The sequence below is a fragment of the Schistocerca americana genome, chromosome 1, assembly GCF_021461395.2.
Source record: "Schistocerca americana isolate TAMUIC-IGC-003095 chromosome 1, iqSchAmer2.1, whole genome shotgun sequence".
In the NCBI taxonomy this organism is placed as follows: domain Eukaryota; kingdom Metazoa; phylum Arthropoda; class Insecta; order Orthoptera; family Acrididae; genus Schistocerca; species Schistocerca americana.
In genome coordinates, this window is record NC_060119.1 from 312,220,171 (window position 1) to 312,445,146 (window position 224,976).

A 224,976-nucleotide genomic window follows, 5' to 3' on the forward strand; every position below is an offset into this window, starting at 1 on the left:
AATTTATCGCCAAACACAATCCTACGCTATTCATCAGCAAACCATATTTCCCGAGCACGGTACCACTCCAGACACAGCCGTTTGTGTTACGGTCTTACCGGCAGGCTGCGCATGGGATGTTCTCGGATGGCTAACGCAACGTGAAGGGGTTACGCCACCATAAGCTTGACGGCTAGAATTCCTGTCCTGATGCAATCCAACATCGAGCCACTGTTACATCCAGTTGCCTACAAGTCTGGATGCTGCATCTGTCATCTAACTAGCCAAATTTAGAGCCACAGTGATACACCTTTCACTCTTTGTGAGGTACTGATAACACTATCTCACATGAATATTTGACGACTACGTGTCGATAACAATGATCATTCAACATCTGAAGCCGTTCACGCCGACAGCAATAAACACCAACTACAGTACTGCACTCTGGTGGCCCGTGTATCACAAAAAATTTGCAACTCTAATTATTTACATACACCAGATCACGGTGCACGTACGTGTACGAAGTCACGTTAACATCACGCCATGTGTTTTGAGTGCTTCACTTTTTTATCAGGCAATGTATATATTTAATAATACAAGGCTTCTTATTGATATGGTAAGATGAAAGACAATATCGACAAATTACAAATAAAAAATGGCTTGGTGAAAGTTAAAATCAGATGCAAAAACAGTGAATATGTGGTAGTTACAACGGAAATGGAGTAGCGAACATGTTCCAGTACGATTGTGACCTCTTCTTCACACACTGGTTGCGATCGTACGGATAAGCAAAGACTTCCTGCATGCTATATGCGCTCCTGATTTGTAGTTGGAGATGTTGGCTTCTGACATAATGTTTGACAGTAGTTATGGGTTGTCATACATTTGAGTAGGAAGTCACAGTACACCTGAAGATGGTCTGTTTATGCCTGAAACTGAGTGTGTAATAAACTGCTGAATGAAGCTGCGTGAAAGCATTATTTTCCAACAACTTTTAAAATCTGTAAATCATCGCCTCCTCAAAATATAATCTGCTGAGTTATGGTAAAAAGCTAAAGCAAGTACGAATTTATTTGCAGTGTTTACACCGTTTACGAAGGATCCAACTAGTCTGTGCATCGTCGTCCACCAGGTCGAAGCGAAATAGCAATCAAAGCAAAAAGGAAAGTCGTCAGGGGGAAAGCTTAAGGCCTTCTTTTTGCGGCATGCAAAGGCGAACTCTCTCTTTCTACTGTTATGAAATAACAATTTTTTGACCTAATAAAACACAGCCTTTCACTGGAAGTCTGAGAAATTTTACTGCAGTGTTGCTATACTGTATCTGTCTTTGCCTCATCCAGTGAAATGAAATTCCGAGGGTGGTTTGAAAAGTTCTCGGAATCACCATGAGAGGTCAGCGCTAGCGCAACGAGTTGTTCACGTGACATTAATTGGATTGTTGGCTGTAAACACGTGCTGCGTTGTTCGAGACACCTTGTCACGGATTGCGCGGCCGCTCCCGCCGGAGGTTCGAGTCCTCCCTTGGGCATGGGTGTGTGTGTTGTTGGTAGCATAAGTTAGTTTAAGTGGCGTGCAAGTGTAGGGACTGATGACCTCAGCAGTTTGGTCCATTATGAATTCGCACACACACATGTGCCACGTCATTGCTCTTGGAAGACAGCTGTGGCGGTGACGTGGCTCTGTTGTTGTTCCCGCGTAGAGATTTGCGAAGATCGAAAAAATCGAGATTAAGTACTTCGTAAAGAAAGGTATGAAAGCAAAGGACATTCATGCCAATTTACAGAATACACTGGGGGACTCTGCTCCTTCATATTCGACTGTGGACAAATGAATTTAAATTTGGTCGGGAGTACTTAGACGATGATCGGCGTAGTGGTCGGCCAAGATGTGTCACTACTCAAGAAATCTTTGCAAAAGTGCACAAAATTGTCATGGAGGATCGCCGATTGAAAGTCCGTGAAATTGCTCATGGTTGCTAGATCTCATCTAAAAGGGTATATCACATTTTAACTGAAGAATTACAAATGAATAAATTATCTGCAAGATGGGTGCCGCGACTCTTGACGCTGGATCAAAAACGCATGATACTGGACATATCGGAACAATGTTGGCCCGTTTTAGGAGAAACGAACAAGTTATATTGCCCCGGTTGTGACCACAGATGAAACTTGGGTGCACTACTATACCTAACATGCTGATTCTCCGCCGCCAAAGACAGAAAAAAGACAGTTTCTTCTGCGGGAAATATCATGGCATCAGCATTCTGGGATGCGAATGGGATTCTGTTTGTAGATTACCTCCCCACTGGGCAAACAATTACTGGAGAATACTATGCTAACCTCCTGGACAAATTGCAACGAAAGATACACGAAAAAAGGACAGGTTTAGCAAGGAAGAAAGTCATCGTCCATCAAGACAATGCGCGCCTGTACATGTGTGCCGTCGCCATGGCAAAATTACACGAACTAAGGTATGAATTGTTGCCACACCCGCCTTATTCACTTGATGTGCCTCCGCCAGACTTCCATCTCTTCCCAAAATTGAAAATTTTTCTTGGTGTACGAAGATTCAATGCACACGAAGAATTGATAGCTGGAGTTCATAACTATTTTGCAGGCCTGGAGTAAACTCATTTTCGAGATGGGATCAAGGCAATGGAACATCGTTGGACCAAGTGCATTAATCTACAAGGAAACTACATTGAAAAATTAAAAAAAATGTTTCAGTGATGTAGGTACTTTTTTCTCATCCGATCCGAGAACTTTTCAAACCACCCTCGTAATTCTCTCGATGCAGCGACAAAATCTATTAAAATTTGAATGTGTACGGCGTAAGTAGTGTGCATCGAAGTAATTCACGTTTTAATGTTTCGATAAAGTGTTGATACGTTGTAAGTAAAGCATATTTCTGCAGACGAGTTTCGTGTCGAATGTGTTTCACTCCCGTTAGTCTTTTCAATAATTGTCCATAGCAAACAAGATCACCACTTAATGGTCCGCCTGCTTAGCTGGGTAGTAACGTGCATGCCACCCATGCACTCGGCCCGGGTTCGATTCCCGGACGGGTAGGAGATTTTCGTGGACTGGGTGTTGTGTTAGCATCATTTCATCCTCATCATCGGCCGCAAGTCGACCAATGTGGTGCCGAATGAAATAAGACTGGCACATGGCGGCAGAACCCGAATGGAACATCCCGCTCAACAATGCCATCCGATTTTTTCATTTGATTTTACTGCTTAATGCAATTTATTCCACAAGTAGCATTCATATTAATAGATAACCGATAAGTACTGTTTACTTGATAATTAGTCCAACGTTGGTAGAAAGAATTCAAGACGTTATGCTGCATACTTGTTGAAAGACGAAAAGGGGTTCTTCTTTATGCATTTCTGACAATTATTAAAGTAACGCTTGCTTAATATCAAACAATTTTCAAGATTAACTGACCGAGAAAAATAATCAGTATAGGCATGATTTGCAAAATAAAATAAAATCATGTTTCATCACAGTCAGACATATAACCATAAATGCATTTTGGCAATGAGAAAACTGAGGAATTTTGGGATTATTCTCCCTATTCACCCGATTTGACACCCTCTGGTTTCCATGTATTTCCACATCAAAATAAATTTGTGATTGGAAAACGTAATTATGTCACCCTTGGACAGTTTTCAGACCTTCTGGAATCACACTGACGTAGAAGAAGACTGTATCGAAATGTAAATAAATTTTTTACTTAAAAATCATTTGTTCACGGTAAGAGCGAGTAATAATTCTTCCTTAATATCGTAGCTGACGCTACTTTGGCGACTGGACCTGAACCTTATAAGCGGCATTGACCGTGCCCCCATTAATTGAGGAGTCGTGTCCGCTGATGAAAGTAAATCTGGGGAGCATTGTTCTTCATTGCCACACCGTTAACGGTGCTGTTGTTGATGCAGGCCAGCAAAGCAGTGCTTTTTATAATCGTAAAAGGGGCTGACGTGGGATCACCACGCTGCGGCGTCCTGTTGGTTATCAACGCTAGATCCAGTGACGAAGCGTTACGTGACCAGCATAATACAGTATACTGCAAAACGAATACTGAAACTGAAAATATATTACAGATCTATTGTTAATAAAATTGTAACTACCACACAGTACATAAATCAGATATCCATTCAACATCGCAAAATGAATTTTTTTTTTTTTTCATTTATTGAATTTCAATTCCCCCCGAAGGGGGCGGGCTGGCAGCAGCTTAGTATGCCGCTCTTCAGCCGACAGATTTTGTGATCAAAATGAAATATATAGCTTCGGTTATATAAACCTGGTGTTTCGGAAGTAAAAGTGAGAACGTTAGTGTTATGACAGTTGGCTGGCGACTTGTAGGACTTATTAACAGGATAAAGTTGTGAAATAAAACGGATGACCAGAACGCAGGTTTACACTTCGTTCCACTGTGTTTAAGCAGCACCCAAAATAAACATGATTGAAACAGTCGTCAAAGATCGTCACAGAAACACCACAATCTGAACTATGTAATGTATTGTATGTCAGGTAGTGGAACTGTTTATTTAACAAGCTAGTTACATTATTGTAATTCTTCATGCTTTCCCGGCGATCTGTTGACATCTTAGACATTCGGGAATCCAGCCGGATATTCGCGTCGTTTTCGCACGATATTTCAACAGCGTGCCTCGCTGTCTTCTTCAGGTGCTACCTGAGACAGTCTCAGGTAGCACCTGAAGACGACAGCGGGGCACGCTGTTAAAATATCGTGCGGGAACGACGCGATTATCCGGCTGGATTCCCGAATATCCTATTTACATTATTGTTGCAGTAGGTACAAGATGTCAGTGTTAACGTGACATGACATGGAGAGCCAATTTCAGAGTAAAGATCGCGGCGTACACCATTATAAGTTAAGACCCATGGAAGTTCATCCTTGTGAGGTCGGTAAATACGTGATACATGGTCTGTCACCCATATATACAACCTATCTATTGTTAATAAAATTACTGCAATATTATTTAAGCATATGTTTCAGATAACTGGTAAATGTGTAAACACCATTCGTGTTTCTTACTACATTACTATATTTATAAATGATGACTTGTCCCATACATTTTATGTTTTCAGCTTTTAGAACATTTACTAATTTTGTTAACTCTCATACAAAATGGTTCAAATGGCTCTGAGCAATATGGGACTTAACATCTGAGGTCATCAGTCCCCTAGAACTTAGAACTACTTAAACCTAACTAACCTAAGGACATCACACACATCCATGCCCGAGGCAGGATTCGAACCTGCGATCGTAGCGGTCGCGCGGTTCCAGACTGAAGCGCCTAGAACCGCTCGGCCACAGCGGCCGGCTAACTCTCATACAGTGAGAGGCTTACCTTCTATCTTAAACACATGGTTAAGTAACGTTGCAGTATAGATTGAATGTATGGGTAACACTGTGAACTTAGTGTTCATTGGTTCCCTCTCTCTCTCTCTCTCTCTTTCTCTCTTTCCCTTTCTTCTCCAAGTACATAGTCGGCCTACTCACCTTACCTCCCCTCCCACACCACACACAACCCTCCACCCATTCTCCAACCTTTTTTTCTGATTTAATTTTGTCATTTCCAATCTGCGCCTTACCCTCGTCCACTATGACCCACGCTTGAATATTTCGTCTTTTATACGATTCTTTAAAGGTTTTATATAAAACGGGCTGTAACTTTTATCGATATTCATAACCATTTATTTTATGTCATGGACCATGTATCAAACATGCTCTTGTGTATGGTGCTTGTAATATTTAACGATGTTTACAAGTATTTATTTTTGTGACGGACCTTGTATCAAATATTTAACGATTTCACAAGGTTGAACTTTTATGTCACTTAAATTACAATGGTATATGTTGCGATCTTTACTGTGAAGTTGATTGTGGACGCCATGTATTGTAAATACTTTCATCTTGTACCTACTGCAAAGATAATGTTAAATAAACAGTTCCACTACCTGACATATCACAGATTATGCTGTTTAGACTGTGGTGTTTCTGTGACAATCGTTTCATTTATCGTGTGTTGGGTGCTGCTTAGACACAATGAAACGAAATGTATATCTAGAATCTGGCCATTCGTTTTATTTCACAGCTTTGTCACGTTAATAAATCATGCCAGTCGCCAGCCCATTCATATATCATAAAAATGTTCTCACTGTCACTTTCGAAATATCAGGTTTATATAACCAAAGATAAATATTTTAACGACTGCTGCTGACAGCCCGCCCCAATAAGGAATTGAAATATAATAAATTAAAAAAATTAACAATTATTCTCCAAAGAAATTTCAAGCGTCTCCCTCTCCCGGACAACGAACTAGACACTGACATCTATCCGCCCTACTACCAACTCTGAATCCATCCTACCCTACCAACACCCCCCTCCCAAGGACTCCCCCTCCTCCTCCACAACCCCCCCCTCCCTCCCCCCTGGAATCTGTAGACCGATACCAATTACCGCTCTCTCCATGTCTCCCACAGCCCCTCCTGCCTCGTCACCACCTCTTACTAGTCCTCAGTCCTCTTCATCACCACTCTCCCATCTCCTTCCATACCCACCCTTCTTTCCCTCTACAATCTACTGTCCCAGGTCAGGTCGTTTTCCAGTTTTAGTGAAAATGCATGGTGCTCCGTTTTTACTGGTCTGTTATCTAGCGTCTTTTTCAGCGTTTCTTCAAGTGCTTATTGTTCTTCAAGTGTTTACCAAGTATATTTAATTGTGCTGTCTGTCCATATTTTTATCACTGTTTTTAAACAATTCATGAAGCCTGCATTGTATTATTTATATTTCTATCATTTATGTCACCTTCTCAAATAATTTTAAATTCATAGTGTATATGTCTCCTTGTTGTTTTTGTTTTAGCGTTTAAGTTAGCCTTAAGTTCTAGTGGCTGAAGAACGGGTTATTTGTACCGCTGAAACAACAATGAAGAAGGAAAAAGAAGTTTAACGATGACGTGTTCCACAAAAGTAAGATGATATTCGACATGTAAGTAAAAAAACAAATCGTATAATCTATACATTAATTATATTTTAGCCTTATTTTTCTACAACTCATGCTTTTAATGTGTATTTTTTCACTCCAGTCGTAACACTTGAAAATGGCCTAAGTCTGAAATCTAGATCGTACAATAAAGTATTTCATACATTCAAATACGTGTATATCTTTCCGTAAGTTTTATATAACTTTGGTTCCAGATGAAGGGACCGAGCGAGGTGGCGCAGTGGTTAGCACACTGGACTCGCATTCGGGAGGACGACGGTTCAATCCCGTCTCCAGCCATCCTGATTTAGGTTTTCCGTGATTTCCCTAAATCGTTTCAGGTAAATGCCGGGATGGTTCCTTTGAAAGGGCACGGCCGATTTCCTTCCCAATCCTTCCCTAACCCGAGCTTGCGCTCCGTCTCTAATGACCTCGTTGTCGACGGGACGTTAAACACTAACCACCACCACCACCAGATGAAGGAAAAAATTGAGGCAGGACTGTTACAAGTAATACGAATATTAATACATCTTTCGGTACCACAATTTCGTACGGTAGCGTTTTCGCTTCCCGCGCCCGGGTTCCCGGGTTCGATTGCCGGCGGGGTTAGGGATTTTCTCTGCCTCGTGATGACTGGGTGTTGTGTGATGTCCTTAGGTTAGTTAGGTTTAAGTAGTTCTAAGTTCTAGGGGACTGATGGCCATAGATGTTAAGTCCCATAGTGCTCAGAGCCATTTGAACCATTTTTTTTTTTTTTTTTTTGGTACCACAATTTCGCCGCTGCGGTGCATTCAAAGATTCGTTGGCTATTCGCAGTGTACCGTATTGTAAAACGGCGTTACTGCATTCTTTCCGTTTGTTTCTGTACTGGTATCAACTACACACTCTACACATAGTTCATGAAATAACTAAACGACTGAAGCCCTTAGATTGAGCCAAAAATTTTTAGAGGAAAAACTGAACCACTCATCACATGACAGGTAATCGTCTTGAATCTGAAGGGTTCTTAAGAAACGTACAGCAATGAAGCACAGAATGCTGCAATACGAAGCATAAACCACGTATGCGAAATGTGCATACACTGTACAGTAATATGATTTCATAATACCGCTAAGTAATTGCATGAAGATGTTGTGGTAAACTTAGCAGTTACCGTCTTTTCTTTTATTTGCTGGGAATGGAATAACATTATGTGAGAAGCGGGGCTAAGCGTTCCACCAGACCAACATATTTAAGTTTCTTATGGCGAATATCTAGATACTTCCTTTTAAAAGGGCACAACTAGTCTCTACACAGATCTTTGTCCAGTTCTAGCTCAGGTAGGATCTGTAATGACGGTTAACGTGCACGTCGGTTCTGGACTGCCAGAAACTCCCAGATAATATTTCATACAACGTGACTCATGTTCTAAAGCTGGTATGCTCCTGGGACCTCCATTTTGTGCTTGGTTTACTGGAGGTATCCGGTGATTAGCGGACTGAGAAGAGCGAAAGTTCATAGCGCTAGGGGATAATTTTTGTGGAAATCGTTTGAGCGGACTAGGTAAGAAACGCTATAAAAACTTTTATCTAAAAATCTCTCTAGAAAAACAGGAAAGTAACGGTTAGAATATCGAGTAGACGAGCTGAACAAAGGAACTAAGAAAATGTCCACAGTGAAATGTAGTATGTAAGGAAATTTGAATCTCCACTCACATTTACTCTAAAACGCCAAAGAAACTGGTACAAGCATGCAAATACAGAGATATGTAAACTGGCAGAATATGGCGCTGCGGTCCACAACGCCTACATAACACAACGTGTGTTTGGCGCAGTTGTTATATCGGGTACTGCTGCTACAATGGCGTGTTATCGAGATTTAAGTGAGTTTGAACTTGGTGTTACAGTCGGCGCACGAGCGATGGGACGCAGCATCTCCGAGGCAGCGATGTAGTGGAGATTTCCCCCATGACCATTTCACGAGTGTACCGTGAATATCAAGAATCCGGTGAAACATGAAATCAGCCACATCGGTGTGGCCGGAAAAAGAAGAACGGGACCAACGACGACTGAAGAGATTCGTTCAAGGCGACACAGAAATGCAACCATTCCGCAAACTGCTGCAGATTTCAATGCTGGGCCAGCAAAAAGTGTCAGCGTGCAAACCATTTAACGAAAGGCCCACCCGTCTACCCTTAATGACTGCACGACTCAAAGCTTTACGCTCTCCTGGGCCCGTCAACATCGACATTGTACTGTTGATGACCGGAAAAATGTTTCTGGTAGGACGAATCTCGTTTCAAATTGTATTGAGCGGATGGACGTGTATGGGTATGGAGACAACCTCATGAATGCATGGACTCTGTATGTCATTAGGGGACTGTTCAAAGTGGTGGAGGCTCTATACTGGTGTCGGCCATGTGCAGTTGGAGTGATATGGGGCCCGTGATACGTCTAGATACGACTCTGACAGGTGACACGTACGTAAGCCTCCTGTATGATCACCTGCATCCATTCATGTTCATTGTACATTCCAGCAGGACAATGCGACAATCTGCAAGTCCAGGATTGCTACAGAGTGGCTCCAGGAACACTCTCCTGAGTTTAAACACTTCCGCTGGCGACCAGACTCCCCAGATATGAACATTATAGAGCATATCTGGGATGCCTTGCAACGTGCTGTTCAGGAGAGGTCTCGACCGCGTTACTCTTATGGATTTATGGACAGCCCTGCAGGACTCGTGTCAGTTCCCTCCAGCACTACTTCAGACATTAGTCGAGTCCATGCCACATCGTGTTGCCGCTCTTCTGCGTGCTCGCAATGGCCCTACACGATATTAGACATGTGTACCAGTTTCTTTGGCTCTCCAGTGAAATTATTTTTCTGTTACAAGGGCACACAAGGAAAGGAATGAATAGAAACTATAGAATGAGAAACAGAAAAGTCTGTTGCTCGGTAGTTTATAAATAATACAGAATGTCTCAATAAAATACTACACAATGTTATTTTCAAGGACAAGATGGTTCTTGCTAATCTCACATCTGTGTAGAAATGCGTACACGAATCAAAGGAAATACTGCAGTAAAATTTTCCTCGAATATCCTTTTTGAAGGTCCAATTAACGACTTCACAACGACGGTTTTTACTCTCTCAGTTGATGTCTATTATATTCTGTTTGGATTGCGCTCTGCGAAGCTTACAGAGTTGTCTGAGAGAACGAGGCTAATCAGAAGCCAGCAGAGGGCATTACAAAGGTGTTCAGTAAGACATAGAGTTGTAAGTACAAAAGGGAACGTGGTGCTCTTTCCGTCAGCGGCATGGACATTAGCTCTTTAAGGATACCAGTCGTCATCACCAGTCGTCATCTCGAAGAGTAGAAATTTTCGACACGCCGGTGCGAAGCAGTTAAAAGTATTATCCTAGATGTCATCCCTGCGTGTCTGAGCAACATGTAGTTCCTTGCGTCCTGCAACAGAGATCGGTCCGCGAACTCTGCGTAGTGCCGTTGTGATAATGAGTCGTAACGAGTTTCTGCTCCGTGAAGTTGAGTTGCCTTCAGTAAACTCCATGTATGAAAAAATAAAAAGGATTTCATCTACGACGATTTCAGTTCGTTTGTGATGCAGCCCTTTGCAAACGATCGCTTCTGAAATGCTAGGTAAGTTATACGCCTGTCTGCGGGCAACTGCATTAAGAGCATCTTGGTTTCAGACCGCTGTTGGGGATACAGGCCAGCAAATGGCAACCACAACGCTCGCACGCACTCACTTTGATTATTCCACGCCCGCATTTCTACGAGCAGTTCGCGGGAGAGCGTTGGCCGTAACTGGCCACTGTTACACGCAATTGAAGTTTAATGTTACGGAGCGAAGCATTTTACGTTAAACTGAGATTCCGCCGCGCCAACAGACTTCCAACGGTAAACATTACCTAACCGTCTGATGTCGGCATTTTCTGTAAGCTTGTTACAGGTAGCAACAGCAGAACACCACAGTTCTTGGACAAATGTTCTAGGTGGTATTGTCACCTGTTAACATTGTTTAACACGTTGAAACCCGCTTCCGTAGCCGAGGCAGCTAATGCACGCTTGTGGGCTGTCACACGGCTCGGAGGTAGCTGGTTCAAATCCTGGTACAGAAAGAAATTTCCATGTCCAGTATTTGATCCCCAAAGTGAAGTGAGGTGGTCGCGTACAGCTTCAAATACCACATAAACAGTCATAGCGACAATTTCCTGAAATAAATTACAAATCTCTCCTGCTGTGCTTCATAGAGTAAACTGATGTTGTCGATGGTGTTCCGTCTTTCGTATGGGGACGTTAAGTTCGACCATTCCCTTCGTGCTGTGAGAGAGGAGAGGCTATGTTATGGCATTTGGTTTCGCCCACTGTCTTCTTTTATCATCATACAACAAAAACACTGCACTGATATGTGTCTCGATGGCAGCACAAATATCCAAATAGCAATGATTGAACCAATTTATTTAGGAAAGACAAATAAAGTAAATAAAAATAAGTCACTACTTGAAATAGAACACCAACACTTTTGGTGGTTGAAGGCTGGTTAGATCGTCACTGAGGCTAACTTCATTAAACACACACTCTGTAAAAGTTCGAGTCCGATAGAACGCTCCGTGCTGAAGTACAAATTGAATAAACAACGATTAATTCCCATAGGAAAGCTGGATTACATCAGGGTCAGGCAGAGATTCTGAAATCAGATACTGGATTGTAAGGCGTACCCAGGAGCAGATACAGACAGAGATCACAAAATAGTAGTGATGAAGAGTAGGCTGAAGCTTGAGACATTAGTCAGGAAAACGAATACGCAAAGAAGTGGGATACGGAAGTACTAAGGAATGACGAGATGCGCTTTAACTTCTCTAAGGCTATAGATACAGCATTAAGGAATAGCTCAGTAGGCAGCACAGTTGAAGAGGAATGGACATCTCTTAAAAGGGCCATCACAGAAGTTGGGAAGGAAAACATAGATACAAAGAAAGTAACTGTGAAGAAACGATGCGTAAAAGAAGAAATACTTCAGTTGATTGACGAAAGGAGGTAGTACAAAAATGTCCTGGGAAACTCAAGAATACAGTAATAAAAGTGACTGAGCAATGAAATAAATAGCAACTGCAAGGAAGCTAAGACGAAATGACTGCTGGAAAAATGTGATTCCATCAGAATTTCTAAAATCATTGGGGGAAGTGGCAACTTCGCTTTGGTGTGTAGAATGTATGAGTCTGGCGACATACCATCTGACTTTCGGAAAAGCATCATCCACACAATTCCGAAGACGGAAAGAGCTGAAAAGTGAGAGAATTATCGCAAATCAGCTTAACAGCTCATGCACCCAAGTTTCTTACAAGAATAATGTACAGAAGAATGGAAAAGAAAATTAAGGATGCGCTAGATGACAATCAGTTTGGCTTTAGGAAAGGTAAAGGCACGAGAGAGGAAATTCTGACGTTGCGGTTAACAATGGAAGCGAGACTAAAGAAAAATCAAGACACGTTGATAAGAGTTGTCGACTTGGAAAAAGCGTTCGACAATGTAAAATGGTGCAAGATGTTCGCAATTCTGAAAAAAGTAGGGATAAGCTATGGGGAAAGACGGGTCATACACAACAAGTACAACAGCAATGAGGGAATAATAAGACTGGACGGCCAAGAACGAAGTGCTCGTATTAGAAAGGGTGTAAGACAACGATGTAGCCTCTGTCCCCTACTGTTCAATCTGTACATCGAGGAAACAATGATGAAAATAAAAGAAAAGTTCAGGAGTGGAATAAAAATTCAAGGTGACAGGATATCAATGATACCATTTGCTGTTGACATTGCTACCCTGAGTGAAAGCGAAGAAGAATTACGTGATCTGCTGAACGCAATGAATAGTCTAATGAGTACACAGTATGGACTGAGAGTAAATCTAAGAAAGACGAAGGTAATGAGAAGTAGTAGAAATGAGAACAGCGAGAAACTTGACAACGGGATTGACGGTCACGAAGTAGATGAAGTTAAGTAATTCTGCTACCTAGACAGTAAAATAACCAATGATGGACGGAACAAGGAGGACCTCAAGAACAGACTAGATATGACAAAAAAGGCATTTCTGGCCAAGAGAAGTCTACTAATATCAAATACTGGCCTTAATTTCAGGAAGAAATTTCTGAGAATGTACGTCTGGAGTACAGCATTGTATGATAGTGAAACGTGGACTGTGGAAAAACCGGAACAGAAGAGAATCGAAGTATTTGAGATGTGTTGCTAGAGACGAATGTTGAAAATTAGGTGGACTGATAAGGCAATGAATGAGGAATCTCTACGCAGAATCGGAGAGGAAAGGAATATGTGGAAAACACTGAGAAGGAGAAGGGACAGGATAACAGAATATCTGTTAAGACATGAGGAAATGACTTCCATGGTACTACAGGGAGCTGTAGAGGAAATTGTAGAGGAAGACAGAGATTGGAATACGTCCAGCAAATAATTGAGGACGTAGGTTGCAAGTGCTACTCTGAGATGAAGAGGTTAGCACAGGAGAGGAATTCGTGGCGGGCTACACCAAACGAGTCAAAAGACTGGTGACAAAAAAAACCGTGTTTATGTCCGACGTGAAGCCATTTGCAAGTCAAACAGGAACAAATTTTCAAGTCCACAAGTCTGCCACGACGACAGAGTCCCTGGCGTCTGTGGCGAGGAGACCACGAACATTCTTAAGTCCATAGCTGGCATCTCCTAGGGTTACGAAGTCAGATGTGAATGGCATTGACGTCGTGGAGGCGGCTCTCGAGTGAGACTCCTGATGGACGGAATGCTTACGGAATCGGTGCCTGGCCCAGGAATCTCACTCGGAGCCGACTGGTCTGGTCTGGCCCAAGCGCTGCTCTAAGTACCGCTCAGTGCCGGATACAGTCGCGTCCATTTCCTGTCATGCGTCCATGCGGTCCACGCTCTCTAGTGGAGCTCGGGTCGCCTCCCGATGAACCGTCAGAGCATGGACCTCTTTCTTACGGTAAATAGTCCCCTGTGTGCTAGGCATCTTCAAAGCACATAGGTTGCAGGCATCATAGGTGTTAAGCCTCGGTACAGCAGTCACTACGCTATAAATAAATAAATAAATAAATAAAAAACCCTCAGTACAGGCACCTACATTCAGCAGACACATTTATGCCACCACTCTAGCACTTTGTGAAGCAAAATTTTCGTTCTGCATGTCACTGCGAATCTTGCCACATGACCTTGTCATCTAACTGTAAGTGAAGACATGTAAGCAGGTGGAGAGACCAGTTATCACTGGAAACAGTTATACTTCAGTCTCTGTAGTTGTATTTAACAGCACGACATTCAACGTTGTCTTTCGTCTTTCTAACTAACGTACTGATGTTACACCAAATTACTTTCTACATCAGTAAATTATCGAAACTATCAAACTGCTTTACAGTGTCTTTTAAGTGAAACAACAGATTAAAATTCCATTTTTCTAATATAACAGCGTTTCCTGAACGGCCTTCCACTTCCGTCCCTCAAGAATGTAGCGGAAGAAACCAAGTTTATTAACTAATGAAAGACAATTTCGTCTTTAGAAAGTTTTCCTGGTCAATAATTCAAATCTGAAACTACAAAGCTTAAATTATTATTAATTCGCTACGTTGTCAGTAAAATAAGAAAAGAAAAGCAGTAGATGAAACTTCATCAACGGAATTTTCAAATGCGAACAGTTTTCTAAAAATTTCACTCTAAAACCTTTCTCTGGCACGATTCAATTATTTATTCTCCTCTCAATAATCTTCTTTTATCCTTGTAAAACAAAATATTGAAAAATGAGCAGAAAGACAAAGGTAAGGGAATAATCAAACGAACTGGGCATAAGTAATAAGATCCAACGAAATAATTTCCAAAAAATTAACAAAAATTCGATAAATCTACTTTGGGCGGAGCTGGGCCTTCATCATAAATTTTATAGGGTCGTACAAATGAAAAATAATCGTCTTTAAGCAACTTGGATGCTTCAGATGCTAACAATTTACTTGTGAAATAAGATTCTAGAAACTGGCACACAGCTTTATTGTTCTGTCATGTTGGTGTCAGCTTGCGTTCATTTCCTGATTGGAAGATTTGCTGTTGGCGAAAATAGAAGAAAAAGAACAGAAAATTCATACGCACGCTCTCTCACAGCCATCTACATGTGGTAATTCATGCAGATCGTGTCAGCATGCCAGGTAAACTGATCGATGTGTTAACTCTTTGTACTCGTACATTTTCATTTCTATATTCTTGTGACATATTCTACTGTAACTAACAAGAAAAAGATAGATTAGAAATGTAGTATTCTTCGAAGGGTAATTTGCACACGAAAATCTAAGTAGTTATAGTATTTTTTTAGAAATAAGCAATACGAATTTTTGCAATGTGATCAGTTAAATTATTCACAAGACGACCAAGCTGTAGGACTGAGCGTCCGTCATTGATGAACTACAGGCGGGAAAACGCAGTACAGTCTCTCTCCGCAAACACGAGAGAAATTTTTTGTGGTCTTATATTGTGCGCTTCCTGTTCGTTGGGAGTTGATTTTTTGCGGTCTTACATTGTGCGCTTTTCTAAAAATTTCACTCTAAAACCTTTCTCTGGCACGATTCAATTATTTATTCTCCTCTCAATAATCTTCTTTTTTCCTTGTAAAACAAAATATTGAAAAATGAGCAGAAAGACAAAGGTAAGGGAATAAGTAATAAGATCCAACGAAATAAATTCCAAAAAATTAACAAAAATTCGATAAATCTACTTTCGGTGGAGCTGGGCCTTCATCATAAATTTTATAGGGTCGTACAAATGAAAAATAATCGCCTTTAAGCAACCTGGATGCTTCAGATGCTAACAATTTACTTGTGAAATTAAGATTCTAGAAACTGGCACACAGCTTTATTGTTCTGTCATGTTGGTGTCAGCTTGCGCTCATTTCCTGATTGGAAGTTTTGCTGTTGGCGAAAATAGAAGAAAAAGAACAGAAAATTCATACGCATGCTCTCTCACAGCCATCTATATGTGGTAATTCATGCAGATCGTGTCAGCATGCCAGGTAAACAGATCGATGTGTTAACTCTTTGTAACCGTACATTTTCATTCCTATATTCTTGTGACATATTCTACTGTAACTAACAAGAAAAAGATAGATTAGAAATGTAGTATTCTTCGAAGGGTAATTTGCACACGAAAATCTAAGTAGTTATAGTATTTTTTTAGAAATAGCAATACGAATTTTTGCAATGTGATCAGTTAAATTATTCACAAGACGACCAAGCTGTAGGACTGAGCGTCCGTCATTGATGAACTACAGGCGGGAAAACGCAGTACAGTCTCTCTCCGCAAACACGAGAGAAATTTTTTGTGGTCTTATATTGTGCGCTTCCTATTCGTTGGGAGTTGATTTTTTGCGGTCTTACATTGTGCGCTTACTATTCGTTGGGAGCCATTTTTCACAAATGTATTTTTCGCGGTAGTTGCTACTAATGACGTTATCCTGGGAATGAAACTGTACCATCTCGCTGTATGTTAGTCAATATATTGGCGCTCGGAACGTGGAGAAGTTGATCCCATATAAGCGCCCGTGCGCAGCAGGCGACTTAAACAGGCATTAATAACGGAATATCGGATAACGATAGAGCCCCGGTATGCAACGGAAATTAATTAAACTAACTTCGAATTTGAATGAGTTTCTGGGAAATTGCTTGTTTTGCACTGCTAGGGTTCACTTCATCATACTCTCGAAATTATTAACGGCGAGGAAAATCATTCAGTTTAAAGTGGGAGCAACTGGATAGAATGAACAGTAATAACACAAACTCGCATGACTTTTTAGCAGTGGGCAGCAGATACTGTTTAACCATTTCCCTGCACTACATGGACCAGAAGGTGCATATTGAACGCTTATGTCTGATTCGCCATACAAATAATATGTGTTATTCAGTCTTTGTAATTTGAATCGTTTGTTGTTTGGTACATACCAGTTGACGAGATTACTGTTTAAGAAAATAACTGACATTTTTCTGCCGTTGTTTTAAAACACGAGAAGAGTTTCTTTCTAACGAATTCGATCATTATTATCAATGCAAAGGAAACAATTAAAAGACAATTTTGTAATATAAATTCTGTAGTTTTTGCTGCAAGGTTTATTGAAATCATTCAAATATTTCACATCATAAGCTATCACCATCTAGTTCACATATTTTACTAATGCGCTTGACTTCTGAGGTTTAGTGGGCACGTCACCCTGAAAAAAAAAATGCCCGGAAAATATCAGTTTCGTTTATATCAAACGAGATGGCGCATTAGTTAAGATATTCAACTAATCATGTAAAGAGACAGTTCTCAAACCTTTGCCTGACCACGATGATACTGGTTTTGTGCTGTTGCGCTGAATAGCTTCGGAAGCCTGTTTTCATCGCGTCTCGCAAAATTCACGCGGCGTCCATTTTAGGTTACAGTTCAGTGACTTTGAACTCAGATGAATCTACACTCATGCTCATAAATTAAGGATAATTGCAGAATGTGGTGCCACACGACGTGGCACTACACAAAACTGGTGCTAATGGCATAGCCACATAGGGAACACACACGACACAGATCTGTAAGTGGACGGTATTGGTCATAAATTGAGAAAACCGTCCCGAAACACATGTGCTACAAAACGCCACTATTTTCTGCGCATGTACCGCGACAGCAATATGGGATATGATCACCATGCACATGTACACAGGCCGCACAACGGGTTGGCATACTCTTGATCAGGTGGTCGAGCAGCTGTTGGGGTATAGTCTCCCATTCTTGCACCAGTGCCTGTCGGAGCTCCTGAAGTGTCCTAGGGGTTTGATGACGTGCAGCGATACGTCGAGCGAGAGCATCCCAGACGTGCTCGATGGGGTTTAGGTCTGGAGAGCAGGCAGGCCACTCCATTCGCTTGATATCTTCTGTTTCAAGGTACTCCTCCACGATGGCAGCTCGGTGGGGCCATGCGTTATCATCCATCAGGAGGAAGGTGGGACTCACTGCACCCGTGAAAAGGCGGGCATACTGGTGCAAAATGACGTCCCGACACACCTGACCTGTTACAGTTCCTCTGTCAAGGACATGCAAGGGTGTACGTGCATCAATCATAAGCCCACACCACACCATCAAACCACGACCTCCATACAGGCCCCTCTCAAGGACATTAAGGGGTTGGTATCTGGCTCCTCGTTCACGCCAGATGAAAACCCGGCGAGAATCACTGCTCAGATTATGCCTGGACTCGTCCGTGAACATAACCTGTGACCACTGTTCCAATGACCATGTACTGTGTTCTTGACACCAGGCTTTACGGGCTCTCCTGTGACCAGGGGTTAGTGGAATGCACCTTGCAGGTCTCCTGGCGAATAAACCGTATCTGTTCAGTCGTCTGTAGACTGTGTGTCTGCAGACAACTGTTCCAGTGGCTGCGGTAAGGTACCTGCAGTACTCCGTGGCCGTCTGCTGTCACTGACGGTGAGATATCTGTCTTCTTGTGGTGTTGTACACTGTGGACGTCCCGTACTGTAGCGCCTGGACACGTTTCCTGCCTGCTGGAATCGTTGTCATAATCTTGAGGTCACACTTTGTGGCACACGGAGGGCCCGTGCTACGACCTGCTGTGTTCGGCCAGCCTCCAGTCGCCCTAGTATTCTACCCCTCATAACGTCATTAATATGTCTTCTTTGAGTCATTTTCAACACACAGTCACCATTAGCACGTGTGAAAACGTCTGCACACTTACTCGCTGCACCGTACTCTAAAATGCACCAACACACCTCTGCGTATGTGGACTGTGCCAGAACCACCGTGCGAAGACCGCAGGTCAAATGCACCGCATGGTCATACCTCGAGGTGATTTAAACCCGCAAACCGCCCACCAGAGCGTTGTTTCACCATGTATCAGCATTATCCTCAATTTATGAGCATGTGTGTAGTAAGTGAGTTACTTGTTCCATAGATCATATTCACTGTGACGATAGAACAAACATACAAGGCACGCACACACATACAACACACACACACACACACGCAAATACGCGACTCAATAGAGCTGTAAGCTTGGCGGTAGCAGTGCGCATGGACCGGGCCAGCGCTGCCGCTATTGCAGTACTGGTTATTATTCGAGTTAATACATGCCGATAAAACGGATATCGGACTAGACTAATCTGATACCTCTCTATTGAACGGGCACTTCAAATTCCGCTTGAAAAATCATTTTGTTTACAACGGATAACAAAGCGACGCTTTCCGTCGACACTGTGCGTCGCATGAAAGACGTGACAAGGAGTATTTGTTTGGGCTGACTTCAGATACACAATGCAAGAACGAAACTGCAAATATCTGATTAAATACTAGAGAAAATGCGCGTGGCGATTCTTAGGAGAGACACCTCGTCTAGCAGTAGTCCACCTATTGGTGGACTTTCACGAGGCGTGTGTTGCACCCTTCGCCTTTATTATTGGACTGAGCTGTGCCGGGCACGCTTTCAGTGATGCGTCAGAATGTCGGTGGAGGAACAGCAGTCCATTCTTCCTCCAGAGCCAAAACCAAAGAAGGTGGTGATGTAGGACGCTGGAGTCTAGAGCGAAGCAGACTTTCTAATTCATCCCTAAGGTGTTCCATTGGGTTCAGGTTGGGACTGTAGGCAGGCCAATCCCGTACAGGAACGTTATTGTCCACAAATCATTGCTTCGCAGATGTTGTTTTATGGCATGTTGCACTGTCATTCTGTTACGAACTGTTTCTCTACTGTACGCAGCACACAAGGCTGTTCAAATGGTTCAAATGGCTCTGAGCACTGTGGGATTTAGCATCTGATGTCATCAGTCCCCTAGAACTTAGAACTACTTAAACCTAATTAACCTAAGGACATCACACACATCCATGCCCGAGGCAGGATTCGAACCTGCGACCGTACCGGTCGCGCAGGTCCAGACTGAAGCGCCTAGAACCGCTCGATCACACCGGCCGGCTCACAAGGCTGTACAATGCGAGCCGGCCAGAGTGGCCGAGCGGTTCTAGGCGCTACAGTCTGGAGCAGTGCGACCGCTACTGTCGCAGGTTCGAATCCTGCCTCGGGCATGGATGTGCGTGATGTCCTTAGGTTAGGTAGGTTTAAGTAGTTCTAAGTTCTAGGGGACTGATGACCTCGGCCGTTAAGTTCCATAGTGCTCAGAGCCATTTTGTAGAATGCGATCATATCCACCCGCATTTAGCGTTTTCTTAAGCGCAGTATGGGAATGAGCCACTAATGAAAAATATCGCTATACCGTAACACCACCTCTTCTGTACTTCATTGCTGTCACCACGAATGATGGCAAGTAACGTTGTCCAGGCATTCGTCAGTCACAAGCTTTTCTATCGCACCGCCACAGGGTATAGCGTGATTCGTCACTCCAAATCACTTGTTTCCAGTTGTCCACTGTCCAGTGTCTGTGCACAGAAATGTGTGACTCATGAGGAGCTGCTCAACTACTGTACACTATTGTAACTTCCTGGCAGATTAAAACTGTGTGCCCGACCGAGACTCGAACTCGGGACCTTTGCCTTTCGCGGGCAAGTGCTCTACCATCTGGGCTACCGAAGCACGACTCACGCCCGGTACTCACAGCTTCACTCCTGCCAGTAAAGGCAAAGGTCCCGAGTTCGAGTCTCGGTCGGGCACACAGTTTTAATCTGCCAGGAAGTTTCATATCAGCACACACTCCGCTGCAGAGTGAAAATCTCATTCTGGAAACATCCCCCAGGCTGTGGCTAAGCCATGTCTCCGCTATATCCTTTCTTTCAGGAGTGCTAGTTCTGCAAGGTTCGCAGGAGAGCTTCTGTAAAGTTTGGAAGGTAGGAGACGAGATACTGGCAGAAGTGAAGCTGTGAGTACAGGGCGTGAGTCGTGCTTCGGTAGCTCAGATGGTAGAGCACTTGCCCGCGAAAGGCAAAGGTCCTGAGTTCGAGTCTCGGTCGGGCACACAGTTTTAATCTGCCAGGAAGTTTCATATCAGCGTACACTCCGCTGCAGAGCGGAAATCTCATTCTACTGTACACTATTATTTTTAACTCCCTACGCAAAATTGCTGTGCTTGCTGGAGTGCTGGCAACGCTTTGGATCTCACGCTCAGTGCGCACAAAGTGTTGCAGCTATTTCCCGCAATGCTCGACGGTCCCCGTTCTTCAGTACGTGAGGTCTGCTTCATTTTACTTTAGCTATGGTTCTTCCTTCGCATTTCCATTTCACAAGCACATTAACGACAGCCGATCTAGGTAACGTTACAAGAGTTGAAATGTCTGTGATGGACATCCAACGACTAAACCACGTTCGAAGTCGCAGACCTCTCCCGACCGAACCATGCTACTGTTATTGGTTCTCTGCTGACAACAGAAAACTCCCTCGCTGCTATTACACCGGCGCGACCGCCTCTCATGACATCTAGTGATCAGTTTCGCATTACGTAGGGGTGGTCGGTTGCTTGTGATCGAATAATGTATGTTAAGATGAAAAAATTATTGATTGCCATTGGAAGTATTTTCTGTAGAAATGTGTACTTATTCCCACTAAAGAATTCCTCTTTGGTGTAGGAGTTGCTAAGGAGAACTGTACTTAATCTATACCTGTCAGGCATTTTATTTCCATGCGTACATTTCAATTATTTTTATAGCTGCGTATTTCACCCCTTCCCGTACCAAAGTTAGATTCATAAAAGAGTGACAATCCTTCTTCCTTTTAGAATTGCACTTGAGAAATCTCTGTTGTTCTTAGACTGAGACGGATTCATTATAATAAATTTTGTGTTTCTTTTCTATCTTTTTTTATTACCTTCCACTCCATCGGCGAGGGACATGGCAGGCTGCAATGGGGAGAGTACCTCTTCAGCAGTGTCCTGTGCGGCTGTAATCAGTGCTCCCAGTCGCTTAAAGAGATGCCTGCGAGGTGTACGTGTGTGAACCCCATACATAATTCTTGTTACTTAGTGTCGTGCAATAAATCCTTTTTGCTTAAATATTATCATATAAGACAACAGCGAATGATAACGCGCAAAATACGTTAACTTACAGATTTCTTTATTCCCAGTGTTAGCAATTACTGTTACGGCAAAAGAAGCCGAACAGAAACCTTTTAGCAGGGCTACTACATGGTTTATCCATTTAAATGTTCGTCAATATGCACAACTAAGATCTAAGAACTTAAGACAAAGCTATCATGTTTATTGTTTATTACAAGTCGATAACTTTCACAAACTCGTAATTTGCCGTTTTCCTAGTTGGTGCTTCTTTGTTCGGTTTCACAACAATGTTATATAATCTGCAAACTGATTGTAGCAGCGTAGCTCTGGGGGTAAAGAAAGGTTACAGATGAAAGTGTTGCTTCTGGATGATCCTCTTAGCTTACTTTCTGTTTACATAAACTTGCACCAAAATTTCGTTTGCTGTCTTCAGAGGAGGACACCTTAGGCCAGAATTGTGATAGGGTGCTCCTTAAAGCGCTTACCAAGCAAGATGACACCATTATCTAGACGATGAATTACATTTTTAGAAAAGTCTAAATCGTATTTTCATTTGACCTAATTTTCGAACAGTCGTTGTTACATTTGTTAACTTCTATGCCCAAACAAAGAGCTTTGCAGCGGAGTACTCGACTTCTCACAGAAGCATTTATTGTATAATGCAGTAATCTCGTATATATTGTAAGAATTAGAGATGAAAATGAAATCAAACAAAAACGAAAACTCAAAGTTGAACATTGCAAGCAAAGTAATATTGAGGTGAATATGCATAGTTTTATATCCCGCCTGGTAGGCGGCGCTTGGCTCTGCTCCTGTGAACTGCTTCTGCAGAATAGGCCGAGAGTGAAGGACGCGAGTAGGAGCAGGAAAAGGTGAAGTACTTCGGTACTGCGTGTAAATTTAAAGCACCTTTACTATAGGAAGAATACGAATACATAAATTGCAACTTAACTTTGGCTGAGATGAGCACGTAGGTCCGAAGCTGTACGTCGATCAAATCTAACATCGGCTAGGAGTTACAAAGGCAAAATCTGTAGTGGCTCGCCCACTATGAAATAGAAACAATGTTGCTTGGTCTTCTACTTTGAATCAAATGGGCAGAATCTGGAGCAGCGTTATGCCGTGGCATCGTAGCTATCGATATCACACATAGGACTACATTTTTTATACGAAATGAAATGATCGTGTGACATTGTTGGTTATGTGCTATTAGGGGTTGAGCGTTACTGGATGTGTGCCTTGGTTACTTTGATGTCAAACAGTCTGGAGTAGCAGAGGTATTGTTGTGATACATGATGAGTCAGGTAGCTGCCTCATGACTGTATGCAATGCGTCGTGTGTTAGGGAACTGTGATTCCTTGGCAATATGACAGTATCAGTCAGCGACATTCAAACTGCGTCAGAACTGGTAGCCATTGAAGATTCAGCTTCAACAGCATCCAACGTCAAATCTGCAGTTGTGCTGTCAGGAACTGGCTTCTGTATAATAGAGCATCCTTGGTGAATAGATGACTGCAGCGGAAAGAATTGGTGGCTGCCCAAGGTGATAATCGTACCAGATGCATCTGAGGATCTGCTCAATAACTGCCATCTGACGTAATGAATGCCAAAGGAACGAGACCCACAAAGCTCCCTTCCTTTTAACTGTTTAGGTTCCACTCTTCTGTATTGTTTCAAGTACCTGTGTCATGATTTTTTTCCATTTGTTACAAGTTTTCTGTAGTTCCAACGACAGTAAGGTTTTTTCGAAAAACAATCGCAATTCTTTCCCGTAGCCACGTTATTCGGTGATTCCTCATTTACCCACACGTCGCTAACTTATTCCCAGTCTGAATATGCTTAAGTTGGTAGACACTTTCCTGTACGTACCACTGAGGATCCTTCATTTTTTACAGCGACTGAGAATCTTCCTAAGTAGCGTAATCTGCTGGATGTCATTTCTCGCGTCTAGGAATACGTGAGCGAGACAGAGGGAGGAACGGGGGCTTTCTGTCTATGGCCCTATTGTTGACTTTTTCAGAGGATCGCTAAAGCTTACGCCTTTCTGGTGTCAGGTAGGCGACAGTTGCTTGCAGTTTTCGTCCTACAGTTGGTACTTCTTGCTGCTGGTTTGGCTTGAATTAGAGTTTATTACACAAATGACACGTATCTTGCGCCATCCTTCGCCGGAATTCTCATGCATAGGCTACGGTACCAAATCCCCAAGGGACGGAGACAACAAGATAAAAAATCATAATTACTTACACAGCCTGACAAAAGGTGAAACACTATCACAAGCGGTTTTAGAGTGGTGCCATGACTGGGAAGCGTGGGCTGCAGATAAATCGTGTTCAGTGATGAATCGAGATTCTGGACTACTCGGATGACCATCGTTGGCGAATATGGCGGCAACATGGAGAGAGGTTCTATTTTTTCAATGTTTTGGAGAGGTATGATGTTGGAAGACATCTGGTATGCCTAGGTCATGGCTGGTAGTGCTTGAGGGACCTCTGATGGCATAACGGTACGCCAGGGTCATCCTGCGTCCTCGTGTGTTACTCCTCACGCTACAGTATCGCGTCCAACAGGCAAATTCTCGGTCACACATAGCTAGTGTCTCTGCGAACTGTCTGCTTGATGAGGTACTCCTGTGGCCAGCATGATATTCAGTTATGTCCGCGATAAAACATGTGTTGGACCAGCTCGAACGTCAATTCTTTCCCAGTACCAATATCCCAGATATCACGGACCAGTCACAACGGCTTTAAAGACCCTTTCCAACCGAGTCAGTGTATGCATTCAGCAACGGGAGCGGGCTATGTCATACTGATTAGTAGACTCTTGCTGCCATTTGCTTTCTAAATTTGACCCGAATTTGTAAACTTCAACGTTAGTATAGAGCTCGGAGTGGATGACCGCATGTCGCAACCGACAAGAGTCATCGGAATCGGGTTGATGAACGCATCGGATAACGCAGACTCAGCTCTCAGATAAGTGTGACATATCACGAGAACCTGTACGGGCCATCACTGCAAAACTGCGGTACATTAAACTGTATGCACCGTAGGTACCTCGAATGCTCATACCTGGCGTGAGCCAGAGGATATCGAACACTTTTCAACAATTTCTTTTGCGTTTTGAGGGTAAATGTAAATGTCGTATGACTGGGGCCTCCCGTCGGGTAGACCGTTCGCCGGGTGCAAGTCTTTCGATTTCACACCACTTCGGCGACTCGCGCGTCGATGGAGATGAAATGATGATGATTAGAACAACACAAAACCCAGTCCCTGAGCGGAGAAAATCTCCGACCCAGCCGGGAATCGAATCCGGGCCCTTAGGATTGACATTCTGTCGCGCTGACCACTCAGCTACCGGGAGCGGAAGGATCGCCGACTCCAAAAATTTCAAGGCCATACCATCACCAGTTAAAGTAACGCTAAAGTAAAAATAAATTATATGAAATCTCTGCAAAGTACTGCGAGGCCCTCAGAAAAGTGAAAGAGCGAATTCGAAGAGTTCGTCCGCACCTGGAGAAACATAGCCGCGACTTGGCTTCATCCAATTTTCATCTCTTTCCAAAACGTAAAAAATACCGCAAAGGACTTCAAGTTGACCGTGATGAAGCGGCGGAAGCAGAGGTAAGGTTGTAGGTCCGTCAACAAAGTCAAAGATTCTACAGTGGCGCTAACAACAAACTTGTCCCTCGTTGGGAGAAGAGTCATTGTCGCCAGGGTCACTTTGTTGAGAAACAAATACATAGACATGAAGAATAAAGATGTAGAATGTTAATAAAATTTATTATTGTTAAAAAGCCTTAACAGATTTTCAGCATACCCTCATATATTACCCAATACAGTTCTTCCCCCATAGAGATCAACTTTGCAAAACGTACTCTCAGTGTAACCTGCTCCAAAGTACAATTGTCAACAAGGCAACACAATGACACATCACTATGAACAACACTTTAAACCAAGACAGACAGACAACCTGGACAATATACACCATTTATAGTCACACAATAACGAAAAGTAGGTCCTCAAATATCATGGATCACAGAAACGTAACTTGAAGCACTAAAAGCTTGTTGCTAAAATACAATTCCACACATAATTCACTGCTTCTCAATATCCAGCCTCCAGATGGCCTCACTATGTTTCATTAGAATACAATAAACTTATACAAGTCACTGTACATAAAACTACAGACCCAAGAGCGACCTCGCCAGTTCATCAATTCGATACCTTGGCAATGCACTAATGCCACCACAGACTCAAAAGCCAGCACAGCAAAATGGCACAAGCCACTCCAGCCCTCCACTCGTCACAAAGAAAATCTTTCCTTCGCAAACGTTTCCTGCACTGCCCCCCCCCCCCCCCCCCACCTGCAGTATCCACTGGACGTGCGGAGGAAAACACCATTTGCTGCTCCAGCAAAACGACGCCTCGCTTTAACACCAGTCCACCCATAGTGTTGACGGTCAGCCATTACGCCGCCTTGCTGACTCCTCACTATCCGTTCTGACTCTTGGCGGTATTGTTGAGCTTCTTCCAAGACGTCTGAGCCGCGGTAAAAATTTCTGTTTTGAAGAGCGCGCCGCAGCGCGTAGTGTGAAGCAGTCGCCCTCCGTTTCTGGCGGTGGCGCCGCTGTGGCAATCGCAGCTTTGGTGTCTCCCTCTGGTGGGCAAGGGGAAAGGTTGCCTGTTCACGTGCATTTAAGGGGCGCTATGAGCTCTCCAGTCGGTCAGTCTGGGTCAGTCTGTCGTTCCCAGCTTGCTAGTCTGTCTCTTGTCTGCATTTGTTAGGCAGTTAGTGTCTGTCTGTCGTTCGGAATGCTGGTATGAGTGTCGTTCGGATCAACCTTTAAAGCGGGCAAAATGAGAGTCTTTCCACTCCGCCAGTAAGAGAACTCAGCGAGTGGTCGCCCGGTCGGGACTTAGTTCCTGCATCTTAGTCTGCGCGTTAAGCCGCCAGTCTGCTCGAGTTTGCTCAGGCAATGGTCATTGGCGGTTGGATCGATCGGTTGGTCGGTCGCGCACTGAGACACAAGATGACTTGTCCGTCTTGAGCGTCGGCGCATGTGAGGTCGCCACGTGAGTCCAGTGGGCCGCGGCGTATAGCGAGGGGTAGTGACTTCGCGGTCGACACGAGAGCAACAGGAGTCAAACCACGACATCAGTCTGGCCGGTGCGAGCTGCGACGCCGTGAGACGGGAGATCGGCGCACCATCCTGCGTCCGTTGAAGCGGCTGGCAGCGGATGGTTCGAGAGAGCGATTTGGGGGTGCTGCGCCAGGTCTTCTCGAGAAATCGCAGTTCATTAGAAGGTAAGTGATTGGTGATATGTTGTTTGATATACTCTTGTTAAATTCTACTTGTTTTCTTTGCTTGTTTTGCTTTGGGGTCGTCCAACCATTCTTCTCCGTTTGCCCACCCGCGGGAAGGTGGTTGTTAGTAAATTGGGTGGTCCGTTTTTCCCTTGTGGAGTAGGCGCGGGTTAGAGCAACCTGCGGTTCGGGTTGTTCGGTAATCTCCCTATCAATCTACCGTACGTTAGTAGATGCCTCTGTCATGTTTGTTCGGATATGGTGTGTTGCTTGGCGTGCACTGGCCTAATACCTGAAATATGTTTTGATCTTTGGAAACTTTGATATTATTGCCTATGATCTTGAGAGGCGGTATCTGTGTACTGTAGAGCATCTTATCTATTGTTTGGCCAACCTTGTAGAATTTTATATAAGATTGCATTTCATGGGCTTTTATTTAAATGATCATTTTAGTATACAAAGTTGCCACCCTTTCACCGTAAGACTTTTCTTAGAAGTTAAAATCAAGTTGCACCTTCGGTGGCAAGGTTAATATTTTAATTGTTAGTGTTTTGTACCATTTCCATCCATCCTACGGAGGGCGCATAGTTTGTGTGCTTGTGTAAATTGTTAAAACTCTTAGTTTAAAGTAATCTGGTGAGTTGCAGATTTGCGCCAGTGTAGTCTTTCACAGGCTGTTGCGTGCGGTCGTAACTACGGCCGTGTCAAAAGGGAGCGGCAAGGTTCTCTGCCCGAAAGCTCATACAGTCAAAACTTGTTTCTTTCTGTAACTTTGATATTTAGAGGGTACTTTCTGATTATAATTTTAAATCTGTTTCTTTTAAAAAATGCTTTTAGGCACTATTAAAGTGAATAAAATTCCCATTTGTTAAAAGGAATTTGGTTATGATTTCATCAGTTACTCCCTGGCAACTACTTCCGTGCTTACATAGTGTGATTAAATGTGTTAATGTTCTTGATGAATTGCTAGTAAATAAAATAAATTCTTAAGAATATTCTTTGAAAATGAATCACGGTTCAACGTCTTCACTTTCGTCAGCACCCCTGCCAGTGGTCACCTGTAGCCGTCCAATCACCGGCACATCCTGGAGTGGCCCCACTGACACCAAACAAGCTCGGCAGTCGCGTTGATGCCGAGGCCCTGGCTACGAACTGCAGACCTGTGAGGCACTTACCACGGTGACTCAGCACTGACCTCAAGAAGATATGGTCTATTCCTTTCCCGTTGTGCAACTTGACATCGAGCTGCGTTCATTAGAGCAACTTCCTGGTCCAGCCGCGCTGATGCAAAACGAACAAGGTCAGCGTACTATGCAAGGCCTCAGGCGCCACACCGAGATTTTTCAGCCACTGCCTATAGCGGCCAAACATAGTTTCCCAGACCAAGTTGCCGCTCCAGGTCTGTACCTCAGACATCAGGCTGCCCTTCGCTGTTCCTCACTACCACAGCAAACCTTGGCATGGTGCTACACCCACCAGCTTGCTGATCCCCACACCCTCTGGCGTGACTGGGTCTCCTGACCCGTGCTGGTGCGATCTGATGACCAAAGTGGGAACTCAACTACACCATGAAACAAATGTTACACGGAAAATGAGTGTAAAACTTTGTATATCAGTTTCGTGTATTATGCAAAGATGATCGAGAGGTATAGAGGTATATTCGTCCTGATTTTTTTTTTATGCGAGTTTCAGTTGTGTTAAAAAGTTACTATCGCTATATTGGCGTTTTATAATAAACAAACAGTCGGTATGAACTTGAACACTCTCATGCGAATACCTGGCTGCTTACTATTCCAGCTTGGTCATTCCAGAACCAGTGCAAAAGACACAAGAGGCCAAAAAAGTAATGCAACTTTGGTTTGTCGACAGTTTTCCCTGGGAACAGATATTTTTAAATAGCACCCAAAAACAGCCGTGGCTCTCACTTTTTGTACTGCCTTCGAGAGGTCAACATGCGCTTTTCCTATAGGTACAGTCAACCTCCCAACCACCTTGACCTACAGTTGCGGCGCAGTGTGGTGAATGTCTTCCCGGGTGCTGAAGCCTTAGACTTCTGGTGAAAAATGTCAGTTTTCGACAAACAATCTTTTAAGCACTTTGTTGCTTGCTAGTTTCGAAAACTCTTTTGACAGGTATCAAGATGACAGCTCGAAAGTAGGATAACAGCCAAACCACTTGGTCATCGTTGCTGCCACTCAGCTAACAGCAAATGTCTGCTGGCATCGCAGAATCTCTCTCTGGCACTCGCCTTTATTTTCTTGTGTATTTCGATGATTATTGGGGGTGATTTTCTCCTGTTGACCGAGCAGTAATTTCTCGACCAATAACCTGTAAAACGTGGACAGTCCAGCACACTTTGCCATCCATTTCAGGAATATCACATTAACTGAAGGCTTTGTTCTATTATTTATTTCTTCCGCTCTCACTACAACTCCCATTCATATATTCACCTGTCTTCCGTTTCTATTAGTAGGTTGATCATAAGCACAGTGATTAACCATGAGGCCAAGATTAACTATGCCTGCAAGTATCAAAGGGAGTTGATTACTTGTGTCCCGATTAGGACAGGAAGCTGTAAGGCAGGTAGGTGCCCATTTTATTAAAAAGAGGTTCAAAAACGCCGCGTTTCATCCAGGTAGGGTATCAGGTTGTCTCGTGTGAAGTGAGTCATTCACAGCAGCGTAGAACAAGACCATGGCCCCAGAACAAAGTGCCGAGGGCCAATCAGCGCTTACACAGTGTAAACAATTTATACGAGCACTGTGTACATAGCTTCATTATATGTGTACTGTGTATACACTAAGTGAGCGTGGATCGGCCCTCGGCAGTTTTTTCCGGGGCAATGTTTACAGTCTATGAGCGTGGTCTAGTTCTATGCTACTGTGAATAATGAATCACATCACACGAGATAACTTGATGATATACTATCCGTGTGAAACGTGCCGGTTTTGAATCAGTAAACAATATTATGCAACCTAGGACTGTTTTTAATGTTTATTACAATACAAGGTTGCTGTACCACTACGCCACAATGGATTACAATAAAAACAGACGGCACCATGAGGGGATTCATTACATGCGTTGAACTCGCGGGGGAACTCTGGTTTTTGACCGAGTGACGCACTAAGAGTCGATTTAATGAGGAAGAGGATTCAAATTAATGAGGAATCAGATTTAGTTTTGTGTGGGTGACCTATATCTTTTACAGTGAACGCAAGGATAACTGGTTTGAAAAGGAGACGATTGGCTGTCTCTGCCGCTCTTGACGTATCCGAGCTTGTGTCCCATTTCGACAGAATGTTAAATCCTAATAATCTTTCCGTACATCCTAAACAAATTCCTTTTCTTCCTCTCACCTTCGGAGTAAGTGAGCCACAATGCACAGTGGTGTTAACTTTATGGTGCAATATTTATTGTTTACGTTAATTGATTATGGATAAAATTAGAATTTGTTCTTAGAGTAATGTCATCCTACATAAACTTAAGGAAGTTGTCCTACTATTAGACGGTTTTTAATTGTTTCCTGAACTTGTCATGCATGCGCAACATCATGTGTGCTCAGTTATCAATAGTATCTGTGCTGTGTATGTCTCTGTCCCGTTGCTGAGAAACTGGAGGACGCCTATCAGCAACAGGACGCATGAGCTGAGCATTGGCGGGGAGGGAGGGAGGGGGGGGGGTATCGGGGCGTGTGCAACAAGCAGAAGTAGGGGCACATACTGCCATCAGTGTGGAGAGTTGGAGGTTAGAGGTCCGGTTTTATCTCGGTTGTGTGAATGCTCTGTTGGAACGTGACGGCATAGCATCAGGAGTGTTATAGGAGCCATCTCGCCGGTTGGAGTTCAACTGTCAGCTACTGGACCATTGATAGATGCGCACCAGTTTTGGGAACCATTGCGTGCCTATATTGTGGATTTCAAGGAGAGCCCTTTTCTGTAACAGACAATAATGTTGTTGTTAATTGGCGCCTGACCTACTGCATCCTGCTTCCTTTCGGATCTAGGTGGGATTTGTGGTCGTTGTTCCATTATTTATTTTGAGCGAAGGTGCTCGTTTGTATTTTTCTACCAGGCTGTGTTCAGTCGATTTTCTGGGCATGTATACGCGATTTGTAGCGAATGTGGATTGTAGTTTGGATTTTGATCCCTGCGTCCCATGTTACTGGGTAGCACGGCTTGGTTGACTGTGGTTACTATTAGAATTTTTCTGTGAGCTACTTGTCTCGCATATTAACGATTCAGTGCTTGCCAGCATTGTTTTATTTATTGATTTTTGTATTTCCTTAGAACAGTGTATAATCCTGCTTACATGTGTGTGTGTTGCAAAACAGATTAGCCATTATTTAATATCTTATTTATTGAATTCGACAGCGATCCCAGAATCGGGTCTCACTGTATGCTATAGTTGGTCTGGTGGCTTTCATCAGATCATTTATCGTAAATTCCTTGTAAATCTATGGGAAAGGTATCCATTTTTGTAAGACAGCTGGCAAGCTGATTCTAGTAAATCTGTGTTACTTGTTATAAGCTATTTGCCGGACTAACCAACTGTGTCATAATTCTACTGCGATTTATTTGTTTGCCTTTTCTGCCTGCCAGGCTTAGCTAATTCTTTCTGTACATTTGATTGGCTGCTGCGTCGTTTGCTTGCCTGAAACCTCCCGAGATTAAGTGTTTGCCTTAGTTTGGCGTTCCGTATTTCAATTATATATGACATCGGCCGGGGAACATTCATATTTATAATTAGTTTCCCTTATGATTTATATGTTCTAGGTATTTGCCGTGAAGGTGTCACGAACTTCGCGGCTTGTACGTGGTGTTTCTGGTCGGTCATAGCGCCGTGAGGCTCACTGTCTTCATAAGCCTGAAAGCCTACCTGCCCGTGGATGCGTGTTTCGCCGTAAGCTTAAGTACCCTTAAAAATAATTACTAATGACCATCTTGTATTGTTAACAGATTTCGTGTAAATCCTAAAGCATCTTTGCCCATTGTAAATCCTTTTCGCATGGCCGCTAGCTGCTGGTTCCGTTACCGTATACCTCTTTCAAATAATATTAAAGTTTTTGAGTAGTGAAACTTTGTTCACTTATGGCTGGTGAGACTTGCCAAACGCTGGTTTTTACTGGGGAGAAATCTTGTTCTTTATTGAAATTTGTACATAAAATTTAATTACGTGAAAGGGCTTCGCCGTGGTGGGTATATGTCATTGGGCCTTAAGCCGTCTGTGAAGTTTCCTAAGTGTAGTTACTTGTCTTGATCAGTTGAAGTTCGTGATCTGTAACTGTCTGTTAACCAGCAACGTCTTCTGGCAGTCAATCTCTTCTGTTGTGGTTGCTTAGTACTTTAAATATTTTGATAAGGAAAGAAATGTGATTTTATTTTGGGTTTGTCAACGTGCTTCGATCTTTGTTATATTGTTTTTTTTTGTTATCACCTAGCACCAATGTGCGTTTAGGATTGTATTTAATGAAGTGGTGAGCCTTTGGTTTAACTGCCTTATTTACTATTCGTAAGTGCTACCGTTATTAAATTCTGTATTTATTATCAAGTGTACAATTGTTTTTTGATAATAAACAGTGTTTAAGTATAAGCAACTTTGTTAACCAGCACCTTACCAGCCCCCAACCAGCCCCCTACCATTTCAGAAGCATTCAGTAAGTCATACAATTGTTAGGCTCACGTAATCAAGTTCAGCCATATGACTAATGGCTGCTAACATCAAATTACAATGAAACAATGGTGAAAGTAAATAGAAATTCTGCCCTACAAACCGCGGTCGTCCTACATCCTCGATGACCCCGATATCGACAGAACCCTAAGAACTAAATATTCTTATCAGTTTCTTAGTAACTGCGTACTGCTATCCACGCTGATTGTATTCCTCGGGTCCGTATCGGATTCCCCGCAAAAAAGGCAAGTCCATTATGTTCATACCATCGTTCCGTTCAAAATTTCCACCGCACCAATTAACAGCTATTACATGATGTTCGCAGCGTGCGTGCTAGTACTTATGATAACCCATCAGCACTTCACAGAGTCACTAACCGCATTCCGGCGGTAGCTGCCTTTTGTTTTAAATATATGGCTATAGTGCTATGTTGCAGATGCACACATTCACGTTTCTGCTATAAGCTAGATAAATGTAAAAAAGCAGTCACGACTGTGGAAAACATAAAGCAATAGAAGCATAAATTGTGTCTAACAGCCGGCCGAAGTGGCCGTGCGGTTAAAGGCGCTGCAGTCTGGAACCGCAAGACCGCTACGGTCGCAGGTTCGAATCCTGCCTCGGGCATGGATGTTTGTGATGTCCTTAGGTTAGTTAGGTTTAACTAGTTCTAAGTTCTAGGGGACTAATGACCTCAGCAGTTGAGTCCCATAGTGCTCAGAGCCATTTGAACCATTTTTTTGTGTCTAACAGCAGTAGCGAGCCACTGAATTATCATGTGCAAACAAGCAGCGCTGCTATTATCTTGCTTTATCTACACTCCTGGAAATGGAAAAAAGAACACATTGACACCGGTGTGTCAGACCCACCATACTTGCTCCGGACACTGCGAGAGGGCTGTACAAGCAATGATCACACGCACGGCACAGCGGACACACCAGGAACCGCGGTGTTGGCCGTCGAATGGCGCTAGCTGCGCAGCATTTGTGCACCGCCGCCGACAGTGTCAGCCAGTTTGCCGTGGCATACGGAGCTCCATCGCAGTCTTTAACACTGGTAGCATGCCGCGACAGCGTGGACGTGAACCGTATGTGCAGTTGACGGACTTTGAGCGAGGGCGTATAGTGGGCATGCGGGAGGCCAGGTGGACGTACCGCCGAATTGCTCAACACGTGGGGCGCGAGGTCTACACAGTACATCGATGTTGTCGCCAGTGGTCGGCGGAAGGTGCACGTGCCCGTCGACCTGGGACCGGACCGCAGCGACGCACGGATGCACGCCAAGACCGTAGGATCCTACGCAGTGCCGTAGGGGACCGCACCGCCACTTCCCAGCAAATTAGGGACACTGTTGCTCCTGGGGTATCGGCGAGGACCATTCGCAACCGTCTCCATGAAGCTGGGCTACGGTCCCGCACACCGTTAGGCCGTCTTCCGCTCACGCCCCAACATCGTGCAGCCCGCCTCCAGTGGTGTCGCGACAGGCGTGAATGGAGGGACGAATGGAGACGTGTCGTCTTCAGCGATGAGAGTCGCTTCTGGCTTGGTGCCAATGATGGTCGTATGCGTGTTTGGCGCCGTGCAGGTGAGCGCCACAATCAGGACTGCATACGACCGAGGCACACAGGGCCAACACCCGGCATCATGGTGTGGGGAGCGATCTCCTACACTGGCCGTACACCACTGGTGATCGTCGAGGGGACACTGAATAGTGCACGGTACATCCAAACCGTCGTCGAACCCATCGTTCTACCATTCCTAGACCGGCAAGGGAACTTGCTGTTCCAACAGGACAATGCACGTCCGCATGTATCCCGTGCCACCCAACGTGCTCTAGAAGGTGTAAGTGAACTACCCTGGCCAGCAAGATCTCCGGATCTGTCCCCCATTGAGCATGTTTGGGACTGGATGAAGCGTCGTCTCACGCGGTCTGCACGTCCAGCACGAACGCTGGTCCAACTGAGGCGCCAGGTGGAAATGGCATGGCAAGCCGTTCCACAGGACTACATCCAGCATCTCTACGATCGTCTCCATGGGAGAATAGCAGCCTGCATTGCTGCGAAAGGTGGATATACACTGTACTAGTGCCGACATTGTGCATGCTCTGTTGCCTGTGTCTATGTGCCTGTGGTTCTGTCAGTGTGATCATGTGATGTATCTGACCCCAGGAATGTGTCAATAAAGTTTCCCCTTCCTGGGACAATGAATTCACGGTGTTCTTATTTCAATTTCCAGGAGTGTACATAAATAAACAAAACATACATGTTTGAGGGGAAGGTCTACAGGCATTATTGCATACAGCATACTAATAATTCCATTCCCAACACACTTTGCAGATGGCATTCATATATACCATTGAATGTATCTCCAAAATTATATCCGGAAAGCCAGCATGGTTTATTTAACGCACGAATTGTTATGGTTGGTCTTTGGCAATTTAGGTGAGTATCAGTCACTTTGTCCTTGTCTTGTTTATGAACTGTGGCAAGGGCTTCTAGCTGCAGGAACGGCATTAGTCACTTTCAGCTGAAGACGGCCGATGGCTACAACGATGGATAGTTGTTTGCTGTTATCGACTCAAAAGGAAAAACTGCGACCACTCTGCCTTACTGCAGCCACAGGAAAGGTGATGTAGATCTTTCATCGTAGGCCACAGGTTGATGGTACGTATGCGAGACTATCAGACTTATGTGTAAAGGCCAGCGGGTGGCGCAGGAGGAATCATTTGCTATGGAGACGGAAACTTGTACGATGGTCTGTAGACCAATGGAGTAATGTCCACTTGTCTAATTAATCCTATTTCAGTAGACATGTTTTTACTTGACGATAAGCCGGAATGCTGTTAAACATTTGTGAAAGGGATGTCTTCAAACTTAGCAGCGTCATCGTCTTGGATGGTGTATACGAATGAGTCAACACATTATGACCACTGCTCACAAGAGAGTGAATACGGCTTGGTGGCGTTGTGAGCACCAGACGCGGTCTGGAAAGTGGATCAGAGGTGAATGCGGAATCATTCTAGCGACGATACGGGCCGATTGTTATGGATCGGCGTCTGGGAATGAGCATGTGAGCATGATGAGTGTAGATGATCGGATGGTCGCATGTTACTGGTGTGAGCATCTATGTAAAGTAGTTAAAGGACTGTGAAAGCACGAGAAGGCGACAAGGAGTTCACGCCTCATCTCAGAACGTGGAGGCCGGATGCAGGATAGGAGTCAGTCTGTGGCAGAACTGACAACAGAGAACACTACCGGTGCAGGGGCCGTTCAGCGTGCATGGATGTCCGTAGCAGTTGAACCCATAATGTTCCTGTTTTGACACAGCTACATCGTCAATTACGACTGTAGTGAACACGGGCTCATAGAGATTCGATCGTCGATCAATGGAAACGGGACGCCTGATCCGATGAATCACGTTTCTTGTTACACTGGGTCCGGATTCACCTAATCCAGGTGAATGGTTGCTCCTGGTACGCACCGCACCATCCATGCAGTCAATTGGAGGCAGTATTATGCTACGGCTAACAGTGCCCTGTGCTTCCATGGAACCTGCGGCAGTAGTCGAAGGAAGCTGTGGGCTACCCAGACCTGCATCCCTCCATGCTGGATGTCTTTCCCGAAGGCGACAGCATTTTCCACTAGGTTAACTGTCCGTGTCAGAAGGCAAAAATCGTGCTACAGTGGTTTGAGGTATTTGATCTCTTGGCCTCCGAATTCGCCTGACCCTGAGGTGGAGCACATCTGGAGCCAGCTCCGCGCCCACAATCCACCGGCCCGTAATTTACGTGAATTGCGTTACCTGTGCGCAGGACATTTGACGCCACATACCTCCGAAAACCTAGTAAGGGCTTCTCGAACCCAAACCACGCAGAATCTCTACTCTAATGCATTTCAAAGGTTGACATACACACTATTAAACAAGTGGTCATATTGTAAACGTAGGCTTACGCGGCCGTTGTCACAGTCAATAAAATTCTTTTGGGTTTGAGGCCACATTGTCAACTATAAAATTCCGACGTTCCGCCTGAGGAAGGCGCCTTGCAACAGTCGCCGAAACGTCGAAATTTTATAGTTGACAATGCGACCTCAAACCCACAAGAATTTTATTGAAAGTGGTCATATTGCTTCGGCACACCAGTGTATCTTTAGCTGGGCTCCCAGTGGTAGTTTTCTTTCCATGGGGAACGGTGGCTATGCTGAGCTATAGAATCTTAGATGCTTACATTCTTCATTACAAATCTTAAACAGGTGATAATTTTTTATGATTTTTTGTCTAACTTGTTGACAACACACTGCCATATTTCATTTATCTGAAATTTGATTTATATGATAGATTTGTTCACAACCTGGGGTTGATTATTCCTGGATGGGGGCTGGGAGCACTGGGACGGAAATAAAATTTTCTGACTGGTAAAAGAACAAAACTGTCCGGTAAAGGTTCACCCACTGAATTTTTTTCAAAAAAATTTTAGTTGCACTCTAATATTTACTGCATATAATTTTCAAATACAAGCATTAACAAAAGCCACAGCATGTGAAACAAACATACGAACGACGTTATTTCCAGTTCGCGAGCAGTTGTCGTTGACCATAACCATGTTTGTATTTATGTGTGTGTGTGTGTGTGTGTGTGTGTGTGTGTGTGTGTGTGTTTGTAGCGGTGGTGGTGTGGGCGGTTAGTGGTTGCTCGATGCCGCAGCATTCAGCTACACCACATTTTACTGCAACGGTGCTTCGACCGAGTTTTTGTCTCCAGCGTTTCGCCGATCAGCTCTTCTCTCGCGGACCGAGCCAAAATAACAGATAATGTATTTATTACCACAGTGAACTTGCCCTGACGATTTCTTTGCTGAATAAATTCTCTGAACCTCGGTTTGCAAGGAATTATGGTAAAGATTTTGTCGGTACAAGACAGAGTTGCCACTGGTTTTTGAAATTAAAGCTTCAGAAGAGCAGGACTGAAGCCGAGTACGTTTCGATGGCCTCAGAACTGCCAATTATGCCCAACGCAAGCAATGTGCAATGATTTTTCACAGCTGAGGTAAGTCAGCACTTGTAATCAATAATAAATTATGTTAGCAACTGTTTTTCTGATTTTGTAAATCGACAAGTAAATTTCTTTCCAGTTAAGGAAGGAATATTTTAAGATAGTGATATTCCAGTCAAAACACAATTTCTTGGACACCTCGAACTCAACTCACTGAAGGTTTTGATAAATCAAAAGTGCCGACATTTTGGCGACACTGTGAATGTAGATTTTAGACTGTGGTATCAATGCAAGCAAAAGCAAGGAACAAAGTGGACTTCTATCACGACGTAGTATGTGCACTGCTCGAGACCAAAACGAATGTCAGAGTTATTTTCCAGAGACAGTTTTCACTCTGCATTGGAGAGTGCGCTGATCTGAAACTTTCTGACTTATTAAAAATGTGTGCCATACAGGTACTGAAACCTGGGACCATTCTTCCAGGAGTACTAATCCCGTAAGGTATGTAGCAGAGCGTCTGTGACGTTTGGAAGTTAGGAAATGAAATCTCGAGGAAGAAAAACTGTGACGGCGGGTCGTGAATCATGCTTGGATACATCAGGCGATAGAACACGTGTCCTCGAAAGGCGAAGGACCCAGATTCGATTCCCTATTCAGCGAACAGTTTTAATAGCCAGAAAATGCAGAACAAAACATTGTCAAAAATCAGCAGTAGCAACCGTCTCATTATCGCATTATCTCTTGAGTGTTTGAACAGTAACGATAAATTATTTGTCGTAAGTTATTTTAAAATAATAGTTCTTTATTTTCAGTACAAAAGCAAATTTAGTGCTAAACTTTGTTGGAGATGATGCACTGGATGACATCTAGTCTAGTTCTTGGGTGACGGTCCAGAAAGGTTGAGAACCACTCGTCTTCCCTTGCCTTCACCAGTAAAAAACGATTCGAGTGGCCGGCTCGATAACTCGATCCGAGCTGTTCTCGGCAGATGTATCGCTTCTTACAATACTGTCGTACATAGAACTTGCTCTTGTCTCACTTGCCGTCCTGAAAACAATCGTTCAAGGTAATCCGGTAGATGCAGTATTTCTTGACTTCTGTAGAGCATTTAACTCAATAGAACACCAAAATTTATTAAGAAACGTACGATCATATGAGACATCAAATGAAATCTGTGACTGTACTGTGGATTTCTAGACAGGGAGAAGACAGCTTATTTTCTTTGTTGGGGAGTCGTCAACAGATGTAGAATTGTCTTCACGTGTGCTTCAAGTTTTACACTAATGACATGTCAGACTGTATTAATAGTACCAGACCATGATGCAGTTATCCGTAACGAAGTACTATCTGAAAAAATAAAAATGGAGACAGTTGTTGAAAAGATTTCAGAGTGGTTCAAAGAGTGATAACTTGGTTCAAAAGTTCAGAAATGTACAATTATGTACTTCAGAAAACGGAAAAATGTGATAGCCTATCTCTACGGTGGCAATTCGTACGAATACGGAGCTATAACAATTTGCTGGGATATGAAATGATGAGATAGGCTCAGTGGTAGATAAAGCAGGTGTAGATTTCGGTTCGCTGGTGAGATGCCGCAAAGTTGCAGTCAGACTATAAAGGAAATCGTTTGGAAAAAACTAGTACGACTCATACCAGAATATTGCTTAGGAGATGGGCTGCATACCAAATAGCATAAATGAGGGACACTGGACATATGCACAGAAGGGCAGAACGAATAGTCACAGACTTGTTTGCATCATGGAAGGGCATCACGGAAAAGCTGAGAAATCTGAAGCGGAAACGTTTGGAGCTAAAGCCAACAGTCCCCTGAAAGCCTACTTTCGCTCCCGAAGGACCGCGAGGGCAAGATGAGTAACGGCGCGCACGGAAGTATTTCCGCAATCATTCTTCCCGCTCTGCATACGCGATTGGCATCTGAAGAAACCCCGATACATGAAAGAAAGGGATGTACACTTTGCCATTCACTTTACAGTGATTTGCAGAGTATAGATGTAGGGGAAGGTCAGTTAGTGTCGGCCACGAAAGCTTTTTCGAAATTATATTATTTTCTGAAGGCTCTATTGGAACATTCTTCACATTAAAAAAAAATCTGTGATACGCTACTCAGCAGAATTACAGAACTCCTATGCCATAAAAATACACGTTCATTGATTTTTTAATATTTTTCCTCATTTTGCAATTTGGTCATTTAAATTTTTGGAGGGTTCTCCGACGTTAAATTGTAATGTGCAAAAATGAAATTTTTGTTGCAAAAAAGTTTTAATTGAATCGTAAATGGTGAAAAACTTGCCCATCAGCTCACCCAGCTTGGCAAGAAGTTGACAAATGGCTCTGAGCACTATGGGACTTAACTTCTGCGGTCATCAGTCCCCTAGAACTTAAAACTACTTAAACCTAACTAACCTACGGACATCACACACATCCATGCCCGAGGCAGGATTCGAACCTGCGACCGTAGCGGTCGCGTGGTTCCAGACTGTAGCGCCTAGAACTGCTCGGCCACACCGGCCGGCAAGAAGTTGACAGTTGATGGCTGAAGAGACGACATCACAGTTACAGATAGTCTGCGTAAACTAGTTATGATGGCCACTGATGCATCGTAAATATGTGGATATTGATAACTCCTTGATCATTAACTAAGGCCTGAAGATGGTGCACTGAAGCGCCGAAATTGGTAGCATCACAAAGACGGCTGTATGTGTTTCATCTTCTTATAAATGTCAAAGAATCTGCCGACTTGCTAAGTCCTCTTGCTCGTTACAAATTGCGGATTCAGCTGTCTTTAGCCTTAAGACTACATTTCATCAAACAGTAGTAAAATCTTTACCCGCTATCATTTTGTCTTATTTAACCGATGTTTATTTGCAGTTACTCTCCATATTTCTATAGTAGAAATAAGATCCAATTTTTACTCAAAAGCATAAGCTGGTTAAGTAAATTTTTGACATGATCACACGAAACTGTTTCCAGTTCATCACTGAATGTTCTCGGAAAATAATTATTATTTACTGAAGCAGGATTCATGGCTTCCTCGCTGTTTTCTCGTAAAGTTGTTACCTAATATACGGGTATTCCATAAATCAAACAATGAAAAATTCTGGATGGTATAAAGACAATATTACGAAAAGGATAGATTGCTACTCGCCATATTGCGGAGATGTTGAGTAGCAGGCGGGCACAACAAAAAGACTACTAAACGCTTAAGCTTTCGGCCAGAAGGCCTTCTTCTGAAACACACACACACACACACACACACACACACACACACACACACACACATTCACACTAACGCAGCGACGGTGGTTATGTGTGTGTGAGCTGCGTTTGGGTGAATGTGTGTTTGTGTTTTGTCTGTTTCAGAAGAAGGCCTTCTGGCCGAAAGCTTAAGCGTTTAGTAGTCTTTTTGTTGTGCCCGCCTGCTACTCAACATCCCTACTTTATGGTTAATAGCAATCTACCCTTTTCATAGTATCAGGCTTCTATAAATGATTCACTCGTTTTCAAAAATACGTATTTTACAAAGTATAATATGTACAAATATGACTAATGCGGGAATAGAACCGAAAACTCATTAAGTTTAGAGCTGAGAAAATGTACATCAAGTTTGCGTTTTGCATACCACAACTGCTGTATGTGTGCTCTTCTGGCAACACGACACACGTCCAAGCGGTAGCTAAGTTCGTTTCATACCGTTTGTAGGAACTATTAGTGGCCAGCACAGCAGCATTGATGTGTTCTCTGAGCTGCTCCAGTTTTCTTGGCAGTGGAAGTACACAGTCTTTACTATAGATTAGTCGATCTGGGATCCAAGGGAATAGACCTACATCATCTTCACCACGCACTCTCACATTCTGACGATTACCCTTTCCACATAAATGAAAAGAGCAAATAAACATCTCGCATATTCCAAAATACAAAAACTCTTTTCTGGATCTGTCGTCATTATGTCAAGGTACTGCATTCGTAACGACAGCTGGTGGATGCAATGCAAACTCCGAGAGTTTACAGTTCTGTTTATTAGTCAATCATATTTTTGCATTGGTTTACGGTACTATTCCTGCACCAGTCATATTTGTACATGTGATACTTTGGAAAATATAGAGTTTTGAAACCGAAGAAATCATTTACAGTTCCCCTGTACTTCTTCAAACTGATTATTTTTCACTCGCTTCTCGCTGGCGACTGTAGCCGAGCGGTTCTAGCCGGCACGGTACCTCAGCGTGTTCGGTCAGAGAACTGTTTGGCCTCTGGAATAGAAAAACTGAGTCCAAGGATCAACAAACGAACTTGACCGTATGTCACGTGACGTCCGCAACGACCAAACACAACGATCACCAACGAACAAAATGAAAAATAAAAGCGGTTCTAGGCGCTTCAGTCCGGAACCGCGCTACTGCTACGGTCGCAGGATCGAATCCTGCTCGGGCGTGGATGTGTGTGATGTCCTTACGTCAGTTAGGTTTAAGTAGTTCTATGCCTCGGGGACTGATGACCTCAGATGTTAAGTCCCATAGTGCTTAGAGCCATTTGAACCGGCTGAACTCGCTTCTCATATTGTCAAGAAGCCTGACGTATCCTACTACTTCCTACATAAATTTTCCTTCATGAATTTTCCATCTTTTGTTGTTAAAAAAACACTGAAAAAATGTGTCTACGCCAAATGATTTGTCTGATACACTATATGATCAAAAGTACCCGAACACCCCCCCTCCCCCCAAAACATACGTTTTTCATATGAGGTGCCCTGTGCTGCCACCTACTGCCAGGTACTGCATATCAGCGACCTGAGTAGTCATTAGACATTGTGAGAGAGGACAATGGGGCGCTCCGCGGAACTCACGGACTTCAGGTGATTGGGTTCAACTTACGTCATACGTCTGCACGCGAGATTTCCACACTCCTAAACATCCCTAGGTGCACTGTTTCCAATGTGATAGTGAAGTGGAAACGTGAAGGTTCACGTACAGCACAAAAGCGTATAGGCCGACCTCGTCTGTTCACTGACAGAGACCGCTGACAGTTGAAGACGGTCGTAATGTGTGATAGGCAGACAGCTATCGAGACTATCACGCAAGAATTCCAGGCTGCATCAGGATCCACTGCAAATACTATGAAAGTCAGGCGGGAGGTGAGAACTTGGATTTCATGGTCGAGAGGCTGCTCAAAAGCCACGCATCACGCCGGTAAATGCCAAACGACGCCTCGCTTGGTGTAAGGAGCGTAAGCATTGGACGATTGAACAGTGGAAAAACGTTGTGTGTAGTGACGAATGTACACAATGTGGCGATCCGATGGCAGCGGTGGGCATGGAGAATGCCCGGGGAACGTCGCCTGCCAGCATGTGAAGTGCCAACAGGAAAATTCGGAGGTGATCTTGTTACGGTGTGGTCGTGTTTTTCATGGAGCGGGCTTGCACCCCTTGTTGTTTTGCGTGACACTATCACAGCACAGGCCTACATTGATGTTTTAAGCACCTTCTTGCTTCCCACTGTTGAAGAGCAATTAGGGGATGGCGACTACATCTTTCAACACGACCTAGCACCTGTTCATAATACATGGCCTGTGGCGGAGTGGTTTCACGGCAATAACTTCCCTATAATGGACTGGCCTGCATAGAGTCCTGACCTGAACCCTAAAGAAAACATTTGGGATGTTTTGCAACGCCGACTTAGTGCCAGGCCTCACCAACCGACATCGATACCTCTCCTTAGTGTACCACTCAGTGAAGAATGGGCTGCCATTCCCCAAGAAACCTTCCACCACCTGATTGAACGTATGCCTGCGAGAGTGGAAGCTGTCATCAAGGCTAAGGGTGGGCCGACACCATCTTGAATTTCAGCATTACCGAGGAGGGCGCCACGAACTTGTAAGTCATTTTCAGTCAGGTCTCCGGATATTTTTTATCACATAGTGTACAAGGGGTACGTACTATTGTGGTAATTTAATATTCCTTTTGTTACTACTTGGGCTAGGTATTGCCTTAACATACAATATAGAGAATATTAAAAATGTTTTATTACTTACTTGCAACAAAGATCAAACTCTGGAAAATTAATTTCATGGGTCGAGAAATTGACTTGGAACAGATAACTTTCTGCTCTCCGAAATGTACTGTCCTGTACTACCCGACCTTCCCCTAGATGTACTGCGTTCTGGGGAGTCACTGTTCGTAATGACTTATCTATGAGCTAAACGCCTAACCTGGTTCATGGATCATGGTGCAGAGTCCCAGTTATGTTGGTCTCGGTCAAAAATATGGAAACACTGCGAGAAATGCAGGCTTGTACATAAATGCAGTTGAAGTTAAAAAAAAAAAGTTCAAATGTGTGTGAAATCTTACGGGACTTAACTGCTAAGGTCGTCAGTCCCTAAGCTTACACACTACTTAACCTAAATTATCCTAAGGACAAAAACACACACCCATGCTCGAGGGGGAACTCGAACCTCCAATGGGTCCAGCCACAAGTCCATGACTGCAGAGACTGAGACCGCTCGGCCAATCCCGCGAGGCAGTTGAAGTTAAAATCTTCTAGGTTCTTAGGCCTTACCACATTTCTTCAAACCGTCGTCGTTTCACAATTCTGTGGACAATCTACAGATGACACCACATGATCCTGAAGAAGTTTCCAGCAGAGGGGTTGAAACATCATTTGTTTGAAGAAATGCCATGCGGGATTAGCCGAGCCGTCTGGGGCGCTGCAGTCATGGACTGTGCGGCTGGTCCCGGCGGAGGTTCGAGTCATCCCTCGGGCATGGATGTGTGTGTCTGTCATTAGGATAATTTAGGTTAAGTAGTGTGTAAGCTTAGGGACTGATGACCTTAGCAGTTAATTCCCACACACATTTGAACATTTTTTTGAAGAAATATGGCGCGGTCTAACAACCCAGAAGATTTTAACTTCAGTGACAACGGCCACGAAAGCCTGCAGACTAACATAAATGCAGAGGATAGCCACACCTGCAAGTGGTCCTGTTGTACTTGACCACCCACGCCACCTGTGCAATGTTCTCAATGCATTGTGAGTGTCAGTCGTGGTCACAAATGTGTTATGTGTAGTTGTGATTGCATTATATTGGAGCAAAGTGAACTGCTGGTGCTCGTATGGTGGATACTTCTGCAACCGAGGGAGTCGAAGCGTTTGGTTTTTCCAGAGTCAACGTAGCGAAGTGATATATCCCATAAGGGGAAAGCTGAATAACATCATCTGCTGAATAACGCAAGCCTGTTTTGAGTGATCGTGACAGACGGTCACGGAATGGGGGTATGAGAAAAATAAAGGGACAACAGCTGCAAAAGTCGCTGCATAACTGAATGACGCTCTTGCGAACCTTATCAGCACCAAAACGACACGAATAGCGTTTCATGAGCAGGAAACCGCCGGATAATCTGGGATTCCAAACTACTCACCAATGACTGAAATGTTCGTAACAGGAAAACTTGATGTCGAAACCATAAAATTTAGGACTGTGGAGCAATACAAGAGTCATTTGGTCGGATGACTTTTGTTTCACACTGTTTCCAACTTCCAACCGAATTTGCCACTAGCGTGGCAAGGTCTATGGATTCATGAGGTTGTCTCCATACCCGTACACGTCCTTCCGCTTGATACAATTTGAAACGAGACTCGTCCGACCAAGCAACATGTTTCCAGTCATGAACAGTCTAATGGTGTTGACGGGCCCAAGCAAGGCGTAAAGTTTTGTGTAGTGCATTCATCAAGGGTACACGAGAGGGCAATCGGCTCAGAAAGCCAATATCGATGATGTTTCGTTGAATGGTTCACACTCTGACACCTGTCGATGGCCCAGCATTGAAATCAGCAGCAATTTGCGGGAGGGTTGCACTTCTGTCACATTGAACGATTCTCGTCAGTCGTCGTTGGTCCCGTCCTAGCTGGATCTTTTTCCGGTAGCAGCGATGTCGGAGATTTGGTATTTTACTGGCTTCCTGATATTCATGGCATACTCGTGAAATGGTCGTACGGGAAAATCCCCACTTTATCGTTGCCTCGGATATGCTGTGTCCCATCGCTCGTGCGCTGACTATAACACCACGTTTAAACTCACTTAAATCTCGATAACCTGCCACTGTAGCAGCAGTAGCCAATCTAACAACTGCAACGACACTTGTCGTCTTATATAGGCGTTGCCGACCGCAGCGTCGTGTTCTGGCTGTTTCCATGTCTCTGTATTTGTATACGCATGCCTATACCAGTTTCTTTGGCACTTCTGTGTAGATCTCACTAGATGCCTTAAACTGAAAAAAAGTCGAAATGCGTCTGGGAGAATAAAATGCACTGCACCAAGAGAAGGCGTATTTTTTATTTACAAAACAAATATTTCTGTTCTTGCTGCTGAGAATGGCCACGCAAACAAACTCGTTACCCAGACCATATCCATCCAGAATTTGAGAATACTTAGTCACTTCCAACAAACTTTACACATAATTTAAAACTTTTATTAACTTTTATTCTTTGACCCCCCCCCCCCCCCCCCCCGCTCCTACCCCCCAAAATGATGAAAGGAAAAAGCTTATCCCTTGCCACTTTATCGCTGTCCAGCCAGAATCAGGCCTGAAGTAATTTATTATTTCCATACTACTAATTCCATTAGCAACACACTTTGCAGATAGGACTCACATATACAATTCAATGTGTCTCCAAAATTATATCATCCTACGACACATAGTTAGGTAGATACAACATTTTATACATGGGAATTAGATTCTTTAAAGAATCAGGATTGGAGGGTTTACTAGCACTAAACTAATAAATCCACTGCAAACCTAAAATATCTTCGAAAGTGGAACATTCGTTCTTTGCTTGTAAACATACCTTTTTGTTTTATTTATATACCATGTTACGTGTTCTGCATTTTAGCTGATTATTAAGCTTGACATCCTACTGAGGTACCCTTATTTCAATGATTCATGCAAGACTTATGAAGCTAGTATCTTCTTCGAGTTTGTAAGCAGATTAGGTGTGACGGGACTTGGTAAGAAGATCTGTAACGTTCTTTATGCCAGCGGTGATTTACGTACCGTATATACATTGTCCCCATGTGACTTCTATTTTTGTTTTTCTGTTTAAAAACGCGTTTTGTAATTAAAATCCCAATAAAACCATTTGGTCAGGGACTTACGACATAAAGGCCAAACTGAAACGAAATCTGTATATCTCATGCTGCAAAACTAATGCAATGGATTTTATTTCTTCTCGGCATTCTGTGGCGTCTTTTTTGCCTGGCTGTTGCAGAGCAAGCAACGTTTCTGTGTGCTCTGTTATTAGATAAAACATATATTTTTTTAAATGTGAAACTAGAATTATAGTATCAAATTTAATTATAGTATAGTATTACAGTACCCAATCATAATAACCATAAATTTGTGACAATATTTGCATCTTTCTTTTCAGAGGCCGTAAAGTAAGGATTGACGACGAATTGTTCGAGGGTTGAACGATCGAACACGTTGTGTTGTCTTTCGTTACCGATTCAATCTTCCCTCTCTCAGTGCGCATTTTTATTTGATTTTTTTGCATATAATTTTTAAGAATGGTCGGCGGTTACGCGATGGGAATTGCCTTAATGATTTACATAGACGCGCGCCGCAGCTGCTGGGCGTGTGAGAACAATGAAATGAATACAACGACAAAGCACAGAAAATTGCTTTGCGTTTGTCACTGTTAATGATTTCACATTACCTGAACAAAATGTTTTGAGATGTTGTTAAAATTAATCTTTCGGACCGATATATCTGATAAAGCTTCGTTAACATGACGTCAACAATATGAAACTGTTTAGGTTTACCCGGCATACAAGGTACACTATCGACAGGGATTGCCAATACAAATACTCAAGTAACGAAAAATAATTCTGATGAAGTAATCCTTATTATTTGAGCATCCAGAATGAAAAAAACTCGACTTCGATTATCCTTTCAGTATTTGTCTTGAACTTATTTCCTTAATAAAACATTCACTGCCATCAGATTTCGTGAAGGAAATCGATGAAGTCAGAGGATTTTATCATGTAAGCAAAAAGACGAAGAAAGAATTATTCCCGAGTAGTCACATTTTTTGGTATAATTAAAAGACTAAATATTCTACTGATTTTTATTCCTGTAATATTATTTAAGAAGACCCGTAATATTATTCAAGAAGACAGGTGAAGCCCGCAAATTATTACATAAATATGAAGCTATTAGCGGTTTATAGCTGCGATCTACCAATGATCTGCAATGGCTTATGGCCATTAGAAAACTCTTACGTACTTACTAATTAGAGCATAGGAGCTTTTCGGAAAGGAACAAAGTAGGTTAATATTTTAACTATCGTATTATATTCTGAAATTAAGCACAAAGTAATACATTTACAATACATAAGTTTTCGTTTTACAAATAGTAAGCATCGGAGGTGGTATTATACAACAACGTCCTTCTTGTACAGCGAGACAAGAGTTAGTCAATTTTCTCTCTGTCGGTGCATTATATGCTTATTACGCCAGAGAGTGTGATGAGTTTATCAAAAAGCAAACATTCTCATCTGCTATTCTTCATATATTTTATATGTTGTGGATGCACTATATTGGCTTACGCTTCACACTTCACCATATTTTAACAATACGACACTGTTTCTCACTTTATTGCCGTGACACATATAAGACTTAAACAGAAATGTCACGAATATCACTAAACAGAACCACCGTGAGATCGAATTGCCGACCTTTTATTTCCATTACTTAGGCGTATTTCTTAGTAAGAATCATGTTAGATTGGTAGGTCAGTTACCTTCTATCAATGACATCGGCAGTCGCTTGAATCGTTTGATGTATAGTGCCTCACGATATTAATAGACGGTATACTCATAATTACTCAAATACGTGGTTTAATTTATATATGTTTTCGTTTCAAGTTTGTCGTCTTTGAATGTTTCTCTCACCCGTCACGCAAATGCATAGTAATCAATATTTTTATTTCAAGATTTTAAACATGGCTGAAACAGCAACTGTTGAAATTCTTCACGGTAAAAGATGACAGCCAAAACAGTTGCAGGATAAAGATTTATTGAAATTCTTGACCGCGGTTTCGGTATATCTAAATATACCTTTGTGTTCGCATCGACCCTCTGTCCACAATTATCTTGTATAAATGGAGATGATATTTTAACTACTGACGACGCCTTTGGCACAATTGTTTTACGAATCTCCATCGCAGGACGTGATTTTAGTGTATTGTACTTCTGATGAAGGTATATATAGATATACCGAAACCGTGGTCATGAATTTTAATAAATCTTTATGCTGCAACTGTTTTGGCTGTCATCATTTACCGTGAAAAAAAATTTTTATTTTCCGTGACGTACTGGAAAAAGTTTTCACAGTAGTAATATCTCACGTCTTGCTCTTCTACTGTAAATTCCAGAGGGAAATGGTTTAGATTAGAAGAGGACATCTGTGGAAAACACATTGAATTTTGTGTATTACTTGGTGGAAAGGTGGTAGCTATCCGGATTTGAACCGAACGAGACGCTACTCTGCAACAAGAGAAGCAGAAGGGTTGCCTCTATGTGGTAATCCACTGTGGCTGTATCGCTGGAGAACTCGACTACAGCGCCGGCATAGGAAATCGTTTTTTTTCTCTCTCTCTGCCTCTTGGAAACTGTCCGAACAGATCCTGCGTTCGTCGCTATAAACAAGCGGCGCAGTTGCCGCGTCGCAACAGAAAAGACGGATCTCCCCGGAGTGAAGCCTCCGCGACGTAAATACGGAATCCGTGGCGGAGCGGCGAGGGAAAAACGCTACCGCTCGGCTGTCAGCGCGCCGACGAGAGGCGGCCCCCACGCGCCCTCCCTCGCACGCACACACACACACAGCCCGAGCCGCGCCGCTATATATACGAGGCGGGCGCGCCCACGCGACAGACGGGCGCCGGCAGCAGCAGCGGCAACAGCAGCAGCAGCAGCAGCAGCACGCGCGACGCACCGACGATGCAGCTCCTGGTGAAGGCGACGGCGCTGGTGGTGCTCCTGGTGGCCACGGCGGGTGCGGGGGCGGCGCCGGTGCACGACGGCGACCGCTGCCCGGACAAATGCGACACGGCGCTGTGCCCCCGGTCGGAGGCGGCCTGCCCCCGGGGGCTGGTGCCCGACCCGTGCGCCTGCTGCCCCTCCGGGCTCTGCGGCCTCGAGGAGGGCGAGCGCTGCTTCGACCCTCGGGTCACGCCAAAGAAGTTCGACAGGTTCGGCCAGTGCGGCGACGGGCTCGTCTGCAAGTCCCGCCACGACCTCACCTTCCGGGTGAGTACCTCGGCGTCTGCAGCAGCTGTAGAAGGCAGGACGCGTGCTAAACTTTGCTGGGGGCATTGGCTGACATGTAGTCTTGCTCGTGGGTAACAGCTTCAGCAATGTTGGGAGTCTACATCTACATACATACTCCGCAATCCACCATACGGTGCGTGGCGGAGGGTACCTCATACCACAACTAGCATCTTCTCTCCCAGTTCCACTCCCAAACAGAACGAGGGAAAAATGACTGCCTATATGCCTCTGTACGAGCCCTAATGTCTCTTATCTTATCTTTGTGGTCTTTCCGCGAAATGTAAGTTGGCGGCAGTAAAATTGTACTGCAGTCAGTCTCAAATGCTCGTTCTCTAAATTTCCTCAGCAGCGATTCACGAAAAGAACGCCTCCTTCCTGTAGTGACTCCCACCCGAGTTCCTGAAGCATTTCCGTAATACTCGCGTGATGATCAAACCTACCAGTAACAAATCTAGCAGCCCGCCTCTGAATTGCTTCTATGTCCTCCCTCAATCCGACCCGATAGTCGTTGGTATAGTGACAAGATCTCTCAGTGCGAATCTCATAGTGTATGATTGCCATGTTGTCGAAATAGAATGTCCGCCCCGATAGCTGAGCGGTAACATAACGGAGTGCTGTCTTAAGGGGCCAGGATTCGATTCTCGGCTGGGTCGGGGATTTCCGTCGCTCAGGGACTGGTTGTTGTTTTCATCACCATTTCATCCCCATCCGGTGCGCGGGTAGCCCAAGGTGGCGTCGAATGTATAAGACCTACATCAAGGCGGCCGGACCTGCCCCGTAAGGGGCCTCCCGGCCAATGACGACAAACGCTCATTTCCATTTTCTATTTCGGAAGAGAATCACTTCTGCCCATGACAAGACACTTGCTAAACATCGCCGGTCGGTGTGGCCGAGCGGTTCAAGGCGCTTCAGTCTGGAACCGCGCGACCGCTACGGTCGCAGGTTCGAATCCTGCCTCGGGCATGGATGTGTGTGATGTCGTTAGGTTACTTAGGTTTAAGTAGTTCTAAGTTCTAGGGGACTGATGACCTCAGATGTTATGTCCCAACTGCTCAGAGCCATTTTAACCATTTTCTGCTAAACATCTTCCTTTTCAGCCTCTAGATATCCACTAGTGGACACAGGCCTCTTTCAAAGACTTCCGTGTCGATCTTTGATGGACTGTTTGGATTCAGTTTCTTCCTGCATGTCGGTGGATGTCGTCCCCCATCTCGCCAGAGGACGTCCGACATTTCTCTTTGACTCTCTCGGACGCCACTGTATCAGTGTTTTTGCTCCATCTGAAGTTGCTCCTGGACATATTTCCTGCCCAAAGCCACTTCAGTTTCCTGCCCTCTCGAGAAATTCGTGGACTGCTGTTCTTCTCTTTATCTTGATCCTTCCTCGCAGATTCAATCCGAGCATTGCTCGCTCAATTGCCCTTTGACGAACCCGGAGACGATCTGCGCTGTTTGTTGTGTCATTTTTTCGAGCAATTATGTTGTTACTGGCAGGATGCATGTGTCATAAGCCTCTTTGGATTTATGGCGGAGAATGAACCGAGTTTGCCAAATGCCACCGAGGTGAGGGCGATTCTCTGGGGGTTATCTCTGCTGTCTGGTCATATTCCAGATAAATTTCCTACTTCCAAAGCATGGTTTTTATGGAGAAAATCATGCTGTGGAAGTAGCAAATGTATACACTGGTATGGTGGACGAATATATTCAACAAATTACTCGGTGTGAATCTCACAGAGTGTGTTGGCAATTTTCTGGGAAGGTACATCGCTTCTGCAGAAGGCGAGACGCTTGGTACGACTTTTTTCGAGGCATAGTCTCGATTATGGGGAATAGTGACAGAAACGTTGGGAGTGGACGAACATATTCGTCAGTAACGAACTTATCGAATGGATCTCAAAGCTCGACCTCTCGAACTGAATCCTATGGAACATGTTTACAACGTTCCTGACAGGTTCATTCATAAGTAAAGATTTATTTTCAAATGTGTCTATAAAGATACGCCAGTAATTACAAAACCGTGCGCGTTTACATTACAATAAAGACACCAGCGAAATGCAGAAGTTCATACATAGCAAACATCACATTTGAAAGTATCCTCGTACAAAGAACAACGTACTTGAGAACGAGAATTATTTACCGAAACGTATTGTGATTAGTACCAGTAGATGTTATTTTGTAACAAACAAAACTTTTTTTTACAGCGGCAAGCATTTCTAATGGATATGAGTAAAATGCGTCGCTTCAGCACAAGACAGGATAGGTATTTCTCATTTGCGCTAATCACGAAAGAGAAATATATTGGTGAACGTTCACCCTTGCAAAACACAATAATTTATTATTTTTATGCCTAAAACATATTTCGGTGTAATTATTCTTTAAAATTTATTTATTGGCCTTTAGATTTCTACCCATCTACATAGAATCTTCAGTCCTTAGTACTTCATTCCAAAATATTCTTTGCGGATTGTATATACATTTTGGTTAGCTACATGATGAAATACAACGAGCAAGAACTAAGGTTCTGAACCAGACATTTATAGTCCATCGCTGGTCAGTTATAAAGAACGAGGGATAGACGAGACCAAAAACCTAATATAAGTTACATTTTACATGTAGCGAGATAATTAATAGATTTATAAGTGATAAAACTACTAACAGTACAATTCTTCATGGAGCCCACATCAGTCAGTTCTAGTTACCATATCAAATCGAATAAATGAACAGGCAAATTATGATTTTCAAGTTAATTCTATCTTACTTTAACAGTCATTTATCCGTAAATTGTGTCCTAACATTTATACACATTCAATGCAATTCGTCACCCACAGTGTGTGCTCTTTATTCAATGATCTAAAAATTTGTTCGAAAATGGTTTTTAAGATAAAGGCAAGTATTTTTAGCTTACAATTTGAAGTCGGTTATGAGATTTATCTTTCACTAGTCTGTGTAATGTATCTCTCAATGAGCCTCCAAAGTATTTCTCGCATTAATAAAATGTAAGTTATATTGTTAAATAACATTTTCGAACAAAATTTCAGTTACCTGCGTGTAGCACACCAACGGGACGACGCTACAGCTGTATTGAAACATGGTTGAGGTATACAATAAAAGTGGCAGTAATTGTATTGTGCACAAATCTCTGAATCGTAGCAAATAGGTAATTACCTTCATAATGATTTAGAATCTCCTTAATATACAACAGCGTCTCAAAATTTCATTAAAAATTTTCTTTGTTTGTGACTGTTTGATAGCGCATGTAGTTAAATAATAGTGATAAGAAACACAGTTTGTATTTTCTCGCACATTGATTCAAACAAGTTGTCAACGTATGTTTCCGGTCTTTTCAAGAATGTGCTATATGGGAGGTTCAGAATTCCTACTCTCTTCAGGAATTCATTGAACGTGTTGTGTACAACGTCTAATATGACAGAGGCTGCTGTCTCCTCAGTTATATCTCAAAAATAATACAAGTAACTTTTTGTAATTCTACTTAAATAAGACGAGACGATACTGTCATTTGATCGAAGGTGGGAATAAGTTCTGGGGACAGGGATTTGAGGTTGAGAGGAGGAGCGAGAGGCATAGAATGTAACATCTTCGTTCCAGCAATTCTACTTCCCGTCATTTTTTGAAAAATACATTTGTGCTCGTTGGTTGTTATTATGGTGTTGTCGACTGTTCAGTTACATGAAGAAACTCACTGAAAAATAACGGACGAATAGTTTGTTCATAACACTGAGAGCAGCAAACATTACTTTGTAGGTTATCCTGAAAAGTCCTTGAACAACACGACGGTTCCCGTTTCCAGAACTTGATAACTGTAACTACACACAATACCTCAAGAGACGGACGTTGCCCTATAGGTTACATATAGATGTCGAATGAACTGCTCATTTTAAATAATTATGGTTGGAATGTATTTGTCACAAACTCCAACTGGCTTTAGTCGGACAAGTCTGATTCGTGACGGAGCTCCTCGTTGATAATATGGCCTGAAATACTTTTTGAGATAAATTCCCTATTAGCATTAGAAAACTTATTTTTGTTTGAAAGTTTTCTTTTTGTGCTATTAAAAATAATATGACGAGTACTTCAAAATTTGTGTTTCACGCCGTTGTACTGTTGGACAGTGTTATTACGTCTGTTTACAGATGTCTAGCAAATAGACCTGTTTATAGAAGTTTATGGTCATTTTGATAATACTTCTGTTGATGATAATAATTTATGATATTCAATTAAAATCCTATAAAATGAGTATTTAACTCAAAAATATTTTGTGGCAGTTCTCATTTTCCGCAGCATTTACGCAAATACTCGTTTACAACAAAAACTCCTTAGCGTGCTCCAATGTTGATAGTTATTATCCCAGATGCGATTCGTCTACTATGTGAGGGGCATCTTCAGTGGATACTCTGAAATGTGATGTAGTTTTGGCGTTACACATATTAATTACAGTTCTAAAAATGTGCACTTCCTTCGTTTTTTTACATGACGTGATATTGTACTTCCAGTAATTTTTAGGTGTACTGACGAAGGTCGTTACTGTCCTTTATTTGGTTATATCTTCGGCATATTTCCTTTCATATTGTTATCTTGTCGTTATGATGCCTTGTTCTCTGTACTTTGTTTGCTATGAACACTTCAGTGACGACTTGACAACGAATTGATACGTTTACCACCACAGATGCCACAGTCGTGAATGTAGAATTGTATATTTGTTTGTTTGGAGACGTGTCTTATTTGTATCTCAACAATATTAGTGTATTGCGGGAAAATATGAGTAAGTTCGAGTTTCGGTCAGGCACTTAACATTCACGCAACTGGGAGAGTCAATAATGTGTCATCGACACACTGCTGTTCAAATCTTGGAGTGAGCACAATTTTTCTGTAAATCAACTCTCTCGCCCGACACGTAATCCTGGATTGGTTGGTTTGGGAAGGGGACCAAACAGCGAGGTCACCGGTCCCATCGGATTGAGGAAGGATGGGGAAGGAAGTCAAAGGAACGATCCAGATATATGCCTGAACCGATTTAGGGAAATCACGGAAAACCGAAATCGGAACGACCGGTCGCGGGTTTGAACAGTCATCTTCCCGGATGCGAATCTGTTGTACTAACCACCTCGCTCGGTCGTAATCTTGGTGTTACGCACATTGTAGCGTACCCTGCAGAACACGTCAGGTAGACCATGTTCACTTAGTTTAGAGGCAGCCACAGACACTTCCTTTTCAAAGGGCGTTCCCCTCGCGAAGAGAGAAACTTTCAGCGATGGTAGAGAAGGGCAAATGTATCAGTTTGAAATAAGGGAGCCCGATCCACAAACGAGAAAGTCAAAGGTTACAAATCCAAACGTGTTGTGGGTTAATTATGTCCCTGGAAAATGATTTATCATGTAGTTACAAACATTTCAGGAATGAAATTATATCGACCCCAGAAACGGGATTCTCAGTAATGCTAATAGTCGTGTATGAGGTTCTGAGGATTACCACGCTACAGCTTGGTGGAGTTGTTAACACAGAGTTACAATGAACATATGAGTGGATTCTGTCAATGATTCATTAACAAAATAGCGACTACCTGCTCTCATGTAAATTCAGTGGTGCACTCTGTGTTTCTGAGAGGCATACTCTGTTATTGGACGATATCCCACTAATTCTTCGTGGTTTCATCGTGATGGGGCTCCAGCTTAATTTGTACATCTCGCTCGCGAACACCTACGTCACGATTTCGTTGAAATATGTGTAGAAAGTAGAGGGTTTGTTTCGAGACCAGCTCATTGTTCGAATGGATACAGAGGAAGTCTGTGCGAGAATGTCAAGCTTGCATAGAAGCTAGGCAACATTACTCTGAAGCGTTGCGAATATAGTACTTATGTAAATGTTCGGATAAATAAAATTATTACAAAAAAGGATTTTTGAATTTTTATCACCGTCAGCAGACGAATAGTAAATATAACATTTTTCATTTCACATATTGCATCCTACTCAGTCACTTACCGATCAGGGATCCCCTGCTCAAGTTGATACATTTGCTGATCTCGATGATGGTTCAAATGGTTCAAATGGCTCTGAGCACAATGGGACTTAACATCTATGGTCATCAGTCCCCTAGAACTGATAACTACTTAAACCTAACTAACCTGAGGACACCACACAACACCCAGTCATCACGAGGCAGAGAAAATCCCTGACCCCGCCGGGAATCGAACCCGGGAACCCGGGCGCGGGAAGCGAGAACGCTACCGCACGACCACGAGCTGCGGACAGGTGGTTTAGAAACACGGGCTGTGTTTAGCACATAGATTAGATAAGATTAGATTTACTTTCATTCCAATTGATCCGTGGTGAGGTGATCCTCCAGGATGTAGAACATATCAGAAAAACAATAATACATGACAAATATTTACAGCTGAAACAAATTAGCTAATGTACCTTCCACAGGTCTGAAGTGGAATGATGGTCACTTTTTTTTTAATGAACACTATATGAAAGAATCATTTTACAAACACTAATGCACTGAATTTAAAATAAAAAAGTATTTTTTTATTTATAAAGTAATAAATATTGAATGGAACTACTATAATACTTACTTACAATGAACACATTACTGCACTGAAATGGTGCAGAAGTTAGATTGTACTTTCACACACACACTCACTCACACACACACACACACACACACACACACACACACACACACACACACACACACTTATTTACAATGAACACATTACTGCACTGAAAGCCGGCCGAGCGGTTCTAGGCGCTACAGTCCGGAACCGCGCGACTGCTACGGTCGCAGGTTCGAATCATGCCTCGGGCATGGATGTGTGTGATGTCCTTAGGTTAGTTAGGTTTAAGTAGTTCTAAGTTCTAGGGAACTGATGTGCACAGATGTTAAGTCCCATAGAGCCATTTGAACCATTTGAACTGCACTGAAATTGCGCAGAAGTTATATTGCACTTATACAAATCAGTTGGTTGGTTGGTTTTTGGGAGAGGAGACCAGACAGCGAGGTCATCGGTCTCAGCGGATTAGGGGCGGATGGGGAAGGAAATCGGCCGTGCCCTTTGAAAGGAACCATCCCGGCATTTGCCTGGAGCGATTTAGGGAAATCACGGAAAACCTAAATCAGGATGGCCGGACGCGGGATTGAACCGTCGTCCTACCGAATGCGAGTCCAGTGTGCTAACCACTGCGCCACCTCGCTCGGTACAAATCAGTTGGTTCTACTGAGAAATCATCAATGGAGTAGAAGGAGTTGGTCACCAATAAATCATTTAGACTTCTCTAAGAGCGGTGACGGAGCGGATCCTGGGGGCGTGCATACATTTGTATAGAAAATGAGGGAAGAGACGATTAACATTAACGGAAAGCTACCTCACTTCTCCAGCACGCTTCTTAGCAATTCATCGCCTGTGTGTGATGCACGTACAGTTACTTGAATGAACGAAGCTAATACATAATCAGATTTGTAAAACAAGTTTGTTATGAGTGCAGACTGACGCCTCTTACGACTGCATCAGGCGGCTGCCGCTGTCATTCGCACTGTAGTGTACCACGCGGTACAGCGCCCACCCCACGAGGAAGCTCGCCGGCGTGACCTCGGGAGCGCCAGGCGTGAGAAGCGAAGTGCGCGTTGTGTCATCGCCGACACTCGATCTGTTGACGGTTGGCTGCTGCGAGGTACGGGAGCGGGCGGCGCTGTCTGTCAGCAGCGCAGACATGCGCTCCTTGTCACAGCGATGTGCATAGTTAGTGAGCAAGTCGGTTTACTGGCTTTTCAACAGCATTTTTACTTCGACAGTGCACATTCTCAAGTGCAGCTTCATCATCAGGACTTCTGTTGCTTATCGAACAACCTACAGTTCTATCTTAACTGAAATTTTACAAGTTCTCATAGAACCTACACACAGTTACAGTGAAATATATGTAGAGTATTTACCGTAAAACAGGGTAAAGTAAATCAAAATTTCAAGTTTTCTTAAGAAATAAGGTCTTCGACGATTAATGAGACTCAGCAAAAATATTTGCTGGTACTTTACATTTAGGATCTTTCAGATGCCACAAACATTCTTTTTACTGTACACGGTTACCAGCATACAGAAAATTCTGATCCGCTGTAACCTACTACTTTCGGTAAAGGGGAATATCTATATATTTTCGTACACAACTGGCCATTAAAATTGCTACACCAAGAAGAAAGGCAGATGATAAACGGGTATTCATTGGACAAATATATTATACTAGAACTGACATGTGATTACATTTTCACGCAATTTGGGTGCATAGATCCTGAGAAATCAGTACCCAGGACAACCACCTCTGGCCGTAATAACGGCCTTCATACGCCTGGGCATTGAGTCAAACAGAGCTTGAATGGCGTGCACAAGTACAGCTGCCGATGCAGCTTCAACACGATACCACAGTTCATCAAGAGTAGTGACTGGCGTATTGTGACGAGCTAGTATGCTCGGCCACCAATGACCAGACGTTTTCAATTGGTGAGAGATCTGGAGAATGTGCTGGCCAGGGCAGCAGTCGAACATTTTCTGTATCCAGAAAGGCCCGTACAGGACCTGCAACATGCGATCGTGCATTATCCTGCTGAAATGTAGGGTTTCGCAGGGATCGAATGAGGGGTAGTGCCACGGGTCGTAACACATCTGAAATGTAACGTCCACCGTTCAAAGTGCCGTCAATGCGAACAAGAGGTGACCGAGACGTGTAACCAATGGCACTCCATACCATCACGCCGGGTGATAAGCCAGTATGACGATGACGAATACACGCTTCCAATGTGCGTTCACCGCGATGTCGCCAAACACGGATGCGACCATCATGATGCTGTAAACAGAACCTGCATTCATCCGAAAAAACGACGTTTGCCATTTGTGCACTAAGATTCGTCGTTGAGTACACCATCGCAGGCGCTCCTGTCTGTGATGCAGCGTCAAGGGTAACCGCAGCCATGGTCTCCGAGCTGATAGTCAATGCTGCTGCATACGTCGTCGAACTGTTCGTGCAGATGGTTGTTGTCTTGCAAACGTCCCCATTTGCTGACTCAGGGATCGAGACGTGGCTGCACGATCCGTTTCAGCCATGCGGATAAGATGCCTGTCATCTCGACTGCTAGTGATACGAGGCCGTTGGGATCCAGCACGGCGTTCCGTATTACCCTCCTGAGCCCACCGATTCCATATTCTGCTAACAGTCATTGGATCTCGACCAACGCGAGCAGCAATGTCGCGATACGATAAACCGCAATCGCGATAGGCCACAATCCGACCTTTATCAAAGTCGGAAACGTTATGGTACGCATTTCTCCACCTTACACGAGGCATCACAACAACGTTTCACCAAGCAACGCCAGTCAACTGCTGTTTGTGTATGAGAAATCGGTTGGAAACTTCCCTCATGTCAGCACGCTGTAGGTGTCGCAACCGGCGCCAACCTTGTGTGAATGCTCTGAAAAGCTAATCATTTCCATATCCCAGCACCTTCTTCCTGTCGGTTAAATTTCGCGTCAGTAGCACGTCGTCTTCGTGGTGTAGCAATTTTAATTGTCAGTAGTGTACTTAAGCCAAGTTAACCCATTCGAGGAGGAAAGTGAATCACTGCAAGATTTTATAGAAGAAATAATCGTACATCTTTAAGTAAAAATAACTTTAACATTCAAATTACAATCGGAAATACACTTAAATTACCAATATTTTTGAGAATTTAAACACAAAACTACATAGCAATGTAATAAAATCAGATATGCAATTCTATTATTCCACTTTGTTCACATTAATGTCTGCGACATCATATGGGCCCCTCCTGAAATCTTTCACCTTTACCTTACAAATGATGTTTGATATCGAAAATGTTCGAATGTCAGCAACATTAGGATGCACGAAATATCTGTTTCTTGCCATATTTTTTTTCTTAAAAATTGATCAGCGCATTGTCTTTATACGCCTCCATAACTTTTCCTACCTGACATCTACCTTTTTCGTCAGTATTGAAGCAAGCGATGACATGGCTTCATTTGTCATAATGAAATTCAGAAGCATTTGGTAAAGCCATTTATTGTTCTTTACTTTTCTCATGCTTCGCGAAAGTGAAGTTCACTATAATATTTTTTTCCTGTGCTTCAAACTTCCGTATTTGTTTCTGGGGCTTGATCCACTTTATCCCTGAAATTACAAAGGAAGTCATTTTTGGCACAATACCGAAAAGAAAAAAGTACGTTAAAAAGTGAGTTTCACATATATTGCAGGTACAGTAGTACTTTGATGCAATTAGCTAAAAGACAGGTGTAGCTTCTCACCTATGGGCACTGTGCCAGTCTGTTTTCGTCGATATCACAAAGCTTTAAAGGCACCCTTGATAATAACAGCTGATGGTTGCCACAATTTTCGTTTCTCGTGTTACTGATGACACAGATAACGAACGTACAGATCACAGCTTTCTAAATAAGTCAATTTTCGTGTTTCTCTCTCCTGTCAATCAGGTGGCAGTGATTCAGTCAGTGATTCAGTACACTAACGTATCATGCATCCACTTTACCCCCTGTGATCCGCTTTACCCCATTTTACTCGGTACAGTGTATCTGCGAATTTTGCTGATTCATTTTGTGCATAACATCACCCACTGAAGTAACTTTCACATTTTGTTTACACTGTTCGTCAGGTTTTTAAAGATACCTACAGCTTAAAGTTTTGAACATGGCTGCGTGGTCAGCGTCCGTTTACAAAGTAAATAAACAGTGAAAGCAGCCCTCCGTCGCAAAAAAGGAGTTTTTGACCTAGGTTTCAACGCGTCTATGAGTGCCTTCATCAGAAATAGAATTCTCAAATTTGCATGTCACTTGTAAACTAAAAATCAAGCGATAAAGCTTTAGTCACAAAATAGGTAAAATAGAATACATAAAAGGCAAGCCACTATGGCTTGCATCAGACCATATGGAAATTTCAGCAACACAAAGATCATAAATAACTCGCGTGTTATACAGCATGCCTTAATGTTTAAATAAATTTTCTATTTAAATATTTTACAGAAAGGCCAACGGCCTTGCCGCAGTGGTAACACCGGTTCCCGTCAGACCACCGCAGTTAAGCGCTGTTGGGCTGGGCTAGCACTTGGATGGGTGACCATCCGGTCTACCGAGCGCTGTTGGCAAGCGGGGTGCCCTTGTGTGGCAAAATGAGGAACTACTTGACTGAAAAGTAGCGGCTCCGGTCTCGGAAACTGACATACGGCCGGGAGAGCGGTGTGCTGACCACATGCCCCTCTATATCCACATCCAGTGCCGCCTACGAGCTGAGGATGACACGGAGGTGCCAACTGTAAAATGCAGAGGCGGTGTGCTACGGTGTGGTGGCGTTTTTCATGGACGGGGCTTGCACCCTTGTTGATTTGCGTGGCACTATCAGAGCAAGGGCCTACTTTAATGTTTGGTTCAAATGGCTCTGAGCACTATGGGGCATCTAAGGTCAGCAGTCCCCTAGAACTTAGAACTAATTAAACCTAACTAACCTAAGGACATCACACACATCCATGCCCGAGGCAGGATTCAAACCTGCGACCGTAGCGGTCGCGCGGTTCCAGACTGTAGCGCCTAGAACCGCTCGGCCACCCCGGCCGGCTTTAATGTTTTAAGGCCGGCCGCGGTGGTCTAGCGGTTCTGGCGCTGCAGTCCGGAACCGCGGGACTGCTACGGTCGCAGGTTCGAATCCTGCCTCGGGCATGGGTGTGTGTGATGTCCTTAGGTTAGTTAGGTTTAAGTAGTTCTAAGTTCTAGGGGACTTATGACCTAAGATGTTGAGTCCCATAGTGCTCAGAGCCATTTTTAATGTTTTAAGCACCTTCTTGCTTCCCACTGTAGAAGAGCAATTCGTGGATGGCGATTGCATCTTTCAACACGATCGACCACCTGCTCATAATGCACGACCTGTGGCGGAGAGGTTGCTCGACAATAACATCCCTGTAGTAGACTGGCCTGCACAGTTCTGACCTGGATACTATAGAAAACCTTTGGGATGTTTCATGCGAGGCCTCACCGACTGACATCGATACCTCCACTCAGAGCAGCACTCAGTGAAGAATGGGCTGCCATTCCCCAAGACACCTTCCAACATCGGGTTGAACGTATGCCTGAGAGAGTGGAAGTTGTCATTCCAGCATTACCGATGGAAGGCGCCACGAACTTGTAAGTCATTTTCAGCCAAGTGTTAGGATACTTTTTATCACATAGTGTACTTCAGCTACGATCGGTCTGTAACAGACATCGGATCAGACAATAACACAACAATATCCACTAGACTGACATAAGCAATCAAAGAAGACTGCAGCGAATTGCAGGAGGAAGAGCTGCAGGGGAGCGACTATTGGGGCAGGGACTGGTAGTAATAACACACGGGGCATAAATAGGGCAAGAGATCCACTACCAAAAGTACCCTCCGCCACACACCGTAAGGAGGCTTGCAGATCATAGATGTAGATGTAGAAATACTTACTTCGGAACATCAAACTTCCTTATTTCAGATGATGCTAAATATCATGTCTGTTTGTCCAGTGCTGGAGAAATCACTGAATACACGGTCATCACACAGTTCTTCAAACCAATATTACTGAATCGCCAGTCACCTGGCGATATGAAGGAAACGAAGGATACAGCGTTGCAGCTGTACTGGTGGGCGAACAGGTCTCCGTTCTGTCGGCGGTGGCTACTGCACCCACGGCTCCTGCCCACCTCCCTCGCGTTACCCAACTCATCGGCACACCTCAGCAACCGGCCCGTTACTTTCACAGACTGCCTGTCTCAAGCACTGGTCCTGCAAGACCAGCCTCTGTTGATGGCTGTTACGTCCTCATCATCGTTTCATCCTCATCACCAGCACTCGAATCGCCCAACGTGGGGTTGAATGAAATAAGCGTTGCAGTCTGCTGCCGAACTTCCCCAGGTGGGGCCTCCCGGTCATCAATGCCACACGCTCATTTCATTTCATCTACCCGAGGGACAGAGGAACCGTTACTTGCATTTTGGTGCAATCTGATGGTTTCGTTAGCTGTCTGTCCAATAGGAGCTTACCCTAAGGAAAACCACGCATCCTTTACAGCAAGGGTCTCCAACCCGCGGCCCCAGGGGGCGGCGGCCCAAAGCAAGTATCAATAAATATCAATGTGACCCAAGAAGTGAGCATGTATCACACGATAAGTAAAAAGAAAAAAGTAAAATTACGTATATGTAAATTATAATAAACTACATACTTTCAATTTGAATCTCCCGGCGCACGATGCTGCCCTCTCATTTGTCCATCCCCACCACTTATTCTTGCCTTAGTGTTTCTTGTTATAGCTGGAGTTACGAACGATGGCGGTCGAGTTTAGGCTTATTCTGCGCACCTAGTTTACGCTTCTCCGACAGCCAATGAGCATTCAGTAGTGTTCTGGGCGCCCTGCTGTGAACGTCATACCAAATGCAAGCATTAAACGTGACCGTATCGAGATATTCTGTGAACTTTTATTCCATTTGTTGCGAGTTGTCATGGCTGACGGTGGTTGTAAGCGAGAAATTCTATAGAAGGACGCGGGAGGAATAATTTGCAGGATACATGCTTTCTTCAAAAGCACCTACCGCAACTGTCGGTTGGAACCGACAACAGTGGCCGAGCGGTTCTAGGCGCTACAGTCGAGAACCGCGCGACCGCTACGGTCGCAGGTTCGAATCCTGCCTCGGGCATGAATGTGTGTGATGTCCTTAGGTTGGTTAGGTTTACGTAGTTCTAAGTCCTGCACAAACCGCCATCGTTCGTGAATCGGACTAGAGTGTTAGGTATATCCTGCGCGGTCCAGAAATACTCGCCTTCTTCCAATGTAGGCCAGGTAAGCTAAAACGTTGGACACCCTTTTTTACAGAGAACAAACTCAAATGGCTCTAAGCACTATGGGACTCAACATCTGAGGTCATCAGTCGCCTAGACTTAGAACTGCTTAAACCTAACTAACCTATGGAAATCACAGAGTTCCATGCCCGAGGCAGGATTCGAACCTGCGACCATGGCAGCCGCGTGGTTCCAGACTGAAGCGCCTAGAATCGCTCGGCCACCGCGGCCGGCTACAGAAAACAGGTAGACCCAGATTGTGTTGACTTCTACGCACTATTGTTTATCTGGGTGGGCGAAATCTTATGAAAATCCCTCATGAAATTATCGTAGCACGCCGATAGAGAAGTCGAAACAAAACGCCTGTTGCTGAAGTTTGAGATGGGCTGCGCCAGTTTGTTTTGGTTGCTGTAGAGGGGTGCTATGTTACTCTGGTGCTGGTATTTCAATGTGCACCAGAACTGCAGACATGAAACTGCAAACAAAAAGGTACTACGAGTAATTACAGAATATAGATTTTGGAGGAGATAATTAAGGCTTTAAGAGTGCCCTTCGAAGATGTGTGCGGGCAACTGACACTTCATTGGCGTAGCGTGAGCGCGCGTACAACGTGAAATAGTTAATATGATAGCATACAGCCGGGCCGTCCGGTGGCCAGTTTAACATTCGAGGTAGGGCAGTCAACACAGATAGCAAGGCTGTCCGAGGAGCGAACCAGAAGAAAAGTCCGAGTGGTAGGCACGCGTCGCTGATTGCACTGCGTAACAGGAAGCTTAGAGATTGCAGCGTCACGAAAGCAGGAACTGAACTGCCTGTTGATGGCTGCTGTGGGGCAGAGAAGTGCTGCCAACGGTTTGCTGATCCTCCGCAATTTGCTAGTGGCCCGGGACCGTGACGTCGCTTCTGTCGTCTCCCCCTGGACGGACAGTGGACGCGAAACGTCCGCCACCCCATTGGTTTGATCATCGAAATGTTGGTTGGCGTCGCTTCACTGTGTCCGGCAGGTTCAGTAACTTCTTATGTGCCATTCAGACATGGACTCTCGCGAAAACCGTGATCACTCAGGAACTAAGAAGTGCTCGCTTTCGGTTTTTCGGAATGCCCGTCACTCCCCCGAGGTGTTTAGAAAACACAGTATAAATGTAATGCGAAATGGTGGGACGAGGATTTGGGTTCCATTGTTCCTAAGACGATGGAAAGGCAAGCTGATGTCATTCTCAATAGGGATGGAACGCAAAATCGGGAAACGCAAGCTGATGTCATTCTCAATAGGGATGGAACACAAAATCGTTTTTCGATAATGATCGGCAAGAAAACTTGTGGCCTTTTTTATGATACCCTCTTGATGTTCGCCTCGTGATTTAATCAAACCGTGAGGTACACAAAACTACGGTCCTGAATGAGGATTTACTCCACTCTTTTCGAGTATGTGTCCAGAATCCAGTGTCTCATTTATTTCACCAATCAGTTCGGTACTTTAGAAGATATTTGCCGCTGTACAATTTGCCACATCCGTGCAGCGGAAAGTTTTCATTTTTAATTCAAGAAAATGCACACGGCAAATGAGCATGCTATTACTATGCATTTTTGAGAATAAATCCATCCAGATTGTGTAATATATTGTCACTTATTATGATGTTCAGGCAAAGTTTGGGTAAAGGTTTTATTGCAGCTGACACTGAACTTACCATTAAGAGCCCTAAGTTTTGACCTGGTATGGCTATAGGCGAAACGTGCCAAAAATTTAAAAAATGGAAAGTATATTACGCGATCTAGACGGCAGTATTCGCGAAAAAAAAAGAGATTTCATTTTTGTCGCTGGTAATTTTCTTTGAGGTCAACGTTTCGGTGACGGAAAATTAAAAGTAAATATCTTTCTAAAATGAGATGTACATGCCTTTGGACCAGTGAGCGATGGAGTGCATTGTGGAACGTGCAGATAGGAACTGATGTTATTGCTGTTTTTAATCTGTTTCAGTTAGTTACAGTGCACATTAGTAATGGATAGGAGCGACAAGAGTTGTAAAGCAATAATAGTGATAGACATAGATTTGGAAGTGGGCGTAGCTCTTATTAATAATAGGAATATTTATGGTGATGAGACGAAATACTGCGTTGTATGTAATGTTGAATCTTTTGCTGTCTATGTGTAGGAAAAAGTGTTGTTGATAATAATGAAATGAAATGATCGTATGGGATTTTTGGCCGGGAAGTCCCATTTGGGTTCGGCCGGTAGTGCAAGTCTTACTTTACGTAGTCGGCGCCACATTGGGCGACTTGCGGCCGATGATGAAATAATGAGGAGGACAACACAGCACCCAGTCCACGTGCGGATAAAATCTCCAAGCCGGCCTGGAATCGAACTCGGGCCCAGTGCATGGGAGGCAAGTGCGTTACCACCCAACTAAGCAGGCGGACGTTGATAGGAATGATTTGTGTGGGAATGAATACAGCTTTGTTTAAATTACAGGAAACATGCTACAATGTAATAAATAAATAAATGAGGTGTATAACTAGCGAAATTAATTGCCATGATGCTTGTGGTAGAAGGAACCAAACAATTCTAAGGGCGATGTGCAATATTTCAGTCACATAAATCTGTTGAAGAGTTAAGTCTAAGTGGCTGAATACAGTTTCAACTTATTTATCATTTCCAGTTCCCCGACATTATACACTGTAAATGATGGAAGGTGGGCTTTTAGCTATTGATCAGACTTCTGTGTCGGCGGAAAATTATGCAGGACCGAAAGTGGCTTCAGCGGGCATTACGCGCGTGCTTTTAGGTCGTTCACGGAGAGAGAGAGAGGGCAATCGTTTTCGGTAAGAATGGACTTCAACTACAGATCTGATCATACTGAGAAGATTTTTGCAGTTTCCTTTGAAAGAATGCAGGCCAGTGTTCGTTCGTGATGGGTCATTAGTTTCAAAGATTTTCTCTTTCTTGAAAATTTGACCCATTCAGGTATCTTCTACAGCGTCATAAGCGTTAAATTAATCATATCTGACTGTGCTATTCCAGATCCATAACAGTGTGGCTAGTGATCAAATGAGCACTCAAATGACTTTCATTTGGTTACAGTGTGGGTGTTCGTTGTTTGTGTAAGTCATTCTCAGGTTTCAGTATTGTTTTAGCATTAAACTGGAACCTCTTTGATTTCATCACACACTTCTGTCCAAAAGTAATTTCGTTAGAGACTGTTTGTATCTCAAAACGTAGGTCGTACGGAATTAGTATTCCGCATCTTCAAGGTATATGTACATTTGCAGCTGGAAGGGGTTTAGTTTGTACAATAGTTTCGCTTCAGGTGCAGTATACATGTTCTGCACGTTCTTCATAAAATTAAGACAAATTGCACACTGTTGAGTCATTTGTGCACTACAAACCGTGAATTTCTACACCTCATCTCTCAAACACTACGTTTCGGATGAAATCATTTTCTTTACCGTACCAGTTCGTTGCCTACAACTGTGCCTCCAATCTTTACCAATCTACATACTGTACAGGTATCTTTAGGTATACTTCCAAAGTTTATGTATCCAACCAAAAAAAAAAAAAAATTAGATTGACCGGTTCCTCTTTTTGGATTGGTACATTTTACTTCGTCTTCGTTCAACCATTCGTGGACATAAACACTAGACCGGATCTACTCAGAACCCTTACCGTTTACATAACCCCGCCTTCCAACTATCTGCCTCCATCCCCTCTCCCCCCATCCTCTCTATCTGTCTCTCTCTGTCTCTGTATCTCTTTCTCTTTCTCTCTCTCTCGCACACGAATAGTACACACGCACACACACGCATACATACACTGCGCATGCATGGCGTCTCCAGTAACAATTTTCTTTAGTTTAACGTATTTTTGTTGCTTTACGGTCTATCCTCGTTAACATAAGAAATAACACCTCTCTTTAATTTATAACTTGGCCGTGCGGTTTTAGGCGCTACAGTCCGGAACCGAGCGACCGCTACGGTCGCAGGTTCGAATCCTGCCTCGGGCATGGATGTGTGTGATGTCCTTAGGTTAGTTAGGTTTAATTAGTTCTAAGTTCTAGGCGACTGATGACCTCAGAAGTTAAGTCGCATAGTGCTCAGAGCCTTAAGACCCTAATTTATAACTTCACTACATTAACGAAGCGGGAAAATTTAAAGCTTCGTTGATGCTTGAGGTGATACATGTTAAGGTTATTAAGTTAAATCTAATAGCCTGAGACGCGAAAGACAGACTTTATGCCTGAGAGACGCTTCACTCCCTCGTAATACCATTAAACGCTAAAATACTCGACACTCCCGCTTTCCGTGCTGCTCGGAGTAATGCAATACAGTTTTTTACGGCACATATGCGGGAGAGCAGTATCGCTTGTGTATCTGACAATGGTCAACGAAAAACAGTCTCGCATTAGGACAAAGCTGGTGCCATCCCACTAATGGACGTTTTGCAAGCACAAGATGTGAAAGGAACTCGTCAAGAAGGCAAGCTAATGACACGGGACGGCCACGCGAGAACGTAGCGAAAAGTTCTTGTTATGTCATTCTCCATTAGCACGAATATTTTTTTTTTTCACTTTCACTCCTTCATTTCAAGTCTGTTTTGCAGCCACGTGGTTGCAACTCGGGCGTTTTTGTATCGATTAGTCAGAGAAGCTTTAAAACTCGCCGACACATCTGTAAACATGGCGGAGAGGTCATCTTTTTACGGCACCAGATATCCGGGCCAGGACGTTTTATCTCACCCGGAAAGCTGAATATAAATGTTCTGCTGTTCAGTTGTCCATCAACGCTGCCATCTGTCTTCCAGTGCCTCGCGACACAAAAACCCACAGGGGTAAATTCCTTATTTGGAAAAAACGCAAGACTGGATTACCGATCAACAGCCCTCAGACGCCGTTGAAGGTTACTCGCATAATGAGCTCTCTAGCAAAATGACAAATATCAACAGTGTATATTGTTTCATTTAAAACAAATGACATCCTGTGAAATTGTAGAATGTTATCTACGCAAATATAGTAACCTACAAACTAGTTAAAGCATGGAGAATGAATTGTTTTATTCTATGAATGGCATTTGGTGCTTTCATTATATGTGACAAGCTGAAATTGTGTGCTGGTCCAAGATTCGAACGCCTACGAGGGTGAGTCAAATAAAAACCTTAAATTTGTAATAACAAATCGAAATTTCGCGCCGTTATCCTGTACGTTGGTAAGCATGGTACAAACAGCGTGCAGAATGGCCTGTAGGTGGCAGCATAGTGCAGATGCACACATACCGTCGCAGTATCAGTATAAGGATGGCCGCCCCACTTGCGACTTGCACCAGGGAAGAACAGTGTTCTGTTATTCGGTTTTTGCGTGGTGAAGGTGTGAAATCCATCGACGAATGAAGGTTCAATACGGTGATGCATGTTTGTCACAGCAGCAAGTCTACGAATGGAGCAGGAAGTTCGCAAATGCTGTGACTTCAGTGGAAGATGCTCCTCGTCCAGGTCAGGCACAACGAGTTGTGTGACTCCACAGAACATTGCAGCAGTTGAAGCAATAGTGAAGGAAAACCGCCGAGTGTCACTGAATGACATTGCAGCATGTTTACAGATTAGTCACGGGTCAGTACACCGCAGTGTGCATGATGTGATTCAGTTTCACAAAGTGTCTACAAGATGGATGCCACGGCAGCTGACTACTGAAATGAGAGAACGACGTGTTGATGCTTGTGAAGAACTTCTTCGGCGCCTCCAAAGAGAAGGTGATGGCTTCCTTGCAAGAATCGTTACCTGGGGACGAAACCTGGGTTCACTTCCACCAACCGGAAATGAAGAGAGCAAGCAAGGAATGGCGCCATTCCTCATCACCAAAACCAAAGAAGTTTCGAACAGAACCATCAGCAGGGAAGGTTATGCCGACACTCTTTTGGGACGAAAAAGGAGTCATTTTGGAGCATTACATGCCTAGAGGGACCACTGTCACCAGTGCATCATACACAGATCTCCTAAAAAAAAAAAAATCATCTACGGCTTGCAATCAAATCAAAGCGACGTGGATTGCTGTCAGCAGGTGTCCTTCTGCAACATGACAATGCAAGGCCCCACACTGTCCCTACAACAGTTGCAACAGTCACAGGCATGCATTTTGAGTGTCTTCCTCATCCACCATACTCACCAGACCTTGCCCCAAGTGATTTTCATATGTTTCGACCACTCAAAGGCGCAATGGGGGGAAAGAAATTCCGTTCTGATGAAGAGTTACGCCACGCGGTGCATGAGTGGTTGCGCGGACTACCAAAAGAATTTTTTTCTAAAGGAATTTATGCACTTTGTAAGCGTTGGAGGATTTGCATTGAGCGTGGGGGAGATTATGTTGAAAAGTGATTCAGCTTTGTACCACTTCTGCACAATAAGTAATATTTAAAAAAAAACATTTAAGGTTTTCATTTGACTCACCCTCGTATATGCGTAAGGGGTAGTTAAATGAAAACGAGACAGACAAGAAAATAAATAAACTGTTTATTACTAAAATTTCAAAAGTAATCACCATAAATGTGTCCGCCCCCGCAGCGTAGTGGTAGCGTTACCACTTACCACGCAGAGGGCCCGGGTTCGATTCCCGGCAGGGGATTGGGTGTTTGTGTCCTTCATCACGTCAACTAAAAAGGACTTGCAATACGGCGGCCGAACTCCCCCAAATAGGGCATCCCGGCCAACAATGCCATACGATCATTTCATTTCATGTCATAGCTGTGAGACAAGATGGTGGATGAATTCATGCAAAAATGTCTGCAGATGCCTACGGAACCATGATTGCATCCAGCCGTGCACCTCTTCGACCGACACAAATCGACGGCCACGAATGACTTTCTTCAGGGCTCTGAAAATGTGGAGGATGTGGAAGGGATTTCCCGAGAAACTTCTGCAGTGTAGTCGAAACAACAGGCACCCCATCTCCGGGAAAGTCGTGATGACCTTTCTCTTTGACTACAAGGGCCCATTGTTCACTGAATTTCTGGAACACTTCGTACATTTTGCAAAAACTGAAGAGCGCCATGAAGTCCAAACGCCCAAGAATGTTGACGGATGGCATCGTTCTGTTGCAAGACAATCCCCGCCCACATGTTGCCAAGATTGTTTCCATTATGCTGCATACATTTCGCAGGGAAGCCCTTACACATCGTTCATACAGTTTCCATCTCTCCTCATGCAATTTCCATATTTTTAGAGTCCTAAAGAAAGACGGCAGTGACGCCTATTTACATCGGATCAAGCGGTTCACATCTCGCTAGAACTATGGTTCCTTAGGCAACCATAAACGTTTTTCATAAACGTATTGATCATGTTGTCTCTCAGTGCAATAAAGGTATGAGTAGTCATGGCGATTATTTTTGAAATAATAAACGCTTTACTCACTTTTTCCGGTCAGTTTCGTTCTCATTTGACTGTGATTTGCCTCCAGATTTGCCGACCAAAATCACGAAGGCTTTTTTGCGATTTTTCTCAGTTATTTAGATCAGCGCTTGGTGGAATGGCAAATTCTCACCTGTGATTATTTAGACATTACGCATTTTGAAGCAAACTGCATTATGACAAATTTTTCGCTTTTGTAGAATACAGCACTATCAGGCGTTCAGAAATGAACGTTTATTTTTGGCCTTGGTGGCACACAGTAACTTGGACGTTACGACTGGACGTGAGAAACAAATTTAGGGTCTGACTATGACCCTACTATCACTTTCACTCTATAATGGAGCAGATTTAGCGCATGAAATTTTTCTTTCATCTTATTTTTAGAAAGCCACATGCTAGCAATAATTATGCGTGTTCGTTATTTCATTTCAAAAAATGCTCAAATCTGTGTGAATTCCTAAGAGACCAGACTGCTGAGGTCATCGGTCCCTAGGCTTACACACTACTTAAACTAACTTATGACAAGAACAACACACACAGACACCCATGCCCGGGAAGGAGTCGAACCTCCGGCGAGAGGGGGCGCGCAATCCGTGACATGGCGCCTCTAACCACGCGGCCACTCGGCGCAGCTATTTCATTCCAATCGCTGGTATGATGTGATGGTAGTTAAGAAGTGAGAACCGGTTTAGTTTCAGATATGACTGGTTCTGAGACATTTGTGATCCTTTGGTTTCTAGCACTTTTTGAATAACACTATCTTTTACACATTCTGCATAATGTTTTCTTGCAGAAGTCTCCTTTTTCACTGTCTGTTGGAGGAACGATAATCAGTAAAACAGACGTTATGTACGAGTCAAGGATGGAAATCATATACTGTGTGATCTAAAGTATCCGGACACCTGGCTGAAAATGACTTACAAGTTCGTGGCGCCCTCCATCGGTAATACTGGAATGCAATATGGTGTTGACCTACCCTTGGTCATGATGACAGCTTCTACTCTCGCAGGCATACGTTCAATCAGGTGCTGGAAGGTTCCTTGGGGAATGACAGCCCATTCTTCACGGAGTGCTGAACTGAGGACAGGTATCGATGTCGGTCGGTGAGGCCCGGCACGAAGTCGGCGTTCCAAAACATCCCAAAGGTGTTCTGTGTGATTCAGGCCAGGACTCTGTGCAGGACAGTTCATTACAGGGACGTTATTGTCGTGTAAGCACTACACTACAGGCCGTGCATTATGAATAGGTGCTCGATCGTGTTGAAAGATACAATAGCCATCCTCTAATTGCTCTTCAACAGTGGGAAGCAAGAAGGTGCTTAAAACATCAATGTAAGCCTGTGCTGTAATAGAGCCACGCAAAACAACAAGGGGTGCAGGAAACCTCCATGAGAAACACAACCACACCATAACACCGCCGCCTCCGAATTTTACTGTTGGCACTACACACGCTGGCAGATGACGTTCACCGGGCATTCGCCATACCCCAAACCCTGCAATCGGATCGCCACATTGTGTAGCGTGATTCGTCACTCCACACAACGTTTTCCCACTGTTCAATCGTCCAATGTTTACGCTCCTTACACCAAGCGAGGCGTCGTTTTGCACTTACAGGCGTGATGTGTGGCTTTTGAGCAGGCGCTCGATTATGAAATCCAAATTTTCTCACGTCCCACCTAACTGTCATAGTACTGGCAGTGGATCCTGATGCGGTTTGGAATTCCTGTATGATTGTGCGGATAGATGTCTGCCTATTAGACATTATGACAGTCTTCAATGGTCGGCGGCCTCTGTCAGTGAACAGAAGAGGTCGGCCTGTACGCTTTTGTGCTGTACGTGTCCCTTCACGTTTCTACTTCACTATCATATCGGAAACAGTTGACCTAGGGATGTTTAGGAGTGTGGAAATCTCGCGTACAGACGTATGGCAGCACAAGTGACACCCGATCACCTGACTACGTTCGAAGTCCGTGAGTTCCGCGGTGCGCCCCATTCTGCTCTCTCAGGATGTCTAATGACTACTGAGGTCGCTGATAGGGAGTACCTGGCAGTAGGTGGCAGCGCAATGCACCAAATGTGAAAAACATATGTTTTTGGGGGTGTCTGGATACTTTTGATCACATAGTGTACCTAGAACTTACAGGGGAACGATTACATAAACCAGACTGCAGGAATTGCAGATGTCTGAAATTCATTAGAAGAATCTTAAGGAAATGTAATTTATCCACAAAATAAGTGGCTTACGAAACGGTCGTAACGCTGGTTTTTGAGTACTGACGCTTGTAAGACACATTCTTGAGTACTGGCATTCATTTTGTGACAATCTACTGGGTGGATTAATAGAAGAGATGCGGAACATCCGAAGACGAGCGGCACAGCTTGTCACGGGATGGTGTAGTCGGCGCAAGAGCGTTACGGAGATCCTCAACGAATGCCTGAGGTAGACGCTACAAGAGGCGAGTTTGCACCACGGAGAGACTCACTGTTGAAATTCCGAGAGAGTAGCTTTCGAGAGGAAGGGGCCACGTCATATCACTTCCTCTCACATACGTCTCGCGAAATGGGCACAATGAGAAAATTCGAGAAATTACAGCTAATGCGGAGGCTCACCGACAGTCGACATTCCGCCCTACCATTCGCTAATGGAATGAGGAAGCGAAAGAAACTTTAATGACACCAGAAATACCTTCCGCCGCACACCGTGAGCTGCCTTGCAGAGTATGGATGTAGATGTGTTCTATGTCAGGGCAATGTTCCACATTATTCGACTCACAGTTTCTTGGTTTAGTGACTCTTGAGATCTTTCCTTGGCTTGTTGCGCCAACGTAATTCAGTCGATGATAAGGCATGGGACTGTGTACTCCGTTATGTCCAGTTCTGAAGCGGGAAGTGTGCGGCTGCTCGGTGGCCGCCCTCTGCACTGTGCGCGCGCTCTGCAGTCCCGCGACGCCTGGGTCAGTGACTCTGTGGGCCGCCGCGCTAGTGGACGCAGCACGCGCGGAATGTCCTGCTGCACACGTGGGCGCCACGCTGACGCCGCGCACAATACCGAGCCGCGTGTTCCGGCTGCGCTGCCCGTGCTCTTCACACGACGCTCCACGTTCTCTTTCTGCGCAATTCTTTCCCATGCAGAGCCCCATAATCAGCGTCGTCGCAAACGCAGTTACTTCAGGCATTGCAGTTATTCTTACAGAAAAGTAGCCGTGTGAGCATTTCCGTTGTAACTGCCCTTTGCGCCGAATGAAGCAGCAAGGCGAGCGAGACCAATCGAGGTGATGCACTGGTTAAGACAGTAGCCCTGCATTTCGGAGGACTGAAGTTCAAATCCTCGTCCGGCAACCCAGATTTAATAAAATGTTCTCGAGTTTCCAACCGCGCCAATTGCTTAAAACTACACGAGCTTTCGGCTAAGCACTCCTTCGCCATTGTCAAGTGTATGACTGCCAGTGGGCTGTTGCTGCGCCCTTATGTACGCTAGCTGCCGGCTGTGACGTCACTGGTGCCTGTGACATTGCCATATATGGGCATGTTTTGAGTCGGCGTTCGATGCGTCCTCTTCAACCGCGCCATCGCTGCATCCCACGCAGCGCTGAGCTGTAAGCCGCCGTCTCTATTCAGGGTGTTTGCGGTAATTTTTATTTCAATAGCTTCCTTCATTAAACTGTCCCAGAAGCCGTTAGTGCGAGCCACGACAGAGGTATCGTCAAATTTAATGTGGTGACCGTTTTCTAACGCATGCTCAGCTAACGCAGATTTCTCTGGATAGCGTAGGCGATAATACCTCTCATGTTCTTTCCTGCGTTCCACAGTGCGCACTGTTCGTCCGATGTACTTCTGGCCACACTCACAAGGTATTTCGTAGACTCCAAGTGTTCTGAGACCTACTGCGTCTTTAACTGGTCTCAGTAATTGACGGATTTTCGTTGGAGGCCCGAAGATTGATTTGATTTCATTCATACAACTCAGATTTAGGTTTCCCGTGGTTTCTCTAAATCACTTACGGCATATGTCGCAATAGTTCCTCCGAAAAAGGAAACAGTTCATTTGCTTCCACAGTCAGAGCTTGTGTTTCGCCTCTAATAATATCGTTGTGGGTTAGATGTGGAACCTCGCTTTCTCTTCCTTCTTCCTGCCTAAACGAGCTCCGAGAAGTTTCTCAATCAGAGAAGGTTATTTGGCGCAATGCTACAGATGTTGAGGGGAGCCAGACAGACTCACACTGTCCACTAGACGGTCGTCACAGTGCCATAAATTTCTAAATTACAGAATTTTCGACATTTGACGGTAATTATGTTGTTTACGTGGGCCGCCTCCATAGCTGAGCTGAGTGGTCTGCGCGGCTGGCTGTCAGGCGCAGGACCCGGGTTGGATTCCCAGTACTGCCAGGGATCTGGCGCGAGGACTGGAACGGGGTGTAATTAGCCTCGTGATGTAAGTTGAGGAGCTACTTGACCGAGTAGTAACGGTTCAGGTCACGAAAACTGACAGCGACCGAGAGCGGTGTGCTGACCCCACGTCCCTCCATACCGCATCCAGTGAAGTCATTGGCGGAGGATGACACGGCGGTCGGTCGGTGCCGCTGGGCCCGCCAGCGCTTGTGGATGGAGTTTTCATTAAGTTTATTATGCAAGCAGTGCAGTTTCGGCATTGGAGCCATTTTCAAGTTGAATATACAATCCCTCAACATATGTCAAATATGTCACAGAAATCTGCATATACTGTCGTCGTCAAACAAACCCCATTTCGCATTTTCCGTCATGTTCTGTTCTAATGCCAATAACTACCATACACGAGTAAAAGTTGCATCACAGAGTGTTACCCGTTGCCATTCATGAGAGCAACTTAAAATACCGTCGAGTAAATACGAGGAGACTTCAGAAAGTACGTTACACATTATTATGTAAAGCCAAGTGATGTTCACTGAATACTGCACAACACTTCAAACTGACACATTTACATATACTACTTTTCATCATAGTCACAAATTCTCTATCGGATCGGAACGTTCAACCAGTCGTTTGGTTCCTCGATGGTAGGAATCCACTTCTTGCTCACAGTGATATCCGAGAATCGCTGTGTGAACGACCTCAGCGTCGAAAAATCTATCACAAAGTCTACGATTGCTCCGATTCAGTTCCTCGATTGCTTGGACATAATATCTGTGGTCCACGTTGGTGGCTTTCATTCCCGATCAACGTCACCCACGTACGTGCGACCTGCATCGAATTCTTGACACCATTTCAAAGTCATGTGAAGTTGGCACTCAACTTTCGAGAAATATAATTTTTTTCAGAGTTCTTGATAGGTATACCATAATTCTAGAGTTCTCTGTGCAAATTTTGAATAGTTCAGCAGAATTTCACGAAAAAATGCTAGTAATCGTGAAATTTTAATGCCGTAAAAAATTATTTATCAGATTGCGAAAGTAAATTTTTCATCACAATTCTCAATAGTTCTCCAAGAGTTCTACAGAAAACTCCAATGAAATTTTTCGTGCAGGTACTAGTATATGAGATAACTGAAATAATGGGGGACCCATTTTCACTACCGAAAATATACGAAATCGCACTTGAGTTCTGATGACAGTTCCGTTCACAGTTCTGGACAGCAACCCCAAGAGTTTTATAGAAAGACTTAACGTAATTTTTTTGAAGATAATCGTTTATAACGGCAATAGCGCGGAACCCACTTCACTAACACATAAATTTTCGATCGGAAGCTGAGCTTCGCTGTCCCAGTTGTGAACGATACTTGTAGGTACAAGTCGGCACACATCGTGCCGACTGTCGTTATGTATCCGAGTGCTGACAACCTCAGCAATCTAACGGTGGTTGCCAGTTTTTCGTCTACTTATTGCGCTCTATTACCCAACTTTAATTTGATATTCTTTGCTACAATTAAGAACCGGATTTGAAGATAGATGTCTCTATAAAGTGCTTTCATGAACTTCTCTTACTTCAGTGTTGGATATATATGCATACTAGGATTTTCCAACATCTAGCAAGACGTACACTACTTTTTTTCAGGGACGAGTTCAGATGCATCATACAATTCAAGCACTTTTATATATCAAACGTTCATTGCCGGGGTTGGAAAACAGAGTTAGGGGTAGGATCTTGTTCGCTTAGACGTCGCGTGACTAGGGCCTCCCGTCGGGTAGGCCGATCGTCTGGTGCAAGTCTTTTTAGTTGACTCCACTTCGGCGACTTGCGTGTCGATGGGGATGACATGATAATGAGGAAAACACAACACCCAGTCCCTAAGTGGAGAAAAAGTCCTACCCAGCCTGGAATAGAACCATACCCCGCGCGTGGCATTTCGTCGCGCTGACCACTCAGCTGTCGAGGCGGAATAACTGATTCATGCATTTAAATCAATTAATTTACGTCAGTTCAGAAGATACACGCTTATTCGAGTACCAGTAATTGATAGACGGAAATCACCTCTCGACTGTTATACTCGGTCTCCAAATGTTTGCACGCTATCTTAGTAATAAGGGTATTGAAATGAAAGCGATACAAAATGCTATATCAAGACAGACAATTACGAGACGAGACGAGGAACTCTCAGGACGTAACTCAGCAACTGAAGACCTTGTCCAGTCTTGTACTTCCTTTTCTTTGGATGGATCAATGAACGTACGCGATGTTGCCCAGTTTACCAATTTTTTAACTAGAACTGATGTTAGTTTTAATGTCTTCGAAGAGCTCGCCAGTCTGGAAGCACTGCATGCTAAAACAAGATGCCGGCCGCGGTGGTCTAGCGGTTCTAGGCGCGCAGTCCGGAACCGCGCGACTGCTACGGTCGCAGGTTCGAATCCTGCCTCGGGCATGGATGTGTGTGATGTCCTTAGGTTAGTTAGGTTTAAGTAGTTCTAAGTTCTAGGGGACTGATGACCACAGTAGTTAAGTCCCATAGTGCTCGGAGCCATTTGAACCATTTTTGAACTAAAACAAGAGGATCAGAAGTATTCTAAAAAGTAAAGTTATACCTATAAACATTTAAAAGCAGATTATAGTAAAGTCACCAATGTGTGTACTGACAGAGAGCCCTTATTTATAGGTGGGATGAATGTCACTGCAAGTTTGCTCGAAAACCTTTTAAATCACCATGTACTAAAATAACACTGCATTAAACACTAAGTGTTAATGTGTGGAAAATCCTTGAAACCTAAAACATGTGAGTAAACCTAGAACTATGGCGCAACTCCACGAGAATTCTGAGGGCACTGTGAATTGTTGGATTTGGAGTGTCGTGCACTTGTCGTACATTTTGAGGCCCAGTATGTTTAAAGGAAAGTTTGTGAATACATTTTGTAAATAAAAAACGCTGTTTCTGATATTTTTAGAAAAGAATATACACTACCTGAAAAAGAATCCTATGAAGTGACAACTACCAGTTTGATTTGGCATTTTTAGTTGCAGTTAGCTGGCATCTCAAAGCCTAAATTTAAAACTAGAAGTTAAAAGCATCAGTCCATTCAAAATCATATTAAAACTGATCGTCTCTCAAGTAAAAAAGGAAGATTTGAATCAATTTCCATAACTGAAAGAAAAGAGTGAATGTACTGCGGGTAACAGCAATATTAGCAAACACATTTAAAAACGTAAATATTACAACGGTCATTTGAAAGTTGTTTTCACAAATTAAATACCCATTTTCAATTAGTGAGAAAACTCTGATGCAAATTTCTAGTGACAAAGTAATAGAGCTGTTTAGTTTAAAAATAATTTCATTGTTAAAAACGGAATCTGACAAGCGTTTTTACATCAAAATGATTCTGCCATAATTAATTTCTGGCATTCATTATATAGTGAACATTTTCTAGAAGTAAGAACATTTGCGCATGGTGTGTAATGTTCCTGTCCCGTAACATATGTTGTTTAAATACATTAGTTAAATATTTTAAAAACTTTAATTAGGTCTACGAACATGCTCTAATAGGCGTGTGTGTTCTGAACTGGCATTAACTGATTTAAATGAGTGAGTCAGTTATTCTTGTAGCAACACTAAGCGAACAAGATCCTATCCCTATCTCTGTTTTCCAATCCCGTCAATCGACGTATGAAGGTACAAAACGTGCTTGAATTGTATGACGTATCTGAACTCCTCTATGAAAAAAAAAGTCTTCGTCTTGCTAAATATTGAAAAATCCCGGTAAGTATCCGACAATGAAGTGACAGTAGTTCATGAAAACACATTATGGAGACAGCTGTCTTCAAATCCGGTACCTACTTGTAGCAAAGAATACCAAATTAAATTTAGTAGCAAAGAATATCAAATTAAATTAAAGTTGTTGTAATGCAATGCAATTTTGTTTGAGTCATTATTCTTCTGACTGGTTTGATGCAGCTCGCCACGAATTCCTCTCCTGTGCCAACCTCTTCATCTCAGAGTAGCACTTGCAACCTACGTTCTCAACTATTTGCTGGATGTATTCCAATCTGCGTCTTCATCTATGGTTTTTGCTCTCTACAGTTCCCTCTAGTACCATGGAAGGCATTAACTGAAGTCTTAACGGATGTTCTATCACCCTGTCCCTTCTCCTTGTCCGTGTTTTCCACACATTCCTTTCCTCTCCGATTCTGCGCAGAACGTCCTCATTTCTTACCTTATCAATCCATCTAACATTCAACATTTATCTGCAGAACACATCTCAAATGTTTCGATTCTTTTCTATTCCGGTTTTCCCACAGTCCATGTTTCACTATCATACAAAGGCTGTGCTCCAAATGTACATCCTCAGAAATTTCTTCCTCAAATTAAGGCCTATGTTTAATAGTAGTAGACTTCTCTTGGCCAGTAATGCTCTTTTTGCCAGTGCTAGTCTGCTTTTGATGTCCTCCTTGCTCCTTGCGTCATCTGTTATTTTGCTACCTTGGTAGCAGAATTCCTTAACTTCATTTACTTCGTGACCATCAATCCTAACGTTAAATTCCTCGCGGTTCTCATTTCTGCTAGTTCTCATTACTTTCGTCTTTCTTTTAATCTCAATCCATATTCTGCCCTCATTAGATTGTTCGTTTCATTCAGTAGATTATGTAATTTTTCTGCAATTTCACTCAGGGTAGCAATGTCATCAGCGAATCGTATCATTGATATCATTTTACTTTGAATTTTAATTCCACTCTTGAACTTCCTTTTAGTTCCATCATTGCTTCTTCGCTGTACAGATTGAACAATAGGGGTCAAAGACTAAATCCCTAACTTACATCCTTTTTTATAAGACCTTTCTTGGTCGTCACTCTTATTATTCCCTTTTGGCTCTTGTACATATTGTGTATTATCCGTCTCTCCGTATAGCTTACGCCTATTTCTCTCCGAATTTCGAACATCTTGCACCATTTTACACTGTGAACGCTTTTTCAAGGTCGACAAATCCTATGAACATGTCTTGATTTTTCCCTTAGTCTTATTTCCATTATCAACGTCAACGTTAGAATTGCGCCTCAAGTGCCTTTACCTTTCCTAAAGCCAAACAGATCTCATTTAATACATACTAAATTTTCTTTTTCAATCTTATGTATGTTATTCTTGTCAGTAACTTGGATGCAAGAGCTGTTAATCTGATTGTGCGAGAATTCTCGCACTTGTCGGCTCTTACAGTCTTCGAAACTGTGTGGATGATATTTTTCCGAAAGCCAGATGATACGTCGCTAGGCTCATACATTCTACACACCAACCGGAATAGTCGTTTTGTTGCCACTTCCCGCAATGATTTTAGAAATTGTGACAGAATTTTGTCTATCGCTTCTGCCTTATTTGATCGTAAGTCATCCAAAGCTGTCTTGAATTCTGATTCTGGCACTGGATCCATTATTTCTTCTAAATCGACCCCTGTTTCTTCTTCTATTACATCAGATTAATCTTTCCTGTCATATAGAGGCCTTCAATGTACTCTTTCCATCTATCCGCTCTCTCCTCTGCACTTAACAATGGAGTGTCCATTGCATTCTTAATGTTACCAATAAGTAGACGCAAAAATGACTACTACCGATAGAGTGCTGAGTTGTCAACACTCGGGTATATAACGACAGTCGGCACGATATGTGACGACTTGTACCTACATGCTTTATTCCCAACAAGGGCAGCGAAGCTCAGCTTCCGATCGAAAATTTATATGTTAGTGAAGTGGATCCCTCGTTATTACCGTTATAAGCGAGTATCTTCACAAGAAACTGCATTAAGGTTTTCGATAAAACTCTTGGGGTTGTTACCTAGAACTGTGATCGGAAGTGTCACCAGAACCCTAGTGGGATTTCGTACATTTTCTGTAGTGGAAATGGGTACCTAATTATTGCATTTATTTCATATAGAATTATCTACACAAAAAATATCATTAGTGTTTTCTGCAGAACTCTTGGAGCGTCGTTCAGAATTTTGATTATTATTTTGCTTTCGCAAATGCGGACATTGTTTTTTCTTCAAGATTAAAATTTTTCCAGCTATTATTGTTTCCTTCACGAAATTCTGCGGATCTATTGAAATTTTGTGCAGAGAACGCTATATCTATGGTATGCCTATCAAGAACTGTGAAAAAATGTTTGTTTCTCGAAAATGAGGTGCCATCTTCACCAGACTGCATTTGAGTACGGCTGAACGCGACATTACGCATGTCTCATAAGCCTGTAAGCAATTTAGACGCCTTGCCTACAAGTATCCTACAAGTATCACACTGCCCTGCCTACTTCAACTTCGTAGTACGTTTCCAGTTGCCGGATCATTTCGCTCGCCCTCTGTGATGCATCTTCTGTCCGTACCTCAGCACAAATGTATCTGCAGGAACCCCGGGACGTGTACTCTCTTATGACAACGGGACATTATTGTTGCGGAATGGTCGTAGCGTGGAACGACATCTGTAGGTTAGTTTTTCAAGTCTCCTCGTACAAAGCTTCTCTGCCTACACTCCTTCGGTCTATGAGTAGAGAGTTGCGATTGCATGCCGACCTACTGTTTTTCAAAAACAGATCCACCATAAATTTCGTTTCCACTAACTGCACGTTACCTTCATTTCTAATGTTTCTTTCGAACAAATATGTGAATTAATATCGCGTCGTCATTTGTTTTAAATATTTCAAAATCGATAATGTTGGTTAAAGCACTTGCGATTCAAGTTTAACTGTGTTGAAATGCAGCTTACGAAACTAAATGTTATAAGGTATTTAATTCTGTTCAAATTGTAGATGAGATAATTTCGTTCCATGTATTCAGGCTGCTCTGGCTAGCGAGAAAGGGTAGAACGAGTAACAGTTTGAAGCGAAGGCCTTTGGAGGAATAATCTGAACGAAGTGTTTATAGTCCCACCAAACAACACGGCCAGTGGCACAGTGACCTGTGACACGCAGTCAGACAGGCAGATACTTCTCGGCTGCTCACACAACATGGAGATTAGCTGTTCCACTGTAGTAACACAAGGAATATGTGCCTCGAATTTTGTCTGGAAATTCGTGGTGTTTGATGTTGTTAAATGATATTGTTCTCAACGAGATAAATTACGAAAAATGTAGAAAGTATATCTCTCTACTGTCCTTTTGCCAGACAAAAGTATTTAAAAAGCGTAGAAAGTTAGTTTTGAAATCTACCAATTTCCTTTGGTTTCATAACTGCTGTATTAACTTAGGCCGGCCGCGGTGGTCTAGCGGTTCTAGGCGCTCAGTCCGGAGCCGCGCGACTGCTACGGTCGCAGGTTCGAATCCTGCCTCGGGCATGGATGTGTGTGATGTCCTTAGGTTAGTTAGGTTTAAGTAGTTCTAAGTTCTAGGGGACTGATGACCATAGATGTTAAGTCCCATAGTGCTCAGAGCCATTTAAACCATTTTATTAACTTAGCTCTTATTGTGATCTGCCACAACACGGGCTAAATGATTCTTATAATATCTGTTCTATGGACGACGCAGAATCGCAGAAAGCAGACCTAAATTTCCTCTGATGCACCTAAACTTGCCAGCATACCTCTCAAAGAAATTCCATTACCGAAACTGTTTCGTCTTGAGTATCTTTTAAAGTACCGTGTGTCTGCCCGCTGTCTGTCGTTTAATGTTGAATTGTACAGTATTTTTTTTAACTTCGTCCGTTGGAGGTACGCCAGCATTTGGAATAAGGAAGCGATTTATCGCTCGGTCGACTATAGACGACCCTAATGACCAAATTAATGACAAGCCCAGAAACCTGAATCACAGAAGCCAGGGAAACGTGCCAACTATCGTGATGGCCGAAGCTGCGAAAACTCAAGGGTCCTTCAGTGCGGAGGTGCGCATTTGGTCTTCCGCCAAGAGTCGCACTCCTGTGAGAAACTTCTATTCTGTATCAAAGAAATTAACATATGCAAGAGCAATGTAACAATTCTGGTTTTCTAAAGATTAAACGGGATAAACGTTATAATGGCGCATTAGAGCAATATTATAAGTAGTCACTGTTTGTTAGTTAGGCAATAGAAAAAAATGCGCAATGATTTCAATCAGAGTATACTCAAAGTGATGAGCGTTGAGTATTGTAACACACGTGTACTGCTACTTTAGTGTTGACATAAAGACGAAATGGTTCTTACAGGGAATGTTTCCGGTAGTATGACAGCCACTAGGGCTGTATCAATAACTTCAGTTGCGTGGGGGTGTCGCTGCTTACTGAAAACAAATACAGTCACAAGCACCTAATACTCTAAATCAGGGCCATGTCCGTCGCATAGCTATAACACTCTGCCAGTCGCATCCTGCAGTCGTAAGTTCTAGACAGCTTCCTTCTTAAAAGAGTGGAATGTCGAAACGGTTAAGCACTGAATTCGAAACGGAATGAAACTGGGTTGGAAACATACCCGCCCACATTAATTTTGATATTCACCAGCACTACTTCCATCTGCTCTTAAGATGGTGCTGTCATTGTCGAATTCTACTACCATCGTTGCCCGCCACGGCTTCAGTGTAGACTTGACAGTCCCGTGATGCCAAATGTGTATTTCACCTCGTAAAAACAGGAATTGATATTTGGGAGCCATTATTAACAAAGATGTATAGAGTAAAAGCGAAATTAATAACTGCATTGGCCAAGGTAGACAATCAACTAAACATTTAAATTAAGTTTTGTGTAGCAAACAGATCAGAAGCGAAGATTAGGGCATCTAAAACTACTGTAGAAGGTATAGCAACGTATGGAGCAGTACCATGGGAAATAACGGAAATAGTGAAGAGGAACTTCTTCTCAATGTAGATGGCATTTTTGGAAGTGTTGCTGTAGGCTAAAGTTAAAAATGAAGACACACATAAGAGAATGAACCTGGGTATTACGTAGTGGATACAGTCGAAGCATAACAATTGAGACGGTATGGGCATGTATGTCGTTTGGGTGACCATAGATCCTAGGGATATAATGGAATGGATTCCAACTTTAGAAGAAAAAGAAGAAGAAGACGAGGAGAAGAGAGGGCGTCCGAAAACAACATAGGAAGAGGGAGTCGGAAGAACTACATCAGAGAAGAATTTGCAGACAGAAGATTGAAAAGAAAGGAGATTTCGGAAGCTAGGATGCTAGAAACAACGGTAATGTTGTGTTAAATACCAGTTAAAAAAATAGAAGGGGCTCAGTCCGACCTCTAACGCTTCTGGCTCTTATCAAACAAACCATGCTAACAACAATGCATCAGGCATACCGATTTGGTAGCCATCTATGTACAAAGACATTTGTTAAAAGTGCAGCACCAATAACATACATGACTGTAAACAAATGATTAATATTACAGAACTGACCATAGTAAATTATAGGTACCTGAGATGAGAAGCTCCCCTTTGCTGTACGTGGCGTGGACTCAAAAGAGTGCGTGGATATACTTATGAGAAATCCCACGTGATATGTTTACGACGCCAAAAAGGCTCAACGCTGTCAGCTGCTGGAGCACAGTGATGAACAAATTGCAGATTAACCATATCCCAGCAATGTTTGATGGATCACACGCAAATGATGGAATTTCAAGGAAAAAGTGGTACATATGGATGTGCTCATGTGGCTGATCGTTGTCCAACTAAAACATTGGACACAGGTTTGTCTAAAAACGAACAGTACTGTGTGCTCCAAAACATCACCGGTGAAAGAATTGTAATTTAGGTGCCGTCAATACGCACAAATCGGAATCTGGCGCTCTCTCCAGTAACCCTCAAAGATTTACATTTGACGTCGCTAGCTTCGCCACTCGACAGTGCAGGCTACCGGGTATATGTCACTACGGCAATGTCTAACACGTTGGTGACCGCTATTTTGAGGGTACGTTCACGCCGCAGCCTCGCTCATGGCACATCGCTGTTCGCTGGTCTGTCAGGCATCTCGCTTCTCTACGATAACCTTTACCCTGGGACTGTTTACATCGCAAGTTGACTGGATTACTTGCAGTGTGTGAAGCAAAAACTATGTTCTATGCGTTATCTGATGCCAATAACGGTGTATGGTTCACGCGACGAGAGAGAAAGAGAGGCACGGACGCACCCATTGAATGTAGATCGTCCTCACTGCAGATACCTATCCCATTTCTAACAACCTTGAAAAATAATCCATAGCAGTCCTTCAGACAGTTGCAAATTTCGTAACAAATTTTCCGGTTTATTTAAGGTATGAAGATGCGACCAAAAGTTATTAAAGTAATTTTTCTTGAAGAGCAATTCGTATGCTTACTCAGTCTGAGATAATATTTCGTCAGTTTTTATCCACATTTACTTCATATACTATATCTTCTACTTGTTGTTTTTCGTGTTGATATTCTAACGAAAGAAAGAGAGGAATTAATTTCGGAAAATTATTACACCTAGTGTTACCCATCACGAAGGGGTATGATGATCTTTATGCCTTCTGTCTCAAGCAGCTTTGCGTCCTAAAACTGCTGAAAAATGTGCTGTTTAAAATCATCACTTTTAATTCTCAACGCATTATTGCCTCAGTATAGCTGACTCATTGAGAGGATGCAGTAAAACCTAAACAGTATAATGCTTTATGTCAGACGAAAACTATCTCACGAAAGAGTGCTCACAACGTATCAGTCACCAGTATTAAGTTAGGAATCTAGGAGTACACAACAGCTCCCTTCGTACCGATCTTGTAGTGATCGCGAACGGGGCGTAACCTAGATCTTCCTTATTACACAAGAAAGGACGCAGCTGACATGTCGTGTACGCCATGTCTTTGTAACCTTGATGCCTTGATGATATAAGAAAATCCAGTTTCATACTTAAAGAGCTACATCCAGTACTATGGAATAATAGTTTTATCAAGGTTACAAAAAAGAGACTGCCTAAGGGTATTTTGGAAAGCACTGTGTCATTTAGTTCAGAAGTACGGACACTGAGGAAGAAACTGAAAGAAATACTGCAAGCAATGAAAATACTTTGGAGAAGATATTGCAGTCCACAATAATGGATAGGACAAGGAATGGAGACATGAAGCGATTACTGGATATGACTGCAACTTTGATACAGTGGACAGATGAAAAACAACTAGAACTGCGTAACAGAATGCCTCAGGAAGAGTAGAGGTGGAGACCTAGAAAGCGCCGCAACGCAGGAGCTGCAGAGGCTACGCAGGAAAGACAGTTGACAAATTCTTCAACAAGTAAAGAGGCGTAGATATGGGTTAGTGTGGATGGCTAACGATGCTGCAAAATAAACAATGTGTTAGCACGTATAGGGTGTACCATCATTAATATTGAAAGTAGACATGGGTGAAAATATACAATAAGAGAAGCAGAAAAGTGCCACTAAATATGAGCCCATAAACGACTGTGTGTGGTTGCGAGCGGCCGCTGACTTCAGCATGCCATCAGATCAGATTGGATGTGCTTTTCATTCCATTGATCCTTAGTGAGTAGATCCTCCAAACTGTTGAGCGTGTCATAAAACAAGAATACACAGTACATATATATACAACAAGAAAAATAGATATGCTAATGCAGCCGGCCGCTTCAGCCTGGAACCGCGTTGCTGCTACGGTCGCAGGTTCGAATCCTGCCTCGGGCATTGATGTGTGTGTGACGTCCTTAGGTTGGTTAGGTTTAAGTGGTTCTAAGTCTACGGGACTGATGACCTCAGATGTTAAGTCCCATAGTGCTTAGAGCCATTTGAACTATATGCTAATGCACCTTCCACAGATCCCAAGTGAAATGGTCCTCGTAATTGTGGAATAAGTAGAAAAGATTTAAACATATTTTCATTTAAGAGGTAACAACAAATCTGTCGTAAAACAGTTACACGTAGAATACATTGAGGTGAATATGATAATTCTTAGGCTATTGCAGCCACGAGTGGTCAAAAAGAAAAATTACTTTACAAGACTCATTTACAATGGCCACATTACTCTATGTAATACGCACACTGCTTGATATTATTCATAATATGTACACATCAGTTGGTTCTACTAACTAATAAATCCTTTAGGCACCTCTTACGCTGAACTTTATCAGCAGTTAAAGGTATTATGGTTGCTGGAAGGTTAATGAAAATGTGTGTTCCTGAATAACGGACATCATTCTGGTGTAAAATAAATGATTTTCAATCTTTATGAGAATTATTCTTATTTCAAGCATTGATTGAATCGTTCTACTTAAAATAAAATTTAAGCTTGGCGACTGACTAACCACCTAATCGGGCTCAAATTTCACACGTGCTCTACCTTAACAAGAAATGAAAGAGTGCTTCAGCACGTTACATCTTACAATTTACTCTACACTAATACCTGTTACGAGAGCAGCTCAGTCTGTCGTTGTGGCATTTTGACGTAATACTGTGCTCGTTTCTTCTGTGAATTTGAATTGTTTCAAAGACACATGAATCATCTATTAATCTTGACAGTACTTTGCAGGGCTCCACTTCTTCAACCGTATCAAACGAAATGCTGTACAATTCACTTGTAAGATCAGGTCAGGTCATCTTGGAGGACTATATATCTTGCACCATACCGGCGCGTTAGATGTCGTCTAAATCATTGGCAAAATGTGCCGGTGTCCTGTGTCGAATGTACCACATTCCCCAACCAAAGGCCATAGCTGATACTGCAGCCCAGTTAGTTTGGGATTTAATCGAAAAATTTACATTTCAGTTACATTTGTACTTGATAGGGCGATATGTTGTACTGAAGTCAGTGGCGGCTCGTAACCACACATCCATCACCGTCTCGCAAACTACTCGTTTGCGGCTCCTTGTTTACTAGAGCGTTCATTCTTCTGTTATCATTTACAGAATAATATGGATTATTTGAATGCCGATCAGCCTGAAACGTGAATTGACCAAAAGCATTCCTGTCATCAAATTCAAATTTGCTCGTGCACCGTGCAAAAGTTCCGTTGGCGTGGACTGACAGTTTCAGCGATTTTCCCTTACCTATCAACTGTCATTGTTCGTGTTGTGTGTTGACATCTGGGCCTTCGCTTGCGACGACGAGGATGGCCGTAATGACAACTATTATGCTGATAAAGACCTATGTGGAATTATATTTTCCCTCTGCAGCCGAGCGCGCGCTGATATGAAACTTCCTGGCAGATTATAACTGTGTACCGGAGCGAGACTGAAACTCCGGACCTTTACCTCCCGCGCGCAACTTCACAAAATTTTGGAAGGTAGGCGATTAGGTACTGGCGGAAGTACCGCTGCGAGGACGATTCATGAGTCGTGCTAGCGTAGCTCAGCGGAAAGGGGCTTAAGAAAAAAAAAGAAAAAAAAGTGGTGGAGCACTTGCCTGCGGAAGGCAAAGGTTCCGAGTTCGATTCTCAATTCGACACACAGTTTCAATCTGCCAAGAAGTTCATTAGGAACTATCCAGCTTTACAGGGCCTTGGGATGGATATGAAGTACTTAGAATAAGAAGAAGAACGCGTGGTGTTGTCCAATCGCTGCCTTGAAAACGTTTGCGAGATTTAGTGTCAAAAAGAACGTAGTCTCAACTCTCAGGCTAAAACAAATTTTGGGATACTTCCCCTAAATTGTAGCCCTACATTAATGCCTGTTTTTAACTTTTGAAACTAGAGTATGTACACTATGTGACCAAAAGCATCCGGACACCCCCAAAAACATACGTTTTTCTTATTAGATGCATTGTGCTGCCACCTAGTGCCCGGTACTCCAGACCTCAGCAGTCAACAGACACGGTGAGAGAGAGTGACTATTACAGCGCCATCTATCACAAAGCGAAAAAAGTGGTCCAACTAAAACAATCATATTTCTTTACGTACTACACGAATATGCAAGAAAAATAGGGAGTTCCTATTAAAAAAAATGCATTCGATATCCGTTTGACGTATGACAGCGCCATCTAGCAGGGCAACCATAGCGCCATCTGGTTTCCCCTTTCAAGCTAGACAAGTTTCGTTCGTTGTAGTTTTTTCGTTTGACGCTTATTTCGTGAGATATTTGGCCCGGTCACGATCAATGGACCACCCTGTATTTATGTTTAATCATGAAACGTAGCCATGGTGTTGTGGACTGGCAAGACAGCCAATCCACTATGACAGGAAGCCGAAAGGCACGCGTTTAAGCTCACGCAGGCTGGCGTGAGGACTGGAACAGGACAAGGTCTTGAGACTACCAAAAAAAGTACGTAGCTTCTGGAATACTTAACTTTAATCCATAATTGGTGAACATCGGTCTGACGGTACATGCATCACATGATAAATAGCAAATGATAATGGCGCCTTGCTAGGTCGTAGCAAATGGCGTAGCTGAAGGCTATGCTAACTATCGTCTCGGCAAATGAGAGCGTAATTTGTCAGTGAACCATCGCTAGCAAAGTCGGCTTTACAACTGGGGCGAGTGCTAGGGAGTCTCTCTAGACCTGCCGTGAGGAGGCGCTCGGTCTGCAATCACTGATAGTGGCGACGCGCGGGTCCGACGTATACTAACGGACCGCGGCCGATTTAAAGGCTACCACCTAGCAAGTGTGGTGTCTGGCGGTGACACCACTCATGGTGCTGTTCCTGGCTAGTGCGGGTAACTGTTGCTCTGCTTTACATTCACTGTGTCAGTTTCCGCCATTAATTATGATTCATCCAGTACGTATCTCTCGCGCTTTGATTCTTGTGAGTCGGTCTTCCTGTGGGCTGCTATTCTGGCAGATTTTACTGAAAAGTCTGTAGCTAATGGATGTCGGGAGGCGCAGAAAGTTGTGCGCGCACCCGCAGTGGCGCCACGGCTGCAGCCAGCACGCGTGACGCGTGCCGTGCGCGCCTGTCTGCGAGCGCCGGCTATCTGGAGTGGCGGCCATTAGCGCCCCCCTGACTTACGGCTGGCCGGCGTGTCGGCCGCAGGCACCGCTTCTTTGTCTGCTCTAGCATGTCGTCCGCCGTCACCTTCTTTTTTGCAACAGCCGTCGGACAGATTTAAATTTGTCTTGGCGTCCAGAGCGACGCGCTGTTGCCGATAGGAGTCGCTGACATTTCGTGACACCCGCACACAGGAAGAACTAAGGACATCGCTGCTCGTCAGTAACAACTTGTCGGTACCATTGCTCTTCTCGTTACTTGTGACACCTCCGCAAGTTAATAATTCTCCACCCGGCAGCGATACACAGTTTTTATTTGTCAGAATTGAACTCTAGCGTTCCTTCTTTTAGGTCAGTGCACTCAATCCAAAGAGTTTCTGGCGGGTTGATTCCATCCATGTAGTCCAATCCTAGAAAGCCTAAACATGCAAACCTGCAGTTGCCAAAACCACACGATTTGACCCAAAACGTTTTCGACTCATCAATTTTTTTAGATGCCCGAGTAGGTTCAAATTAAAAGCACTTCATCTTCAGACCACGAGTGACTTACCGGGACCATCCGACCGCCGTGTCATCCTCAGTGGAGGATGCGGATAGGAGGGGCGTGGGGTCAGCACACCGCTCTCCCGATCGCTATGATGGTATTCTTGACCGAAGCCGCTACTATTCGTTCGTGTAGCTCCTCAAGTGTCATCATGAGGCTGAGGGCACCCCGAAAAATGGGAACAGCGCATGGCGGCCTGGATGGTCACCCATCCAAGTGAGGTTGAAATTAGGGGATCCCATATCTATTAAACAGAATTCAAATCACTCACTTATTCCAATGGTTTCCACCTTTAACTATCCTGTTGAGGGATGTTTCTAGAAAGAGCAAAAGTTTGCATTATCAAAGGGGCTAGGGGAGAGTGTTATCTTCTTCCCAATATCTGATGTCAAACATAAATCGATGACAGGAAAAGAACCACCCAACAACCGAAATTATTGCCTTTACGAATTGGTTTGCTTGCACGCAGCAACTTTACAGCTTCGTTACAGGGTGCAATACGATCAGGCAACAGCTAAATAAAAATATAAGGTTTATAATTTAAGCAGCAACGACTCACAAGTTCAAAATGGTTCAAATGGCTCTGAGCACTATGGGACTTCTGAGGTCATCAGTCCCCTAGAACTTAGAACTACTTAAACCTAACTAACCTAAGGACATCACACACATCCATGCCAGAGACAGGATTCGAACCTGCGACCGTAGCTGTCGCGCGGTTCCAGACTGTAGCGGCTAGAACCGCTCGGCCACTCCGGCCGGCTAACTCGCAAGTATGGTTTAAAAAATTTATTTAAATCTAACCATTACCGGCTTCGGATTTATTACAAATCCATTTTCAGATGGCTCTTGCTGATTTCCCTGCTGTCCTTATGAGACCTAGCTTTGTACTAACTACTGATTTTGTGATCTAAGATGAACAACACGTCTGTTCTTCAAGATTCGGTAAAATTACTGTTTTCTACCTTCAGAGAAACATTCTTGAAACGATTTTAAAGGTAATAAAATATGAGATGTGACGTTTAAAACCATTTCAAGAATGTTCATGTGAGGATAAAAATACTCATGTGAGTTTATCTAATCTTGAACGAAGAACTCTGTCGAAATTCATTCACTGACTGCGTATTCGTAGACATCAGCCGTATTAGGTATGGGTCTGCTACACAGCAGTGTGCCGGAGGGGAACCTGAACGCGGATTTCCCTCTTATCGCGGGCAATTGTCTTAACTATTTCAGTTATCCTTGGAAGCTCCTGGAACTGAGCCAGACTTCTATAGATCGCACTTTCTACGTCATTACAGTGTCTGTCCTTTCACATATGCATGTAAGTATTGCAACCCTAGGCGGTCATACGACGAAAACAACACTGGTCTCGATTATCCCAGTTGGTGGAGTCCAAGTAATGTTGCAAGCATTACGTGATGAATTTAGGGGACTACGATATGAGGATGTGGTCAATACGACATATGGAAGAGTTGGTTGGTCCGAAGAGCGTTCATGGGCAGCCGAAGTGGTTATGCAGGAAATCTGGTTTCGAATCCCGACCCGGCACAAATTTTCGTATGTATCTAATTGGGTAGTAGATCTAGACCTAACAGAGATGGTGTCGGGGAATTCTTACTCAGCGGATTGGAAGGGTTTCATACAGCTGTGTTTCGCTAACAATGTCTGTTTTTTCAGACATGCATGTAGGAAAAACTTTTATTTTATCTTGTTGTTAGAGCGCAAAACCAGTAACGAGTACAAAACAAGATCCCAGCAGGACAGCATGGAAATCTGCAGAAGTCGCCTGAAGATGGATTTGTAATAAATCTGACACCAGTAATGGTTTGCTGTAAATAATCCTTTTTAAACCATACTTGCGGCTGGTTGTTGTTTAAAATATAAATCATATAACTGTGCAACAGCCACGCTTCTCTATATGACTATGTTAGCCAGGAAAGCGTTAAACAAAAATATTTGACAGCAAATATTAGCAGCAACTTACAACAGTTCATTAAAATAAATTACACATTACTTAAGTTGAGCGTGAAGATGATATGTGACAATAATTAAATGTTCATTTGAACAGTGGTATAGTCCTGAATCCAGTGAACGACCCCTAACAGAAGTAGCAGAATGTCCAGTTGCGCTCTTCTTGGCAGCTACTAAAGGCACGGTCCTGAATCTGATACGCTGTCGCTGATACTAACTGATGAGTGGAATTGATTGCCTTTCTTGTCGTTTCATTCCCCCTTACGAGGGCGGGCTGGCAGCACAGATGTAGCCGATATTCAGCCTGAAGTTTTGAAACATATTAGTTGTATTAAAATTTAGAAAGGTGAAAAAATGTGAGTATTCAATATTTCTTGGCGATGTTGATGCAGTGGAGTTGGCGTTTCATGGAGAGCTGCTAAGGCGTGGTGAGTTGTAGGCGGTAATGCTGGTGTGTCATCTGCTTGATAACCAGCTCCAGGTAAGAGGTAGATGGAAGAGATCGCAGTAGTATGGTAGAAAGTGAAACAAAAGATGTGGACACAGAGTTGGCACTGAAGCTGAGGAGAAGAAGAAAAGGTTGTTGGTGTGGTTGTCAGAGGGAGGGTGACGGAAGAGAAGAGGGTGCTTTAGGGTTGGAGGGGCTGCTCAAGGTTGCGTGGTAATGTACTAGACGAAAGTGTCTATTTGTGGAATGAAGAAGTGGGAATGGGTTTGGAATTACGTGGTAATGGCATTTAAATGAAAGATGGAATGGGCCGCCAGGGTGACCTGATAGTGGGTGTGTGAACACCTGAATGGGTGTATGTTTTTGAGGGCAGTGGTAATGAAGCTGATGATGTCTTCAGTTATAGGAGTAGGACATAGGGAGTTGTTTTAGTGCAGTGGTCTGTCGATGGGGCGGATTGGGACGGCCAGTTCAGTTAACTGTACTCTTATAGGAAGAGGTGGGATGGGATTGGTTGCAAATGTTGCAGGTGGGTGGGGACTGGAGATTGGAACAGCGTTGGTTCAGGTGGCTGGCTTTGAAGTGGTAGCAAGAAGGAAAGTTTTTGCAGTCAAGAATTAAATAATCATTGCAGATGAGACATGGGCCTGGGATTGGGAAGGCTCAGCTTTTTGTTTAAGGTAATAGATGAAGGCCCATTCTGAAGAAGGTGATCTATGGCTGAGGGATCTTCAGAAAGACGTAAATGAGGAATGCAGGACCAGATTTTAGAGTCAGTATTGGAATTAAGCTCTCACCCAACTTCTCCCAGTGAGATCTCAGGGTCCCCCCCCCCCTCTTGATCACAGGAGAAAGAGTCGACATCTGTGGAGGGGCGAGGGGATGGTGGGGTTGTCTGTGTCGTGGTGGACTGAGTGGGAGCAGGTAGGCATGTAGACCATAGCTGTTGGAAGATATTTGTTGCAGAATGAGGGTTTGGAGATCAGGATCAGATGATTTGATGATTACATATTCTTTGTGGGGTGTGAGTTGTGATATGTTGAGGTCTGGAAGGTACTTTTTTATTTCGAGGGAAAGTGTTTTAGGACTGAGGAATCTGCTGTTGGGATGTGATAAGATGAAGGAATGTGTTGGAGGAGATATGAGGGGGAAGGGGGAGGAAGAGAACTCTATAAGTTTTGGTGTGTGGGGACAGTGGCGGAGGGGACAGGGAAGTTGATTGTCAGAAATAACTGTGGTATCTGTGTTCTAGATGGGTTGCAAGGATCGTTTGAGGATGTGTCAGAGAAAATTGACGGTGGTCGAGGGATGAGGTTCCTTTTTTTTTACCTGGAGCGGGGTGGGGGGTGGGGGGGGGGGGGTGGGATGGGGTATGGACTGCAGCTGATGCAGATATGGCTGATGTGATCACAGCTGTAACATATGTTGGTGTAGGTCGAGTTGTTGCTGAAGGTGAGGCTGGTGCTTGTACTTCTGTACCCAAAAGTAGTGATGATAGTCTTGGCATTTGAGCAGCAGTAGGGGCTGATGGTGCTACTAGTTGGTGCGGTTCTGACAATGGTGGCGGGGATGGCGGTGGTGGCCGCAGCGGCGGTGGCAACGGATGTGCAGTGCATGTTGGAATTTTGACATATGAAGTTAATTGAGTCTGAGGCTGCAGTGTGTGAGAGTGGGGAGATGGATGAAATCCGAGTAGTGGGAAAGGAGGGAAAAGAGGGAAGAGCAGCTCTAGTTTGATACATTGTTGTATGAGGATAGCGATGGTGATGCAAGCAGGCAATGAAATGGTGGTGACTAGCTGATGGAGGAAAGACTGGCAGCGATGACGTGGGCTGGTGACGACTGTCGATATAAACGGCGAGGGCGAGGTCTGGTAGCGAATGTGATGATGACTGGTAGCGAGGACTGGCAGATAAGACAAGGACTGACGGTGGAGTTGATGACGTTTAGAATGATGGGTAGCAAGGACTGCTAGTAAGGGTGACGACATATAGGACGACGGCTGGAAACTTTTCCCTATTGAGATTCCAAACTTCAGAGCAGCCCAGGCATTTCTTATTCCCAAAGGGAAGAGGGGTTCCAACCCTTAAATGGACGAGTGGAGCCGTGTGTCCACTTATATTCATGTTTGGTGGATGGATGCCAACTTCGGAAACGTTTGACTGACGTAAAGAGGAAACATAATATTGTAAGTCAACGAAACCCGGACAGCAGTCCTTAGGATCTTATTTGTTCTGTTGCTACCGTTTTTGGCGCTTCAGTGCGCCATCTTCAGGCCTTAGTTGATGCTGAAGAGGTTATCACGATCCATGTATACGCTGCATCAGTGGCCAATATAACTGGTTTATGCAGACTATCTGTAACTGTGACGTCAGCAGTCCAACCATGAACTGCTTTCTATATCAACTAAGGCCTGAAGATGGCCCATCGAAGGGCCGAAACTGGTAGCTGCACAATAAATAAGATCACAGGACGGCTGTAGGTGCTTCATTTTCTTACAATATTGAACGGCCGTGGTCCCAAAGACCTCCAGTCAAAAGGATAGATATACAGAAACATAATACAACGTACTGTGTGTGCTCCCTATGGCGTCTCGCCATAACTATGCTGCGCCTCTTGACGTTGACCCCATCATGTGGCGCCCTCGCTGTGTATGGCTGCGAACAGCACGGAGTTCGATATTTGGGAGGATCAGGGTTGCAATCGCCGTCTACCTGCATAGATTTAAGTTTTCAATGATTTCCGTAAACCAGTTAAAGCAAATTCTGGGATGTTTCCTTTGGAAAGGATACGTGCGATTTCCTTGCCGATCCTACCGCAATCCAGAATAGTGCTTCGTCTCTTAACGGCCTCGTCTGCAGGGTACACTAATTTTGGCAAGTCTCGGCTGGCGAAAGAAAGTCCCAAATGATTTGAAAACACGAAGCCCAGTTTGCCCAGTTTTAAAAGGACAGACATAACACTTTAAAAATACTATAAACTTCCACCGGCTGAAGTTCTCTTTTGGTTTACTGTATCCCGCAACATGCATTAATACTACAAAAAATAAAATTTAATGCTGACCGATGGCATAGCTATATCAGGCCGAAAATCTTTCACCTTGTGTAAGTATATTACCTGAATATGCTCCAGCCCAAATTACATAAATTCGAAGAACGGCATCATGGAAGCTGTTGAATACCGTTGCCATCTTCAAGCCGCGCTTTAACGGTGCATTACGTGTAACTTTTTGTGACATGAAATACTTAAGAGGCGGTGGGGGGGGGGGGGTTCCAAATGTAAGTTATACATGTCGTCCCACGTTAAAACAATAACGCAAGGAGAGTGGCGCATTGTCGGAAGAGGGTACACGTTCTGGATTTCCTACAGACGCAGTTCTGCTGCGGTACGGATAACACATCACATTGTGGGAGTGAAATGCCGCAGCGACTGGTAACTTACTCCAAACTTGAAATCGCAGGAAGTACGATTCTTGTGGGCAAAACGTCGAAGTTGCACACGGATTCCCCGTGAAATTCTGGCAGTGTGTGATCCCTATACAGTGTCGCGTCCAGCCGTAGCGAAATGGTGCCAACAGTTTCACTAAGGCCGCACAGACTTGGGTGATGCTATTCGGGAAGGAAGGCTGTCGATATCGATCACAGACGACGATATCCAGGCACTCGAGGAATTGATTCGCAGCAATCGCAGATTCACACGCGGTTCTCGAATGGCCCTCTGAGGAAGGAGCGAATGTCTGTCATTGAGGGTCTCTGAGGTTTGTAGAACCCGCCGATCGTTGTATACAGAAAACTGGTGACTATGTTGAAAGCCGGCCGGAGTGGCCGAGCGGTTCTAGGTGCTACAGTCTGGAACCGTGTGACCGCTAAGGTCGAAGGTTCGAATCCTGCTTCGGGCATGGATGTGTGTGATGTCCTTGGGTTAGTTAGGTTTAAGTAGTTCTAAGTTCTAGGGGACTGATGACTTCAGAAGTGAAGTCCCATAGTACTCAGAGCCATTTGAACCATTTTGAACTATGTTGAAAAATAGTGTCATTTGTGTCGCTTTGAAGTTAGCGCAGTATTCAGTAAAAGTAACTTCGCCCACTATAATAATGTATAACTTACTTTTGAAGTCCCCACCTAATTGTTTTTCGTTATCTTATACATTTTGTCAATCATCATGTGCAAGAATCGACATTCCATTACAGCGTTAAGCGTAATGTCTGGCCAAAGTCGTACCATTCTTTGAAGAAATGATTGACTATATTCTTCAACTCATTAATCTATGTGACAATAATACTGAGCTTCAATATTGTGTTCTTTACGAGGTCCTAGTGGTGCATATACGACAACTGCCACTTGCTAAGATTTTATGTATTATTCTTATTTTATGAATGACAATAGGTGAATCCTTAGCTGTGATGAAGAAATTGATCTCTCGTCCGTTAAAGTCGACTTTTGAAGCGGGGACTGTTACTTGTTCTACAACTACCTCTTTATTTATTTTTGCGAAACAGAGTGAACTCATTTCCAGTCTTTCAGGCAATGAAAAATACCCGAAAGTACTGACGGCAGAACATAAGTCCATCATTTAGCAGCCATCACAGCGCTACCTGCAGCAATCTACCGGTGAACTTCCACATAAAAGAAAAAAAGTGATAGGTTCACTGACTCAGATTCATGTTGTCTAAGAAATGATCAAATGTTCGGTATCAGTTATCGAGTTGCTTCACGCTTTTTTGTGCCCATGCAGCTAGCCTGGCAAAAAGAAAATCATTGTTAAAATAAATACTTTATTTCTATCACGATAACGCTTCTGGACTGCTTACAGTTGAAAGACCACGAACAGCATGTGCCTACTTTCCTCCAAACCCACGCTACTTGCGCTGTTAAGTTACAGAAATTGTTTTCCTACGAAATACAATTAACGTACAATTTTCACACATTCTGGCTTTTTAAGATTTATCATAAATGCTAAATCTAAAACTCTGAAACTTTCCCTTTGAATGTAATGAATGACTGTGCTGGTAAACTTCTACGTTATAACAGAAACAGCTGAGTAAAACTGAACGTACTGAGACAGTTTTCTGTTTACTTATTCTGATCATTTATTAACTGACACACAACATTTTAGCGAAACGCAATCTGCCTTTTAATAATCCCTAGAAAAAGAATAGTCCTGACTAACAATAACCTATACCCTTCATGAATCACTTACCTCACAGAAATCTTCGTTACTCGAACTACTGCAATACAGCGATCGGAAATACTGCCAGCTAAATAAAAGATTCTAACTACTGAAGGCACTAACTACTGATAGGCATATAGTTAGCAAATGAAAGATTTTGAAAGGGAACAAACAATGTATGTACCTTAATAGTGTTCACTTGGCATCTATCTTGACAAATTTCCTTTTTCTGACGGACACACGTCCAGATCGTCCGCTCATATTAACATCTCAAAACTCTGGCGTCTCTCTCCCCACATCCACCACTGCTGCCGGCTCACATCCGACAGCCCAACGCTACGCGCTGTTCACATCCAGCTGCCCAACACTACACTAACGAATAATCCAACAATGAATCCAACCAGCCGGAGACTACACACAGCAAAGTCAGCGATTTTAATACAGAGCGCTACGTGGCGTCACCAACATAAAAACCTAAACAGCCTACTTACAACTTATTTTAGAAATACAGTTATTATGTTCTATCCAATTTCAATAATGGTTTGCGTGTGGGAAGTATGGCGTTCACAATGCCTAAGAAATCAGAATTTCCGATGGAGACAACTGGCGTGCACTACCAGTATCTTTGATATCGTCAGAATCTCTAGGGGTGGTGTAAGACAGAAGTTAATCACGCAGTTAAAGATATTATTGCGATGTTGTGCCGGCTGGTGTGGCCGAGCGGCTCTAGGCGCTTCGGTCTGGAACCGCGAGACCGCTACGGTCGCAGGTTCGAATCCTGCCTCGGGCATGGATGTGTGTGATGTTCTGAGGTTTGTTAGGGTTAAGTAGTTCTAAGTTCTAGGGGACTGGTGACCTGAGATGTTAGGTACCATAGTGCTCAGAGCCATCTGAACCTTTTTTTGCGATACTGGAACACGATGGTTACTCAGACACGAAGGCGGTCAATGAACCGAACGCTCAGCCAATGTTTTCATTCGAGAGAGGTATTATGGTTATTGCAGCTTACTAGAATGGTACTGACAGGTGGCTGAATTGTTGTGACTAAAATACGACAGCGAAGCCAGTTAGAATGACAGTACTGCTACGTTCTGCAGCGCAATAACATCCATTTCTGCAATGTAATGCTCACACACCGTACAAACAGAGCTATTCAGACGTCAGAAGACAATGAGAGCGAACGTCGGATATCATTTTTTCGGGAGGAAAGAGACACGGGCAGGGCTGCGAGTAATTTCGTAGTAGATCGAGAGCGATCGGCATTACATCAGGCCTATTATCTAGCGGGCAGGATGTGCAATTGTGATGCAAATGCGGCCGCTCGGCGTGGCTGGGCTCCCCTCCGCCACGGTCCTCTTCGCGGGAGATTAATCCGGCCTTTGTGGCTGGCGGGCGCTCGGTGCACGCGGCGCCTGCGCTGCGCTACACGCACACCACGGTACACGGGCCGGCCGGGTTCTGCGTCAGGCGCGTAAATCACGGATCGCCAGACACGCGCAGCCGCTGGCCGCCGCAGTGTCTGCCTCTGGCCCGCACAACTCGCAGGCGCTTGTAAGTTAACCCGAGATGTGTGCACTCCGATACCCTGTTATGGCTTTCGAGCTGCATTTCCAGTTCGTCATGACAGCGTCACTTGCAGCTAGTATCGCCAGATGGTCCGTTTTTTTTTGCGGGATATCCCGATTTTTAGGATTGTCATGACGCTTCCCGCGTGTACCTTATGTGTCATGCCTTATATCTTGACATTTGGCCACTGGTAACTGAAATAAAATGCGTATTCACTTCAAAAATGGTCGAGTATGTATGTCAAAGTTCTGAAATGAATCTCTGAAAGCATCGATAGAAGTAACCACGAAATTTAGAATATGGCGTCTCAGGGGATTGCTACCAGTTGGAAACCTAAAGGGACACCTCAGCATAAACCCGAAATGCACCTTTCGAAAACACTCAGCCGCATAGCTTTCATTGTTGTATTACTACCAGATGTATCGCCAGATGGTCCGGTTTTTTTGCGGGATATCCCGATTTTTAGGATTGTCATGACGCTTCCCGCGTGTACCTTATGTGTCATGCCTTATATCCTGACATTTGGCCACTGGTAACTGAAATAAAATGCGTATTCACTTCAAAAATGGTCGAGTATGGTTGTCAAAGTTCTGAAATGAATCTCTGAAAGCATCGATAGAAGTAACCACGAAATTTAGAATATGGCGTCCCAGGGGATTGCAACCAGTTGGAAACCTAAAGGGACACCTCAGCATAAACCCGAAATGCACCTTTCGAAAACACTCAGCCGCATAGCTTTCATTGTTGTATTACTACCAGATGTATCGCCAGATGGTCCGGTTTTTTTGCGGGATATCCCGATTTTTAGGATTGTCATGACGCTTCCCGCGTGTACCTTATGTGTCATGCCTTATATCCTGACATTTGGCCACTGGTAACTGAAAGAAAATGCGTATTCACTTCAAAAATGGTCGAGTATGGTTGTCAAAGTTCTGAAATGAATCTCTGAAAGCATCGATAGAAGTAACCACGAAATTTAGAATATGGCGTCCCAGGGGATTGCAACCAGTTGGAAACCTAAAGGGACACCTCAGCATAAACCCGAAATGCACCTTTCGAAAACACTCAGCCGCATAGCTTTCATTGTTGTATTACTACCAGATGTATCGCCAGATGGTCCGGTTTTTTTGCGGGATATCCCGATTTTTAGGATTGTCATGACGCTTCCCGCGTGTACCTTATGTGTCATGCCTTATATCCTGACATTTGGCCACTGGTAACTGAAATAAAATGCGTATTCACTTCAAAAATGGTCGAGTATGGTTGTCAAAGTTCTGAAATGAATCTCTGAAAGCATCGATAGAAGTAACCACGAAATTTAGAATATGGCGTCCCAGGGGATTGCAACCAGTTGGAAACCTAAAGGGACACCTCAGCATAAACCCGAAATGCACCTTTCGAAAACACTCAGCCGCATAGCTTTCATTGTTGTATTACTACCAGATGTATCGCCAGATGGTCCGGTTTTTTTGCGGGATATCCCGATTTTTAGGATTGTCATGACGCTTCCCGCGTGTACCTTATGTGTCATGCCTTATATCCTGACATTTGGCCACTGGTAACTGAAAGAAAATGCGTATTCACTTCAAAAATGGTCGAGTATGGTTGTCAAAGTTCTGAAATGAATCTCTGAAAGCATCGATAGAAGTAACCACGAAATTTAGAATATGGCGTCCCAGGGGATTGCAACCAGTTGGAAACCTAAAGGGACACCTCAGCATAAACCCGAAATGCACCTTTCGAAAACACTCAGCCGCATAGCTTTCATTGTTGTATTACTACCAGATGTATCGCCAGATGGTCCGGTTTTTTTGCGGGATATCCCGATTTTTAGGATTGTCATGACGCTTCCCGCGTGTACCTTATGTGTCATGCCTTATATCCTGACATTTGGCCACTGGTAACTGAAAGAAAATGCGTATTCACTTCAAAAATGGTCGAGTATGTATGTCAAAGTTCTGAAATGAATCTCTGAAAGCATCGATAGAAGTAACCACGAAATTTAGAATATGGCGTCCCAGGGGATTGCTACCAGTTGGAAACCTAAAGGGACACCTCAGCATAAACCCGAAATACACCTTTCGAAAACACTCAGCCGCATAGCTTTCATTGTTGTAGTACTACCACTACGCCGCTACTGTCTAAACAGTTTTGTCACTTCCTTTAATACACTACTGGCCATTAAAATTGCTGCACCACGAAGATGGCGTGCTACAGACGCGAAATTTAACCGATAGGAAGAAGCTGTGATATGCAAATGATTAGCTTTTCAGAGCGACACCTACAACGTGCTGACTTGAGGATAGTTTCCAACCGATTTCTCATACACAAACAGCAGTTGATCGGCGTTCCCTGGTGAAACGTTGTTGTGATGCCTCGTGTAAGGAGGAGAAATGCGTACCATTACGTTTCCAACTTTGATAAAGGTCGGATTGTAGTCTATCGCGATTGCGGTTTATCGTATCGCGACATTACTGCTCGCGTTGGTCTAGGTCCAATGACGGTTAGCAGAATTTGGAGTCGGTGGGTTCAGGAGGGTAATACGGAACGACGTGCTGGATCCCAACGGGCATCTTATCCGCATGGCTGTAACGGATCGTTCAGCCACGTCTCGGTCCCTAGGTCAACAGATGGGGACGTTTGCAAGACAACAACCATCTGCACGAACAGGTCGAAGACGTATGCAGCAGCATGGACCTTCAGCTCGGAGACCATGGCTGCAGTTACCCTTGAAGCTGCATCACAGACAGGAGCGCCTGTGATGGTGTACTCAACGACGAACCTGGGTGCACGAATAGCAAAACGTCGTTTTTTCGGATGAATGCAGGTTCTGTTTACAGCATCATGATGGTCGCATCCGTGTTTGGCAACATCGCGGTGAACGCATATTGGAAGCGTGTATTCGTCGTCGCCATACTGGCGTTATCACTCGGCGTGATGGTATGGGGTGCCATTGGTTATACGTCTCGGTCACCTCTTGTTCGCATTGACGGCACTTTGAACTGTGGACGTCACATTTCAGATGTGTTACGACCCGTGGCTCTACCCTTCATTTGATCCCTGAGAAATCCTACATTTCAGCAGGATAATGCACGACCACATGTTGCAGGTTCTGTACGGGCGTTTCTGGATACAGAAAATGTTCGACTGCTGCCCTGGCCACCACATTCTTCAGATCTCTCACCAATTGAAAATGTCTGGTTAATGGTGGCCGAGCAACTGGCTCGTCACAATACGCCAGTCACTACTCTTGATGAACTGTGGTATCGTGTTGAAGCTGCATGGGCAGCTGTACCTGTACAGCCATACAAGCTCTGTTTGACTCAATGCCCAGGCGTATGAAGGCCGTTATTACGGCCAGAGGTCGTTGTTCTGGGTACTGATTTCTCAGGATCTGTGCACCCAAACTGCGTGAAAATGTAACCACATGTCAGTTCTAGTATAATGTATTTGTCCAACGAATACTCGTTTATCATCTGCATTTCTTCTTGGTGTAGTAGTTTTAATGGCCAGTAGTGTACTTCTTTAACTTTTACTGAAACGTGTAGGAAATTTTTTAGTACTGGGCTAAAGTCAGTGTATTTGACGAACATTTCAGTACTCCTGACCACAGTTATACCAGTTTGCTAACTTTGTTGGTAACGCATTCCGTAACACAATTAATTTTCAACACCCCGTAATTATTTCCCATTGAACACTGCCTGAAATGTGTCTACAATTTCCTCTGTAATGGTGCAATAGCGTGTCACCCTGCGACGTCACTGTTGGGCAAGATGACGCCTCAACTGTAAGGTGTCGATACATGCGAAAGAAAGGCCACAGCTTAGAGGTGCAAGAGAGCCGTAAGGTCACATTGGCACAAAACGTCACGACAATTCAGCCCAACTCCACCGTGAACTTGTCGCATCTTACCCACGCTTTACCCCTTTTTTAAACTCTTCCACGATGAGATTAGAACCGCTGCTCCCAGCGTTTAATTCACGCGTTTTTCTTATGTGTGACGGAGGAAAACGTTTCAGACGCACTGCTGACACCCCACAGACGCTTCAGCCTTTCTGGTAGGACATAGTGGACTAGCAACGATACTGAATATCACTCCTTTGGAGTGCAGTGCGACCACAATTTTCGCTCTGAACGCGATCCGAAGCAGCGAAGGGTGCTTATGCATTTTCAGACTTCCTATTTTGCACCGTCCTGTGGTGTGATCCTGAAGGGGTGAGACATTAACGCATGCATGAATAACACGGCAAAGTGCCCCTCTACGAGCGGATAGATGTCGAGTGGTTGCCTATCTGCAGGCACCTACGACTCTCGTCTCATTTTTTCTCTGTACAGGTGTCCACCTGATTGGCTGGGTGGGAACGTGCTCGCCTCCCATGCAAGAGGGCCCGGGTTAGATTCCCGGCCGGGTTGGAGATTTTCTCCGCTCGTGGACTGGGTGTTACGTTGTCCTTATCATTTCATCCTCATCACCGGCGCGCAAATCACCCATTGTGGAGTCGAATGAAGTAAGGCTTGCACCTGGCGGGTGAACTTCCCCGAATAGGGGCCTCCCAGCCAACGATGCCATACGCTCATTTCCAGTCTTTCTGTACAGGTACATTTTTAAAGTGCTCAGTAAACGTGAGTGGGTGACACTGAGGGTGTTGCCGAACTGGAGGGTCTCAGAGGGAGCCTTTCCTGTTTCATTTACGCATGTATCGACATGATACCCCTCAATGCTCACGCAGCTGGAAGGCGCAAAATCAGGAGGGCTGAAAAGGCATAATCACCCTTTACCGTTTCGGATCACGTTCAGATTCCGTCTAATGGTTTTCAACGGTGCCCTGTGGTTCCACGCTGTACACCAGAGAAAAAATTGCGGTTGTACTGTAATCCAAAGGGATGCTGCACTCCAAAGAGATGCTAATGTGCTCAATGCGTTTGCTGGCCCACGACGTCTTTAGAGAATGGTTGAAGCGTCTGTGGGTTGTCAGCAGTGTCAATCGTTGTCAAGAACGTCGTCTTGTTGCTGATCGATCTTGAATTGTCGTTTTCGACTGCAAAAGTGAGGAAAGCAGCACCTAAAGGGAACTGGTGGTTTAATTGACGCCCTCTATGCCACCCCCTGAGACGTTTTCATGTGGATTCCGAGCGGCGGTGTGTCTGAAACGTTTTCCTTGGGTACAAATAAGAATACCGGGAATTCCAACGCTCGGTGATGCAATTCAAATATCCCTTGCGGACGCATCAAAAGAAGGGGTGAAATATGGGTAACAGGCGTGAAACGGGAAATAATTTCAAGATTTCGGAAAAGCTATCCTTTAATTCCGTTGAGCAGTGTATATTGTAAGCAAGTATAGGATTATTCATAACTATGTCCGGGGTCTCAGAAGACGACTGGACGAAAGCTACGAGGCATATAGAAAAATGACACATATCAGTGAACATAGCATCTGTCCAAGTTTCAAATCGTAATGTGTGCCGTGGCTTTGGGACATGGTGTAGCTGAACATGTAGACATACCACCCACTCTGTACTGTCGCATCGAATTAGTCGTGTCTGAAGATAAGCAATCCAATCGAGAGATTTCCAAAGTGGGCTGCTGTCGAGTCTTTCTAGGCAATTCGTGTTAGCGGGATTGCCATTTCTCACATCATTAATGGTACCCACGCTGAACACCCGTAATTTGAGTTGGAAATGTGGAGAGATGCTCTCTCCACTGACGTTTGTCTGTTTTCTGTCTGTCGTAGTTTTTACGTAGTAGTCTTGTGAAATCCAGGAGTTACTTATGAATAACCCTCTACTTATGTAATGATGAAAATGGTACCAAATTTCCCATTTCATGCTGCTAAAGGATTCTGTATATGAGGACACTGCCACCGAGTGATGATACCTATCGTGCGTGTGTCCAAACGTTCGTACCGTGTTATCAACAAATAGTGATATGTAGTCATTATTCCAGGTAACAATTTTCTATATCTTGAACGATCAGTGGTAATATTCGTGCACCAACGATGTATTTCTCTTCCCAATGTAGTAAGAGCGATCACAGTATGAAACAGTGACCACAGAAAGTAAAGAACTCTGGATGACAACACTAGTCGCATGTTGATATTCAACGTTGGAATAACGAGTGATTTGCTGAACGGGCGTCCGCGGAAATTTATCCAGAGGGGGGCGAGACTCTAAAAGTGCCATTTCTGTATCTAAATCTACGTTTACGTGATTACTCTACATTTCACAGTTAATTGTCTGGAAGAGGGTTAATTGAACCAATTTCAAGCTATTTCTCTACCGTTCCGCCGTCTAACAGCGCTCGAAAAAACGAACGCTTAAATCTTTTGGTACGAGCTCTGATTTATTTTTTTGACAAGAATGGGAAAGAGAAATACAGTAGTAGAAGAATGAGTAGCTTTGAGAGACGAAATAGTGATGGTAGCAGAGGATCAAGTAGGTAAAAGACGAGGGCTAATAGAAATCCTTGGGTAACAGAAGAAATAATGAATTTAATTGACGAAAGGAGAAAATATAAAAATGCGGTAAATGAAGCAGGCAAAAAGAAATACAAACGTCTCAAAAATGAGATCGACAGGATGTCCAAAATGGCAAAGCAGGGATGGCTAGAGGACAAATGTAAGGATGTAGAGGCTTATCTCACTAGATACTGCCTACAGGAAAATTAAAGAGACCTTTGGAGAAAAGAGAACCACTTGCATGAATATCAAGAGCTCAGATGGAAACCCAGTTCTAAGCAAAGAAGGGAAAGCAGAAAGGTGGAAGGAGTATATAGAGGGTCTATACAAGGGCGATGTTCTTAAGGACAATATTATAGAAATGGAAGAGAATGTAGATGAATATGAAATGGGAGATATGATACTGCGTGAAGAGTTTGACAGAGTACTGAAAGACCTGAGTCGAAACAAGGCCTCGGGAGTAGACAACATTCCATTAGAACTGCTGACAGCCTTGGAAGAGCCAGTCCTGACAAAACTCTACCATCTGGTAAGCAAGATGTATGAGACAGGCGAAATACCCTCAGACTTCAAGAAGAATATAATAATTCCAATCCCAAAGAAAGCAGGTGTTGACAGATGTGAAAATTACCGAACTATCAATTTAATAAGCCTCAGCTGCAAAATACTAACACGAATTCTTTACAGACGAATGGAAAAACGGGTAGAAGCCGACCTCGGGGAAGATCAGTTTGGATTCCGTAGAAATGTTGGAACACGTGAGGCAATACTGACCCTACGACTTATCTCAGAAAATAGATTAAGGAAAGGCAAACATACGTTTCTAACATTTGTAGACTTAGAGAAAGCTTTTGACAATGTTGACTGGAATACTGTCTTTCAAATTTTGAAGGTGGCAGGGGTAAAATACAGGGAGCGAAAGGCTATTTCCAATTTGTACAGAAACTATATGCCAGGTATCAGAGTCGAGGGGCATGAAAGGGAAACAGTGGTTGGGAGGGGAGTGAGACAGGGTTGTAGCCTGTCCCCGATGTTATTCAATTAGTATATTGAGCAAGCAGTAAAGGAAACAAAAGTAAAATTCTGAATAGGTATTAAAATCCATGGAGAAGAAATAAAAACTTTGAGGTTCGCTGATGACATTGTAATTCTGTCAGAGACAGCAAAGGACTTGGAAGAGCAGCTGAACGAAATGGACATGGTCTTGAAAGGAGGATATAAGATGAATATCAACAAAAGCAAAACGAGGATAATGGAATGTAGTTGAATTAAGTCGGGTGACGCTGAGGGAATTAGATTATGAAATGAGACACTTAAAGTAGTAAAGGAGTTTAGCTATTTGGGGAGCAAAATAACTGATGATGGTCGAAGTAGAGGGGATATAAAATGTAGACTGGCAATGGCAAGGAAAGTATTTCTGAAGAAGAGAAATTTGTTAACATGAAGTATAGTTTTAAGTGTCAGATAGTATTGTATGGAGTGTAGCCATGTATGGAACTGAAATGTGGACGATAAATAGTTTAGACAAAAAGAGAATAGAAGCTTTAGAAATGTGGTGCTACAGAAGAATGCTGAAGATTAGATGGGTAGATCACACAACTAATGAGGAGGTATTGAATAGAGTTAGGGAGAAGAGAAATTTGTGGCACAACTTGACTAGAAGAAGGGAATGGTTGGTAGGACATATTCTGAGACATCAAGGGATCACCAAATTAGTATTGGAGGGCAGCGCGCAGGATAAAAATCGTAGAGGGAGACCAAGAGATGAATACACTACACAGATTCAGAAGGATGTAGGCTGCAGTCGGTACTGGGAGATGAAGAAGCTTGCACAGGATAGAGTAGCATGGAGAGATGCATAAAACCAGTCTCTGGTCTGAAGACCACAACTACAACAATGATCATTTCTCCGTAGCCGGCCGCTGTGGCCGAGCGGTTCTAGGCGTTTTAGTCCGGAACCGCGCTGCTGCTACGGTCGCAGGTTCGAATCCTGCCTCGGTCATGTATGTGTATGATGTCATTAGGTTAGTTAGGTTTAAGTATTTCTAAGGGACTGATGACCTGAGATGTTAAGTCCCATAGTGCTTAGAGCCATTTGAACCATTTCTCCGTATGTAGTGGGCGTCAACAAAATATTTTCGCTCTATGAGGCGAAACTTGGTGATTGACATTTCATAAGAAGATCCTGTGGCCAAAAAAAAAAAAAAAACGTTTTTGTTTTGGTGATTGCCACTCCAATTCTCGTATCATATCCGTGGAACTCCCTTCCCTATTTCGCGATAGTACAAAAATGAGTTGGTCAGTTACGAGAGATGTCATTCGACAAGAGCGATATTTTATAGAGTACTCAGAACTTATTATATCCCAGAAAGGTGATGCTTGTCCACTCACTTCTAGAAGAGTCTGAGAATTGCCCCCAACCCCTCCCTCCTCCGTCACTCCCACCTCTCTTGCGGATGCCTAAGATCCGCTGCGCTGTAGTCCATTCTTGCAATCCGAGCTAGCCGACGTTGAACCTTGGATCTACTTATTCTTGAGCATTGCAGCAGCAGTTTCATCTGTAAAGAGATGATTTCACGTGGTAGCTGGTTAACGTTTCATAACTGTAACGACCAGCACTTTACGTGCGTCTAGCACGGCTGATAAGCTCGCGATAAAATGCCACGACTCGTATTGCCTATTGGTGTACGATTACAATTTTACATTGCATTGCAAGCTTTGATGTCACACAAAGTCGATATTGTGGGATCAAATTCGGCCTCGGAATGAATTTCATTCTTGAAAATTATGCGTGACATCTTTTTGGTATTGAGACTTTGTGCACAAATTTGTGCGTTCGTGGATGAAGCAACGGGTGGATCGTCGCAAATTTGTCGATGGTTTGAAACTGAAAAATGGAAAATTTTTGATTACGTAAGAGATCTCGAGTAACAGAGCGTTTTTCAGAGGATGCAACAGAAACGTTACCAATGTCATTACCATTAATGGGGAAAGACGGCGCAACTAGGCTGCAGAACGCTACGTGCAGCGTTTGAGGTCGATTGGCGTTGCGTCACCCCAACGCAGCCGCGCCTCTGCTGACGCGACCTCCTAAATAAACCAGATGAGTGGCTGCGGTTGTTCTCTCCAGTGTTTAACTAGATGCACTTACCACGTCTTGCACACTTTTGGCTGAAAGGGGTCAAACGGCTGCACGTCTCAGATGCAAAGCAAGCAAATACGTTATGATCTGGACTTGCGAAACTGTCTTTCCCTCTCAAGATTAGGTATTCTTTGAGAAGATCAAGGGAGAAAGGATACCGTAGGCAAGCAATTCCTCGTACAAAGTCACAACCAGTAGTACTAAATTCGTGAGTTTACTAAATGTATACAAATGAAGACGCCTTAAAGCGTTTTATTTAGTAGAACAATACCTGAAGTGTAACATTACACCTTTGTTAAACTTCTACTGTCGGTGTCTCCACAGTGTTGGGAACTGTGAGGACAGGTGTTCAGTGTTTTATTATGGACAATAAAGACCATTCTCTTCTTAGTTGATCTCCGCTCAGTCATATTTATTGTGTCTTGTGTATGTGGTATAGATTTCTAAGCGTCACAACTTCATGTTCAAGTACTTTAACTCTTTGATCGACGTCATATGCCAGCGCTAGTACATCTGATTAATGGACTCCAGCGTCCTTAGAGAGCGAGGTGGCGCAGTGGTTAGCACACTGGACTCGCATTCGGGAGGAGGACGGTTCAATCCCGTCTCCAACCATCCTGATTTAGGTTCTCCGTGATTTCCCTAAATCGTTTCAGGCAAATGCCGGGATGGTTCCTTTGAAAGGGCACAGCCGATTTCCTTCCCAATCCTTCCCTAACCCGAGCTTGCGCTCCGTCTCTAATGACCTCGTTGTCGACGGGACGTTAAACACTAACCACCACCACCACCACCTCCAGCATCCTTTGGGTGTAGTTAGGATAACACACTTGATGACGGTGGATTACACTCATCAGATGTACCTGTCGCTTATTATAACATCGATCAAAGAGATAAATTATTTGAAGATGAAGCCGTAAAGCTTAGAAATCTATAATAAATAAACAAAAACCAATACAAATAGCTGAGTGGAGACAAAGTAATAAGAGAATAATCTTTATCGTCTATAACAGGTCTTGTAGTTCACTGCAGATGGGTTCTACAGGATGCTTCACGAACGACGCAAGCGCTGTAGGCAGACTGTCATCACCGCATGACGCTTTGGCTCTCCCCTCTGACTGAAGCAGGAGGTGTGTAAGTTTTAAGCGAGAATACACAAGACCAGTTGGATGTGGACTTGAGAATTCGGAGAAAATGGCTGCGGCTTTCTGCACTTCAGCGGACTAGTATGTCGGTGACATCTGCTGCCAGAGTTGTGCACAAACTCAAACTGGAGTCTCAACGCCACTCTAAAAGGTCAAACAATTTGTCAAACTTTACTAGTTTCTCAAATCATTTGGCAGTGTGCAGCTTTATTTCACGTGTTTGTCAAAATAGGCTGTGTCTGATAAGTTTGAGAGAAGTTTTGTATGTTTGCCGATTTGACAAGATAGGGTTTGGGGGGGGGGGGGGGGGGGTTGATTAGGTGGAAGAGACCAAACAGCGAGGTCATCGGTCTCATCGGATTAGGGAAGGGTGGGAAAGGAAGTCGGCAGTGCCCTTTGAAAGGAACCATCCCGGCATATGCCTGAAGCGATTTAGGGAAGTCTTGGAAAACCTGAATCAGGATGGTCGGATACGGAATTGAACAGTCGTCCTCCCGAATGCGAGAATGCGAGTCCAGTGTGCTAAACACTGCGCCACCTCGCTAGGTCTGACAAGACGGCGAACGTTGTTTGTATTGATGTTCGCCGAGCATGTTCAGCGAAAAAGAGTTTCTTTACGATATCTCTGTATCGTGAATTGATTGAGGATAAAAACAAAATAGTACTGGCAATTATCAAAGTGACTTTACCAGTCATAAATTACGCAGAAAGAAGATAAGAAGGTAATCAATATTCTGTCTAAACACATGTCCTATCATCCTCTCCCTTCTTCTTGTCAGCGTTTTCCCTGTGTTCCTTTCTTCGCCGATTATGTGAAGAACTTCCTCGTTCCTTACTGTAACAAGCTACCTGTTTTTAACATCCCTCTTAGGACCTTATCTCAAAAGCTTCCACCCTATTCTGTTTCGTTTTTCCGACTGTCCGTGATTAACTACGGTAAAGTGCGGTGCTCCATACGTATATTCTCAGAAATTAATGCCTTTGCTTAATATTAATCGAATTATTTTGGCCAGGAATGCACTCTTGGCTTATGCTAAGGTCCTCTTTGCTTCGTCTGTCATGGGTTGTTTTGCTTCCTAGGTAGCACAATTCCTTAACTTCGTCTACATCATGGCCACCAATTTTGATGTTAAGTTTATCGTTATTCTCATTAATTCCATCTTTCTTCGGTTTACTCTCAGTCCATATTCTATACTTATTGGACTGTTCATTCCATTCAATAGATGTTGTAATTCTTCTTTATCTTCACTGAGGTTTGCAATGTCGTCAGGGAATCTTATCAGTGATATCTATTCACCTTAAATTTTCATCCCACTCTTGAACCTTACTTTTATTTCTTTCATTGCTTCTGCGAAATACAGAGTGAACAGTAGGACGAAAGACTGCGCTCCTGTCTTACTCCCTTTTTAATTCGAGCACTTCGTTCTTGGTTTTCCAATCTTATTGCTTCCTCATGTTTCTTCTACATATTGTATAATACTCTTCTTTTCCTAAATCTTACTCCTGCTTTTCTCAGAATTTCCAATATCTTGCACAATTTTAAACTATGAACGCTCTTTCCAGGTTGACAAATCCCATGGATGTCATGCTTCCATTATCATGTGTGCAACGTCAGAACTGCCTCTTTGATGCCTTTACCTTTCCTAAAGTCAAACTAATCGCCATCTAACAGTGCCCCAGTTGTGTTTTCCATTCTTCTGTATATTATTCTTGCCAGTAACTTGGATGCGTGAGCTGTCAAGCTGATTGTGTGTAATTCTCGCACTTGTCGGCTCTTGCTATCTTCGAAATTGAACGGATAATATTTTTTCGAGAAAACGGGTACGTCGCCAGTCTTATAGATTCTATTCACCAACTTGAATAATCTTTTGTTTGCCATTCCCCCAATGATTTTACGAATTCCGATGAAATGTTGTCTATCCATTTTGCCTTATTTTATCTCATGTGTTCCAGAGCGATCTTAAATTCTGACTCTAATACTGGATCTCGTATCTCTTCCATATCGACTCCAATTTCTTCATCTATTACGTCATCAGATAAATTCTCATAGTCACAGGGACCTTCAACGTACTCTCTCCACCTATCCGCTCTCTCCTCTGCATTTAATAGTGTCATTCCCTTTGCACTCTTAAGTGTTGCCGCCCTTGGTTTTGATTTCGGCTAAGATTGTTTTGACTTATCTGTATTCTGAGTCATTTGTTTCTCGATTTTTTTCACATTTTTCTATAGCCATTTCGCCTTGGCTTGCTTGCACTTTCCATTTATTTCATTCTTGGGTAATATATATTGCTCTATTCCTGTCTCTCCCTTAACATCTCGGCCAAAACCGACACACCACCTCGCACAATGCCTGAGTAACAAGGTGGCGTGTTATGTGATGATCGCAACCTGAAAGAGTACTGGTTCCCACGCAACTCCAACACTCCACTTGCACCACTGGGGTCACCCCGCATTTCAGATTTATAGTGAATGGTGAGATTGTATACTAATGTTGTAACTTGGTGCTTTAGGCTTCGTTTTTGATTGGGAGATTGTAAAACCGGAAATTTTGTGACATCCACGTTCGTATCCTGGCCCACTCGTCAACGTGGTTCATGTGCGTCGAGAGATACTGTACTTGGTTTGCGATCAGGGAATGCATTCTAGCCACTTACCTGTATTGATTTCTTCAAGCATCTCTCTTGTGATTCTGCTTTCTTCATGATGTCCATGTGGTACTTGCTGTGTGGGCCGCAACTGAAATGCGTCTCTTCAATTGGGGAGTCACAAAAAAGCCTAGGATGCCACTTAACAATTACAGTAATTACCGAGACGATGTCCAGTAAGGACTTCGGTTACAAATAGCTCCGTTGACTCGCACAGGCGTGCGCCTACAGCCAGTCTTAGCTGCAAATGTGCGCTAGTTGCAAAAGAAAGGAAATAACTCACACTGACACGCATTCACACACACAACAAACATGTACCATAAATTTTAATTTTTGTATGGAACAATTGATAACATTTTCCCAGATGTAAATTAAAGTAACCTCAATCTCCCAGTTCCGACAAAGGTTTCCGGAAATGGAAGTCCCCTTCACTCAGACATCCCGCTCTGTTCCGTGGAGCAGAAGAAGGAAGAGAAGGAAGGAAGGAAGGAAGGAAGGAAGCAAGGGAGTTTCAGAATTTAAATGTCCCGTTGATATCGATGCTATAAGAGTTCGACTATTTGGTGGGCTGACCAAGGAAGGCTGAAGGAATCGGCCATGACTTTGTTGCACAGTTCATACTGGCAATCGACAGAAGTAATTTGAGATACAAACACAATTGACTTTGTTGCAGGCTCCTTCTGTCGTGGAAGATAACAGTAAATATTTTTTTGCTATGTGTATTCCTAGGAAGCTAACAATCTTAATCCTGAGCACCCTAAATCCACAAACTCACACAACGATAACCTTACGCAATGACTGGGTTCAAATGGTTCAAATGTCTCTGAGCACTATAGGACTTAACATCTGAGGTCATCAGTCACCTAGAACTTAGAACTACTTAAACCTAACTAACCTAAGGACATCACACACATCCATGCCCGAGGCAGGATTCGAACCTGCACCGTAGCAGTCGCGCGGTTCCTGACTGAGCGCCTAGAACCGCGAGACCACCGCGGTCGGCTTCGGTAGTGAAATTCGCCATAAATATCCCATCAGAACTTGAAAAGAACAGTGATGTACGTATGGAAAATACTAGAGGGAAAATGACCTTGACTCCCCAGTATTAAAGCTGTCGGTAGCTCAGAGAGCAGTTCAAAATGAAGCAATACATATCTGATAGCTAGCGAAACAGGAAAGAAAGATTTTTAAAAGTGCAGTTGGATGAATAGGAATAAAATGATAATGTTTTCATTAATGTTAACACCAATCATCTTTACCCATCCTGTAAACCAACATCTTTTCGACAAATGCACAGCTAATTCAGAGTAGCCACTTAATCCATAGATTTAAATTTGAAACACAAAGCACAAAGATCAGAGAGAAACAAAACCTTCACGACATGACCCAACTCTAAGCCGCAGTAAGCGGTTCCTTAGTTCTCTATAAGTCTATGATGTCCAGAATTTTATTTTTTTCGTACCTGTATAATTCCTCTCTTTTTTTTGTTGGAAATCTGCCTTTTGAAAACTATTTTATTACTTTTAGTCTTCTGGAAACGTTTTGAAGCCTTCTGTAGTGACGAACTGCTGTAAAAATACTGAGCGTTTAATCTCATTTCGCTCATTAATATCTACTGCATACGAATTATTAGATACGACCCTATTTCTCTGTCGTTTACGATAATTCGTCGCATTTATATTTTGACGTACAGGATGATATTCTGTGGTGGAATGTAAGAACTCACATCTAGTCACCGCTAAAATAGCGATGGAATAGTGTTTCTTCCCCTCAGAAAAGAAGATAACTAAAAGTTTTATGACTGAATTATTAGTAGTTTTTACCATTTTATTACTATTGCGCCTGACTCAATAGCTGGGTGCAAGTCTTAAAACTGGCCGTCACTTCGGCAAATCATGTGTCACTAATCTATCGCCGGCCCCTGCGACCGAGCGGTTCAAGGCGCTTCAGTCCGGCACCGCGCTGCTGCTACGGTCGCAGATTCGAATCGTGCCTCGGGAATGGATGTGTGTGATGTCCTTAGTTAGGTTTAAGTAGTTCTAAGTCTAGGGGACTGATGACCTCAGCAGTTAAGTCCCATAGTGCTTAGAGCTAACTAATCTATCTGTTATGCAACCAGAGAACGGGGATCTGCCGTTCGACTTTGGAATCGGAACCACGCGTTGATCGTGGCGACTCCTCACGTCGTTCAGACTTCAAGTCTTGAACAAAGTCAGACTGAAAATTTCCGTTACGCAGTCGGGATTCGGTCCTGCTACCTCTCGCTTTCCAGGCACGCACACTGCCGCTATACTAGGAGGCCCGACTGTACTTTTTGCCACAATATAATCACTTGCTTTGTTGTCTGTGCATTTCCTTATTTTCTTGTTGTGAAAAATATTTTCCTGTTCGGTGTTTCACTTAAACGGCCTGGCCGCAGTGGGTACAACAGTTCCCATCAGATCACAGAAGTTAACCTCTGTCGGGCATGGCCGGCACTTGGATGGGTGATCATCCGGGCCGCCATGCGCTGTTGCCATTTTCCGGGGTGCCGTCAGCCTCGTGATGCCAATTGAGGAGCTACTCGACCGAACAGTAGCGGCTCCAGTCAAAGAGAACCATCGTAACGACTGGGAGAAAGATGTGCTGACCACACGCCCTCCTATCCACATCCCCACTGAGGATGACACGGCGGTCGGATGGTCCCGATGGGCCACTTGTCGCCTGAAGACGGAGTGCCTAACTGCCGGACCTGCCTGTTTCACTTAACTATGACAGAGACGTCATCAACAAACACCAAGAAATGACGAATATACTACGGTCATAGGCAAACACAACTGCTTCCACGTTGCTGCTGTTCAGTCGTTCCACCAAGACAGTCTGATGCTACGCAGTTTTTTGAACATTGAACTTGTATGTCAGGAACACGTGTGTCTCTGTCAAAGAAAATCATTTTGGACGAGAAAACAGAGTATTTCATGGTGTAATTCAGCACAGTCTATTTAGAAAGTTAAATCATACATGTTTATTTGTTGTTGAAAGGCATTAACAAGAACAACAGTAACGTATTCTGGAAGATACTATGTATTTTAGGCTAAAAATATTAATATTCAACATCGCACTCGATGTGCGCACTCCATGGAGTGGGTAGGTACAATGGACACATCGACTTTACTACGTCATGCACTTAAACTACTACTCAAATGTGCACCAGGTCTCATCTTTCACTGGACTTACTGTCCTAAAATAAATTAAAGATAGAAAATGGCGGAAATGGTATTCTAATAGCACATATTCCAAATTAGGACTCCATGTGCCCCACTTACAGGTGGTCTAGTATTCGCTAAAAAGGACAGGACTCTACAATAGGTCGGATATCGAACATACCATTCCATCCTTCATGGTACGGACGGATAAAACCAAAAAAGAAATGAAAACATGCATCAAGTAAACGGCAGAACACGTCGAGCAAATCATGGATTTCAGAGCTTAAGGTACACGATCTGCTACTTGCACAGTTTTGATTAGAATGATAATGTTCCACCAAAATGTTTTCAGTCTGTCGTTTCCTACTGGGGTTTGGAAGTTTTCTTTGGTTGTGACACAAATGTCAGAATTGGAAATATCCTCATAAATATTTCCAATTCGAAATCCCCTACGGCTAGCCACGCGGTCTAAAGCGCTGCTTCCCGAGCGGGAAGGTGTGCGGTCCCCGGCACGAATCCGCCCGGCGTATTAGTGTCGAGGTCCGGGTTCCCGGCCAGCCTGTTGATAGTTTTTAAGGCTGTTTTCCATCTTCCTCGGCGAATGCTAGCGGGTTTCCCCTTATTCCGCCTCAGTTACCTATGTCGGTCATTGCTGCGTAGACACTGTCTCCACGTATGCGTACACCATAATTATTCTACCATGCAAACATTTGGGGCTACAGTCGTCTGGTATGAGGCGTTAGCTGGAGGGGGGTCCACTGGTGGTGGGAGGGGGGGGGGTGGTAGGGGGGGTAGGGGGGGGCGACTACTGTGACCTGTTGTGGGGTTGTAAACCACTGAGGGCTCCGGCGGGACGAAACCTCCTAGGTCTCCGGTTTAATACACAATAAAACACACAGACAGTCGACCGAATCCTGAAACACCCCTTACTGACCATTAGGCCACGGAATGAATAGTGTTAAAAATACTGAAGTACTATATATATTCGGAATAATACACAAACAGAAAAGTCACAAAAAAGGAAAAAAACAGTGCAAAAGAAAAATTCTGTATAACTTAATTTACTTCGCAGAACAGGCGTAAATAAAAGAGGACATAGTTATAATAATTACTGTATTCCAGCTTGTTTTAAAAAAGTGAGCTGAGTAGCGTAGCATGTAACAATGGCACGTGTAGATTGTCTCAACCGTAAATTTTGTCATATATATTTCCGCACAAATACTCACAGTTCCGCACCGCCCCAAGTTAGCTTGGAATCTTCCAGTCGATGGATTACGGACGAGTTGTAGATCTAGCAACTGAACGTGGTACTGATATGGACTTGCCACGCGGGATAAACGCGCTACTTCTCTGCCGCACCTTGGGTGGTCCCTGACAGCGGCGGTCACTTAAACAAATTGACAGACAGCGGCGCAATCGACACTTGGAGGAAACAGCGTTGGGGACAAGGGACGCCGATTCGCTCCCAGGAGACTGTCGCCACTACCGTGAAAGCACACCGCTTCGCCCGACAAAGAACTGCTGTGTGCGTGTCTCACGAAGCGCTTCAGAATCTTTCTACGTAGAAGTAACATGTCATTGAAACTCCATCTTTATGTGAAACAAAAGTCAACAAAATTCAGTTCCAATCAACCTGAAAAAGTGGGCTTTTCTGTCTTGTGCAATCCTTGTCATTTCATTAAGGCGATGAAACGATGACATGACCTTAACTGCCCAAATCAATAAGTCAGTCGTGACAGTTCTCCAAGTCTGGAATAGTCTTCAGAGCGTGCTAAAACCAGTTCATGATTATCCCAGTTTTGGTGACATAAACATCAGGTGTAGTTGAACTGCGTAGTAGATGTGAAGCATAAAATCTGCCTGTTGTTTTAGAACTGGCTCTCAGTTTTTTTCGTGCCACATCTCGGCAGGGATTGTTTTGAAACCGAAGTAGTGCTATCTGCCTATACCGCGTCCTTGTCCTCCCTGACCATAGGCTCATCGTGCCAGAGGCCACTCCGCAATCTGTTTCTGGTCAACGAATCCGTCCAAAACAACAAAAGTATCGATGTTACGATATTTCCCAAAAGTTTCCGGGCATTATAATGTCATCATGTATTTGTAATTAACAGAATATTAAATATCAACTCATCAAGAGGGTAATCACTGCCTATGCCTTCCAAGTACAATATCAATACATAGCTTTTCAAGGGGCATTCTTAAAATGGCAGTCGTGCCTCAGTTTGTCAGGATCTATCTGAACGGAACTGGATCTCCAGACGTCGGGTAGCACATGAGCAAAGACCACACAATTTTTCAGAATTTTCGCTGAGAAAGCGTCTCGGAAACACAAGAAGCAGACAAGCTGTCAGCCAAGTACTCTTGATTTCTTGATAGTTGCCATCACTATGCTGATAGGAATTATTTCATAGCATTGTGGAATCAGACACAGAGAAATGCTCTATTTGCAAAATACATGCCATAGCGTGAGATACGAAGCATTAACAAGTAAAGTGTATTGCAGATGTAGACTAAACGGTATATTTCTTGAAGTAAGGAAATGTAAACAATTTAGAGATAAAATGATCTTGGCGAAGTAAGTAAAGAGTAAGCATTCAACAATAGTAAAAACGGAAAAAAAGGCATCTCAAGTTTAACCGTTCACGACGAGATTATTTGACAAAGTAAAATAGTATTACGAAAATATTTCTCGGTTATTTGTCCGTATATATTTAAGAGGAAATGTATGTTGCGTCTCGTCGACCGGATTTGCACACAGGGTTTCATAACGCTTAAGTTTTTAGGAAGCGAAACACGGCAGGAAGTATCACGCTTATAGTGAACACATGAGTTGTTAGCAGTTGCATATTGTATACACAGATATTAAAGTTGCACATGCAATGAAAGAATTAACGGTAGGGGATAATTTTCTGCGAAAATAATTAATATCTATCTCGATCTATTTGAGTATTTGATCGACTCGGAGAGCATAAATCGGTTTTGGAAACGTTATAATTTATTTACATTCAATTTGTTTCAAATATACCTAGATGATTAAACGGACCGCTACTATCTACATATGCAATCGTTCGTCGAAACAGTGCGTTGAAATGTAGAGGTATGCGTCTGCAGCTATTTAAAGGGAACGACAACGTAAAAGTACTTCCTAGAAACGCAAATTCCAGACTGAGATTCATTGAAAGAGTAGTGACAAAATGTAATCTCCTTATGAAAGGAGTGCCTCGGAAAATCCTTTTTTCACCAGTTTTTCACTGTTTATCGTTGGTCTGTGAGCCTTACAAGCTTGTATTAACAGATGGGATAGAGAAAATTAAACGAAGAGCGCCGCATTTCTTCATAGGTTTGCATGATAAACTCAGAGTGTTACGGAGATGGTCAACAGACTCCACTGGCAGACGCTACAGAGAAGCCTCGTGCATCCCGGAGAGGTTTGGAGCATGACAACGTATTGCCTGGAAAAATATTACTTCCTCCCTTATACAACTTGCGAAATGACCACGACGGGAAAATCAGAGATATTTGAGACCATACGGATCTTACCGACAATTGCTCTTGTAGCGTATCGTTGACGAATGGAACAGGGAAGAAGGGAAATTTAGGTGGTATCCGAAATATCCTCGACCGTAAGGTTCAAAATGGTTCAAATGGCTCTGAGCACTATGCGACTTAACTACCGAGGTCATCAGTCGCCTAGAACTTAGAACTAATTAAACCTAACTAACCTAAGGACATCACACACATCCATGCCCGAGGCAGGATTCGAACCTGCGACCGTAGCAGCCGCACGGTTCCGGACTGCGCGCCTAGAACCGCGAGACCACCGCGGCCGGCGACCGTAAGGTTGCTTACGAGGTACAGACGAAGATGTAGACTTGTTCAAGTAACCTGCACTGATGGTTGTTATAATCGTAACACCAGTGAGTACGGTGAACAATGAAATTTTAGTTGCTGCGCCATGTCACGGATTGCGCGGGCCCTCCCGCCGGAGGTTCGAGTCCTCCCTCGGGCATGGGTGTGTGTGTTTGTCCTTAGGATAATTTAGATTAAGTAGTGTGAAAGTCTAGGGACCGATGACCTCGGTCCCTTAGGAATACACACACATTTAAACATTTGAAATTTTAGTTATTATTTGTATGCAAAATAGGAGGAACAATACATTATTACTTTTTACGTGATTTTTGGGGCATATAAGAGTGTGAAATTCAGTAAACAGGGCTGCCATCCCCAGTGGAAACAATGGTTGTAATCTGTTACGCATCGAGGCGAAATGAGGTTGAATGGCAGCTATGGGTACATCATTCACTACTGTGCCAGAGCTCATCACTCGTACTGGTTAACGAGTGGTGGCGAGCTACTCTATCGGCTAATCCATGGCCAGTTGTTTCCAATGAGTGAGAGTTCTGAAGTGTATAATGGCCAGGAACAACACAGCCAACGTACGGTCTTGACATATCTTCTTTACAGATAACGTCCTTGAGACCTCCAAGGATCTGGCCTCAACACGTCAGAAATGTAGCGGCTGCTGAGCAAATTTCCGGATGAACATCTTGTGTGCTCAGTGCAACTCCTATCCACGCCAACTACTAGGCGCTAATGACGATGGCGAATACAGTTTGGCAACGTTCGTTCTCCTCGGAGCCGCCACGTAAAGATATGCCCATCATGATACTACATGTAGAATCGAGACTCATATGAAAAGACCCTTCTGTGTCCAGTGTTATTTCTCGGTGAACCACAGTGCCATCCTTTGCTAACAGCCAATGGTGCTCCATATGGCATCGTAGTGGCCGTGTGCTTACTTGTCTTGCAGCAAACGAGTCCATTTCCTGCGTCAGGCACGCGACGTTCCTGCACGATCCTGCAAAGCTGAGCGAACAATGTCTGCCCCCTCGGGCGCTAGAGACACAGTGCCGTTGCGGTCTACCATGCGCTGATTATGACCCTCCTGATTCTATTGATTCCATGTTCACTCGACAACGTTGGGATTTCGATCAACTAGAGCAGCGATGTTGGGGAACGATAAACCAAAGTCCTAATACGCCACAGTCTCACCGCTCTTGAATTCAGACGCGTACTGGAAGATGTTTCACCTTCTTAGATGAGGTATAAAAACTTCTCAGAAACTTCCAACATTCAAATGAGATTTCCGCACGAGAAATCCGCTACGTAATCTTTCCATATTTCCAGAATCTAGATGGCACAACTTCTAAATACTTCGTGAAGTTGTGCTGAAATGCAAATCTTTTGTGTATAGTACTCTTCAGGACAATTTTCTGTTTGCTGCATGACGTCTTCATGGTGTTGTAATATTTATGGCTAGCAGCGTCTTCCGGCAGACATCATTCGCCACACAGCTAGAAGCTCCGCACCAGGAAGCAGAAGTTCAGAGTGGGAATGGGTTATAAGTCACTGGGAACCTGTTCTTGCTCCTCACATTAAGTGAAAATGAGCTGGAAGAAGGGTCGTGCGACTAGGGCCACCCGTCGGGTTTGCCGGGCGCACGTCTTTACATTTGACGCCACTTCAGCGACTTCGCGTTGATGGGGATGAAATGATGATGATTAGGACAACACAACACCCAGTCGCTGAGCGGAGAAAATCTCCGATCCAGCCGGGAATCGAACCCGGGCCCTTAGGATCGACATTCTGTCACGCTGACCACCCAGCTACCGGAGGCGGACTCTATCGACGATGAAGTAATTGGAAACTGATCACAAGCTGAGACAGGACTAAGCTTTCATGGCTACTTGTTATGTGGTGTCTTTCTTTCCGAATGGGAATGGCGAAATGCCACCAGTAATGATAACGGGCAAGGGGCACTACATTAGTAGTGTGTGGATCAGTTGAGAACTTGGGTCTGACAGGAGGCGTGCTAGGGGGTAGTCAGTGCAGTTGTAATGACCACTCTGTCCGGAAGGCTATGAGTTCAGAGCACCTGCCTATTAAGCAGAAGCCCTGGTTTCGAATCCCGGTCTGGCACAAATTTTCCCATTGATTTCAATCAGTTTCCGCTCAGAGTCATTGCTCGTAATTACTTTGCGTCTTAATTCATAGTGGCCGCTGGATCATGTCCGAAAGAACAGACGCCTCACGTATATACTAGTTATATTGTCTGTTGACTTTTGTTTAGGGATCTTTGACCGACGTTTGTTTAACACTTTCCCTGACGTTTCGCCAGTACGAGTGGCTGACATTGTCAAAGATTCTGCTTCCACTGCTGGATACGAACTAGAGTTGTGGCGGTGGCTAGATAATACATGCAACATGCCCGCCTGGCTAGCCGCACGGTCTAACGTGCTGCTTCCAGAGCGGGAAGGCGTGCAGGTCCACAGCACAAATCCACCCGGCGGATTGGTGTCGAGGTCTAGTGTGCTGGACAGCCTGTGGATGGTTTTTAAGGCTGTTTTCCATCTCCCTCGGCGAATGCGGGCTGGTTCCCCTTGTTACGCCTCAGTTACACTATGTAACACTGCGCCAACACTGTCTCCACGTACGTGTACGCCATCATTACTCTACCCTCGAACAGGGGTTACACTTACCTGGTATGAGATATCCCCCGGAGGGGGAAGGGGGGGGGGGGTGGCGGTAGGTCCACTGGGGAACGAACCACGCAATAACCCTGGGTTCTGCGTGGGACGGCGGCAGGGTGGGTGGACTGCTGTGGCCTACTGTGGGATTGTGGGCCACTGAGGGCTATGGCAGGACGAAGTCTCTACGTTGTTTCTAGGTCCCCGGTTCCATACACAATACACGCGCGCAACATTATTTTTGTTAGATGATCCTGAGAGTGATGGATTGTACAGTCGTTCCAGAAAATGACTTTTCGACGTGTACACGGTATACGGTATACTCTCGACAGTTGTTCTTTGCCAGTCTGAGACTCTATTTGATGTTCTTGAAGGAAGTTGACCGGCCATGTTGTTTTCAAAGTCCGCTACCCGTAATTGGCCTTAAGCCATTTATAATGTCAACGGAAAGCACAAACCTTGGAGGCTGGACAGGGACTGAGTCCCCCTTTCTCCGAACACCAGAGTGCTGCCTCAGTCATTGCATCACTGCAGTCCTTTTTCAAGTCTGAAGCAGGTTGAACGAATGCCATTGGTACGCTAAGATAAAAGTACATCATGTGATCAAAAGTATCAGGACACCTGGCTGAAAATGACTTACAAGTTCGTGGATGCCCCCCCCCCCTCCCCCAATCGGTAATGCTGGAATTCAGTATTTTGTTGGCCCACTCTTAGCCTTGATGACAGTTTCCACTCTCGCAGGCATACGTTCAATCAGGTGCTGGAACGTTTCTTGGGGAATGGTAGCCCATTCTTTACGGAATGCTGCACTGAGTAGAGGTGTCGATGTCGGTCGGTGAGGCCTGGCACGAAGTCGGCGTTACAAAACATCCCATAAGGGTTCCATAGGACTCACGCCAGGATTCTGTGCAGGCCAGTCCATTACAGGTATGTTGTTGTCGTGTAACCACTCCGCCACAGGCCTTGCATTACGAACAGGTGCTCGATCATGTTGACAGATGCAGTCGCCATGCCCGAATTGCTTGCAGTGGGAAGCAAGAAGGTGCTTAAAACATCAATGTAAGCCTGTGCTGTGATAGTGCTACGCAAAACAACATGGGGTGGAAGCCCCCTCCATGAAAAACACGACCACGCCATAACACCGCCGCTGGCAGATGACGTTCACCGGACATTCGCCATACCCACGCCCTGCCATCGGATTGCCACATTGTGTACCGTGATTCGTCACTCCTCACAGCGTTTTTCCACTGTTCAATCGTCCAATGTTTCTGCTCCTTACACCAAGTGAGGCTTCGTATGGCAATTACCAGCGTTATGTAAGGCTTATGAGCAGCCGCTCCACCATGAAATCCAAGTTTTCTCACCTCCCGCCTAACTGTCATAGTACTTGCAGTGAATCTTGATGTAGTTTGGAATTCCTGTGTGATGGTCTCGAAAGATGCCAGCCTATTACACATTACGACCCTCTTCAACAGTCGTCAGTCAATAGACGAGGACGGCCTGTACGCTTTTGTGCTGAACGTGTCCCTTCAAGTTTCCAATTCACTATCACATCGGAAACAGTGGACATAGGTAGGTTTAGGAGTGTGGAAATCTCGCTTACAGACGTATGTGGCAAGTTACACCCAAACACTTGACCACGTTCGAAGTCCGTGAGTTCCGCGGAGCGCTCCATTCTGCTCTCTCACGACGTCTAATGACTACTGAGGTTGCTGATATGGACTACCTGGCAGTAGGTGGCAGCACACTGCACCTAATATGAAAAATGTGTGTTTTTGGCTGTTTCCAAGTACTTTTGATCACATAGTGTATGAATAACATTTTCGTTGTTCTAACCCTATATCTTGTTTATGTGATTTTTTGTAACGGTTAATTCGCATGCAAAACTTAATGGTCAAATGTTACAGAAACGGTGAGCCCATTTGAAGATGTACTGTGCAATGCAATATATGCAATAGTGTGAGTCATGCTGCTGCCAATTTGATTGTTTGGCGTCAGGACTGTACGGAGACAAATATAGCTCATAGGCTCCAGCACCCTATCACTGACATCAGATCAAATTCTTTCTCATGACTTTTGACCGCTCGTTGTATTAATATAGTGACGAGGTATCTGAAAAAATTATGTGCCAGAATTGATTATTTGCCAATCTCAGTTGCATATATTTATGGTGTGATTACTTTAGACCACATAGAGCTGAAGATGATCCAGGTAGATCGAAAGTAGTCACACCATAAAAGTATGTAACTGAGACTGGAAAATAATCGACACAAAAAACTTTTTAAAACCATCAGTACTGTTGCTGAATTCTCTCACGACGAAGATGTTTTCTGTAGTGTAAAGGGATATCATTCCTAAAGGTTTGGAGGCAATAACTATAGAGTTTAGCGCTCATAAAAGTCAGTTACAATCAAGTTGATAGTAAGTGATTACGACGAGTGACAAACGACGACTTGACGTGCTGCTTTGGTAACAACACAATGGTTTTGATGGTGACTCATTAGAGTCGAAACTATTTAACTGTTATAAATACACTAGTTAACAATTATGCACACATAAACTGCTCAAACGTCCTGGTATGGCTGGGACAGTTTTGATTTTTGGAGTTCAGTCCTTTTGTTCCCATGAAGTCTGCCGGGGCGCCTAAATGTTCTGGTTTTTAAAAACCAAATCAAATTCTTGGTCTTGAGAGGTTTCAGCACATAACTTTTTACATTTATTTATAAAAGTATCTATTCTATATTTCCATATCTTATCCATAACTTAACATATCACGACAGACAGTATTATGAAATGCGTTCACACAGCCTACCTGACGATGCGTTCAAGTTCGAGATCTTCAGTAATTCTTGCGCTGAAGATAGTATTACTGAACTGGATATTTTAACCGGTGACGCTAATTCTTTCGCGTGATTACGTTGGCGTGAGTACTGGAGGACGTAGAACACATTCATATGAAACTAGAGACTTCGAAAGAAATACTGGTGGTGGAAGTCAAATCTCAAGTACAGTAGCTCGGAATTCCATGACGTCTTAAACATAAAGGGGAGCAAACATCTGCTGAATCAAACTCAGTCGTCACAGAAGTAGGGGGGCATAAACAGCTGAATGTTAAAAGCTTTTTGTAGTTACCCAAGCAAGTGTTGTGTCCTGGTTACGACTTTTAAGATTTAATTTTACTATAATTATACGCTAGCTAAGAATGGGTCTGTCTTTTAGATAATACTCGTCATATTATCATTTGGTGCCTATACTCATTTTACTGTAAGCTTTGATAATGTATAACAGTTACAGAGCATTGCTGCATACTGAACAGTGAGCTGATATAAAATTGATCCCAACTTCGACTCCCAGAAATATGGTCAATTAAAATACATCAAATGCAATCAGGACATTTGCGAATGAGTAAAGAGACAGACTTCTCGAATTAATTAATCGGTGGCAGTGATGTGACCACGTTATTCTCAAATTTTATTCATTTACTTTTATCACTGCCTGTCATGTGTAGCATCAATTTCGTTCCGTCCCGAAGAGTTGTTAGAAGTACTCCAATCGTTTCCTCCAGTTTATAACACTGGTTTCACATTTAAAAGGAATGTGGTGCAACTACTTCACCATACACTACGAAACGTTTCGTAAACAGATACACATGGTCACCGAGGACAGTGATAAACATTCAGACTTTCGAGATGCCAAGTTAGAGGAGAATGCTTGAGATCACGGAGTCAGTGTCTCGCAGAAGCGCAGAAAAGCGTGGAAGAGACCAGGAGCGCCCTCGACACAGCCAACCCTAGGGAGACTGGATATCCATCTACTCCAATGCCATTCATGTCATTTCACTGTCTGATCGAAGGAACGATGGAGTGAAGAAAGTGAAGTGGACGGCAAGGCCGGGAACTCATGGATGAAATCAAGGTTGGCAGCAAATAGGAAATATCTTACGTCAACAGAGTGAATTCAGTAATGCTACTCAGAAAAAGAAAAAAAATCTACTATGTGTACTATCTGTCCGGCAACCCTCATTTAGGTTTCCCTAAATCAGTTGAGACAAATTATCGGACAGTTCCTTTGAAAAATTCACAGCTAGTTTCCTTCCCACTTTTTGTCCAATCCCAGCCGCCTCGTCTCGAATGATCTTGATCCTAATGGTATGCGAGGGTTTAACAAATTTTCTTATTTTTCGTCATAGTCTAAACCCAAAATTTTCTTGGCAGGAAAAGTATAAATATGGGCAGATTTTTTGATTGTGATGTTGACATTTTTTTTTTTTTTTGGTGGGGGTCATCAGTCTTTAGACTGATTTGATGCGGCCGCCACGAATTTCTCTCCTGTGCAAACCTCTTCATTTCCGAGTAGCACCTACAACCTACGTCCTCAATTATCTGCTGGATGTATTCCAATCTCGGTCTTCCTCTGCAATTTTTGGCCTCTACAGCTCCCTCTAGTACCACGGAAGTCATTCCCTCATGGCTTAACAGATGCCCTATCATCCTGTCCCTTCTCCTTATCAGTGTTTTCCACATACTCCTTTCCTCTCCGATTCTGCGTAGAACCTGCTCATTCGTAACCCTCAATATTCGTCTGTAGCACCACATCTCAAATGCTTCTATTCTCTTCTGTTGAGGCTTTCCCACAGCCCATGTTTCACTACCATACATTGCTGTACGTCAGATGTACATTGTCAGAAATTTATTCCTCAAGTTAAGGCCTATATTTGGTACTGGTTTCTCTTGGCCAGGAATGCCCTTTTTTCCAGTGCTAGTCTGCTTTTGATGTCGCCCTTGCTCTGTCCGTCATTGGTTATTTTACTGCCTAGGTAGCAGAATTCCTTAACTTCATCTACTTCGTGATCATCAATCCTGATGTTAAGTTTCTCCCTGCTCTCATTTCTGCTGCTTCTCATTACTTTTCGACTTTCTTCGATCTACTCTCAATCCATATTCTGTACTCATTAAACTGATCATTCCATTCATCATATCATACAATTCTTCACTTTCACTCAGGATACCAATGTCATCAGCAAATCGTATCATTTATATGCTGTCACCTTGAATTGTAATTTCACTACTAAACCTTTCTTTTATTTCCATCATTGCTTATTCGATGTACAGATTGAGCAGTAGGGGCGAAAGACTACATCCCTGTCTTATAACCTTTCCAATACGAGCACTTCGTTCTTGGTCGTCCACTCTTGTTATTCCCTCTTAGCTCTTGTATATATAGTATATTATTCGTCTCTCCCTATAGCTTACCCCTATTTTTCTCAGAATTTCGAACATTTTGGACCATTTTACATTGTTGAACACTTTTTTCAGGTCGACAAATCCTATGAACGTGTCTTGATTTTTCTTTAATCTTGCTACCGTTATCAATTGCAAACGTCAGAATTGCATCTCTCGTGCCTTTACCTTTTCTAAAGCCCAACTGATCGTCATCTAGCTCATCCTCAGTTTTCTTTTCCATTCTTTTGTATATTATTCTTGTCAGTAATTTGGATGCATGAGCTGTTACGCTGATGGTGTGATAATTATTGCACTTCTCGGCTCTTGCAGTCTTCGAAATTGTGCGGATGATATTTTTCTGAAAGTCAGATGGACTCTCGCCAGACTCATTCATTCTACACACCAGCGTGAATAATCGGTTTGTTGCCACTTCCCCTTGAGAAGTTCTGATTTTAGAAATTCTGACAGAATGTTATCTATCTCTTCTGCCTTATTTGGTATTAAGTCCTCCAAACCTCTTTTAAATTATGATTCTTATACTGGATCGCCTACGTCTTCTCTTCTGTTTCTTCTTCTATTACAAAAAATGGTTCAAATGGCTCTGAGCACTATGGGACTTAACATCTGAGGTCATCAGTCCCCTAGAACTTAGAACTACTTAAACCTAACTAACCTAAGGACATTACACACATACATGCCCGAGGCAGGATTCAAACCTGCGACCGTAGCAGTCGCGCGGTTCCAGACTGTAGCGCCTAGAACCGCTCGGCCACCCCGGCCGGCAAACTACAGCATACTTTCTATCATTATTATATTTTGATCTGAGTCTATATCTGCTCCTAGGTACACCTTACAATCTAGTATCAGATTTCTCAATCTCTGTCTGACCACGATGTAATCCAACTGAAACCTTCCCGTATCACTCGGGCCTTTTCCAAGTATATCTCCTCCTCTTGTGATTCTTGAACAGAGTATTCGCCATTACTCGCTAAAATCTCTTACAGAACTCAATTGGTCTTTCTCCTCTCTTATTCCTTGTTCCAAGCCCATATCCTCCTGTAACCTTTTCTTCTGCTCCTTCACCTACTACTGCATACCAGTCATCCACGGTTATTAGATTTTCATCTCCCTTTACGTACTGTGTTACCCTTTCAGTAACCTGATATACTGTCTCTATCTGTTCATCTTCAGCTTGCGACGTCGGCATGTATACCTGTACTACCGTTGTCGATTCTGGCAAGAACAACCCTATCACTTAACTGTTCACAGTAACACAATCTCTGCCCTACTTTCCTGTTCATTACGAATTCTACTCCCGTTGTACTATTTTCTGTTGCTGTTGATATTGCTCTATACTCATCTGACCGGAAGTACTTGTCTTCTTTCCATTTCACTTCACTGACCCCTACTGTATCTAGATTAAGCCTCTGCATTTCCCTGTTTGCATAGTGGACCTTAAACGCTAAGAAACGATCTGTGCTGGGAACTATGCATCTGCGTGCGAGACAGAAACAGCTGCCTGCGAATTTCAGTGAGTCGCCGAGAACTGCGCAGAAGCCGGCGGTGTGGCGTACACACAGAGACGCGCATCTGTCAGGAAGGGGCAGGGCGTCTGTCAGCAGACGCAGGCTGAGTCAGCGCCCCTAGGGCATTCGCATCCTGCTTTATGTTGTAGCAACAAAACATTCTCGCGCGTATGACACAACGCTTGCAGCACTTGAGTGAAGGAAGAGGTACACAACAGAGATAATTATGCACAAGATTAACCGCAACCGTCACAGCGGAATGATGATTTTTTCAATTTTTATTTTATTTGCTACCAGTCACAAATGACCGGCCACCTAGTGACTAACAGTATTAAATTTTAGATATGCATAACGTGAAGCTTATTTGATTTCTCATTATTTGAACAAAGTTCTAACAGCTTTGCAGCTATAAGTATTTCTGCACTAAAACCTAATGAGGAAACAGAATCGCTTAAAATTAACAATTTCCTTATTAAGTAAACATGAAAGAGTTTATGGGATGCCACAAACGATGTCGTCCACGTAAAAGTACCTTTGAAGGACGATGAGCCTCTACCTCCAGGCACCGCCCGTTCCAACACTGCTTGTCATCTGAGGGCGAGGATCTCAGCAATACTTTGAGCCTCTCACCCTTAGATGGCGTGATCCTGCGTCTAGATTAGGTTACTGTACATAGCAGCGTGTGCAGTCCTCTATTTCTACAGTTCTCTTACAATCTCATATTACTGTCTAACAGACACTTGTTTTCGTGACACTCCGATGATTGTACATTTAGTCCGTCATCCGATCTGCCACCACTGCAGCTTTCTTCTGTCTCGCTAGTATTTTAGGGAAGTCATTCGCCGTCTATGCTTATTGCCTTGCCGCCTGTACTCTCATCGCTGAAAATACTCATTATGCAGCACTCTATATATTTTGTCCGCACAGTCGTTGACGTTAGTCCACAAGATCTCATCGCTAAATGGTTGTATTATATCGTCGTGTGAGCGTGTTAGTCGCCTTACCTGCGACAAACGATAGTAGTAAAAAGTATGTGTTCCAAGGGGGGGGGGGGGGGCTTCTCTCTCTCTCTCTCTCTCCGCAGGCACAATCAGTCCTCTGACCGAGATTTACACGGAGAAAACAAGTGGGGTATAGCCCATAGCCGGTTAATAAATGAATCAAGTGCCGGCTGTCGTTGATATGTTTCATTCTCAATCACTCCCCGATGCTGAGGCAGAATGCATATCTCACGAAACTTTTTGCAGCTGCACCACTCCTTTTGCCATAAATTCACTGGCCAGGTTTTGAGTTTTGTCAGGGCATGTATTTCCTCTCTTAAGAGGTTTCTCACTGTTATTTGGTGTTTGTTCCTTCGAAAGAACAGACACCACGCAGATTCCGCAGCTGTGAAACACTATATGTAAACAGAAGGGGGATCACTGCTGTCAGCTACTGCGGGAAATTAAGAAGAATCAACGGCGACGAGCAAAAATGTGTACCGGACCAGGATTCGAACACAGGATCTCCTGCTTACTAGGCAGGTGCGGTAACCACTGCGTCATCCTAGACACAGTGTTATTGCAACTGCATGGACTACCTCGGCACGCCTCACGGGCAATGCATACTCCCACCGAACGCCAGGTACTAGTAGGCAAGATATCCCGGGTTCGAATCCCGGTCCGATACACATTTTCGCTCGTCGCCGCTGATTCCGCTTTATGTCCCGCTGCAGCTGATAGCAGTGATCCCCCTTCAGTTTATATATAGTTTTTCATTGTGACTGCTTTGTCCGCTTTCAGTCAAAACTTCGCCGTGCGGTACTCAATAGATATACGTATTGGGTAAAGCACCAAGCATAATGATAAGGAATAACAGTCATCAAAAATGAATCTTTCGTTCTGTAGTCAAGTGTATGCTGTCACGAAACTTCCCGACAGATTAAAACTGTGTGACGGACCGAGATTCGTAACTGAAACTTTACCTATCGCAGCCGATACTCTTACTAACTGATCTATCCAAGGACGATCTCCCTCCTCCCAGAACTTCACCTGTGCCACTACCTCTCTCACTTCCCAATTTCACTGAAGGAATTATGCGTACCTCGCAGGAATAGAACTCTTGGAAGATACGATGTTGTGGAAAAAAGGCGCAAAACACATTTGCTGTCACGTTCGATGTCAATGACAGCGTGCGGTTTTTCCCAACACTGCATCGGAGCATTGTAGCTACTGACTTTTACAGATAAATGAAATGTTACGACTCATAGTGGTTCACTCTGGACGCCCTAACGTTATTCGAGAATAAGAATAAATTTTTCACTGTACACATAACTCTTTAGGGAAACGTTAGGCAGCAGTTTGTGTATCTGCTTCAGGTCATCCGGGATGCACTTCAATCCTTCCCGTAGAATGTTCCTTCCAGTTTATGTTGGTATTTACATCTGTCCGCCAGTACGTTGCAATGCTCTGTGCGGGTCCTGCACAAAAATTTAAAGATGGCTAACTTTCTGAGAAATTAGAACTGTGGACCGAATAGGGACTCGAGCTCATGCATTTGCCCTTTTCCGCCAATGTTTTCACTTATTGAATAATAGAACTGCGACTCATAAGCCACAGCTTCAACACTCCGTACCGCTCTTGGTCTCCTGAAGGAAAGGGTACCGCGGAGAATGGCGTACCCACAGCTCAAAGTTTGAGGATTGTTTCCGAAACGAATCTTTCACTCTGCAGTGGTGTGAGGGCTGTTGTGGAATTCCCATGTTCACGACCGATACGTTATCTTCCAGAAAATTTCATAACAGAGCGCTCTCCCCTGCAGATCGAAATATTCTTTCTGGAAACAATCCTCTATGCTGTAATTATGCCTCTTCTCCGCAATGTCCTTTTTCCAGGAGTGCTAATAAGGTATGAAACAGAACTGTGAAGTCTGGAAATGAGCAGGGAGGTCCTAGCAGATCGTGGGTCGCATGTGGGCAGCTCAGTAAGTGCGAGTTGGTCGCCAACGGCAAGTTGCCGGGTCCGAGTCACACTATGCAGTTTTAATCTGCCAGTAACTTTCAATAAAAATCACATTTAAACCACCACACCATCAATGATACGGCTCTTGCAGAGAAATTGAAGTTCCCTCCTGGTCTCGCTAACCAGCTTTCGATCGCTGCAGTATAATTATGTCAATGGAAATAGACACCTTTTTTACTTCTCCAGTTTATTATCATAAAAGCGAAATCCACAGAACCACACACATTCTCTGGAGGTAATTTCATTGCACATTGTGATGGGTTATTGACACCATTGTGCATTTCTTTGTGAAACATAGACGCAATAAAAGCTTCATAGAGCTATAATCGCGTCATTCCATGACGTTCCAGGACAGAGTAGGCAGAGTAGTTTCCCGGAATGTTATTCTACGAATTAATGCGCTTAAAATCCCAAGCAGTTGTTATTATCTTGACACCACAGGGCGGTTCTGGGGTAAATACAGAGGTAGACCGTATTTTTCACTTTTAAAACAGAACGTCAAAAGTGGGTTGTTGACGACCATATACACCGTCGGTCCACAAGGTTTAGTCCGAATTACTAAAAAGTAGAGAAAAGTTACGATGGTGGTTTTACTGCTTTAGGTGTTCTATTAAGCGTGCCCTTACTTGAGTACAACCTACTGAAGGTTCATACAACCATGTGGAAACTGTCAGAAAAATCCTTCTTTGGGATGTTGTTGAACTCGCGCGTCGCGTTGGCTTCAATGACGGTTGTATCACCAAAGACATTTTGCACTTTGTCGTTTCGTGGCAAGTTCGTCAATACGAACTGGTGACGATTTTTTTTTTTCGAGAAAAGAATTGTCTGCACGCTGTATTTCAATAAAGGCGCAGCAGGCGTGCAAGCGTCGTCATTTGTGTTCAGGAGTCAAGTTGTGCACGAAAAACTTTGCACACACTTCTCTCTTCCTCTGGAGAATGTCTTGAACACTCCATTTAGAGAAGTTGTCCCATTGTGATTTGTGAGACAAGAACGCTGGTGCACGATGCCAGCATGTTCCCTGCTAACACTGCCTGCCCACAACTGACTACTCGACTTTACATCTGCTGTTTACACTTGATAGTTCAAGCTGCCACCATAGTTACTGCGCTATCGTCGCCTATGCCTCAAGAGTAAAATCACTCCCAGAAATTTTTGGATGGACGGTGGGAAACCCATCCACTCGATTCATGAATATTACTTATCAAGCTGCCACCCTTACAAAGTTGGACTAAAGGATAGAGAAGGCTTAATGAAGAATTGCGAACCTAGGACTTAGAACTACCTAAACCCAACCAACCTAAGGACATCACACACATCCATGCCCGAGGCAGGATTCGAACCGGCGACCGTAGCGGTCGCGTGGCTCCAGACTTAAGCGCCTAGAACCGCTCGGCCTCCCCGGCCGGCTGCGAATATTCCTCAGGTATTTAAGTCACTGCAGGAGCATCATAGAACTACCAAAACACTCAAGTGGGAGACGCTACAAGATGGATGAAATTCATTTCGAAAACGTTTACTGTTAGAAATACAGATAGCGTCTGTCCCAAGATGAATCGAGAAACGTATTACTTCCTCCCACTAATATCTGGAATAATGATCAGGTGGCAAATCAGAGAAATTCGGGCTTATATCGACACATACGGACAGCCGATCTACCAGGCGACAGGGTAACCTCGTTGGAACCCCAACTGCCTCCCGTCAGACCTTCTCGCGAAGCAAATTAGCTTGTGGAACCAGAGATGTCAGCCTTGTCCAGGTCGAACAGACGTCTGGATTAACCATGTTGGTCTGGTATGCATGAGGGGGTTTTTGGGCGACTTTTCTGCGCAAATCTTGAGATACTTACCCGCCTTCGCTTCATAAACACGAAAAAGAAAAGAAAAACAAAACGAAGTATACCACATTCACAGAGAGAAGGCACTCACGACACCCTATATTAGGTAATTGACTTGTGAGACTACAGAAAAGACATCATATCACCCCCAAAATTAAAGTAAAATAGTTTTCAAATTAAGGATAGATGTTTGCTACCCATTAGTAGGGGACAAATGTTGAAGGAAAAGAAGATGTACCCTCTGCTCCTCTATATCCCTCCCCTAAACACTGACATTCAGTGCAGTGGCTTAAGGAGTAAATAAATTTTATTTTTGTGTGTCCACAAGGTATACATAGATGGGATTTAGCTCATTCCTGGATAAAACACAAATTGACTATTTAGAATTCAGAATATATATATAAATTTAGAGAGGTTGTTGCGAGCAATTCTTAGACCATATTTCACACATGACTTGACAATATTTTCTGTTTCGTGGTGGGACGGGCGTAGGTTTTGACAGAACGAAGTGGTGCCCAGACGACAGAACGAAGAGGAGTTAACAAATGTATTGTCTTTGTGGTTAAAAAACATTTAGCTGTAGGATACTCAGGTAATCGAGGTGTTTTAATCAATAAATCTAAAAATTGTAAATTTAATAGTGGTGTTCCCAAATGTCCCTAACAGCGAAAGACATTAGTGGTGGGAAAATGTTCTGAGACCACTGAAAAAGTAATGGCATCTATAGAATGATATTTTGTAGACATGTCACGATCGTAATGCAGGGGTGGAATTTACTACTGGCGAAAAAAGCGTTGGTCATACCGCAACGACTCAGCGTCAGAATATGCTAAAAATAGGTACATTCTTGAATTAAAATCCCATCTTTCACTTCCACAATGAGAACGCTTTGCCTTACTCTTGCAGGTCATGGAATGTCAAAATCGTCAGCATCGTCATCAACATCACCAAACAGTAAACAATTCGTTGTTAGTTTCGACCTCAAAAGTCTGGGTTGGTCATCTTTCCTCGGTCGTCTTACGTTCCTTATTCAGTGTTTCGGCATTTAGTTTACCAACATCTTCGGAGCATCAAAACGTATAAGGATTAGTGACCACAGTGTTGTCGTAGCGAGACTGAATGATGTAACTCCCAAATCCTCCAAGATTAAAAGAAAAATATACCTATTCAAAAAATTATATAAATATTTACTTGACGTCTTCTTGAGTGACAATCTCGATTCCTTCCAAATTAACAATATACCGGTAAGAGTAGACCAGATGTAGTTTGAAATCAAAGAAATAGTACCCCTTGGTACACAAAATGGGTCAGAACACTATTGCAGAAATAACGAAAAAGCATGCCAAATACAAACGAACTCAAAATCCTCAAGAATGGCGATCTTTTATGGAAGCTCGAAATTTAGCGCCGACTTCAATGTACGATGAGTATAATAGTTTCCACAGAGAAACTTTGTCTCGAAACCTGGCAGAAAAACCAAAGAGAGTCTGGTCGTATGTGAAGTATGGTAGCGCAAGAAACAATCAATACCTTCTCTGCGCGATATCAATACCGCTGCTGTCGATGACAGTGCTACTAAAGCAGAATTACTAAACAAAGCATTCCGAAATTCCTTCACCAAAGAAGACGAAGTAAATATTCCAGAATTCGAACCCAGAACAGCTGCCACCATCGGTAACTTAGAAGTAGATATACCCGGATTAAATAAAAGCAAGTCTTCCAGTCCAGCTGAATACCTATTAATATTATAAAGAATGTAGCAACCAGTCGCGGAAACATAATTTATTTATGTTATTGCAAATCGATTTCGACTGATATCAGTCATCATTTGTGCATTTTCCTAACCAATACATGCCATAAGTAGAAGTACTGTCCTTGACAGATTTCTATCATGAATTAGCAAAAACGAACAGTAATACTGTACACTGACGGTCTGCCATGGAGGAACGTAATACGTTAGGATAACACCATCACAGTCGTACACGAGAATCACCATAACTTAGACCGCTCCATTCGCACCATCAACAAAACAGGTTCTGCTAACGGTATACTACGCCTTCCACATCGCTGGTTCAAAAATGGCTCTGAGCACTATGGGACTTAACATCTGAGGTCATCAGTCCCCTAGAACTTAGAAGTATTTACACCTAACTAGCCTAAGGACATCACACATATCCGTGCCCGAGGCAGGATTCGAACCTATGACCGTAGCGGTCGCGTGGTTCCAGACTGAAGCGCCTAGAGCCGCTCGGCCACATCGGCTGGCTCCACATCGCTGGCAACGGGTTATACACAACGCTGGTGACTACTTTGAAGGACAGTAACAGATGCAAACATGTAACTCTTTTGTATTGGTTGTGAATAAATAGTTGCCACTATTTAAGTACCAACCCTCGTACTTGCCACTAGTCAGGATAAATTACGTGTCCTTGTTTTCTTCTGATACAGTAATTGATTGGTGTGTCTGTGTGTGTGTGTGTGTGCGCGCGCGCACGCATGTGTGTAGTGGGGGTCAGGATGCCAACTCAGTATGCGAAGATCATTGATATACACTGAAGAGCCAAAGAAACTGGTACACCTGCCTAAAATCGTGTAGGGCCCCCGCGAGCACGCAGAAGCGCCACAACACGACGTGGCATGGACTCGACTAGTGTCTGAAGTAGTGCTGGAGGGAACTGACACCATCAAGGCTGCAGGGCTATCCATAAATCCGTAAGAGTACGAGGGAGTGCAGATCTCTTCTGAACAGCACGTTGCAAGGTATCCCAGATACGTTCAATAATGTTCATGTCTGAGGAGTTTGATGGCCAGCGGGAGTGTTTAAACTCAGAAGCCACTCTGTAGAAATTCTGGACGTGTGGGGTGTCGCATCGTCCTGCTGGAATTGCTCAGGTCCACCGGAACGCACAATGGACATGAATGGAAGCAGTTGATCAGACGGGATGCTTAAGTACGAGTCACCTGTCAGAGTCGTATCTAGACATATCAGGGATCTCATATCACTCCAACTACACACGCCGCACACATTACACCAGCTTGACATGGCGGTGGTAAGTTCCTATGGGACTAAAAGCTGAGGTTCTCGATCTCTACTCACTACTGAATCTAATTTAAACTAACTTACGCTAAGGACAACACACACACCCATGCGGGAGAGAGGACTCGAACCTCTGACGGGGAGAGCCGCGAGAACCGTGGCAAGGCGCTTAAGACCACGCGGCTACCCCGCGCGGTCCTGCTGACATGCATGGTCTATGGATTTATGAGGTTGTCGTACACGTCCGTACACGTCCGTCCGCTCGATACAATTTGAAACAAGACCCATTCGACTAGGCAACATGTTTCCAGTCATCAGAAGTCCAACGTTGATGTTGACGGGCCCAGGTGAGGCGCAAAGCTTTATGTCGTGCAGTCATCAAGGGTACACGAGTGGGCCATCGGCTCAGAAAGCTCATATCGATGATGTTTCGTTGAATGGTTCGTACGCTGATACTTGTTGGTGGCTCAGCACTGAAATCTGTGACAATTTGCGGAAGGGTTGCATTTCTGTCACGTTGAACGGTTCTCTTCAGTCGTCGTTGGTTCCGTTCTTGCAGGATCTTTTTCCGGCCGCAGAGATGTCGGAGATTTGATGTTTTACCGGATTCCTGATATTCACGGTACACTCGTGAAATGGTCGTACGGGAAAAGTTTCTTTGGCGCTTCATTGTATATATACCGGGCGTTTGCTCCTTACTGGGCACGCCCTTGGACCATGTTTCTAAAGAACTATCTTTTCTGCACTTTCTGTTCTGGTCTGCCATTTCTTTAGTATTCACTTCCATAAAGAAACAATGGAGCTGCCTTTGCTTTACAGAATTTTAGAGATATCTCCCGTGTGCTACTCTGAAAATTCCTTTTGAATGCTCTACACATAAGGTTTTGAAACGAAATCGTAATTTGATGTAGGACTAAAGGTGACAAACGCAATCGAGTGCAATTAGAAAGTTAAAATGACTGTTAGAGGTTTCTGCTTCTGCCAGCAATTAGTAAAAAATTGGTTTCAGATAAAGTACAGTTTAAACAGAGTCTTAAAGGTTTTTTGATAGGCACCTCCTTCTACTCTATAGGTGAATATATTAACTAGTACTGCTAGACCAAGTTAAGTAAAAATGTCTGGTAGATTTCAGTTTTGACAGCACTAGGTCACAACAGTCAAGATACAGAATTTTGTGTATGATAAATTTATTAAAAAAGCAAAGCGATGTTTCAGTCCGACAGTATATTAATTCTGTAAATATTACCAGTTGCAGTTTACTGTAATGTACTCACATATTTTGACAATTTACTGACAAATGATCAGGTAACTGAGTATTATATTCAAAGGTTCAAATGTGTGTGAATTCCTAAGGGACCAAACTGCTGAGAACATCGGTCCATAGACTTACACACTACTTAAACTAACTTACGTTAAGAACAACACAGAGACCCATACCCGAGGGAGGTATATTCAAATGTATTATGTTTTTATGTTATGCTTTCTGACTCGTTGCACACCCACGAGAATCATCTCATTTTTGGATCTATGGAATTAAAACTGAATCTAATCTAATATCTGTATTACGCTCTACAGTCTACAGTGTATGTCATTTCAAGTCTCCACGTTAACGGACCTGCATGTGTTTCCTCGTAAACGCCTCATACAGCAACCTCGGCCGGAGCCTAGAGCTCGTAATGAAGTATGATTCAATGATTAAGAAAAGGCAGTATACCTGCTGGATAGGGCATTATTTGGCTTCAAAATAACATATAACCGCGTATAGTCATTTGCTCTCCTTTTTCTGATGCGCAAGCTGATCAAAAATGAACACGAAGGACGCGATAGCTCCAGGCAGTTTGCTTTTGCAAACAATGTAATTCAGTATATCAGTATTTTTTTTCAAAAGGAGTAATATAAGAAGGAAAGAAAACTGTACAAAGATGACTGCGTTAAAAAGAGTATCTTCCTCTATACTGCGCAAACCACTGTAAAATGCATGGCAGAAGATATTTCTGTGACTCAGGCTTTCTTCCCTATGGAAAGCGGGAAGAGTGATACCTTAAACGCCTCTATGCGAGCTGTAATTAGCCTAGTTTCGTCCTCTCTCCCTACGGGGGCGATGAGTTGGGAACTGTAATACACTCCTGGCCATTAAAATTGCTGCACCAAGAAGAAATGCAAATGATAAACGGGTATTCATTGGAAAAATATGTTATGCTAGAACTGACATGTTATTAAATTTTCACGCAATTTGGGTGCGTAGATCCTGAGAAATCAATACCCAGAACAACCACCTCTGGCCGTAATAACGGCCTTGATACGCCTGGGCATTGAGTCAAACAGAGCTTGGATGGCGTGTACAGGTACAGCTGCCCATGCAACTTCAACGCGATACCACAGTTCATCAAGAGTAGTGACTGGCGTATTGTCACGAGCCAGTTGCTCGGCCACCATTGACCAGACGTTTTCAGTTGATGAGAAATCTGGAGAATGTGCTGGCCAGTGCAGCACTCGAACATTTTCTGTATCCATAAAGGCCCGTACAGGACCTGCAACATGCGGCCGTGCATTATCCTGCTGAAATGTAGGGTTTCGCAGGGATCGAATGAAGGGTAGAGCCACGGGTCGTAGCACATCTGAAATGTAACGTCCACTGTTCAAAGTACCGTCAATGCGAACAAGAGGTGACAGAGACGTGTAACCAGTGGGACCCCATACCATCACGCCGGGTGATACGCCAGTATGGCGATGACGAATACACGCTTCCAATGTGCGGTCACCGCGATGCCGCCAAACACGGGTGCGACCATCGTGATGCTGTAAACAGAACCTGGACTCATCCGAAAAAATGACGTTTTGCCATTCGTGGAGCCAGGTTCGTCGTTGAATACACCATCGCAGGCGCTCCTGTCTGTGATGCAGCGTCAAGGGTAACCGCAGCCATGGTCTCCGAGCTGATAGTCCATGCTGCTGCAAACGTCGTCGAACTGTTCGTGCAGATGGTTGTTGTCTTGCAAACGTCCCCATCTGTTGACTCAGAGATCGAAACGTGGCTGCACGATCCGTTACTGCCATGCGGATAAGATGCCTGTCATCTCGACTGGTAGTGATACGAGGCCGCTGGGATCCAGCACGGCGTTCCGTATTACCCTCCTGAACCCACCGATTCCACATTCTGCTAAGTCATTGGCTCTCGACCAACGCGAGCAGCATTGTCGCGATACGATAAACCGCAATCGCGATAGGCCACAATCCGACCTTTATCGAAGTCGGAAACGTGATGGTACGCGTTTCTCCTCCTTACATGAGGCATCACAACAACGTTTGACCAGGCAACGCCGGTCAACTGCTGTTTGTGTACGAGAAATCGGTTGGAAACTTTCCTCATGTCAGCAGGTTGTAGGTGTCGCCACCGGCGCCAACCTAGTGTGAATGCTCTGAAAAGCTAATCATTTGCATATCACAGCATCTTCTTCCTATCGGTTAAATTTCGCGTCTGTAGCACGTCATCTTCGTGGTGTAGGAATTTTAATGTCAAGTAGTGTATATTCGTAGATTCCTTATTTAATTCTGATTCTTTAAACTTCAAAACTAGACGTTCGTGGGATAGCTGACGTCCATCTTCAAACGTATAACAGTTCAGGTTTTTCTGGCAAACGTGATAGTTGAATTTTTGACCACGGTCTGATAACACACAAACATAAGACTTCATGTCTGCTGCTTCAGGAGACAACGACTGTAAATTTATGAGACACTCCTCAATAGATGACAGTTACATGCGAAGAAAATGCCTGGCGTGAAAGTATACATATTATAGCCGAGAAAGAAAATGATGCGTAAAGAAATGTGTTGGAGGATCAGGAGCAATGAGTTAACCAAGGCTGACGCGCAACTGGTACAGAACTGTGACAGAGGACTCACTTATTTTTGAAGTGTCTAAAATGCAACACTGGTAGCAGCTGCTTCCAGTCCACGCGTGGTGACTTGGCGCGCATGCTCCACCCACTTCCGACAAACCCATTCACCCCACTCCAGTTAAAGGCGGAGAGTGCGTCTCAAAACGGCGCGCCACTGTCATGGGCGGAAATAGCAGGTGGGAGCTTACGTCAGCGACAATTTAGCTGCCGGCAATCGGTTCACGCATTCTGTGGTGCCGACGTCCTTCATGAAAGACTTAGGTTTGTGGGAAGGGTTTTGGAAAGCGCAGTGCACCTGTAAACGAAATCGCATACAAAGCCCACCTACAACTACATATATGCGCCGTATGCAACCATACGGTGCTTGGCGGAGGGTACCCTTTATCACTACCAGTCGTTACCTTTCCTGTTCCACTGGCAAAGAGAGCGAGGAAAAAACGAATATCTACAGAGGGGCCCAAAAAAAATGTATCCACTGTTTAAAAGTCCATAACTTGTAAACTAATTGACGGAGTTGTCTCATTTTTGGTGAAAGTGTAGCTTAAAGTCCAACTTAAAGATATCACTGTAGGTGTTCGAAATGGTCACCATTAACATCCGCACACAAACGATGCCGCCGAACTGCAGCACGAACTACAGACTGCAGCGTGTTCAGTTGGATATTTGCACATGAATGTACTATGGATTCTCGAAGTTCATCCAATGTGCGTGGCTTATGTCGATAAACGACGTCCTTTAGTGTTCCCCACAGGTAAAAGTCCAGAGGAGTTAGGTCTGGGGAACGTAGTGGATACTCCACAGCACCTCTATGGCCTATCCATCTTCCTGGTAGGCTTTCGTCGAGATACGCCCTAACACGATTTTGGTAGTGGGCTGGGGCACCATCTTGTTGAAAGTAAACTCTTCCGTCTCCATAAAAGTCTCGGATGGCAGGTAAAATGGATGTCTGTAGCTTCTGAAGGTACACCTCACTGGCAACTGTGCCGTCAAAGAAGAATGGCCCAATCGAGCCCCGGTATGACAACCCACACCACACATTTACTCCTGGCAAATTCACGGCTTTGTCTACATGGACGTTCGGATTTTCGGCGGCCCAGTAGATGCAATTGTGGCGATTTACTGTACCATTGAGTACGAACTGTGCCTCATCAGACCACACAATCATCTCTGCAAACTCTTCTTCGTTGTACACCATGTTAGTAAACCACTCGCAGCACCCCATTCTACGATCTGGGTCGTCCTCGTTCATTGCGTGTAGCAATCGTGGGATGTAGCACTTGCACTTTGGTTGGTTGGTTTGTGGGATTGGAGGGACCAGACTGCTACGGTCATCGGTCCCACTTCCACTTTGCTGTCTTCAAAATTCGCCGAACACTTGAGCGACTCACTCCAGTTTCACGGGCACACTGTCTCACAGACTTCTGTGGTGAGCGAGTGAATTGCTGTAACACACGACGGGAGTTAGCTGGACTTGTTACTGTTACAGGTCGTCCAGATCTTTGTTTGTGTACATCTTTAACACAGCCTTCGGCCTCAAATTTGTCTCGAATGCGACGAATCGTTACACGTGTCGGTGGCTCTGTTTGATACTCATTTCGCCATTGCCGTTGAATCTCATTAATATTTCCGTACTTAAAATACCACTTCAAAACAGACTTCCTTTCATCGAATGTAAGCCTTGCGCCACCCATGTTGACTCGAGTTACTAGGTGCAACTAAGAACAAAACACTGACTATCTGGCGACTGTCATCTGACAAAACAAAACAACGCAATACAACGCTTGTGTGGCGATTGCCGGAACTACAAACTATTACACTACCAAAGATGAGACAACTCCGTCAATTAGTTTGCCAGTTATGGACTTTTAAACTGTGGATACACTTTTTTAGACCCCTCTGTATATGCCCCCGTATGACCCATAATTTCTCATATCCTATCTTCGTGATCCATATGAGAAATGTATGTTGGTGGCAGTAGAATCGTTCTCTAGTCAGCTTCATACGCTGGTACTCTAAATTTTCTCAGTAGTATTCCTCGAAAAGAACGTCGCGTTCCCTTGAGGGATTCCCGAAGCATCTATGTATAGTTGCGTGTTGTTCGAACCTACCGAAAAAATTTCGCAGTCAGCCTCTGAATAGCCTCGATGTCTTTCTCTAATGCGACCTGGAGCAGATCCCAAACACTCGAGTAGTTCCAAATAATAGGGCGCACTAGAGTCCTGTGTACGTTGTGCTTTATAGATGAACTACGTTTTCCTAACATTCTCCCAATAAACGAAAGTCGACCATTCGCCTTCCCAACCACAGTCCTCACATGGTTGTTCCATCTCATATCGCTTTGCAGCGCTACTCCCGGATATTTAACCGACGTGACTGTATCGAGCAGGACACTACTAAAGTTGTATCCTAATGTTACAGGTGGTTTGTCATAATCACCCGCATTAAATTACATTTTTTTGGTTTTAGAGCTAGCTGCCATTTATCAAAACAAATAGAAATTTTGTCTAAGTCATCTTGTATCCTCCTACAGTCACTCAACGAAGATGTCTTCCAGTATACAACAGAATCATTAGCAAACAACGGCTGATTGCTCCCCACCCTTTCTGCCAGATCGTTTATGTACACTACTGGCCATTAAAATCGCTGCACCACGAAGATGTGCTACAGACGCGAAATTTAACCGACCGGAAGATATGCAAATAATTAGCTTTTCAGAGCATTCACACAAGGCTGGCGCCAGTTGTGACACCTACAACGTGCTGGCATGAGGAAAGTTTCCAACCGATTTCTCGTACACAAACAGCAGTTGACCGGCGTTGCCTTGTGAAACGTTGTTGTGATGTCTCGTGTAAGGAGGAGAAATGCGTACCATCACGTTTCCGACTTTGATAAAGGTCGGATTGTAGCCTATCGCGATTACGGCTTGAGGGTCTGAAAGGGTTAATGCGACTTCGGCATCAACACCAACGACAATGTCACTTCCATTTCTAATACTACCACCACTGTCGCCACACGATTCACCCTTGTTAACGCTTTCAATAAATTGTGTTAAAATTTTATCCTGACTGTTAATTTTACTGCTGGCGACCGGCTGGTTCAGATCTGCATTTCCAGACTTAACAAAATTTTCCTTACCTGATATAGCTTTAACGACATCTTCCTTTTATCGTTCAGTAGCTTGTTTCTTATTTTGTGTACCACTCAGCTTCCTCAGCTAATATATATTTTTGTTTATGACAACAGGAATTTTGGGGCTTTAGTCCAGTTTCGACTGGCCTAAGACATATTTGATCTTTAGTTAGTAAATCTTTAAAAACATTGACTGTAATTTGGATGCTGCAGCTGCCTTTTTATTCTGCTCCTTGTTCCAATTTTCGCATTTATAATCGTGGCACAAACACTTTTTCATTCGTATGTTACACAACACACAGAATTGCTGCTAACGGCTGATAGATACAATACCTTCACTTGTATGTTGAAAAATATTCTTATTTGTATCGTTATTCAGCATAAACAGTTAACTTCGTTTTGATCTTAAGACTTCATGGATAGGAATCCAAACTTTTTTTAAGATGTACTGTATTGCACAAACTCTTCAAGACACAAATTTGAATCCGGAAGAGTCCAGAGGATACTACTTCAAGAAGCTTAGTGGTAGTATGCAATAACATTATTTTAGGTCACTAATTTTGTAACATTTTATGAACAAATAAAATAAGAAGAATCTTGTGATCAATGCAAAATTAAGACGTGGCCAGACAATGATCCACCTTGAGGCCTTATACACAGAAGGAAGTCTGAAACTTATAATAACAGCATTACTTAAAGTCACTGCAACACATGGAATGAAAGATTTTCACAAGGATATTGGGACCTCAATGAACAGAAGACCATCAGTATAGAAAATGGGTGAACCAGGAACTACGCAGCCAGACAGGGAGAATCTCACACACAGTCAGGAAAAGAAAGACCGCATTCTTGCACTTCCTCATTAGAATGGACCATTGGAAGTTGACTATCAGGTACTGGTACTTAATTTGCTAGTGAACAAGAGAACCTAAGTACACTGGAAACAAGAGCAGTAATGGGAACTACACTAGATGGGAATAAAAAACAGAGATTTACGACAGGACAACGTTTAAATAAAAAATTGATCCTGCCACAAAAAAATCATAGTGAAGAAGGCTGCAATGAATGAAAATGAAATAATATTGGAAAAGGGTAAATATCAGAATAAAGGAGATCCAAAGTAACGCTCCATTACACGCTATGGATCTCACTACACGGCTGAGCGTGTCTGATTACAGGTTTAGCCGCGCGAGGGCGACGTTGTCTTCCTCTTTCCTATTCCTCAAGCATGTGTTCCTCAACGAGTTAGTCAAGCGCTGCCTTGCGTTTCACCCACGAAAGGCGATTAATTTACTTCTGTATGTGACAGATACGTCGTGTGTTTTTAAGTAAGTGCTTTTAAATATTACCCTTCTATTTTCTCCAAGCTACTTGTACATAATTCGTTTTTCCGAAAATGGCGACAAATCAGTACAGTATGCTTTCAGTAACCCCGCAGACATCTGGCAAATTCACCAACATCTATCTGATGACTTTGACCAGAGTGATGACAAAGTAAGTCTACCTTCTTTAGCTTCATTTCCTGAAGGAAAAAGAAACCTCATTCCAGAGGTTCCACAGAAGGAAGCCGACACCGATGCCAACGAAGGCGTTCAAGAACGCGAAGAGAATTCTTGACACTGAACAAAGTGATTCAAACACGTCACCTGATTGTGAAGACGATGAGACCTCTTAAGCTTACCTCAAAAACCAAGAAAGATAAACACTGGATTCAGTTTTATGGAGAAATACATCTTACCCACAAAAGAGGAGAGGTAAACACAATCTGATAAGACAGCTCCCAGGCCCAGTAGCAAAGGCAAAAAGAGTCACAGACCATACTGGAAAACAGACTGTAGATCCGATGGCGGCATGTTAGAAGTAGCTGTAATACTCACTAACCAATATACTAATAGTATCTGACACAATTATTGACGTATCGGAGACGCTACAAACACCGACGAACCCGAGATAAAAGTAAGATTCGATGACAAGCAAACTGGGAAGAGCGAAAGACGCTCCATCGCCTCGCCACTATCAGCGACGTTTTGGAAAAATTAGTCAAGGACGGAAAGTGAGTTATCAAGTGGTAGAAGATGTCGCCATAGATGAGAAATTGTAGGCTTTTAGAGCTAGGTACAACTTTATTCAATACATCCGTTCGAAGCCAGCTAAATATGGAGATAAAATATTTGCTGACGTCGATTCAAGCATGTATTTTACACTGAAATCTACGCAAGCACGCAACCTTAAGGCCCTTCCCAGGTCTGTGGATTTTGTTCAATGCCTGGTTGCCCCACTTAGTAAGTCAAGACGCGATATGCTGAAGAGCCAAAGAAACTGGTGCACTTGCTTAATATCGTGTAGGGCGCAAGTGAGCACGCAGAAGTGCTGCAACACGACGTGGCATGGACTCTACTAATGTCTGAAATAGTACTGGAGGGAACTGACACCGTGAATCCTGCAGGGCTGTCCATAAATCCGTAAGGATACTAGGGAGTGGAGATCAGTCCTGAACAGCATGTTGCAAGGCATCCCAGATAGGCTCTGTCGTATTCATGACTGTGGAGTTTGGTTGCCAGTGGAAGTGTTCGTGAAGCCACTCTATAGCAATTCTGGACGTTTGGGGTGTTGCGTTGTCCTGCTGGAATTGCTCAAGTCCGTCGGAATGCACAATGGGCATGAATGGATGCAGGTGATCAGACAGGGTGCTTACGTACGTGTCACCTGTCAGTCATATCTAGATACATCAGGGGTCCCATATCACTCCAACTGCACACGCCCCACACCATTACAGAGCCTCCACCAGCCTGAACTGTCCCCTGCTGATATGCAGGGTCCATGGATTCATGAGGTCGTCTCCATACCCGTACACATCCATCTGCCCGATAGAATTTGAAACGAGCCTATACACAGTTTCTTTGGTGCTTCAGTGTATGTCAGCTAACAACTGGTTCAGTGATGTTACTCTGCTTTATACCTTGTTAACAAAATACGGCCTATCCTATGTGGGGACTTTGAAAAATAACAAAAGCAAATTCCAAGAGAAATAAAGGATTTGAGAAAGAGAGAGGCATTCTCCAACGTTTTTGCTTTCAATAAAAAAATATGTGTGAAATTTTATGGGACTTAACTGCTAAGGTCATCAGTCCCTAAGCTTACACACTACTTAACCTAAATTATCCTAAGGACAAACACACGCACCCATGCCCGAGGGAGGACGCAAACCTCCGCTTTCAATAAAGAGTGCACTATGGTTTCATATGTGCCACACAAGAAAAAGAATGTACTCTTGATGTCCAATATAGATTTGGAGGGAGCAATTGATGAAGGAAGTGGGGAGAAAAGAAAACCAGAAATGATTACGTATTATAGTAACATAAACTTGGTATGGACATTGTTTGACAAAATGTGTTCTGCTTACAGTGTCCAAAGAGGTACGAGAAGATGGCCGATGGCCGTGTTTTCACATCATTCTATACATAGCTGGTACAAACAGCCTAGTCATTTGCCTGGGGAATGGACAAAATGTGCCAACTCCCTGAGTGTGCTGGGAAAAGAGCTTTTAGGTAGAGGGGAGTGGGCATGGTAATTACGACAATGAATAATCAGTTGCACTCCAGTCACTTACTATGAATACTTTTATTCTCACAGAGTATCCACAATGTGTGTAGCATAGAGCAGTTACTAAGAGAACTGATATGGCAAAGATACAGTTGTTCTTGTTGTAGTAGGACAGTGATATTATTGGGGGGAAGAACCAGTGATACTACATCCCCACAACCTCATAACGAATCACTAGATTAGGTGATCACAGCTCACACACTTGTCATGCACTATGGTCTTACATCTTCAAGAGCTTCATCAAGATCAACTACCACAAACTTCAAGCAACTCTGCAACATCAGATACAGAAGCCGACAAATGAAAGCACTGCCAACCATGCTGGGGCGATGAAACTAAAACCAAATACACAAGCAAATGATGTGGCCAATATTTATGCCTACAACACTGTGACTATTTTTGTACAAGTTACTGTAAAATTCATCATGACAATGATGAAAGTAATACAGGTTGACATTTCTTAAAAGTAGGTGGGTGTTGTTAGGGGCATTTTTTCTGTTTGTTTCTTTTTTACTAGTCCTAGTAGTACTAGCCATGTTAAACTCTTTGGACTGAATTTCTATGAACTAGATTATACTAAAAGTTTGTACCTAATTTACCTAATTAATAACGTTCTTAATTTGATGTATGTGTACTTTTTCACCTGGGAAATCAGAAACATAACTTCCTTCAGTTAACTAAATGTGTATCTCACAGACACAAGGCATGTACCAGTGTTGAGTGACGCATGTAAAGGAGTATTAACGTGGTTCTCAGATGACCAAAACTAAAAGAAGAAAGATGAAGAAACATGAAGATGTTTAAGAACTGTAAAAAAGCATAGAACTGGATTATAATATTAATGTGAATAACGATTGGCTTATGCTGGCAATAATGTTTACAGACATTCAGATATTTGATTCAAGATTAACTACACCAACAACTGTTTGAGTTACTGGATGTAACAGAAGACTATAATTTCTACATTCTTCTCAAAAATTGTATTATTACTTTTTTGTGATGCATTGTAAGGCTGCTGTACATTGGCTTTCAAGAGCAGCTGCAATAAACAAACTGACAAATCTACCATCCTTGTTTGTAAACATTCGCCTTTTTGAGAAAGTTGATAATTCAAATATACGAGCCCACAGATTTTATTCTTACATGAAACATAATCAGTATACAAATGGTTTCCGTACATAAAATTTGTAAAACAGTGTTATACAATTAGTTTGTACACACCAGTTCCATATTTAAAAAGTCACAGAAAAGCTGAAACGATGTGCAGTGCAAAGTAGAGCCGTGATCAACACATAAAGGATAGCAACTGCCGAAAATTTGCAGTAGCATGGCAATATCAAGAGGCTAGTATGAATCATCGCTGAGAAGGAACAAGTAGAGCCTACAATTTATTCAATTAATTTCTGGAACAGGAAATACTAATGACTCCACATCAAAAGCCTTAGTCATGGTAATACCACTACAAGTGGAGAAATGAAGAAAAGATGAGCCTTGCACATTTGGAATGTGCTATCAGACCAGCAGCTTCCACAGTGTAGACTGATTGAAAGCCAGATCAAAAGAAAAACAATAAATGAATTCTCAAGTTTTCAATAAGCTCATGATTTATTTTGTAGTTACTGTGCACAAATTTAATCCTGAATCACTGTCCTAAAATGTTTCTTGACTCTTGTCAAGAATGCTCATCTAGTGAGAGGGGAGAAAGACTTGAATATCTCAGCTGCCTTTTTTGGGAAGTTATGCAAAAGACCTTGTGCAATAAATCTGCCACACAATAATTTTACACTGAAAAATTTCACAATATTTTAATATTTTATTTTAGTCATCATCAACCTGTCTAATTAATAAATGGTGTCACTAGGTCTAGTCAAACATCTCCATTTGTCTCTGATTTTCATTCATTTTTTCCCTTAATATCTTAAATGTTTAATTATTTTCAGTATTGATACACAACCTTTTGTTGTACCTTTCTCTTCATCTCTTACTGTCACTTTTCCTCATCAATTTATTTCCTGTATGTTCGTAGTCTCAGCTCTCTATCATGAACTGCAATTTCAGTGTTTTTACATTATTGTCCTGATGAACTTCCTATGACAACTTCTGAATTGCATTATGATTTATCATTGTGGCTAATCTTGACTAAAAAGGTAAGAGAGAATAACAGTTTGCCAAAAGTCTGGAAAGAAATGGGGCTGAGACACTTTGAACAGCCATGAGATTTTGTCTCAATGTTCTGCTAAAGACATTCTGTGCAGTCACATGTATGTATATTTGAAGTAACTGTCAATTATGATTTTGATCATGTGGAAACACAATTGAAAAACATTTCACATAGAAAAATCTGTCAGCATGATGACGTCAATCTGCAGGATTGCCACTCATTAATTAAATTCTTTAGTATCTTTCCTAAGAAGAAAGTGAAACTCAGAGATTTGTGCTTTCATGCTATTAAGTGCTAAAACATTGATATAAATACTCATTCTTTCTGTCTTTGCTCAAGCACTTCTGTTGTACCTTGACAATGAACTAAAAATGCCTTTTGTAAAAAGGTACACTTAGCAATACATATGACTTTTCTGTTAAATTTTCTAAATCATCTATTGGCTTTCACTGGATAAAAGATCTGATTTATAATTACAAAATTCTTTTCACAGGATGAGCCTGAGTCTCTGTGCATGTGTAAAGATTCACGTGAAGCATGCGGGACAAATAACAGGACATATGACTCCATTTGTCAGTTGAAAGCAGATGCTAGTAAATTTGAAGAGCAACCCTCAATTCGACTAAAACACTGGGGACCTTGTGAAAGTGGTAAGAGCTCAAGAACACTTTTATGCAGTAAAATAATTTCTGAAAGCGTAATAATATAACAAAATGTATTTGTGAGATTGAATGTAGTTAAGTATAAATCACTGTATGTAAAACATTAAGTATATGAATTTAGGACAATCATGTAGATGGTTCACTGAGAAAGTGTGTTGCATACAGACTCATGCCTCATTAGAAAGACCTCTATTAGATCCACGTCATATATATGTAATTAACTACCTGTAACAACAGAAATTTGAAAAAAACCTGCCTGCAAGTCAATTACATACTGAAAATTTGTGAAACTTATCTGTTTATGTTGAGAGGGATCTCTTTTTGTTTTACACACTGAGTGTCACAAATACACAGACTATGTTGCTAGAAGTTATGACTTTCAGTTCCATTTGCTCAGTGTGACAGTATTACATGTAAGTTGTGTGCCAAGTAGGTAAGCACAAAAAGGCAAATTAATCAGTTATCAATATGAACTCATTTTGATGTTGTTGTTGTTACTGTTAATAAGAAATGCCAGGAACTCAGTAAAATCAGCCATCACTTAAGTATACCAGCGCCTGTAAGTAGGCAAAGTCAGTCTATATCATGTTGCGTTAGTTAACTGATTAGAAAGTATCTTCAACAGCAGCAAGGGACTGTATTACAACTAATGTTGCTCCCAAGGACAATTCCAGGAGTAAATGCTTGGCCTTACAGCTATGAAGAAGCCACTGATCTTGCTTATATGTGACATCTTTTCAGTTTTGCAAACGTTGGTCTCTAGGACTGTGGAAGAATATATTGATAAGTGAGATCTGACACAGACTGACAGAATCAGGCATCATTCTAGTGAATGACATTCACAGGGGGAATAACATGTGCAGTGAACTGCATTGGTGGGCAATTGATTCAATGAAATCTGATGTTCCAGGCTGTTTTCTAATTGTTTCAGAATTTTCCAATAGAAGTGTGATGTACACTGAATCTCAGACCTTGCCATTGGTGGTATTGCTTGTGTACCTCAGTGATACAGATAGCTGTACCATAGGTGCTACCACAGCAAAGGGGTATCTGTTGAGGGGGCAAACAAAAGTGTGGTTCCTGAAGAGAGGAAGCAGCCTTTTCAGTAGTTGCAGAAGCAAGTGTCTCGATAATTGACTGATTTGGCCTCGTAACACCAACTAAAACAGCCTTTCTGTGTTGGTACTGTGAATGGCAGAAAGCGAGGGGAAACTACAGCCATAATTTTTCCCAAGGGCAAGCAGCTCTACTTTAGGTTAAATGAGGCATCCCGTTGGGTAAAATATACTGAAAGTACAATAGTTCCCCATTTGGATCTCCTGGAGGGGAGTGTCCAGGAGGATGTTGTCATCAGGTGAAACAAAACTGGCATTCTACTGATCAGCTGGATCGCTTAATTGAGCAGGTGGGTTAAAAAATTTGAAAAGCAAAATTGATAGGTTCAAGTTAGATGTAGTGCGAATTAGTGAAGTTCAGTGGCAGGAGGAACAGGACATCGGGCCAGGTGAATACAGGGCTATAAATACAAAGTCACATACAGATAATGCATGAATCGGTTTAACAATGAATAATAAAATAGGAATGTGGGTTAAGCTACTGTAAATAGCATAGTGAACACATTATTGTAGCAAAGATGGACATGAAGCCCACACCTACCACAGTAGCACAAGTTTATATGTCAACTAGCTCCATAGAATATGAAGAAAGTAAAGAAATATATGATTAGGTAAAAGAAATTATTCATATTGTTAAGAGACACAAAATTTTTATATCAGTGAGGGACTGGAATATGATAGTAGGAAAAGGAAGAGAAGGAAAAATAGTAGGTCAATATGGACTGGAGAAAATTAATGAAAGAGAAAGCTGCCTGGTAGAATTTTGCTCAGAACATAATTTAATCATTACTGACACTTGCTTTAGGAATCATGAAAAAAGGCTGTATACATGTAAGACATGGAGACACCAGAAGATTTCAGATTGATGATATAATGGTAAGACAGAGATTTCTGAACCAGATTTTAAATTGTAAGACATTTCTAGGGGCAGATGTGGACTCTTGACTACAATTTATTGGTTGTGATCTGTAGATTAAAACTGAAAACATTGCAAAAAGGCAGGAAATTAAGGAAATGGGATGTGGATAATTTGAAAGAACCATAGGTTGTTGGGAGTTTGCATTAGGCAATGGTTGACTACAAGTGGGAAAAGGAATGTAGTAGAAGGTGAATGGGTAGCTTTAAGAGATGAAAAAGTGAATGCAGCAAAATATCAAAAAGGTAAAAAGATGAGGCCTACTATAAATCTTTTGATAACATAGCAGATACTGAATTTAGCTGATGAAAGGAGAGAATATAAAAATGCAGCAAGTGAAACAGATGAAAGGGAATACAAATGTCTAAAAAATGAGACTGATAGGAAGGGCAAAATGGCTTAGCAGGAGTGGCTAGAGGACAAATGTGAGGATTTAGAAGCATATTTCACTAGGTGAAAAATAGATAACATATACAGAAAAATTAAACAGACTTTTGGAGAACAGAGAAGTAGTATATCAATATCAAGAGCTCAGATGGAAAACTAATAATAAGCAAAGAAGGGAAAGCTGAAAGGTGGAAGGAGTAAGTAGAGGATCTATACAGGGAAGATGAACATGAATGGAGTATAGAATTGGAAGAGGACATAGATGAAGATGCGATGGCAGATATGATACTGCAGACGAATTTGAGAGAGCACTGAAAGTGCTAAGATCACACAAGGCCCCTGGAGTAGACAAGATTCCACCAGAACTACTGATAGCCCTGGGAGAGCTAGCCATGAGAAAACTCTTCCATCTGGTCTGAAAGATACATGAGATGTGCGAAATACCCTCAGACTTCAAAAAGAATGCAGTAATTCCAATTCCAAAGAAAGCAGTTGCTGACAAGTGTGGCAATTACCAAACTGTCAGTTAATAAGTCATAGTTGAAAAATACTGACACAAATTCTTTACAGAAGAATGGAAAAACTGGTAGAGGTGAACATCACAGAAAATCAGTAAGATTTTCAGAGAAATGTAGGAACACATGAGCAATATCTATTTTATCAGATAGGTTAAGGAAAGGCAAATCTACATTCATAGCATTGGTAGACTAAGAGAAAGCTTTTGACATTGTTAACTGGAATACTCTTTGAAATTCTGAAGATAGTAGGAGCAAACACTTATAATATTCAAGGGGTATGAAAGGGATTCAGCTGTTGAGGAGGGAGTGAGACAGAGTTACAGAATATCCCCTATTTTATTCAATCTGTATCCTGAACAAGCACAAAAAAAGGAGTAGGTCTTGAATTTCAGGGAAAAGAAATAGAAACCTTGAGGTCTGCTGATGACATTGTAATTCTGTCAGAGACAGCAAAAGACTTGGAAGAGCTGCGGAACAGAGTGGGCAGTGTCTCGAAAGAAGGATAAAGAGGAAAATCAACAAAACATGACAAGAATCAGGTGAAGCTGAGGAAATTAGATTAGAAAATGAGACAGCTAAAGTAGTAGATAGGTTTTGCTTATTTGGGAAGCAAAATAACTGATGATATTCAAAGTAGAGAGGATATAAAATCCAATGGAAAGAAGAGCATTTCTGGAGAAGAGAAATTTCTTAAGATTTAATATATGATTAAGTGTTAGGATGACTTTTCTGAAGGTATTTGTGTAGACATGCATGGAAGTGAAATGTAGATGATAAACATTTCAGCCAAGAAGAAAACAGAAGATTTTGAAATGTGGTGCTACAGAAGAATGCAGAAGATTAGACAGGTAGCTCATGTAACTAATGAGCAGGTACTGTGTGGAATTAGGGAGACAAGAAATCTGTAGCACAACTTGACTAAAAGAAGGGATAAGTTGGTAGGATGTATTCTGTGACATCAGGCAGGCTTGCACAGACTATAGTAGCAGGGAGAGCTGCTTCACCCCAGTCTTTGGATTGAAGACTGCAACAACAATAACAAACACTTAAAGTGTCGATATGGCTCTGTAGAACACTGATGACACAGGTAACAACACTAACAAATTTGGCAAACAGTCTAAAACAAATTAGTGGAAAATGTTTGCAAAGGACAAATATAAGGATGACATTAAAAACAATATTGTATCATACACTTTGCATTTGATACCAAATGTTCCAATTTTTATAGAGAGGGAATGGGACTTGGTTTTCTATCTCAGGCATGCACAAACACATCACCAAAGGATTTCAGAAACAAGAACTTCTTCCTCTAGTAAGAAAATGATTAAGAAATGGAGACAAATCAGAGAATAATTATAAAAATTCTCTGTGATTTGAGATTGAGATAGATACTGGGAATATCTAAATTCTGATAACCTGAGTAAAAAGAAAGTATAAGCACTTGGAAAGTGCAAATTGAAAAATATGGAGTGGAAGGAAGGGGAAGGCAGAAAACAGAACCATGGGTGATATTAAAATGAACAGTAACAAAGGAGAAAAAGGAAAGAAAGACCAAAGTGGGGAGCAAAAGATGTTGTCACAGAAATGTAATGGACATGTGGGCAATAATTGCTACAGTGTGTTGGTGATCTGTTCCTCTGGTCTGTCAAGATGACATTCAGCTCTCCCACCTGTGTGCTGGAGGCTTTGATAGATTCATGAGGGCTACGCGGTACTGTCAGAGCAGTGACTTGGCTGCAGTAAGATGGATGCTACTCATGAAAACTCTTCACTGTTCCAACAAGCTGAGAGCAGCTACATGTATGCACACTCCTCAGACGACACATTTTTCTGACACTGACCCACAGCATTTGTGTTCAATAGGTATAGTCAGGTGCTGGTCTCTGACTCATGTGAAGTGATGCTGGACTGCTGCTGTGTGACAGTGCAGTGACTCTGTAGGACTGACCCATTGGGAGTTGAGGCTGTAGCTAGTGGTTAGCTGAGGCTAGTGCAGCATTCCCTCTGGCCACATCGGTGCTTGGATCTTATGAGGTCTGCATGCTTCAGGTGGTGGGCAATGCTAGGTCAGCTGAAGCATGAAGTGGTAAGGCAGTGATCAGCTGCATGTGAGGGTAGCTGGCAGTCAGCCTGTTGGGAGGAAAGAGGCTTCTGCATATGACTCTCAGACCTGCATTTGGCTGGCAATGACCGGCACTGGTGAGTGACCAATCAGTTCGGAGACTAGGAGGGCCTCAGTTCAACTCTGGGCTCACCAGATGGCAGCTGGAACCAGTTCAGCCTAAGGCTTTAAATAGGGATTGGAGTTTTTGTTGTTCTGGGATGGGATCACTTGGCAGAGTTTGTAGGTGGAGGAGTCAGATAGTAGGCGGAGGCCTTCTGCTAGGCAGTCACTACAATTCATAATAACATTGGTGAGACCTTTGTCTGCAGGTAGGATGATTAGGTCAGGATTTGTTTTCAGGTTGCTTATGGCTTTTCTTTCTTCTACTGAAAGGTTGGTGTTCTGACGAAAGGACTTGGTGAAGGATGGTGAGGCTAAGTTGGAGGTAAGGAATTCCTGAAAGGTGAGCAGCAGGTGGTTACGTGGGAGGGGGGGGAGGATCACAGTTGGATGGTGCTATGAACTGGAAGAGGCAGGGTTCAATTTTGGAGTTACGGTGGTCTTTGTTGGAGGGATTGGTGGCAAAGAAGTGCTTCTATTGTAGGGACTGGGAGAAGGCATAATACATACGAGTATTTAATCCTCAGTTAGCTCATTGTCAGAAACACTGACTGAAACTTGGATTGTATAGCTCTCTTTCTATAATGATTGTTGTTGTACCAATTTTCACATTTATATTCATGGCACAAGCACTTTTTAATTCATATGCTGCACCAAACCAGTGCATTATGCAAAAACTGGAACAACAAACAAGCAGAACAGAAAGCCAGCTGCACATCCAAATTACACTCAGTGTTTTTAATGATGTGCTAACTGAAGAATAAATATGAGTTAGACCAGTCAAAGATGAACAAAAGCCCGAAACACCCATTGGCATAAATAAAAATGTACAAAAAAGGCTGATTGCTGTATTTCTTAAAATAAAGCGTAAAGCAATAAAACAAGGTTGGAAACCATGAGTGAAGGCTTTGGGATGAAGAGGATTGCTGGGTCTGATCATGGTGCTATAGAGGTTTGGGAAAGACCACATGATATCAGGAAACTGTCGACTCCAGTGGAAAATTTAATTACTGGCTACTAAGTTTTCAGCAGAAGTTCTTCACAAGTCAACAAAACCATTTAAGTTTGTTAGTTACCAGTTAATCACCCATACTAAGCATTTGATTTCTTCCAAGTAAGACTGCTGTGTCTTTTCTGGCAAGTGAAAAACTGCCAGTGCAAATATCATTCATTAGCTATCATCAAGTGCATTACTGTGTGTCGTGTTGCAAAAAGAAATTTTATACAATTTTTTCTGAAGGCATTTGGGCTTGATGTAAAAAATACTACAAAATTAAATAATGTTAATACTATCTATAGCTCATACATTTTAGGCACCTTGCAGTAGTGTCATATACAATAAATTTTAACTATAAAGTTTTCAGAAATAGTACTGCATTGTAATATATGAAAACTGATACAGCTCACTTAAAGTAAGATTTTATTAGTAGCATATGTACCACACTCTTGAAGGAATAGAGTATGCCAGTTCATTGTATTGTATAATTTATCTCATGATGTAATTTTACTGTTAAACATATTTTCAAGGTTTAATTAAATCCACTTACAAGCGTTAATGCTAATAAAACATGAGCTAATTCTCTAGAGCAAGATATTAACACTACAATTACCTTTATCTCATCACCAATAGAATACAAATTTTATTTGATATTTTAGTATATCTGTTTTATTGTGCATCAATGAAATGGAAGTCACCTGCAGTACAGAACAAATAAGAAATGAGAGTCAGAATGAATTAAAATACTGTTAAATATAATGGAAACATCTCAGACAAAAGAGCAATTTCTGAGTTTATGCATCTGTCACTATACTTCAGGTTTTCCTGTTTCAGGACTTGTAAGTGGACGACCCTATCGCAAGTACTGCTAAAAGTGCTTGGAGTTTAGTTAATTTATACAATTAAAAGTGACTTACTGATTTTTATATTCTCAAAGTAGATAAAAATTACAACATTTTTTCTTTTGCCTCAATTTCAGCTCCATGGATCACTTCAGGACCTGAAGATGTAGTAGTGCCATTAAACTCTGGCTTATCACTTGACTGTGAAGCTAAAGGTTATCCGGTACCATCTATCCACTGGGAATTCAAGGCTGAAAATGGTTCTGTCAGGCTACTGCCAAGTAAGTAGTTTCTTCATTTTAATGTACATAAAATTATGACTGCTATGGCTTGTAGTTAACAGTTACTCATTATCAGATGATGATGTTATGGAACAGTTCCAGTGTGTCACCTAAATGTGTATTAAAATATTCCTATGTCACATAAATTTAATTTAATTAAAAGTACTTTATATAAGAAACAAGGGAAGGAAAAGATTGAAAATGATTACTCAGTGCCCTCACTCTGTACTCAGGTATATTCGTTTGGTGCTCTTCAGCTGATTTTTTAAAAAAATGTTATAACTGCCACTGATGCAATTTATTCTCAAAGATAAAATGTAAGAACAGCTAAATACAACACTTTAAGGAAAAACAATAGTTTTTTTTCAAAATATTTGCTTTCCTCCTAACATATTTGTATACACACACACAGGGGTTGGACAAAAATACAGAGCCACTGCAAGGGATGCCTGCTTAACCATAAATACAAATGCTAGACAACCCTACAGGTTGTATTTGACTGCTAATGGCACCTATGCAACATCCTCAATATGTTGGAAGTGTTAGTCATGGTCAGAACAGTATTCTGCACAGTTAAGAGTGCATTATGCTGGAGCTAAGTAAATTCCAATGTGGGCAAATTGTTGGTGCTTGTATGGTGGTTGCTTCTATAACATAAGTAGCCAAAGTGTTTGATGTTGGAAGAGGCATTGTATCTAAGGTTTATACTGCACATACAGGAAAAGCAGAAAAATGTCATTCACTAAGTCAGAACATGGGTGAAAGTGGGTGTTGAAAGACCATGACCTATGTTCGCTGAAGAGGACTGTGACAAAAAATAAGGGGCCAACAGCTGCAAAAGTCATTGCAGAACTGATTGCCACACTCATGAACTCTTTTAGCACCAAAACAACATGATGAGAGTTCCATAGGCAGGAAATTGCAGGGTGAGCATGAATTACAAAACCAGTTTTCAATTATGTAAATTATGATAAGAGGAAAACAAGCTGCTGAAGCCATAAAACTTGGACTATGGAGCAATGGAAGGAAGTCATTTGGTTGGATGAGTCTTGATCCACACTGTTTCCAACTTATGTCTCAGTTTACATCCCAAGAGTGAAATATGGCAGGGATTTGGTGATAATTTGAACAGCCCTATCATTTTATTCTAAGGTCCACTTGGCTACTCTGCAAGGTTGCAAGGAGAGTTCCTACTTGTGCAGTTCAGAAAAGCTGTTGTTGGTAGGAAGGATACAGATAGTGCAGACTGTGAAGCAGCCATTGAAGTGAAGAATATTGTGTTGGTTCAGTGAGCTCAGCAACTGGTTGGTCCAGCTTTTTCTTGGACACAGTTAGTCAATGGACATTCATGCAGACAGACAGTTTGTTGGCTGTCACACTCACATAACACAACACAGTGGTTACAGCATAGCTTGCAGAACACATGACTACTTTCACAGGTGGCCCTGCCTTTAATGGTATAGGTGATGGTTGTGGCCAGAATGGAGTAAGTAGTGGTGGGAGGATGTATGTGACAGGTCTTGCATCTAAATCTATTACAGGAATTTGAGCCATGAGGCAATGGGTTGTGTAATGCACCTCTTTCTCCAGGGGACAAATATTAATTATTGTCGGTAGTAGTATATTAAGCTACAAATTATCATTTTAAACCTGTGTGGTTTCCCTGGTGTGCCTAGTTAACCACAAGTCCCTGTCACAACAGAGTACATGCAGGGTTGAAGACATGGGGAAAATAAGGTATCATCACAATTTGAATTTAGAGTAATATAACTTTCTTACCTTTATTGGTCATTGTTGCACGCTCGTGGTCCAGTGATGAATCTCACCATCCACTGTTTGTTAAATCAATTTGAGGTCCAGGGTGCCTACTCTGCTGTGTAAGAACTGACACATATTTAAACTTCCAGCTTTTATTTTATAAATGCTGCTCGTGACGATATTCAATAATTTTCAATGTAACAACTTTTCCAATACATCATTTCGTTCTCTCTATCCTTGACCTTCTCAAAGCAAGCGTATTACAAGACATCTCAACACCAACTGCCCATTGTCTCTACACCCGCCAACCACCGGCTTCTGTTCACAGAGCTTACAAACTGTGCAGTACTGCCAACCTTGGTTGTATATTGATATTTTACACATCGCACATATACATATATGAAGAACATAGTATGAAAAATGAAAAGTGTTAATAATATAGTTCTGTGGCAATATACCTCATGATTGTCCTCATATTAACAGTTTTGTAACACAATAATAATATTTCAGTTTATGTAGTTAAAGTTCACTTGCTCCTTCAAGTTGATTGATAGCACCACACGCCTCGCCAACCGGTGGTATTGGTAGTTTCAGTAGTCCGTTACATTACAGTTGGGAGCAGAGGTGGAGTAGGGATGGATGAGGATATTGTGTAGCTTCGGTGGGTGGCAGAATACTACCATGGGGTAAGAGCAGGGTGGGGAGGATAGTATGTAACATTCCTCATTTCAGGGTATGATGAGAGATAGTTGAAACCCTAGCAGAGAATGTGATTCAGTTACTTAGGTCCTTGGTGGTACTTATTCATGAAAGGAATTTTCCTTTGTGGCTGCATGGTGACACTTCGGTAGGTGATGGATGACTGGAGAGATAAGGCATGGAAAATCTGTTTCCATACAAGGTTGGAAGGGTAATTTCAATATGTGAAGGCCTCAGTGAGACTTTTGGTGTATTTTGAGAGGGGACGCTCATCACTACAGGTCCAAAGACCACGGGTAGCTAGGCTGCGTGGAAAGGACTTTTTGGTGTGGAGTGGCTGGCAGCTGTCAAAGTGAAGGTATTGGGGGTGGTTGGTAAGTTCAGTATGGACAGAGGTACTGATGTAGCCATCTGTGAGGTGGAGGTCAACATCAAGGAAGGTGACTTGGTGGGCTGAGGACAATCAGGTAAGTGAATGGGGGAGAAGATGTTAGGGCTCTGTAGGAATGTGGATAAGATGTCCTCGCCCTTGATCCAGATGACAAAGATGTCAACAGTGAATCTCAGCCAGGTGAGAGGTTTCGGATTCTGGCATTCCTCTAGATGGCCCATGAGTAGGTTGGCACTGGATGTAGTTATGCAGGTGCCTGTTGTCATACCATGGATTTGTTTGTAGGTGATGTCTTGAAAGGTGAAGTAATTATGGATGAGGATATAGATGGTCATAGTGACCAGGAAGGAAGTTGTTGGTTTGAAATCAGTTGGGTGCTTGGGAGGATAGTGTTCAATAGCAGCATTAGGGATGAGCAGGGCACCGTGTGGTAAAGGAACAGGAACTGTGGAGAGTCAGTGGAGGAAATGGTTGGTATCTTTTGTATAGGAGGGATGGTTGTAGATTACAGTCTGATGGTGTTGGTCTGTGACAGCAGAGATCCTCTCAGTAGGGGAACAGTATCCTGTATGGTTGGGTTTATAGATACAATGAAGGCTTTCACGACCGGATGTTTCAGCTGCTGAGAATTCTTCCGGGTTGTATGGTCATGTTCCATGGAACTCTTCAATCCCTAACGTTTTGTCCAAGACTATGTTGGACTTCTTTGGAGGTGCTCCTGGTTGTGCAAGATTCAGCACAACTAGGAGCACCTTCAAAGATGTCCAGCATAGCCTTGGATGAAGTGTTAGGGACCGAAGAGTTCCATGGACCATAGCCATATAACCTGGAAGAATTCTCATCAGCTGGATTTATATACTTTAGGAAGCATTTAGAAGGTAGAAGTGCATGGTGTGGTAGGGGGTGAGAAGAGAGAGAGAGAGAGAGAGAGAGAGAGAGAGAGAGAGAGAGAGAGAGAGACTCCAGGGATAGGTTCTGGGATGGGCCTAAGGATATGAGGGGAGACTGGAGATTCTGTTCGATTTCTGGAAAGGAATCTTTTTTTTTTTTTGTGCCTGTCTGCGACTCAACATCTTCCCTATATGGTGTGTAGCAACCTATCCTTTGATAATAATATTGGCACTATTCCACCCTGGATTTTCTATTGTTTGATTTTATTTTGAGCAGATGGTTAGAGAACCAACTTGTGAAGGTAACATCTTATTCTTCCTAACAACTAACAGATCTGAGCTTATCGGATCATTTAACATAGAGGAATGTATGAAAGATCATAAGGCTGTGATAGCAGCTATGACCATGGGTTTTACAAGGGGTGTTAAGAAAAGTAGGAAGACATTTTGCTTAGCAATAGTGACAGAATACTAATTGCAGAGTACCTGAATAGTCAAAATCAAATATTCAATGCTGAGGACAAAGATGTGGAGCACAAATGGAAACATTTTGAAAACACTGTTCAATACACATTAGAAATGTAAGTTCAGAGGAAGGTATTAAGGGATGAGAAAGACCCACTGTGATTTAATAGCCATGTTAGAAAACAGTTACATAAACAAAGAGAACGTCATCACATATTCCAGAGAAGTCAAAACATAGCTGACAAACAAAAGCTGAATGACATGAAAACAAGTGTAAGGAGAGCAATGGGAGAAGTGTTCAATGACTTTGAAAGTAAATTGTTTTCAACCAATCTGTATAAAGACCTTAAGAGGTTTGGGTCTTATGTAAAATCACTAAGTGGTTCAAAATCCTCTATTTGTTTACTCAGGGACCATACTGGCACCAAAATGGAAGATAATAGATCGAAGGCCAAAGTACTGAAATCAGCATTCTGAAATTGTTTCACCACAGAAGATTGTAGCACAGCCCCTCCTTCTAATCACTGTACCAATGTCAAAATGGAAGATATTGATAACTGATAGTTGAACAGAAAAGTAACTAAAATTACTTACTAATGGAAAGGTATCAGGAGCAGATGAGATACCTATAAGATTCTACAAAGATTATGCAAAAGAACTTGCCCCCTGTCTAACAGCAGATTATCAGAGATCACTCAAGCAATGAAGGGTACCTAGTGACTGGAAAAAAGTGCAGGTCATTCCATTTTCAAGAAGGGTCTTAAGATAGATGCAGATAATTACAGGCCTATATCACTGACATCTATTGTAGAGTTATGGAACATGTTTTATGCTCAAGAATTATGATGTTTTCAGAGAAAAAAGTCTCTTCTATAAAAATCAACATAGGTTCTGCAAACAGAGATCTTACCAAACACAGTTTTCTCTGTTCCTCCATGATATCCATAGCACTGTAGACAGTGGTGCTCAGGTTGATGCTGTGTTTCTTGCCTCCAGGAAGGCATTTGACACCATACCACACTAATAATTACTGAAAAAAATAGAAGCTTATCAAATGCCAGATGAGATTTGTTACTGAATTCAAGACCTACTTTCAGATAAAACTCAACATGCTGGTCTTAACAGAACAAAATTGGTGGACATAAAGGTAATTTACAAATTACCCCAAAGAAGTGTGATAGGCCATTACTCTTTAGAAAGTATGTAAATGATCTAGTAGAAAGTATTAAAAGCTCTTTAAGACTATTGTCTGCAGAAAATTAACAATACCAGAACACAGCACTGAATCATAGAATAACCTGCAAATGATTGATGAATGGTGCAGGCTCTGATGTATGTAAATGCAACATATAATGCATACATAGGAAAAGAAATCCAGTGCTGTGTAACTAGACTATTTATGGGAAAATGCTGGAAACAGTATCACTGTATAATATCTGGGAATAACTATCCAGAGTGAACTTAAGTGGAACAACCACATAAAACAAATAGCAGGAAAATCAGACACCAGACTGAGATTCATAGAAAGAATCTTAAGGAAACTCATCCATGAAGGGAGTGGCTTATAAGGCATTTGTTCAACTGATTCTTGAATACTGTTAATCAATATGGGAACCTCACTAGGTAGGACTGATGGAAGAGCTCGGGAAGACCCAATGAAAAGAGGCGCGATTCATCACGGGGCTGTCTGGTCAGCATGAGAGCATTACTGAGATGCTCAACAAGCTCCAGAGACAGATTTTGTGAGAGACTTGTTGTGCTCCATAAAGGTTTACTATAGAAATTTCAAGAGAACACTTTCCAGCAAGAATGAGACAACATATTACTTCCTCCCACCTACATCCCGTGGAATGACCACGACTAGAAATTGGAGCAAATGTGGAGGCTTACAGACAATCATTCTTCACATGTACCATTCATGAGTGGAACAGGGAAGGGGGGATCAAATAGTGGTACAGAAGTACCTTCTGCCACACACTGTTAGGTGGCTTGCAAAATATGGTGTAGACATAGATGAGCTACCACAACCAGAGCATGTGGTATTTTCAGTGTTGATTATTCATGACATTTATTCATGACACTGCCAACAGAGTGTCCTGCCTGGAGTTACCTGCAAGCTGAGGTCACCAGATCTCTCTCTCTCTCTCTCTCTCTCTCTCTCTCTCTCTCTCTCACACACACACACACACACACACACACACACACACACACAAATGATAATATTATTAATAAATTTAACTGACCTGAGCTAGTAAATATCTGCTGGATCAAAATGCAGCTCCTCTTTTTACTCATAATGAGTTTCCACTGGGGCTGGATGCTGGTGAGTCAGCTCATCTGGGTGGGCAGCAGTAAGTCAATTTCCAGGTTAGTGGCATCGCTTTGGATGATACTGCAATGCAGGTGGCTGTGGTGTGGTGGGTGTTCTGTGTCCAGTTGATGCACTGTGTTTCCATGGCAACTTCTGCACTTTGGTAGGCTGGCTTGCTGTGGTTGATACACTACTGTATCTGCAGAGAGTGAGTGTCCTATCATTTTGTCCCATAATTGTGTATGAGTTTTTGAAGGGAACTTCCAGTGATCTGCACAGTGGGTTGCATTGGAGGAATTATATTAGATTAGATTAGATTAATACTTGTTCCATAGATCATGAATACGACACTTCGTAATGATGTGGAATGTGTCAGGTTAATAAAGGATGTCTGTACAAGATATTAGATTACACAAAATATTGCATGACACTAATGTTTAAGTTGTTTTTGTTGGTTTTTTCCCCTTAATTTATATCTAAAAATTCAGCCAATGAGTAGAAGGAGTTGTCATCTAGAAATTCTTTTAATTTATTTTTAAATGTTAGTTGGCTATCTGTCAGGCTTTTGATGCTGTTTGGTAGGTGACCAAAGACTTTTGTGGCAGCATAATTTACCCCTTTCTGTGCCAAAGTCAGATTTAACCCTGCATAGTGAAGATCATCCTTTCTCCTGGTGTTATAGCTATGCACACTACTACTACTTTTGAACTGGGTTGGATTATTAACAACAAATTTCATTAGTGAATATATATACTGTGAGGTTACTGTGAGGATCCCTATATCCTTAAATAGATGTCTGCAGGATGACCGTGGGTGGGCTCCAGCAATTATTCTGATTACACGTTTTTGAGCGATGAATACTTTTCTACTCAACCATGAATTATCCCAGAATATGATGCCATACGAAAGCAGTGAATGAAAGTAGGCATAGTAAGCTAATTTACTGAGATTCTTATCACCAAAACTTGCAATAACCCTAATAGCATACATAGCTGAACTCAGACGTTTCAGCAGACCATCAATGTGTTGCTTCCAGTTTATCCTCTCATCAATGGACACACCTAAAAATTTTGAAAATTCTACCTTAGCTACAGACTTCTGTTCAAAGTCTATATTTATTACTGGAGTTGTGCCATTTACTGTACGGAACTGTATATACTGTGTTTTATCAAAATTTAAAGAGAGTCCGTTTGCTGAGAACCACTTAAACATTTTGTGAAAAACATCATTTACAATTACATCACTTAGTTCTTGGTTTTTGGATGTTATTACTATACTTTATCATCAGCAAAAAGAACTAACTTGGCATATTCATCAATGTGGAATGGTAGGTCATTAATGTATATCAAGAACAGTAAAGGACCTAAGACTGCCAAGACTGCCAAGACTCTGAAAACCAAATTAGTCTATTTTATGTGCCATGTAGTTCCACTAGTTGAATAGCTTCAGTTTGCCTCTGGCGTTCTGCTGTGTAATTTTGAGTAGAAAACAGGGGGTGGCATTCCGTTTGAAAAACTTTTCTGGTAGACAGAAAGGTTTGTCATACACCAGCGCTACTGGGGAGGCCTTCAGACATACTTTTAATGCACTGTGCAATCCCAGCAGCACTACTGGGAAGGCATATACACAAATCTGCCATGTGGCCTATTACAGAGGCATTAAAGAAATATTTTAAGCACTCCCCAGTGCAACTGCATGAAATCGTGAAGTTTTTTCATGTGTATCCCATATCGTCAGGCGGTTGTGCAAAATATTTCTGCCTCCACTGCTGACCCTGGTTGAAAGTCACTTGCTCGGGCTGCCAAAATGTGAAATCCAACTTCAAAGTGAACACACCCACCACTTTCTCAGTAGTTTTTTTTTTGGTGGGAATATCTGATCATCTGATATAAACGTCAATCATCGTGGGGTGGTACCGGTAGATCTGTGTGATCTGGAGTGAGAATTGCACTTTTGGGATGTCAAAATTTCTAAGTGGAACTTGTATGTGCTGTGCTGCTTTGCACTTCTGGCAGGGCATGCAGATCTGATACCATGTATGGCAGTCCTGTATACTGGATCATGCAAATGCAGCATTAGTAGTGCCTTCACAGTAAGATGGTAGTGGTTATGGTATGGGATGTGGCAAGTGCTGGAGTTATTCTGGACAAATTACATGGAACCGTATTGGAATTCACCATTGTTGCCTGCAGTAGCATTCTGTGCTTGGTACACAGCCCAGAGAAAGAAAGAGAGAGAGAGAGAGAGAGAGAGAGAGAGAGAGAGAGAGAGAGAGGATCCAATGCTGTATGACCAATGACCAGCAAACAATAACTGTCCCTGTTCCCACTCCACTGTCTTGCTTTCTTGTTGGCTCATTCCTCACTGTCCACCAGCTTGGTGTACATGCCTTGCTTAGCCATTGGTCAAAGAAATTGCTTGCTGATCCCAGTGCTAGCTGCAAGGAGCCTCAGAGATTGATAGTTGGAGGGGTCACAGTAATGGCTCACATAGTGCAGGTTCCCAGATGGCTGAGTCCAGATAGTATGTAATGGGGTGTTGGCGAATAGGTATACAAGGAAGATGGCTAGCACGAGGCTTGTCTGGTATGCTTCAGATGCTGCCTGTAGTTTGTCAGTCCTATGATAGATGTGCAACCATGCACTTTGGAACCTGTGAGGACAGAATGGAGTGGCACATCGGATTCAGCAGCTTGAGTTAACAAACTGTGGTAAGAGTTTAACCACCCCAGGTACTGATGCCTTATTGCATGCTATTTTCAGGATTTGTATGTTGTAGGAGTGGCAACGTGTTCAGCTGCTGGATGTGTACCAGTCACAGAAACATGAAACACAGAAATTTCATTTAGTTAACACAGACGACAAATTTAGCTAGGTGATGGTGGATTCTGTAGTCATCAAACCTTTAGAAAAGTATGCACAGATGTCTTTTGTGTTCTTTTGATGACAATGATGCCAGCAACATCTCACCAATGTACACAAAGAAGGAGTCCAGTTCCCACAAAACTTCATTGATAAAGTATTGAAAAGTTTTTGCCACATTCTGTACATTATACAATGAGTATGGGAATTCGAACAGTCCAAAGGGCATAGTTATTTCAGTTTTCTGGAGGTACTCTATTGTCACACTTAGAGAGAACAGTGCGTCACACCAAGTGATTAGCAAAATATCTAATGTGACATACCTGTTGGCAATTGTCCAAGCTAAGAGTCCTCTACAATCACCAAAGGGGTGCCAACTGTCTAGTTTCTTTGGTACCAGATGAAGAGGGGGGTGTAGGTGTGTGTGTGTGTGTGTGGGGGGGGGGGGGGATCTCAGTTTCTTTATGAGGGTTATGCTGTGCCTGCTTGGATCACTACATGGAATTATGTTTTACGAGGCAAAGTTTACGGGGCAGTAAATGGCTGGGCTGCAAGAAAACATGAGGACACTGGAATGATCCTGATGTGATGCACTGTTAACTGGTGAGGTGATGACAGCATTCTGGCAGGTTGCATGATCAATGAGAACTGGTTTAGTAGGGACACCAGTGGTGGCAGCTGCACAGTGAGGAAGCATACCAATGGTTCGATGTACTGTGTAGGCTTGCATACAGCCTTCAGTGATATGTGATCTGGTTCAAAATGGAAGCATTCCTCTCATGTAGGATGAGGTCATAGAAGGACAGCAAGTTCTGCTCAATGATAGTGTGGGTCCATCTGCAATGATAAATCACCAATTGAATGGCCTTCAGAAACCAATGCTTCAGAAACCAAAGCTGTGAGCCCATATGTAGCTATGTATTTACAGCTGCTGTGTCATAATTTGTGTGTAGTAATTGTTCCATAGCAGTTGCTGAGCTGGTGTCTGACACAGTGTATCTTAGTAGGCCTGTCTGTTACCAGTAAATGTCACAATAACTGGCCAGGCTGGTGTTGTTGGCAGCCTTGCCTGCCAGATGTGGGAAGCTTCAATTTGTGTTTCCTGTCCAGGAACACAGTTATCTACACCTACTTGCTCTGTTGTAAAAATGATGGTGGTAAAAACACACATCTCAGTCTGGAAATGGGAAGATGCACTTGCTGTCATTGGCAGTCTGATGCCTGGTCATTCACTTTCAGGTTTGTGTGAATGTGGCAACATCTGTTGTTCCACTGCAGATAGCCCTCTGCTTCCAGCCATGTTTGTAGCTGCTCCTGGTATTGCTGTTGCAGCACAGCCATCTTTTCCACGTGCTGCCACTGCTGATCAAACAGTAGCTGCTACTGCTGTGGTGTCAGTTGCTGCTGGTACTGTAATTGGTTCTGTAGATGTTCCATTTCTTCTTATTGTTGTAAATGTTCCACAATACATCATTTTGTGGATACTTAATAAAAGTATATGTTTCAAAGATAAATAACTACTACCACATGCACTATTAATGACATACTGGCTATTTCATGTAACGTGCATCCAACAACTGCACACATACTGATGCTTGTGGCACAGTAGGTAGTGGTCTACTGCCATTGGCAAGCACAGTCTTTCAGGTGTTGGTGATTCAGGACTTTGTAGCAGATATGTGCAGAGCAACCTAAAAGTTGAGGGCACTGGAAATATAAATGGCAGTTAAATCATTGTAAGACAGACACTTTATAGAGTTACAATATCACCAACAGAAATAGACAGTGCTTAGTATAAACTTATTGTAATCAGAACACATGCTTCAGAATGGGGAGAAAAGGAAAATATATCACCAAGTACAGTAGAGGCTATCATGGATTAATTCAAGGTTGGGGCAAAAGAAATGAAGTTGTTAATAGAATAGAATGCAGTCAAAATGGCAACTCAAGTCAGTCATAAAAGAGAATGCCATTACATTTGCATAGAGTGGATAGTAATGTATCTATAGGTAGCTGTCAGCAATTTTACTTTATAAGTATAAAAAATGAGAGAAATTATCTGAATAGAAGGCAAGTCAAGCAGAGAAATGTGTTTTTGAGTGTAAAAGAGACTAAGAAATTGGAATATATATTGTGTATCATGAGAGACTCATGAGAGACACAATGTTGTTGTAAAATTCCGAGTTGACAACTGGTAGTACCCTGCCTGACAGAATGCAGATTAGATCAAAATAAAATTATTTAGCTTATAAATGATGAAAATATCAAATTTAATGTAAAATGTACCAATTAATGCACTAAAGAAGAAAATATGAAAAGGTACAAGTGTAAGTAATGACGTCTGAACACATGTTCATCCTGTTCCTTCATCTTGTTAGTGTTTTCCGTATGCTCCTTTCTTAGCTCAGTCTGTGGTGAACTTTGCTATCCCTTATTTTATCAGTCCACCAAATTTTCAACATTTCTCCACAGCACCATGTCTTATATACTTCAGTTATCTTATATTCCAGCCTTCCCAGTATCTGTGATTCACTGCCATACAATGCTGTGCTTCAAACATACATTCTCAGGATTTTTTCCTCAAAAAAGGCCTGTGTATGGTACCAATGGACTTCTCTTGGCCAATAATGCCCACTTTGCCTGTGTTAGCCTGCTTTCTATGTCCTCTTTGCTTTGTATGTCAAGTGTTACTTTGCTTCTAAGGTAGCAGAACTCCTTAACTTAGTTTACTTCATGATACCAATTTAAATGTAAAGTTTTTCACTATTCCCATTTCTGCTACTTCTCATTTCTTTCATCCTTTTCTGGTTTAGTCCCAATCCATATTCTGTACTCATTACACTGTTCATTCCATCCAACGATCCTGTAATCCTTCATAACTTTCAGTGAGGATGGCAATATCATCATCCGCAAATCTTGTCATTGATATCCTTCAACTTGAATTTTAATCCCACTCTTGAATCTTTCTTTTATTCCTATCATTGCTTCTTCACTGTATAGATTGAACAGTAGGGATGAAAGGCTGCATCTGTGTCCTGTTTCATTCTTGGTTTTCCTGTCTTATAGTTGCATCCTGGATGTTTACATAATGTGTATCAACCATCTTCCTCTATGGTTTACTCCTATTTTCTCAGAATTTTGAACATATCTCACCATTTGACCTGTCAAGTGCTTTTTCTGAATTGACAGGTCCTATGAATGTGTCTTGATTTTCCTTTAGTCTTCCTCTTGTTAATCAAGTGCAATGTCAGAACTGCCTCCCTGGTGTGTTTACCTTTCCTAAAGCCAAACTGATCATCATCTAATAGTTCCACAGTTAGGTTTTCCGTTCTTCTGTATATTATTCTTGTCAGCATGAGCTGTTAAGCTGATTGTGTGATACTCCCACACTTACCTGTCCTTGTTATCTTCGGAATTGTGTAGATGGCATTTTTCCAAAAGTCTAATCATATATTGCCAGTCTTGTATATTCTACACACCAGCTTGAGTAGTTGTTCAATTCTCACTTGCCCCATTCATTTTAGAAATTCTGATAGGTGTTATCTATCATTTCTGCCTTATTTGATCTCAAGTCTTCCAGAGCTCTTTTAAATTCTGACTCTAATACTGGAAACTTTATGTCTTCCATATAGACTCCAATTTCTTCTTCTATAACATCATCACACAAGCCCTTCTCCTCATAGAAGCCTTCAATTTACTCTTTCCATCCATTCTCCTCTGTGACTAACAAAGGAATTTTCACTGCACTCTTCATATTATCAGTTTTGCTCTTAATTATGCAAAAGGGTGTTCTGAGTTTTCTATGTGTTGAACCAGTCCTTGCTTTTTCAATTTCTCCATGTCTTTCCTGCAACCATTTCACCTTGGCTGCCCTGCTCTTACTATTTATTTCATTCCTAAGGAGCTTATATTGCTGTATTCCTGTCTTTCCCTGAACATTTTTGTACTTCTTTCCTTTGCAGGTCAGATGAAGTTTTCCTTCTGTTTCCCAGGATTTCTTCTCAGTTATCTGCCTTGTACCTATGTTTGTCAGTCCAACATGTGTGACTGTCTTTTTTAGAGATGTCTCTTCCCAGAGATCCAGATTTGGGGCTTATCTGGAATCTTTTGCCAATGGGGTGATCATCATGACAATTTTTCAGTTACAGGCAACATATCCTGTGGATATACATTATGTGCCTTTAATTCAGGGATTTACAATGCCTTCTGAGTATTCATTTTATTGATCATTGGTGATTCTTCCACCTTTTAGGAGCAGTTTCCCATCTCAAGTTCAAGAGATTGCCCTGCTTCTCTGCCCTATTTGAGAAGGCTGTAGACAGAATAGGGGTGACTTCATATGCCAGGAGTCCTTGGCTCTAATTGCTAATGAGAACTATCCTATCACGCCATTACTCATAATATAAGCAGTGTTTGGGTTAGGACCAAGGACATTTTTTTATTAGTCAAGGGTGCTACCACTAGATCATGGGTTATTGAAAATATGTTTGATAGAATTACATACACCCTGCAGGCCAATCCAGTACTTAATATCAAACAAAGAAGTGGATGTTTATGTGGTACCAGAGTTACCACAAACTGTACCACTCAAAGACATGTTACTGTGTAGTTGAAGTAAGAATTGTGAAGTCTTGTGAAAAAAAATTGTATATGTAAAGCATGCTCTGAAAAATACAGAGTGGAATTGTATGCAAATCTGATGAGGATTAGAAGAAATAATAATGATTTGTGTGACCCAAGCCTGGAAAGGTACAATAAAAGGTAATCCTGTTCAGTCTTATGACTTATCTAATGTGGCTCACCATGATTTCCTCCACTGTGCTAATCTTTGCATCTGAGAGCAGCACGTACGTTCAAGAGTCATTTGTTGAATGTATTTGAATTTCTGTCTCCCAGGTTTTATATCTCCATCAAGTACAGGGGTGGCTAAGAATTCAGCTCACAAGCCAAGCAATGGGCTGTGTGCCATAGTGCTCAGTGAAACTGCATGTTTCTTCCACCAACATGCCACACTCTATGAGTGGGAGGAGGGATAAATTGCGGACATACTATATTTAAATGCCAATGCAGTCATACTGCATATGACTTGGTTTCATATTTCTCAACAACATAGATCACAAACAGAACAAATTATCAGTATTACTTAATTATTTTTGCACACTGATGACATAGTACAATTTTTATTTGGTACAAACTGTTGGAATACAGACAGACAGAGACTATTTCACAAATTTTTGCACTCAGGTATCCATATAATCATGACTTATTTAGTTTCATAATAGAAAAAAAGCCTTTCACACACATTTTCTGACTGAAATATTTTATCACATATGCAAACTCATTTGAAGATGTGGAAACTCTCCCTGAAGAAAACAATGTAGATGTGCCAGGCAGTGTTAATGTAAAAGGATTTGTTTTTAAAATGGGACTTAAACTGCAGATCAATCAATTACATTTGCATATGCATAGGGGTGCTTTGAACTGAAACAGCAAGTGGTCTTGTAAACAGACATAGGATTGGCAGCACCCTAAAAAATGTTTAAATTATCCTTGTAATTCTTTCAAGTCAACTATGAATTCTTGAAACCTGACATTTTCTTTAACGTCTGTTAGCTTAAGGGACTGGACTCTGCTTTTTGTTAGAATTTGCCCCTTATACTATGTGATTTTTTTTTGTAAATGCATCCATATCAAATCAGAAATAAGTTGTTTCTTCCCTTGCAATGTCTTACTGTGGGCAGTGTGCAGCCTAGTCCACATAAAATGTGAGGTCTGCAATCCATTCCAGATGTTCTAATTTTCATTCCTGCACAATTTTTTCCTTCACAAATCCAATAATAGCAGGCTTTATATTGATGAATCATTCAAGCCTGCCCCTTGACTTATGCAACATACTTTACAGTTGTATGTAAAGTCTCCATACTCTTCATTCCATTCCATCCAAAACTGTTGCAACAGATAATGGAATGAGGAGTGTGACTTCAGAAATTCAGTTCAATTTCGACACATGCTCCATGCCTGCAAAATTAGCACAAAGTGCTTCTTGAGGTACAGAACAATAAACCCCATCTGTTGATAATGGTAAATTTTTGCTCTTTCATTATCAAATAAGTCTTTTAATTTTTTCTGCACAGTGTTAGAACGTCATTTCATAGTAAAATTGCAGTACATGTCAATTATGCAAGTGCATAATAGTTATTGAGAGTTCTCAGCCCTCTCTTCTGTCATTCACATTCGTTTTTAAAGGTTTATGACAGTAAAATTGTAGACTGCCTCTTTCTGTGAAAACAGCCAATGGACCTGTGAATGTTTGTCATATGATGAACAAACAGTACTGTGAACTGAAGAGAGTCATGTTGGCTGAAAAATGTCGCACCAAAATAGCAAATGAAATGTCGTGCTCTAATGACTACTTCCAGGAAGAAACAAGAGAAACCAAGATAGGACAACAAATGGCCTGCCTGTGGTCTGTACATTGTGTATGTATGAAATTTTCCACGCTGTGGCCAGCCCTTGTCTAGTACCATGGAAATTGCTCCCCACTGTTTTAATACATATCCTATCACCCAGTCACTTCTTTTAGCTTCCCACCTATTCCTTTCTCACTGATTCTGTGGAGAACCTCCTCATTTTGTATTTCAGCAGACTATTTGCAATGAAGTTATGCAGTCTAGTGGTAAGACATTCAGTAAGATCCTATCTCACATAAAGCAAGAAATTAGTAATCCTTAGCAACACAAAAGAAAATTAGAAACATAACTTATTACTCATTCTTCTTACAAATTATCTGAGTATGTGGATTCAAGGACTGAAAGGTTCTGTAAGCTACATGACAATCAGCAATGTTTGTTTTATAAAGACGAATAACAAGCAGTAACATACTATAAATAGGCCTCAGTATTTATGCATGCAAAAAACATTCTGTTTCCAAAGTAGGAGCTTCCTTTCTAATTTACTTGGTTTCTTTAGGTGGCATTAGTGTGAACAGCATTAGGAAGTATAGTGATAGTATGTTGTTGATACAGTATATAGTTTGTATTAATGATGTCTTTGTCTTTTGTTAATGTATATGTTGACTCCACATACATGAAGATTATCCTCCTTGAGCGGGTCTATCAAACATGATTTTAAACTGCAAGTGCTGCTAACAGTAAATGTCCATTTAGGTCGTTAGGTCGTAGTTATACCCCACAATCCGTATGATATTCCATTCCAGCAGTACAATACTTGTTTTGTGTATATGAAATGTATTTTTATAAATTCTAGAAGGAGCTAATACTGAATTATATTCTGTATAAGTTACATGGAAAAAATGAAGGTGTCGTTTTCTGTGTGAGAGAAATATGTATTATAAATTTAATGGGTAAAAGGAGTAAACTCACACAGGTGTGATGTTCAGATTAATTACTTCATGATTTTTGTCAATGTTTTCACTGCTACCTTATTGTAAGCTGATGTATTATTATAGAAGACTATTATAAAGTAAACTTGGAAGCAAGGAAGAAAGGATAATTTGATACTAAAACATGTGAAAGAATGCACTTGTACTGTTACAATCTATAACAAACCATGCATTTATCTGCGTGAGAAGTGTTGAGTATTTGTACATAATATTACTGCTTCTGTTCCATTAGCATGAATTTTAAAGAGGTACTGTACCACTTCACAGTAAATGAGTGGTGCAGTGGTAAGACACTGGATTTATAGTGAGGAGGAATGTGGTCACAACTTCATTTGGTCATCCAGATCTAGGTTTTCCATGATTTTTCTAAATCACTTAAGGTGAATGTCAGAGTGGGCCCTTTGAAGGGGATGAGCAATTTCTTTCACCATCCTTCTGCAACACAATGCTCATTTTAATGGTAGATGCCAGTTATCAAAGTGTATGCTTTTTAACTTCTATCCCAAAATAGGGTTATTTGCTAAAAGAATTTATTATTTGGTATTTTTTTCAACTAAATGAAATGAAACTGGTTTTGCAATTAAAAAACTCACTTAAAAGAAAGTTAACTTTAAAAATATAACTAAACAATCTGACTAATAATTTACATTTAAAAAGTGCTGATGGTTCTGTTCTAACCCAACAACACTGTAATTTGTTGCTCGAACAGTACACACGCACATGGAGGGCAAGGTACACTTTAATTAACAATATATAGTAATTAGTTCCAACAGGAAGCACAGCTGGCAGGCTGTGCACGCTATTGCTGCTGAACTAGTCAGTGACAGACACACAAAATTGGTAGTTACAACAGCCTCATAATACATTTTCTTTCAAAACTAATTTTTGTCAATATTATGGCTAATGCACAAAATAGCAAGCAAGTTAACTGGAATTCATAAATAATTACCACATGACAATGGACTAACAGGCACTGTTGAAGCAAGGAGAAGTTGCAATGTCATTGCAAAGTACTTGCAAATCATTGCAGGGGCTGCAGCAGGGATAATGGAGATAACAATTGGGGCATGAGGTGCATCATGACTAATACAGCTGAACTGTCAGAGCTTCAACCTTATAAAGCCTTACTCACAGAAGAGTGTGTAACTTATTGTCCATTCCTAGTAGCCAAAGAGGCGAATCTGATTTATGAAATAGTTACTGAAAACTGCAGAAAAAAAAAAAAAAAAAGCTACAGAACAGGCTCACTGTCCAAAACATAATTTGTTAAGAAAGCCAGTTTTTTTTTACAGTTTCTTCTAATCATTGTAGGAGGGTGATTGTCTCCCCCCCCCCCACCAACCACCCCCCCCCCCCCCACCCCCAGCAGTGCCCCTCCTGTAGAAATCACTATGCTTCTTCCTCTCTCCCCACAAACCCTACTGAGAGGAGCTCAGCATAACTTTTACAGACTGTCCACTGGAAGGAAGGAAGATTAGGGTTTAATGTCCTGTCAATATCAAGGTCGTTAGAGCATGAGCACAAGTTAAGAATGTTTCTAGAATGGGGAAGGAAATCAGCCATGTGCTTTCAAAGGGACCATTCCAGCACCTGCCCTGAGAGATTTGGGAAAATTAGAGAAAACCTAAACCTGAATGGCTGGCCATGGACTTGAACCATCATCCTCCCAAATACTAGACCAGAATGCTAACTGCTGCACCACCTCACTCCATGCCTCTCCTCTGGAAACCTCCCTGCCCCCCTCCCTCCCCCTCCCCCTTCAGTTTGGTGATCAAGAGAACAGCATGCCCCCAGATTTGTTAACGAAATGCCACTGTGTTGAACCTTAATCTTCATTCTGCTTCTGAACTATATTTTAGTGTTTCTTTACCTCACTTCCTATACATAAGTTTTCTGATAAATGAATTAATTAACCAGCTTATAAGATTGAAGAAAATTCTCTCTTCCAGGCAGTACTAGCACAACTTAAGCTTTCTTTTTCCTATTTAAATTTCGTTTGAGTAACATTAAATAGTTCATATCAATTTAAAAATAGTTAATTATTAATGCTGATTATAAAATCAGCTTCGCTTTGTTTATGGATTCTCTGACTTTTTCTACACCCTAAAAAGGTCTCCTTCACAGTCGGATCAGTGTAACACAATGAATGACTTATAATATTTATTGCTGTATTTTATTTCCTGTTGTTTCCTTTTGTTATTTTATTATATGACTGTTGTTCTTTTTTTCATCTGTGTCCATTTTTGAATGAACTGTTATTTGAATACTGAAGTCTCTTCTGTTATCTCTGATTTAGTTATCATCACTTTTAACTTTTTGATATTTTGTAACTTGGTTGTTTTCTGAAATCTCCTGATTAATTAATGTCTCATGCTGTTGCTTTATTTATTCTTTGATCTGTAGTTCTCAGTGACTTCTGTGCATAGTCCTAAAATTTCATTATCTCCAATCCTTTTTTATCAAAGGAACTCTGTATTACAAGAACTGAAGATAGACCACCTTTTGTATATGACTATCAGGTTGCTGTCACCTTAGTCTGATATTTCTTTCCTAGTTTCCTTTTGTTATAATTTAATTTTTGGATGTTCCTTTTTTACAAAAATCCTTAAATTATAGGTGATGACCTGTATGTAGCAGTACAAGTACGTGGTGGTCCAGAATCTTACATGGAAACATCATGGGTGCAAATTGTTGATCTACGTAAATCAGATGCTGGGACATACACCTGCATTGCAGTCAATTCTGAAGGAATGGCCAGTGCTTCAGCAAAAGTTACAATTCATGGATAGGTGAGTATATATATAAGCTGTGGAAGTAGTCTTGAGCTCATTAGAAGTCTGAAATGCATAGTAACACAGATGTCTTAGTTGCATTGGTCACTTCATAGAATAAAATGGTGTATTAAACTCAGTACTATACACACTGTGAAGATGTTAAGGTATAATAATGCCACATGTAATACACCTGTGAAATGACTATCAATCATCATTTCCAAGCCACTATAATACAGGGAAATGGTTCTTATTTTTGAATATCTGGAGGTAATTTATGCGTGTAGTGCTCTACTATAGTAGGTCTGTAGAATAAATAATAACATGGTCCATATCTGTATAAGTGCACACGTTATTCTCACAAAGATGGTACAACAGGGATAAATCTGCACTGCTTGAAGCTATTATATGAACTGTCTGACACAAATAACTTGTGCACAGTCTCAGTTGACCACCAGTGATATTATTTATCATCACAGAGTTCCCACAGAACCTCCCTCTCCCCATAGTGCAGAGGACTGTGAGCATAGATATGTAGAGTTTAGAGGTGAAGAGACAGAATGGAAGTAGAGAGGTCGTCAGGGCACTGTGTGGCAGGACAGGTGTATTGTCATCTCTGCGAGTTGGTTTGGGGAGGGGAGGCAGTGTATTCCAAACAGCATACAGGTGGTAGTCATGAAGTTGTGCTGGTACATGGTGAGGCTAGTTGAAGCACGACTGTCTTGTGATATCAAAGTTTGGAGGGGTAGTGGAGGGGTCAGTGGGGAGAGATGGCACTGCTGCGGGTGCATGATCAGAAGAGGGCAGGTGGGGAAGCATAAAGGTGAGGAGACCATAGCACAGAAGCAGAAGGTGAGAGTGGCGGTATTGATCTCATGTGGTATCTTAAAGGTTTCCTTCAAGCAACACGTAATAGAGCCATCTGCAATCTGCATGCTGCCTCTTGATTAGGACGTCATTATAGATCAATCTGATGTCAAGGCCTTCAGGAAGAAAGTCATGGACATTGAGGCACAACTGAAAAGTCAGTGGTACATCCATCACCAGGCCACCTAACAGAGCAGTGGAGTGAGATCATCAGGGATCATTTCTAGGTAAAGCTAATTCTACAATCCCACTGGCTTAAGGTGACTGACAGTAACTGTTGTAGGTTTCCTATGTAACAGTATGTCAAAGGCACAGTTCAAATGGTTCAAATGGCTCTGAGCACTATGGGACTCAACATCTGAGGTCATCAGTCCCCTAGAACTTAGAACTACTTAAACCTAACTAACCTAAGGACATCACACACATCCATGCCCGAGGCAGGATTCGAACCTGCGACCGTAGCAGTTACGCGGTTCCGGACTGAAGTGCCCAGAACCGCACGGCCACCGCGGCCGGCGAAAGGCACAGTCATCCCATCAAAGTATCTTGTGTGGACCTGAGAATGGGGGCTGCAACGCTGGTCAGATTGTATCATTACACATCACAAACTCATAATCTTTTAGAGTCATGTGGGGGAATACTTTAGGTGCTGTGTAAGGAAAAGGGTAGAAATGTGGAGCTGGGCGATGCAGCATTTTACTCATGAAGCCAGGCCAGGCAGATCAGGAGTCAAAGGTTTTTGGAACACAAAGTCACCATTCAGGGAGAGCACTACACCATACAAAACTGTTAGAAACTGATGAGCCTCAAGCAGAGGTAGGTGTAGACAGGACACAACAAACTTTCAATAGGAAATTGAAAAAGAATGTAGGAAAGTCATCGAAAAGGAAGAAAGTTTTGTTGTTAGGCAGTTCTCATGCCAGAGGTGTAGGCCAACTTCTGCAGGAGGAATTAGGACCAGAATACCAGGTCACAAATTTTTTCAAACCAAGTGCTAGTCTGGATCAGGTGACAGAGGATTTAGGTTCACTCTGTAAAGGATTTACCAGGGAAGGCACCGTGGTTATTGTGGGAGGGCCAGGGAACAGCATCGACAGAGATCCTGGGTACAGGATAGAGTGTGACCTGGTAAAGATTGCGTCGGCATCGAGACACACCAATGTTGAATTTGTATCTGTCCTGAGACGCCATGACCGGCCTCATTTGAACTCTTCTGTTGGGAGAGTTAATTTGGAGTTGGAACGGCTGCTTGTGTCGGGTGCGGGGGCTCATATTGGTGTGGTTCCTGTTGATTTTCTCAGTAGGTGGGACTATACCAGGCACGGCCTACATCTCAACAGGAAAGGGAAGGGGAAACTGGCTGGGGTAATAGCAGGAAATTTAAGGGGGGGAGGCACTGCCGTGAATGGTAAAATACCAGTGGTTACAGGTGTTGGAGCAGCACCTTTTTTAGGATAGGTAAGACAGAAAGGTGTCAAGTTCTACGAGAGGTCAGGATTGAAACAAATCTTCAGTTTAGGAAAGAAATTCAACAGCACAATTCTAGCACATTGGATCACCAATCACAGCTATCAATTATAAATTTTCACCAATCACCAGAAATTTTATCTCCACCAAGTTGTATCTCAGTCCTAGGTAATTGCATTGATGAACTAAAGTCACCCAACCCAATTGACATAATCTGCCTCTCTGAACACCATGTGACCACTGGTATAGGAACTAGGCCTAAGCACAATGAGAAACTCAGACAGGAGAGTACTGCAAATGTTAGAATAAGGAAAGGTTCTCATAAAAGTATAATTAAAAATAATGTAAGTATATTTCATCAAAATATTGGGAGTTTAAAGAATAAAGTAGATGAGCTTCTGGTTTGTTTGGAAGATTTAGAAGCTGAGAATGAAATAGATATACTATGCCTGTCTGAGCATCACATTGTTACTGATATGGATAAGGTAAATGTAAGTGGTTATAAGCTCTCTGCACATGTAATGAGAGAAAATATGGAGAAAGGAGGAGTTGCCATATATGTCAAAAGTTATCATTGTGCAAAAAGTATAGAAACAAAAAAGTTTTGTGTAGAGAAACATATAGAAGCATGTGCCTGTGAGCTTAAATTAAATAAAGGCACATTTATAATTGTAACTGTATATAGGTCCCCATCAGGAAATTTTCATCTATTTCTGAAAAATTTGGACTCCTTGTTGTGCTATCTGTCAGACAGGGGGAAGCAAATTATTATTTGTGGGGACTTCAATGTAGATTCTCTGAAAGAGGGTAATAGGAAAAATGACTTTGAAGTATTACTCGGTTCTTTCAATTTGACACCCGTTATTGATTTTTCTACTCGGGTGGTAAAGGATAGCAGCTCACTGATAGATAACTTCTTTATAGACCAAGATAAGTTTAACCAGATAAATGCTCAGCCTGTTGAGAATGGTCTTTCTGATCATGGTGCACAGCTAGTTACAATATATGACATAGCTCCATTCAGCAATACTAAACAGTCCTTCAAAGTAGTACGTTCAGTCAACAATTTAACAATTGCAAATTTCAGGGAAAGCCTACAGCAGTTAGACTGGGATGAGGTGTACCGTGAACCTGATGCCAATTTAAAATATAATTTATTTCATGACATTTTTGTAAATGCATTTGAAAACTGCTTCCCCAAGAAAATAGTTAAATATACTTGTAAGAAACCTTGTAACAAACCATGGCTTACTAAGGGTATAAAAATATCTTGTAACCGGAAAAGGGAAATGTATCTGACAGCAAGAAAGAGTAGTGACCCAGAAACTATCAAAAATTATAAAAACTACTGTGTTATATTAAGAAAAGTTATTAAAAAATCCAGGAGCATGTGTATCATGTCTGAAATCAGCAACTCTGATAATAAAATTAAAACAATTTGGAATATTATTAAAAGAGAAGCAGGTCAACCAAGAGCAGAGGAAGACAGTATTACCATCAAATTGAATGAAAACTTTACGAACAAAAAGTCAGAAGTTGAAAATATTTTTAATAATCATTTTCTAAATGTTGTGGATATAGTAGGATCCAGGTGTTCATTAGAAGATGCTAGGCTGTTAATGGAAGAGGCCATACCTATGCAATTTGATACAATTGAAATCTCACCCACTTCTCCCTCTGAAATTAGGAAAATAATAAACTTGCTTAAAAGCAAAAACTCACGTGGAATTGATGGCATTTCCAGCAAAATACTAAAAGCTTGTTCTCAACAGATAAGTAAGATTCTCAGCCACCTGTGTAATAGCTCTCTGGAACAGGGCATTTTCCCTGATAGACTGAAATATGCTATTGTTATACCTTTGCATAAAAAGGGGGATAGATCTGATGTCAACAATTACCGTCCAATCTCCCTTCTAACAGCTTTATCCAAAATTTTTGAGAAAGTAATGTATTCAAGAGTAGCTTCACATATCTGTAAAAATGAAGTACTAACAAAATGTCAGTTTGGTTTCCAGAAGGGTTTTTCAACAGAAAATGCCATATATGCTTTCACCAGTCAAATTTTGAATGATCTGAATAACCGAACACCACCCATTGGGATTTTTTGTGATCTCTCAAAGGCTTTTGATTGTGTAAATCATGAAATTCTGCTAGACAAGCTCAAGTATTGTGGCATGAGTGGGACAGTGCACAAATGGTTTAATTCGTACCTAACTGGAAGAGTGCAGAAAGTTGAAATAAGTAGTTCTCGTAACATGCAAAGATCAGCACATTCCTCAAACTGGGGAACTATCAAGAATGGGGTTCCACAAGGGTCAGTCTTGGGTCCTTTGTTGTTCTTATTATATATTAATGACTTGTCATTCTATATTCATGAAGAGGCAAAGTTAGTTCTCTTTGCTGATGATACAAGTATAGTAATCACACCTGAGAAACAAGAATTAACTGATGAAATTGTCAATACTGTCTTTCAGAAAATTACTAAGTGGTTCCTTGTAAACGGACTCTCACTGAATTTTGATAAGACACAGTACATACAGTTCCGTACAGTGAATGGTATGATGCCATTAATAAATATAGACCTTAATCAGAAGCATATAGCTAAGGTAGAATATTCCAAATTTTTAGGTATGTCCATTGATGAGAGATTAAATTGGAAGAAACACATTGATGATCTGCTGAAACGTTTGAGTTCAGCTACTTATGCAATAAGGGTCATTGCAAATTTTGGTGATAAACATCTTAGTAAATTAGCTTACTACGCCTATTTTCACTCATTGCTTTCATATGGCATCATATTTTGGGGTAATTCATCACTGAGGAATAAAGTATTTATTGCACAAAAGCGTGTAATCAGAATAATAGCTGGAGTCCACCCAAGATCATCCTGCAGACATTTATTTAAGGATCTAGGGATATTCACAGTAGCTTCTCAGTATATATACTCTCTTATGAAATTTGTTATTAACAACCAAACCCAATTCAAAAGTAATAGCAGTGTGCATAACTACAATACTAGGAGAAAGGACGACCTTCACTATTCAAGATTAAATCTAACTTTGGCACAGAAAGGGGTGAATTATACTGGCACTAAAGTATTTGGTCACTTACCAAATAGTATCAAAAGTCTGACAGATAACCAACAAGTATTTAAGAAGAAATTAAAAGAATTTCTGAATGACAACTCCTTCTACTCCATAGAGGAATTTTTAGATATAAATTAAGAAAAAAAAGAAAAAAAAAACAAAAATATTGAAAAAAATTAAAAAAATAAAAAAATAAAAATAAAAAATAAAGAAAAAAAAACACAAAAAATAAAGTTGTTATACTAACTTAAGTATGTTGTTAAATTAACCTAATTATGTCATGTATTGGAAAATTCGACTCGTTCCACATCATTACGAAATATCGTATTCATGATCCATGGAACTAGAATTAATCTAATCTAATCTAATCTAACCTAATCTGAAAATTTCTGTGAACGAAGGTCACATTTATGGTCTGCACACACTCTCAGAAGTACCCATGGTAAGCCTCTGTCCAGAGTGTGATATGGCATATTAGAGCCACCTTTAAGGTGTGATGCCACTGCTTGATGAGCCTGTTACTCTGTGGATGACACACTGTCATTCTAAATTGATTGCTGCTGAGCAGGTTGCACAAATCAAGGAATGGAGCCGATTCAGAGTGCTGACCCTGGTCGGTCATAATGTATATGAGGCAACTGAAGCATGAAATCCACGTGTTTACAAAAGTTATGGCTGTGGATTCAGCCATAATATAAGTGGTACAGCTTCTACTCACTGAGTGATGTGCTTGATCTCCAACAGGATGTACCAATAGATGTCAGAGGTGGGTAGTGGCCCTACAAGATAGACATGTAACGCCATAAACATTCTTTTGGGACTTCAAAGCAAACCAGTGGTGGCTGAGCATGGTGTGGTACCTTGCTCCTTTGGCACAGAATGCACGTATGAGTCCAAAGCTTACAGTGCTTCACATTAGGCCATACAAAGTGGTCTGGCACCAGGAATGAAGTCAGGTGCATGCTGGGTCATGCCAAGTGATGTAACTGGTTGAAGATGACATGGTGAAATGGTCAAGGAACAAGTGGGAGTGGCTGTTACTGTGCAATGTCACAAGTGATGGGATGGGTTGCACCAGGAATAAGCTGAACTTTGATGCATAGATTCATGGGCAAGTTGTGAAGAAGAGCCTGTAAATGTTGGTCTTTTGTTGCATTTCCTCAAACTGTTCATAGTCAAAGTGGGATGAAGTGGCATTTGTGCAAGAGCTAATCTGCCATGATGTTTACCACACCATTCAATGACAGACATTGGTAGTGAACTATGCAACTTAATCTAAGTGCCAATACAGTCAGGAGCAAGAGTTCTTTGGTGAATTTCAGATAGAGTCTGTGAGCAATTGGTGGTCTGTATAAATAATCAAAGGGCATTGATGTCTTACCGGAATTAACATGCTGCTTCTTAAACTGACAGTAGCTTTTAATCAGATGCTGGCCACTTGCATTATGGAACTAAAAGTTTGCATGAGGAAAACAGAGTGACCATTTGAAACCCCCTCTTCTTGCTGCAGATCTGTGCCAACAGGGAAGTCACTCATGTCCACTGTTATGATGAGCTGGATGTCATTGAGAGGGTGCACCAAATTGATGGCTTGGAGGAGACAGTCTTTAATATATCCGAAAGCAGATTGCATCTCTGATGTCCATGTGAGTTTAAGTTTGCTCATAGTGCTCTTGCCGACAAGGGCTCGAGTGAGAGGCTCCTGAAGAAGTTACCTGCATAAGGTGCTGTCAATAAAAATTTACCATGTCTAAAAACTGACATAGTTCCTGGTAGTCCTGTGGCAGTGGCAGTTGTTGATTGGTCTCTGTGTGCTGTGGCATAGGGAAAATGCCAGAGGCATTTACTATGTGGCTGAGGTTGACACTTCCTTTTATCGGAGTTGGTATTTCTTTTTTCATTGATCACAACATGGCAGTCAGACAGCATGCCAAAAATTTGTTTGAGATGCATGTTATGGGAATCCTCATTGGGTGAAAAAATAGGTGTATCATCTGGCTATACATAATGGAATGGGAACTTGAATAGTACACTATCGATAAAGCACTGCTATGTTTGAGTGGCATTCTTAAGTACATACAGCATAGATATAAACTTTGCTGATTGTATTAACAAATGATGAAGCACTGTGAAGAATTTCATGTTGTCACTGATGACATAACCTGCAGCAAAAATGCTTTACACAGTGGCAAACCACAGGCTTCACTGATCCAGCCAAAAAGGTGCCAGCTGAAGATGTGTACCCTGTCCAGTAGGTTGTCACTGTAATGTTCATAGAGCAAGAACAGGTGTGCAATTAGACATCATAAGTGACACATCTTGATGCATAGTAGGTGAGTGGAAGACAATGCTGCCGGCTGCCTTAGGCCTGGAGCAGATGATCTTGTTTGCATTGCAGATGACCTCTCAGCCAAAGTGAGCGAATGCAAATCTGACCATTGGATTGATGTGGCTTTGAAGCAGCCCAGTTTGTAAGTTTAGCAGAATCTATTGTGATATCACAGAGTAGGTTGTATGATGCACTCCGTTGTTCACTGCCTGAGCACCATTGTGAAATATGTTACTACCTCTGTGGATAATCTGAGATGCCTGGGGGCGGGGAGGGGGGGGGGGGGGGCTCTATCCATAACCACAGATATCATAACTTGAGAACTGCTGTCTGGATGTGTGAAATGTGTAGCACAATCATGGGATGATGACAGCATTGTAGTGTGCAATAATCGTAGATGTCGCAAACTGAAAGCAAACATGGTCATTGTAGGTCATCAGTGTAGTGCTCTGATATATATGGCATGTAGAATGCCTAACAACATGATCTACACTCCTGGAAATTGAAATAAGAACACCGTGAATTCATTGTCCCAGGAAGGGGAAACTTTATTGACACATTCCTGGGGTCAGATACATCACATGATCACACTGACAGAACCACAGGCACATAGACACAGGCCACAGAGCATGCACAATGTCGGCACTAGTACAGTGTATATCCACCTTTCGCAGCAATGCAGGCTGCTATTCTCCCATGGAGACGATCGTAGAGATGCTGGATGTAGTTCTGTGGAACGGCTTGCCATGCCATTTCCACCTGGCGCCTCAGTTGGACCAGCGTTCGTGCTGGACGTGCAGACCGCGTGAGACGACGCTTCATCCAGTCCCAAACATGCTCAATGGGGGACAGATCCGGAGATCTTGCTGGCCAGGGTAGTTGACATACACCTTCTAGAGCACGTTGGGTGGCACGGGATACGTGCGGACGTGCATTGTCCTGTTGGAACAGCAAGTTCCCTTGCCGGTCTAGGAATGGTAGAACGATGGGTTCGATGACGGTTTGGATGTACCGTGCACTATTCAGTGTCCCCTCGACGATCACCAGTGGTGTACGGCCAGTGTAGGAGATCGCTCCCCACACCATGATGCCGGGTGTTGGCCCTGTGTGCCTCGGTCGTATGCAGTCCTGATTGTGGTGCTCACCTGCACGGCGCCAAACACGCATACGACCATCATTGGCACCAAGGCAGAAGCGACTCTCATCGCTGAAGACGACACATCTCCATTCGTCCCTCCATTCACACCTGTCGCGACACCACTGGAGGCGGGCTGCACGATGTTGGGGCGTGAGCGGAAGACGGCCTAACGGTGTGCGGGACCGTAGCCCAGCTTCATGGAGACGGTTGCGAATGGTCCTCGCCGATACCCCAGGAGCAACAGTGTCCCTAATTTGCTGGGAAGTGGCGGTGCGGTCCCCTACGGCACTGCGTAGGATCCTACGGTCTTGGCGTGCATCCGTGCGTCGCTGCGGTCCGGTCCCAGGTCGATGGGCACGTGCACCTTCCGCCGACCACTGGCGACAACATCGATGTACTGTGGAGACCTCACGCCTCACGTGTTGAGCAATTCGGCGGTACGTCCACCCGGCCTCCCGCATGCCCACTATACGCCCTCGCTCAAAGTCCGTCAACTGCACATACGGTTCACGTCCACGCTGTCGCGGCATGCTACCAGTGTTAAAGACTGCGATGGAGCTCCGTATGCCACGGCAAACTGGCTGACACTGACGGCGGCGGTGCACAAATGCTGCGCAGCTAGCGCCATTCGACGGCCAACACCGCGGTTCCTGGTGTGTCCGCTGTGCCGTGCGTGTGATCATTGCTTGTACAGCCCTCTCGCAGTGTCCGGAGCAAGTATGGTGGGTCTGACACACCGGTGTCAATGTGTTCTTTTTTCTATTTCCAGGAGTGTATATCTGAGTAAGTGCACAATTTACTTTCACAAAGTTGGTACAACAGAGGTACATCTGCACTGCTTGAAGCCACTGCATGGTCTCAGTTGACTGCTATTGATATTGTTTATTGTCGCAGAGTTCCCACATGTATTTAACTTTGATTTAGTCTACTGCAGTAGTATGTAAGGATATAGCTGATATACAAGAATGATAAAGGATGATTGACTTCTGCAATTAACAATGTAGGAAAAGATAGATCGCTAATTGCAGTAAAGAAGACATGTCAGGTTGCAGAGTGGCACAATTAAAAGACCCTCATATAAAGCCTTTGGCCCCAGCCTTCATCAGTAAAAGAGAGAGACACACACATTATTTGTGTGCGTGCACACACACACACACACACACACACACACACACACACACACACACACACACACACACACAAGCAAGCATCCCTCATGCACACATGAGTGCCAACTCCAGCCTCTCAGGCCAGCCCGAGATGCTGGAGTTGGTGGTCATGTGTGTGTGTGTGTGTGTGTGAGAGAGAGAGAGAGAGAGAGAGAGAGAGAGAGAGAGAGAGAGAGAGAGAGAGGGAGAGTGGCAAACTGTCTTTTCCTACATTGTTGATATTCCTACCTGGAGTTGCCATTGTTTAACTCCTGGAACTGAAGTATCTTATGATTGTAAGAGAGAACTCTACCTAATTCAGAGAACAAGCTGTAATCAAGCTTGATTACAACAAGTACTGTGTAACCCAGTAATTAAGCAAATGCAACACATGCCCTGTGCAAGCCTTCCCTCAAAGAATAAGGTAGAAACTGCCTGGAGCATTATTAAATAATACACAAACAAAAAAGTGTCCCAAATGAAACTAATTCACAGAGAATAGCTCTGACAGAAATTATGACATTTTCAAATCATTGGCTACAAAGTTCAGTGATTACTTCCTGAAAGTGGCAGCAAACATTGCACGCATTAATAAACAACCAAATACATACGCATCACATTTATTTGTGTAGATACTGCAGGGATCACCAACATATGTTAGTTTCAGAAATAAAAACCTTGAGAGGATTACAAAATTTATTGGGACATTATACTGTAACAATCTACCAACTACAGTGGTATTTCTAACAGAATATTAAAATCTTGTGCTGTCTAAACAGAATCACCCTTCATCTATTTTTGTAACCAATCAATAACTTGGGGGATATTTCCTGGCTGACTTAGTAATAAAAAAAGTATTTATATAATTTATTTTCCAGTCTCAGTTGTATATTTTTCAATATAACTAATTTTGATTTCTTTGGATTATCATCTAATGTATGTAGCTGCTTTGAACAGCAACCCATCATGTAGTTCTCAGAACTATACATTATAACACAATCTCATGATGAATGTCACCAGGGTTGCCAGAAGTTTCCCCAAGTGAAATTCCCTGATATTTCCCTGATTTCCAGACAATTTTTTGCATTTTGCATTTTACCTGACAAATTTTTAGATCTTAAGCGTAAGTAAAGATGTAAGTTGACAAAAAAATGTAAGAGCTTTTGTATTTATAAACATATTATTAATCCTCTCATTCTGAATGAACAGTAAATTGTCCCCTTTACAGGATATATGGTCTCAAGGGCAAGAAAGTTAAATACACAGATGGCGAACATTATATTGTAAAGGTAAAAATGCTACAAAAATATCAGTGCTCTTCAATTGCAGAACAGACATTGACACACATCTGTATGTCTATGATCTACCCTTGAAAACACAAATTTATCAGGGCAAAGAAGTAAAGTGTGTAGGGAAAATTTTGCTCGGCTAAAATTTTTTTTCATCTAAAAGCTATGACAGTGACATATTTGGAAATCATCATTTAAAAGGAACTCTTTTGGCAGAACCCAATATTTAATTACAGTTTATCACTCCAAAATGCCATACATTATGTTGAATACTTGAATTTTGTGTTTTTATTAAGACCATCTGATCGCTTCCATGAAAGCTTTTAAAGATAAAACATGTTTTACATGGAATCAAACCTTTTAAATATATGTGATGGCATAAAGTCATGATGCAAATTGTTTGAATCGAAGTGCAAGAATTTAATAGGAACAGAAAACTGTTCATCAGATTAAAATCAATAACAAATTTGAAGTTTGTGAAAACTGCTTTTATATCGACATCTCTGACAATCTTATGATTAAATTAAAACTAAACAGATGTTTTGCCTTTTCATTAGGTGTTGCAATATGTGAAAATGCAGTAATTTTCAGCAAATTAGGGACACTTTCAGCCCTTTCATGTAAAATTCGAACAAATTGTAAGCTGTGACAAAGCACACTGTATGCATAAAATGAGCAGTCAAATGATTCAGGCATTATATTCAGTCTTAAATGATAGTGTTATAATTTTGCATGGCTGCAGTCCTGATAATTACCAGCAGTCCCAATAATTTCCATCTGAGAATGGAGGGCTAAGCGAATGGAACAACTATGTACAAGTGCTAAACTAATGTAACAATATATACATATAAAAATAATTACAGCACATTTCTTCATCCTTTGTATACAAGGGCTATCACAGGTTTTATTAGGTGCAGGTGTAGGAAATTTAAAAATTGTACTTGAAGTTAACTTTTAGCAAATAACGGAAGTTTATCTGCCTAAATTCATACACAACATACACAATACATCCACTGTTTTAGGAGTCTGTCACAATTGCAAGTGCATTGGGATGTTAGTGAGTTGACATTGTGCAAATTCCACTTTATTTTGCCAAAGAAAGTAAATTTTAACAAGGAAATGAGAGAAATGTAGCTGTTACATGAAATGTGCCACTTTTGAGTGAGTGGTTTTCACGAGACAGCAAGCTTTAGTTGCTACAAATATAATAAAGGGTTTGGACCAATGTCTGTTATTTTACAGGTATTGTGTGATTTTTCTTTTGAGAAATGTATGAGTACACAGCATACAAGCTACCAGCAACTGACACAATTTTTTTCCTTATTTTTCATGCTTTCTAATTTATAATCTACTTTTGAAGTGCCAGAATATACAGAATAAATAAAATGTTTGTAAAACGCTGCACTGTTCAATGTACTTGTGGTGAGACAGTCGCAATTCCTGAAATCCATTGTCCATGGCCTCTGGACTGCCAAAAAGCACCGCAGTCCTGGGTCCATGGAAAATCCGCTGCATTACCCTACACACAAACAGACCCGGTCTGTGGGAAGATTGGTGAGACTAGGTCTGGTGGACAGGGCCTGAACATTAGTGGGGAAAGACAGGCTTCAAATTGGCAGGCCTGATCCATTAGAGCCACGAAAATGGCCTGTCGTTTTGGCCCACTGAGGAAATCCATTCATGTGGCCTCTATTCATGAGTCATGGACAGCATGTTGATGAAATGAGACCACAGTGATCAATCCACATAATAGATAACTTGTGCATATAGTCTGAGAATCAATAATAATGAGGATCAATAGCAACTTACCATGAAGATGATCACTGAGCCATATGCAGACATCTAGAAAAGAGATTCACACCCTCATAACTAAAATTTTGGCCATAGCCTTTGTCAGAAAAAGAGAGCACACACACTTTCACACAATTACCCAGACACAAGTCATGCACTCATGAATGCTGCCTCTTGCCACTGCGTCTACAGTCTCTGAGAATCAGATCCAAACAAACCGCTCCTCATGCCTCCCTACCTCTTGTTGTCAGCTGCTATGCTAGTGGCAGGAAGTGGTGGCAGCACTGACTGCAAGCTGAGGGAAGTGGTAGGAGGGGGAGAATCAGTAGGAATGAAGGAGTAGGGAAATGGTGCACATACTCAGCTGTGCCCAGCCAGCAATGATGCATGATATCTCAGTAAACAAACCTCTTCATCTACTGAGACAAAAACACAGTTTTTCCAGTGTTTTTTTATTTATTTTTAATATCCCTGATACTTTCCTTCTCTGGTGCATTTTAAATTCCCTGATATTCCCTGATTTCCATAACTTGTGGCAACCCTGGTTACCTATAATGAGACTTAAATATGCTACAGAAAGAATCATCTGTAAAACAGGTGATAAGCAGACTTCCTCCAATTATAGACTTACTTCACTGCTTTCAGAGCTCTTAAAAATGCTTGAGGAAGGAGTCTTTTATAGAATGTTGTCTTATTTAAATGAGCAAAAGTTGTGAACTGCCTCTGAGTTTCGTTTTTCAGAAGGATTATCCACAGAGAAAGTGATATATTATCTCAGAAATAAAGTGCTGGCTGAGCTAAACAAGAAAAATTAACTTGTTGGTATGTTCTGTGATTTTGCCAAAACCTTTGAGTGTTTGAATCACAAAATTCTCCTAAACAGACTGAAATGTTATGGCATGAGTGATATCCTTCTTACATGGAAGGAGCCATACCTTCATAACAGAAAACAGAGTGTCTTATTGATAGACGTGTCACAGACATAAAATTAAACACAGAAAGAGAGAACGGAACATTTAGGATCCTACAAGGATTGGTCATCAGCAACCAGTGAAAGACAGTGCCACAAGTTACCTAAATGCTGTACATCTAGTATGTCCACTCATTATCAATTGACCTAAATCCACCTAGTGATGGATGTATAATCTGCCAAAACACATAGTAGAAATTATAATGTATGAGGGTTACTCCAAAAGAAATGCACACTATTTTTTTAAAAATCCATCTTTTATTCTACATGTTTGAAAGCTTTACAGTATGTAGATCTTTTAGGAACAATATTTTCACTTCTCCACATAATTTCCATCCCTCTCAACTGCCTTATGCCATCTTGGAACCAGTGCCTGTATACCCGCACAGTAAAATTCTGGACCAACCTGTTGGAGCCACAGTTTGGCAGCATGCACAAGGGGGTCATCATCTTCAAACCTTGTTCCATGAAGAGACTCTTTCAGTTTCCCAAAGAGATGATAGTCACATGGAGCCAGGTCAGGACTGTAAGGCAGATGTTTCAGTGTTGTCCATCCGAGTTTTGTGATCGCTTCCATGGTTTTTTGACTGACATGTGGCCAATAGCAAAACATCCCACTTTTGCCGATGTGGTTGAACACGACTCAGTCGAGCTTGAAGTTTCTTCAGTGTCGTCACAGATGCATCAGAATTTATTGTGGTTCCACTTGGCATGATGTCCACAAGCAAGAGTCCTTCAGAATCGAAAAACACTGTAGCCATAACTTTTCCAGCAGAAGGTGTGGTTTTTTTTTTTTTTTCTAGGATGAATTTGCATGATGCCACTCCATTGATTGCCTCTTTGTCTCTGGTGAAAATTGATGGAGCCATGTTTCATCACCTGTCACAATTCTTCCAAGAAATTAATCTCCACCATTCTCGTACTGTTCCAAAAGTTCGCTGCATACCGTTTTTCTTGTTTCTTTGTGAGCCACTGTCAACATCCTGGGAACCCACCTGGCACAAACCTTTTTTAATGCCAACACTTTCAGTATTCTGCAAACACTTTCTTCCCCTATCCCAACGTAGCATGACAATTCGTTTGCTGTGATGCGTCTGTCAGCAGTGACCAATTTGTTAACACTCTGCGCATCTTCTGGAGTGTGTGAAGTACGTGGCCTGCTGCTGCGAGGATTATCCTCAATATTGCCATACCTGCTTACATCACACAACCTTCTTGCCCACTAACTAACTGTACTGCGATCGACAGCAGCATCTCCATACACCATTTTCAATCTCTTGTGGATGTTTCCCACTGTCTCCTTTTCACAGCACAGGAATTATATGACAGCACGTTCCATCTGATGAACGTCAAGTGTAGCAGGCATCTTGAAGACGTGCTGTGATGGTGCCACTCATGGGAACAGGTTGAACTAAGTTTGAAAATAAGCAGGAAGGATGTATCTACACACTGTAAAACTTTCACACATGCACAATGAAAACTGTACTTTTACAAAAGTAGTGTGCATTTCTTTTGGGGTGACCCTCGTATACTGATTACAGCAATTTTTTAGCTTCAGTTGTTTTTTAATTAACCTCCAAAAGAAAGTAATATAACAGAGAGATTAAAATAAGCTTGTGTAAGAAAACTTCTAAGAATGGGTGATACAGCTGACATATCAAACTAATGCTCATTCTCTCTGCTAACAAATTCTGCCAAGGTCCCAGAAGAAATGATGTTCAGAAGAACTTTTGACTGCTTGAATGTCACCTCAATTTTAGTTTGGTTTCCAAAAAAGAAGGTTAGGATTTAATGTCAAATTGACATCAAGGTCAACAGAAACAGAGCACCAACATGCATTAATTCAAGGATGGGGAACGAAATTGGCCATGCCGTTTCTAATCTCAGAATTCGTCTGGAGTGATTTAGATAGATAATGGAATCCTAAATGTAGATGTCCAGATGGAGATTTGACTGTTTTTCCCCAAACCCGAGTCCAGTGGCCTAACCACTGCACCACCTTACTCAGTATAGGTATTCAGCAAGTGCTGTTAACACATAACATTATGTTATCCTTTAGTGTTCGTATTCTGAAATCTGTAAACAGCAAAATGGTACTAGTCAGAATCCTGTGTGAGCTGTCCAAAGCCTTTTGCTGCATGGACCATGAAATTCTTCTAAAGAGAGCATAATTCCATAGTTTGAGCAGAATAGTGCGGGCATGGACTAAGTTTCATTTAACAGGTAGGAAATACATACTGATGATAACTGGACAGATAAAAAATTTCAGAGCCAGTGACGCCTTTTTCTGATAGAAGGGTTGAAGGGGAAGGAAGAAGGATGAAGGGAAATGAACTGGAGATGATTAGGAAAAGTGGTAGAGTTCAGAGAAGTCACCCAGAAACCAGGCCAATGGAGACTTACCAGCCTTAAGTCCGGTAAGTCTCTACTGACCCAGACTCCTGGGTGACTTACCCAAACTCTACCCCAATTCCTACTCCTCTCCACTTCCTTTCCCTTCACCCCTCTTCCTTCCCCTTCAACCCTTCTGCAGAAGAAGGAGCCACTGGCTCCAGAAGCTTACATAAGTAAAATCTTTTTATATGTGTGTTCTCCTGCCATCACTTGATGAGTAGATTTTTTTATCTACCCAGTTACATTATGTGGTCAAAATTAATTATTTTAATTGTTACTGATAGTGGAATTCAAGCTACATCAGAGCTAGGTGCAGTGGATATAGGAGTTCCAGAAGAGACCGTTGCTGTTTCTTACATCAGTAAAGGACCTCCCAATCTTTTATATTACCAAGAGCAAGCTTATCATCTCAGAAACAAATTACAGCAGCAGTTGCAATTTTAGTTTTTAATACCAGGAGCAGTTTCAGCCTGCTAGGCTATTTTCAATTGTTTATGAACCTAAGATTATGGAGGCACACAGACAGACAGACAGGCAGGCTTACTGACTGACTCTGAGTCTGTCTGTGTACCTCCATGACAGTAGGCTCATAACCACTTGAAAATTGCCTTGGTGACTGAAATCAATCATGGTGTTAGAAAATAAAATTGCACTGGAAGAACATCTGTTAACCAAGTCTTCCTTTGTATACTCAACTGATTATTATAAAAAATATGAATTAAAAAACACAAATTGCTTCAACTTTTGGCTTCCAAGCTCATGTCAAAACAAATTGTAAATTGCTCAGCAGTGAGAAATCCAAATTTTGAGTTTTGTCCATCTAAAACACTCTTGTACTAATCTTTTCTGAAAACTACAGATTTGACAATGACATGACAGTATATCCTATACCTTGTATGTTTTGTTGATAAAATCTGCTCTCTCATCAAAATGAATAGCACACACAATATGAAGTCAAAATAGGACTTGCACATCATCCAAACAAGATTTAAATTGCACTGAAACAAATAAATTACTCAATCATGAAAGTGTTCAATGCCATACGACAGGCAAAATATTCTTGCTCTTGGGACACCAAAATTTAAGAACACATTCAAGAAACATCTGATGCAAAAATCTTTTCACTCAATTTGCATTTTTTTTAGCACAAATGATAATGCTGGAATTGTGTTTTAGGCCATTTTTTGGATATTTCATTAGTTGAAACTTATATGTCAACACATATACCTCTAATGATGTTTATAATTAACAAATAGAATGAATTTAGGATGAACTGTTCAATTCACAACCACAGTACTAGTGGCAAAAATAAATTACATATTGAGTATGAATCCCTGTTGTAGTTCAGAATGGAGTTTTATATTTTGCTGGCAAAGTCTATAATAGGTTTCTAGAGACATTGGGCAGGAAACTGAAAATACTCAGATATTTAAAAACAAAGCAAAATAATACCTCATTGGCATTCCTCTTTTACTTCCTCAAAATATCTGTACTTAGTGACATAAATTTATAAATCCTCCAAATAATTTGGGTACCTTGTTTCATCTAAATAGCTTAAAGCTGAACTGCAAGAAAATCTAAATTATGCAGTTTAAGATTAAACACACAATAACAAACTGCCTCCAAATTATTAATGAAAACCTGGAACTGTCAGACACATATCATAATAAATTATTCCTAGGCATGTTTGTGGACAAAGACACACACACACACACACACACACACACACACACACACACACACTCTCTCTCTCTCTCTCTCTCTCTCTCTCTCTCTCTCTCTCTCTCTCTCTCTCACACACACACACACACGCACACACACCACAACTAACCCACACAAGAAAGGTAGTATATCACCCATATTTTGAATTAGTTTGAAATATTCAGCCATCATATGAGAACATGCAAGTAATGTGTCAAAAATATTATTGTTGCAGAAGAAAATAATTTAAACACATGTAACACAAGATCTAGAGGCACATACCATTCTTTGTTAACAGATCAAAAGCTATTAAACATTTTTTCTCTGTGAATGTTTTAGCTAATTTGCTTCTTGCACTCCTAGCTTAGACATATAGTCTATGACTCCTCAGAACAAGTATATGAACATTTAAAACAAATAAAAGGAAGAAATATCTGCTTTATGGAGCTAGGGATATTGAAGAAGACGCTATACAAGTTCCCCAGAACCATGATGTGTGAAGAAAGTGGGTAAGGGAAACTGGCTGGTGTTTGGATCTCTTCACCAGCAATTGCAGGGTTTTTCTGGCATCTGATGGTTGTCATAAAGAGTGTGCTGTCAGCCTTGTACTGATATATGTCTCAGGAATGTTGTTCCACTGTTTGGTATGGACGTGGTCCAATCATGTTTTGAGGTGGTATCATGTACAAATGTCAGATGCCTCTCATTGGTATCAAGCATAATTTTAGAACTGTACTGTCCTGGGAAAGTATCCTCCAAAGTTCTGTTCAGAGATGCAGTCAAAATTTTAGTGGTGAGTTCACCTTTCAGGTTGAAAATGCTTGATTACACTGTGCCCACCTCATCAATATCGTCCTCAAGTGATCAACTAAATAGAATGACCTATTGTATCTTCTGTCATAAAACCAATTGAGCATGCTTGGAACCAGTTGAAGCTAGCAGTTGATTTCTGCAGGAATCTTCCTCAGACACTGGATCACCTAAGAAGGGCTGCTGTCAAAGGATGCAACATGCATCAGCAGCAACATCTCAATCACCTTGATGATTACTTGCCAAGGAAGACCCAAGCATTTTTCAGTGTGCAGGATTAAGAAATGTAGCAACAGATTTCATTTCATAATTACGTAGAAGTGTATACTTGGGAACTAGTTGCCTTTATTTAGATTATTGTTTAATTTTTTAGTTCACAGTAAAGTTCTATTTTGAGTTTCATGAGGCTTATTTTTTTCATTTTCTGCTTTCCTAGAATCTAAAACCACAAAGTTTTACAGATGTGCAACTGATACAAATCTTTTTGTGAGGCATTCATTTTGACTTTCAGAAATAGTATTGGAGATTTGTGTAGTATATACACAGAAAAGTTATAGCATCTTAAATTTTAAGCCAAGCTTCATTGGCTGTAGCTAATGAGAAAGTAAATCAAACTAAATACACCTCTGAGTGAAAATATTACAATTACTATCTGCAATGAGACTGACTGCCACCTGATGGCAGTATGACACATAGCACAGTCAGGGAAGTATGTAAGTGGGACAAAGATAACTATGGAATCATTCTAGAAATGACACAATTTGCATATGAGTAAATCAATTAACATAAGTGATTTTGACAAAGAACAGATTAGTCTGGACTGGCAGCTCGAAACAAGCATCTCATAAATGTTGAACCCGGTTGGCTGTTTGTGTTCTAGTGTTGTGAGCATATACAAAAAGTGGCTGAAGACTGAAGAACCAAAACTAAGCAACAAAGTGTTAGACATCCATGCCTCATCACAATACAACAGAGGTGTGTGCACTCTGTAAACCAGGACAGGTGATGATCTATAACAGATCTGATGACAAAGTACAGTGCTGGTGCAGGCATGAGTGTTTTGGAGTGCATCCTTCAGTGCACAGTGTTGAACTTGGGGCTCCGTAGCAGATAATCCCTGCATGTCTTCATGCTGACCCAATAGTATCATCAGTTATGACTGCATTGGGCATGAGAACATGGAGGTTGGACTGTGGATTTAATAAAAAGCAGGTCAACAAACAGATGCTCAAAACATGTTCCATGCCATGGTTGCAGTCTGATGGAGGCAGTATTAAGCTACGGTGGACATTTACCTGGGGTTCCATGGGATCTGTAGTAGTAATCAAAGACACCATGACTGCTGTGGACTACATGAACATTATTACGGGCAACCTGCATCCCTTCGTGTTTTATGTGTTCTCCCTAGTAATGCCATCTCCATCTACATATGAAAAGGGCAGAATCATGATATAGGGGTTTAGAAAGTGTGACACTAAACTTACATGATGCCTTAGCTACCAAATTTGCATGATCTGAACCCAACTGAACACTTCTGGGATGCCACTTGGTGCCAAATCCAAGCCCACAACACAATAGCCTTTAATTTAATGTCACACCATGTGGAATTGCCACTGTGTTATATCCCAAAACTGGACAAACATACTATTAAGAAGATAGTCGAAATGTTTTGATTTTTCAGTATATGTGGCACATAGTAGAAGTGAAGTCTGGCTTGGATAATGTATACAGAAGCCTGTACCACAATTGAAACATCTAGAATAGACTTTACTGTATCACTGTGGTGCATTTCACTACTTAAGTGGAATTATTTTATTTGTTGCTCCATAATTTGAAATTTGGCACTTGTACCTTATGACAAAAAGTACACTGATGTTCTCAGATGTGACGAGAAGGCTAAATTCATGTGCAAAATGTGTGTATTTTAGAGTCAACTGTTTTGAAATGCTGATTCTCAGAATATAAAAATGTGTCAGAGCTTACAGTGCTTATAGATTGGGACACCAATTACAAGGATACACTGGGTATGTGTATAAGTTGACACTTTGTTGTTTGATGTCTGCTTCTTTATATATAAATGAGTCAGAGAAGAGTAATGAATTGTAGTTAGTTCAGTCTATCTCCATTACTGAATGCCTAACTCTGTGGTAAAAGCCAGTAATGGGGCTACTGACCTGACTGCAGGTAGAGTGCAACCTTTTTTTGCTGTGGCACTAAGAAGGAGTGGGTGGTGGGCCCATCACCCTGGCCACCCTTTATCCTGGGAAAAATCCCCTGTACACATTTGGCAGCAGGATGAATGCAATGGGAGCCACTCTGGAGGGACTGAAATGAGGAAAAATCTCTTCTGCTGTCTGAGATTGAACTTGGGTCTTCCAGGGCCTGAATCTAGTTCTCTACCTGTTAGACCACCACAAACAATCCATTACTGTGTGGCCATCATCTGTGACAGTCGTCTGAATGATCTGGGTTCAGATCCTAACATTCCGAAGTTTTTTTGCTTTCTTTAGGTGTGTGTGTGTGTGTGTGTGTGTGTGTGTGTGTGTGTGTGTGTGTGTGTGTGTGTGTGTGTGTCTTTTACTGATAAAAGCTTGAAAGCTCTGGCCAAAAGCTATGGGTAAGTGTCTTTTTATGATGCCTGTCTGAAACTTGACATGCCTTCTTTACGGTAATTAGCAATCTGTCTTTTCCTACACTGTTGATATTCGTACCTGAAGTTTCCACTGTTCGCCATAATAAATTATAGTATTTAAGGGTTTGGTGCAAGTCAAACAGACACTTTATATTTATAGCAATACTAGAAAATTAAATTATCTGTTCAACTAAATGCTAAAATAAAGAGATGCATAACTGATAACATGATTCAAGTGCTATGACATACAGAAAACTAGATACACATTCTTTTGTCTTTACTGGTATCTCTTCAGACTCAAGTAATGAACATATTAGTTATAGACACACCATCCTCCATAGTGACCATCAGGAGAGAAGCCTGAGTAAAGAGTGATGAGTGAGATTAAAAATTGTATCAAAAGGAAAATTTGCTCGAGAAAACTTTACAATTATGAGATGCCAGATTGGTTGGCCCTCACTAGCCTTCAATTCAAAGTACTGCCAACGTATGCATTTTTCTGCTTTCAAATGTGTCTATCTGCAGCTTCAAGTTAAATGTTATCATGCAGAAGAAGCCATTAAAGGCTACTTCTGAGCATCTTAGGAACCAGTTACAACTACTGCTAATCTACTCTCATCATTAACTACAGAAATTAACAATAGATTACTCTCTTTAATAAATTGGTTTTAAGCAATGATAAAACTTTAGAAATTTAGTTATTACTTTATAAAAAAATGAGGGAACACAATACACATGCTTAGATTTAAGGTCTATGAGTATAATGCTACCAGATATATACTAAGCTCATGACTGTGTGAAAGTGAACATATGCAGTCACCTGTACAAGAATTAATGTTAAAAACAGCAAAAAAAGAGAACTGAATAGAAGTAAAAATGCAAAATAAGTTTCTTTACAGAAATTTTTGTAGCTTTAATGTTTGACTGCGAAATGGGGAAAATTAATATTTGCAGAAAACATCTACTTCACTCAGTTTTTAAAAATTACCATTCATAATGGCATGTGTATCTTGATTGACGATAAAACATTTTATTGTTCATTCGTTTATATGAATAGCCACATCTTTAGTGACACATAGTGTTGTATCAATTTATTTGTAATTTGAAATGAAATTGCATCAAGGTAATTAATATCAGATGTCATTATATGTTACAAAAGCATGAGACTACATCTCATTTTATTGTTTATTCAACACTAATAAAGTAAATGTTGTAGTGCTTCATTTATAATTTTTCTTTTACAGGAGAAGCTGAAGAATAAACCATCTAACAAAGTAAAAAAAAAAAAAAAAAAAGAAAGGATTGCAATAGACACTGTTGTGGTGACAATAACTGCATTTTAGTGTGTATAACAGAAATTGTAACACATTTAGAACAACAGTTGTATTATGTCACTACAATGTATTGCTATTAATTTAGAATGTACCTGACAATAATATATATAGTCTTTAGTATTAATAAGAGTAATACAGTATGTTAACTTTCTGATAATGTGTTAATTTTTAGTAATGTTAATGAATATGCGAAGGAAAGAAATGATTGTAATAAAATTTTTCATTATAAAATTACTAACTACATATTTATTTTATTACTACGCTTAAGTAGAGTCATGTACAAAATGTGAACAGATCATAAGTGTCAAGGGTAAAAATCTTTTGGAATAATCATCAAAATGTGCTTGTGTAAGTAATGTCTTTTCAAGGTAAGCCAGATAATTTGCCTTCATGGATTCCTGGGATACGATGAAGGCATTCAGTTATGCTGAAAATGAAATAGTATTTGGGGGACCAACCATTATGAGACCAATTGCTCTCCAGGCTTTGATGGAATTGTGTCTGTCTAATAAAAAACACATAGGCTTAGTTAATAGCAAACTCTGAGATGGGAAATATACTAAGCTAACATTAGACAATTATAGCTTACATCATCCTTCATGGCTCAATATTTGTCACTAAATTTATACATAATATACAGGATACTTTAAATGATTGTAATGCCTGGTTATGACATGAGCTTTTTGATCAAGAGCGAGAACACAATAGCTTCATATGCAAACAATGTGAAATCCGGGATGGAATGTAACAATATTATGAAAAGGGTAGTGGAGATGATGAGACACAGATAGGCAAAACAAAATGTCACAAAATAAGCTTTTGGCCACCAAGCCTTTGTCAAAATTAGATCACACACACACACACACACACACACACACACACACACACACACACACACACACACACACACACACACATATGTCTGCAGTCTCTGGCAGCTGAAGCGACACTGTGAGCAGCAGCAGTGCACAATGAGAGAGGCAACTGGCCGGGAGTCAGGAGGAGACTGGAGTGGGGAGAGGCAAGAATAGTAGGGGAGGGGTGGGGGACATATGAGGTGAAGAGAGGGTAGGGCAGCTAGGTGTGATCAGGAGATTAGACAGAGGGCTGGGGAGAGGTGAGTGGGGGAGGGGATAGTGGAAAACGAGAGAAGTAAAAAGACTGGGTGCATTGGTGGAATAGAGGGCTGTGTAATGCCAAAATGGGAACTGGGAAGGCACTGGATGGATGAGGACAATGACTAAGGAAGGTTGAGGCCAGGAGGGGTATGGGAATGTAAGACTTATTGCAGGGAGATTTCCCACCGTGCAATTTGGAAAAGCTGTTGTTGGTGGGAAGGATCCATATCCCACAGGCTGTGAAGCAGTCATTAAAATGAAGAATGTCATGTTGGATAGTGAGCTCAGCAATGGGATGGTCCAGTTATTTCTTGACCACAGTTTGCCAGTGGCCATTCATGCAGACAGTCAGCTTTTTGGTTGTCATGCTCACATAGAATGCAGCACAGTGGTTGAAGCTTAGCTCATAGATCACATGACTGGTGTTACAGGTAGTCCTGCCTTCTCATTATTTTTCCCATTCATTTGGGTGTATTTTTGCGAAATTTTCGGACATAATTCTACATTATTTATGTAATTTCTTGTGTTTTTCCACCACCATGGGTCCTTGTTCCTTCCATCTGCATCATTATCAAAAAGTTTCCTTATCCCTAGCTAGAACTCAGTCCCACACATTGTTCCTGTGTTTTTGCTTGGCTCATGGAATCCCCCCAATTGGCCTCACCATCAAATTAGCCATCTCCAGCTGCCACCGCTCATTCCACAACGACCTCTATCTGTTCATATTCTGCCAATCCTTAGTCCTCACCAACATAGTCCTGCAAAAGCTTATAAACCAATCCCAAATCACCTTGCAATACCTTCTCTCCACATGTAAAATTCTCCTGCTATGCAATCCCAAATTCCTGGAAACCATAGCACACACTGAAATTCTTGCTCTCCAGGAACTAGAGCAACATGCACAATGTCACCTTGAAAAACTCTCCACTCTGCTCGCTTCCTGCTTCTGCATTTCAGTACAATTGTCCACCACCTCTACAACAACCTCAAAACCTCCCCCACATCCCCTCATAGCTGACAAGCCCTGTCTTGCCGCCCTACTACATTTACCTAGCCCTCCAAAACTCTCTACCACAGCCACACAGAATCCAGAACCTAAAAAGACCCAAACCACAGTCATGAAACTTCCCTCCAGAAGCCTTAGCCCCACAGAAACATCAATCCTTTCCAAAGGATTCACTTTTTGCCCCACTCCCAAATTCAGTCATGCAGGACTTGTTAAAGACCTTCCCTCCTTCCTCCCGTCCTTACAGTGGAAACACTTTGTCGCCACCAAACCTACCAATTAGACTCAACCAAAGACCATCAAACCCTGCCTGACTTAGTTCACTCCTCCATCCAACTGAGATCCACCCCATTGCCCCCAAACCACCCCCTGTTAACTTTCCAAAATTTCTTAACCTCAAATCTTACCTCACCATCATTCCCCAAACCCCTCAACATGCAAACTAACCTTACATCTGCAGAAAGAACTACAGTCCACCATCTGAAACCTTGTTTGATCTTATAATCTTTCCTGTGTACAAAGGCTCCACCACTGTTGTTTTGAACCACAAGGATTACCTGGCAGAAGGACTCCTCCAGCCATCAGATACACCCACCTACAAATCTTGCCACAGTGACCCCATTCCAGAAATCTAGCAGGATCTCCAGTCTCTCCTCAAATCCTTAGGCCCATCCCAGAATGTCTCCACAGAGTTCATCTCTCTGCTCAGCTCTACCACTCCCCACTCTCCGACCTCCTACATGACTCCTAAGGTCCATAAACCCTACCACCCTGGATGCTCCACTGTGGACAGTTACTCTGCCCCACTGAGGGGATCTCTGCTCTTGTAGATCATCACCTTCAGCCTATTACCCAGAATCTATTCCCCTATGCAAACGATATCAATCGTTTCCTCCACAGACTGTCCACAGTTCCTGTTGGCTGCATGGGGTAGCCGTGTGGTTGAGGCATCTTGTCACGGTTCATGTGGCTCTCCTGTTGGAGATTCGAGTGCTCCCTTGGGCATGGGGGTGCGTGTTGTCCTTAGCATAAGTTAGTTTAAGTTAGATTAAGCAGTGCGTAAGCCTAGAGACCAATGTCCTCGACAGTTTGGTCCCATAGTCCTTACCACAAATTTCCAATTTCCAGTTCCTGTCCCTTTACCACATGGTGCCTGCCCATCACTGTTGGTGTCATCTCCCTTTACACTAACATTCATAATTCCCATGGCCTTATTATCACTATGAACACTACCTTTCCTAGTGCTCAATGGATTCCAAACCAACAATCTACTTCCTAATCATCATGACAAACTATATCCTCACCCACAATTACTTCTCCTTTGAAAGAACTACCTACAAACAAATCCGGGATTTGGCAATGGGCACCTGCATGGCATCATCATCTGCCAACCTACTCATGGGCCATCTAGAGGAATCCTTCCTAAACACCCATAATCCTAAACCTCTCACCTGGTTCAGATTCACTGATGACATCTTCGCGATCTGGATCTAGGGTGAGGACACCCTATTCACATTCCTCCAGAACCTCACAGCTTCTCTCTCACTTGCTTCACCTGGTCCTATTCAGACCAACAAGCCACCTTCCTAGTTGTTGACCTCCGCCTCAAAGATGATTACATCAGTACCTCTGTCCAAATCAAACCTACTAACCACCAGCAATACCTCCACTTCGACAGCGTCCACCTATTACATACCAAGAAGTCCCTTCTATAAGGCCTAGCCGCCCATGGTCATCACATCTGCATCCTCTTAAAATATAATGGGGGTCTCTCTGAGGCCTTCACAGACTGTAATGATCCTCCCAACCTTGTACAAAAATGAATCTCCTGTGCCTTATCTTTCCAGTCTCCCACCACCTCCCAAAGTCTCACCGTCCAGCCACAGAGAAGTAGTTCCCTCATAATTCAGTATGACTCAGGACTGGAGCAACTTAATTACATTCTCTGCCAGGTTCTCGACTACCTCTCGTCATGACCTGAAATGAGAAATGTCCTGCCCATCATCCTTCCCACCCCTCCCACAATGGTATTCCATTGGCCATCTGACCTAAAAAATATACTTGTCCATCCCTACACACCCCTGCTCCCAATCCTTTACCTCATGGCTCATATCCCTATAATAGACCTATATGCAAGATCTGTCCCATACATCCTCCCACTGCCACCTATTCCGGTCTGGCACAAACATCACTTATCCTCATCAAAGGTAGGGCTGCCTGTGAAACCAGTAATGTGATTTATAAGCTAAGATGCAACCACTGTGCTGCACTCTATGTGGGCATGACAACCAACAAGCTGTCTGTCCACATGAATAGCCACCGACAAAATGTGGCCAGGAAACATCTGAACCAGCCCGTTGCTAAACACTCCACCCAACACGACATTCTTCATTTCAATGACTGCTTCACAGCCTGTTCCATTCTCACCAACACCAGCTTTTCCAAATTATGCAGGTGAGAACTCTCCCTGCAATATATCCTACGTTCCTGTAATCCTCCCAGTCTCAATCTTCATTAAACATTGTCCTCACCCATCCAGCCCTTTCCCTGTTCCCATTCTGGCACTACACAGCCATCTATTCCACCATTGCATCCAGTCTTTTTACTTCTCTCCTTTACTGCTACCCCCCCCCCCCCTCCAACTCTCCCCTGCCCCCCATCTAACCTCCTGACTGCACCTAGCTGCCCTATCCTATCTCCACTTCATCCTTGGATGCTTCCCAACAGCACTTCACCATCCCTCACTCCTACCCTGCTGTCCTTCCCCTTCCCTGCCCCAGCCCCCTTCTTACTCCCATCCTGTTGCCTCTCCTATCATGCACTGCTGCTGCTGCTGCTTGCAGCATCGCTTCAGCTGCCAGAGACTACAGTCGTGTGCGTGAACTGAGTTTGCGTGAGTGAGTGTGTGTGTCAATCTTATATTTTTCAGAAAGATCTTGTTGGCCGAAGGCTTATTTTGTGACAGTCTTTTTATTATGCCTATTTGTGACTCAGTATCTTTGCCATATGGTGAGCAGCAACTATTATTTTCATAATATTGTATTCATATACAGTGACGGCTCATAAATATGCTGCTGCATGCTTTCCCAATGTAATAGCTGCTTAAATAGTTTCTCAGGCATTGCAAAGGCTGGTGCTATGAAAACTGCACAATATATCTATGAGGCAGTTACTTGTCATTTCAGGTGTGACTGTGACACATGAAGATGAGCAGCTGCCTTGTAGCAGTACTTGTTAGTTTTTGCAACACTATTTGAAGAAATGTCTGAGAACTTTTCAAGCACACGATAAATAGTTTGCTGTATATGTCCATTTGATCTAAATGATAACTTAGAGGTTCTTATGTCAAGCAAAAAAGAAGTGCAGTGGTTACATAGTTAATGGAGTTTGTGTTATGAGGAAAATGGAATAGGTACTTTCAGAAGATAACTAAGACAAGTGGGGACAATCTGAAGACTATGAACCATACTGAAAGAAAATAGGCTGAAGAGAAACAGTGTCTAACCATTTTGGTATGGCAGTTGTATGAGTACAGTGTAGTGAGTATAATTGGCAAGATGTGTGTTATTTCATACTATAACTTCAGAAATTCATAACGCAGGGGAAGAGTTGGTTGATACATGGTAAGGAAAGCAAGCATAGCACTTTGTGTGAGAAGCAAAACATTTTTTTCTTATCTGAGGAGTGACAATTTCTGAGACAGGCTGAGGTGACACAGGAAATAAGCTTTGGTTTCCCATTGATAGTATAACAGTGAGAAACAAATTATAAGTTTACTTGTTTATTTCTGTAGCTTGTCAACATTCTTGCATGAAAGTCAACACTTACAAAAAGCAGTAATTAACAATGGAAACTATGAAAGTGGAAGAGCAGTGTCTGTTGATAGGATGGACATGTTGAAGCATGGAGATGGTGGTAATGCAACTGAGGTCAGCTAACATGATGCGTGATTTATAATAACACCTGGTGAATTTTCCTTGTGTAGGTCAATTCATGGTACCTACAAAGATGACCTAGATTGCCTTCAGAGACCAGGAATATTATCAACAGATTAGAATCAGAGAAGTGACTGAAATTTTGTTGATTCTTGGAAACCTCGTTAAAAGGTTGTGATACTAACAAACCATTCGAATCCCCTCAGATAGTCGCTACAACAAAAGTGGTAAGTATAAAATTGATTAATGTGAAGCAAAAGAGTGTCACATTAAATAGATCGTCGAAAATTTATTTAGTGTTAAATGGAACATATGTACAAAAATTTATGATGCAAATTTAGTTGCCTCAATAAAGACAAATAAGACTTGTAGTAGTTTTATTGGTTAGTATGAAACTGAATAAAACAACACAACTTCATTGCTTGACTTTTATGTGCCAATGGCTTGAGAAAATGTTCAGCAATGGGAACATCATTTCCTGGTTGAATTTCAAAGTTAACTACTGGTTACATAAACATTAACATAAAGCTTGTGCGACATTACATCAGTCACATAGTGCACTTTTACATATGTCCATATTGACTGTAATGTAACATTTCTTCACAAAATGTTCACAGTGGCGCTCGCTGGCACCTGGTATGCTACAGTGCCGCTCTCAAAAGCCAGGAGCCTTGATGGATATTTACAGAGTAGTTAACAGCTAATACTATTCAGATAAAATTTAATGACAGCACTGTTATAAAATGTATTTGGAATGGTAGAGACCATGGGGATGGTATATGGAATGTTCTGGTGCTCAGACTGGACATATGATAAATAAAATTTATTACATCAAACAGTTCAAAAGCTACACTTCACTGGAGAAAGACAATTAACAATTCAAAAGGTACCACAGGCTTTAAGTAACAATGATGGCAAGATAATTCAACTTCATCTCAGAAGACACTGATATTTGAAGAGTACAGGAAAGGAACATTCTTTGACTATGTTTTTTTCAAAAATGAGTTACATGTGCTATGAGATGTAGGATTCTGTGATCTTTAATATTATTAACTGACCAGTGTGATTATACGAATAATCCATGTTCTACAATCCATTTTAGATTAGGTATGCAGAGAAAGAATGCGCTAATGTCTCTTACTACAGGGAATAAATGTACTTTGTCCAACGTTTTGTATTAATTTTTAAATTCCTTGTGGGTTGGCAAACAACATTAAAGTAAGAAACAGAGAACTTTCCTTCATTGTGCATTGTTATTACTAGTGAAAACCTTTGCTTTAGTTTGAGGCATTTGATTTAGAAATGCAGGTGTTGTAAGTGATTAATTTCAGTTTTAATAATTTGTTATTTATACTGGATGATGAGTACTTCATCTGAGGATGAAAGATTAATACCTTCAGATTCTAACTGTGTTAGGGAGACATCAAAAAAATTCCGTTCCACCCATATTTTACATTCAAGGATTCTATCATGTTTGTATTAATAACATCATTATTAATTATATTATGTCTAATTAATGCTTCCTACAAGGGTGAATGCACACAGTTAGTCATATGAATTAGGAGAAGACTGCAACAGTAAGTTAATGTGCTTTGAGGAAGTAAGTGCTGAAGAATGATCATATATTATAAGAAAATTGAATGATATGGGAGACTGGAATGAATAACAATTGTATTTGACAAGTCTCATTACAATACTTCTGGATCAAACAAGAATGAAGATGAAAGACAGCTTTGAGAGTGTAATTTCAACTACAGAGTGAGGGTCAAATGTGACAACGTTCCTATATGCACAAAAGCCTTAGTGGCAGTACATGAAATGATAAGACAGTGGTTAATGATAGGTGATAAATTTATAAAGAGATAAGCATGGAAATAGGCCATGGAAAGTTATGCAAGAAGTAGAAGAGGTAATTTACAATCACAGTGATTCATTTAAGGGTAGATCAACATATTACAGCAACACAAAGAAGCTGCATCTCCTAGAGGAACTTTTGATGAAAAAATGCATGAAATGTTCCAGGAAATATACCGGAAATTGGACAGTTCATATAGATCATATACAACAGCATTCAACACCAAATTCAATATGATTTTTGGGTATCCAAGGAGTGGTATATGCTCAACCTGTGATAAGTACACAGCTGAGATGAAAGTACTGAATGCAAGTTTATCTGAAAATTTAGATGATGACATGAAGAAACAAGCCTTCAAAGAAATTAATATCACTGTTGACCACAAAGTACACAAAGTGAAAGCCATAACGTATTATTTCAGGAAAATAAATGCTTGTTTACTTAGCCAAAGGTCTACTGAAAAAGAAGCAGTCCTCATGGACTACCAAAAACATTTATACTTCCCAAACATATGTACTAATGATGTCTATTATAAAAGGCAGTTGCCTGTTTACTCTTTCAATATTCATCAGGGTTCAAATTCAACTTCAGTGTTCTACACTTACACTGAAGACTCTGGAAGAAACAGAGTCAGTGCAATGGTTTTCTTTTTAAATCGTGCTTTCATGGAAGTATTGAACAAGAAAGCCAAACATCTTGAAAGTTTTATTATTCATGTTCAGACCAGAACAAGAATTACGCTATTGTAAGGTATCTTAATTATCCTGTGAGTGAACTGAAACTTTCAGAGACAGTGTAACGAACATTCTCTATTAGTATACACTCTTTTTATGTAGTGTAATATGCATGTGGGACCGATTAACACAAAGGCAGTAGCAGAAGTTCCAATGGATTGCATGTAGATCATGATTAAAGTTTGATGCAAACCTAAGGATTCTAATGTTGTGGTGGTCAATCAAGATAATTTATGATACAAAATTTGGAGTCTTTTCTGGAGAAGAAATATTAGAGGAAATGTCCATTGCTAACAAAGGTCACCAGAGTGGTAGCCATCAAAAAACTTATAATGAAGCTTGCATTTCACAGATGGTGAGAGCTTCACAGTGACTTGAAAAGCAGCAATCTGGAGAATACTCAACTCCTGCTTACAAAGGTAGAATATAAAAATTTAGTAAAATATTATTTCTGAATAATAATATATCTTGCTAAACATAATAATAATAATAATAATAATAATAATAATTATTATTATTATTATTATTACCAAGCAACAAACCTAGGAACCAACACAACTGGATACAGATCACAAGTATACACAACATTTATTACCAGATACCCAGAATTAAAATTTTTAACAGAACAACGACTAGCTGATCAGATCCATGTAATAATAAAAAATAACAGGATATCCCAGTCAGAATTAGATAACATCAAACAACAAGTACAACAAATACTGGAACAAAATAATGTGCAATCAGAAGAAGAAGAAAATACAGTAATGGACTCAAACATCCCAGAGCAAACAAACAAAGAACAACACGCACCAATTAAACAATCAGAGGAAAACGAAATCTTAAGGCAGCCACCAGAACAAGCACAATTAGAACACAAAGTGACACAGATATTAGATATAGAAGAAAAATTTCAGCTAACATATATAGAATACAAAGACACAAATACAGACATTAGACCATTCTTGCATAGACCACCAAATAACCCACAAGTCGAAACAACAATAAAAACTATCAACACAATCATACACAACAAAATAAATGAAAACACAACTATGGAAGAGTTACAACTACTGGTATATATAGGAGCACTCACTACACTAAATATACACACTAGCCAGAGATCAGAACCAACCAACACGCAGAAGAAACCCACAAAACCAGCACGACAACACAGGCTACAGATCAAAATAGAAAAACTGAGAAAAGACATCGGACAGCTAACACAATTTATAAGAAATGAAATCTCCGAAAAAAAACGAAAAAGGTTAGGTAAAATCTCACAACAAGAAGCGACAGAGCAATTAGACGAAAAGAAGCAGAAATTACAAGCATTCGCCAAACAACTCAGAAGATACAAAAAAAATGAAAATAGAAGGAAACAAAACCAAACATTCAACACAAACCAAAAGAAATTTTACCAGACAATAGATAACACACACATTGAAATAAACAATCCACCAAACATAACAGACATGGAACACTTCTGGAGCAACATATGGTCAAACCAGGTACAACATAACAGGCATGCACGGTGGATACAAGCAGAAACAGACACATACAAGATGATACCACAAATGCCTGAAGTGACAATTTTGCAACATGAAGTCATTCAAGCAATTAATTCTACTCACAATTGGAAAGCCCCTGGAAATGATAAAATAGCAAATTTCTGGTTAAAGAAGTTCACCTCAACACATTCACATCTAACTAAATTATTTAACAGTTACATTGCAGACCCATACACATTCCCTGATACACTTACACATGGAATAACTTATCTGAAACCTAAAGATCAAGCAGACACAGCGAACCCAGCTAAATATCGCCCCATAACATGCCTACCAACAATATACAAAATATTAACTTCAGTCATTAAACAGAAACTAGTGACACATACAACACAGAACAAAATTATAAATGAAGAACAAAAAGGCTGTTGCAAAGGAGCACGAGGATGTAAAGAGCAACTGATAATAGATGCAGAGGTGACATATCAAGCTAAAACTAAACAAAGGTCGCTACACTACGCATACATCGATTACCAAAAAGCTTTTGATAGTGTACCCCACTCATGGTTACTACAAATATTGGAAATATATAAAGTAGATCCTAAATTGATACAGTTCCTAAACATAGTAATGAAAAACTGGAAAACCACACTTAACATCCAAACAAATTCAAATAATATCACATCACAGCCAATACAGATTAAGCGTGGAATATACCAAGGAGATTCATTAAGTCCTTTCTGGTTCTGCCTTGCTCTGAACCCACTATCCAACATGCTAAATAATACAAATTATGGTTACAATATTACTGGAACATACCCACACAAAATCACACATTTGCTATACATGGATGATCTGAAACTACTGGCAGCAACAAATCAACAACTCAACCAATTACTAAAGATAACAGAAGTATTTAGCAATGATATAAATATGGCTTTTGGAACAGACAAATGTAAGAAAAATAGCATAGTCAAGGGAAAACACACTAAACAAGAAGATTACATATTGGATAACCACAGCGACTGCATAGAAGCGATGGAAAAAACGGATGCCTATAAATATCTAGGATACAGACAAAAAATAGGAATAGATGATAGAAATATTAAGGAAGAGCTAAAAGAAAAATATAGACAAAGACTAACAAAAATACTGAAAACAGAATTGACAGCAAGAAACAAGACAAAAGCTATAAATACCTATGCTATACCAATATTGACCTACTCATTTGGAGTAGTGAAATGGAGTAACACAGACCTAGAAGCACTCAATACACTTACACGATCACAATGCCACAAATATAGAATACATCACATACATTCAGCAACAGAAAGATTCACATTAAGCAGAAAGGAAGGAGGAAGGGGATTTATCGACATAAAAAACCTACATTATGGACAGGTAGACAATTTAAGAAAATTCTTTCTAGAACGAGCAGAAACTAGCAAAATACACAAAGCAATCACCCACATAAATACATCGGCTACACCACTACAATTTCATAACCACCTCTATAACCCTTTAGATCACATAACATCAACAGATACAAAGAAAGTAAATTGGAAAAAGAAAACACTACATGGCAAGCACCCGTATCATCTAACACAGCCACACATCGATCAAGACGCATCCAACACATGGCTAAGAAGAGGCAATATATACAGTGAGACAGAAGGATTCATGATTTCAATACAGGATCAAACAATAAACACCAGATATTACAGCAAGCATATTATTAAAGATCCCAATACCACAACAGATAAATGCAGACTTTGCAAACAACAAATAGAAACAGTAGATCACATCACAAGCGGATGTACAATACTAGCAAATACAGAATACCCCAGAAGACATGACAATGTCGCAAAAATAATACATCAACAGCTTGCCTTACAACATAAACTTTTAAAACAACACGTTCCTACATACAAGTATACACCACAAAACGTACTGGAGAATGATGAATACAAATTATACTGGAACAGAACCATTATAACAGATAAAACAACGCCACATAACAAACCTGACATCATACTCACCAATAAAAAGAAGAAATTAACACAACTAATTGAAATATGCATACCCAATTCAGCAAATATACAGAAGAAAACAGGAGAAAAAATTGAAAAATACATCCAACTGGCTGAGGAAGTCAAGGACATGTGGCATCAGGATAAAGTTGACATTATACCAATTATACTTTCAACTACAGGAGTCATACCACACAATATCCACCAGTACATCAATGCAATACAGCTACATCCAAACTTATATATACAACTTCAGAAATCCGTAATTATTGATACATGTTCAATTACCCGAAAGTTCCTAAACGCAATGTAACATATACCGTACAGTTAAAAGAAAGTGACGCTTGATCAAGGTCCGCGTCACTTTCATTCCGAACCAGACCTAAGGTCTGAGAAAGGAAAGATAATAATAATAATAATAATAATAATAATAATAATTAGTTTTTACATGTTCTCTGGCAATACTGAAAGAAAAGTCAGGACCTCTAGGTTTTAAAAGATTACTGTGAACAAAGAGCTCAAGAGTTTGACACAAAGTGTTTACACTAGGCTGAGAAGTGCATGTTGGTAAAAAGTGATATCATGTTTTATTTTTCTTGCCACTTTATCACATGAAGTTAAAATAACAAAGAAAATTTTTTTTAACAAGAAGTATTTTTATTGGTTCAGTCACTGTTTTCATTACAAAATACTCTGACACATAAAGATTAGCAACAAGTACAGTTTTACTCACAATATCTTCTATTCCATAACATAAAAGTAGTGCATTTTTCGCTTGTAACACATAACAATAGTTTAAATATCATGCCAATAAAACTACAATATCAATATTTAAGTTATCAGTCTATATTAAATTTAATATGTTTAACATCACTTCCAAATGACTTTAATATTAATAATTTTATCCATTACTACTCATGAAATTTGGTTTCAAACTTTAAAATTATTCTCCTGAACAATTTGATAGTATGGACAAACCACATTCTTTTCCTGTGCTCTTCATTTACTAACAACAGCAAAAAATGGTTCAAATGGCTCTGAGCACTATGGGACTTAACATCTGAGGTCATCAGTCCCCTAGAACTTAGAACTACTTAAACCTAACTAAACTAAGGACATCACTCACATCCATGCCTGAGGGAGGATTCGAACCTGCGACCGTAGCAGCCATGCGGTTCCAGATGGAAGCGCCTAGAACCACTTGGCCACACTGGTGGCAACAACAGCATTTGATTTCAATCTATGTTTTTCTTTTTACACAAAAGCTTCAACTAATCCTGTAAGTAAGTAAGTCACAGGCATTCATAAATGCTTAATATGCAACTACACATGCATGTTCGAGGCCCTTAGGTAATTTTGGACCCAAGGACATGCCAAATACTTAAAAAATATCATTAGAACTGCTAACTATATATATCAATGAAAACAATCTATTATTGATAATATAAAGTAACACACCCACCACACACATACAAAAGGTTTTAACTCTTACAAGCTTTCGGAACCAATGGCTTCTTCATCTGACAGAAGAGTTGAAAAGGAAGGAAGAAGTGTGAAGGAAAAGGACCGGAGAGGTTTAGGGAAAGGAGTACAGCTCAGAACAGTCACCCAGAATCCCAGGTCAGGTGGGACTTATCAGAGGGAATGAGAAGGAAAGATGGATTGTTGGGGACTGAACCATATGTGATTTGAAAATCTGTGAGCTTAAAGGTGGAAGACAGGGTAATATGCTAGATAGTGATTACTACTAAAACATCATGCATGAGCTAACAAAAGTGAAAAGCTAAATGAATTGTATGCAACAGAGGTGGGAGGTGGGACAGTGAGCAATACATGAGTCAGAAAATGAAAGATGTAGAAAACTAAAATGAAGAACAGAGTAGCTACTGTGAAGAAGTGCTGAAATGGAAGGAATTAATGTAAATTAAAGTCAGTTCAGAGGCTGATGGAAATATCTTTCTAATATTTCACAATTTTCATTATTGCGATTCTCATTTTTGAAACAGATGTTTGGAGGTTGGTACTCCTTTAATTTGTTCTTAAAAGTTTGATAAAAGTCAGAAGTATTATTTTTATTCTTAATTTTTTTGTATATATCCAAAAATTTCTCCTTTTCAAAGGCTTGTTTGGTATATCTGATTAACCTGGCTGTTTCCTTTCTTTGTTGTTTAAGCTGATCATAATCTTCAATTTTCTTTGAGCATTTCAATTGTTCCCCATTTTTAGTTCTTTGTGCTATGGCTTCTTCACATATTTCATTCCACCATATTTTCCTTTTATTTTTTTACTGGCCCAAATATTTTCTGTGCAGCATTATTAATTGTTTGGGGTATTTCTTGCCTGTTGCTATGTTTAGCCACTTTAATTTAGTTTTGATAGTTTTTAACTCATTCTTTTCGTATAGTAATCCCATCTGTATTATATTTTATTAAGCTTTGTGACTTTCTTTGTTCTTTATTAGGTAAGAGTTTGACTTTAATTTTAGAGAGGTCATGATCTGAATCAAATTCACCATTCCTTACTACTTTCACAGTCATAATTTCCAATGTACTTTTTGCGAAATAGCCATGTGACCTACCTTAAATTGTCTAACATTGGGTTGGGAGATAGCCACGTTTTAGCTTTTCTTGGGAGCTTCCTAAAGAAGTTTGGCATGAGTTTCAGATGAGAGATTTGATACAAGCTGATTAGCTTCACACCATTTGTGTCGGTTCTTCCAAGAGCTGGATAGCGGCCTACAACATTTCTAAATTTCTTTCCTCTGCCTATTTGAGCATTGAAGACGCCTAATAGTAATATGGTGTTCATCTTTGGAATTTTAGGTATTTTAGTTTCTCAGTTTTTTTGAGGGATTTCCGGTTGTCTTGATTTACTGGTGCATGGCAATTAACAAGTGTGTATATCTTGTTTTTGCATTTAACTGATAGGAGAGTTACTCTTTCCGAGGTGGGTTTACATTCTTTAACATTTCCTGTTATACTTTTGTGGACATATAAAGCTGCACCCAATAATGTCATCTGATTCAGACATAGCAACTAACAGCCGAAACTATAAAAGTCAACTAACATTAAAAGCTTCTTCAGATTGTAGTATTCCTGCTCAGTAATACTTATAGAAACAATAATATTTGTGAAGTGCTTAATTTTATCTGATGTTGGTGAACTCGACCTTGAGCCAACTGAGAGGTCAGAAGATGTGGGAGTTGGGGGGAGGGTGAGGGCGGTGAGGAGTGTTTTTTGATTGTCTTCCACTGCTGATAGTTCGTGGGAATGTGTGTTTCATACCGATCTGCTGCTGTTCTATAAATTTCAAACGAAAATAACATGGATCCTGGAATGCGTGCCATTGGGACAGCGACCTATTTATTTTAATATTTTTATTATTTATTTATTTATTCATCCGTGTAACAATATATATTGTATGGATGCCATCAGTTTATAATACATGAGCACACATTTACATTTACAATGAAAGAGATTTCTCATATTTTGTGTAATTTTGATAACTAGTCATACACACATTTATAATTACATCGTAATTTGGTTATAATGTCATATGTTGCTAATAATCTACATCTATGTTAAATATTCTTTTACAGCATAACAACTTTTACTTACTAAGAAGGTTTTAAGCTTTTGTCTGAAAGTGAGGGGCTCATTTATTTCTTTAATTTCCTGTGGTAATTTGTTATATAGTTTTATCCCATTATAAAATATACTTTTTTACGTCTTTGCCTTGTTCTTTTTATCTAGATGGAGGTGGTGACGAGATCTTGTTTCATTCTCGTGTATTAGTCTGTTTGTGTTATCCACATTGAGACTTTTCTTAATGAACATTATGTTCTGAAAGATATACTCACAAGAAACAGTTAGAATGTCTAGCTTTCTAAATAATTCTAGACAGTGGGCCCTGTTGTTGCTGTTTGTTATTATCCTTATTGCTCTTTTTTGTACTTTGAACACAGTTTGTATGTTACTGGCACTTGTTCCCCGAAACATGATCCCATAGCTGAGGACGGGTGTAGATATCCGTAATATGTTACTTTAAGACAGGTATTATTGCATACCGGTGCAAGGATTCTAAGAGCGTAGCGTGCTGTGGATAATTTCTTTGCCAAAATGTTGGCATGGTTTGTCCATTTCAGTTGGCTGTCTACATTCATCCCTAAGAATTTGCTACTTGTTACACATTCTGATTCATTATTATTAACTTTTATTCTAGTGGCATTGTGTTTTTTGTTCAATTGGAAGTTAATATAGTTAGTTTTCTTTACATTTAGGGTTACTTTATTTTTTAATGACCAGTTGTGGACATCATTGAGAGCCTCATTTGCTCTTTCTGACAGTTGTGCTGGATTTTCACCTGTTACTATGGCGCTGTCATCAGCAAAAAGTATTTTTTCTCCATGTCTTATACTTTGTGGGATGTCGTTAATGTATATAAGAAACAATATTGGGCCTAATACACTTCCCTGTGGGACGCCTATATTCACATGTTCTGGGTCAGACAGGTGTTTTACAAGGGAGTTGTTTGAAACTTGTCATGTCTCAACTCTTTTAACTCTGTTTTCAAAGTATGATTTGAACCACTTCTTTGTCACACCTCTTATTCCTATTTGCCCTAATTTATGAAGTAAGATTTTGTGGTCAACTGTATCAAAGGCCTTTGACAAGTCTAAAAAGATACCACTTACATTTTCACCTTTGTCCAGTGCTTCTAAAATTACTTTAGTGAATTGTGCTATAGTAGATTGTGTGCCTTTTCCGCTCCAAAAACCAAATTGGTCATTGGAAAGAAGGTTATATTTATTCAGGTAATTTAGCAGTCTCTTTTTGACTAGTATTTCTATTATTTTAGAAATGATAGACAGTATAGAAATCGGCCTGTAGTTCTCTACATTTTCCACATCTCCGTTTTTAAGGATAGATATAACTTTTGCTTGTTTTAGGTACTCTGGAAAGAATCCAGATTCGCAAGATTCATTAATTATGTCTGTTAATGGGCCCTTTATGGAGTCTATACATTCTTTAATTACGCAGACTGGGATTTCATCAAGTCCTAATGAAGTTTTATTTTTAATTTGGTGTACTACTAGTGCCACTTCCCTTTCTGTAGTTGGCAAGAGCACCATTGAGTTTGTTGGGCGGTTCTGAGTAGGTAAATCATACGTATCTGGAGATTTGTGCTGTAATTTTTTTGCAATACTACTAAAATATGAGTTTACAAAATCAGCTAATTTTTTTTTGGGGTTACCTACTGTTACATCTTTGTTTTTAATATGTGGATTGATGTCCTTTTTAGCAGATGTGATACTTACTTATAGGGAGGAATACGAAATTAAATTAAGGGTGTTGTAATAAAACGCAATGAGTTGAAGAAAAATGGCATTCTAAATATTTGGTAAACATTAGTGATTGTCTCTAACATTGCATTTAAATATAAGAGCAGTTACTGTTATTAATCAGTTAATCACGTGCTCGCTCAGGCAACAACTCTTCGTCAAGCAATTACAATGTCGCAGCTCTGAAGTCGATGAGGTTGGCAATATCTGAAACAGGGAACAGTAAACACAAAATGTTCCTAATAGTCATAGTGCCGACTTTTAAAGAGGGGAGGGGGGAGACAGGTCAACTTATCGCGCCCTTACTATAGCTAGTGTACTGGGGGCTCATTACATAATAGATTACAAGTCAATAATAAGATGGGGGCGTATACTGCCCGAGGTGCTGCCCCTCAAAGTCAGTATTTGCTCTCGAGTAAAAATGGTTGACGATCTTTTTCTCTTGTCATTCACTGCAGTGCTGGTTTCATCACTCGCTTGAGTGGATTTCGACACAAACAATAACCCATAAATATTCATCTTGTGGTGTTGCAGTTCTTCATATATCCGTGCTTGCTAAGAAAATTTGATGAGGAACTCCGTCTTATGCAAGACACCTTTGAAGTTTTGTTGTACCCAGGCTTCTTTTAATACTTTTTGTAATATCTTCAATGGGTTACTTTATTTCCTTTCTGTAAATTTGTTATTACACATTAACATTTAGAGTAAACATTTGGCACAAAATATTTATATTTGTAAATGAAGTGATTGTTGAAAAATATTGTACATGGTTTGTTTACAGTTCGCTTTGAGATATGTATTGTGGGCTGATGCATTGTATGTTGGTTATTTCAATATATCTAAAGTTATGGTTTTTTAGCTTCTTTGGAAAAGAAGGTGTATCTACGCATTAGTTTACATACCTTACATGAAGCAATAGAATGAGAATAGAAGCTTTCGAAATGTGGTGCTACAGAAGAATGCTGAAGATAAGGTGGGTAGATCACGTAACTAATGAGGAGGTATTGAATAGGATTGGGGAGAAGAGAAGTTTGTGGCACAACTTGATTAGAAGAAGAGGTCGGTTGGTAGGACATGTTTTGAGGCATCAAGGGATCACAAATTTAGCATTGGAGGGCAGCATGGAGGGTAAAAATCGTATAGGTAGACCAAGAGATGAATACACTAAGCAGATTCAGAAGGATGTAGGTTGCAGTAGGTACTGGGAGATGAAGAAGCTTGCACAGGATAGAGTAGCATGGAGAGCTGCATCAAACCAGTCTCAGGACTGAAGACCACAACAACAACAACCGTCGGAGCTGAATCGCTTTCCGACCAAATGTTCTTTTAACCTACGGAACAGGTGATGGTCACTGGGTACCAAGTCAGGCTTATAGGGTGGGTGGGTGATTATGTTCCACCGAAACGGTTACAGGATAGCAATGGTTTGCCGAGCGATGTGTGGGCGAGCGTTGTCATGGAGACAACCCATTAGAGTTTTTTCAGAGTCTTACAGCACCTGTCAGCTTTAATTGTAGTCCCAGTGGGCATAAAGTGGACAAACAATACCCCTTTCCGATCCCAATAAACGGTTGTCATGACTTTACCGGCAGACTCTGTTTGAATTTCCGCTGCTTTGGCGAAGAAGGATGTCGCCACTGGCGAGATTGTTGCTTGGTCTCAGGTGTAAAGTGTTATGCCCAGGTTTAGTCACCCGTGACAATTGAGTCCAGAAAGTTGTCCTGTTCGGCTGCAAGGCGGTGAAGAAATGCGCGGGAAGCATCAACTCGTTGCCGCATGTGGTCCTCAGTCAGCATGCGTGGCACCTACCTTGCGCACACCTTCTGGTAGTTGAATGTTTCCGTTAAAATTCTGTGAGTGGTGCTTCGAGAAGCCTTTGGAAGCAACGTGCAGAAATCATCCAGGGTGATCCGCTGATATTCACGAATGCTTTGCTCAACCTTCAACACTGTCTCCTCAGGAACTGACGGTCTCCCGCTCCTTTGTTCGTCGTGAATATTCGGTCCGATCAGCTGCAAACTCTCTACACCATTTACGAACATTTTTGACATCCATGCACGACTCACCATACACTTCCGTCAATTGGCGATGGATTTCAATCGGGGCAGTGCCCTTTGCGGTCAAAAACCGAATAACTGCGCACAATTCACACTTGGCGGTAACATCCAACGGGAGCTCCGTTCTCAACGGCTGCCAAGCCAAGACTGAGCGCCCCCGCGGGGCGTGCGCAAGGTAGCACACAGCGCATGAAGCACTCTTCATAACAGTGTGACCAACTGCCACACAAACGGAGTTCTGTACTTATATATAAAAAAATAAGACCTTACTTTTGGGATTACCCTCGTACAATGCATCAGTCCAGCAATACTTATCTCAACTGTGAGCTGTAAACAAACCATGTACAATACTTGACAACAATCATTTCATTGACAAATGTATTTTGTATCAAATGTTTTGTCTAAACGTTAATATGCAATAATAATTTTACAGAAAGGAAATAAAGTAACTCACTGAAGATAGCACAAAAAGTGTTGAAACGAGCCTGGGTATAGCAAAACTCCAAAGGTGTCTTGCAAAATGCGGAATTCCTCATCGAACCTATAAACCTATATTGCCTCACATCTTCGTCTATAGTTTCTCCCTCCTTGTAAAAGACTTCAGGGTGCTCTTTCCACTTATCCTTTATTTCACCAGAGGTTGTTTTGACTTTTCTAGAACACTTCTTTCTCGATTTCTTCACATCTGTGATTCATCAACATGAGTTTTCATTAGAAGCTTGACTTTCTAAACTGCTGTAAAATGTATTATGAAGCTTTGGTTATCTTTAGTTTGCTGGTGTTAACATAGGTAGTATCTAGAGGAGCCATATTGGTCACACTAAAGCTTTTTTTACTCTAGTTGTGGCCACCATATTTTCCAGTTCTTCAGAAACCATAATTTGACATTCTTTTTCCTTTTCTCTGTATTAATAAAGTCTCGAAAGAATGTAACTATGAACAGACATTAAAAACGTGATTTCAACGCTGTCAAAGATAACTTCTGCAACAAGAAACATTAAAGCTATCAACAACATACGATTTTTGTTCTGTCCGACACAGCTATCACACCACAAAATGAGTTTATACAATATTCAAAGTACTGCTACGGTAGGTGCTCACAGAGGCACGGCTTACAACAATCACTGCCATTAGGCGCGTGGCACGTTCAGTATTCATCGTGCCGCTGCCGATGGAACATCCATTCTCATGCACCTCTCAGACGTCTTGTGAACTAAAAGGAAACCTTTTCGATACTTTCGACGTTTTCTATGTAACACGCCTTGGGACATGCAACGGTTTCCAACTAAAATGTGATATTGCACAATTTTGGCACTTTCAGCGTTTCCGATTTCCAGACATCAATTGTGCTTCCTTCTTTCGCGTTTCTTCTTTCACCGAATGTTTCTTCACAGTTTTCTTTCCAACTTCTGCTCTTTTTCGGAGATGTCTATTTCTTATCAGTTGAACAACCTACTGTGATATTCGTTGTAGCAGAACGGACAACTTTACAGAACTTGAAATCCGCCTCATCACTGCTCACTACTTTAGTACCTCGTTTCTTTCCACATTGATTTTCCGGTCGATTCTCTTAAACTTCGGTCGACTCCTCATCATTACTAAATTCTGATCTGAATCTACAGGGTGTTACAAAAAGGTACGGCCAAACTTTCAGGAAACATTCCTCACACACAATGAAAGAAAATATGTTATGTGGACATGTGTCCGGAAACGCTTACTTTCCATGTTAGAGCTCATTTTATTACTTCTCTTCAAATCACATTAATTATGGAATGGAAACACAGAGCAACAGAACGTACCAGCGTGACTTCAAACACTTCGTTACAGGAAATGTTCAAAATGCCGTCCGTTAGCGAGGATACATGCATCCACCCTCCGTCGCATGGAATCCCTGATGCGCTGATGCAGCCCTGGAGAATGGCGTATTGTATCACAACCGTCCACAATACGAGCACGAGGAGTCTCTACATTTGGTACCGGGGTTGCGTAGACAAGTGCTTTCAAATGCCCCCATAAATGAAAGTCAAGAGGGTTGAGGTCAGGAGAGCGTGGAGGCCACGGAATTGGTCCGCCTCTACCAATCCATCGGTCACCGAATCTGTTGTTGAGAAGCGTACGAACACTTCGACTGAAATGTGCAGGAGCTCCATCGTGCATGAACCACATGTTGTGTCGTACTTGTAAAGGCACATGTTCTAGCAGCACAGGTAGAGTATCCTGTATGAAATAATGATAATGTGGTGTCACCGCCAGACACAACACTTGCTAGGTGGTAGCCTTTAAATCGGCCGCGGTCCATTAGTATACGTCGGACCCGCGTGTCGCCACTGTCAGTGATAGCAGACCGAGCGCCACCACACGGCAGGTCTAGAGAGACGTACTAGCACTCGGCCCAGTTGTACAGCCGACGTTCATAGCAATGGTTCACTGACAAATACGCTCTCATTTGCCGAGACGATAGTTAGCACAGCCTTCAGCTACATTTGCTACGACCTAGCAAGGCGCCGTATTCAATTGATATTTATTATGTGAAGCACGTATCATCATGAGCGATGTTCAATTGTGGATTAAAGTTAAGTATTACATCATCTACGTACTTTATTTGCAATTCTCAAGATATTGTCCTGTTCCAGACCTCGCGCCAGTCAGCGTGTAATTAAACGCGTGCATTTCGGCCTCCTCTAGCAACACAGTGTTGGCGCTTCTGCCACCACTACAGATAACGTGCTCCATTGAGCGTAGGCGGAAGAACATGGGGCCCAATCAAGACATCACCAACAATGCCTGCCCAAAGGTTCACAGAAAATCTGTGTTGATGATGTGATTGCACAATTCCGTGCGGATTCTCGTCAGCCAACACATGTTGATTGTGAAAATTTACAATTTGATCACGTTGGAATGAAGCCTCATCCGTAAAGAGAACATTTGCACTGAAATAAGGATTGACACATTGTTGGATGAACCATTCGGAGAAGTGTACCCATGGAGGCCAAACAGCTGCTGATAGTGCCTGCACACGCTGTACATGGTACGGGAACAATTGGTTCTCCCGTAGCACTCTCCATACAGTGACGTGGTCAACGTTACCTTGTACAGCAGCAACTTCTCTGACGCTGACATTACGGTTATCGTCAACTGCACGAAGAATTCCCTCGTCCATTGCAGGTGTCCTCGTCGTTCTAGGTCTTCGCTAGTCGTGAGTCATAGGCTGGAATGTTCCGTGCTCCCTAAGACGCCGATCAATTGCTTCGAACGTCTTCCTGTCGGGACACCTTCGTTCTGGAAATCTGTCTCGATACAAACGTACGGCGCCACGACTATTGCCCTGTGCTAATCCATACATCAAATGGGCATCTGCCAACTCCGCATTTGTAAACATTGCACTGACTGCAAAACCACGTTCGCGATTAACACTAACCTGTTGATGCTACGTACTGATATGTTTGATGCTAGTACTGTAGAGCAATGAGTCGCATGTCAACACAAGCACCGAAGTCAACATTACCTTCCTTCAATTGGGCCAACTGGCTGTGAATCGAGGAAGTACAGTACATACTGACGAAACTAAAATGAGCTCTAACATAGAAATTAAGCGTTTCCGGACACATGTTCACATAACATTTTTTCTTTATTTGTGTGTGAGGAATGTTTCCTGAAAGTTTGGCCGTACCTTTTTGTAACACCCTGTATATCTGCTTCTGGTGTAATTAGCCAGTTGATAAAGAGTATCGAAATCCTAGTAATTAACTGCTGACTGATTCGCAACAGAGTGCCGCGATCCTAAAAAGGCTGCGGAGCTCACTTTGTGTGAGGCACAGAAAGACGGTTAAAACCCGAAATTGGTAGCAGTGAGACACTTGGGGAAAGTTTAAGTATACTCGTATACCGAAAGGATAGGCTAATGGTAAATGGGGGTGGTGTATTTGTCGTAGTAAGCAAGAAACTCAAATCCATC

General features: G+C 42.0%; 1 protein-coding gene and 1 pseudogene across 1 annotated transcript; both read left to right on the plus strand.

Annotated features, from left to right (window-relative positions):
* The first annotated feature begins 49,761 nt into the window (after window positions 1–49,761).
* Window positions 49,762–201,671, plus strand: LOC124596451 (insulin-like growth factor-binding protein-related protein 1). The gene is made up of 5 exons (XM_047135588.1): window positions 49,762–50,286; window positions 151,485–151,641; window positions 158,790–158,933; window positions 178,327–178,499; window positions 201,348–201,671. Exons 1-4 carry the CDS (start codon window positions 49,978–49,980, stop codon window positions 178,497–178,499), a joined length of 783 nt encoding a protein of 260 aa, XP_046991544.1. The 5' UTR covers window positions 49,762–49,977; the 3' UTR covers window positions 201,348–201,671.
* LOC124555267 lies at window positions 61,355–61,472 on the plus strand (annotated as a pseudogene).
* Window positions 201,672–224,976: the final 23,305 nt, after the last annotated feature.

Excerpts from the sequence above, each read along its gene's own strand:
- LOC124596451 (XM_047135588.1), top strand. The coding sequence starts at position 49,978 with ATGCAGCTCCTGGTGAAGGCGACGGCGCTGGTGGTGCTCCTGGTGGCC. Across the intron at positions 151,642-158,789 it reads CTGGGGACCTTGTGAAAGTG|CTCCATGGATCACTTCAGGA; the intron begins GTAAGAGCTCAA and ends CCTCAATTTCAG. Across the intron at positions 158,934-178,326 it reads TTCTGTCAGGCTACTGCCAA|GTGATGACCTGTATGTAGCA; the intron begins GTAAGTAGTTTC and ends CTTAAATTATAG.